Source organism: Sitophilus oryzae, unplaced genomic scaffold (assembly GCF_002938485.1).
Source record: "Sitophilus oryzae breed Bouriz unplaced genomic scaffold, Soryzae_2.0 scaffold_1512_pilon_pilon, whole genome shotgun sequence".
Classification (NCBI taxonomy): Eukaryota; Metazoa; Arthropoda; class Insecta; order Coleoptera; family Curculionidae; genus Sitophilus; species Sitophilus oryzae.
Genome location: NW_022146184.1, coordinates 1,621,335 through 1,909,692, shown reverse-complemented (window position 1 = coordinate 1,909,692; position 288,358 = coordinate 1,621,335). Strand labels below are relative to the sequence as shown.

Sequence of the window (288,358 nt, the reverse complement as noted above, 5' to 3'; positions counted from 1 at the left end):
TTGTTAACCTAAATTGAAAACATCCTGTGTAATAATATCGAGAGCAAATCTTCCTAAAACATTATTTTTCGGTCAGGACCATCTCTCCTGAGTCTTTTATTATTTTGTCTCATGTCACCACATGTCTTGGTTAAATTTTAAGAGCGAAATAAACTTGCCACCAACAATTTGCAATTTTTTCAATTATCATTACATTTTGGTGTTACTTTTCGGCATTTATTAATGTCAAAGTCAAAGTTTACAGCATTATTCCAGTGTGGTGTTAAATATCATCAACAAACACAGTTTTTACATTAAAGCACTATCGCAAATTTATCAGTCGCTCAATAAAGATATATGCACGGAAATAACATACAATCGAAATAAACGGCGTCAAAGATAGCTTGGGAATGACAATCGATGATACTTTTGGCTAGGTCAGCCCTAAATGTCATTTACTTGGCCCGTACTCTTTCTTTATTTTTAATGGTGCTTGTAAAATATAGAATGATGCATATTAATATTGAGTAAAAATTATTTTAAATGGTGTAGTTTAAAATTCGAAAAACGGTCAAAAAAATATTCATTTTCTTCAAAAAATGTGTTCATTTGCCATTATTTTGCGGTAAAAGGTTGCAATTTAATTTTCGAAAAATAAAGAATCAAGTTTACAGAGTGATAACTCGGCTATTACTACACCTACCGTAAACAAGGAAAAACAAAACGATTCGTTATTCCAAAAGCTTCATTTTTGCTTTATATGAGTTTTGCGATAAAACGCAAGATTTTCGAGTTATTTATAAAAAAATTGCAGAAAAATATGCAGTTTTTAGTTGTCCTAAATAACTCGGAAAATATTAATTTTCTGTTATAGAACATTTTTTGCTTAGAATTCATCCCTTTATTGATTTTTGTAATTAAAATGGGTTATTTATTTTTCACCTCCGAGAAGGGGTGGCACTCACCCCCAGGGTGAAAGCACACATCGCTACTATGTAACTTTTGTTTCTTACATATATCTCTATTCACTGTTAAAATTTCACGTCAATCGATGCGAGTGTCAAGAATTCGGAGGTAATACCCTATTTTTATCCTCGTTAAGTAACATAGAAACATTAAGCGCAACAGTATGCAGTCTCACTGATTGCATAATATATTAATGGTAGTAAAAATGGTTTTATCTTTTCGTCGTTCATCATCAAATGGTTTTTTTATCGTTCACTGAACATGATCTTGAGCCCAATTAAGGGTTGAGCTCTCCAGGAGCGACTGCTTCTTAAGTTGACCTCTCTTAATCTATTGCGAACAGTGTCAGGACTAACGGTTGCATTATGTGTTTCCTGGAGAATTAAACTAAGCTCTGGTGCTGTAAGAGTCGGTCGGCGTCGAGCATTTAATTGTAAAAAATGATCTTGCTGAGGGGTAGTAATGCGATGTCGCCTTGTGTGCCTTTCAGCAACATCACCACTTTCACGGTAGCGTGCACTTAATCGCGATATTACATTTTGCGTTGTATTTAATGCTCTAGCTACGTCAATTTGGCGCATTCCAGCTTTAAGCATACCCATGGCCCTTAGCATTTCGTCTCTGTTAAGATGTCTACGCTCCATAAGGTCGTTTAATACTAAACAGAGTTATCTGAATGAATTCTGACCAGTTATCATAAAAAACATAGCCAGTACAGGTTAAATTCGAACAATTGATGCTAGGTGTTTTTGATACATTTGACAAAAAATGCACAAACACTTCTGCAAATATCCCAAATTTAGAAATAACTAGTGTGACTACTTCGTTTCAATCGAAGTAGAAAGAATCGGCCTACAAATATGTGGTTGTTTATTCAAAACATTTATTTTTAACTTTAATAAAATGATATCCCTAGATTTTTCCGGCGTGTGTATTTGTAAATACTTATTAAATATTATAAAAATCTTTTTTGATTCAGAAGGAGGCTTTATAATAAACTTCTTCGCGGTATAAAATATATAAATGAAAATTCCTTCAAAAGAAAATACCTGAATATTAAAATCTTCAGAGTACAGATATGAATCTTAAGATAAAAGCATACAGTGCCATTGGTTTCCTCCGCTTGTTTTCAAAATGTAATAAATGTTAAAATAGAAATATAATAATAAAAACTCTTTTAGGCCATCCAAAAGGAGCTTTGAGAATCCCCTAATATGTTTATGATTCATCTTTATCGCCAGCTTATACACATACGTTTGCACATAAAAAACCGTTATTGAAAGCAAAACAGGGTTTGAATTTGAATTGTCATGGAGATGAATGGATTGATTTTGCTTTGTGGAAAAAGTCCCTTTGTTTGAAATATAAAACGTAAGATTTTGTTAGAATACCTAAAATATTTTTCAGAAATAAAGAAAATATATTTTTATACACTAAATCTATATTAATCACAGATAACATAGTAATATTTAAAATTATCCGTAATTTTAAGTAAAAAATTACGGAAATGTATATTTTTTATACCAGTAAAAAGGAAATTTATTACGCTTCAAATCCGTTAAGAAACATGTAACTGGCGTCCTCTATAGCACTAGTAACTAGTAGGAGTCATATTGACATCGAAATTAAATTTCTCATCTCTAAAAACTCCCAGACACCGATTTTCATCCAAATATCGAATATATATTATATATCCTAATCTGTAATCTACATTCTACATTTTATTATCGATGGGCAATAATATTTTTTTTTCAAATGATCTAAACAAATTGAAGTGACGAGATACGAGCCCTAACAACTACATGTTGGGACAAGGTCATATTTTGGAATTATTGCCCTGGTTTTTCAAAATGACTGAAAAATATTCGTTTAATTTTTTAAATATAAACATAGCCATATATCCTAAACAACTTGACAATATTTTTATGAATTTGTAAATCAATTCATACTTACAGTAGCGGATTTTGTTCATAAAAGGACAAATTTGCTGACAAATAAATGTTGGGACAAGTATGTTTAAATAATTAATATCATCATAGGTGTCTGTGCTATAAACGTCACAAATGTCGCAAACTGTTTACTTCAGCATTAACAGAGGCATTAACAGCATGTAAGTGATTCGATACTTTGAGTAGTGAGATTTACTGTAAGTAATTTTATTTTTTTTTATTTTCAATTTTGTTAATTATTTAATTCAAAGTAATGGTCCGTGGAAAAGCTACAAATCAAAAACTAGGCGAAATTATCATTCGTCAATACAGTACGGGAAAAACAATTCGAAAAATTTCTGATGATTTAAGTATTCCAAAAACCACGGTCTTTAATATAATAAACAAAACGGCATATCTGTCAATGTAGACGTTAGAGGTAAAAGTTCGGTAAGGCCAAAAATTGTATCTCAGAGGGATTTACGAAATTTAGTAAAAATTTGCAAGTCTGCAAGAAGAAATACTCTTCGCGAAGTAACAGTTAAATGGAATACTGTAACTGGTTTAAATATATTAACAGAATGTTGCCGAAAATATATCCATAAATGCGGTCTGGGGTTTTACAAGGTAAACTTTATTTTGTGTGGATAATCAATTACCTGAAGATTATTGATACAAATTCTTATTTAGGCCAAAGAAAAGCCGCTACTGACAGAAAGCCAAAAGAAAAATCGCTACAATTGGGCAAAATCTAAATTATCGTGGACACAAAATGATTGGAATAAAAAAAATTTAATGTTTGCATTGGAGATCATCGAAAACGAATAATACGAAATAAAGCAGAAGCCTTTCATAAAGATTGCTTAAAGAGGGTTGTCAAATTTCCTTTCAAGGGGATTATGGTTTGGAGTTGCATGTCAGCAAGAAGTTTGAGCAAATTAAATTTGATAGATGGCACTGTTAACGCCCAAAAATATCAACATATACTTGAGACCTCACTTTTGCCTAGTGCTCAAGAATTGTTTCCAAACGAAGACTATATTTTCCAAGAAGATGGAACATCGTGCCATTCAGCAAAATCAACTAAAAATTGGTTCGGTAATAATAATATAAAAGTTCTATTCCATCCTGCATGTAGTCCGGACCTCAATGTTATAGAAACTGTGTGGCGTAAAATGAAGCAATATTTAAGAAACCACCCTCAACGAACAATTTTTGATTTGCGGACAAAACTGCAGGAAATTTGGGATAATTTTTCTCCTCAAATGAGCCAAGAGTTCAGGCAGTTGTTAAGGCGAAAGGTGATGTAACTCCGTATTAAACAAATTTCTTAATAAATTGTACTGAAGCTGTGGTTGGTTCCTTGTGAAACATCGTTGAAATATTAGTATTTTAATAAAGCACGCTTTTAGATGTTTCAAAAAACTTTTAATAAGAGTAACTTTAACTCAACATATATGTTTCGGCTTGTTAGGCCTTTTTCAAGAGTTTTTTAAGAACTAATCGTCTAACTACACTGTAACTATATATATATTTACTATGGGGTGGTTCAGAGAGTTTACAATAGGGGTAATAAAAAATGTAGAGAGAATTTAGAAATCCTTGTTGGTCGTTAACATTATTTTCGTTTTTAACAGATTTTAGTATTTCTAACTGTTCAATGTAATTTAAGCGTCTACCTTTTGTTTCTCTGTGTAGTAACTTAATTGAGTTTTCATTAATTTTGTGATTATTTACTATACAATGAGTTGCAAGACCAGAACTTTGCTGGAGATTATTAATAGACTTTACATGTTCTTTAATCCTTATATCTAAATTTCTACCTGTTTGGCCTATGTACACGGCATCACAATCATTGCAATCCACTCTATATACACCCGACTTATTTTTGACATTAGTTTTGTCTTTATTATTTAATAAAATTTGACCTAAATTTCTTTTATTTACGTTAATAATTTTACATCCTATTTTATTGAGATTATTTAATATTTTGTTAGTTAAATTAGGAATGTAGTTTAAAAGTCGATAATTGTTATTGTCTTTAGAATTAGCGGAATAAAATTTTTTCATTAATATTTTCTTTTGTTTTTTCTTTAGCATATTATCAATAAGGGAACACTTATATCCTTTGTTGATGGCGATTTGTTTAATAATATTTAACTCTTTTTTAAAATTCTCTGGGCTCAGTGGAAACATTACCAATCTATGAATTAAACTATGAAAGGGTGACATTTTGATTTGCCAGGATTGGTGTGATTGACTATGTATTACAGTGTCTGTGGTAGTGGGTTTTCTGTAAAATATCAAATTGTAATCTATTAGACTGTTTTATAATTGTAACATCAAGAAAATTGATGGTATTAATACCTTTTCAATAGTAAATTGTATTCTCAGGTTAATTGAATTTAATAATGTTAAAAACTGTTTAAATTTCTCTCGGTGCCTGACCAAATACAAAAAACGTCATCTACATATCTTGCCCAATAATTTATTTTTGATATTAAACTACTCTTGTTTTTAAATAGCTTCTTTTCAAAATCTGCCATAAATATTTCTGCGAATAACGGTGAAATTGGGGAACCCATCGGTAACCCATCTTTCTGTTTAAATATTTCATTGTTATACTGAAAATAGTTTTGTTCTAAACATGTTTCAATTATTGTAATTAAATCTGATTTTACTATTATATTAAGATTAGATTTATCAATTAGTTCATAAATAATAGAGGACAATTCATGGGTTGGGATAGAAGTGAACAGACTTTTGACATCGAAAGAAACGAGTGTTGCATTATGTGGAACTTCAATATTTTTCAAATTATCTAGCAACTCAAAAGAATTCTTTATGGCAAATTTTGATTGAAAATTGATCATGGAAGGAAGTGTTTTAGCTAGTATTTGACGCAGATGAAAGTTACTCTTATTAAAAGTTTTTTGAAACATCTAAAAGCGTGCTTTATTAAAATACTAACAAATTTCTTGTAGTACTGTCCCAATATATAGTTGTCAGCGAATTTGACTTAATTTTGACAAAATAAGCTATTATCAAAAGTGATTTGTTTGCAAAGTTATAAAAATATAGTAAAATTGTCTAGATCATATTGTAATGTTTGAATTTAGAATAATAAACAAAATAAATTGAGTCGTTGAGTTGAAGTTTTAACAAATTACTATTTTTATCGTAAAAAAGACCTTGTCCCAACATATAGTTGTTAAGGCTCGTATTACTAGCTCAAACGATTCAACAAAATCTACCGGTAAGCACATTCAATTAAAAATGTTATATCCAAATGATTTTCAAGCCTTGTTAAGACTAAAGAGAAATTTAACAGAACATATGTGTGAACAACTTCGGTCTAATTAATAACAAATACAATTTTAATAAACGAAACTGTCAAGATTTGATGTGATTTCTCTTATAATTGAAACTTTAAAACATAAAATAACGAACGGCATTATTATTTGCTACAAATTAGACAGCAATTTTGCCCGGCGACGTATATACATCAATTAAATTAATGCAATTACACGTTTCATGCAATATTTCACAAATGCGATTTGTAATGTGTGGTCATATGAGTGATTTTATATTTCAAAATATAGGTTGGCCATGACTATCAATCGGTGTCTAATTAATCAGTGGTGTTTGCAAATAATGAAGAGGCTGTAACAGTGCCTTCTATTAAAAGATCAGCCTACGGGCGGACTTTTGTTTACTTCATCAGCTGTACATACTTAGATATTGGGTTAGATTCCGTTTCATATTTTGTCGGTTGATTTTTGGTTTTAACTCTTTGATTTTTGGTATTATTTATTATTGTAGTGCAAAAAACTAATTATTTTGGTGTTGAAGTGACATAAACTATTACCAGATATATGGTCACTCTCGGTTTCGCATAAAAAAATAGAAATTTTAAAAATTACACGTTGTGTAAGTGATTTAACCTAAAAGTGCCCATAAACAATTCATCAATAAAGCTTAAGTGGAGTGTGTTTTTGGTACTATGCCTCATCTTTGTTGTGTTCCTGGTGGAAAGGATAGTTACTAAGGATAGTTATTATACTAGGCAGCCTAAAGTGTCCGGAAGAGCAAGAAAAGTGGGTACGAGTTATAAATCAAGAGCATTTTATTGAAAATATCTTTAATAAATTTAAAAATAATATTCTCCCATGATGGTATTAATGAAAACTGGACAATTATGTTTATTTTATTCATATTGTGGAATCTCCACTCCAAGTGTTGCTGGTTCAGCTTCGATAGATTCAAACACGTAAGTAGGTATTATGATCTAGGGAAAAATAAAGAATATGTGTATTAGAGATCATGAAAAAGATTATTATTTTGAGTTCAAATTTTAAAAAAGATTTTTGTAAAGACAAGACTGATACAGTTTAAAAGAAGAATGTGTTTTTGTTTGATAATATATAATGTATGTTAAGCATAACATATATTTGTTCAGTAATCAGTAATTTTTAATGAATAGTATTGATTATTTATAATACCAAATTAATATTAAATATTTAAGTGATGGCTGAATACAATATGAATAAAATAACAATAAAATTGGTATATTTGCATAATACAAAATTAAGTTTTAAGAATAAAGGTGTTACTAAAAATACTAAGAAATTCATATTTCTTTGTTTTAATTGGTCTAATGTTATTTACATTTTACGTAAGAATTATACCGTATCATCGAAAAAAATCGGCGTCTAGTTGGCTTGGAAATGAACATCGATGACATTCCCTAAATAACTGTACACATAAAATAATTAACTAGAATTTTACAATCTTGGAAAATTTGATATTCTTGAACCTTGATTCTAAATATTCTAAATTTTTTGATTTTCTTGGAATTTAGGTTCGGGAAAAAACGCTGATTGATTTTTCATTTCGTTTTCATTATTTTTATTTGGTTTAAAAAAAAACGGTTCGGCTAACATTATAGCCTCCATCAGTGTTGTGTCATATGAAAAAAATAGTGTCGAATATAATCCAAAAAATTGCATATAGAATATTCACACCACGCACATAATGTTTACTGCGTACTCCATAGTCAATGTAGATAATTTTAGTGTTAAGAATAATAATTTTAAAAAATATGTGGTCATCTTTTGATAAGTTTATATTAGATTATTAATTGCAGTAAACATTATGAGGTGTGAATTATATTGTATATGTAATTTTTTGGATTATATTCGACACCATTTTTCTCATATGGCACAACACTGTGAAGGCTATAGTTAGCCGAAACGTTTTTTTTTAAACCAAATAAAAATAATGAAAACCCAAATGAAAAACTTAATCAGCGTTTTTCCCGAACCTAAAAATCCCAAGAAAATCAAAATTTTTTGAATAATTTAACATATAAAATGCCAGCGATCTTCATTTCATAGCCATCGCTGACGCCTTTTTTTAGATAATATTGTATTATTTGTAAATATAATTTTTCGAACATTGATACTTGCAAAATATACATATAAATTTTGTGAATGCAAATAATAATACACTATTAGTAGATATTAAATGTTTTTTGTTAAATTAGATCGATTTTCAAACCCCAAAATTTAAAATATATTTACATTTTACCCATTATCTTATGTACATTTTACCCATTATGTTATTGTAAAACATTTGCTGCATTTGTATGGTTCATAGTTTATTTGCCAAAGTATTTATTACTATAAATAGGTATATATGTTGTAGTTATTAACTGTATATTATGTATATTTCATTTAAACTATATCATTTTTAAAATACAAACCAAAAATCTGAGGAATAATTATGTTTTCCATGTATTCTACAACATATTTATTAATCCGTTATATCTAACTAGTGTGACGTCATAAATCTCGCCCGTAGGCTGATCTTTTAATAGAAGGCACTGGCTGTAATAATAAATGGCCAATAGGTAGGTATGTTTGTGTTTGACTCCTAAATTCGAAGCCGCTTCTTCAGTAGAATGTAGAATGTTCAAGAGGGGTTCCATCACCGCGACCTTACAGATTCTTTACTATTCAGGGTTGCCAACTCTGGAAGATGGATACTCGGTAGATTCGTATACTGAAAATCGCTAAAATGCGCTAGGGGCGATACTAAATCTGAAATTGTGCTTTTCCGCCTATTTTTGGACATTTTATTAGAGCTTTCATCACCTCATGAGACGAATTTAAAGCGACTTCGAAGATTCTAGGCCTAAGCAATAGGCGAAGGCAATAGGCAATTTTGGCAAAGTAATGCGGAAGCGGTTTCCACCATGATCAGCGTTAGGGAAGAATCCGGCACTAAGGACAATAGTTTACTGTTATTAGTGCTGGGTGTCTTATGCAAGATTTTTTTCCCACCAAAAAAAGCCTAAGCAATAACTATAATATTCTTTGGCCCAAGATACTATAAGAATTACGTATGATTATTGACGCAAATTTTGAAAAAAAAATCGACAATATTATTTTAATAGCTGTTTCATTTCAAATATGCGCACATAGTGCACACCAGGGCGGTGACGTGGAATAGAAAAATTGGAAACTGTCAGTCTTGTTTATGTACTGTCCATAATATAGGGTCCGGCAATAGTGCGTAGGGCATCTGTAGACAGGGTTCGGAAGTAGTTAATTAAGACGTAATTTACCTGATTAAATACGTGTAGTTTTTCTTCAAAAACTACGTCTTTTCCCTTTCATTAACTACATAAAAACTACGTTAATAAACTACCTATTAATATTATGAATCATTTTGCTTTGTATGAAGAGTCTAAATAATATGATGTGAATGGTTATATTTAAAGCCATATTTCTTCTGTTTTCTTAAATATTTTATGCGTTTTCTAATTTAATCTGTATCGTTTTTTGTAACCATATGGTTACATTGCACTAGACATCTTTAATATCTCGTTGTGTGCGCTTGCACCATCTATTGGGCCTCAAATTGTTCACACCACAGTTTCCTGCTACTCTTTTACCTTACAGCGCCATCTCATGTCAAATAGGAAAATTTTAAAATTTAATAATGGCCACCGCTGAGCAGCTGTTGCAGGCATGTGGCATACTCTAGGTAATGTTTTACAAGTTTGTGAGATAAAAACCAGTAAGTTCCCTTATTTTTTGCATAATATAAATGCTTTTATGTTTGATTAGTGTGTTACCATAGTTTATTTGCGATTATTTTGTAGAATGGCTGTGATTTTGAAGTTTGAAAATTAACGTATCCATATGGTTACATTGCCCTTATAGCGACCATATGGGTACATCGACCATATGGTTACATTGACCTTATGCCAACAAGTAGGATTAAAATAATGTTTCTTTTTAGGATTCAGCAAAATGAGTTTCAGCAATTTGACCGAAATACCAAGTAAAAACTTTTATGGGAAAAAACGAGCCATATTGCCCCCAGAGCCTGATGTGTCCGATTTATCAGATGAATCCGAATCTGACGAAGAAAGAAATATTTTGAGTCAGAAAAACAACACTGGACTATCCAGTGTAAAGCTTGAAGAAATAGAAATCCCTGAAAGTTCAGACTTAGAATCCGACGAGGAAAGACACGAAGAAGAAATTGAAAAAACCGACTTGGAAGAAGAAGAAAGGCCCCCGAGGAAGAGGCAAAAAGTAACAAAGAAAACGTTTACATGGAAATGGACCAAGGATGATATTCTTTGGGAAGAAATGGGCCAAAGGAAGAAAACTCTTTAGGAAGAAATGGACCAAGGATGAATTTGCGGGAAGAAAACCTGACTTTAGTGGAAGAAGAAGAGGGTATTCTTGAGAATAAAGAGGAGCTAAGTCCACTTCAGTATTTTCTGGAGTACTTTTCCATGGACATTATAAGAAATATTGTAAATCAAACCAACCTATATAGCACACAAACAACCGGAACTAGCTTGAATACCAATTGTAAAGAAATAACTGATTTTTTGTCTATCCTTTTGACAATGGGTATTGTATCTTTACCCGCATATGAAGACTATTGGTCGAATGAGACACGAATATCAGAAATAGCTGACCTCATGCCTATAAAAAGATTCAAAAAACTCAGACGTCTCATACATTTCAACGATAATTCTGCAATTAACGATGGTACAAAGGATCGATACTACAAAATTCGCCCGTTAATTGATGTTGTAGCTGCTAATTGTAGAAAACAAACTACTGAAAACAAGTATTCAATTGATGAAACCATGATTGCTTACAAGGGTACAAGAGCGGGAAATTTGAGGCAATACATTCAGAATAAGCCTCACAAATGGGGTTTTAAGTTTTTCGTTAGAGCTGATATCACAGGTAGAGTAGCAGATTTCATACCTTACCAGGGCAAAGTAACATTTTCTCAGCTGATAGGTACTCCATTGGAATTGACAGATGAGGAATCTGAACTAGGAGTAGGGCCAAGCATTATCATGGCACTCTGCAAATCCATACAAAACCCCCAAAATTCTGTAGTATATTTTGATAATTATTTTTCATCTTTGCCTCTTTTTCTGCAACTGAAAAATAAATTTGGAATTTACAGTTTGGGAACCCTAAGAGCTAATAGATTGCAGGGTTGTCCAATAAAGCATGACAAAGACTTATCAAAAGAAGGTAGAGGGGCATTTGATTTTTTATCAGATGAAGAAAAAGGCTTAGTAATTGTAAAATGGAAAGATAATAAATGTGTGCTTCTAGGAAGTACATTTATTGGAGTTAATCCTGTTAGAACGATCAAAAGGTACAATAAAGAAGAGAAGAAAAAGATCGAGATTCCATGCCCATCAATAATAACTTCTTACAATACGCATATGGGAGGTGTGGATAAGGGAAATTCCCTATTGGGGCTCTACAGATGTCCTAGCAGAGCAAAACGTTGGTATTATCCCATTTTTACTTATTTGTTGGATATATCCGTAGTAAATGCATGGTTACATTACAGAAATAATTGTGGTGGAAGAAAAACTATGCCTCTAAAAAAATTCAAAATGACTATAGCAAAATCCTTGACTCATACAGGAAAAGAAGCTAGACGGGGCAGACCTTCGTTCGATAAAAATGTTGAAGGCATACATTCTCCAACTTCCGCCAGACCTGACGATTTGACTAGAACAGATTGTACTGGACATTGGCCAACTACAAGCAATAAAGGAAGATGTCGTTTTTGCACTAAAGGCACAAGCCGCATAAAATGTCAAAAATGTGACTCGAGGCTTTGTTTAAATGCAGAGAGAAATTGTTTTTTTATGTACCACCAAAATTAGACTAGAACTTGCTTTTTAATAAAAAATATAAACAATAATACATACGTATTTTATTTTGGAGTAGAGTATTAATTTCTTTATTTTAGGGTGTTTGTAGAGTCAATGTTACCATATGGTTACTCTTTCAAAAGTCACTTTCTAGTATTTTATGAGCGGATCTAAATATTGTGCACGCTTACTTACAATATTTAAAGGCTAAAACAAAGAGTCTAGAATTTTTCCGTTGAGTTTTTTACATATGCCCGATACAGGGCTAAAGCTTCAACTTATTATAACCTCACCTCAAACCTTTGATATTTGAAAGTTACATACATGTGTTACATAAACTACACCCTCTACATAAACTACATTATTTATTATTAATACATACTACTTCTAATGGAGTTTATGTAGTTTTTAAAAGTAACATGTAGTTTCCCAACCCTGTCTGTAGCTCCTAGAATAAAGAACTTAAGAATTTTGTTTAATTGCAAATCCAAAGTATGTTCTAGGATGTATTCCAGGGAAATATTTTAACTTTTATAGGGTGGCTCAAAAAAGTGTGAGTGGATCGGGATTAATGTTTTAAATGGAACACACAGTATATTATTGCATTTTGGGCTTCTTTTCAGATCAATTTACATAATCCTACGATGTGAGTAAATATATTTCGATAGTTTCAGAGGTATTAATAAATAAATAAAAATATAATAAATTATATTTTTCAGCCTTTCTTAAAAAAAATTATTAAAAATACAAGAACTGTCCTGAAAGAAAAACTATATCAGATATTTTCTTTAGATGGTCTGTACTTACTTTGCTATAATTATGGTAATCGTATATCATACAGGATGTTCAAAATTTTACGCAATACTTTCTCAAATATAAAATAATTTTTCTTCGTTTTTTTTTAAATGGAACACCCAGTATATTATTTTTTCAGTGAATGGAGAATTAAAAAATGAACATTTTTTGTATTTAGGGTATTTCAAATTTTTTAACGGTTTCGTAGATATTCGCGGTTTTATATTTCATATGGCATTTTCCATAGTAAATTTTTATCAAAGCCTGGCCCATTGATGTTTCTCTCCTATTTTATCGTTGAGGAAGCCATATGAAATAATACTGAGTGTATCTGCGGAACCATTAAAAATTTTGAAATACTCTAAATATAAAAAATGTTTATTTTTTAATTCTCCATCTAATAAAAAAATAATATACACGGTGTTCCATTTAAAAAAAAAACAAAGAAAAATAATATTTTATATTTTAGAAAGTTTGGCGTAGAATTTTGAACATCCTGTATGATTTAAGATTACGATATTTATAGCAAAGTTAAGTACCATACCAAAGTATACAATACCATTTAAAGTAAATACCTAATACAGTTTTCATATCAGGACAGTTTTATTATTTCTAATATTTTTTTAATGAAGGTTGGAAAATATATTTTTTTTATTTAATTATTAATTTCTCTGAAACTATCGAAATAAATTTATACATATCTTAGGATTATGTACAGTGATCTGAAAGGAAGCCAAAAATGCAATAATATACAGGGTGTTCCATTAAAAAAAATCATCCCAATTCACTCACACTTTAGAAGAATATGGATATCTGTTACCGTTTCGGAGTTACGGGGTGTTTTTTAAAAATATGCACTTTTAACAAACCGCTGTAACTTTTTTGTTATGGAAAATTTTGTATATTTATGAAAACATTTCCAAGGCACCTTTTTACGTAGAATTTAATGGTTTAAGTATAATTTTTTTAAAATTAATAATTTAAGAATTATCAAGAGAAAATTTGATTTTTTTATGGAACACCCTGTATATTTTTAATTTATTGAAAATAATTTAAAATTACCTTTCCAAAAATATAACACTTGATATTTTGCTCGATTCCTCTTCGAGATGAGTATATAAAAATTCGCCCGCTTTAAATGAGTAGGCTTTGAACGGCACCGGCTGTAATGCAAAAAAATCTAGCTGTGAGCATGAATTAAAACGAAAATAATATTTGCTATGAGAGATGCAGAATTTTATAACTATTTAAAATATATTTAATCAACATCAAACACATTTAAACTATATATCTAATAACAAGAAAAATAAATAGCAAACCAAGACATGAGATTTTGCTGTAGCTGTTCGACATATCAACCGTCTTCTGTTATGGACAGACGGGGCAGTTTTTGAACATTTCTCGCGGAGTTCATTAACTCAGTGGGGATGAAAGATACCCTCTCATAACTGCTAAGTATTTCTAATTCTTGTCTAGATTATACGGAAGAATAAGGAACCTTTATTTTTCCGCAAATATATCGATAGGGTTAGATCCATGATCCATGGGCACTAAGTCAGGCAGCCTCGACGGCAACGGCTGGAATCTTGGTTGGCTATTCAATTATTCTTGAAATTGGATGCAAAAATTTGAATTGAAATTGGATGCATCAAACTTCAGCGATCAGAGGCGGTGCGTCCTCTTGCTGGAAAAATATGTTTTCCAGTTCCATTAAGGGCATATCATCAATAAAGAGTCCAAAGCCTACTAGTTAAAAGTGGCAAACTTTTAAAAATTCTGTATTTCGAAGGGGATTATAACAAAATATCAAGTGTGCTATATTTTTGGAAAGGTAATTTTAAATTCTTTTCAGTTAATTAAAAATATAGAGGGTGTCCCAAATAAAAAATCAATTTTTCTGTTGATAACTCTTAAATTATTAATTTTAAAAAAAATTATACTTAAACCATTAAATTCTAAGTTACAGCGATTTGTTAAAAATGCACATTTTTGAAAAACACCCCGTAACTCCGAAACGGTAACAGATATTGATGTGCGGTTTTCACCATCATGTTTTTGATGAAAATTGAGCTCCTGACACCGATATTAGTTTTCGTCTATCTCCTATAGAAAAGGGTGTTTCCATTTAAAAGCGTCGAATTTGACCCACCCTGTACATACCTTAGGTTTACACTTAAACAAAATTCCGAAGTTTTTTTATTGTAGGTGCTACAGGTGCCTGACAAACTATTGCCGGACGGTTAGAGTACACAAAAGTAGTAATCAGAAGAAAGCTTTTCCTACATAGAGAACGCAAAGAACGTCATAAATAATAGATTAAGATAAATCGACGGACCTATTATACAAAAAAATGTGAAATATAAGATTAAATAATATTTTAAGATCTGTTACGAGAGCGCTATGATAGCATGGTATGATGTCCTTTCCCTTTCACTTAATACTCTTAATGCTTTAAAGGATACATTTTAGTATTTAGTTCGGTGATTATTGTTGAGAAACTTAAAGTTCAGCAAATGGCTTAAAATATCAGCTCAATTAGGTTAAATTGAATTAAACATTTTTTGCAGATTCCAAATTTGTCTATTTCTAATTAAGTGTTTCCGTTGTGCTTTTAATTAGATTTATAATTCCAAACATCGATTCAGTTTTAAAATTCTGTTTATACTTTGCACTCTTTATAAGACATGGAAAATAAAATAGTTGCTTGAGTGTTGAATTTTTTTGTTAATATTGTACGGGATTGTCAGTTATTAACTTGCCATGCAGTTATTATACAGGGTCCAGCAATAGTGCGTCGGGCATGTGAAGCTCCTTGAATAGAAAACTTAGTAATTTTGGATAAGTGCCAACCTAAAGTTTGTACAAGGATGTAATTCAGGAAATTATTTTAATTTCTATAGGGTGACTGAAAAAAGTGTGAGTGGATCGTGAGGATATTCTATAAATGAAACACTCTATATATTATTGTATTTTTAACTTTCTTTCAGATCATTTTGCATAATCCTAAAATATGAGTAAATATATTTCGATAGTTTCAGAGATATTAATAAATAAATAAAAAATATATATTTTTCAGCCTTTTTTTTAAAAAAATATTAAAAACACAAGAACTGTCCTGAAATCAAAACCATATGTATGTAGTAAAACCATATCAGTAACCATATGTGAAATTAAAACCATTATGTATTTACTTTAGATGGTCTATACTTACTTTGTTCTAAATATAGTAATCGTAAATCTTACAGAATGTTTAAAATTCTATGCCAAACTTTCAAAAATAAAAAATAATATTTCTTTGTTTTTTTAAATAAACACCCTATAGATTAATTTTTTCAGCAGATGGAGAATTATAAAATGAACATTTTTTTTATTTAGAGTATTTCAAATTTTTTAACGGTTTCGCAGATATTCGTGGTTTTATATTTCATATGGCATTTTCCACAGTTTTTATCAAGATTTTTCTCTTGTATTTTACAGTTGAAAGAGCCATATGAAATAATACTGCTTGTATCTGCGAAACCATTAAAAATTTTGAAATACTTTAAATAAAAAAAGGTTCATCTTTTAACTCTCCATCTAATAAAAAAATAATATACAGGGTGTCTCATTTAAAAAAACAAAGAAAATTTGATTGGCGGAGATGCTCGCTCGTTTGGTTGCCATTACGCCCAATTTGAGGAACCAAAAAACTATGGTTACGCTCGTTGAATTTGACACTTTATGTCAGTTTAATAATATATTTTCGTACTTTTATCCTTAAGCTTGATTTTCATGCATCCGTTGTCCGACGATACGTTGATACGATATTAATTTTATTGGTAGAATTTAAAGATTTTGATTGGTTAGAAAATAACGCAGTTTTTAAATTTATTGCATTTTCTTCTTCTTCTTCTTCTTCTTTCTTTCTATTATGGTTGCCCATATAGGTAGGCTATCGCCTGTTCAATCCTAACAAGTCTTCCCCGGAGGACGACGTCCAGCATTCTCTCCACCGTTTTGGCGGCCTTCCTTGCGACCTTTTTCCAATTGGGTTGTTTTGTTGCGCTTTTTTTGCTAATCTGTTGTCGTCCATTCTTCTTACGTGTTGTTCCAGTGCCTTCTCCTTTGTCTAACCCATCTTCCTATATCCTGGATTTTGCTCCACTCTCTAATATCTTCGTTTCTCGCTCTATCATGTAGTGTTTTTCCGTGTATGCTTCTCAGCACCTTCATTTCTGTTGTTCTCATCATTTGCATTGTTTTGGCCGTGTCTGGTCTTGTTTCGGCTGCGTACGTGATGACTGGTCTTATCGCGGCTTTATATATTCTAATCTTGCTCTCTGTGTTGAGATACTTGTTCCTCCAGACGATGTCATTTAAACAGCCCGAAATGCGAGACGCCTTCATAGTGTGTTCTCTAACTTCTTTCTGCAGGTTGCCATAACTTGATATTCCAACCCCTAGATACTGAAAGTGATTCACTTGTTCGATCAGTTTTGAGTCCACTTCCAGTTTGCACCTTACCGCCTCCTTGGATGTTACCAGGCATTTTGTTTTTTCGGTGTTGATTATCATGTTTAATTGTTTGGCCTTTAGATTAAACGCATGTAGTAGTCTCTGAAGATTGTCCTCTGTATCTGCAATGAGTACTGCATCATCAGCGTAGCATACAACGTGGAAGAAGGTGTTTCCCATTTTGTAACCTGCCGTTTTTGGTAGATTTTCTATTATTTGATCCATGATTAAGTTAAATATAAATGGGCTGAGGGAGTCACCTTGTCTTATTCCTGTTTGGATGAGTATCTCGTTAGTAAACAGATGTTGAACTTTTATTGCTGTTTTGCAGTTGGTGTTGATGTCATATATTAAGTTGATTAGTCTCGGGTTTAGTCCTTTTGTTTCTAGAATCTGCAATATATCTGTCAGGCGTACTCTATCGAAAGCTTTTGTCATATCTACAAAACACATATACGCTGGCTTATTAAGTTCCAGGGACTTTTCAACGATTTGTCTAACAATGAATATTGCGTCAATAGTCGAGCGGTTTTTGCGGAATCCTTGTTGTTCGTCTCTAATTTGTATAGTTTTACTGATTTCCTGTAGTATTGTCTTAGTGAATGCTTTTAAGGTGCTGTCTAATAATGTTATTCCGCGATAGTTTTCTGGGACTGTTTTTGACCTTTTTTAAATATGGGTATCGTTGTGCTGTTCTTCCATTCGGCGGGTATTTTCTGTTTACTAATTATGTTCTGAAAAAATGCTAATATTTCTTTCTGCAGGTTGGGTCCGCCGTATTTGAGCATTTCGTTCGTGATTTCATTAGGACCTGGGCTCTTTCGATTTTTATTTTAGGATTTAAAATTATCTTCTATCATCTCAATCGTTAGTTCTATATTGTTGTCGTCTTCCGTGTCTATTATAGGCTGCTCGATTTGTTCTGTTTCCCTATATAGATTTTTAAAGTACGTTTCCCACTGATCTATAGTAATTTTGTTTGTTTGTACTGTATCTTTTATTTCTTTTATTTTCACTTCCGTTTATTCGCTATCCGTTTATCCGATATACGTTGGTGTTATTTTACATTTTCGTTTCCATAACGATTTTGCTATTTTACTTATATTTTTATTAAGGTTAGATTAAATTTGTCAAGCACCGTCGGACCATCGCACAGTGCTTCGAACATATGGCTCTAGAGGACAAAAATGCAAAACTTCTCTTTTATTGTAGGCAATTTATTCAAACTAGGTTTATTTGACACAAATGATGAGTACTCTCATTGTACTAAATGATGATATTCTTAGTCCCACGTTTATGAAAAAAAAATCTTATAAATAATAAAAATGTTGGAGCTGTGTTCCATCTAAGGAAATATTCATTTATAGTATGAAAACGGTGTAAGTATTAAATAAATCCCTGTGATAAAAAAGAATTGGAATAACATTAGTACATGGTTTCTACAATATAAACCTAATATAAGATAAAAATGTTTTTCTTTAATGAAAAGAAACATTAATGCTATATTTAATTAAAAAAAAACTTAAGATACTATAAATTTACTTTAGGACAACAAAATGCATAGATCGTAACTACTCTGATTCAGAAGAATCACTGCTGACAGAATCTTCCAAATTTATAGTATCCAAATCACAGGTAGATGAAATATCCTCACATATAAGATATTTCTGTACATCATTTTCCAATATGTTACTTTTTCGCGTTGTTACTGTTCTTTTTGTTGGTATGAGGGTTTCGGATGTTAATAGTTACCTCTTTAATAGACCATATCCATATATTATTTTTTTGTTTTCTTGGGTATGAGGTTTTATGATAAATTGAAAGATGGAAACTTTTTTATGCCACGTTTCGCTCCAACATAGTGGACTTTTTCAGGCACAAGTGGTTGTCTCATTGGACTGGAAGGTTCATCAATATCTAATAAAGAACACATTTTTTGAAATACAAATAATTTTGAGTTCTTGTCCTTATGATCAAGCCAAGTATTAACCAGATCGGCATTGCTTATCAATTTTACTCCATCTGAAAAGTATTATAAAATAAAGTTCGTCGCAAGCAGACGCAGGTGAACTATACAAAAATTAAAAGTGTATGAATATGACAACAAAAATATTCAATAAATACGATATGTTTTGATATGTTTTTTTAATGCCTTTTTGAAGTTTGAAAACCTAAAATACCCATTTAAGAATCATCTTAAAAAATAAATAAAAACTAAACAATCACGAACTTCTTTAGAAATAAATTTAAAGTACATACCTTGTTTAACAGTATCCATTGTGGCTTTCAATTAAGTACGTACCGTTTAACTCCATATACAGAACTACTATGAATGTTATTCTTTTCCCTGATATAAGATAATGATCGCAAAATTTATTTTTAGTGAAAATATTTGCTAACAAAAAACGCTGTTTATGAAAAATAATATACAGGATGGTTGAACATTGCTATAAGTATAAAATTACATATTTAGATATTAGTAAATTTTAACTTTTTTTTTCGATTTTTGTCCATGGGACGAAGCACTGTGCATCGTATCAACGTATAACGGATGCATGAAAATCAAGCGTTGGCGTAAAAGTGCTTTACTTTTATGCCTAGACGTTACTTTTTTATATTGTCAATCGCGTCGCAAAAATTAATACTTTTGTGGCGTTTGAAAAAAACAGTATTGTTAAAAATAGACAGGAACTTCATTTCAATTAAGAATAATTATAAAGTTGTAATATAGTAATGCCATAATAAATTAAAATTACAAATTGAACTTTGCTCAAGAGCTTGGCCCCACTGGACGGAAAAAGAACTAATTTAAATAAAACAGAAAAGTATAATTAAAACCTACTGTTCGACTTAACGTTCTATTCTCCTTTTCTTTGCAACCATTCTCCAGAGAAAAGATTAGGATAATATCTTCCGAACATTTAGCATAAATTTGATATTCAAGATTTCCTTTATCTTATACTATCCCCGAATTTTATGATTAATCGTATAAATTTTGAAGTTTTTAATATTTTGAATTAATGCATTTTGTTGTTTAGTGTTTTTTCGATTAACATTATTGATCATTTTAAATATTCTATCTCTAATCACATCATAATAATATCAAGAACGAAATAGATTGTCAAGAAGTGGTTTGGATCCTCTGAAAATGTTAGATAATAGTATTGTACATACTGAATCGGTCTTATATTTGAATCCTCTACAGAATATGCATTTCCTAAGATGTCCATTTATTAATCGACAAGTATCGTCCTTGTTAAGATTTCCTTTATCTCAGTATTATTCCTTAAATAGATTTTATCTGTCATCGTTGCAATAGATAATAAGTTGGATGTCCAATATGTAGAATGTAGTGGGAGGGGAGGTTATTATATTGGATCTTGGAGTTCTATAAGCCAGGATGGTAAACCATCTAACACCGAGAAGCAAGCAGGGACGTATCACCAGCTTTGCCGCTATTGCTGGACAAGTGAAAATGGCGGTGCTGTCAAAGGATTAGCCACGGGTTGCACTTACCACCGACCAGCAAACGGCTCTAGAAGGGGCGATACTCTACGAAGTAGTAGCGGGCGGATTGCAACGCAATGATCCACAAAATGTGGGTCAGCTACGTTTTGCGGGGATACACTTTTGGGTGGACATGCTCCTCATAGATTGTGTATCTCAAGTATCAGCGGATTAGTTGGTGGAAACGGCACAGTTAAGCTTAAGAATTTGCAGGGGCCGGGACTGGTTTCAGTGATGGGAGAAAACATCCCAAAAGTGACGACCATCTCGGTCTCTCAGACGAGGAGCAAGAGCAAAAACATCACCTATCTGTTGAGCTTTATCCAGGCTCAAAACTCCAATGTCAGACATCAAGTTGGCAAGTCATTAACTTGAGGGAAGAAGGTCATGCTCAGGCCCTCACAATAGGAATCGATCTCAAATCCAAGAAGGCAATAGAGAAAGAAGGATATATCCTCTGTTATAGATTCGGGCCTCAGCCTCTAACTCACGGCCGGAGACAAGCCGGAGACAAGCCCTTCCTGTGAAGGGCACGAAGGGCCAAACTCTAAGTGGGCTTGCACACACACCGGCAAAATCTGTGCCAGAGTCGTCATATATTGTCGAACCCCTATATCATATAGTTACATGAATAAATCGACGCCATAAGTTTAGCATTAAAAAATATGTCTCCAACATCACGACATGCCATTTTCAAACCTTCTTTATTGCACTTATGAAACGTTCAATAGGTTTGTCTTTCTCGAGGACATTACTTTGCGCCATGCGCATTAAAAGTTGCACGTATTTCCAAAATAATCACAATTTTATACGGTTTTATAAAGTACAAATTATACATTGTTATGGAAACCAACTTTTCATTATCATTATATTTTCATAATCTTGTCATAATCATATGTCATAATCTTATTTCCATTGTGTAACGTCGCTTGTTTTTTTTTACGTTATTTCGTATAGTGGCTTAATTTGGAACTACGGACCAGTTTCACAACAAATGAGATTTTGATTCATACAAGGTGTACTTTTTATTAACGATTTTTTTTTAAAAGGAACAACAATAAAAGGGTGTATTTACACAATAGTTATTCTTTCGAATTATGTTGGAAAGTTCAGTTTTATTACCTTCGAGACACAGAAAATATTCTTTGCCATTTTAGATGCAAATATTTTGACATCAAAGAATAAAACATAATCTTAAAACCCGAGAATAATGTAAGGTTTCCAGAGTATAATATAAAGAACAAAAAAAAATGCCTCTATTGTGCAATATTCTTAGAAATTGTGCTTCTTTGAGACTATGAGTGAATAAAAAATATTTATATTAATTCGAAATATTCTCAGAAATAACTTTAGTTTCTAATAAAAGAATTAAGAGTCAAAGTATCGTTACCTTAACAATTTATTTTACACTTACAGAACGTTTGTAAAACCAAATAAGCTTTATCGTTAGGTGACAAACTTCTAGGCAAAGTCGATTTCGGGATCGACTTTAATATGCAAAATGACCTGCTTTTGTAAAAAGCAAGTAACTTTACAAATAAAATATGATCCTTTTACCCAAGTAGCATCTATCTGACTTCGAACTAAATCTGACCTGAAGCGACGTCAGACTTTGTGCAAATTTAGGTCGGGTGCTGGTGATACGACTGGTGACGTCGCTTTCCTATTAAAAGCGACGTCGTTGGATCGAGTCGGTAAATCCAACGATCTGTCGACATACAAAATAACAACGTACCATTTTTATTAATTTCGCAACGTCGTTGCAACGTTGGCTTGCACGACGTACCTATACTTGAACTAGCCCGACGTCTACCCGTTGTCCTAATACGTCTCACTGATAATCCCTAAAGTAACGTCCAATTATATTTTGTTGTATTTTATGTTCATATTTTTAACCTAATTTACGTATCTCTATTTACGTCCGTAAATACAACCCATTAAGTAGCATTTGCGGCCTAATAAACATCATGAACATAACCTAATAAAAAGTTTTTGTAAACAAACTTAATTTTTTTTATTATGCCTAAAAAAAACCTAAAAAGGCATTTAGACATTCATCTACATTTTACAGAAAGAGGTCGAGGCTTTTGCAAAATAATAATAGTAGTAGTGATGTCTTCCCTCCACCCACGAATGCTTTTTATCCGGAAGAGATGCTGCATTACACTGATGCATCTTAATTTCATTTTTTAGCTTAGGAAACCAGCAGACCCCTTCCTCCTCCCACATGTGCGGTACTGGTTCCAATTCTTTTAAATTTTGTATATACTATCTTAAAAAAGTGGCTGCCCATTGTTTTAAAGAGAAAACAAAAACTAAAATATAGTTGCACAAATCCACAAATCACTGATACGCAAAGTGAGGTTACGTGGCGTACGTTGGAATTATATACGTCATAATACGATTGCCGGTCGTCCGGTTTGATGACTTCGGTCGTGTGAGACGACTAATGGTGGAGACCCGGTTGGAATTGGTATATTGGTAGTTCATATTAAGTCGGACACAGAAATCCGCCATTCTTAACAGGTATCCGATTGTCAGCCATTTTAAAATCGTTTTTTGTTTTTAAAATTTATATTCACATTCCGATTTCTAGTAGAATAATATTGATAAGGTTGAGTTTGGGGTGAACCACAGTACAGTTTTATGATTAAACCAGCTAGAAAATAAAAAAAATGTTTTGAGAGTTACTTTTTTATAGATATTTTTATTTCATTAATCTACCTACTTTTAAAGTCGCTCGTTGTTTTCGGGAGTATTTTAATCAGATATATCAAAAAAGTGACTTCCGTTGACAAAAATGATGTTTGGATTAATGATTCAGAATTATTATAATATGAAATTAGGTAGGCACTTATAGTTCTATTCGAGGAGTGATTATGAATCCATTTGTAATTAGGTAGTTTGGTTAGGTTTTTATGTATTCTTGGTAGCGAATATGAAACCAAACGTAACGTAAGTGCTTAGCGACGAATTTTAAGTGAATAAAATCCAACGTAATATGACGTTGGTAATTGGTAGAATTACATTCCCTATTAGGTCAGATACTGACGTCGAGGCGACCCGAATCTGTATTCCCCGTTTAGGTGCAAATAAGGGTCGTCAGGCGGTCGAACCGACGTTGGTACCCGACGTCGGGTTTATTGAACGCGACGTATACCCGACGTTAGATAACGTCCAAATGCTACTTGGGTTACAAAAACCACAAAAACAAGAGTCACAAAGGCACGCTAGGTAAGCTCAAATTTTCAAACACACTTGATAAAGCATTTTGATATAACAAATAAATTATTTATACCAAAAATTAGTAATAATCGCAGTGTTAAATCCGAGGTTAAATCAGAGGTAAGCAATAATTCTTCAAATACCTAAAATATAATAAAATTGTACCCTCTAATCTAATATGTGAAACTCCCTGTAATCAAAGAAATCCTAATGTAAAAATACTAGACTGCGTAATTATCCCCCCAACTAAACGAGCCTCGGAACTACCCTTATCAGCCGCCACTTTAGCCATATCATCCACAAGCAATAATAATTATCTCCCTGATGTTATCCCTTTACTACCATTATCAGCTGCCGCTTCAACCTTACCGTCAACAAGCAATAATTCAATTTGGAAGTCTACAAAATACAGCCGCTCGCAAAGGAATAAAAGAAAAATTGAAAAGTTTCAGTATAATCAACTTCTTATAACCAACTTTATTTCGATATTAGAGGAAATAAATTCTACTCTCAAGGAAAATGGAGAAATATGGAAAGCTCTTAAGGAAACGATGATGGTTTGTCTAAGTGAACCCGAGAATGAACCTGATGAGAATAAGCCAGAATCGAGGCCAAAATCAATGTCAGCAAACAAATTTTTAAACATGTTGCTTAAGACAGACTTTGGTATTAATTTGGTAATTTTGACTCTAATTTGGTATTTTTTTGGAAATAATTTGGTATTTTTGGTACTTTTTTCCCAAGATTGGTATTTATGGTACACTATTTTTGACACCGGTTTGCCCCTCGAAACACCGGTTTCCATTAGAACACCGAAGTCAAGCGACGTAAGGCGATACTAGTGGATGGACGGGTGACCGGTTCGAAACTCTCAAAAGGCAAAAGTGTAAAATCTATTGACATACACTGCTCATTCACGCCGGTTCGAGGCCGGATGAGATCGGATATCTCGTGAGTAAGAGTCGATTTAGACACTTGCCAAGTCAGTAGGCCATTGACCATGATATGGCCGAGGACCGCGGTTCGGATTCCGCGTAAACATAGTAGGCCCCTGTAAGTTAACTGAAATCTTTACTTTATTTTACTTTTTAACAGAAACAAGATTTACGAATTATGCTAATTCACTAGTAGAAAAATTTGGTTTGGAGTTGAAGTGTTAATAACGCCTTGCTCGTTTCAACATTTCAACTGTATTTTATACATTCCTACGCGACCACAAGAAGAAAAACAAACAAATAAATAACGGAACCCCGTTCTGTTTTAACCGGACCGTTCCACTGGTTATATAAACTACATTTAGTAAACGGCTGCGGACTTTACGAAACGCACATAAATCCAAACATCGAGCGAACCAAAATAAAAAAAAGCGACAATAATATTTTATACACACGGGCGACAAGAAATTCAAGTATTTTCCGTCCAAGCTAACCGACTTACCTTGGACGAAGACATTTAGCAATCCTATTAACGTTAATATTGTACAAATTTTCAAACCCGTACTTTCCTAAGCCGCTCACAGAATAGTTTGATGATTATAACTTTATTTCATTTTGAAATCAGTTGAAAAATGTCTTAAGTTTTATAATTATTTCGACAAATTTACTGTAATTTTAAAAAAGTCAATCTTGGAGTTTTTAATACATTATGAAAAAAAGGAAAGTATTTTAAGTTAACCCTTAACTACTGAGCATAGTTTTAGGTACGTTGTAACTGACCATGGGCATGGGTCAGATTGACTCATATACCGGGTGCGTCCCAAAAGTGGCTCACCCCTATAACTTTTTTATTTTTTTAGATAAAAAAACGAGATTTCGTATGTTAGTATATGACATAAATTAGGATTGATTGACGTATTCAATTGTTTTTGGTCACTTCCTGTTTCGGCGGAAATGACTACAACTTTTGATTTTTAAATGGCACTCCCGGTATATTTTTACTTTATTCGATAGAAAATGATATTCTGAATAGAATGACGTATCATATGTCAACTTTTGACATTCTCGCTTAATAAAAAATTGTATTTTAAATTTCAACCTAGAAAATTGCCATCCAGAGAGTGCCATGGTTATGTTAAAAACACTAATTTTTAATCAAGGAGCCTTGGAAATATAGATTTGATAGTCTAATGTTTTAGTGTCTTGTCCTGGCCGGTTAAAAAATGCCCAAATCGTATTTTTAATCATATCTCAATTTTTTCAAATGGAACGAGGGTGGCTCGTTAGCATATTTGGAAAAAGCACTTTTTACGAATAATTTGATACCACACACTTGGTATTTCGAGTGAAATTTTCGTTACGAACCGCAAGTTATAATTTCAAATAAGTTGAAAAATTGTTACATTCCTAACAAATACAGGAGTTAGGCAGGGATGTGTCTTAGCGCCTCTCCTATTCAACATATTCATGGCAGCGCTCTCCATTATAGTGGACAGCAAACTGCAGGAGAGAGGATTAGGCATTAGATACAGATATGACGGCGGTCTGTTCAACATAAAAAGACTCAGGGCAAAAACACGTACAAAATTTATCACAGAACTTCAATACGCTGACGACTGCGCTCTAGTTGCAAACACGGTACAACAATTACAAGAAATGTTGAACACATATACCTGGGCATACGAGGCTTTGGGCCTTAAGCTGAACATCGGCAAAACTAAAATCATGTGCACTCCCCGGAAGATCACAACAATGCTATAAAAATCGGAGAAGAACTATTCGAATATGTGGCGGAATTCAATTACCTTGGCAGTTTGATTTCGGAAAAGGCCAATATTGACTCTGAAATTCAGCACAGGATTAGTAGCGCCTCAAGAGCATTCTGGAAATTAAAAGACAGGGTTTTCTACAATCATGACTTGAGTACAAAAACAAAACTTGCAGTATACCGAGCAATTATAATCCCCACCATGATATATGGGAGCGAAACCTGGGTGCCTTACCGCCGACACATGAACGCATTGAACAAGTTGCAACAGAGACACCTTAGACAACTCTTAAGAGTCCGGTGGTTCCATCATGTCTCAAACGTATCGGTCCTTGAAAAATCTAACTGCGAGAGTATTGAAGTCATGGTCACAAAATCCCGCTTAAGATGGGCTGGTCACGTATGCAGAATGCAAGAAAACCGCATACCAAAATCTCTGCTTTACGGTGAGCTTGTGGACGGTAAGAGGAGGCCGGGTGGACAACTGAAAAGATACAAGGACATTTTCCACGAAAATTTAAAGGGAATTAACATGCAGAATGAGTGGGAAAAAGCAGCTCACAATAGAACTCAATGGAGAAGGGTTGTAAACTCAGTTAACAGCGGCAACCAAAAAGTAGAGAGGCAACAAAGCAATGAGATTTTTGAATGTCCGGAGTGCGGTAGGCAGATAACATCACGTATCGGGCTTTTCAGTCACAGAAAAGCTCATGAAAGAAAACGCCTTGCGTGACCATTTTCTTTATGTGTGTCGAATACTCGTCAGCGAGTAACGGCTGTGTATATATATATATGTATATGTATTAATTTCAAATAAACCATATGCGAAAATGTCAAAAGTTGACATATATGACATGACATTCTATTCAGAGTGTTATTTTCTATCGAATAAAGTAAAAAAATACTGAGGGTGGCATTTAAAAATCAAAAGTTGTAGTCATTTCCGGTGAAACAAGAAGTGACCGAAAACAAATGAATACGTCAATCAATCCTAATGTATGTCATATACTAAACAAACCAAATCTCGTTTTTTTTAACTGAAAAAATAAAAAAGTTATATGGGTGAGCAACTTTTGAGACGCACCCGGGTATATATATATATATATATATATATTTTTAAATTTATAATCATTTTTAAGAAAAATAACTTAACTTGGATCTTTAATTTTGTTGTATTTTTTGTTAACTTAGACACTGTGTAGAAAAAAAAACGTGAACAGTTTCTTAAAACTGGTCAATGCAAGAAAAATTCAATGCAAGAAAAATTTAATGCAAGTGTTAAAATATACAGGGTGTCCCAATATTCCGTGAACATACTACTTTTGACTACGTATTTCTGGAATCAAAATAAGTGCATTGGACATAATCTACCTCTATACAAAAGTGTTTCGTTTGTCCATTACACTTGTCCATTTTTTCCAGATATTTTAAGAACCGTTATTCTGATTTTTCGTGGCGAACCAGCACCACTATCTTGGCGATTTTTTCATGGCAAACCAGCACCACTATCTTGATGTTTAAAAGAGGAGATAAGAAGCTGCCCTCAAACTATAGAGGCATAAATCTTCTAAGCACCACACCAAAACTTACGACAAAAGTGATAACAACCAAAATTACCTAACATGCTTAGCAGATGAACAGCAATGTTTCAGATCGGGCAGATCATGCATAGACGCGGTTTTTGTCATAAGACAGATAACAGAAAAATCAATCGAATATAACAAACCAGCGTATATGTGTTTTATTGATTTAGAAAAAGCGTTCGACCGTGTGCAGCTAAGAGACGTTGTACACCTTCTTTACAATAGGCAAATCCCACACAACCTCGTTAAAACCATACAAAACATATGAAGCGAACCAAATTCAAGCTAAAATTAACGGGGTCCTGACCGAACCAATAAATGTAGGCTGTGGTATCCGACAAGGTGACTCCCTGAGCCCTCTTCTTTTCAACATCATTATGGACGAAATAATAGGAAATGTACGTTTACTGAAGTGATACAGTATGGGCGACCAGGAAGTTACTATTCTATGCTATGCCGACGACGCCGTATTGGTAGCTGAAAATGAGAACGATCTACAGCGCTTATTACATCGATTTAATTGCACTGCCAAATCACTTAATATGATAATATCGACCCAGAAAACTAAATGCATGACGACATCAAAAGTACCACTAAGATGCAAACTGGAAGTCGAGGGCATTGTTATTCAGCAAGAGATAAAGTTTATGTATCTAGGCATAGAAATATCAGGATATGGTGATGTAGAAGTGGAGGTGCGAGAACGGACAACGAAGGCAACCAGAATAGGAGGATGCCTGAATGATACAATATGGCGAAATAAAAACATTGAGGTGGAGACTGAAGCGAGAATTTACAAGGCAACACACGGTACGACCAATAATTTACAAGGCAACGGTGCGACCAAACTGGAGAAACTCGACCTGATACAGCGAAAACTAAACAACTACTAGAAACAACCAAAATGAGAGTACTACGCAGAATAGCTGGAAAGACGCTTCTGGACAGGGAGAGAAATGAAAGCATAAGAAGAGCGTGCAAGGTGGAAAATGTAAATGAGTGGGTACTCAGCAGAAAGGAAGAATGGAACAACCATATCAGCAGAATGGACAACAGAAGGATAGTGAGAGTGCGACAAATCACCGCTAGGTCGCAGAAGCTTAGGACGTCCACGAAAACGATGGAGCGACAACTTGTCAGTCTAACCGGTAGAGACGACGAAACCAAAGAGGCGATTCGCCTAGTATGAAGAAGGAAGAAGAAGAAGGAAGTTATTCCGATTTGAATGAGATTTTGGGTGTCTATATTTTGATAAATGCTTTAACATAATTAATTTAAACCAAGCCTACCCACCAAATTTGGTCGCGATCGGACGACATCTACTTTTGACGTTTCTTACGTTAAAAGTAGATGTCACAACAGCAGTTACGTCAAAACAACTGTCACAATGACACGTATAGTACACGGTCAAGTTGGCCTTGGTCCAATCTATCGACATACCAAATTTAATTTAAATCGGATGATTTTTTGATTTGATTTATTGATGATGAGGTTTCGTAGTGCACAAAACGTCGACAAAATATCATGAAAAGATGGAGCTCTTCAAGCCCCATCTACAATCCGAGCTTCAGCTCCCTAGCTCACATAAAGCCCGAGTTACGACACACCGAAGACCCATTAAATCGGTGGATTTTTTCGCTATTGATAATGGAGGTTCATAGTGCACGAAACGTCATCAAAATATCGATAAAAAAATTCTTTGAATCCCATCTACATTCCGAGTTTCAGCCCCCTATCACACATCGAGCCCAAGTTACGACGCTCCAAGGTCGTTACCACTTTTCCTCTCGCGTGTCGTTTGTCACGGCCGAGCCATATCGGTATTTGAGTCACGGCCGGCCTTCAATTTTTACTCCCATCGCGCGTAAAGAAGTTTCATTTCCAAAAAACATTTGTATAGTGGCAATAAGTATGAAATTAACAAACATTATTTACTCAAAAAAAATTACTTAACACGTTCACTGGAATATCTGACTTTAAGAAAATTTTCTTTAGCAGACGCATATGTCTGGTACATTATTTATACATTGAAACGATGCCAGGTACGTATATGCGCCTGGTAATCATTGGCTATGAAAATTGGCATTAAGTCCCTGATTTAATGTTAAATGCAAATTTTCTGCATAAATTCTCTTAAATGAACCTCAAACCTTCATACACTACAAGCCCACATGGATTGGAAAGGATTTATTACTAAAAGTCTATCTGTAAAAAAGCTTTAAATATTTTATTGAAGAGCTATACAAAAAAACATTTTCAGTTGTTTACTCTCGGTAAACTGGAATGGTTCTCATTGAAACATAAAAGGTATGTTACTGTCGCGCAATACGTAGACAGTTTTTTTAACTTTTTGTATGCCTCTGGCTTAACAGAGTGACCCTTAATTTTTGGTAGCAGCTAAACCAAACAATTTCTTCGACACGTTTTTTACCAGCGTCTGTAGAACTTACGACCGAGATAAATCAAAGATTTTCCTTGATTTAAAAGTACGAACAATCTTCGGATTGTCACGGTTATTTTAACAAGAGACACTGTCTCCTCAAGTTCACTATCATTGTCATTTTACGTCAGTGATACTTATTTCACAGTACTTCCTGATTCAAAAATTGAAATTCCGCAATAATAGATTCCAAATAACATCCAAGACGCTAAAAGGTAACGTCCAAAAATGTATTAAAGGCATTGTTTTGATGAAGACCTTTGTTAAAATCGGGCTATAATCAATTAGAATTAGATTAGTTAAGGTGGTAACTGAATGACTAAATGTGGTTTTAAGTACTCGTATTATGTTAATTTTCTTTGTGTATTTTGTTTTAAATATTCACCTTGAACTTCTATTTATGCGTTCTTCATTCTTTATAGTAATTTGCCTATTTGTTAGTTTAACTCAAAAGTTAGTAAACTCAGATCAAGTTGTTTGCTTTGTAATTTTGTATATAGGAGAGGAGCTAAACCATACCATTTGCACAAAAGTTAAAAATGTCATATCTTAATTATACATATAGTTCAAATATGACATTATATCTTATTCATCACCATGTTTCTAAAGTGTTTTAAAAAATAACACCAGTCTTTAACTTCTTAATAAGTGTCATAAGCTTATCTTCCGTATCATTATTTTTTTCTGCTATGATGACTTGATGTTAGATCAGTTTTCAGATTATCTTGAACCAGCAGCTGTGTAAACATTTCTGCCTACAGACTAAATGGAATACCCCCAAAATCCATTTGTTGCATTTGCAAAACTTACATCTTTATGGTGAGTAAAAATTAGTAAGATTCTTTATTGGAACTTGCTACTTTTTTAAATCACAGTAGCTAGTAAAAATTGAGCAACAATACAGAGGTACTGTTTAGGCAACAGCATTAAAAAAAAACAACATAAATTATTTAGCGTCCTTTTTATCACAAACTTTTTAGACGTAAGGTGATGTTTAACCATGTTGAGAAATAAATACACATCATCAATTACATTACTTCAAGCTATACAAAATCGCTTATCATAAGTCATCGAAATATTATAGCACAGATACAAAGAATTTTGAAATCTTACAGATGCTACGACAGTCGCTCTGCAAAATCACAACCTTTACGATTGTTTCAAATGTAGAATGTTTAGAAGGAGGTTAATCACTGCGACGTTACAGATCTGTTGTGTTTCCCTTTCTTAAGTTATAACTGGTTATAACTCATCATACAGTCTCAGGTCTTTGACAAAAGCCAGTATCTGAGACAGCTCCACAGAGGCCATCTCTCCATCTTTGATAACAGCCGTACCAAAGTTTATGGTACGAATGGTTGTTGTCTGGGCGCACTCAGTGATAAGGTGTTCGGGTGTCCCCATTTTCCCCACAGAACCTGCATTCGCCGTTGTTTCTCCGCTACACTCTACTGAGGTGTTCGTTGAGGAGACAGTGCCCTGTTAAAAGCTGAACATCGATAAAACTAAAATCATCTGCACTCCCCCGGAAAATCACAACAATGCTATAAAAATCGGAGAAGAACTATTGGAATATGTAGCGGAATTCAATTACCTCGGCAGTTTGATTTCGGAAAAGGCCAATATTGACTCTGCAATTCAACACAGGATTAGCAGCGCCTCAAGAGCATTCTGGAAATTAAAAGACAGGGTTTTCTACAATCATGATTTGAGCACAAAACCGAAACTTGCAGTGTACCGAGCAATAATAATTCCCACCATGTTATACGGAAGCGAAACCTGGGTGCCGTATGCCGTACCGCCGACACATGAAAGCATTAAACAAGTTGCAACAGAGACATCTTAGACAACTCTTAAGAATAAAATGGTTCCATCATGTCTCAAACGTATCGGTCCTTGAAAAAGCTAACTGCGAGAGTATTGAAGTCATGATTACCAAGTCCCGCTTAAGATGGGTTGGTCACGTATGCAGAATGCAGGAAAACCGCATACCAAAATCTCTGCTTTACGGTGAGCTTGTAGACAGTAAATGCGGCCTCTTTTTGGTGGACAACTCAAAAGGTACAAGGATGTTTTCCACGAAAACTTAAAGGGTATTAACAAGCAGAATAAATGGGAAGAAGCAGCTCACGATAAAACGAAATGGATAAAAATTGTAAAGTCAATTAACAGCGACAACCAAAAAGTAAAGAGGCAACAAAGCAATGAGATTTTCGAATGTCTGGAGTGCGGTAGACAGATAACATCACGTATCGGGCTTTTCAGTCACAGAAGAGCTCATAAAAGAAAACGCCTTGCGTGACCATCTTCTGATGCGCATCAAATACTCGTCAGCGAGTAGTGGCAGTATGTATGTATGTATGTCCTGTTAAAAACTGTTGTTCTTACTTAAATCATGGAAAATCTTTGATTTTTCTCGGTCGTAAGTTCTGAGAAACTTTTTCGAGTGTCTTAGACCGTTGGAGGATTTCCATTCTAGGTTACGGAGGGAGTCCTCTAGGTTCTTCAGTTTCGCTTTAAGCTGGTTTCCGCTTGGAAAGCAGAACGGTTCTGGTCCATTTAGTGGAGTGTCAGCTTCTTTTCTAGCTAGATCGTTTACTTTTTTCATCCTTTGATGAGCGGGCACTCATAGTAGGAGGACTTTATATTCTTTGCCTAATTTCATTATTTTTCAGCTTCCCTAGGCATTCTTTGACCAACATCGAATTGATGGTTACCGAATTGATCGCCTTTAGTGCTGCTTGACTATCGGATAAGATGGCTTGTATCAAATAGACTGGCGTTAAATAACTTGGCAAGTGTCTAAATCGACTGTTACTCACGAGATATCCGATCTCATCCGGCCTCGAACCGGCGTGAATGAACAGTGTGTGTCAATAGATTTTACACTTTTGCCTTTTTGCACGATACAGAGTTTCGAACTGGTCACCCGTCCATCCACTAGTATCGCGTTACGTCGCTTAACTTCGGTGTTCTAATGGGAACCGGTGTTTTGACGAAGCTGGGCCGTTGCTTGTAAAAATAAAATTTATTTTTATATCAATATAGGTCCGATTCTGCTTTATTTCGTAGTTAAAGGGTGTTGAACAAGGCGAAGCCAGATCTGTCATGCACAGGTTAATTCACGGTCAGCAGCACATAAGCCAAACGCATAGTGCTGCTAACCAGAATCGAAGAGCTAAAAGCAGACAAAGTATTGGGGATTACCAATTGATGCAACAGCTACTAGGTATAGCTTCAACAAAAAATTTAATATAACCATACCAGGAAGGGAAGACTGGAGTAAAGGTGTACCCATTCAAGCTGAGGCAACCTAGTATAGACGGCTCAAAAACGTCAGAAGGCGTAGGAGCTGGGATAGTAGGGCCGAAACAAGGGAGATCCTTCCACGTAAGCCTATCTAAGGATGTCACAATTTTCCAGGCAGAAATAACGGCAATCCACTATTGTGTAGTAGAAATAATAAGGCAACAAAGAACAAATCGTTCTGTGGCCATCTTCACAGACAGCCAAGCGGCGCTAAAGGCACTCAGCTCCGCGGAGGTCAATTCTAGACTAGTGTGGGACTGTGTGCGTGCTCTGAATACTTTGGGCGAACGTAGCACTGTTACGTTGGCCTGGGTGCCAGGGCACGAGGGTGACAAGGGTAACGAAAAGGCAGATAAAAGGGCCAAGCAAGGCTCATCAATGCCATTCATAGGCCCAGAACCCTTCTGCGGCGTTGCAAAGACGGTCACGAGAATGGCCACGGAACGATGGGTGGCCAACAAATCTCTAGAATGGTGGAGAAACTCAGCAGGGCAGAGACAGGCGAAAAGGTTCATTGTAGAACATTCGCCAAAATTCACGGTTGACTTGATAAGCAAGGACAAAAAGACAGTCAAAGCTGTAGTAGGTCTAATAACAGGGCATTGTTAGCTAAATAGGCATCTAAAGCTGATGGGATTGATAGGCGAAGCTATGTGTAGGTTCTGCCAATCTGAAGAAGAAACGTCAGAACACATTTTATGTTGGTGTGACAGCCTGGTAAATGTGCGGTTCCCGGTAATAGGCAATGATAGGCCATCGCCAAGGAGCTACATGGAGGGTTCAGTCTCCAAGTTGCTAGACTTTGTGAAAAGGATAGGACTGGCGAATGTAATCTAAGGATCAGAAAAGGACCACAATAGATCTGAGAAGGTCGCAGTGGATCAGGCCAAAAGCCACCTCTAAGAATCTAATCTAAATCTAATCTACAGGGTGTTGAAGTCTTAATTTTTGTTCGATTTATTATATTTTCTTCCAACTGCTTCTTCGATTCGGATGAAATTTTGAGGGTTAAAGTTACTATAAGTGAAACATATTTTAATTCTAAAAAAGTGTCGACATTTTCACGAGGGACGTACATATGGGTAATCATTGAAATATTTTTCTAAAAAAATATGTACGCCAGTGAGTTTTTTTCGCTTGTAAAATTGTGTAGATTGTTTAATGTCGATTAAAAGTGGTCTCTTGATATTTTGTCGATTTCGATATCCTTGATGAGATAAACGCAATTTTATTAATCACAATAATTAATAAAATTAAAATAAAATTAATAAATTATTTATTTAATCTAATTTATTATGCCCGCTATCGTGACCGCTTTGGCAATAAGGTGCCAGGCAGTCATATACATGACGGCTCTCTGTATTTGTCACATTTGTTTAAAATAAATCATATTGTTGGTTCAACATTAAAATTTCTAGATATGTACTAACTGTCTTTAATCCAAAAATGTGTTCGACACCTGGGGTAATTTTTGATAATTTCTGTCTGGCAGTCAAGCTGTTAATCAAATCACGTAATCTCACGTTATACAGACTAAACTGTCTTGTGAGTGAATATAACATTTCGACAGACGATATTAGTACATTGAGCGCACAGCACAATACACAACGTAGAAAAGAATCTAAAGTATTTTCCATCGAAACTAACAACTTACCTTGAACGAAGACACATAGCAATCCAATTAATGCCACTGCACGCATTATCGAACCCATATTTTCTTCACTTCACTCACACAACAATTCAATGTACATAACTTTTTCCACTTTCAAATCACCCGAAACATTTCCCTAGGTCCTATCATAGTTTTCGATAAATCCACAGAGTATTTTTAACAGAAAGTACGGTTGGACTCGGTCGCGAAACACTTTTACTTCTTCACCTGTTCGACTAGCGCGAAGAAAAAAGTGAAACGGTGACGTAAAAGTTGACGGTCAAGCGGTGGCAGCGACAGCAGGAACGACCACTGTCGAAGACGCAAAACGACTGAGCGCCGAAGAGAAACAAGAAGTAAGCGAACGCCAGCAGGAGCGGACTTGATGAATAGCAGGACTGTGCGCCGCCCGCCGGACTCCCATCCCGTCTGGATGTGGGAGTGACGGCGTGTGCGGGATAATGGGCTCTAAACCTGGACGCTAATTCGTTTTGCCGAAGAGGGCGTTTAATTCTATTTGTTATGATTAATTGTGTTGATTAAAGGCAAAAGTGTCCTATTAGGGTTTAATGTATAGAGTACAGAGGTAATAAACATTAAGGTGAAAAGTTATGTTATGGAAGTTTTCTTCTTACAGTCCCATACTCTATAGAGAGCTTAGCTCTTGCATGTACTTGTAATATGTGCCATCAGTGTTTCATCAGTTTGCCAAAATTCATTACAGAACTTCAATACGCTGATGACTGCGCTCTAGTTGCAAAAACGTTACAGCAACTACAAGAAATGTTGAACACATACATATACCTGGGCATATGAGGCTTTGGGTCTTAAGCTGAATATCGAAAAAACTAAAATTGTGTGCACTCCCCGGAAGGTCATGACAATGCTATAAAAATCGGAGAAGAATTATTGGAATATGTAGCGGAATTCAATTACCTCGGCAGTTTGATTTCGGAAAAGGCCAATATCGACTCTGAAATTCAGTACAGGATTAGCAGCGCCTCAAGAGAATTCTGGAAATGAAAAAACAGGCTTTTCTACAATCATGACTTTAGCACAAAAACGAAACTTGCAGTGTACCGAGCAATAATAATCCCCATCATGTTATATGGAAGCGAAACCTGGGTGCCGTACCGCCGCACAGTGTAACGAAATCGGGAAATGCGGGACATTAGCCCAAAAAACAAAAAATTTAATTCATCAAGTTTTTTATATAGATGGATAAAGGACATCCCAGAGCTCCACCATGTGAGATATTTCTTGAGTTGACCTCTTAGTCGGGGAGTTATGGCGGGTTAAAGTTATGGTTTCCTTAATTTACCAAATCTGTACAAAAATTTCATACAATGAAATTTATTATTTTCAGAAGTTTCCTTGTGTTGTTCAATTCCAACAATTTTTTCCGTAATGAGAGGTCTTTTACCAACAACAAACCTGAACAAAATGTCCCAATTTTTTTCAAGTCTAGTTTCTACATGTTTATTATGACTTTCAAAAAAACGCTTACATTCGCGCAAGGTTATATATACAAAATATCATAGAGTGAACCTTCTAGTATACTGTTACATATAAATTTCATCCACCTAGATCCGAACCTGGAAGAAAAAAATAAATTTCTTCGGCAATAATTACGTTTTCCATTGATTCGACCGTAGTTTGGTGACATGAAAGAGACATCTGAACTATTTGTTTCTGTTTAGAAAGGAAATAAAGAAATTATTGCAATATACTCGAGAAAATAGAAATTCCTGCTAAAATAAAACACGTGGTACGAGGTCGGCTTACCTTGGAGGGTTGTAGTCTTCTCCTGGGTGGCCACCCTGTATCTGGATCAGGAACAACTACTCGCACGAGTAAACGGTACCGAATTGGTAAGACCTTTTGAAGATTTAAAATAAAGTTATTTGCGGCGGCGGCGGTTAGCACGTTAAATCGATCTCTGGATAGATGCGGTTCTTGCGGGATCTTTCGATCAAGTGTATTGTGGTCCAAAGGTTAATTGACGCAGGCGTGTTTCAGCCCTTTGGAATAACCTCCCTAGTACCACATATGCGTATACAATAAATAATAGAATAAATTAATATTGAATTTAAAATTAAAAGAGATAAAATTAAATATATTTTGAGAGTTTCCTAAACAGTTTCCCTTTACGGTTGGTATTATATGCCTTCAAGCATTCATATGCTTTTGATTCATGGTGCAGATATTTGTAAACGTTTTCAATTTATACCCATCGGCAATATGTCCGAAGAAGCATCTGAATCAAGAAACAAAGAATTTCGATCGTTGTTTCGAGAGTGGTTGTAAGGAAACTATTGAAGATATATTGCACAACTAGTAAACACTGTATCACACAATTTTATCAATATAAACCTGCGTGTATCTCATATGTATATGTTAGAACTAGATGAACACTTAGGTTCACTTTAACCTATTTTGTTTTTCATGTGTCTCCCTTGTAGAAACGTAATTTTATTTGAACGTGCTGTATGGGTGTCATCATTGACATTAATTAAACATCTTGACTAAATAGTTATTAAACTGAAATCATAAATTTGAAATATTTTTGTGCCAAAAGTTCAACAGAAACTGTTTTATCATCATTTTTTGCAGAAAAATTTATGATTAATTTAAAAAAAAATAAATTTACAAATTTATTATTTCAGTGAAATAACTATCTACTCAACGTGTTTATTTTTCGTCAATAATGACATGTTTTATTTCCATTCTAAATATCTTGAGAACGGTTGCTCGTAGCGATTTTTACAAAGAGATATTTTTTACGTAAAAAGTCTCAGAGATGTATATTTTTTCACTCTGTAGTTTTATACAGGTACGGACAAAAAGTTATTACGCTTCAAAACAGTGAAAACACATGTAGGTGGCGCCCTCTACTAGTAGGAGTCATATTGACATCAAAATCAAATTTCTCATGTCAAAAAATTCCCAGACACCAATTTTCATCCAAATATTGACGTTACTTCAGAAATTATTTGGAAACAATCGAAATAAAAATGAAATTTCTACACCCAGTATCTCTGAAACGAAGCATTATAGGACCTACATTTATACGAACTTTTTTATTTCTTTTTATCTGCAGAATATGCTGCCGAAGTTTCCGGAATACAATTCGGACCACCCTGTATAATGAGAAACAAATAAATTCTGTTAATTCAAACATCCTTATCAAAACCAGATTTATCTACGATGTAATATACTTACGCGAAACAGAAACAAGGAGTAATTGAAAGAAGAAATACAGTTGATTAATAGGAGATGGGCAGGACTCCTCACCGTAATCCTGTCTAGAGATAGGGGAGTGACGCGTGTGCGGAATAATGGCCTTTAAACCTGAAAGTTAATCGATTTAGCCGAAGAAAGCGTTTAATTCTATTTGTTACGGCTAATTGTGTTAATTAAAGCTACAAGTATGTACTTATGGGTTTAATTTTCACAGAAATAGTAAACACAAAAGGTTAAAAATTATGCTATAAATATTTTAACGTGTTTAGAAAGTAAGTGTTTAGAAAAATCAAAACTTAAAAAAAATTAACAAAAATGTTCGAATAAAAAATCTGTTTCTTATTAGGTAGTTTTGTTTAGAACTAATAGAATATTAAGGTTTAGGTACGTAAGATAAAATGCTGATATCTGAATGTAACATATCTCCAGGAACAATGATGTAAATTAGGACACGCTCTTACCTAAATCTGCATTGTGACTAAACGTCAAACAGAAATAAGGAGTAAGCAAATGAAAGGGCATAAATACACTTGATTAATAGGAAAAGGGCAGGGTTCTCCTTCAGCCAGAGTCCTATCTGGACGTGGTAGTGACAGCGTGTGCGAGATAATGGACACTAAACCTCGATGCTAATTGATTTTGCCGAACAAAGCGTTTAATTATATTTATTATAACTAATTCTATTAATTACAGTTAATTAACATCTCCGAATATTAACAATAAACTGTGGTGTTTAAAGATTTAATTTGCACAGAAATAATACATAAAGAAAGCTATGGTATAAATGTTTTAACTTTGGCTTAATTTAGTTCGAAAAGAGACGACTGTGAAAATTGCTAATTAAATATTAATAAATAAATAATTATTTACACTGCAGAAACCAGAAGTAAGAAAACACTGTATAAGAACAGAATTTGTATCAAAATTTATTAAAAATATAAGTACCTAGTATAACAACATACTAAAATAGTAAACACTGATATATCGCCACGATTTGGTGGACCTCGTTTAGTCATTTTTTTCTCCTCTTTTCCTTCCAAGCTGGTTTATTAGCATACTCATTCATCGAGCACTCTGTTGGACTTTGTTGTATTTTATTTCCAGATTAACAATCTCACCCTGAAATTTTATATGAAACTGATTATTGAATATTAAACATATCTGTATATTGATCCATCAATAACTTACCGAATATCAGTGTAAGAAGTTCTTTGAAATGTTTGAATCTTTCTTTCTCTGGTCCATTTAGATTTTTATTATTTCCAAATTAAAAAAAAATTATATTGCAGAGCTAACTCAGCTAACCTCTTTATTATTATATGAGAATATTTGGAGTTTTCATTCATTGGAGTCAAAATTTGGTAAATTGGGTATCGAGTAAGGGAAGAGTCGCTGCTATAATATTAAAAATACTCTTAGGAAGGTGTAACAAGGTAATTAGAAACTTGTACTTACATTAAAATCTCTTTTAAACTACACACAAACAGAACATTTATATAGAGCTTCCGAATGATAAAACAATAATGGCTGCTAACACATACCACTCCTAGAAAGGAGAAAGAAAAGAGGACACATAAGGTCTGTTCGTTTTCCTGTTATTATCGATTCTGAATCGTCCTAGAACTCTCCAGCGCATGCGCAAATGAAATAATGTCTTTATATTTCCTTCTGCGCATACGCATCACAATTCTAGGACGGTTCAGAATCGGTAATAACAGGAAAACGAAAAAAGCTGTAAGATACACTTAGTCGGTGTGTCTACGCTGAGGCTATCCGCGCATGCGCACACCTTCATTTCATACTAGAATGTAGACACAACAGTACACTATTACAAAGTGTCTATATAGATATTTATATTATGTGTATACGTCACATTTTTACAAGGTGTGTACTATAGGCACAACTATGACACGAAGTATCACACATACATATGACTTATACATTGTATGTCTCATATACCGACGTCAGATTTCATCATTTTAATAATTATTTGTTACGTTACAAAAAACTCTTTAGAATCTTGAGTGCATACGGTATACAACTAGTAAACACTGTATAACACAATTCTATCAATATAAACCTGCGTGTATCTCATATGTATATGTTAGAACTAGATGAACACTTAGGTTCACTTTAACATATTTTGTTTCTCATGTGTCTCCTTTGTAGAAACGTAATTTCATTTGGACGTGCTATATGGGTTATATCAAATAAACGTCAAAAAATATGCTAGACGGCAAAATCGGAAGAGTTTTGCATGCTCGGTCTTGATCTTCCTTAAGTCTTATAATACTGGTCTGTCTTGGTCTTGTTCTTACAATAGAATATAGAATGTTTAGGAGGGGAGATAATCACCGCGACCCTGCAGATCTATTGTGTGTTCCTCTTTCTTAAGTTATAACGAGCTACAACTCATCATACAATCTCAGGACTTTAACAAAAGCCAGTACCTGAGACGGCTTTACAGAGGCCAGCTTTCCGTCCTCGACATCAGCCGTACCAAAGATCATGGCACGAACGGTCGCCGTCTTGGCGCACTCAGTGATGAGTTTTGGCGTTTCCCCATTTTCCCTACAGAATCTACATTCGCTGTTGTTCCTGAGCTTCAGCCTACTGAGGTGTTCGTTGAGGAGACAGTGTCCTGTTAGAAACCCCGTGACAATCCAAAGATTGTTTTTACTAAAATCAAGGAAAATCTTTCATTTTTCTCGGTCGTAAGTTTTGAGAAACTTTTTTGAGTGTCTTAGATCATTGGAGGACTCCCATTCCGAGACTCCATTCCGGGTTACGGATGGAGTCTTCCTCCTCAGTTCCGCGTTTAGTTAGTTTCCGCTTGGAGAACAGAACGGTTCTGGTCGAGAGTGTTCGCTTCTTTTCTAGCTAGATCATTTGCTTATTCATTGCCTTCTATCCCTTGGTGAGCTTGACTAGTGCTGCTTAACTATCGTATGAGATGGCTATTTCCTGTTTTCGATAGTTCCTATCTAAGATAAATTGTACGCATCTTTCGATAGCGTAGATTTTTGCCTGAATGATGCTGGGGTAGGTGCCCATTGATTCGGAGTATTTAATTTTCGGCATATATACTCCTATCCCTGTCCCTGCTTTTGTTTTGGTAGCATCAGTATACCACGTTATGGTATGGTCTTTTACATGCTGAGCAAACGTTTCTCCCTTATTCCAATCCTTTTTATTACTCAATACTACAATGGGATATTTCCCAAAGTTGTAGATTTTTGGTATGTCATCCACTAGGATTTGGAGAAGTGGAATTTTCTTTTTGAGAGTGTTCCAAGCCCCTGGCCTGAAAATAATTTTCCCAGTACTGTTTCCGTCAATGACCATTCTAATCATTGATTCTTTTTACAATATACAACACATTCTCTCTTCTTTAACGATAAATTATTTTTCCTCTTCAGTTAATTCGGATTTGTAGACGTCTAGGGAATTTTTAATTTTCCAGATATCGATTTCGATATTTTTTTCTCGATTTTGCTTCGGACAGTTTGCAATTGACCAAAACGACGACAGCACAGAAAAAATAAAAAGCCCGAGAAGCGTTGGAATCGCAATTTTATAGGAATGTGAGAATTGACGTGTGTGCAGGATAACACGGTCCACCTGCGTTTTAATTAAAATTGCTCTAGGGAACTTCATTAGAAATGAGAATTTTGTCAGAATATTTACAATATCTCTATCATTTAGAGTGTTCGCACTGTTAACGTAGTTCTAATTGGCATGCATATACAGTTTTCCAGCAAATAATGTACGCATTGTGGTGCTGTTATTATTAGCGATGGGAACTATCGAATGAATTAGACTATCGAATGGTTACTGAATGAATGATTTCAACTATCGAATGGTTTTATTCGAATAAAATCATTCATTCATTTGTATACTAAAGCATATGTGACAACCTCGCCGTGCGACTAAATGGTTATCGTTGCGCCACGAGCCACGACTATCGAATGCTTTTGATAAATGAAATTTAGTATTCGTTTGATTTTTGTGTGCGTCAGTGCATTATTAGTTCTTCCAAATTTTTATAACTTCGCCTTGTAAATACTATGCAATTTTTGCGTTTATTAAAATATTTAAAATACTAAAATAGTAGTTTTTTTTTAATTGACGATTGTGTGCGATTTGGTCAAAATTTTCGTCGAAAATTTGTGTGATTTTCCATAGCCCGATCTTTCAATTATTTAATTTTATATGGTATATTATGGTTAGGTTAAATTGCATTTTTTAATGGGAAATTTTGAGAAGTAGCAATTTTTAAGAGAGATGAGATGAACTTACAATTAATTTTAAAAATACATATTTGTATTTTAGATGTTTTAATAATATGAATTAGTTGAACTTAATAATCATATTTAAGTAATGTGGTTATCGAACTCAAATTTTGGAAAAAATTTTCGAAAAAAAAATTGAAAAAATTAAATTGAAAGTTTTACACGTGCCAATTTAAAAAAAAGTTAACAATATTTGTATTTTGTTTATGCTAATTCTCTTACATGTAGTTTTTTGCGAAGAAATATTTCATTTATTTTTTAAAGTAAATGCCAGTAAAAGTAAATATTATTTTTAAATAGTAATATAAAGTAATAAAAAGTAATATAAATAATTTTGATTTCTAATTTTTTATTTATATTTTCCTTCCATTACACTGCATGCTTAGAAAATTAATAAATGTTTATATTTCATGACTTTAAAATTTGTTGTTAATATAACAAATTAGTTCTGTAATTATTATTATTTAATAAACCAACGTTGCCATTTAGAGACTATATTATTTTTAAATAGGATCTAATATAAATACTTTTGACTTCTATTTGTTGTTTATATTTTGTTACTACTTAAAAAAAATGTTTATATTATTAAATGATTTTAAATTTTGTTGTTAATAGGTATAACAAATTATTACTGTTATTATTATTTATTAAACCAGTCTTTGCTTAAAAACATTAAAAATCATTTTCCTACATCCAAAATAAAAAGTATTATTGCAGTGTAACAACAGAATATTAATAAAAAAAATGCAAAACATATAGACATACTATCCCTAACTAACTAATGCTAAAGAATAATATTCTTTGCTTATACCAACTAATACGAATATATGGCAACAGCGCCCTTCATAATGTATTTTCTGTGTAAATACTAGCACCTCAATAAAAAAAATAATGTGTCCTTATCTATATTTGACTCCGCAAAAAATCAAAGATGCCGGCTTCTTTCATAGCATTTTCTAGGAAAGAAACCTACGTCGCCGGACGACAACTAAAATCCAGTTTATATTTCATTAAAATCGATCCTGACGAATAAATGAATTTGATAAATGAATGAATTTTAATATATGAATGGTTTTTGCTGCCGAATTACTAGAATACAATATTTCAAGGCAAATGACGCATCTATTCGATAATTTTTATTCGAATAGTTTTCGACGAATGTTTTTTTACTAGCTATCGAATTATTCGAATGAATTGCAACTATCGAATGTTTCGATAGTATTCATTCGATAGTTCCCACTACTAGTTATTATTGGCAACATTAATGGGAAATTTTATTTTTTGGAGCTGAATTTTATTAGCCGTGAAGTTTATGACGTAAATTGGATTAAAAAACGATGCATTTTCAAATATCGCCTCTGTGTGATAAAATCGTAAAAATGGACAGAATAATGGCATGTATTTATTATTATACAGGGTGAGTCTTAAATAATTGCAAATATTTTCAGGGCTGGTAGATCTTGATAGAATAAGGAACATAACATAAGTAAAATTCATCAGAGAACTTCAATACCTTGATGATTGCGCTCTAGTTGCAAAAACATTACAGTAATTACAAGAACTGAATTAAACAAAAAATTGAACTAAAATAATGTGCACTCCCCCGGAAAATCATAAAAAGTGCTGTAAAAATCGGAGAAGAACTACTGGAATATGTAGCGGAATTTAATGACCTCGGCAGTTTGATTTCGGAAAAGGCAAATATCGACTCTGAAATTCAGCACAGAATTAGCAGCACCTCAAGGGCATTCTGGAAATTACAAGACAGGGTTTTCTACAATCATGACTTGAGCACAAAAACGAAACTTGCAGTGTACCGAGCAATAATAATCCCCACCATGTTATATGGAAGGGAAACCTGGGTGCCGTTCCTTTTTTTTGTGAGGGGGTGGTTGAAAAATCTTTTATAGACGAATAGTGATCATTTCCATAACCATCTTGGGAGAGACGGTCATAGAAATAACCCCTAGACAGTGTGGGAGTCGGTGTTGATACCCACTAAAAAAAGTCCACCTCCGAGGAATCAGCCGCCGAAGAATGGTCAGCTATTATTCCTGCTAATATGTGGGGAAGAAAAAAAAGGGGGGGTGTGTGTTAGAAGAATGGTTTTAAGATTGTAATCGAAGATTTTTAGGGTACTATTGGGGATAGTACCGATTTTCTCGTAGAACTTCAAGGCACGATCCCGAAGGTATTTGGGGATGGGGGCGATGCGTAGGTCGGTACGGATGTCAGAGTTGCGTATATACCAGGGCGCTTTGGTGATATAGCGGAGGATTTTGTTTTCACAAACTTGAAGTCTGTGAATTTGGCTGTCGGAAGCTCTACACCATACTGGGGCTGCATAGAGGAGCTGAGGGCGAATGACTGTTCTAAACAGCAGGACTTTATTTGAGAGGGAGAGAGTGCTCTTTTTGCTGAGGAGGCCATGAAGGCTAGCATAAGTGGCATGGGCACCAGAAATTTTCTTGCTGATATGAGGGATCCAGGATAGCCGACGGTCTAGTGTGACTCCGAGAACTTGGCGGTTTCCCCCCAAGGGATCTCTTCGTCGTCTATGACTAGCGGAGGAGGTGGTGGGAGCCTCATTCGTCCGGAGACGAACAAGGTTTGAGTTTTTGCTGCATTGATTTTGATTTTCCAATGGGAAAACCAATCAAGCAGCTCGGCTATGTGGGGTTGGAGCTTGCTCTGGATTCCATTGCTCGAGGCAGTGGAGTAGAGACAAGCGTCGTCTGCGAACGCAAAACGAGTCTCCAGGGATTTGGGGATATCGGATGTGAAGGTATTATAGAGTGTGTGCGACAGGACGGAGCCCTGTGGCATCTCCGCCTCTATAGCGCGATGAGTGGAAAGAGAGTCACCGATGCGGACCTGGAATCTCCTATCGACAAGAAAGGATTTAATAATGAGAGTGATCTGTTGGGGAAAGTGGAAAACGTGGTGAAGTTTGTACACAAGGCGCTCGTGCCAAACCTTGTCAAAGGCCTTCTCATGTCAAACATGACAAGACCAGTGCCTCGCCTGGCGTTTAAGCCCTGCGTAACACACTTGCTGTTCGCAGGAGAGGGATTGGCTAAATCCGAACTGCTCCTGGGGGATGATCTCGGCACTAGCCAAGAAGTCGTTAATTCTAGAGAGAATAACCTTCTCAGCCAGTTTCGAGAGGGAGGAGAGGAGGGTGATGGGGCGCCAGTTTTCTGGGAAAGTGAGGTTCTTATTTGGCTTTGGGATTAGGATAATTATGGCTAGTTTCCAAACGTTTGGAAAATATCTGAGGGGTATTATCTGATTAAGGATGGTGGTAAATTGAGTTATAAGAACCTCGGGGAGGAGTTTCAGTGCGATGTCGTTTACTTGGTCGTGACCTGGGGCTTTTCTGCTGCGCAGTGTGGAGACGATGGACGAAATTTCTTTAGGGGCTGCTGGGGGGATGGGGGCCTCGAGAGGGGGAATGGGGGCTACGAAGTTTTCGTAGAATTCTTCTACAACTTCATCGAAATCGATGTCGTCATCGGGATTTCGGTTTGGACGGAATTGGCGTTCTAACGAGTCGGCAAAGGCCTCTGCCTTCGCCACATCGGAACAGACCACTCCGTTCAAGCCGTGAATTGGGGGGACGTAGCGAGAGTTGGTGTTTCTCATTCGCTTTTGAACCTTCCAAAGCGACTTTTTATCGTCCTCAAGCGTAGATAGGAAGCTCTCCCACCTTTCATCTCTGAAAAGTTTGAGCTCTTTCCTAATCTCGCGCACCAGACTGTTAATCTGTCGCTTTAGATTGGGGTCGAGAAGGGCACGATACTGGCGTTTGAGCCAATTTTTCTCGCGAATGAGGGCTCGGATGTGAGGGGGGGCTAGAAATGGGTTGTTTGGATTATTTGGCACTGTTGAAGTGCTATGTTCTATGGCTTGGGTTATGGCTGAAGTGAAGGTGGTGACCGCCGCCTCGAGCGAGGCGGCGCGGCGTCCGCGTTGCGCGGTAGGGCGGGCGGGTGTTCTTGGAGAGTTTTGGCAATCACGTATGGGGCTTTTCAGTCATAGAATAGCTCATGAAGGAAACGTCTTGCGTAACCATCTTCTGATGTGTGTCAAATACTCGTAGAGTAATGGCAGTAGGTAGGTAGGTTTTCTTCCAAACCAAACCAAAACCTTATGATCGTGTTTCTGGGGTTGAAATATTCTATCCGTAAAAATATTTGTTCTTATTTAAGACCCTGTATATTTATATATTTACATGGATTTAGAACCGCGGTGCTCGGCTTTCTTTAAAAAATGGAGTTGAAACAGGGGGTAGGCAGAACACGTTCGGTGAATACAAAGTAGAAAGACGAGATTCGGTCGCCATAAAAAAGTAGTAGTGCAGGATAATGCAGCTAAAGTCGAGGCCCTAATTGATTTTTACCACGATTTGCATAACGGAGCAGCGTCGGACTCCGAGCAGCGTAGACTGTTTTCGCTCGATTAACTTAATTTGCGATAATAGTGCTAATAGAAATGCAAATAGAACAAGCGCACTAGTGATACAGGGTGGTTGTTGTATTGTATGTTACTTGTATTCTTCCTTCGAGGAGTTTGGTATGTTAACCCATACAGCACACTTCGTCCCAGGGACGTACATTTTATGTCCATTTTACGTCGGTACGTCCCGGGACCAATTAGGGATGTACTATGTACGTACAAAAGTGTACGTACATAGTACGTGCCCCATGTATCCATGTATGTACTATTTATATACGTACATTGTAGGACTTCACTACGGACGTACATGCGAGTACGTACTACGTACGTATCTTGAAAATTTTTGACAACGCATTACAAAATGTTATTTAATTTTAATATCGTGACTGGATTATTTTGGTCAGATATACCCAATAATAATAAATGGACTGGATCAGTGGATCTTTTCTAGGCTAACGTTAATTCAAGTCACTCTAACCTCTACTTCTTTTATTAATAAATCTAACCCGACCGCTATAAAAAATGATTTCCTAAATTATCCAATGACCATAATGCATGACAGCCTTTGAAGAAATCTGATGGTTTAAAAATGCAATATATTATGCAATCAAGCCTAACAGGAAAATTATGCAGTCCTATGTTTAAATTTCCCGCTAAGTTATTCGTTCACATTCGAGTCTTGTCGGAATCGGAAGTCGGGCGTTTTCTAATGGCGTTTTCGATTGGCAGAGCTAGTGCGCACGTACGCACTCAGTGTATTTCCGTCTTTTATTAATCAACGTTAAAAAATAAAAACAACAGTACACTGAGAGCAGACGAGCGCACCTACTCCGATCCAGTTTTCGATTGTGTTGTGTGAGTGGGTGTCATGGTGGCCGTAGGTTGTTCGGCTTCCGGCTTGTTTTCTTTTGTCGTTGTCTTCGTTGCTCGTTGTTTCAAGCTAAGTTAAAGTTTAATAATATAATGTGGCGCAAAGATACTTCTAGCAAATATTACAAATGTTCAAATTAAGCGGTTTGAAAGAGCTCTTCAAGAGAGGCTCCATACCCTAATCAAAATAGACAGCCTGCTTCATTTAATCAGGCATCTTTCCTTCAATCTTGTAATGATCAACATAGCACATCAGATGTTTCAGTTCTTGATTTGCAGTCTGAAGATTCTCTGCCACATCTTAACATTAGCGAAACTGAAACAGATAACCCTCGAGGTAACTTATGTTGTGTATCTCAAAGTGGGGAATCATCAGATGAATTACATGACACTGCCACATCTAATGTGACTATTTCACCTAGCACAGTCACAACCTCGAATGATTGAGAATCGGCTCATTCAATTTTTTCAAAACAGAGGCAAGAATTAAATATTTGAATACTTAGTTTTCTTTTTGTATTTTTTAGTTAGAAGCAGTTCGAGAATAAAAAAATGAAATATCTATCAACCTCCAATAAAAGACAGAGATGAGCCAGACTCACGGGTGTATCAAGACATAAGGGATGACCCCGTACCTGAGTTTTTATATTAATAAATATTTTAAGCTGACTTCCATTGAATTATTTCTAATTAAATTCCTAGGTCGTATACGTCGTTGAAAAATATACGTCCATAGTACGTACATTGTACGAACTTTCGATCATTTTACATCCAGTTTTGGTCCGGAACAAAACATAAAATGTACGTACCTGGAATGTACGTACATGCGACGTACATAGTACGTACTTTACCACATCCCAGGGACAACACGGGGACGTACAAAGCGTTGGAAAATGTACGTCTCTAGTACGTACATAGTACATACCTGTACGTACTTGTACGTACCAGGGACCTGACGTTCGTCCCAACATTACGTACCGTGGCTGTATGGGAAGCCCTGACGCGTATGCTGCAGTTAGGTCTATAAATACAACTGACGATTTCTCTTGCTTTTTGGAATCCCGCCTCTATGATGGTGGTGAGACTCACAACTTGGTCGCAGCAGCTTCGATTTTTTTCTAAAACTGGCCTGCTCTATGGGAACGTGATGCATAATTGCGTCTGATATATGCGACTGTAAATAAGCCTTTCCAGCAAATTGTGAAAGGAAGCTGAGCAGTGCTATAAGTCTAGAACTCTCCGGTTTATCTCTAACTTTACCGGGCTTTAATAATGAGATAATTTTTGAATTTTTGAGTTCAGTTGGTAGGGCCGATACTGGCGAGCGTACAGTGCGTGCATGCACGTAGGCGCAACATTTTGGAGGCCCAAAATCGAAGTGTTAATCAGTACTTTGTAACAAAAAACCGATACGCTTTCTTGTTAATAAACAAATACTTAAACATACATCATAGGATAAAGTTTGCTTAGAGTCTTTTTTGCGTGCTTTATTGCAAAAAGGGCACACCAAAGAATGCTGCATGTAGGCGCCCGATACCCCAGGAACGGGCCTGTCAGTTTTGGTATGTTGGCTGTGTGAAGAATCTCAAAGTAGAATTTAGCTAGCCAGCTTTTTGCTACAGATCTACAGTGCGACAAGAATTCAACATGTATTCCGTCATATCCAGGCGCTTTCCCAGATTTCTCTTATTGCATTTTCTACTTTTTCTTTTGATATGACAGGTCCTGCATAGACAGATTCTTGAGTGATCGTTTTTTTAGCTGGGTTATTAGCTCTTTTTTGATAGCTGTTGTATGTGTTTTATCACTAGGTGCTCTAGATGTTGAAACAATGTGATTTGCTATCTGGTCCGGCGTGTGACAAAACTTTCAAGATTTGTCCGTTAACATGGTAGTGTGGCCTTTATATAATTATAATTAAAATAATTTACTGAGCGGTAGGCAGAACTTGGTTAATGAGAACACCGACTTTTCAGAGCGTAAATATAGATTATCGTTTACATATAAAAAAACAAAATATATCCAGCTAAAAATAGAAATTAAGGTATCGCACTTTTATGGTAAGAGTTCTTTCTGAATTCAGTTAATATACAATTCTACTACCACTTACCTTATTACGTCAACATCCGTCAGCATTTCATCAACAACAAGAACGTGTCGAAAACTTCATTGATCTCCTTGTAGATCTCCCACTTCGGTCTTGGATTCATTCTTTACATTAAACCACTCGACCGGTTATCACAGTGTTCTTTTAGATAGTTTAATATTTTAGTGAAAAGGTGAGAGTATCAAAATGCCGATTTTTCACAACACCTAACTATATTTAATATAAAAAAATAAATAAATGAAAATACAGAAAAAGATTTAACAAGACATTTATAATTAATGAAATAAAAAAAAGGAACGAAATTTAATCAAAAATAACTAATAAATGATATTAAAATTCAGAAATGATAAAGTTAAAAATACAAAATATTCTTCTTATTAGTCTAATCTAAATTATCTAAAATTAGCATACAATTCAAATCTCTCTTAGAATTTTCATTGCCAGAAAATTAATATGTCAAAAAAAATATTAACTGAACAATTGGATTTAAATTAGAATTTAATAAAAAGAACAATTGCAAAATAATCATTTGTGTGATGACATCTAACTTTTACTAAAGCCTTTAGAACAAACAGAAAGTCTTAAATCATTAATAAAAAAATATTAAAGAAAATCTAAAACAACAAATTAAAAATCTTTATACATGAAATGTTTAAAATTTCCTAACTTGAGAATTGAATATTTAAGAAAATCTTTAAATAGAAAACTTACTAAAATTATTAAAAAGAAACCACTGGATAATATAAGATCTACACGGAGTAAATTCGACCGTCTAATTTAAAAGTCAGTACCGAACTGATCCAAAAAACTATATTCCTAAATCTCGAAATCTTTAAAATGGGCGTTTAAAAAGAATAGGGAACCACCGAGCCATTCTCAAATCCTGTTCGGGTTCGTTTTTCAGGAACCGTCTGATTGGTCTGAGAAAACCTCAACTACCCTGTCGTTCCCGGTCTAGTTCGCCCTACATGTCACAGATGTCGTTACTATGACCATTTCTACATTATTTCCAAATTATTACTAATATCCGTGTAAATATTATAATTACCGTAAACACAATTACACATGATTAAATCTAACCCTAACTAAAGTATATTTTAAGGTCTGTCCTTAAAAAAAACCAAACAAATCACATTTATAATTTGATTTCATTAGATTCCGCTGTTTTAACTTATATGTTTATTTATTTCACATACTTTTGGATATTTTGGATAAAAAAGGAGGACAGTCCTTAACTTTCAGAATATCATTACGTGAACTTTACTTTAATATTTAAATTAATAATTATACTTGTTTTTATCCAAAATCTGTTTGTATTAGCCCGTGGGAGGTCTATCGTGAGAAGAGTGTCGTCTTAGGAGTTTTATTGCTTTCTAGGGGTTTTGCTTATATAATCTCGAAGTTAAAATTTAGGGTTTTACAGCCTTAATGACTGATACTAGTCGTTTCTAGCTGTTTCAAAGCAAGTATTATATTAATTTATGGACGTGGGATTTTACACCCAACAGAAAAATATTTAGTTTTTCCCAGAGAAACGGGTCCTTCATTCTAAACAGTTTTTACGATCTTCTGAAAGAATACCAATTTAAGGGCGGAAACACATGATACGTTTTTAACAAGCTAGGTTTGTTGTCTGCTCTAAAATATTCCATTACAGGCGTGACTAGCTCTCCCTGGTGGAGTATTTGAACGTGGAAGCCTGAAAGACACTGCAGCAGGAAAGTCTGAAAGAGGCTCCAGGCTTTTCTGCTGAAGTGTTTAAAGTCCATATTGGCAAGAGTTGCCAACCACCTCTCATATTGGCACCACCTCTCTGTGGTGGAGTATTTGAAGGTGGAAGCCTGAAAGACACTGCAGCAGGAAAGTCTGAAAGAGGCTCCAGGCTTTTCTGCTGAAGTGTTTAAAGTCCATATTGGCAAGAGTTGGCAACCACCTCTCATATTGGCACCACCTCTCTGTGGTGGAGTATTTGAACGTGGAAGCCTGAAAGACACTGCAGCAGGAAAGTCTGAAAGAGGCTCCAGGCTTTTCTGCTGAAGTGTTTAAAGTCCATATTGGCAAGAGTTGGCAACCACCTCTCATATTGGCACCACCTCTCTGTGGTGGAGTATTTGAAGGTGGAAGCCTGAAAGACACTGCAGCAGGAAAGTCTGAAAGAGGCTCCAGGCTTTTCTGCTGAAGTGTTTAAAGTCCATATTGGCAAGAGTTGGCAACCACCTCTCATATTGGCACCACCTCTCTGTGGTGGAGTATTTGAAGGTGGAAGCCTGAAAAGACACTGCAGCAGGAAAGTCTGAAAAGAGGCTCCAGGCTTTTCTGCTGAAGTGTTTAAAGTCCATATTGGCAAGAGTTGCCAACCACCTCTCATATTGGCACCACCTCTGTGGTGGAGTATTTGAAGGTGGAAGCCTGAAAGACACTGCAGCAGGAAAGTCTGAAAGAGGCTCCAGGCTTTTCTGCTGAAGTATTTAAAGTCCATATTGGCAAGAGTTGGCAACCACCTCTCATATTGGCACCACCTCTCTGTGGTGGAGTATTTGAAGGTGGAAGCCTGAAAAGACACTGCAGCAGGAAAGTCTGAAAGAGGCTCCAGGCTTTTCTGCTGAAGTGTTTAAAGTCCATATTGGCAAGAGTTGGCAACCACCTCTCATATTGGCACCACCTCTCTGTGGTGGAGTATTTGAAAGGTGGAAGTTCGAAAGACACTGCAGCAGGAAAGTCTGAAAGAGGCTCCAGGCTTTTCTGCTGAAGTGTTTAAAGTCCATATTGGCAAGAGTTGGCAACCACCTCTCATATTGGCACCACCTCTCTGTGGTGGAGTATTTGAACGTGGAAGCCTGAAAGACACTGCAGCAGGAAAGTCTGAAAGAGGCTCCAGGCTTTTCTGCTGAAGTGTTTAAAGTCCATATTGGCAAGAGTTGGCAACCACCTCTCATATTGGCACCACCTCTGTGGTGGAGTATTTGAAGGTGGAAGCCTGAAAGACACTGCAGCAGGAAAGTCTGAAAGAGGCTCCAGGCTTTTCTGCTGAAGTGTTTAAAGTCCATATTGGCAAGAGTTGGCAACCACCTCTCATATTGGCACCACCTCTCTGTGGTGGAGTATTTGAACGTGGAAGCCTGAAAGACACTGCAGCAGGAAAGTCTGAAAGAGGCTCCAGGCTTTTCTGCTGAAGTGTTTAAAGTCCATATTGGCAAGAGTTGGCAACCACCTCTCATATTGGCACCACCTCTCTGTGGTGGAGTATTTGAAGGTGGAAGCCTGAAAGACACTGCAGCAGGAAAGTCTGAAAGAGGCTCCAGGCTTTTCTGCTGAAGTGTTTAAAGTCCATATTGGCAAGAGTTGGCAACCACCTCTCATATTGGCACCACCTCTCTGTGGTGGAGTATTTGAAGGTGGAAGCCTGAAAGACACTGCAGCAGGAAAGTCTGAAAGAGGCTCCAGGCTTTTCTGCTGAAGTGTTTAAAGTCCATATTGGCAAGAGTTGCCAACCACCTCTCATATTGGCACCACCTCTCTGTGGTGGAGTATTTGAAGGTGGAAGCCTGAAAGACACTGCAGCAGGAAAGTCTGAAAGAGGCTCCAGGCTTTTCTGCTGAAGTGTTTAAAGTCCATATTGGCAAGAGTTGGCAACCACCTCTCATATTGGCACCACCTCTCTGTGGTGGAGTATTTGAAGGTGGAAGCCTGAAAGACACTGCAGCAGGAAAGTCTGAAAGAGGCTCCAGGCTTTTCTGCTGAAGTGTTTAAAGTCCATATTGGCAAGAGTTGGCAACCACCTCTCATATTGGCACCACCTCTCTGTGGTGGAGTATTTGAAGGTGGAAGCCTGAAAGACACTGCAGCAGGAAAGTCTGAAAGAGGCTCCAGGCTTTTCTGCTGAAGTGTTTAAAGTCCATATTGGCAAGAGTTGGCAACCACCTCTCATATTGGCACCACCTCTCTGTGGTGGAGTATTTGAAGGTGGAAGCCTGAAAAGACACTGCAGCAGGAAAGTCTGGAAAGAGGCTCCAGGCTTTTCTGCTGAAGTGTTTAAAGTCCATATTGGCAAGAGTTGGCAACCACCTCTCATATTGGCACCACCTCTCTGTGGTGGAGTATTTGAAGGTGGAAGCCTGAAAGACACTGCAGCAGGAAAGTCTGAAAGAGGCTCCAGGCTTTTCTGCTGAAGTGTTTAAAGTCCATATTGGCAAGAGTTGCCAACCACCTCTCATATTGGCACCACCTCTGTGGTGGAGTATTTGAAGGTGGAAGCCTGAAAGACACTGCAGCAGGAAAGTCTGAAAGAGGCTCCAGGCTTTTCTGCTGAAGTGTTTAAAGTCCATATTGGCAAGAGTTGGCAACCACCTCTCATATTGGCACCACCTCTCTGTGGTGGAGTATTTGAAGGTGGAAGCCTGAAAGACACTGCAGCAGGAAAGTCTGAAAGAGGCTCCAGGCTTTTCTGCTGAAGTGTTTAAAATCCATATTGGCAAGAGTTGGCAACCACCTCTCATATTGGCACCACCTCTCTCGTCGAGCAATATTAAGATTTCGCAGAATTTCATCCGCGAGTTCTGGATCATCATTATTTAAGTATTTCTCGTATTGGGTTGACTTTTTTTTAACCGTTAAGAAGTATGTTATATTTTTGGAAAGGTAATTTTAAATTCAATTCAACTAATTCAAAATATACAGGATGTGCCATATAAAAAATAAAATATAATTTTTAAATTATTAATTTTAAAAAAAAATATACTTAAACCATTAAATTCTACGTAAAAATGTGCTTTGGAAATGTTTTCACAAAAATACAAAATTTTCCATAGCAAGAAGTTATAGAGATTTTTTAAAAATGCACATTTTTGAAAAACACCCCGTAACTCCGAAACGGTACCAGATATCGATTTACCCTCATGTTTTTGATAAAAATTGAACTCGATATTAGTTTTCGTCTATCTCCTATAAAAAGGGTGTTTCCCTATAAAACGGCCAATTTTACCCACCCTGTACACTAGCCTGGGACACCCTGTATTAGAGGGCCGAATAAAAGTTCAGTTCAGAAAGAATGTTGTCAAAATTTTGTTAAGTGAAAATGTCCACAATTCAAAAATAGCTAAAAACAAAAAAAAATCAAAAATAGCCGCCATGGACATATTATATTGTATTTTCACTAAACTGTGATATTATATGGCATTAACACGGATAATGTTATGTATTCGTTTGATATTGTTGGCCATATTTTATTTAGGCTAAAAAAGTTTTTTTTTATCTCTTGTAAAATTCAGTTTTTGTGCCTATATGCCTGATTACAGATCATTCGCCATTTTGTCATGTAGATTTATGTTGAACTTTTTTTTAAATTATAGTTTTTTAATAATGTTCAATATTGTTTAAATATACACGGTTTTTTCGTCATAAAACTTCTTCAACATAAAAGTAAATTAATATGTAATTATAAAAGTTAAAAAGTGAAGATTTTTTGTTTCTGTCCGATCAAAGGGGTGATAATGCAAAAAACATAAAAACATTCTTAACAGAAATATAAATAATGACTTATTTAAAAAAAAAACAATACTTTTACTGGATAGCTTTATTTTATCGAGGATGTTTTTTTGAAAGGTGTTTAATTTTTTGAAATACGTAATCAAGCGTAAAAGTTACAAGATATGACAACGTTACTTCTTTTTCGTTTTAAAGTATCAATCTGTGGTATTATGTCGTTCTCTTGCTGATTGGTTGAGTAAGAGAGAGACGAAAAGTTTAAATCTGACATTTAAAGGTTTCTAATATAGGAATGGGTATTTTTTTTTCTGTGAACTTTGTTTATGATCAAATGATTATTGCATTTCAATTTATACGTTTTTATTTTTATCATATTATAGAACAAAAATAAATATAATTAAATATTTGGTACGAGTGTCTAGGCTTCTATGTGTTAATATCCCGTTATTTACTAGCCGTCAATGCAATGGTGGGATATTTAACATTGTTATTTTTTTTATAGTTTTAAATTCCAAATAAATATATCAATTTGTTTAATAATACTAGTAAAATAGCATTTTTATTAATTTACAGTACCATCATTTGAATGTTTTTATATTAGATAATAATTTTAATTTTAAGATTTCTATACGATCAATATTCTGCACCGGCAACGCCGCACATTCAGTTTAGAAAACTGAGTTCCTCTATGGAATTTTCTACCTACTTTTCGTTATATTTCAATCTGTGATTTCAATCACAATTTCAATATTTCTCTAGTTACCTATTCACCAGTTATTCACTTTCACAAAAGATTATTTCTCTCTGTTCACAAATTTATCTAATCATTTATATGCTTTTATTTGTTCTAATCCTGTTTTCAGTTGCTTACTTTGAATAATGTTATAGAACTTGAACGCAATTTGGAATAAATCAACAGGTAAAATATGTAGTTTTTAAACTTGTTGGTAGATTAAATTTCATTTACAGAATAGGTGTTAGATTATAACATTTGGTACACCTAATATGTGATCGATATATTCGTATTATTAATATTAGCCAACAATTTAATTTAAACTTTGGTTTATCAAAACAATCACACATACTTTATATAGGCATATCACGCCCCAATTTTTGATCGTCCTTCCATAATGCAACTTAATTCAAACGATCAATTCGTGTGATTAAATTTTTGTTGATAGTACTTATCTATGTATCGTTATTTTAGTGTAATTTACTGGAAATAACAAAAACACGTTTCATATTTGACTTATCTTATCGTTAATTTTCGAATTTTAGGTTATAATTCCATCTTCTATCTGTCACTAGACGTAGTGTTTAAAAATATTCGAATTGATAACTATTTTCTGATATGATACCTAAAGTTTAATTGAAGAAGAAAAACTAATTAAACAAAGAAAAAGTCGGTAGAATTTCGGATAATTATGGATTTTGTCGAGGTCAATGGAGCCGAGTACTACAGAAGACGAGTTTGTAGGTTTAATTTAAGAGGAATGTGTAGATTTGGTAGCAATTGTCGAAACATACACGAAGATCCAGTAAAAGATAAAGAGAAAGTTAAAACACCACAAAAGAAAACCAATTCAAACTCTCCTGTAATTTCCCCTAAAGTATGTGACATTTATTGCTTTAATTTACTGTTATACATGAACTGTATTTGTTTATGATTTTACAGAGTGCTGCTTCATCATCAGGACAGACTCCTAGATGTGCAAAGAACCTCACAAATAAATTTGGCCCAAGTAGTAGTTCATCAAATGAAGCGATTGATTTAGTTAGAAAAGCCCAGTCAGCTGAAAAATCATGCGGTATTTGTTTCGATACAATCTTAGAAAAAGTTAAAGTCATTGAACAAAAGTTCGGAATTTTGCCCAATTGCAATCATTGTTATTGTTTCACCTGCATAACAAAATGGAGGAAAACAAAGGAGTTTGATTTCAGTGTAGCCAAAGCTTGCCCGGAGTGTCGTATTGCATCAGGTATTTGTTTTTTAATATTTATAATGACTAAGTAAAGGTGGATTCTCACATACAGTACTGTGCATTAACTGTGGGCAGACTGTAAATTTTATTAAAAAATAGGATAAACCTGTAAAATAAATTCAGTAAAATAAAATCTTTATAAGATGAAGGGTCCAGGGGAATAAATTGATAAGCGCTAATTTTTTAATTTTAGGTTTTTACAATATTATAGTAGGTCTAACTGGTTTCTACGAAATGTATAAACTGTGCAAAAATCCTATGATATATGCCTAGTAAAATTATAGAATACACGGAAAGAACCTAATAACTATCAGCCGTCTGGTGCTCTCCTGCAAAATTAGTAAAATGGCGCTTATCATGTTTTTCCCTGTGGACCCTTCAAATATAATCTATAAATAATATACAGGGTGTTTCAAAAAACATGTGCCATCCCTCGTGGGAAGATTCCTCACTAAAATGAATTCTTCATATCAACATAGGTCCGATTTTGCTTTGTTTCGTAGCTACAGGGTGTTAAAGTTTTAATATTTTTTCGATTTATTATAATTTTCTTCTAAGTATTTTCAGCGTCTCGAATGAAATTTTGAGGATAAAAGTTACTATAAATGCGACATATTTCAAAGCTACAAAAGTGTCGACATATTCACCAGGAACGTGTATATGGGTTATCACTGGAATTTTTTTTTAAAAAAAGTATGTACGCCACTGACTTTTTTTCTCTTGTTAGCGAAATAGTGTAAGCAGTTTAATGCCGATTAAAAGTTGTCTCTTGATATCTTGTCGATTTCGGCCTTCTCGACAAACGCCATTTTATGGATTTGTTATGATCCAAGCCTAATAACAACCTTTAAAATTATTAATTTCATTAACTTGCGAAAGTTTTAAATAAGTACTCTTTGATTCCCCATCAAAAAAATATGAAAAAAATTCCATAAACATGGGTATGAAAATGCATAATTTTAGAGTTACAGGATGTTAAAATTTTTAAAATTAGGTTTTTTGTAATTATTTTAAATACCATTATTTTTTTATTTGAAATTATTGCTGTAGGTTGGACTAATAGTAATAATAACTAATAGCCTTGTATATGAATTTTTAAAGTAGCTCAACCTAAGACGTTAATGGATGTAAAGCACCAGATGGCGGGGCGTATTTCACAGTCTTTTACTACAGAAAAATATTTTTTGTCACTCTGAATTTTGAAGCGACCAATAAAAACAGTGAAAATAAAAATCGATAATTTTCGGACTGTGCCAATTGGTTACTAATCGACCAGATACTTTTTATCTATTAGATATGCTATAAAAGCTGGTAATTAATCAATTCGACCATTGTAAATACGCGACAAATTCCGCAACGCCGACGAGGCCGATGCTTTTCACTGATAAGAAAAAAAATGTTTGTTTAGATAATTTTCGAGATATTTTTCTTTCTGAATGCACATTTTTAAAGTATTTTATATTCTTTGTCCGCTTGATCTATTATACTGGTCGCACGTATCGATTCTTGTAGTTTTAAAAAATGTTCTTATTTCCTTGTAGTTGTAGTGGTTGTAGTGTAAAATTAGATTAATTTTATTAAGTTTAATTATAATGTTTAGTGTAGAATACCAGAAATAGTTTAGTAGTGTTTTTATAGTTTATTATTTTGTAGTTAAGTAGTAGGTGAAGGGATAATTTGGGTATTTTTTCTTTTTGTTTTTCTTCTAATTGTAATAATTCTATTAAGTATTGTGATAGATACACTATATCTTCCTTCAATTTCGTTGAAAAGTGCGTTATCATATAATTTTGGTTTTCTGGTAGTAGAATATACGAAAAAAAGATCTGATCAAATTTATTTTAAATTAAATTAATCGAGTCTTATTAATTAAATTAATCTAGTCAAATAATAATAACAGTTAGTTTCTATTAGTTTCTAAATACTATACAGGGTGAGTTTCCTACGATCGATGTTCTCTATGGGTATCTCGGAAACTACTGGAGATAGAGAGTAGGTTAAATGGGGAAAGAATATTGCAGTTTTGTGGGGTCATAAATATGCGCCTTTCGGATTTTTCGGAGAAGTTCAAGGCTTACTAGATATTTCGAAAAAAACAAATTTTGGCTATTTTAAAACTTGTCTCTAATTCCATTATAATCTACCGTATGATCGAATAAAAACGGCTTCAACGAGGGCTATGAAATGAAAATCGCTGTCATTTTATATGTAAAATTATATGGGAAATATATATCATCGATCGTCATTTCATAGCCATCGCTGACGCCATTTTTATTCGATCATACGGTATTTTAGACAAAAAGTTTTCAGATAAAAGTTTTAGATAATGACATACCTAATGAGTTTGTGTTTTCTGTTTTTTTTCGTAAAGCCTGTCATTTTTGACATATGACACAAACATTATGTTTTTTTTTAAATGGGAACCATAGTTGACCATGACTTCATAAAAAGCTCCATTTTTTTTCTCTCCAAGTTATAGCCAATTCTTTTCTTTCTTGGCTAATTTCCATACCAATAATACCATGCCAGTTAGTTGGCATCAAAAATGTAAAAAGTTTTATGTTTTAAAAAAAAAATATCGTAAAATTCGTAAAGTACTCAATTTAAAATAAAATAATCTAAGAATGAAATGATTCTTTTATAAACCTGTATTAAATCAAATTAAAATAGGTATGTAACTTTTTTTTAATATTAATTAACAGCCAATTAGCATTATCATAAATTATAAATAATGTACCAACATATCGAAATAATAACTTCTTTGTTAATACGGTTTAGAATTCTTAAAATAACAGGCAAAAATAATCCACAATTTACAATAAAATAAAAGTTTCGTTTAAATTTCTTAATCAGCTGATCACTATTAAAGTTCGCAGAAACCCGGGCTATTTTATTACATTACTCTGAGGAAAATAACGAAAATAATCGATATTTTTGACTCCGCCCCGAAAGGTTCACGATTTGTCCTCGAGTTGGCAGCACATTTTGTCTAGTCGGTTGATCAACTTTAAGAATATATAAACAAGGCTAATAGTAATAATATTTAATAATAAATTAGGTAAAATATATAATTTATTAATTTTATTTTTATTATTAATTAATATTATTAATTTTATTCTCATGATCATCTCATCAAGGAGGCCGAATTTTAATTGGCATTAAACATATTTACACAATTTTGATATCCAAAGAAAAAAAGTCAGTGGCGCACATGTTTTTTTTGAAAAATACTCGAGTGATAACCCATATGCACGTCCCTGATGAATTTATCGACACTTTTTTAGCGGTAAAATATGTAGCACTTATAGTAACTTTTACCCTCAAAATTTCATTCGAATCACTAAAAGTACTTGGAAGAAAATTATAATAAATCTAAGATTATTAAGACTTTATCACCCTGTAGCTACTAAACAAAGCACAATCAGACCTATGTTGATATGAAAAATTCATCTTATTTTTACGTGAGAAATCTCCCCACGAGAGATGGCATATGTAACTGTATACAGGGTGTTTCAAAAAAAGGTTTTTTGTAATTATCTCAAATACTATTATTTTTTTATTTGAAATCGTTGTAAGTTGGACTAATAGTAATAATATTTAATAATAAATTAGGTAAAATATATAATTTATTAATTTTGCTTTAATTTTAATTTTATTAATTGTGGTTAATAAAATTGCGTTTATCTCCTCAAGGAGGCCGAATTCGACAAAATATCAAGAGAGAACTTAATTGGCATTAAACGACCTACACAATTTTGATATGAAAAGAAAAAAGTCAGTGCCGCACATGTTTTTTATGCATGTCGCTGATGAATTTATCGACACTTTTTTAGCATTAGAATATGTAGTACATATAGTTACTTTTACCCTCAAAATTTCATTCGAATCGGTAGAAGTACTTGGAAGAAAATTATAATAAATCGAAAAATTATTAAGACTCTAACACCCTGTAGCTACGAAACAAAGCAGAATCAGACCTATGTTGATATGAAAAATTCATCTTAGTGAGGAATCTTCCCACGAGAGATGGCACATGTTTTTTGAAACACCCTGTATATAATAAATAGTATAATGTACGAATACACCAAATTCAAACTTCACCGCTTAAATTTTATCAATTTTTTATTAGCAAAGTACAAAAGACGCTATGTGCATCAACGCCAAAACGAATCTAACCTAACCCCCAAAACTCCAGCTGGCTTCCTTATATTATTTTCTTATTTTCGGTATTTCCCAGCGCCTTCGCCAAACTACCAATAACCTTCTGCACTGAATCTTTTAAGGGTTACAATAATAAACATATTATAGAGAGCGCTTAACAAAGCGCTCTCTTTAAAATAGAATGCACCATTCGCAAGTGCAAGAAAAGTTGCAGCAAACATTCCACAATGCGCACGCATTATAGTTGCTGAGTTGCTAACTTTACTTGCCTGTCTGTAAAACGGCCAAGAAAGAAAGCTTATAGAATATCTATTTCTGTTTTAGACTATGTGTACCCGAGCCGGATATGGTTCGAGGAGAAAGCCGAAAAGGACACCTTCATCGCCAACGAGCGCTCGCGCATGCAGAAGATCCACTGCCGCTACTACAACCGCGGCACGGGGCGCTGCCCCTTCGGCAACACCTGCGTCTACCTGCACGCCCTGCCCGACGGCACCAAGATGGACGTGGGTCCGCCCAAGCCGCGCCGCCGACGCGCCTCTGTCGACCCGGACCTGGTGCACGAGATCCTCTACTGGCTGAACGACGACGACGTGTTCGACTGGGACGAGGACGACGATCTGGACCTGGACGACCCCACCATCGCCATGCAGCTGTACGACCGGGGCGACATTAGGCGCTACATGGCGCTGGACAGGCTGATGAACATGACATCGTCCGACTCGGATTCGGACGACTACGGGTATAGTGAACTGTTCGCTTAGGTACCGAGCCTGACGCTCGCCTCCGTCTTGTTTGTTAAGAGTGATTTTTATACCCCATCTTTTTCGTTTTATTTAAGGTATCTTACTCGTTATTGTCGTAGATCGGGGGTGACTGTACTCGGCCTCCGGTCGTACTTATATTTCTTAGCGATTAATAAAATTAACTACACCCATGGACGCGTTAATGATTGTTCCTATTTTTTATTTATTATTTCAAGTACTTTTTTGTTTCAGACACAGTTCATATACAGTCATAATCATTCTAAATCTGCGGTATAAATTTTAATGCGAATTGATACATTTTTTCTATGAGGGATTGTGCATCAAATAATTGCTTCCTATATTGAACTATTACCCCCATAAACCAGAATATTTAAATAAATAAATACAGGGTGTTCCTTAATGACATGCTAATATTTAAGGAGATGATTCTTGAACCTAAATTTAGAAAAAACTAATGTTATAGAACCTTCGGCATTTACCCTGCGGATAAAAACTTCGTGTTTGTGTGGTGGATCAAGTCTATGGCAGGCCAAGCCTCTCACAGGCCATATCCGCAGAATTAGATCTGATCTTAACGATAAGATTCGGGAACTTGTAACGTTATTTCTTTCAAAGCGACTGTTATTAGTTATTCCGATAAACATTTATCTATATAAAAACTGCTATAAAACGATTAAAAAAAAGATTTAATTGGCAAGCCAAATTGGGCCCCAAAAAGTCCAGACACCAAGTCTGCAGGCTAAATCTTCTGGTGTATGAGGGGCTATTAATATATTTATCAATGATCGAACTTAATATTTCAAATTGTATTGCTGTGCCCTCTTAATTCAATTCTATAACCTTTATGTTCATCTTTAACCAGCGTACGTGGAAACTGGCAACATTGCATTAATTTATTTCTCTGTCTATCAACAGTTTTTATTACGGGTCTACTTCTTCTGTCTTTGTCAGCACGCATTAAAATAAAGACGTTTCGTTAGGTTAGTGTGAATATATTTATAGAATAAGCTGTTAAGTAATTTAATTCCGATTTTAATGTATTAAATAAACAGTGTACTTCATATTGAATGAATAAAAAAACCGAAAGTTACTAACTGAAAGTTACTACGTTAAAACGGTACAATTTAGTAACGAATATCATCCATGGATACAAAGGTTTTTGGGCATTGTTTGCTAGTACAATTTATGAGTTTTTCACTACTTTTTGATATTGAAACACATGCTATATAGAAATTAGTAGTTTTACTCAATTATATATATATAAAAGGATCAGTCTAGTAATTAAATTCATTCTTTCTGGAACTGTGAGTAACATGATTATAAATAACTGATAAAGGTTTTTTTTAAATTTAATCTACCTAATCTTTTGAGTTTTGTATGACTTTTTAAAAGTAAACATTTCCTATATTAAAAATGACAAGCTATAAGCCAGAATTATCCGTGGATACAGACATTTTCATGTATATTGGTTTTTATTTAGTAGAACAAGCACTTTTTGACATAGAAAAAGTTTATATTATGGCTAATTTACATGTATCCAGTAAGTGGCGCCACTTGCACTGGTACACCATGACTGACATAGTGGTGCCACTACCATGCCAATCCTGGGATATAGTCTATAAAATGAATAACTTTGAATTTTGGCCATTATTTTTTACCAACATTTCAAATATAAAAGCCCTCTGTCCAAAAAGTTACTGATATTCTTTAAAATGAGTGCCTGAACGAATCAGATAGGTAACTCTTTTTACTTTCGTGAAATAGAAAAGGAAAATAATAAAACAAGTGATAGTTCTTCCTCTTCTTGCAAAAATCAACGCGAAATGTCATAATTGACAAAAGTAAAATGTCATCAGCCTTTGATATTTCTAAATATCAGACCAATGCCGTCTCTAATAGAACAGCCTTGGAGCGAGATTTATGACGTCACGCTAGTTAGATACCACGGATTAATAAATATGTTGTAGAATACACGGAAAACATAATTATTCCTCGTATTTTTGGTTTGTATTTTAAAAATGATATAGTTTACATGAACTATACATAATATTCAGTTAATAAATACAATATATATATATACCTATTTATAGTAATAAATATTTTGGCAAATAAACTATGAACCATACAAATGCATCAAATGTTTTACAATATACAAATAATGAATAGGTACATAAGATAATGGGTAAAATGTAAAATATATTTTAAATTTTGGGGTTTGAAAATCGATCTAATTTAACAAAAAACATTCAATATCTACTAATAGTGAGGTATTATTATTTGCATTCACAAAATTTATATGTACATTTTGCAAGCATCAATGTGCGAAAAATTATATCTGCAAATAATACAATATCATAGAAAAAAAGGCGTCAGCGATGGCTATGAAATGAAGATCGCTGTCATTTTATATGTAAAATTATTCTAAAATTTTTGATTTTTTGGGATTTAGGTTCGGGAAAAACGCTGATTAAGTTTTCATTTGGTTTTTCATTTTAATTTTTTTTGTTTAAAAAAAAACGTTATAGCTAACGTTTATAGCCTTCATCAGTGTTCTGTCATATGAAAAAAATAGTGTCGAATATAATCCAAAAAATTACATATACGAGGAATGTTTTCCATGTATTCTACAACATAATTAATCCGTAGTATCTAACTAGCGTGACGTCAGAAATCTCGCTCCGAGGCTGTTCTATTAGAGACGGCATTGCAGCAGCATGGCCCGCAAGTTGCTAACCTAATAAAACTAACACTAGAAAAGCCCGCGGGAACTGTCAAATTCAAAGTTATTCGTTTCACAGACTATACCAGTAAAAGTTATTGAATTTGTATTTTTGATTGATTGATCATTGGCTAACATCAACAAGTTTTTAGAACAAATGGTGTTTCAAAATTAAGTTTTTTTTATGCAAAATGCGGTAATACTGTGTGATGAGAAATATGTATAATTTAGTAAGTTGATAATGCAGAACTTTTTGAAAATACTTCATCGTTATCTATAGAGAATTTTGATTTTTTTCAAGATTTGGTATTGAGTTGGAAAAAGAAAAAAATGTACGTTTCCTGAAATATAGAGATCGGCCTGGCAGAAATTATCATCGATTACTCTTCCAATGTCCACTATGACATTTTTCTCTTATTTATTTCTGAAAGATAAATCTTATTGTTTTTTCTTTTATAAAGAATGTAGTTATTAAAGTTTTGTTTTTGGAGTAATAGGTGCCATTCAGAGGTGTAAAATTCGCGAAAGTTAAGTATTTTTTGGAGTAAATAATATAATTTTGGGAGTTTATTATAAAATATTTTTTTGTTTGTGAGCTGTAATTTTTTTTTTCGAGGCCTGCTCATACTAAAGTTTTATATGTAAAGCAATCTATAGAATTTGTAAATTAATTTAAAATTGCATGATAACGGTTAATATTCTGACCTAGGAGAATATAATATATTAATTTTTACAGATACACTAGTAATTTTTTTCTGAGTCACTGATAAAGTGATTCAGATTAAGTGAATATATAATAATTTTAAATATTCTTTTTAAAGGCAAAGAATAATTGTTAAAGAAACAAACGAAAAATACTTTATCAATACATTTTTTTTGCAAAGAACTAATTAATTTTTGATGGACAAGGATTAATCATTAAACAAAAATATTTCTTTGTGGACAGGGGTTAAAATATATTTTTATTAATTTACTATTGAAGCACATAAAAGAATAATTCCTAGATTATTAGTGATATACATATATTCTACTAAAAAAAAGCGATTAATCTCATATTTTGTATATTCTGTAAATAGTATTTTTATTATTAGTTTCACACAGACATTCATTGATTGAACCCTTTCATTGTAAATATTTTTAAAATTAATGTGTTAAATATTTGTAAAATAGGAGCAGTATTTTTTTGAGGAATTGTTATACATATCTAATCAATTTTAATGGAAAATACTGCACAATAGGATTAGATAGCAATTACGACACAAAAGGGGAATTATTTGTTACTAAAAAAATAGTTATTGTTTTCGAAGATTATTTTATCACTTATTTATGTTGGATATTTAAAACCAGTTACACTAACTTATTTTTTACATTCATATTTTTTTAATCCCTCATATCACTAGCTTTGTTTAGTTTTTCTCAGTAAATAATATTAAATATTTTTAATTATTATTATAATCTTTGTTCTCATGCCATAAATTAATTTCTGTGATATATTTATATTGCTTGACATATGAAACTTTATGAATCAATTACAATTTATTAAACTAATGCAGTAATGCCAAACGAATAGTATACATTTAGCGTTCTGATGCGTAGTTATTTATTTTTGTCCATGGGTGTACAATAAAAATAAGCTGTTTCCTGTCGATAGTTATTATTTTGTTAGGATTGGAACAGTAAAAATGTACTTGTCTAGTTATTGTTTTTTATTTTTGTCCCATATAGTATATTTATTTATTAAACCTAATATATTATTATTTCAGGTTTGCATATTCTGCCGGTTTATATTGTAGAGAATATGTACAGGGTGTCCCATTTTAGTGTGTTTTACAGGGTTTCTTGTTTATGGAGATTTATGAGTAGAGGTACAAAGATGCGGTTTTCACATTTAGTGTGCTACTTTTTATGAAACTAAAAATGTTATACACAGATTTGTTCTTGGTTTCTGAAATACAGGGCGAATTTGAAAATGTTGCATTTTTCGACCTCCCTTGTATTTTTTGGTTATCTTCCCACCAGGCAAAAAACCTCACATTACATTTGCAACATTGCCGTCAATCCCCAAACAGTTTGCTTTGTAATGTTGATTTCTAAACGTTGTGTCGTGATTGATGAAACCTTGCTACAGAAACATTGTTTTTTTGAATGGTGATTTTCAAAACACCCTGTATACATTTTTAAAAAATCTAAAATATGAAAATTTTTCAGAATAAATAAACACCTAAATATTGAAACGTAATAACGTACTGAAACATACGGCGCCATAATATCTCGACCTCCGCCCGTTATGCTCGTAACAGGTTGAAGAACAATGTATCTAAAACAACTGATGCGTTATTCTCCAATCTGTTTCGAGCCTCCATCGACAATCGACCGATGCAGCAGCGTTCCTTTCCCACTCCTGTTATCTCGACCGCCAGGCGTTATGCCCGCAACTGTTTCAAAAAACCTGCTTCTTTTATATCCTATTATTTTTAAGCTGTTGCAAACCCAATACGACCATCGACGGCGTCGACTGAAGCAGCTACGTTCTCCGTAGCGCATTCCCCACTCCGTTGTCCGTTGTCTCGCCGCCTGTATCGATGGTTGACGAAATAACATGTTTTCCATCGATACTAGTTGTTTTTTGGAATTGCTTCGAGCAGTATAGAATTTCGTGGTGGTGCAGAGCGCCGACTTCGTTTTTTGTTTCACGAGCGGCCGATCTCTACGTGTCGTTATTTTATATCTGTTATTTTTTAGAAGTAGTAACGGTTGCGTTATGTTATTTCTAAATAATTGTTATAAAATAACAGATAGTTAAATAACAACCCATCACTACCAGGGGCGCTATTCTGTAAAATCGTCGGTATCGGTAAGTTACGACAGCTCTCGATACGTATTTTTATATAGCGTATATAGTAAAAAGGGTGTTAATTGTTGTTGTCATAGTTACCGATCGGTCCCATGGCAGATATCGCAAATTTGTACCGACAAAAATCGGTTTCTCTACCGTACCCTGCTTAACCTCAAGCTAGAGATACCGAGAGTCATCGGTACAAATTTTTTATTCTTAATCTAAGGTACAAATTCACGATATCTGCCATAGGGCCGATCGGTAACTATGACAACAACAATCAACACGACGCTCATTGACCGTACGTACCGATAGCTGTCGGTAACTTACCGATACCGACGATTGTACAGGGTGGGTCAAATTCGACGCTTTTAAATGGAAACACCCTTTTCTATAGGAGATAGACTAAAACTAATGTCGGTGTCTGGAGCTCAATTTTTGTCAAAAACATGATGGTGAAAACCGCATTTCGATATCTGTTACCGTTTCGGAGTTACGGGGTGTTTTTCAAAAATATGCATTTTTAACAAATCGCTGTAACTCTTTTGCTATGGAAAATTTTGTATTTTTATGAAAACATTTCCAAAGCACCTTTTTACGTAGAATTTAATGGTTTTAATATAATTTTTCTAAAATTAATATTTTAAGAATTATCAACAAAAAATTTGATTTTTTATATGGGACACCCTGTATATTTTTAATTTATTGCAAAGAATTTAAAATTACCTTTCCAAAAATATAACATACTTAATATTTTGCTCGATTCCTCTTCGAGATATAGAGTATATAAAAATTCTCCCGCTTTAAATAAGTAGGCTTTGAACGGCACCGGCTGTAATGCAAAAAAATTCTAGCTGTGAACATCAATTAAAACAAAAATAATATTTGCTATGAGAGATGCAGAATTTTATAACAATTTAAAACATATTTAACCAACATCAACACATTTAAACTATATCTAATAACATTAAAAATAAATAGCAAACCAAGACATGAAATTTTGGTAGAGGTGTTCAACATATCGACCGTCTTTTGTTATGGACAGACGGGGCAGTTTTTGAACATTTCTCGCGAAATTCATTAACTCAGTGGGGGTGAAAGATACCCTCTCATAACTGCTAAGTATTTCTAATTCTTGTCTAGATTATACGGAAGAATAAGGAACCTTTTTTTCGCAAATATATCAATAGGATTAGATCCATGGGTCAGGCGGCCTCGACGGCCAACGGCTGGGATCTTGGTTAGCTATTCAAATATTCTTGAAATTGGCTGCAAAAATTTGCTAATAACTTCAGCGTTCAGAGCCGGTGCGTCGTCTTGCTGGACAAATATGTTTTCGAGTTCCATTAGAGGTATATCATCAATAAGGGGTCCAAAGCCTACTAGTTAAAAGTGGCGAACTTTCAAAAATTCTGTATTTCGAAGAGGATTATAACAAAATATCAAGTGTACTATATTTTTGGAAAGGTAATTTTAAATTCTTTTCAGATAATTAAAAATATAGAGGGTGTCCCAAATAAAAAATCAATTTTTCTGTTGATAACTCTTAAATTATTAATTTTAAAAAAATTATACTTAAACCATTAAATTCTACGTAAAAAGGTGCTTTGGAAATGTTTTCATAGAAATACAAAATTTTCCATAGCAAAAAAGTTACAGCGATTTGTTAAAAATGCACAGTTTTGAAAAACACCCCGTAACTCCGAAACGGTAACAGATATTGATGTGCGGTTTTCACCATCATGTTTTTGATGAAGATTGAGCTCCAGACACCGATATTAGTTTTCGTCTATCTCCTATAGAAAAGGGTGTTGCCATTTAAAAGCGTCGAATTTGACCCACCCTGTACAGAATAGCGCCCCTGGCTGTTATGCCTTGCGGGACGTTTTCGATAGGCCACCCTGTATGCGCCAATAGTTTCAGGATTTAATTGGATTTAATGTATTTGGCGCCATCTATCCTCCACCATCCATACCACCGAATAAAACGGCGCACTTCGACCTGGTGCTCCCAGCAGGCCTGCAAAGATCTCTGCGCCGTAACTTTCTCCTGCTGTCCGCGTTCGAAATTCTTGTGGAAATTATTTCCCAAACAGCAGCACGGTTTTTCAGTCTTCAGCCGCTTCAGCTCGGGCGTACGTCAGCTGAACCTGACAGCAGCAGGCGCAATTCGTCGCGCTGAAACCGAAAAAAAAACATTTAAACCCGATCGGTTCGAAAATTCGTGCTTTGTGCTGTTTATCCCAAAGACATGGAAGTTATAAAATAATTACTGTTCGTTTATTAAGTTGTGTAACTGGATTTTGAATTATTTTGGAAATAAACTGCAGGAAATATCAACAAATGGTAAGTTGACGAGTTTCTTTTTTAAAAAAACTTTCTTCCCGCTTGAATATTTCAAAACAATACCTGCATAATTCAAAGTTTGATTGTTGAATATTATTTCAGTACATTCACTCATAAATATCCAGTCTTCGTGTAATTTAACAGCTCATTAATTTAAAATGCAATAGCACTTGACGTTCACAATACAACAATACGAATTTTGTCTATTGTGGTATAACTATGACGTAAGAGGTCTTCATGGGCGTTGATTGGCCGACTTGTCACTTTAATGGGAAGCTTTTAAGTGTTGATTTATTGGTGTTTATTTTTTAAATCTTTATCTTTAATTATTTTAGTATTAACTTATAGTATTTATGCAATCATTATTTATTTGTTAATAAATGTAAATGCGATATTTTTTCTCAGAGAAGCGATATATTCAGTAACACTTGGGAGATTTTTTTTCTTTTTTAATAGAAGCATCAAGAATTTTGTTTTACTTTTAGTAGGTACATAATAGCTGCTCATTGTAGCATATCATTTCAATATATTTTCGTTAGATCCACTTACAAATTTTGTGATTTTGTTTAATTTATCAGCTCATTAATTTAAAAACCACTAGCTTTTGACGTTTACAATAAAGGTGTACGAATTTTGTCTATTGTGGATACCTATAACGTCATAGGTTTTTGTGGGCGTTGATTGGTTGATTTAATGTCAATTTCCTTATGTCAAATTTTTTAAACTATGATTTAAGAATAAGAAATAATTTATAGAACAGCGATCTGTGTGTAGGCACAAGTATCTCTTACTATGAATACTAGTAGTATATTTGTTATCATAAAATGCAATATTTTTCATTGCAAAACCACATAAATTGATTGTGAGATTGTGTTTATTTTTTTAAATGATCCATCTCAGTTTTTAATTATTATTTGTTGACATAGAGGTCCTCATTGTTAATTATTATGATAGATTTTCAGTTTATTTACCTATGAACATTGTTTTTTCGTATAATTCATCAGATCATTAATATAAAATGTAATAGCGTTTGACGTTCACAATACAATATGAATTTTGTCCATTGCGGTATAACTGTGATGTTAGAAATCTTTATAGGCGTAGAACAGAAGTGTCTGTTTATTGTTGATCGTTCGAAAATTCGTGAATTGTGCTGTTTTCCCAAAACATGGAAGTTATCAAATAATTACTTTCGTTTATGTGTTGACTGGTTTTGAGTTGTGTGACTGGGTTTTGAATTATTTTGGAAAAACTGAAGGAAATATAAACCAACTGTAAATACAGGAGTTTCTTAAAAAACATTTTCCCACTTACAATGTTTCAAAACAATACCTGTATAATTGAAAATTTGATTGTTAAATATTATTTTCTTAGATTTTCAGTACATTCACCCATAATAATACCATTAATTTAAATTGCAATAGTTCTTGACATTCACAATACAGCAATACGAATTTTGCCTATCTTGCGCCATAACTTAATTACGTTTAAATGTTTTATTACCAAAAATAGTGGTTAACAATAATTAAAATCGATAACTCCAAATCATCTACAGATAACTCAATTTTTTCCATTCTACTTTCAATGGATTCGATGAAGGGGAAAAAATTTTAATGCAACTTAAACTAGTCATGCATGATTTGTCTAGACAGATTCTAAATCATGTCTATACTTTTGTGGCTGGTACATTTTTTGAAAATGTTTCAGATTTTTTTGCTACTATAGTCTGTCCAACGAGAAGATCCTTGACAGTGATAGATGTGTCTGTCATTTTAATTTCAAAGTAGTTTATTTTATTTTACAAAGGAATAAGTTGGTACAACTGGAACGCATAGCAGGAAATTAATATATGTATTTAAAATTTGACTGACAAGTAACTTCAAAATATTGTGAAAAAAACTGTATAAAACTGAAAAAATGTAATCGAGTTATTTTATTTAATAAAAAACGATACGTGTTAATATACAATTACAGTTAATACAAAACAAACAAAAACAAGACACCACATACCAAAAAATATAAAAAAGAACTATTTCTTACTTTCAAGCTTTATGAAACTTCCCTCATATATGATTATATTTATCAATATAACTTATGCACAGATACAAATTTGTAATATGCCGCAGGAATAAATAAAACAACATAAATAAAACAAACTATTTTATTAATAATAACACTTACCAAATTTTATACCTCACAGGTTGATTAATTAACTTTAATCTTATTTTTTTTTTAAACCAGTACCTTTTGACATTATTTTTCTGCAGTACTAAAATCCATTAATTAGCTATCGTGTGATGTCGATATTTTACAGCTACTCCAGTTTTTAGTATGTGTTTAGAGTATGGTCCTTCTACCATATTCGAGATGTACTTATCTACGACGAGATGGTATACGAACTTTATTGATAGTAACTTTATTGGTGTATCTGTATAAGACTTTCTTCCTGGGCAGCGAGTATTAACCATAAACTGTGCTCTGGGTTCTACAGTTAATTTTCACTCGATTTTTCCTCCACTTGACTTCAAAAGACACAAAACACACGTAATAACACGAATCAAAATGCATCATCTTCCAAATTCCAAAACGCAGGGTATTTGACAAAAATTGTCACAAAATTATAACCTATAATTTGGCAAGACTTTGACAAACGTCAAAAATCTAAAGGCGAGTTCATACGCATCGGCATCCGTTTGTCGTTCATCGTTCCGTCAAACCAATAAAATTGAAATACGATCTGTCATTTTTGAAATAAACCAATAAAACTGGTTAAAAACAACAAGTGACGACGCATGACGAATTTATATTTAAACCCATCCATAGTTAACTTAAAAATTATAAAAACTTTTTTTAGTAAAATAAATAGATTGGTATCTTTAAATAAGAAGACTAAAGGAAGGAGCATAATGCTATCCATGTATTCATGCATGGTGGGCAGAAAAAGCACTCTAGGGTGGGGATCCTTGACAGTTCTGTTTGACGATTCATTTGACGCATTTGAATTTGATTTGAAATTTTGTGGATTTGTCAGTCTTTACGGAGCTTATTTTATGTTATTTATTATTTATTCTACTACTGATAGTTGTATAAACAAGTAAATCTAGATGGAAATTGTGGCAGAACTTAAATAGTAAATCTAGATGGAAATTGTGGCAGAACTTAAATTAACAGTGACATTATCGCGATTTATCGAAAAAGACTCTAAAATAGTTGGTTGTGTAGCGTGCGGTAGATCTCGGCAAAAATTGAGTGAAATAATGGAACAACTTTTCGCTAGTAAGTGACTATATAATATACATACGTGTAGTAAACCGATCATTTATAAAATTCACTTAAATTAATTATATATTTTCTTCCATTATATATTTTCTTGCATTTTAGCTTTTATTTACTACTTGTCAAAGATCAGATGTCAAAGAATTTTGATACGTTAATTTGACTTACCTGCTTCAGTAGCGTATCGGATGTTTGTGTTAATAAATACTTATTAAAAATTATAACTTATCTATTTTTATTAGAATTATATATTTTTATAACAATTTTAATAACTACCAATATTTATTCACAACGTAAAATAAAATAACAAATTATTGAGTCTACCCCACGTCTACCCTAAATCATAGTTTTACATTTTTTAAATAAAATTAGAACGGCACTGATAAACCGGAATTTAAGTCGGTCATATTTGAGGCCCATCGCGGTGTACCTAAGATTTTTGATATGCTCTTTCCTTAGTCTTTTTATTCAAAGATTGGTATGGGACGTCATCTGCTTTTCTTCTGTCATCGTCTGTCGAAATCTTACCTGAGAAAAAAAAGAGTATACACTCAGCGGCACGAAAAACGGCCACTTTAAAATTTTGATGTATTTTAAGATTAATATATTTTGTTCTAGCAAAGTTTCATAATTTTTTTCAGCAATATGTAGCTAAACTATTTGGTTTTTAGTATATCTTTCTAAAATAAAAATGAACGTTCCCATCTGTCAATTATACGAGGGAAAACACTATGTTGATATTAAGTTAGCAAGGAATTTAAAAACCATTTTACCATCTAGATATATCCTTTCCCAATTGTTTTTTTGGTTTATCTTAATAACTTGAGTTTTGTTAGGGGTATTCGCTTTTGAAGAAGACACTCACATTTTTCGTAATTTTTGTATTAAGACATTAAATACAACATAAAGATTACTTAAAAAGGGAGATTTTCACATAGGTCGCAGAGTAGATTATATATAATGGCTCTAAAAACCTAAAAGGCTCATGGCTTGATTGGTTGTCTTTCTCCATTTGTTTCTGTCTTTCGCCTTTATTCTTCACCCATCCACTCTTATCCTTCTCAAGTCCTTTCAACATCCTTTTTCTATCTGGTTCTCGGCCTACCCCTCCTTCTCTTTCCACCTATTTCACGTTTCATTATCATACTAGGAATTCTTGCTTCAGCCATTCTTTCAATGTGTCCCAGCCATCTCAGTCTTTGTGCTCTTGCTGCTCCCGTTATACTCGGTGCCCGATATAGTTGCTTTAATTCTTCATTTGTTCTTCTAGTCCATATGTTGTCTATCTTCTTTCCTCCAAAAATCTTCCTCACTATTTTTCTTTCCCAAATTTCTAGCCTCGAACTTTCCGTTGCAATGAACGTCCACGTTTTACATGCATATAGCACTATTGGTCGTATTATTGTTTGCTACATTCTGATTTTTAAACTCCTAGGGATGTTCTTGCTCTTAATCATTTTCTGTAGTGCGCTGACACATCTCTTTCCTGCCATTATTCTTGGCATAATTTCTTGAGTTACATTTGGTTTTTTAGATGTGTGAATGTATCTACTTCCTCAAACTTGTATCGTTTCCCTTTCTCAGAATCTATTTGTAGACATCTTCCGTTCTCAAAATCCCTATCTGACCACTCCATAAATTTCGTTGTCTTCTCATTTTTTTACCAACACAAAAATGATGATGAAAGAATCGATACTTCCGAAATGAAAAATATAAGACGCTTTTTTAATCAAATCTAATATAAGTAAATGTATTACACAGGCATCCGTAGATGATCCTACCGTATGATCGAATAAAAACGGCGTTAGCGATGGCTATGAAATGAAGATCGCTGTCATTTTATATGTAAAACTAGCGTGTACCAGCGACTTCGTTCGCGTCGAATTAATCATTTGTAATGGTGATGATAAAGCAAAGCAAGAATTTCCATTAACATACAAACTGGATAAAATTTTCTCACAATTATGTCAGCATGAGAAAAACAATATGGCGATATTATTATATAACTTAGTAATATTTGAGGGGTAGTTTCATCTCGTTGGAATTTGACTTTCGAAAAATCCGTTTGCCAAAAATAAGCTTTTTACGTCAAGCAGTTTAAGCAGAATCGTAGTTGATCAATTACCCAACTTTTTGGAACACCTTGTATGATTTTTTAAAAAAATTCAAAATATGTAAAAAATAAAATAAATTATGCGCATCCAAGCGTTTTCCCGAAAGACTAATCGTTTTTTAAATAACAAATAAATTTTGTAATATTTTAGGGGCGTTTTCACCCTCTTGGAATTTGAGATTCGAGAAACCCCTCCTTATCAAACCTACACAGTCAATCCGTTTGACAAAAATCAGCTTTAAACGACGTCAAGCAGTTTAAGCAGAATCGTGATTACTTAATGACCATATTTTATGAAACACCCTGTATAAATTTATAAAAAATCTTAAAATATGTAAAACAACAAAATAAAATATACGTGTTTAAGAGTTTTTCCGAAAAACTCACCGGTTTTTAAATAAAAAAATATTTTAATATTTCAGGGATAGTTTCACCCTCTTAGAATTCGAGTTTCGAAAAATCCCTTATTATCGAACCTCTACACCCTAAAGTCAATCTGTTTTCCAAAAATCAGCTTTTTACGTCAAGCACTTTAAGCAGGATCGTGATTAATCAATGACCAGATTTTTCGAAACACCCTGTATACATTTTTAAAAAATCTTAAAATATGTAAAAAACAAAATAAAATATACGTGTTTAAGCGTTTTTTCGGAAACTTGACCGTTTTTTAAATAAAAAATATTGTAATATTTGAGGGGTGGTTTCACCCTCTTGGAACTGGAATTTCGAAAAATCCCTTCTTATCGAACCTCTACACCGTAGAATCAACCTGTATGCCAAAATTGAGCTTCTTACGTTGAGTGGTTTGAGCAGGATCGTGATTAATCAGTATGTCAGTCACTTAAGGATTTTATATATTAGTATAGATTATATGGGAAATGTGATCGATCGTGATTTCCAAGCCAACTGGACGCCATTTTTTTTCCATCATACGGTATAATAATGTATAACTATCGATTCTTTGATTTTAGTAAATGTATTATTCTATTTTGTACAATTTTCCTAGAATAGTTTATTACTCATTTTCTTGTCATTATGCCTTCATGTCTAGACAGTTATTTATTAACCTAATTTCTTCGTCTATTTCAAATTTAAATTTATGTCCAGGACATTAAGCTAGTCGAAAGAAATCAACTTTAGTTCTTTTAAATTTTTAAATTATCCTAAGGGCGTTTACCTAGCGCTTTATTGCCTCGTTGCATGCGAAGTTATTTATCTAAGAGCGAGTGGGTATGTAATGTTTATGGCTCTTTGCCTCAGTGCAGTAAAACTTCGTATATTAGATACAATCTAAAATGCTAGAGATAATAAAGTTTTTTTTCAGTACAGATTTTAGGGAAAATATATTAATTTTATGTAATATGTCAGTTAAAACACGATCGTCTTGAGGCAGTAATAACAAGTCTGTCGGTATTGCCAAGTTTTAACCAACTTTTCATGTTCCCCGATAGATCACCGAAGTTAAGCGACGTTAGATGATGCGAGTGGATGGACCGGTGAACATCTGGCAACTCCGTTGTGCTCTGTGTTGTTCCATGGCAAGAGTATAAAATCTATTATATATTCGTACACTGCTGATTCAAGGCCGGATAAGATTGGATATCTCGTGAATAATAGTCGATTTAGATTACTGCCAAAATATCATTTTACTGCCAAGCGACTGCTAATGACTGCGAAGAAGACTATCTCTTAGTGATGGGCATTACGATTCTTTTTATTGTGAGAAATTGAATCACGCGATTCAATTTCTCATAACGAAAGAGCCTTAGAAACAAACGAGTCGTATTGTGATACTATTTAATTCTTATGACTCTTTTTTACGACTCGTTTGTTCATATTTTATGGATCCGTGCTGGCCACGATCCAGTTGAACGAATCGTATTCTAATCAATGAATCAATTCTCACGACTCTTTGAACGAACGAGCCATAGAAACGAACGAGTCGCATTGTGATCCGATTCAATTCCTACAACTCTTTTTTACGACTCGTTCGTTCATATTTTATGGATCCGTGCTGGCCACGATTCAGTTGAACCAACCGTATTGAAATCAGTAGAGGCAGATGGCTGATTCTGCATCCTCCTCCTCCCGGTGGAGGAGGGAGTGACGTTAATCATGTAACAACAGTTAAAATACGCTAATAAACAAGAATAAACAAGTTTGAACCGCTGGAAACCGCTTTAAAATAGAAATAAATGTGTTTCAGCAAAAAATAAACAGGTCTGTTGTTTTAAGCTAAAAAACGGTTCAAAGCAGTTCAAAACTGTTCTTTACGTTACACTCCGCCTTCGGGAGGAGGAGGAGGATGCAGAATCGGCCATCTCCCTCTACTGTAATCAATGAATCAATTCTCACGACTCTTTGAACGAACGCGCATTGTGATCCGATTCAATTCTTACGACTCTTTTTTACGACTCGTTCGTTCATATTTTATGGATCCGTGCTGACCACGATTCAGTTGAAGGAACCGTATTATAAGCAATGAATCAATCCTCACGACTCTCTGAACGAATGAGCCGTAGAAACGAACGAGTCGCATTGTGATCCGATTCAATTCCTACGACTCGTTCGTTCATATTTGATGGATCCGTGCAGGCCACGATTCAGTCGAACGAACCGTATTATAAGCAATGAATCAATCCTCACGACTCTTTGAACGAACGAGCGAGTCGCATTGTGATCCGATTCAATTCCTACGACTCGTTCGTTCATATTTGATGGATCCGTGCTGGCCACGATTCAGTTCAACGAACCGTATTGTAATCAATGAATCAATTCACACGACTCTTTGAACGAACGAGCCGTAGAAACGAACGAGTCGCATTGTGATCCGGTTTAATTCCTACGACTCGTTCGTTCATATTTTATGGATCCGTGCTAGGGCAACGATTCAGTTGAAGGAACCGTATTATAAGCAATGACTCAATCCTCACGACTCTTTGAACGAACGAGCCGTAGAAACGAACGAGTCGCATTGTGATCTGATTCAATTCCTACGACTCTTTTTTACGACTCGTTCGTTCAAATTTTATGGATCCGTGTGTAGCTAACCAGACAATTCGGGATGTATTGCTAGCTGCATTATGTGTATATGTCGTGATAACGGCAAAAATCTGTAGTTTATAGTGTTTGCCGTTTTTCAATAAAAGTTTACTAAAGTTTTGTGTTTACTACTGGTTGATTCCCAGGCCGAGTCTCTGTGTTCTGAACAATAATACAACATACAACACTGTGCTGGCCACATTCAATTGAACGAATCGTATTCTAAGCGGTCGGTGAATCGAATCTCACGATTCGTTTTTAATACTCGTTCAATATTTGGTCGCTTCTACTATGTCTGCCATATAATTATAGTGGACTCATGCCAACGACTGCCAAGAAAATGTACATGTAATTCCAACAGTGAGATACCCTTCGATTTAGGGATATATCGAAGGGAGATACCCTTCTCGGGGTGAATTTAAAAAAAAAATTAATTGAAATTTATAATTTTCGTTTTTCGTTTCTCCAAATTTTCGAAAAAATAAATTTATTTATTTATATCGCCCTTTCATGGCGGTGAATTTAAAAAAAAATCTTTCACAATTCATTTTTAGATCTTTCAAAGTAACTCATCAAAAATTCAAGTTTTTACCAAATTTTCTTATTTAAAGGCTTAGTTTTTTGGACTATAAATATTTGAAAAAAAAAACAAACCAAACGAAATTAAGATTATAATATCCCAGGTGGGAGTATCATAATCTGTCACCTGAAAACAGCTCAACAATAACGAAATCAGTCTGTATGGTATTTTTAACCTGTGTCGTTTTATTCCACGTCTCGATAAAAATAAACGAATCACTTGCACCGACGAAAATATAAAACTAACGCGGGAGTGCGACATAAAAGCCTCTCTGAATATCGATTTCGAAAATGCTCTTTTTATTTCCGTTTTTAAATTCCATCCACGACGGTAGTTCTTTAGATCGGCGAATCTCGACAAAAATTCATTAAAAGGACGGTGATAGTCTTTGTGCTATTAAAAAACGATTAGAGCGTTTTTGAACAATAAAAAGAAACAATTATCGTTCAACCGCTAACGTGCAGAAATGGAACATTACCACTAGCGTGCGGTCTGGCATACCGCTATGCTATTTTTATGTAAGGCGGTATAAACAAAAAAAATCCTTCTATCAGGAGCATTTATTCATAAATTATTTAAAGGATATGAAAAATACCGAAATACATTAACACTAAAATATTTGTTCTAGAGAATTTAAAGCTATTGCATATATGTGAAACAAAGTCACTGTACAGGGTGGCGCCTCTCATACGCCGCGGAGGCTCCAAGGAGAACGACAGTTTGTATTTAAATGACATTTTGTGAGTATATGTAGGTTAACTCAGAGCACTTTTTAAAAATATAGAGAGTTCTACAGGGTGTTCCCGAAAAAGTTACATATCAAAGTTGTGTTTTTTGTAATGGAACAGCCTATATATTAATTGATTTTCGGATTCTGGGAAAAAAATAAAGGTGAGTTTTATAAGAGAAGTATATGACTAAAACGTAAGGTTTTTGACATATTTAACATTTTCTGGAAATAAACAACAATTTTTTAAATTACAATAAAAGCTACCTAAATTGGAATGTACCCGGTATAGACTAATATGTAGTTAAATTAACTATTGTGCTTTAAATAAAATTAAAATTTGATTCAAAAAGTTATACAGGGTGAGACAAAATTAATATTGAACATTGGTCACCTTTAAAAGCATGTTACTCTTTTATTTTAAATGGAACACCCACTATATTATTCCGATATTCAATGGAGAATTCATGTCTCTTCAAAGTATTATTACGGTTGCCTACCCCTCAACAAATATTTTCCTAGATATTTTAATTTACATGATTTGATCTGGGTAGATCTTTATTATTTCATAAAATCTAGGTGGCTGTGATGTCTGAAGTTACTTCAATATAGCTGTCTAATTAGTCCAACTTTAACAACTAGTTATCATTTTGTGTGAGTTAAAACAAAAAAAAATTCTCAGGAATTCGCCGAAACTTATTCTACCTAACCTTATTCTAACTAACTTATTCTACATCAGAGAGAATTGATATGATTCTATTAGTTGGTGAATGCAGTGTGCATTCACCAATTAATAGAATACTTAAATGCTCCTGATTTTATCTAGTATGTGTTTTTATGGGGATATGTTAAAGACAGTGTTTAAAAAACTCGACCAACTATTGTCGATAACATGAGGGAAATTATTGTAGCTGCTTTTCGAGGTAAAACTCTACATATGCCTTTTAAAATTAAAAGATCCTTTTCAAAATCAATCATTTGATGCAGTTAACAGAATGTGGTGTCCCTCAGGGTTCAGTACTTGACCCTATTTTGTTTCTGGTGTTTATCAACGACATTGCAAATCTAAACATTAGCGGTAAAATCTGCCTCTTTGCGGACGATATTTTCGGATTTCACTTGGAGCACCATTAAGTCTTGGTGCGATTCTAATCTCCTATGCCTCAACCTATGAAAAACTAAAGTTCTGTCATATAAAAGTACTATACAACCTTTTGTACTTAATAACACCACTATTGACGTCGTGGAGTCTGTGAAATTCTTAGGACTTGTTGTAGACAACTCGTTAAAATGCGACTTTCACATCGAAGCTCTATCAAAGAAACTAAGCGCTGCCTGTTTTGCGCTAAGATCAGTTTCTATAAGGAACTTAACTCATCAACCTCTAGAATGGTCTATTATGCCCTTTTTGAGTCACATCTTCGTTATGCCCTTCCATTCTGGGGTACTTGCTGCGCAACAAAATTTGATCGTGTTTTCAGACTTCAAAAGAGAGCAGTTCGATATTTATTGGGACTGAACAGTAGAACTCACTGCCAGAATTTCTTTAAAAATTTGAAAATTCTGACTCTTCCTTCTTTATTCATTTTTGAATCCGTTTGCTGAATCCGCAAGCACATATCTGCTATTCCCGAAAGGCCATCTCATAACTATCCACTTAGGAATGCAGAGCACGATCTTTATCTGCCAACCCCGAGCTCAGAACTAGTTAAAGGTTCAATACTGTACAATGCCAAAAAATGTACAATCATCTGCCTTTGAATATCAAGTCGCTTTCATTCTTTCCCGCATTTCGCAAAGCTCTAAAATCATACTTACTGGGGAGAGCCCTATATGCGGTAAACGACTTTTTTGTTGATGTTTAATTATGAACAATTTTGAATTTTAAAATTTTGATCATCTCACACACTGGTCAAAGGTCAAGTATTTAATATTTTATAACTCTAAAATTATATCTATTTACTGCTTACTCTTTCTATAATTGTCCATGTATATTCTTTTTGTAATTTTAAAGACTTAAATTTTTTTTTAATTGTATTATTTGTATTGTGTATTTTTTGTTGTTTGTATTTTTTTGTGATTTTGTTGTTTGTGAGTGCTTTGTCGATGAAGCTGTTTTGGCTTTTTGTACAATAAAGCGTTGTTTGTTTGTTGTTTGTTTGATAAGTCTTTACATATTTTATTTTTCCCGCGATTTTTCCACTTTGGAGATCTTTTATGGACATTTGACTTTTGATTTAAAAAAGTAATAATAACAAAATTAGAAGTTGAATTAGAATTTGTTAATTTATATATACCCTACCAAAACCTTCTTAGCTCCATCTACGGTAACGTGGATGAAGAAGCAAAATTAGAAGTGTTAAATATATAGTCGACTCCAATGCACAGGGTAGGTGAATGATGGAGTTTCAGGACTTAAAGGGTGTCTAAATAACATTTCGTAAGTAGTAAGCGCCAACAAACTTCCAAAGATGAAAAGCACTGGCGCTGTTGGCGAAATGTCAGGAAATAAATCTAATCAACGGCGGCCTTTATGGTCGAGTACTCCATTATGTTCAGACACCGCCTGCGAACTGCTTTAGCTTTGATAAGATTTCTTTAATGTATAAAATAATAAAGGGACTAGGTATATAGAAATATATGTGGCATTTAATTAATAATATTACTAATTGAATTTCCTTGGGAGATTAGGTTCGGAAAAACGCCGAATTATGTTTTCATTAGGTTTGATTATGATTAAAATATTTGATTATCAAAAACATGATGTTTTTATCAAAAAGGTGAAAATCGCACATCGATATCTGTTACCGTTTCGGAATTACGGGGTGTTTTACAAAAATGTGCATTTTTAACAAATCTCTGTAACTTTTTTGCTATGAAAAATTTTGTATTTCTATGAAAACATTTCCAAAGCATTTTTTTACGTAGAATTTAATAGTTTAAATATATTTTTTTTTAAATTAATAATTTAAGAGTTATCAACAGAAAAATTTACTTCTTATTTGGGACACTCTGTATATTTTTAATTAAATGAAAAGAACTTAAAATTACCTTTCCAAAAATATAGTACACTTGATATTTTGTTATAATCCCCTTCGAAATACAGCATTTTTAAAAGTTTGCCACTTTTAACTAGTAGGCTTTGGATCCCTTGTTGATGATCTGCCCCTAATGGAACTCGAAAACATATTTTTTCAGCAAGACGAGGCATAGCCTCAGAACGCTGAAATTATCGACAAATTTTTGCAGCCAATTTCGAGAATAATTAAATAGCTAACCAAAATCCCAGTCGTTGGCCGTCGACGCCGCCGGACTTGGATCTAATCCTTTGCGGAATAATAAAGGTTCTTATTTTAAAATTGCTCATATAATCTAGATAAGATTTAGAAGTACTTAGCGGTTATGCGAGAGTATCTCTTTTCACCCCCACTGAGTTAATGAAGTGTGCTATATTTTTGGAAAGGTAATTTTAAATTCTTTTCAATGAGTTAAAAATATATAGAGTGTCCCATTTAAAAAAATCAAATGATTCTGTTGATAATTCTTAAATTATTAATTTTAAAAAAATTATACTTATACCATTAAATTCTACGTAAAAAGATGCTTTGGAAATGTTCTCGTAAAAATAATACATTTTCCATAACAAAAATTACAGCGATTTGTTAAAAATGCACATTTTTGAAAAACACCCCGTAACTCATAAACGGTAACAGATATCGACGTGCGGTTTTCACCATCATGTTTTTGATAAAAATTGAGCTCCAGCCACCGATATTAGTTTTCGTCTATCTTCTATAGATAAAGATGTTTCCCTTTAAAAGCGTCCAATTTGACCCACCCTGTACAGAATTTCTAAGTTGTTTATTATAGGAGCTACAGATGTCCGACGCACTATCGCCGCACCCTGTATGCCAATAACAAATATTTGCCAAGTACACGAGTCGTCAGAGCCAGGCTTAAGAAATTATAATTATATGGTGTATGAGGGCGGCACTTGCCTTGTTCAGGTACTTTTGAACGAAGGTATTTACTGAACAAAAAGCAAATAACAAAAATAGCATAATATGGATACTCATATATATTTCCCAAATGCAAAGAAAAGCGCATGGAATGGCGCAGAATAGCATAATATATGACCAGTCTTATTTATATCTAAGTGACATCTGTACAGTGGACTTGAAGAAAGCAAGTATAGTGTGCTACGCGGATGATATAGACTTCCCAAGTAGCATTTTCACGACTTGCTACCACATGTTTACTAAACACAACGTTGGATTAGTTACAAAAAATAGTTAGCTCCCTACCTTAATTATTAAAATAAATTTAAACGTTTTTATAACGTTGTGCCGACGTTGGACTTGTACTACAGCAAAGTAGAAGCTTCTGCGACGTCGAATAAACGTTGTCTTCTAACCATTTTTGCTTAAGTGATCTTTAGAACGTAGCTACAATGTTGGAAAATATAGAGTTTTCCGACGTCAGTTTCAGGACCTATTCCAACGTTATGCAAACGTCGTCTGTTTTACTAATTCCAACGTTGTTTAGATTTCCTTATTCTTACGTTGGTAGGACGTCGGGTCACTACCTTTTTGCAACTGTATTGAACCATAACCTTAAATCTTAAATTTTCACTTCATTGTTGTGTTCAGTCAGACAGTTCAGTGCTGTTTTTGTTTTTATAAAAAAAAATTAATCAAAATGGGACATAAGGAAGGTACATATAAAACTAAATTTAAATATACATCGACATATATTACCGATAGTTTATCCACTCCCTCGTTTATTTAGATTATAGAGGGCGGCACAAGCTAGACTCTAGGATGACTAAATTAGGCAATCTTGCGACTAATATACTACCTGTTAAGGCCGAACTGCGACTTTATTAGTCCAGTATGCGACTACTCGAACTACTCCATCTTAATCTCCAAAACAACAAAGTGAAAGCCGCCATGTTGTTAAATAAGAAAATGTTTCATCATCCATTTTCCTAAAATAGCAATTCCTGCTTTTTGAATACATTAACTTGAAATATTTGACCCTAAAAAACACGCGGAAACAATTTTTTCGACTGCGAATAAATTATTCTCATTTTACTAAAAAAAACTTCAAATTTTTTTTTTAAAACTTCTTTAATTTTAAGGCCCATTAGTATTTTTCAAAGTAGAAACAATACATTTATCAATAAAGTTGTTTGCGTTTAACTTTTTGCCTTGGGTAACGAGTTACAGAGTCGGTTAAAGTGTTTCAATAATTATGATCTTCAAACATCCTCCACACTTAAATACTTTTGTTTTATTTTCCTTCACTGCCATCTGACATATGTCTCTAACTAAATCATAAAAATAATATTTTTACTATAATTATCCCAATTTAGATAAAACGCGACTTAGACGCCATATTACTTTTGTATTTCTGTGAATTAGGATTTTAAACAACGTTGCAAATTGTACTAAATTAGGCTTCTAGCCAACGTCGGTATCCAACGTCGTTTCGACCCAAAAATTATTCTCCAAACTAGTGCAGACTAGGGTTGGCACGAGGTTGTGCCGACGTTGCGCCCCGACGTTTGGTCGCGTGATACAACGTTGTCCCGACGTCCAAATGCTGCTTGGGTTGCTTGCTGGTGGGAAAGATGTTAACGATGTATATTTGTATAGTTTTAATAATTACGAAAAAAATATATTATTAACATCATTGTAATTATTTTGTCCTTAGAAAATGACTCAGCGAACTTGAATTGCATTTATAAGTACCTACTAAAAAATTACAATTGTAAATTAAAGGCGACATCCGTTAAATACTACTGTCTGATCGAAAAATAATGACGTTACATAGGTTCTGTAAAGACGATCGATGACATTTTCCATATAAATATGACGATCTTCATTTCCGGGCCAACTGTGACGCCTTTTTTAGTTCCTAGTTCGTTGCTAGCTTGTGAGAGCACGGAACACAATGGATAGAGTATAAACGGCAGCAGTTGAACATTTCTTTTTAATCTCATATTTTTCAGAATGCTTTGTTAGTAATTATGAAACTGAAAACATAACTTGTAGCCTATTATACATTCTTTCACGGTTGACATTTAGCCCTCCGTGCTCTTCACAGTCGAGGAGCTTGTCTACGGCTGAGGTACCCATGAGGTGGAGGATCTGTCTCAATTTTCTCCACCTCTTTAACTGGGCTCTTCTGGGCTCTTCTTAGACCTGATACCGATGTTGTCCTGAATCTGAAATAGAGGATATATCTTTATTTCTCTATTGCCTCCTAGAATTTGAGGTAAATTCCTATTGTGAAGACCTGACCGTGTGGATGACTCGCCAACTCTGTCTCCTTATATTGGAGTTCTAGCAAAGCTGCTGATACGTCCCTGCTTCCTTCCCGGTGTTGGACGTATTTACATTATTGCTTTGTCTCTCCTTGCCAAAGCAGAGGAGATCGGTTCTGGATCTCTCTTTCTTTCTCTCTCTCTCTCTCTCTCTCTCTCTCTCTCTCTTGCCATTTGGTGGAGATAAACCAGGCTGTTTCTTGGTTCCTTTACTCTCCCCTTTTTCGAGGAGGGTTTTCGCTTTTGCTTCCTCTGGAGCAAATGTTTCGTGGAGCAGTCATAGGTATATTCGTACTCTGGCCCCGCTGTTCGGGCTTCTGTCGTGTAGAACCAAGTCAGTTATTTTTGTTGGTATCTATGCGAATAGTATTATTAATTAATTCATTATAAATGTTAAATTATTAATTATTGATCAAACATCACTGTAAATGTTGATAGGTGCTTTACTTAATAAGTTGATAGGTAAGTGATTAGCTAAGCGCCTCAAGAGCTTTCTGGAAATTAAAAGACAGGAGACATTTTCTACAATCATGACTTGAGCACAAAAACGAAACTTGCAGTGTACTACGACTTACATGTTATCTTCTTCTTAAAGTGTCTTCTCCATTCAGTGAAGATCGGTCACAACCATAGCAAATTCCTCTCTATTTTTCGCTCTTCTCAGCAAAGTATGTGAGTCCAGGCCTGTCCAATCTCTGATGTTTTTCAGCCAGGAGCATTGCCGTCGTCCGGGTCCGCGCTTTCCCTCAATTTTACCCTCGATGATGAGCTGAAGGAATTCATACTTGCTATGTCTCATGATATGGCCCAGATAGGCTGCTTTCCTCTTTTTTATTATGTCGAGGAGTTCTCGGTCCTTGTTCATTTGGTTTAGAACTCGTTCATTCGAGACACGGACAGTCCATGGTATTCTCAGCATTCTGCGATATACCCACATCTCATTACATGTTATATGGAAGCGAGACCTGGGTGATAAACCGCCGACACATGAACGCATTAAACAGGTTGCAACAGAGACTCCTTAGACAACTCTTAAGAATCAAATGGTTCCAGCATATTTCAAACGTATCGGTGGTTGAAAAAGCTAGCTGCGGGAGCGGTGAAGTCATGACTACTAAATTCCGCTTAAGATGGGCTGGTCACGTATGCAGTATGCAAGAAAACCGCCTACCGAAATCTCTTCTTTACGGTGAGCTTGTAGATGGTAAGAGGAAACTGGGTGGACAACTGAAAAGGTACAAGGATATTTTCCACGAAAACTTAAAGGGGATAAACATGCAGAATGAGTGGGAAGAAGCAGCGCACAATAGAACGCAATCCAACGCAGCGCCTTGCGTAACCATCTTATGGTGCGTGTCAAATACTCATCAGTGAGTAATGGCAGTAGTTATAACAATGTTTTTGAAGAGGGGCTTACCTATTAGCAACTTTGTTATAAATTGTTATCTAATCGTATCTAATTACAAAAGTGCTACTAAACCGTCTCTTTCGCATATTTTATAACTCTTGGACTATAAATATATAATTACTTATTATTATTATAGAATGTATTCACTAATCATAGAAATAAAAGCAGTGAAATCATTATATAAACAAATAAAAACTAGAATAAAAGTCGACAAAAAGTTAACAACAGGATTTAATGGAACCAAAGGCCTGAAACAAGGGTGCTGTATTTCACCAACACTGTTCAAGATATATCTCGAACAAGTTCTCAAAGGTTGGAAGCAAAAATGTAGAAATATGGGAGTACCCATAGGGGATAACATGCTCTACACACTTTGCTTCGCGGACGATCAGGTGATCATAGCACAAGATTACGATGACATAAATTATATGACACGTAAGCTTATAGAAGAATATCAGAAATGGAGAATCGAGATCAATACTAACAACACAGAATATATGTGTATCGGAGGAGAACAACAAGATCTAATACTATAAGAAGGGAAGAAAATTAAGTGCTGCAAGTATTTGGGTATGCAAATCACAAATGATGGACTGTTGGATACAGCAATTAAAGAACGAAACCAACTTGGAAGGAATGCTATCACGGTATTGAATGGGATACTGTGGGACAGAAGCATAAACAACAAGAACAAAACACTAATATACAATACCATCATAAAGAGTATAACCACGTACAGCTGTGAAGTCTGGCCAATTAAGGAAACAACAAAACGAATGCTGGAAGCTACAGAGATGGATTTTTGGAGAAGATCAGCAGGCAAATCAAGACTCGAGCGAATAACTAATGAACGCATAAGAGAGATTATGGAAGTTAAACATACGATAGTGGACGACATAAAGAACAGTCAACTCATATGGTACGGGCATGTCCAAAGAATGGCAGAAATAAGAATCCCAAAGCAAATTATAAACTGGAAACCTGCAGGAAGAAGAAAACCGGGTAGACCGAGAAGAAGTTGGCAGGAAGGGATTGACACGTTTATGGAGGAAAGATCTCTCGGAGACGGTGCATGGAGAGACAGACAGGCATGGAGAGATGGCATCGGAGACGTAGAACGTTTTAAACCGATTAATATATATATATATATATATATATATATATATATATATATATATATATATATATATATATATATATATATATATATATATATATATATATATATATATATATATATATATATATATATATATATATATATATATATATATATATATATATATATATATATATATATATATATATATATATATATATATTTATATTATATACCATATATATTTATATATATATATATATATATATATATATATATCTATTTATATTAAACTCACTTTAATCTAAATAGCTCTATATTTCGACATCATTTATGTCTTGTTTTTAGCTGACGCCTTCTGTTTTTAGCTGACGCTCCTGATGAAGACATAAATGATGTCGAAATATAGAGCTATTTAGATTAAAGTGAGTTTAATTGAAACCGCTTCCCGATATTATACATTATATATATATATATATATATATATATATATATATATATATATATATATATATATATATATATATATATATATATATATATTCACTAATGCTTAATCCATGTGTGTGATTAATTGCATATTTCAGATCACTTTAAATGATATAACTATTAATTCTGTTTTAATCATAAGTCAAAATCAATAAAAAATACAAAATTATTTCTTGATTTGTATACTCTATATTTTAATTCGAAAGATATAAAAGTTACTCCGATTTAAAACTAAATTAAATGAAACCAGTCAAGTTTAAAATAGATGTAATTGCCAACCGCGGACCTTTTTCAATTTAGGTACTTCATCAAAATTTAAAATTCTAAAATTAGCGCATTAAATCTAATCTGCTCTATTTCCCTGGGATTTTCTTTCATTTATTTCTACGGTCTCCTATTTAAATTGCCCCAAAAGCAATAAATTTAATGGGTTTATAGCGATTTACACAACATTTCTATTAGGTCGTATCTTTAGAAATTGAACGTTTATGCATTTTATAAATTGGTGCATTTAAATGGACATTAAATTTGAAATGGACTAATTCTAAATTCTAAATTGTGTTCGAGATTTTTTTTAACAAAGTAAATAAGACTATTTAATATGCGTTTTGTAATCTATATCTATACTAATATATAAAATCCTTAAGTGACTGACATACTGATTAGTCGCGATCCTGCTCAAACCACTCAACGTAAGAAGCTCAATTTTGGCATACAGGTTGATTCTAGGGTGTAGAGGTTCGATAAGAAGGGATTTTTCGAAATTCCAGTTCCAAGAGGGCGAAACCAGCCCTCAAATATTTCAATATTTTTTATTTAAAAAACGGTCAAGTTTCCGAAAAAACGCTTAAGCACGCATATTTCATTTTATTGTTTTACATATTATAAGATTTTTTATAAATTTATACAGGGTGTTTCATAAAATATGACCATTGAGTAATCACGATTCTGCTTAAACTGCTTGACGTTGCTGATTTTCGGCAAACGGATTGACTGTGGGGTGTATAGGTTCGATAAGGAGGGGTTTCTCGAATCTCAAATTCCAAGAGGGTGAAAACACCCGTTTTGTATATTACATTTTTTGTTTGTTGTCCAGTGTTCATTGGTTTAGTGTGGACTAAAATGGATCTAAGTATATTTTGATAGGTCTTTTTGAACATTAAGGTGTCGCATGTCGTACCTGTATAAGTTTGTTTGTGTTTTTACTAATCAAGATATTACGTCCTAAGGCCGCTTTACAGTAGGCAATAATTTCTGTAACCCTTGCCTACTGTAATTTTCTCGATGGAAGACATACGTAATACAAAAACAGCTGGTCTTTTTTGGCAATTTTTTTGCCAAAAAACAAATCTTGCAGAAAATCAGTGACGATTTTTATTGCAGAATATTTTCTTAAGTTACCCAACTTTTTGGAACACCCTGTATGATTTTTAAAAAATTTCAAAATATGTAAAAAAACCAAATAAATTATGCTTGTACAAGCGTTTTCCCGAAAGGCTAACCGTTTTTTAAATAACAAATATTGTAAAATTTGAGGGGCGTTTTCACCCTCTTAGAATTTGAGATTCGAGAAACCCCTCCTTACAGAACCTCTACACCCCACAGTCAATCCGTTTGCCAAAAATCAGCTTTAAACATCAAGAAGAATCGTGATTACTCAACGTAAGCAGAATCGTGATTACTCAATGATCATATTTTATGAAACACCCCGTATAAATTTATAAAAAATCTTAAAATAGGTAAAACAACAAAATAAAACATACGTGCTTAAACCGGTTTTTAAATAAAAAATATTTTAATATTTGAGGGATAGTTTTACCCCCTTAGAATTCGAGTTTCGAAAAATCCGTTCTTATCGAACCACTACACCCTAAAGTCAATCTGTTTTCCAAAAATCAGCTTTTTACGTCAAACGCTTTAAGCAGGATCGTGATTAATCAATGCAGATTTTTCGAAACACCCTGTGTACATTTTTAAAAAATCTTAAAATATGTAAAAAAAAAACAAAATAAAATATACGTGTTTAAGCGGAAACTTGACCGTTTTTTAAATAAAAAATATTGTAATATTTGAGGGGTGGTTTCACCCTCTTGGAACTGAAATTTCGAAAAATCCCTCCTTATCGAACTTCTACACCCTAGAATCAACCTGAATGTCAAAATTGAGCTTCTTACGTTGAGTGGTTTGAGCAGGATCGTTATTAATCAGTATGTCAGTCACTTAAGGATTTTATACATTAGTATAGATTAGATTGAAATCATAAATTTGAAATATTTTTGTGCCAAAAGTTCAACAGAAACTGTTCTATCATCATTTTTTTGAAGAAAATTTTATAATTAACTAAAAAAATAAGAAGTTCCCAAATTTATCTTTTCAGTCAAATAACTATCTACTCAACATGTTTATTTTTTGTCAATAATGACTTGTATTGACTATTTCCATTCTAAATATCTTGAGAACGGTTACTGTAGTGATTTTTACCAAGAAACATTTTTTATCTAAAAAATCACGAAAATGTATATATTTTCACTCAGTAGTTTTATACAGGTACGGCTGAAAAGTTATTACTCTTCAAAAATACACGTAGGTGGCGCCCACTACAAATAGGAGTCGTATTGACAAAATCAAATTTCTCACGCCAAAAAACTCCCAAACACCAATTTTCGAATATAATACCATAAGATACCGAAATATCGAGTTGTATTCAAAAGATTATACAACGAACTAAAGTACATAATATTATGTACTTTACGTGTTAGGATATATTATATCCTTCTTATTTTGCCATTTTGTAATAAGAATTGACGGGATATTTTCTGGAACTGACAGAAATGACTTCTGAATTAATATTTCCAAAAATGGCAATTACAATATGGCCACCAATCACTTATTAATCACATCCTTCTATATAGGAAAAATATACATAGAGTTGTATCATTCAAATACGTGAACTTACGGTCAGTGGCGTTACTTCAAAAATTATTTGCAAAAAATCGAAATAACAATTAAACTTCTACACTCTGTATCTTCGAAACTAAGCACTTTAAGACATACATTTATACGAACTTTTTTATTTACTTTTATCTGCAGCAGATGCTGCCGAAGTTTCCGGAATACAGTTCGGACCACACTGTATATTGAAATCGTATCCTTTTTCTTATAAATAGTTATTGGTATTTTTCAGTTAGGTTTTTATTAATAATTTTTTTAGAATATGTCTTTTTCCTTAGATAAATAAAAAATCGAATACAAAGAAGCAAGAAATACATAATGCAAATACGGATCTTTTTTATCAAGATGGAATTGCTTAAACGTCGAGATTACTTATACTTGATATTTGGGCGTTGAACGGAAATCATTTGTGTAATAAGGTAATATTTATGAAAGGAGCGTCCTTAGAGTAATAAAGACGCTGAGGGCATGTTTAAACTGTTATTCGTTGTTTCTCTAGAGGGTATATTATTAAAATATATTCTGTCTGCCGGATGATTTTCCCTAATAAAATGTGAATGTGATAAATTTTATATTGGTGAAACATATAGTCCGCTAAATGTTCGAATTAAAGGACATGCAGATTATTTAAGAAAACGTTATCCCATCAAAAACATAGAATGTAAAAAATGTCAACTCTCCCAACATAATTCTTCCACTATAAAAAAGTGTGAGATCTCATGTAAAGCTAAGTCAGTTTAATTTATTTAGTTTCGCTTTAAGCACCTATTCAACAATTTTGTTACAAATGTGAATGTGATAATATCAATGTTACATTAGTGTTAATATTAGTCATCTTTATTTCTGTAATAATTATAATGACTTGGCAAATGCCCGATATGATATTCTATACTAACTAAAAAACTTTATTTTAAAAGGCGTTGTTTTTTAATACAGTCTAATATCAATAAATGTACTGCTCGAGCATCTGTTGAAGTTAGTAACATATGACTATCACTTCTTTGATTTTAATAAAATAACCATAACAGAGTAGAATTAAAAAAAATAAACATATATTTTACGGAAAGTTTGATGCTTACCTCATTAAGTTTAGTAATTGTTATCAGGTAGTAATTGTTAATTTTGAAATTTGAATTGATTGATGAATTGATTGAATTGAATGTAGAATGTTTAGGAGGAGGTTGATCACCGCAACCTTAAAAATGCCTTTAATTATGTTTGACTACATCATTAAAAAGGGTCTTCAAATACATCAATGTGATATTTGTCTAAAATTTGCAAAAGAATCCGAATCTCTGGATAACTCGAAATTATTTACCTATTTAAAAGCATTTGATCATGAAAGTGGAAAAATTTGTTCATTTTATTTACAGGCTGGAAAAATTATTTATATTAAATTTTGATGAGTTTTGCACTGAAGAAAACATTCAGAGGCTGTTTGATATAATAAAAACTATAGAATTTGACCACCCATGTGAGAAATTTCCTCTTATTTAGATCATTAAATTATTTATTAGATCGAAAATATTTTATGCATTAAAGTTTACAAAAAATAAAGATTTATATAGTCGAAAAAATTCCGATAGAACCAATAGAAATGTAACTATTTTGTCACATCTTTAATTAAATTTTGTTAAATAAATTAATTTTTTATACTATAAATATCTTTTTTTTCTAATCTCCTACGAGCTGATATAATATGACGAGCAATCTATTAAATTACTGCGAGATTATACAGAAAAGTCCACAGACTTCGAGACATAGGAAAATCAAGTCCATTTAGAATATTATAAGTCTTTTATCTATGTCCATTTAGCGTGTGTCCAAATGTTGACAAGTTTTCAAAAATGACAGTTTTGTTTAGACTGACGTTTAATTTCACCTGACTTCTCGGTGAATGATTTCTTTTTATGGGGGTACATAATATCTAAAATTTACTATGAAGAAATTCAAAACTTGGAGCAGTTAAGGCAGAAAATATTTAATGCCTTTGGCACTGTCACCCCTGATATGTTATCCAATGTGAGGAGGGGATTTTATGATCGTTTGGTTTAATGCAAGAGGGAGGCACTTTTGAACAATTTTTGTAATTTTTTAAATTTCATTATCCTGTTTTTTTACCATTTACCCATTACCTACCTTGACGAACATGGGAAAACGAAGGTCCTTTTCAGGACCACAAATATTTTGATTGAGAAAATTGGTAACTTTTTTTTGGATTAAAAAACAAAAGTTGTTAATATAATACCAATTTAAAAGTGTTTTAGTAGTTTTAATATACACTATGATATAAAATTTATTATTATTATAATGTACATTATTAATACTATTGTTCATTCGAAATGGCATTAAGGCCCAATTGCAACAATGATTTAAATTTTTCTTAAAGATAAGTAGAGCTTAGAATGAGCTGTATTTATATTTACTTTAATATTCACCTTAAATGAGGGAATTTGACTGATACAATTTTTGAATTTGAATTGTTTTTAATGATACTAACAATTTTAGTTCAATTTTTAATAAAATTTATTTAATATTAATCGAAATCCAAGAGATTTGAAACCTCTTTTAGCGATTTATAACATTCTCAAATGAATTACAGGTGCCCTTATTTTCTACGAAAATCACACAGCTTTTTTCATAGTCGCTGCAAATAACTATAAAAAAAATAATTTTTTAAGGTGTGAAAATTGCGACACACGCTAAATGGACTTGATTTTTCGTATGTCTCGAAGTCTGTGGACCTTTTTGTATGTCTCGATAACATATTGGTGCAGATTATTTTCACCCAAACTATACATTGATGCGGATTGTCTATGAACTCTTTCTGAAGGTCACAGAAACCTGAACGCGTAATTCGGTGTTCTTTCGCATCTGTTGTAGTTAATTTGTGGTATTGTCATCAATATCATACAGTCTCCAGTATCTGAGACGGCTCTACAGAGGCCACTATGCATTTGGCTTATGTGTTTCGGACGGTGAATTAACCTGTGCACTGTGCATGACAGATCTGGCTTCGCCTTGTATGAAAATAGGTAGTGCTGGTTCCATCGCATTTGTGGAAGTGATTTTCATAGGCCCTGTTATGCGCATGCAAAGTAATTGCATGAAAATATATTTACCTACCTATAGATATAGATATTGACATAAGTAACAAGTTAGACCCCAAGCTTTATTGAAGTTTTGTTTAATAAATCGATCAAAACTGGTGCTTGGACTGCGGTTCACCAGCTGGTACTGAATAAACGTGGTATCTGTAGGTGTGGAAAACGTAATATCGTTTTTGTCGCTCTGAGTGACCGGCCCACGCCTTCACTGTTCATCGATCATTTTTGCATAGGAAAATGATTCGAACCACGAAGGAAGCTCCGCGGCGACAATTCATTCTCTCGTTGTCGAAACATAAATATTCCCAGACAATAAGGAGGAATTCGCGCTTGACCTGGCAATGAGATCTCGGGTAGCGCGATGACTTCACCAATACGATTTATAAAAACAATTTCAACAAGTCAAATAAATGACGAACTTTTATTATTATTCGTTCGTATACTCGTTTGATATTTTAAACAGGCGTAGTTTGTTTTTAATTGAGATACGTTCTGTTATTAATGAACTTGAAACTCTTTGAAATAAAGAGTTTTTAATATTTTCAATAAAAATTGAATAAAAAACATATTTTTATTCATCATTTTCAATAAACGAGGCGTCAAGTTGCAAAACCCCCTTTATCCATTTAAAAAAAATAGCCTAATGACATCTCGTCAGTGAAAAAAAAAATAAATGTAAATAAATATTTTTTTGGGGTAGTATATTTCGACCCAAGAAACATGTTCTTGGGTCGTCGCCCTGAAAAAATTTGCACTTATTTAAGACTCTGCCTGTATACAAGGTGCCTCAGATTTTAATCGGGAAAATTTAATAGACGATAGAACTTGCAAAAATAAAACAAAAAGTTCATATCAACTTGTAAGATTTAAAGCTTCCTTTTCGAGATACAGGGTGTTAAAGTTACTTAAAAAAGAAAAAAAAATAAGATATTTGAAAAACTATTTAATCGATTTTGATATAACTTGACACGTTTATAATACTTACTATGGGACTTAATTTGATGTAATTAGATTTAAGTTTAATGGCCAGGGGCGGCGGTGGGGCATCACTGTTAAATTATTTTAAAGAAAAAAATAGGCACGCCACTGCTTTTTTAGTTTAATATTATTTTTGGATTTATTAATTAAAAATATTATTTTTTGTCTCCTGACTTTTTTGTCTATCTTGCTTACTTCTTGCGAAAAAAATTAAATTCTAATTGGTAATTAATATCATAATTGGTATTCTAATGGTACCCTGTATCTCGAAAAGGAAGCTTTAAATCTTACAAGTTAATATGAACTTTTTGTTTTATTTTCGCAAGTTCTATCGTCTATTAAATTTTCCCGATTAAAATCTGAGACACCCTGTATAAATCAGAGAACTACCCTAATGCAATGTAAACCAATGCAATGCTAATGTCATCATGCAATACAAAAGCAAATATTGTTAAGAATAAATAATGAACTATAAAGGGGGCCCGCGAAGGCTCGCGATATCCTAATAAAACAAGAACTTTATTTTATTCAAGTAATCACAGCAAAAGCATCGCACAAAGCTATTAAACTATGCTACAGCCGAAAAAAATCGAAGAAATAAAAAATATCTAGAAGAATTGTAGAATGTTTAGGAGGGGAGTTAATCACCGCGATACAGATCTATTGTGTGTTCCCCTTTCTTGAGTTATAACGAGTTATAACTCATCATACAGTCTCAGGGCTTTAACAAAAGCCAGTATCTGAGACGGCTCCACAGAGGCCAGCTCTCCATCCTCGACATCAGCCGTACCAAAGTCCATGACACGAATAGTCGTCGTCTCGGCGCACTCAGTGATAAGGTGTTCTGGTGTTTCCCCATTTTCCCCACAGAATCTGCATTCGCCGTTGTTTCGCAGCTTCAGCCTACTGAGGTGTTCGTTGAGGAGACTGTTAGAGAAACCCCGTAACAATCCGAAGATTGTTTTTACTTAAATCAAGGAAAACCTTTGATTTTTCTCGGTCGTAAGTACTGATGAACTTTTTCGAGTGTCTTAGACCGTTGGAGGACACCCATTCCAAGCTACGGATGGAGTCTTCCAGATTCTTCAGTTCCGCTTTTAGTTGGTTCCCGTTTGGAAAACAGAATGGTTCTGGTGGGGGTAGTGGAGTGTTCGCTCCTTTTCTAGGTAGATCATTTGCTTTTTCATTGCTTTCTATCTCTTGGTGAGCAGGCACCCAGAATAGGAGGACTTTATTTTCTTTGCCTAATTTGTTGAGCTTCTCTAGGCATTCTTTGACCAATTTCGAATTGATGGTTACTGAGTTGATCGCGTTTAGTGCTGCTTGACTATCGGATAGGATGGTAATTTCCTGTTTTCGATAGTTCTTATCTAAGATAAATTGTACACATCTTTCGATAGCGGTAATTTCTGCCTGAAAGATACTGGGGTAGGTGCCCATTGGTTCGGAGTAAGAAATATCTAAAATAAATTAAAATTAGGTGGTGATTCTCATGCTCGGTAGTGTATAAGTATATGCCTTCTGCTAGCATGAAGAAATATACATTTACTTGTAGCTTTACAAATGTTGAAATAAGTAATATTACCAGAATTTTATTATTAACGAATAATAAAATTCTTAATATTTCAAAACCACTCCTGACAGAAAACTAAAATCCTATAACCGACAATCCTATTTCATGCACTGTTGCACTAGACTGCATCCGTTTAGCCATATAAGAGCATATTATAAATGATCCGTTTATTTTTCACTTATATAAAAGTTTGAAACAGGCCACTATTACACTATCAAATTTCTTTGTCAATTCTTTGACAAAATAAAAGAAATTATCAAAGAATTTGACAATGTAATGTGTGTGATTTTATAAAAATATTGTATATTAACCCTTTATAGGTTGATGGTCGCTAAATCGACCACTTTAATTTAACCAACTAACCAGTCGCGTGGAAGGTGGAAGTGTATTATCGCCCAGTTTGTTTGCTATGCTTATTTCTATGCTCGCTTTGGCCATTTTAATTAATTATATCTATACGTTGGCCGAATTGGCGCGAACGGTTAACGTAAGTGGTTGAATATTCGACCAGGAAGTATTGGTGACACTGAGTTCGCTGTGTATCATATAGTTAATAATTGTCGTCTATAAGCATTTTCTAAACAACTCTCTCTGCTAACCTAACTAAACAAAATTTGATTTACTTGATATGGGCATATTTTTGAGTAAAGAGCTAACAGAGATTATCAAAATGAACTTACTTTGTTGATACATACAGTTTATTCATTATACAGGGTGGCCTATCGAAAACGTTCCGCAAGGCATAACGGCCAGGGTATTTGTTTTTTCAAAAAATCCAAAAACACGTCAATTTTGTTTGTGAGGGGGACAACTTTTGCCCTAAAAATTATTGCAAAATCTTCAACCCTCTAAGCGGGGGTGTCATCCCCCAACTTTTTTCAAATGGGAAGGGGGGTCCAAGTGGCGCCGCAATGAAAAGGGCTTTCTATTCTCTATATTTCCCCGCTTCGTTTTTGAAAATCGGTCGAGCCATTGAGAAAATATGAAGGATTGAAATTTGAAAATTTTATTTAAACATTTATCAGAGTTACGATAAGGATAAATTCCTTCGACCAATTTGCAGTTTTTTCTTATTATTTCTAGATGTTTACGCATTTTTTCTCTTGCCAGAAGGTTGAACGATCAGGTGCGGTAGTTGCTAGATGGCTGTTCTGTGACTTGTGCGTTGAAGCGGTTGAAGATCTTTTCAATATCGTTAAACTTTTTAACAATTATGGTGTACTCACTTGCAGAAAGAGTGGAAATAATCGAACTTTATTTTAAAAATAATGAATGTGGCAATCGGGCTGCGCAGATATTCAATGAACGCCATCCTGACAAACGGAAATCAACTGAAATGCACCAAGCAATATGGCTTTATGCACAATTTTGAATTTTAAAATTTTGATCATCTCACACACTGGTCAAAGGTCAAGTATTTAATATTTTTTAACTCTAAAATTATATCTATTTATTGCGTACTGTTCTAAAATTGTCCATGCATATTCTTTTTGTTTTTGTAATTTAAGACTTACATTTTTTTGAATTGTGAGTGCTTTGTCGATGAAGCTGTTTTGGCTTTTTGTACAATAAAGCGTTGTTTGTTTTGTTTTTACCATATTGTGACATAACTTTGTTTGACCAGAACTGGAATGTTAAATTTTCGCCTAATTTAGTATTTTTGTTCGTCTTATAACTCAAAAACAAATTCGTATAAATTATTCAAAATTAATATTTTACTCCATTTTAAGGAGTTCTTTAAAAAGTCTCCAATTAATATTTCTGTAAAATAAAATGAGGAAAACTTATCTATAATTTTTAAAATTGACATGGGATTTTCTATGTTCAGCTCGACGATGTAACACACGGTATGTATCTATTCATGAACTGCTTCCATTTTTATGCCATTTATTGCAATGCCCTGTGATCTAGAAAACAAAATTTACAATTGTGACACAAGTGTATACAGGGTGCGTCTCAAAAGTGGCTCACCTCTATAATTTTTTTTATTTTTTCAAATAAAAAAACGAGATTTGATGTGTTAGTATATGACATAAATTAGGATTGATTGACATATTCAATTGTTTTTGGTCGCTTCCTGTTTCACCGAAAATGACTACTACTTTTGATTTTTAAATGGCACCCTCGTTATTTCTTTACTTTATTCGATAGAAAATGAGTCTCTGAATAGAATGACATATCATATGTCAACTTTTGACATTTTCGCATATGGTTTATTTGAAATTTGGTTCATAACGACAATTTGACTCGAAATACCAAGTGTGTGGTACCAAATTATTCGTAAAAAAATGTTTTTTCCAAACATCCTAATGAGCCATCCTTCTTCCATTTGAAGAAAATGAGATATGATTAAAAATATGATTTGGACATCTTTTAACTGGCCAGGACAAGACACGAAAACATTAGACGATCAAATCTATTTTTCCAAGGCTCCTTGATTAAAAATTAGTGTTTTGAACACAGCCATGGCACTCTAGAGTGAAATTTAAAATACGATATTTTTTAAGCGGAAATGTTAAAAGTTGTCATAATATGATATGTCATTTTACTCAGGATGACATTTTCTATCGAATAAAGTACCGAAGGTGCCATTTAAAAATCAAAAGTTGTAGTCATTTCCGGTCAAACAGAAAGTGACAATTAAATACGTCAATCAATCGCAATTTAAGTCATATACACACACCGGAAAAGTCTAGGGATATTACAATTTTATCTAGCCATCGTCAGTAATTTTATTATTTGCATCTCTGATATAATAAAATTAAAATAAACAAATAGTTTACAGGACGTATTGGAAATAAAAATGCGAAATTTACCGAATTTTTCAAATTTACCTTGATTTTTATTGAACTCAAAAAAATACACACATTTTTTTAAATTCTAAACTGTGAATTAAAATAAAAAAGATAAAACCATTTTTACTTAATAAAGGGTATGGCCTCCTCTACTGTTCATACAGCCTGCCACCCTGCATTCACGGCCCGAACCAGATCCCTACGAGTTCCACGAGGCATGTTCATTCTCAAAATTCTTCTTTGGACCGCGTCCCATACGTGCTCGATGGGGTTGAGGTCAGGAGATTGTGCCGGCCAGGGTAAGATGTTTAATTGATGAGCATTGATAAACTCACTTACCACTCTGGCTGTATGAGGCCGTGTATTGTCATGCATGAGAATGAAGTTTCTCCCAAAATCATTGGCATATGGTAACACGACAGGCTCAAGAATTAAATCACGATATGTGATTCCTGTTAGAAACATTTCAAGAAAAACGAGATCGGTTTTTCGGCCTAACTGGATTCCTCCCCAGACCATAACTGTTCCACCTTGATAAGGGTGCACTTCCTGAACATGATCCAACCGAATAAGATTTCACGGTTCTCTCCATACCCTAAGCCTTCTCGAATCCGGATGAATTCCAAAGCGTGATTCATCCGTGAAGAGAACATTGGCCCATTGTTAATTCGACCACTGAACATGATCTTGAGCCCACTAATATCCTACCTCTCGATTTCCTCTCGTTAAGGGTTGAGTTCTTCAGGGGCGTCTGCTTCTTAAGTTGACCTCTCTTAATCTATTGCGAACAGTGTCAGGACTAACGGTTACATTATGTGGTTCCTGGAGAATTAAACTAATGCTGGTGCTGTAAGAGTCGGTCGGCGTCGAGCATTTAATTATAAAAAATAATCTTGCTGAAGGGTAGTAATACGATGTCGCCCTGTGTGCCTTTCAGCAACATCGCCACTTTCACGGTAGCGTACACTTAATCGCGATATTACACTTTGCGTTGTATTTAATGCTCTAGCTACGTCGATTTGGCGCATTCCAGCTTCGAGCATACCCATGGCCCTTAGCATTTCGTCTCTGTTAAGATGTCTACGCTCCATAATGTCGTTTAATACTAAACAGAGTTATTTGAATGAATTCTGGCCAGTTATCATAAAATCATAGCCAGTACAGGATAAATTCGAACAATTGATGCTAGGTGCTTTTTATACATTTGACAAAAAATGCACAAACACTTCTGCAAATATCCCAAATTTTGAAATAACTAGTGTGACTACTTCGTTTCAATCGAAGTAGAAAGAATCGGCCTACAAATATGTGGTTGTTTATTCAAAACATTTATTTTTAACTTTAATAAAATAATATCCCTAGATTCTAGATTTTTCCGGTGTGTGTATTAACATACCAGATCTCGCTTTTTTATCTGAAAAAATAAAAAAGATATAGGGGTGAGCCACTTTCGAGACGCATCCGGTATGTAATAAAAAAATTCTTATAACAAATATGTGTTTGTGTAATAATATTTATGTTGTTAATATTAAAACTCCACAATACAATTTTCCAAATTCTGTTTAATTGATGCACTAAAAACAATAAATTTTTATAATAGCAAACTAAGCAGCTAGTTTTAAAAGTAATTACGCGCTTCAACCGCACCACTGAGCGATGAAAATACTTTTAACAAATGAATATACCTAGACAATTGAAAGAAACATCTCATCAGAGAGAATCTTACATAACGATGATTTCACCATTCCAACTTTAACAAGCCAATGTTTTTCTTATTAATTCTTACACCGTTTTGAGGTGCGATATATTTTTAACTGAGGCTATTTTCAGGTTTCGGTTTGTATACCGGATGTTTTCCATTTTTAATTGTGAGAAGTGTGTCATTGTTTTTGTGAAAAATCGTCGAAATATCTGACTTTAATTTGATGTAAACGTAGAATTACGATATATTTTTCTATTCAGCTTAAGTGTAAAAGTTTATTTATAGAAAATAGTAGTTTCCACTACAAAAACAGTAGCGCGTATGAAAACATATTCTGAATATGTGTAAAAGTTTATTTATAGAAAACTATGATTTTTACTACAAAACAGTATATATTTCTAGAAAGGTATTTAACGAACGCAAAACAGAAATATCTTCATTATCATCATAATCATCATCATACTCAGCTTATTCACCCATTTCAAATTATGGTGTAGCCTCCCCCACATATTTAGATACTCTCTTTGTAGCTGGGCCCTTTGTTGTCTATTATTGGCTATGCGGGCCCAAGTTATTCCTGCTAATTTCTTTGTATCATGGTCCCATCTCAGGTTTGGTCTTTTTCTAGATCTCTTAATTCCTCGTGGGTACCATGCTGCAATTTTTGTGATCTTATTATAGTAATCAAGATGGCGAACCGCGAGAACGCGCGTGAAGATCCTGAGAGCAAAAAGTGTAAAAAGTGTAATCAAACACCTACATCGGGTCCTAAATGTGTAAACTGCCAGTGTATTATGCACCTGGGATGTGGTAAATACCTAAGAAACGTGAAACAAGTGGACGACGAAACAATAATATGCTGTGATAAGATACGGATAAATGATAGCGATAACAAAACACTTGAAAATGACAGTTCAAGATATCAAGTAGGTTCACGAGATTTTAACAAGTTGCTCGGAAGTACAGAAGAAATTCAGACTCAGCATAGTCCATTTCACTATTTGCATCAGATTATAGATGAAAAAGATAATTACATAAAGTATTTAATGGAAAATATTAATTTTCTCCAAGAACAAGTAAGAACACTTAACAGCGTGCTACTCCAGATCAGCTCATTCCATGGAAACGATCACACCGCCCAGCGAGTGTCATTAAACCTACTGCCGACACCTGGCGAATTTGTGAATAATGATTCTATCGATCGAGTGTTGAGTAAAGATAGTGCTGCCTCTGCGGATACAGTTTCGAAGCGTTCTAAACAACAGCAGGAACCCAGTCCATCTATTAGTGAGATTAACAAACCGCCAAATAAACAAACAAAACTGCGATCTACCAGGGATAATCCGAACACGCGCCGAAATGGACAAATTCATGACAGGACGCAGTCCAATCTGGTTTCTACTGCTAAATCAAAACAAACAACAATATCAACACAATCTAGACAATTAAACTGCGATGGAAACACTAAACAGGAAAACAGGATACAAAACAACATACAAAGGAATAATAAGAAATAGGATGTGCGGTAAATTGTGACGGAATTAGTGCAATACCAAATAAACAATTTTTATTCGTGTCTAAATTAGATCCAAATGTAAAAGAAGACCAACTCAAGCAACTATTAAAAACTCACTTCCCAGAAGTAGAATGTCAGAAATTGGAATCAAGAAATACCAACTTTTTCTCATCTTTCAAGGTAATTATTGATGAAACAAATTACGATAAGGCATGGGATCCAGAGATATGGCCTAAAGATGCTCAAGTTTCGCCGTTTTTTCGGAAGAGAACTAATAAATATTTTGCAAAACAACAAAGAAGATATTAATTATGACAATACTACCAGTTCTGTCGGTGTTTACGTATCTAAAGTGCAATATCAGAATGATTCAAATGATACTTTGAGAACTATTACATTAATGTATCAAAACCTTAGATCACTTAAGAATAAACTGCATGAAATTCAGGCGTATATATGTGACAAAAAACTTGATATATTGTGTGTCTCTGAGCATTGGTTAGACGGTAGTGAGTCAGCTGAACTTAAAATATCTGGACTTGTTGTGGGTTCAATTTTTTCGTAGGGAGGAGTCCAGAGGAGGTGGGTAACCACCCTTTTTTGACTCTACTATTGAACTAATAATATTACTAAAATCTCGAAATTTTCAATAGAAAAAATCATAGAACTTTGCTGTGCTTACATAAAGAGTCTCAATATTTATATATTCTGCGTTTACAGATCTCCTGGAGAAAGTATAGAGGTATTTGTGACTCAACTTGGTAGAGCCATTGACAGTGTGGGACATCGCAGAAAAATCATTATTGTAGGCGATTTTAATGTACTCTTTGGTAAAAAACAAAGCGAGTCAGTGTTGGTAGATGACATGCTGGAATCATATGGATGTCGTGCATTGGTGAGTGCTGGTACGCGCGGCGGAAATTGTATAAATAACCTATTTATTAACTTCGATGTTCTTTTTACCGATATCAAAATAATCGACAATGGTCTGTCTGATCACAACTTAATAGAGCTTCGGTTTGGAATAGATAGCGATACAAATAACAAGACACTGATGAGGAAATATAGACCTATCACTGAAAGAGGTAAGCAATCTTTTTTTACTTTAGTTCAAGAATATAACTGGTCTTTTATATCTAAAAACAACATAAATCTTAGTACTAAATGCAAACTTTTTTGTGATAAGATTCAAGAAGCTTTTGATGCTTCTTTGCCAGAAAAAATATATAAAAATAAACAAAATCAGACTATGTTTCCTTGGTTTAATAACACACTCCGGGAAATGCGAGAACGTCTGTGTTTTTTTAATGATCTTTTTAAACAATACCCATCCCAAGAACTGCTTGACAATAGAAACTGCTTTAAAACACAGTATCGAAGGGCAATTAAAGTCGCGAAAGGGGAATATAATGATAGACTTATTTCTAACTCAACAAATAAGTCAAAAAGTATTTGGAAAATCGTGAATAACAACCGTGCAAACAAGCAGAAACAAAATATCTCAATGACAATTGGTCCCGATGCATTTAATGATTTTTTCTCTAGTGTGGCGGATGTCTTGGTCGGAAATGGACAGTGTTCTACACAAGATATTCCATTTCGGATTACTCATCTGCCGGATGAGGAATTCAAGTTCGGAGATGTGGGTTTTAATGAGGTCAGGGACGTAATACTTAACTTAAAAAATAAAGATTCGCGTGACAAATTTGGGTTCAGTGTTAGGATTATAAAGATGTAAGGGAACTTATCCTTATACCGCTAACAAAAATTATTAATTTGTGCTTTAGGGAATGCATTTTTCCATGTTGTCTCAAGGAGGTTGTTGTTGTACCAGTATTCAAAAAGGGGGACACGAATGATATATCTAATTATCGTCCGATTTCACTGCTTCCTGTTTTTTCAAAAATCATTGAGAAATGTATGGCCTCAAGAATGGCGTTATTCCTTGAAGAGTATTTATTGCTGAACGACCAACAGTTCGGCTTCAGGTCCGGACGCAGCGCTGTGGCGGCTATTCTGGACCTCGTGTCATTCATCTTGGATGGCTTTGAGGGTAGGAAACATGTTGGCGCGGTATTTTGCGATTTAAGTAAAGCCTTCGATTGTGTGTCTCACGAGTTGCTCATTAAAAAACTCGACTATTATAACTTTAGTGAGGGTAGTGTTGCCCTTTTGAAATCCTACATGGAGGACAGAATATAGAGGGTGGTCGTTGATGGTGTGTGGTCGAACCCAAGACCTCTTAAAAATTGTGTCCCACAAGGCTCAGTACTGGGTCCTTTACTTTTTTTGATTTATATAAACAACTTACCACATATCCGACGTGACAACCACTACGTTATGTTCGCAGATGATACAGCGGTCTCGGTCAGAGGAAAAGAACTAAAAGACCTAGAGGGAGGCGCGGATGACGCTCAAGCGAGGGCGGCTGACTGGTTCCGGAAAAATAACCTAGTTTTAAATGAGGCCAAAACAAATCGTGTAATTTTTTCTTTGAGGAGTGTGCCTGAGGACTGTCGCTTCTCCAGGGAATCTGTTCCATTTTTAGGGGTTCAGTTGGACAGTGAAATGAGATGGAATGCTCATATTGAGCAACTATGCAAGAAGCTAAGAAGCGCGCTTTCGTTCTGCGTAATTTGTCAGGTACTGTTTCCTGTTGCGTATTGCGGACGGCTTACTACGCTCTTTTTCATTCTGTGATGTCCTACGCTGTTTTGGCTTGGGGTCACGCACCTCAGTGGCGCAGGGTTTTCGCGCTTCAGAGGAGGGCTGTGAGAGTTGTCGGAGGTCTGGGCTACAGGGATGATTGCAGGGAAACCTTTAAAATGTTAAATATACTTACTCTCCCAAATCTTTATATATTGGAAAATCTATTATATGTTAAAGCCAATACGGAAAAATATCCCACAAATGCTTAGCACGGCTCTCATGACACTCGTAGGGCGGAGCACCTCAGTATCCCTATACATAGATTAGAAAGGTCTCGAGATGGACCTACTGGGGTGTGAAGTTTTACAATAAACTCCCGGATGGGTATAAACTATTGTCCGATAAGGTGTTTAAAGGCAGGGTTCGTGGCTGGTTACTTGAAAATCCACTGTATGACACGACGGAGTTTCTTTCAAGTGATATACATATTAATCTCAATTGATGGAAACTCCTTCTACAACAGAATGTGGGAACTGGAAACTCCCACCCTATATTTTATGTTACAATGTATTAACTAGAATATATAACTGTCATTGTATACCCATCTAATATGATGGTTTTAACTTTATGTCTTTTGTGTTAATTTTTAAGTTAATTGTGTTTTATATATGTATTTTATTTTATATTTTGACTTATGTACGCCACTATTTGTATTTTCTTCTAAAGAAGAAAATATTCGAAAAATCATATGATTGAGTTCTTCTTCCATAAGTACTCCATGCTAATTTAATTCTTCTGTTGATTTCTGGTAGTAGAAATCCCGAGCTGTGTATTAGTTGTAACAGAAATATATGTATAAACAGATACATATATTATACACACATATATTAATACGTATCATTATTTATAAGCATAGAGTATTATTAATATGAAGCAGTATATTTATTATTTAATAATTTAAATAGCTTCTGTTAAAGAAGCCCCAAATCGTTCTTGCTAGCAAACGATTTTGGTAATTTTTATGGTACCTATTAGGTTGTGTTCAATAGATTTAATATGCTAATTAAATTGCTCTATAATTTAAAAGGAACCTTTCAGTTAAATATTTATAGCTTAAGTTTAAATAAACAAAATAAAAAACTACTAAATCACCTAGTTATCGAAGATGAAAATATTTTGCAATGATATCAGACAGACGTATATATATTTAAATATAAAACTTATATAAACAATTTAAGGTTGAACCTCTGATATTACAATAAAATATTTACACAAACCAACACGATGCAGCAAAACAACTCAGACCTCAGTTTAGTCATCTGCTGGTAATATTAATCCTTAAGATTAAAAATATTAATCCCACCAAAAAATAGAATGTAAAAAATGCCAAGTCTTGCAACACGATTTTATTATTTCACTTTTATTATGATTCCTTTTTCATTATTATGATTATTTCCACTATAAAAAGTTATAAGAAACCCAGTCAGTTTATTTTATTTAGTTTCTACTTATTAAGTACCAATTCAACAATTTTATAAATTGTTAGTATGAATATTAGACATCTAAATTTCTGTAATAATTATAATGACTTAGCAATTACATGGCATCGTAATTATAAAAGAATAATCTATCATTATCATTTCGATTACTAATTAAATCTAAACAGTGTACTTAAGAAGACAGTTTTTTAATTAGTAGAATATCATATTGTGCTTTTAATAGAAGAAATATACACCCTACGAGGATATACCTACATCCTTCCACGGTGGTTTAGCCTTCCGTGCCCTTCACATTCGAGGAGCTTGTCTACATCCACGTCAGGTAGCCTTGACGTGGACGCTGGAGGATCTGTCTCCATTTTCTCTACCTCTTTAACTTGGTCTCTATTTAGGATATATAACGTCCCTCTTCCTCTATTGCTTTCTTGGATTTCAGGCCAATCCCTATTATGAGGACCTGACCACGGCTCTTCTCCCTCGAGTTGATGACTGGCCAACTCGATATCCTTACATTGGAGTTCTTGCAAAGCTGTTGATACACCGCAAGGGTTAGTCGGTCCACTTCTACAGAGCCCCGCATGTAGAAGTAAGGAAGACGAGAATACAATGTGTTGCCCCCTGGCGTCACAAGGTTGAGACAGGTAGTTGCTAGTCTTCTATCTAGCCACGCATCCCTTTGACCTGGTCCTGTCAGATTAAGCTAAGACCCTCGCACACCCTCTGCCCGTGATACATAATCACAGACAGTAGAGGGTGAATCTGGTATGACGGACAGGGTAGTCCCATCCGGCATCGTTATACGTCTTGGTATACGATTTCCTTGCCACGATACTACAGCCAGGCACAAGATAATGAGATGCTCCACTGGGATCCAGCTAAAGTGCCGTTGGAGATTTCTCCTAGCGGCTGACTACCAACGACAAAGCCTTGCTTCCCCACCAACGACAAAGCCTTGCATCTCGTGGAGGAAGCAGCTTCCATAAGGTCCGTTTTAATCCTAACAAACTAATCAAATTAATTCATATCTGCATCTAACCACGAATTCACCTAAAATGGAGAATTTAACGAACATACGTCGCTTTAGTAGAAATATGACATCGTATCGATAAAAATATTTAACAAAGTTAAGTCGCGTTTACACTCATTTTACCAAGCGATTATCCTGAGAAAATTTACTTAACATTCTTGGGTTTGTCATTTTTAATGATGTTCTTGTTAAATCATTTGCTGTTATTTAACGTTTTAATAAGAACATGCTATTTTTATCTGGGATATTATTATAATTCTTCAAGACATTTTTATATTTCGTTTTACGACTTCCAGGTAGATATATGACAAAGAATTTAATTTCGTAACAGGAAGAATGTGATGGACTGTTTTATATGCTAAAAATATACTTTTAAGCCTTCATTCAGAACCTCACTATTAGTGGAATAAATTAGTGGTTTCAATTAGTTCGTTCAAAACAAAAATTTCAACGTATGCATTCAGAACATCAAAATTAGTGGTAGACATTGTCAATTAGTAGGAAAAGTTATATATTTCTGACTTTTTCACTAATTATAGTTCAAAATTTGCCACAAATGTCATTTTGGCATTTGATTATCTTCCGTCAAGAGAAATTATGATTAGAAATCAAAAATTGATTATATATTATAAGCGAAATAAGATCTCTCTAATAGATTTCAAGCAATTTGATAAAATGTGCGAACAAATCGATACATTTAGCAGCGAATATCTCGAGAAGAAAATGTGCAAATCTCAAAAACGAAACAGTTTTGTAAAGTACTGTTTGGGTCTACAACATATTATAAAATAATCAAAATCGGTTATCCAAATTTTTTTCGTCAAAAAATTTCCTCGGCACCGCCCTGTCGATTTTGTCAAAAATGAAAATGTCTCGGATTTCGTCCGGGAAAGGTGTCAAAACCAAATAAAATAATCGACATATCGGCCTTACAACAAAAATTGGGGGATCTGAAGAATGTGATTCTTAGTGTCCACGCTATATCTGGTTGTGACACAACGTCTGCTGTGTTTAATAAAGGGAAGATTAATTTAGTGAACACCATCCAGAAGAAAAAGTTATGTGAGCTATTAAAAGAATTTTATAATCCCGATGCTACAAATGAGAAGTTAGAAGAAGCTACATCTCAGTTTTTTATAGCAGCATATGTTAAAAACTCGACAAAAAAAGTAGATTTGGATAGTGCCAGATACATGCTTTATCAACAGTACGTAGCTAAAAGAAGTCTTAATACCAACTTCAACTTGGCGTCGTTACCACCTACCTCAATAGTGCGAAATATCATGGACTTAAGAGTTTTTCATCAGGTAAGTTAAATGTTGCATTCTAATGTTAAACTAAATTCTCATTTTTGACTTACAAGTACAGGCTTAGTTAAATAACAATTTACCACCGCAAGATTGGGGTTGGAATCAGAAAAATCGAGAGATGAATCCAATACATTCAGACCAGCTCATTGCTCCTACATGGGTTTTAGAGAAAAATTTTTGCAATTGCTCTTCGGGAGGCTGTAAAAAGCATGTACATGCAAGGGAATGGGATTCACCTGCACTATGGCATATTGTCAATGCAATGGTATTACATGTATGAACTCAACAAATGTGGAAGTGTATTTTTGAGCTAAGGTTTTTTTTATTTTGTTATTAAACGTGTAAATTTTTCAATATACCTATTTCATGGGAAATTATTTGTAAAACTGCAATTTTTCAATGTTTTTAAAATGTAAAAAACGCACATTTAAAAAAATTATCTCCGCCACTGGTAACTTACCTTAATTAAAAAGATCGTTTTTATAGGAACTTGTATCCTAATAAATTTTTTGGTTTCGAGATTTATCTCAAAAATGCTTTCATTTAAAGTTAAACACAGAATGGTGGGTTATTAAAACAATACTCCTAAATTAAAGAATTCGCACCTGCGCCACTGAAATCCTAAACATTTTGGTTCTTTACCTATGTGGTAGGAAATTTTCTTCTCTTCAATTTTTTACTCGTGACTTTTTTTCCTAAAATTTGTAGTTTTAGAGTTATTGAAGAAAAAGTAAAAAAAGGGCCATTTTTACCCCTTGTAGGGGTGGTTTTGGTGTGACGGGCTCAACGCTTCATCGCTGGGGTTTCAGGATATTTAAAGATCTACAAAATGAAGCTCCATGCCAAATTTCAGCTTGTCTCTAATTTGTTGAACCTCGGCCTGTATAGGCCCTGGGCTACTAGCCAGTTTTACATAAAACGTTAAATGCCAAACGCTTATTTTACTACTTTTTCGGACTAGTGAAATGGACTCAAATGCTAGAAAAATATCTAGTGTACAATTTTTTATTACTTATAGACGTATAATAAAGTTGTCCAAAAAAGTATTGCTTCTTGTCTAGCTGTACGTAACGAATATTTTTCTGTTACCTTCAAGAAATAACTCGAATTCGGTTCACGTCGAAGTAATCGATTGTTTCCCAAACTTCTCGACAAAAGTTATGTTTTATTGTAGTTGAGAACGACCCAAGTGGAAGAACTTTTCACAAGCAAACAAAAACTTCAACAGGTTTACACAACTTAACACTTCTGTATTGGAATAAAAACTTCGATTACTTTTATTTTGTTTTTATGGGTATAATAGATTTATAGCAATCGTGGTTTCTTCGTAATATCAAAAATTTTAAGTCTGTCCAACGTATCATAGATTTTCATAAATGACATTCAAAAATGACATGAAACGAAAGTACCTATATATAATTTAACTGTTAATTTAAATGACAGACGATACTTGACATATACAGGGTGGTCCGAACTGTATTCCGGAAACTTCGGCAGCATATTGTGCAGATAAAAATAAGTAAAAAAGTTCGTAAATGTATGTCCTAAAATGCTTAGTTTCGGAGATACAGAGTGTAGAAGATTCATTTTTATTTCGATTTTTTCCAAATAATTTCTGAAGTAAAGTCAATATTTGAATGAAAATTGGTGTCTGGGAGTTTTTTGACATGAGAAATTTGATTTTGATGTCAATATGGCTCCAACTAGTAGAGGGCGCCACCTACATAACTTTTTTAACCGGTTTGAAGAGTAAAAGCTTTTCGTCCGTACCTGTATAAAACTACTGAGTAAAAAAATATACATTTACGACGTCTTTTACGTAAGAAAGGTCTCTTGGTAAAAATCGTTACGAGTAATGGTTTTCGAGATATTTGGAATCGAAATTATTAATACCTGTCATCATTGACATTAATTAAACATGTTGACTAAATAGTTTTTTTTGAAATATTTATTTAACATAAAGTTCATATAATTCAACATAGTTTTTTCTTTCTCTAAACAGTGTATATATCAAACACTGGTATTGAGAACTTAAATAAAAAAAACAGGTATTCTATTTACAATAATTTAAATTTACACTATATATTTATATATTAACTCAAATCAATAGAGTGGCACATGCAACAGCTCTATATACTTAGTATATTATAAACATTATTTACACTATTTTCTTACATATTTTTTTTTAATTTACGTACAAATCCCTGATATCTTGCTTCGTGCTTTAAGTCATCTGGCAATGAGTTGTATGCAGAAGCAGCCTGATATACCGGATTATGGAGTCCTTTATTAGATGTAATGTTAGAAAGATAAATGTTCAGATGCTGTCTCGTTTTATGATCATGATTTTTGTTGCAGAATGATAATGGTGTATTTGACTTTTGACGTTGGTTAATTATTTTATAAATGAGTTTGCACTGCTCCAACTCTCGCAAGTCCTCCAGCTTAAACACTCCCAGCTCCCTGTATAAGGTCTCCGTGTGAGTCTGTTGGTCGTAATTAAATAGTATTTGTAGTGTTTTATTTTGTAATCTTTGAATATTACCAAAGTTCGCGACACCACAGGTACCCCAAACAGGGAGCAGGTATCTAAAGTGAGGTAAAAAATAAGCATTATACACTTTTAATTTTGTCTTGTATGTAAGATAGTTCCTGAACCGATACGCTGCACTGAACATATAAGCAATTTGTTTAGTTACGTGGCTGATATGCTGTTCCCAATTAAGATTTTGATCTATTATTATGCCTAAATATTTAATGTTTGTTACCTTCTCTATAGTAATTTTGTTAATTTTAATATTTGGAGTTTTACACCGTTTGTTTTTTTTGCTTAAATAACATAAATTTAGTTTTATCAATATTAATTTTAAGTTTGTTGCATAATAACCAGCCCACATATCGATCCAGGTCCCCATTTACCGTAGACTCAATTGTCGATTCGTCATCTCCACTATAAAGTAGCACTGTATCATCTGCAAATGTAAAATATTGAGCAGTCATGCTGAACATCTTAAACTTAGTACATATAAGGAATACAGTAATGGACCCAGAACCGAGCCCTGCGGTATTCCTGTATCGTTACATTCAATTTCACTTACTCCACCATCAAGCTTCACATACTGCTGTCTGCCAATTAGGTATGTTTTTATTAAATTTAAAATTGTTCCTCTAAAGCCCATATTTTTTAACTTATCCAGCAAGATATCAAAGCTCAGCACATCAAATGCTTTTTTCAAGTCGATAAAAACGGCAACTACAATTTGTTTCTTATCTAGTTCCGTTGATATAATATTTACAAGGTCCACCACTGCACTTTGAGTTCCACTATTTTTTATAAATCCATATTGGTATAGGTCTACATTTATGTATTTATCAATAAATCGCGTCATTCTGTTTTTGATTACTTCTTCAATGATTTTTGAAAACACACTAACTACTGCTATAGGTCGATAGTTACTGACAGAGTCTTTACGTCCACTTTTAAAAATAGGTTTTATTCTACTCGTTTTTAGCTCCGTAGGAAATATACCGGATTCAAGAACATTATTAATTAAGAAAACTAATATCGGGAATATATCTAATGCTAAGTTTTTAAGGTCCAAAGGAGTTACCTGATCGTGTCCAGGGGCTGAGTTCTGTTTCAGATCTTGAATTATGTCACGAATTTCAGTTATTAAACTGAAATCATAAATTTGAAATATTTTTGTGCCAAAAGTTCAACCGAAACCGTTTTATCATCCTTTTTGCAGAAAAATTTATGATTAATTTTAAAAAAATAAAAATTTTCAAATTTATTTATTTCAGTGAAAGAACTATCTACTCAACGTGTTTATTTTTCGTCAGTAATGACATGTATTGACTATTTCCATTCTAAATATCTTAAAAACGGTTGCTCGTAGCGATTTTTACAAAGAGATATTTTTTACGTAGAAGGTCACAGAGATGTATATTTTTTCGCTCGGTAGTTTTATACAGGTACGGACAAAAAGTTATTACGCTTCAAAACAGTTAAAACACATGTAGGTGGCGCCCTCTACTAGTAGGAGTCATATTGACATCAAAATCAAATTTCTCATGTGAAAAAACTCCGAGACACCAATTTTCATTCAAATATTGACATTACTTCAGAAATTATTTAGAAAAAATCGAAATAAAAATGAAACTTCTACACCCGGTATCTCTGAAACTAAGCATTTTAGAACTTTTTTATTTATTTTTATCTGCAGATTATGCTGCCGAAGTTTCCGGAATACAATTCGGACCACCCTGTATATCCTCTCACTGTACAGACTATATGCCTTTCTGTTTTTAGTGTAGTTATGAAACATTATTAGTTTTCAAGAATTCACTTTTCCGCTATATTAATTACCTACTTTTACCACTTTTTTTCCTTCCTTTTTAATTATAATGTCGTTTAATAATGAACTACGTTATTACGGTAAGTAAAAGAGATATTAAATGGTGCAGCGGCGGCTTGAAGTTATTAATATTACTATGCAACCCTCCTGTCTTTTATATTGTGTTATGCACGGCTTCCTTTATATTACGTGACATTTAACACTTATATATGTGTGTATGTGATATACACACACAATAATAAATCCAGTTTAAAATTATCTAACAAGAATTTTATTAATTAAAATTTTTATTGTACTTAAATAGCAATTATACTTTACATATTTATTACTATCGTTTTGATATATATTATCTTTATATTTTAAAGTACATTAAATTCTAAGCATACATACAGGGGTGGATGGGCCATATGGGAAAACGGGAAAATTCCCGGTGGGCCGGTGGAAAGATGGGCCGGTGGGCCGGTCCCGATCAGAACTCAAAAAAAGATTGATTTAGCAAAAATTAAATGGTTAATCTTCTAACTAAAATTACGTAAGATTCTAGTGACTGCCTAACTAACTAATCAGTTTGCATCAATATAATGGTTAGTTGCTTTTAAACATAAACATCAATTTTTAAAATAACTAGGTATTGTTAGATGTTTTCCTCTGAGACACTTATAATTTTAATAAACATCTAATAATTTTGTTTGTTGTTCCATTTGAAATGTTTTTTTTGTTTGCTTTGTGCAAATATTTTCAGGGCTGGTAGATATGAATAAAAAAACATACTATATTCTCTTTGCCGTGTTTCAAATAAGTCCAAAATAACCGAGTTATTAAAGTTTGAATTTAAAAAAAAACTGATTTTTTTAAAAAAAAATTGCCGCCTAAATCTTTCTGTATTTGCATCACTTTTTGTGCCGTAATATCAAAGATTAAGAAACTATACCGTGGGAAAATTTGCAGTGAAAAGGAAGTTCTAAAAAATTTTCTAAAATATACAGGAAAAGTTAAAAGAAAAAGCACGATTTTCAACATGTTTTTTTACAATAAAAAACTCATAGACGTATCATGGCACCTGGTGGTGATATAATATACCACCCCTGAAAATATTTGCGCTTATTTAAGACTCATTCTGTATAGTTTTACCAATATTCTTTTATTAAAACACATTTATATCCACTGCTTAGGTATTGCCTAGGTTTTTTTCGTTTGAGTCATGGCATTATCATACAAGATGCCAAATGTAGAAACTAGGAAAAGTTGCGTGATGAGAATTATACCAGAATTAAGACACGTATACATGACGAGGCTGCTGCTGTACCAGAAAAGAGAGGCTTTCTTTCTACAATCTGTAAGAAAATATATAACTGAAAATCTAAAAATAATGTATTTCATAGAGGATTGGGCCAGCTGATGAACTGAATGAATCAGGAGGTCTTAAAGTTTCTCAAAACCGTGATTCAAAATCGTAGCATATTCAAGATCAAATGTTATCGATAATGGAAATAAAACAGTAGAACCCTGTGAAACTGAGCTATTTTCTAGTAAGAATTCAGATGTCCGACCCGATATTGATCTTTATAAAAATTTGGATCAAGACAATTTCAATATTTTGAAAAAATCGGAGGCAAAAGAGTTTTTTTCGCCCGAGCGAAAATCACCCTTACTTGGGGTGATTTGACCCTTATCTAGGGTATCCCAGAAATAAGTGCAATATATTTTAAGGGGGGTAGATTTGGCCAAAATAAACATTTTTTCTCTTTACCGTTTTTCAAGTAAGCCCAAAATAACCTTTTTAACCAAAATTTTACTTTGAAAATTTAAACAAAAAATGCTTTTTTGCTTAAATTTTGAGAACCACTGGATCTTTTCTGTATTTTCTTTCATGTACATTTAATCTACTACCTATTGTCAGTTGTCAGATTATCAAGAAATTATGTTTTCTTAACTTAAAACTAAAAAAAATTCCAAAAATTTCTTCAAAAAATTCCAAATTTTCGCCAAAAAAACTAATAGGCGTGTTTCTGAGGCCGAAATATACTACCAGTTAAAATACTTGCACTTATTTCTGGGACACCCTGTATATTAATAAATAAAATATGTTTCTTCGTTATGGTCATTTTGTTTTTGTGGATTCGGGCCGGTGGCCTGTTATTCCCGGGCCGGTTTCCACTTCTCCATCCACCCCTGCATACATATATGTAACTGCGATATTTGAGATAGGTAATAAAAAGTTAGTTAATTGAAGCTTTTTAACTTTCTATCTATCTATGATAATCACCAATACTAAGCCAATAGAGGTACAGACAGATCTTTTCTCGTCTGGAAATGCCTAGGTGAACTGGGAGCTCTGGCACGGAGGAACAGAATTAAGTTATTCTGGAGCCGGGCCACAGCGGCATCCAAGGCAACGAAAAAGCCGGGCACGGATCATCTGCATCCTATCTTGGCCCAGAGCCAGTACTGGGAATATCCAAATGTATGGCCTTTAGTGCACTAAAACTCTGGGTCAAGGAAAAGCAGAATATCCACTGAAGAAACAGACAGGGGCACAGTCACAGTAAGGCCTTTATTCAAGGACCTAGCAAAAGAACTGCTAATGATTAGCAGGAATAAGTGCGTATTACAACAGACCACTTGATAGGACACATGTCTGTCAAGTGTTACCTGACTTACAAGCTCAACCTCAAGGTTGAGCTTGTTCAAGGATCAAGGATGTGTTTGCTGCAGACTCTGCGATAAAGATCCTGAAACAGCGGAGCACATAATATGTCACTGCGAGGCTTTGGATCGCAAGCGAATCTTTTTATTTGGGAAAGCTAGGCTAGAACCGGAGGAGCTATGCTCCCATCCTATCAAGGACCTGCATAAGTTAGTGCAGGGTATAGGGATAGGAGAATGGGTGCAGATATAGAAAGGGGATAAACACAATAGGCCTTACAGGTGGCAGGGCCGGCAGAGGACGGCCCCTTGTTATTGACAAAAAAATCTCCGTACTCCTGCTCTGCTGAGATCTACTCTCAGCGGGTCCTCATTTAGCTGGTCAGAAACGGTATAGCTAGAAACTTGTGTAGCCTGTTGTGTCTAGAGATAGTCTTCCGACCCTTACAAGAGGTGGTACCACTTCTTGTGGAGCCTGGTCTCGGCGCAAAGGTCAGCTGCCTCTCCTGTAGTTTCCTTTTGCGTTGGTCCCTTGGAACTTCCACTGTGCATGTTCTCAGAGCCGCATTAGAGTATACTAAGGGCTGGCAAAGCTTAGTCTTGAGTCGAGATTTCCGTATGTAAGAAGAGTACAATGCGTTTTATAATGTACCGAACAAAGAGGGGACAGTAAACACGTTGCCAAACACATGAAATAAACTAAGAAACTGTGCACATATTGCTAAGAGACGTGGGAGGGGATATAGCAGATTTGTCGTAGTCGAGCGGCCGACCCAATAAGTACCTCTGCAGACCTCTGTCAGTACTTAAAGTTCTAAGGAAAGGTGTACATCATGCGTTCAGCTTCACGATTTAATTACGTCTCGTGATACTTAATTTGTTTATTTATTAACGAGTCGTTGTAATTTTCCCTATAGCTCGAATTTTTTTAAGTGCAAGCTAGAAACACTTGCATTTTTGGTAAAAAGAAGTGGAATTGAGTGGGTGGTCGCGCTATTAGAACTCTGAATTCAAAAATCGATATCTCGAAATCTATTTGAAATAATAGATTGTAGTTTTTTCAAGAACTTTGTTAATATTTCTGCTGTATTTTCTTTGTAGACAGTATGTAAAAATCTTCATCAATAAAAAAATTACACGATTGCTGAAAATTGCTATGCTCTAAAAGTAAATGGATGGATTGTTTACAATTTTTGAATGGAAAAAAACAACCTTATCGAATTTTTCTTATGTAAACATATTATAAAATATCCGATCTTGAAAATAAAAAAAAGTTTCAATATCTAAAGTGGTTCTTGAGTTATTAAATTATCGCGATTACTGCCGTTTTCTCATTATAAAAAAAATGACACCCTAACGATATCCTTATAATTCCATTTCAGATGCTCAGAAACATGTCTAATGATTTTATTTAGTTATCTCTTTAAAAAAAAGTCTTTTAAAAATAAGCGGTTTGCGATCGTGATTTTACTTTACTTGATAGAGAAAGGTGTATCGGCAACGCCGCAACAGCACACCGTCGCGCGTCTTGTCGGTCGGTCGCATTTCTCTCACTCCGACTTAATAAGATCCCTATGCGATTTACTTCCACACATGTAAATGCCGACCCAAAAGTAACAGTTGCCAGCACGGTATTGAAAAATAAGTAACGGATTTTAAAAACGTTATAAGGTAAGGTAGTGAGTGTTTGGTAATTGATATAAGCGATTTCCAGTTTGCTTTCTGCGTTTATGAGTCAATGTCTTGTTGGCATATGATTAAGACTTTATATCATTTGCCGAAACTTAAATTTCATCCTCTGTTAAGGACATTAATACAATTACAACAGAAAGATCATTGTTAGTGAATTTTAACTGTAATTTTGAGAGAACCATGAAAAAAGAATACCTTCAGCTATGCTTCTTTTAACTAGCACATTTTATCAAATTCATAGGCAGAAGTTAGAACAATAAAATGAGTTTGGATAAGGAATCCCAATATAATTTCCATTTCCGGGCTTTCGTTTTAACAGTAGCCCAGACAAAATATTTTTCGGAGACGTAATGGTTCCATTACGTCATGTTTTCAATTTATTCTCCACTTAAACTTTTTGTAGATCCAGATGGTGCGTATCGCCGTCGCTTCTTTTTCATTAGTTCTATTCGAATGGATTTCAGATTAAAACGATTTCGAGACATAAGTAAACTTTAATATTAGACGGTTGGGAAAATACATTTATTATTTATTTAGCGTATGCCAGACTTCTTTCTATACAGGGTGCTACATATTCGAGGTACGAGTATTGGTATCTTGTAACAGTAATAGATACGAATATGGTTAAATTGGGGCAAAGTTGCGCTTTAGGATGTTCACCAAGATGCCATCAAAAAAGTTTTAAAAATTTGAAGGATTGCTAAGTTTTTTGAAAAAAAAAACCGTATTTCTTGAAAATCAATTTTATTTTTCCTGTCGTTACTTTTCAGAAAATCTAAAAAACTAATTACACATTCTCATAGCCACTTTATTAGGGCTATCTGATGGCATTTTTAGATTTTCAAATTAGCTGATAATTTGTGAGATACAGAGGTCAACTTAATTTTTTTTAAATACGGACCTGCATGTTTTATTTCAGGTTTTGAAAGAACACAATCTTCTGAGTACAATGATATGCCACATTTAGTATTTTTTTGGTTTCGGACATTTGAACATAATTTATTTAAACTAATTTCAAGTCCGGCTCTGTTGCCAAAAAACGCAGCAATCCTTGAAATTTTTAAAACTTTTTAGATGGCATCTTGATGAACATCTCAAAGAGCAACTTTGCTCCAATTTAACCATCTTCGTATCAATTGCGGTTTCCGAGATATCAATGCTCGTACCTCGAATTTGCAGCACCCTGTATATACTATTATTAGATCGTACCTATAAAAATATAGTTGGCTGAAAACAGGTATTTTGATGCTTTTAAAAGCTTACCTCTTTAATACGACGTATTTGCGGTGACATTTCTGAAATGTAATATTGTAAAGTGATAGGGGACGGATTACGTTACAGAATGTAATCTTATAAGAAAGCCATTTTTAATCACACCACGGAAGATCATATTTTCCTCAGCCAATTTTAATATATATTCTTATCTTTAATGTAGCGTAAATATAGAATTAAATTGATATAATAAATAAGCAAGCAAATTAATGTTTTTTACAACCTTGATAAAAAAATTCATTAGATTTCTACGCTATCAAAACATATGTACAAGTTGCCTTAGATAGGAATTATTGGAAACAATAAATAGCCACCTTATAGTCAAGCAGCCTAAAGAGCAATTATTATCTCAGTAATCCTCAAATTAGAAGTTGTAGCTGTAGAAGCTGAACAAATTAGGCAACAAGTAAAGTCCTCTTACTCTGGATGCCAGTCCACCAAGGGATGGAAAGTAATGAAAAAGCAAACAATATAGCTAGAGAAGGAGCGAATACTCCATTAGATTTGGTGGTTTCACCCTCTTGGAACTGGAATTTCGAAAAATCCCTTCTTATCGAACCTCTACACCCTAGAATCAACCTGTATGCCAAAATTGAGCTTCTTACGTTGAGTGGTTTGAGCAGGATCGTGAGCAGGATCAGTATGTATATATTAGTATAGATATCCTGTCACTGATCGATCTGTGGAAACCCTGGTATATTAATTTACAAATCGCAGTTTCTAAGTCAAAATTGAATGAATGTATACTTTGTAATATATCCTATATTTTTCTTCTTCCAGTTATCCAACCAGCAGACGTGAACAACACCGCCCAGCCCCACTTCCTCCCGGACCGCGGGGGCCGTGCCGGCCATGCTCTTCCAGACGGCGATTTCGGGCGAGGCGCGGCGGGCCACGGTGACGGCGACGTCGGCCGATCGAAACGACGCCGCAGATGGCTCGGCCGCCGCCGCCGACGCCCGCCGCCAGCAGGAGTGCAGCCGGGCGCTGCACTTGCTGGACAGCGCGCCCGCCCCCGGCTGGACCGTGCACGTCACCAAAGACGGCCGACTGTTCTATTGCAAGTGAGTGCTTGAAATTCATTATTTTCGCGTTAGATATATTGTTCAAATCGAGGTACAAAAAATAACACTGCCAGAATATGAACAGCATTATACTAGCTTTGATTTTAACTGTGGACGGTTTACAGAACAGTGTTACTTTACGATATTCACTCTTATGATCTAAAGGCGGACTCTCACGACTCGTGTACTTGTACAGGGTATCCCACTAAGTTTGTAGAACGGCCGCTAGAGGTCGCAACTGGAAAATAAAATATAAATATAATGGAAAAAATATATAAAATGGAAAATAAGCAAATATAAGTTTTACAGAATTTTGTCTGGATTAGACGTACTATAAATAATAGCTTTATAATATTCAGTAAGTCTTTATTTAAATGTTGATAACTCCAGACTGGATGATCAAAATACCACAAACGAAGGCTCTTTTAAAAGAGCGTTCCTTATACCATTATACCATAAAACTAATAATAATTAGCTTTTCAACGTAGACGCTAGGGGGCGCTGTCTTACAATTTAATAAACATTGTGTTAACAGTATAGTGACATAGGAACTTTGATAGAAGAAAAACAAGTCATTTATAACAATAAATAAAAAGTTATAAATGCAATAGCTGAGTCTCTGACAATTACCCTGGTATTAAATTCGGAATTAAATAGCACATCTGTAAACACTTAACCTGTTTTAACTTCAGTTCGACCTTATGTCCTCATCGATAAACAGGACAATGAGTACTTCGCGTAGTACGAAAACGGCAGGCTAATAAGCGATTAAACATGTTATTGTCGCAATAGCGCCTTTGAGAATATAAAGCCTTGCAATGTATTACAATTTCCTGAAGAATTTGTTTTTCTAGCATAAAACAATATTATTACGTTTTTTACGTTAATAAATCACTGGAGAATATTTTATAATGCGTTCCAGATATTGGGAGAGAATATTAGATATTTACAGTTTAAACACGAGCGCTCCAAGAAGTTACAACTTGGGGAGTTCAAACTAAATTTATCGATTATCCGACGGCTAATGAACTAATTTAAAACGAATTTACGTGATGTGCTTATCTCAGCTCACCAGATGTAACATGTTTCCCTACTAGAGCGGTGGTAATAATTCATGTTTCATACTAAGCACAACTCCATTTTAGATGAAAAAAGCGATGACTTCATTTAATATTTAATATTATGCACGATAGAAAATGTATTTACTATGTATGTTAAATGTATTATACAGGGTGGCCCATCGAAAATGTTCCGCAAGGCATAACGGCCAGGGTACTTTTTTTTTCAAAAAAATCCAAAAACACGTCAATTTTGTTTGTGAGGGGGACAACTTTTGCCCCAAAAATAATTGCAAAATCTTCAACCCTCTAAGCGGGGGTGTCATCCATTCCCAGCAGAAGACAGGAGTTACAAAAACAACAAAGTGTAGACCTAGGGATTTTAATAAGTTGTCTGTAGCCAAGAGCCTCTATTTAGACATTTTATTGGATTTGGAAATTCAATAGTGAAATAAAATTATTATCTGCCCCACACCTATCTCATTAAACCGGTCTTGTGGGTTTACCTTCAGTATTTCGTCCATATTAAAATCACTACAAAGGCAAACTTCCTTTATATCAAAATCCTTATGATCTTCCAGTTCAATCTCATTATCTTGTCTTCACTAGCAACCTTTTGACGTGGATTTTTCTTTCATTAATGTTCGTAAGATGCAGTTTCCCTACTTTATTATAATGTGGTTTTACCAGCGCTATAAGCGTATACCGTTGGAAGTAAGCTGTTATTACACATCGCGTCTTTTAGAATATTGCAAGCTTTTAGCAAAAAGTAACTGCATACTGTGTCGGAATTAGGAATGTATAAAATATATTGCTGATCGATGTAGTAATATATCGATAATATTTGTATTTGCTTTATATACAACACTGCTATAATGATAAATTATTATTATTATTACTTTCTCTCTATTACACCGTTGGAAAGGTTAGGTTAGGTTAGGAGATAATAGATAATAGATAAGATATGTTTTTATATGTTATATGTTTTAGCTTTGTTGGAGAGTTCAGTTCTAAATGAGTTAAAATTATATTCCTTTTTTTTTGTTTTCACTCTTGGCATGTAAGAGTGAAAACAAAAAATATATAGTATACAGGTCAAAGAAACGAAACAAAAAAAAAATTATATTCCTTCTATTCATTCTTTCTTTGCCTTAAGGCACTTCCAGCTCTTTGCAAAGTTGATGTTTCCGATGTTTCTTTCCGATGTTTCTTCCCGATGTTTCTGATGATGGCTTCTGTTGCTTCCTCTAGTCCCTCAAAAAAAGCTTGCCCTAAAGTTTTAAGGCAAGTATAAAGTATTCCAGTGCCGGAAGTGGCACAGCAGGTGCTCTCTTGTTCCTTCTTCCTCTCCGCATTCTCTGTAGTTAGATTAGATTAGATTCTTAGAGGTGGCTTTCGGCCTGATCCACTGCGACCTTCTCAGATCTATTGTGGTCCTCTTCTGATCCTTAGATTACATTCTCCAGTCCTATCCTTTTCACAGAGTTTAGCAACTTGGAGACTGAACCCTCCATGTAGCTCCTTGGCAATGGCCTATCATTGCCTATTACCGGGAACCGCACATTTGCCAGGCTGTCACACCGACATAAAATGTGTTCTGACGTTTCTTCTTCAGATTGGCAGAACCTAGACATAGCTTCGTCTGTCAATCCCATCAGCTTTAGATGCCTATTGAGCTTACAATGCCCTGTTAGTAGACCTACTACAGCTTTGACTGTCTTTCTGTCCTTGCTTATCAAGTCTACCGTGAATTTTGGCGAATGTTCTACAATAAACCTTTTCGCCTGTCTCTGCCCTGGCGAGTTTCTCCACTATTCTAGAGATTTGTTGGCCACCCATCGTTCCGTGGCCATTCTCGTGACCGCCTTTGCAACGCCGCAGAAGGGTTCTGGGCCTATGAATGGCATTGATGAGCCTTGCTTGGCCCTTTCATCTGCCTTTTCGTTACCCTTGTGACCCTCGTGTCCTGGCACCCAGGCCAACGTAACAGTGCTACGTTCGCCCAAAATATTCAGAGCACGCACACAGTCCCACACTAGTCTAGAATTGACCACCGCGGAGCTGAGTGCCTTTAGCGCCGCTTGGCTGTCTGTGAAGATGGCCACAGAACGATTTGTTCTTTGTTGCCTTATTATTTCTTCTACACAATAGTGGATTGCCGTTATTTCTGCCTGGAAAATTGTGACATCCTTGGATAGGCTTACGTGGAAGGATCTCGCTTGTTTCGACCCTATCCCCCTTACTTTCTCTCTATTATACCGTTGGAAAGGTTAGGTTAGGTTAGGAGATAATAATGTTTTATATGTTTTTATATGTTACATGTTTCAGCTTTGTTGGAGAGTTCAGTTCTAAATGAGTTAAAATTATATTCCTTCGATTCATTCTTTCTTTGCCTTAAGGCACTTCCAGCTCTTTGCAAAGTTCCCGATGTTTCTGATGATGGCTTCTGTTGCTTCCTCTAGTCCCTCAAAAAAACCTTGCCCTAAAGTTTTAAGGCAAGTATAAAGTATTCCAGTGCCAGAAGTGGCACAGCAGGTGCTCTCTTGTTCCTTCTTCCTCTCCGCATTCTCTGTAGTAGTCGCCATTGGAAATTTTCCATCTTACGAGGTTTACTCCCGTGGCGTGGGGCCGTTTCCAGTCACCTACAATTATGCGTACTAGGTTCTTTTTGTGCTCTAGTAGTTGTTTTGTCTTTTTGATATCTACCACTGGCCATAGTCTTCGAGCTGTAACGCAGTCCTCACGGTGTTGCCACGTCTCTTGCTGCTTGGCCCTGAGGATAGTTCCCATATCTTCCTACACTGTATTGATCGTTACAAGTGGTGGGTCGTCTGCCACCTTTGTCGAGATGCGAATCCTTGTCTTTTCTTCAAAATCATGTTTGGTGAGTATATTTAGTCCGCTTTCTGGTCTAGCAAATGTGAACTCGTGTTCGCCATGATTTTTCCACAAAATCCACCTCAACCAGTAAAATTTTTAAAGTGGTCTACTAAAATAGTTTGGAAACCTCTTATCTGGTAGTATACATCAATTTTCTATAGTTTCTTCGGTTGACTAAACGGTCTCTTTTCAGTTGATTGACAACGAATATTTCCAGCTGTAAATTTAATGGTAAATAAAGGTAGACAGGTGCATTTTTAGGTTCTAAGAAAGATATTAAAAGTTCGTATTCTTTATCTGTTAACCAATCTTTCTGATTTTTCAATATCTCATTGATATATTGATACTTTTGAAGGCATATCGAAGTAATCGTTTTTTATATTTAAACTCATTATCTCTAGCTTGAAAATATTATATTCCAACCGAGGACTTCAGTTGTGGGCGGAATGATTTATTGCACAGTAATAATGTTAAATTAATGAGTTTTGAATAGTGTCGACATACTTAGAAATTAATGAAATGCAAAAAATACAGGAAAGCTCTATCTTTAACAATAGCAAACGGAATGCATTATACTGTCGTTCATATCGATTTTACGAGATCTCTTCGATTGTGACGTCAAAGATTCAGCTGCAGGATTTAAAAATTCATTCATATAGTAAGTTATTATACCTACTAAGTATTTATATTTATTTAAAGTATGAAGAGTACGCTTTGCTATTTTTCGTAATTAGTTTAAGAATAACTTTAGAAAATCTATATTAGAGTGTATCAAACTTTTACGAAGAACAAAAATTAAAAGATGAACTTTACCAAAGAACTTTACTTATTACCTTTTCTTCAGTGTCATGTCAGTATGTCAAAATTATTTTGGTATACTGACATTTTGGTGTAGTGATAGAAAGAAATATACAGAGTGCCTCAATATTCCGTGTATATTAGGGTGTCCGTTATTTACAAAGTTGATCATTTTTCTCACGACGCCCTCTAAATTTTTAATTTATTGTCTAAAAAAATAACAGACCATTGTCAACCCTTAATTTTCACAATAAACCTTGCCCCAAAGACGATTCATTTTCCATTTAAATTACATGGGAATTTGCCACTTTTTGCAAATATTTTTTCCCTCCCGTTCTTGTTCACTCGCAGCCATAACGATCACTTACTCTTGTACAGAATTGAACGTTCTACAAAAAAGTTCTCTTACAATTTTTCGATAAACCTACTCCTTCAAAAGTTATTCACGGTTAAAATTAACCACTCGGTAAATTCCTAAATTCTTCAACTTTTTTGACAAAATTATGATTATTTTCGAAAAATGTAATCCATTATTTGAAAAAAAGCAATTTTCATGAATGATAAACAATTTTGAATCATGGAAAACAACTGAATGCATGACAGGTAGTTAATTCTAATACTTATTATTTTTGAGCTTGTATTCTTTGCAGTGCTTAATTAACTAATTTTAATTATGTTCAGTAAATTTCATTTCATATTTTTAACATTTTTTTTTCTATTGAGTTGACGATTTGAATTTATTTTTACAAACAAAATTCTTGCCCTTTTTACAAACAAAATACTTACAATACAAGAAATCTCCAACACCGGAGAACCGAAATATCTATACCGAAATAAGGAACCGGACTAATAATAGAGTACGAGAAATTAAAGAAGAATATTGGCAGCGATTTAGTAGCGAAATGGAGGCGGATATGTACGGAGCACAAAAACGTATTTGGAAGATGTTGAGGGGTTTAAAACGAGAAACAAATGAAACAATACAACTAAGAACAATTGTACAAGATACGTGGGAAAAATATTTCAGAGACTTATACGCAGAAACAGATGGACCAATGGAAGCACAAGAGACAAGCCAAAGAGATAATACAGAAGATCATGCGCAAATCACTTTCAAGCAAGTAGAAGAGACAATAAGGAAACTTAAAAATAGAAAATCTCCTAATCAAGATAAAATACCAAACGAGCTAATAAAAAACGCAGGCACGGCTATCAAAGAGGAATACACAAAACTGTTTAACATTATATTACAACATAAGGAAATACCAGAAGAATGGAAACAAAATATAACAATACCCATTTTTAAAAAGGGAGATAAAACAGACCCAGCAAACTATAGAGGAATAACATTACTGAGCACCTTGCTAAAACTTCTGACTAAGATTATTGCAGACAAAATCTCCTCAATAGTGCCAATAAGCGAGGAACAACAAGGATTCCGAAGAAACCGATCAACTACCGATGCACTATACATACTCAGGCAACTAGTTGAAAAATCCTTAGAATATAACTCTCCAGCCTATCTATATTTTATAGATTTAACAAAGGCCTTTGATAGAGTCCAACTAAAAGGCATCATCACCATCTTGGAAAGCAGTAATGTTTCGAAAGAACTCACAGAACATATCAAGGACTTAAACACAAACACAACAACCCAAATAAGAACAAACTTTACCTTAACGCAGCATCTTCGAACTACAACTGGTATTCGCCAAGGCGACAGCCTCAGCCCTCTGTTATTCAACACAATCATGGATCAAGTAATAAAAACCGTCAAGAATACTGGATTAGGATATCGAATGGGAATGCATAAAGTAAACATATTATGCTATGCCGATAACGCAGTACTTATTGCAGAGTCAGAGGACGACCTCCAAAGAATGCTACAAGCTTTTAACAGACAGGCAGAAAAACTTAACATGCAAATTTCCACAAATAAGACCAAATGCATGACCATTACAAAGGAGCCTCTACGGTGCAAATTGGTAATAAAAAACAAAACTATTGATCAGATAATGTCATTCGAATACCTCGGATGCAAAATTACAAGCTCAGGATTCCTGGAAGAAGAAGTAAGGAAACAAGCCAATAAAACTGCCGCAATATCAGGACATCTTAAATATCCCATATGGAAAAACAAACATTTGAATACAGAATGTAAGTCAAGAATATACAAAACCTGCATACGACCAGTGATGACATATGGTGCGGAAACCAGAGCTGAAACATCAGTAACAAAGAGAATCCTACGAACTACTGAAATGAAGACCGTAGGAATGATAACTGGATACCCATTGAGGGACAGACAGAGAAATGTAGACATAAGAGAAAAGTGCCAAACAAACGACGTTGTCAGATGGATAAGGCAGAGCAGAAGAGAATGGAACAAGCATGTCAATAGAATGGGCCCCGACAGAATGGCCATAATAATTCGCAACAACGTACCCCATGGCAGAAGACCTACTGGACGACCGAAACTTTTAAAAAATAAACTCACTTCTCATATATTTTAGGAACCGTATTTGATTAATATATGGGGTGCCTATGTTTTGATAAGGGCTATAACATTTGACTTTCACAAAAATCAAGAAAAAATACGGGAAAGTTACCCTATCCCTTCGTAAATTTTAGTAGAAATATTTTTGAAGTCCACCGACATGTATGTTCGATACTATGAAAAGTTCTAATAATTTCTGGAGGACAATATGTGTACATGAAGGAAAATATCTAATTTTGCCAAATAGAATTTATTTTTTGTAAGTGAACTTCTGTGAAATAAAAATATGAATTGGAAATTTTAAAATTATTAAAAGAACGGGTTATAAAATACCAAGAAAATTCGTAACTAACCGAATTTTATAAGGCACTGCTCATCTAATATGATAAATTTGAATGGTAGGTTGTAAAAAAGGTCTCCAGGACACATACCTGTAGTCGTTATGTGTAAGAAACTACATACAGCACACTTGTTTGTGGTATATTTGAATTGCGTACTTCTTGGAAGAATAATTTTTATTAGATAAGATCTTGAACGGTAAAATAAAGATGAGTCAACGATCGTGTACCTACTTATCCTTTTATTGTTGTGAGTTCCTTTAGAGTGATGACATTTTTATTAAAATAATTTAATTAGCTCTCGATTTTTTTAAATTATTTTCTTCTTTAAGAGTAAAAAGTTTGATAAAGATATTTGATTTTCATATAAAAATTCAACCTTTATTTAATATTAAAATTTAATTAACAAATAATAACATTTAATTATTTCTTATTTTATTTTTATTAATACAATTTCTTTAATTTATTTAGAGTTTATTTCCAAAATCCTGTTACTAAAGTCCCTTTAGGTAGAATGTAATAAGATTTGGGACTGGTCTGGTTTAGAACGCTAACATTTTCATGGTAATTATGCGAGATATAAAAGAAAATTTCTTTGAGTGAAATAATTAGAAACGGTAAAAAAGTTACGTAAAGAATTTTGTGATGGTTTATATCGTTTAAAGGGGTTCAGGAAATTAAAACAAGAATATCATCAAAAGAGCAAATTAAATTAATATTGTAAACGGTATTTACACGTAGTTAAGCCATTGTTCATAACAATTATATACCGTTTGTTGCCTCGCCCGACCTGGACATAGGAAATCCCGTCTAAATTTTAAAAATGATGAATAAGTTTTGCCCATTTTATTTTACAGGAAAATGTATTTGAAACTTTTTAAAGAACTCCTCAAAATGAAGCAAATTTTTCACTTTGAATTGAAGATTATAAAATACTAAATTAAGCAAAAATTTAAAATAATCCGGTCCTGATAAAAAAATTGCGTTTGAGTGACTTTGGCGCCCTCTAACTTTGTCCCCGTAGGTTTTAGAGGTTTGTTACTTAAGATGAAAGTGTGGAGAATTTAATTATCTTCATTTTTTGTTTCATAAAACTTTCTGTGGGACCTACGGTTCAGCCCGAGGTTCAGCCAGAAAATAGAATCCAATTTTTTTTTGAGTTTCTCAAAAACGGGGCGGTGGGGGGATACGAATTTTCGAATTTAAGGTTTTCCAGTGGACCACTTGCGACTGGTAAAGTATGAGAGCGGGGGTAATTTGATGAGAGTTAAAGTGCCAGATTGACTGTACTATTTTTTTAAGAAATGAATCCCCCACAAAGGTATAGACATTATTCTTAATATCTTAGGACGACTAATAGGATGCTTTGTTTTTTGTATTAGAAAAAAAGTATTCTATTAGTCAATATATTAACGTATATGTACAGACCGGACCACCGTAGTAGTAACATAGGCAGAACCGGACGAATTAGCGTATACCCGTCCGCCGGATAAAAAGCAGGCGAAAAAATTCGATAAAATAAAAATAGGTAGATATGTGATAAGAATGTTTCAGAATTCGTATTTATTCGTGTTTTAATAGCCTAAACGAATACATAGATTCCCGCGACAGTTCTCGTGTAAAATTTATTTTTTAGGTAAAATAATGAATGTTTACGAAGTTCGTGAGCAAATTCAAATTGTAAAATGGTATTTCCAAAATAGGTCTTATCGGAATATACAAACAATTTTTCGACAAACTTTTGTAAACATGCCAATTCCATCTTTACCTACTGTATCAAGAGTTATTAATAATTTTGAAACACATGAGTGCGTGTTCCCACAAAAACATAAAAAGCCTGATGTGTTGACTAATGAAGAACAGGAGTTAAAGCAAGTGTTCATTTGTGCTACCGCGGATTAAAATCTCACGTTTTCAAGTAATCAAATTGCTGAGGTGGTTGTCCTGCCCACAATGCCCCTATTGTTCAAGAATATTTGAGCAATACTTTTCCCAACCGTTTAATTAGTGGATATGGAACTATTTTGTAGCCCGCTAGATCACCAGATCTTTCTCCCAATGTCTTATTTTTGTGGGGTTATGTAAAATCCAAAGTGTATGGTCATAATAGGGCTAATAACCTGGATGAGCTTCAAGTAAAAATACGAGAGGATTTCCAAACTATTAGCCCTAATATGTTAACCAATATCAGACAGGGATTTTACGACCGCCTAGGCTTCTGTCTAGCACAAGAAGATGCTTTTGAACACTTGTTGTAACTTTTTCTTATTTAGAGTAATATTTTAGTTTTTTTTTGGGGTTTAGAGAATTTATTTATTTTTAGTTTTGGCTTGTAAACATACTCAAATAATAAATATTTCAGTATTTTCATTTCAAATGTTACCTTAAGTGAAGGTAAACACTTAAAATGAAAATAATAAATACTCGGCACTCCTCGCGTCGTATTCCTAGTCTGTCACGACCGACCCGTCCAAGCACAACTGCAACTGCGTACTGCCTGACCAGCCGACTAGCCGGCAATCTCGAGTACGAACGCAAAACGGGTAAACGTAAATTCGTCCAGCAACTTGCTATGTTACTAGTAGCCTGGTCTTCTCTGTATATAGAGAAAATAGTCATATATGTGTTATTGATATGTTCATATTGCAGGGTTCGGACATATCCAGTTTCTGAAGAAAGAGCTGAAAAGTAAGAATTCGCTTTTTGAAATGCTTCTGAAAACAAAACAAAACTCGCTATTTAATCTAATGTCGTGTGAGCTTAAAAATAATTCTATTGCTTCCTCTTAATTGTGATTTGAGGCAGATTTTGCAAAGAACATTATCATCGTTTTACTATGCTTTGAGATATTCCAAAATTCACTAATGTTTATTATATCGTTTGAAGTTTTATTTCCGTATTTGGCTCGTGCCATATCAAATTGGTCAGTATATCCGCTGGTTGTATAGCTATGGGTTCTACAGGTCTAGAAGACGATAACAGCTAGACTAAAAGGATAGCAGCAAACCAAACTGATAATGCGCGTTTGCATAACATATTTTGCAGCCTCATCTGACATTCTCACTGAAGCAGTTTGACTGATTAATTGTTAATGAAAGCTGGAAAACAGCACTTGTGTTCGCTCCATTTTGCTAGTGGAATACGTTCGGTTGGTTTAAGACATTCCCTCATTGATCTCATAAAGAGAAAATGGTCCAAATAAGTACACCCAGATGTTGATAATATTTTTTATATCTTTATATCTTCGTCCCTAACATACAGGGTGAGTTTCCTACGATGTTCTCTATGGAGATCTCGGAAACTACTAGAGATATAGAGTAGGTTAAAGAGGGAAAGAATTGCAGTTTTGTGGGGTCATAAATACGCGCCTTTCAGATTTTTAAAAATGTTCATGGCTTACTAGATATTTCGAAAAAAATAAATTTTGGCTATTTTAAAAATTGTTCCTAATTGCATTATAATCTATTTTAGACAAAAAGTTGTAGATAATCACATCCCTAATGAGTTTGTGTTCTCCGATTTTTTCTAAAACCTGTCATTTTTTCTAAAACCTGTCAACCTGACACAAACATATGTTTTTTTTAATGGAAACCCTAGTTGGCCATGACTTCATAAAAAGCGTATTTTTTAAGATATTCAGCGATATATATATGTCTTTATAGACAAATTACTGAGTTACAGTCAATTCCCATCTTTTTGGATAATTTCACTTAGTTGGTATGGTACTCTTATTCTATTATGTTTTCTAGCTTAAAAACAGAGAGAATAATTTATTAAACGGTTCTTTCCAATTTAGATTAAACAAATTAAAACTTAAGAAGCTGACATCACTACATATTTACATATACTTTAAGTTATTTTAAGAAATGTTCCATTGTTTTGCAATTGGTCCATCTCTTCCTATTCCTGAGTTCAACTTAGTAATTTTTCAAAAAATACATATTATGGCTAATATTAAGCCATAAACTTTTTCAAAAATCCGAATGGCGCATACGTTTGTCCTCACAAAACTGAAATTCTTGTCCCATTTGACCGATTCTCTAGCTCCAGTAGATTCCAAGATACCCATAGACAACATCGTAGAAAACTCACCCTGTATATAACATATTCAGCTCAATTTTAAAGAAATCTTTTTGAATATTTACATCCAATCTTTACTTTCAATGTCTCTTTTTACACATAATTCAAGTTTCACTAAAGGGTCTTCGTATTTTTATGTTTGTAAACAAATGTAAACCTTCTGATTTTCTGGTATATTTTGAAATAAACTTCCAAACCTCTTTATTACGGCGAATCAACATGTAGAGTTTATTTTGAATAGTGTCCAGTATTGATTTATTGATACATCTGTAAAGTATTCATGTAATTGGAAATGTCAGTAAGAATTTCAAACAGGCAAACCTAGAAACCCAATATATTATGCATTTATAAATAATCATACTGATGAAAATAACTAATACAATACAATTAGATTTTATATCGATAAATTTCAAACAAGATAGAAGAAGATATTATAAGCTTCTCTGTTACCAAACCGGATATCGAAGCTAATTGAATAGGAAGTGCCTAGAACAGATGTGACGTAGTACTGAAGCACATTGTTTCATGTCTACAATGCTTAATTACTTTGCGGGGTCTATTGAACTTGGAACAGGAGGATTAGGTTTTTCTATAAAACAATTTAATACTTAAAAAATATATTAGGTTTATATATATATATTTTAATAGAGGTAATTTCGAAAAATTGATAAAACAATACCCATTAATGATTTGATTATTTAGTAAAATTATTAAAATAAATAAATAATTGTTTGGCTGTTGTTTATATTTTTGATTGTTGTATCATTTCCTGTTTACATTTTTAAATTTTACATCTAACCCTGTTTCTCACCAATATCTCACATACAGGATGAGTCGTAAGTAAGTACAAATATTTTAAGGGCTGGTAGATCTAGATAAAAGAAACATAGGTATTTTCTCTTTACCGTTTTTCAATACTTACCGAAATATACTGCCCCTGAAAATATTTGCACTTATTTAAGACTCACCCTGTATATGGGATTTTGAGTGATCTACTCTTACCCCGTAACTTTAAATGCATTTTTACCTTGATTTGACTTATAATTTAAATATCGATCAGTTTTTAACTGTTAATTTTTGATAAAAATCAAAATTAAGGGCAAATGCGAATTGAAGCCAATATACCAAAAATGACAAACGGTTATGAATCTGAAATTGCAATATAAATTCTATGGTTCATTTGTGAAAATTGATATATATTCCAAAAAAATATATTTCAGCTACCATACAATAATTAATTAAATACATTTCCAAATATATTGCTTTTTAAGCTTTGTTACTAGGGATATTCTGTTAATAATTATATTAGGATTTAACTGAAATTCTGGTTAAAATGTACACATTTTCTCTTTATTTAGTTTAATTTACTTTTCTCTAGAATACAGATCAATTGGTGAGATTTTTGTTGTTTCAGATTTTCTGTTGTTAACAAAATATAAGATATTATTGACATTAAAATAGCTGTAAAAAATTCTGCCTGTTTTCTTACTACTGAAAGTAGACGTTTTTTGTTTATACCGGCTGTTTTTTAAAATCGGCTCACTCTTATCACCTTTTTTCAGATAATAAAACGAAATTTGGTGTGTTAATATATGACATAAATCGGGATTGATTAATGTATTCAATTACTTTCAGTCACTAGCTGTTGAAGTCATTTGGGGTAAAAATGACTACAAAGTTTGACTTTTCAATGGTACTTCCGGTATTTTTTTACTTTGTACGGCATTCTGAATTGAATGTCGTTATGATGCCGAATAATTCCGCTATTCATTAATTGTCGCAATAATTGAATAATTATGTATTATTGAATTAAATTATTTAATAATTATTATTCTTTTTCAATATGACAAGCCGGTTTTGGTGATTATTGTGAACTATATGCTACCATGAACTGCCCATCACGTTCGACGTTTGGCAAATGCTTGGCAGGGGGGTTAGAGATCGTGAAGCAGTACCAGCTTCATTAAATGAACTTCGCTTGGTCCTTAAAGAAGAATCGGAAAACATAACGCAACATAATAAACAGGGTGGCCCATCGAAAACGTTCCGGCCAGAGTATTTTTTTTTTTCAAAAAATCCCAAAACACATCAATTTTGTTTGTGAGGGGGACAACTTTTGCCCCAAAGATTATTGCAAAATCTTCAACCCTCTAAGCGGGGGTGTCATCCCCCGAATTTTTTCAAATGGGAAGGGGGGTCAAGTGGTACCGCAGTGAAAAGAGCTTTCTATTCTCTATACTTTCCTGCTTCGTTTTTGAAGATCGGTCCAGTCGTTGCGAAAATATGAAGGATTGAAATTTGAAAAGTTTTTTAAACATTTATCAGAGTAAATGATAAGGATAAATTCCTTCGACCAATTTGCTGTTTTTTCTTATTATTTCTAGATGTTTGCAATCGGGTTGCGCAGGTATTCAATGAACGCCATCCTGACAAACACCTTTATGGCAAAATTGTTCGCCAGTTAGTAGCAAAATTCCGCGAAACTGGTTCCGTTATGAATAAAAAGAGGCAGAGGGAAAATCCTGTAGTAAATGAAGCTATGGAGGTATTCGTATTGGGCCAAGTTGCCATGGACCGTATTCTGAGTACAAGAAAATTAGCCAATGAGACCGGCGGGAATCGTACATGTTTCCAAAGGATATTAAAACAACACAAGTTCCACCCGTACAAAATTCAGTTGGTACAAGAACTCAACGAAGACGATTTTGATCGTTGCTTTCAATTTTGTGAAACTATGAGTGAACGAGTTGCGAATGATAATAATTTCCTATTTAATGTGTGTTTTTTCGGATGAGTGTACTTTCTTTTTGAACGGTGTAGTTAATCGGCACAACTGTCGGTATTGGGCTGAGGAAAACCCCAGGGGTTTTCACGAGGTACACACACAAAACCCTCAGAAATTGAACGTGTGGGCTGGTATTTTTGGAAATTCTATTGGGGTCAGTTTAACGATATTGGGAAGAACTTCAACGTACAAGTCACAGAACAGCTATCTAGCAACTACCGCACCTGATCGTTCAACGTTGTGGCAAGTGAAAAAATGCGTAAACATCTAGAAATAATAAGAAAAAATAGCAAATTAGTCGAATTTATCCGTAATTATCATTTACTCTGATAAATGTTTAAATAAACTTTTCAAATTTCAATCCTTCATATTTTCTCACTGACTCGACCGATTTTCAAAAACGAAGCGGAGAAATATAGAGAATAGAAAGCTCTTTTCATTGCGGCGCCACTTGACCCCCCCCCCCTTTTCATTTGAAAAAAGTTGGGGGATGACACCCCCGCTTAGAGGGTTGAATATTTTGCAATCATTTTTGTGCCAAAAGTTGTCTCCCTCACAAACAAAATTGACGTGTTTTTGGATTTTTTGAAAAAATAAATATCCTGACCGTTATGCCCTGCGGAACGTTTTCGATGGGCCACCCTGTATATGCAGCTTCAATGACAGTATGAACGGACGTATACAGGCAGTTATAGCAGCCTAGGGCGGCAATACTAAGTGTTAGGGTATTTTTTACAATTTTTTGTCTGTTTGTATACTTGAGTATTACTGATGTTTTCTTTAATATCAGTAGTCCTGTTATCGTTATTAATGTTTATTAAAACCCGGAGTGTATCGTTAGTCTTTAACGTTTTATTTAAACTTAGTATAGAGTATCCAATGCAGTGTAATATGACGTTACGACAATAGTCACCACACCAAAAATATCTCGTCATATTAAAAAATTACATCAAAAAGTAATGATAATTAAAAAAAATTGGCAATTGATCGTTATCAGTTCATTTCGCTCTTAAAAATTAACCAAAGCATGTATTGACATGAATCAAAAAACAATATGCTCAGGAGTCATGGTCCTGACCGTATAATTATACTTTAGGGAAATTTATAAATAAAATTATTGCACATGATGTTTTAAAGTTAAGGTAAAAAAACAACCGCTCGATAAAGCCTGTATAATATGCCAAATACTAAAGTGTATAAAAAGCTAAGTTTACGAATTAAAGTTGATATAATTATATACAGCTTGCTCAAAAATTTATGAAAATAGTGCTAAAAATAACAAAAATATAACACTTTAAACTGGACAAAAAATTTCTCCGTTTCGTTTTTTTTGCATCTGAGTATAGATTTTGTTAAAAAAATATATTGAGTGGAACCTAATTTCATGACATAAAAGACACTTTACAAAAAATATATATTTTATTTTGAACTTTTTCTATTTTAATTGATATAAATCATAGAAATCTGCAGAAATTAAATATATTGTCTGACAAAAAATAAATCACGTTCAGCTGGTACTACGAAGCATAAAAACAATTATATTTTTATTTGTAAATTTTAATATTACGTATTCATTCGCGATGTTCCGTTATTTCGAGAGATTGGATAATTATTCTAGAAACTCGTTGAAACTGCATTGTGCTGCAGACAAATAGCAGATGGGAGACACCATTAACTTTTCGAAAATTAAAAGCAAAACCAGTGCGTTTCACAGACGCCAAAATATTTTCCAGTCTGTATAATTTATTACGTTTGTTCAGTTGCCCAACATATTTCACTCTATTGAAGTAGTCCTGTTTTAATTTTCAATGGGCAAATCTTAATTATACTTGAAATTGTTAATAGCACGTTTTATACAGAGTGAGTCTTAAATAAGTGCAAATATTTTCAGGGGTAGTATATTTCGACCCCAGAAACACCATTATGTACTTTACCCTTTATCAAGTACCTAAGTCCATAATAATCGAGTTATTTTACTTTGAAATTTTCACTTATAATATCACAAGAGCTTAAATTATTTTCGGAAATTTTTTTGAGGGCACGAATATTTTGAAAATTATCCCGAGTCGAAGACGAGGGATAATTTTCCTAAAATATTCGTGCCCGAAAGAAAATTTCCAGGAATAATTTAAGCTTGCGTGGTATTCGGTAAGAAAATTTCACACCTAAATTTGAAAAAAAAATTAATCCAACATGACATTTTAAAATAATTTCAATTTGTTAAGTTGGCCAAGGTATTGATGTTTTGACATATTATGTGTTTTGTCATTTTGTTTGCGATTCTGTCATTAAGCTATTACTAGTTTTAAAACGTCTGTACGTAGAGTAAGAAGTGTATAGCGAAATGTCGCGATTTGGAAAAGTAAACCAACAAGTCATTAAAGAAGAAATTGAAAATATAAAACCAGATAACACCCGAAAATCAAAATCAAGTTTATATCCATCATATTTCGTTAAATAGAAAAATACCAGCTTTAGTTAAATAAAGGCGGCAGAACTATATTTTTTAGAACATGGCAATTTCGAAGAAATTCATATGTAGGTATATCTAACATATTTCCTTAAATAAGAAATATTACCAACCTTAGTTACATCAAATGCTAAAACTCAAATGGGTAATATTTCAATATATTGACATTGTAGTTCATTCACATTATGATTGTAGATCTTATGTTTACCTTTTCAACTGTCAAAAAATTTCCATTAAAGTTTCGTGGCACTTCGAAAAAATTTCCGGAAATTTTTTCAGTTGCCATGGTAACTAGTCAACATTAAAGCATGTTATTGGTTGAAAAGTAGAGGTGTGAAATTTTCTAAAAAAATGATTTTTGCCTAAATTGTGAGGACTACTGGATCTTTCCTGGATGTTCTTTCTTGTAAATTTAATCTACTACCTCTGTTGTCACAATTATCAAGGAATTATGTTGTGAACTAAAAACTAAGAAAATTTCCCCAAAAAAAATTAAAAAAATTTATTTCCCGAAAAAAAAAACTCATAGTCGTGTTTCTGGAGTTGAAATATACTAACCCTTAAAATATTTGCACTTTTTTAATACTTACCCTGGATATGTATACGTATTGGATCGGTTCTTAATTGCTAAGGATATACAGGGTGGTCCGACCTGTATTCCGGAAACTTGGGCAGCATATTCTGCACATATATTATGTCTTAAAATGGGCTTAGTTTCACAGAGACGGTGTAGAAGTTTCATTTTTATTTCGATTTTTTCCAAATAATTTCTGAAGTAACGTCAATATTTGGACGAAAATTGGTGTCTGGGAGTTTTTTGACATGAGGAATTTGATTTTGATGTCAATGTGGCTACTACTTGTAGAGGGCGCCACCTATATATTTTTAACTGGTTTGAAGAGTAATAACTTTTCGTCCGTACCTGTATAAAACTACTAAGTGAAAAAATATAAATTTCCGTGCTTTTTTACGTAAAAAATGTCTCTTGGTAAAAATCGCTACCAGCAATCGTTCTCAAGATATTTAGATGGAAATAGTCAATACATGTCATTATTGACAAAAAAATAAACACGTTGAGTAAATAGTTTAATAATTTGACTGAAATAATAAATTTGGAAAAACTTTTTAAGTTAATCATAAGTTTTTCTGCGAAAAAAATGATGATAAAACAGTTTCTGTTCAACTTTTGACACAAAAACATTTTAAATTTACGATTTCAGTCTAGTAACTACACACACCGGAAAAATCTAGGGATATAATTTTATTAAAGTTAAAAATAAATGTTTTGAATAAACAACCACATATTTGTAGGCCGATTCTTTCTACTTCGATTGAAACGAAGTAGTCACACTAGTTATTTCTAAATTTGGGATATTTGCAGAAGTGTTTGTGCATTTCTTGTCAAATGTATAAAAAGCACCTAGCATCAATTGTTCGAATTTAACCTGTACTGGCTATGTTTTTATGATAACTGGCCAGAATTCATTTAAATAACTCTGTTTAGTATTAAACGATATTATGGAGCGTAGACATCTTAACAGAGACGAAATGCTAAGGGCCATGGGTATGCTTGAAGCTGGAATGCGCCAAATTGACGTAGCTAGAGCATTAAATACAACGCAAAGTGTAATATCGCGATTAAGTGCACGCTACCGTGAAAGTAGTGATGTTGCTGAAAGGCACATAAGGCGACATCGCATTACTACCCCTCAGCAAGATCATTTTTTACAATTAAATGCTCGACGCCGACCGACTCTTACAGCACCAGAGCTTAGTTTAATTCTCCAGGAAACACATAATGTAACCGTTAGTCCTGATACTGTTCGCAATAGATTAAGAGAGGTCAACTTAACAAGCAGACGCCCCTCGAGTGCTCAACCCTTAACGAAAGGAAATCGAGAGGTACGATATTTGTGGGCTCAAGATCATGTTCAGTGGTCGAATGAACAATGGGCCAATATTCTCTTCACGGATGAGTGACGCTTTGGAATTCATCCGGATTCGAGAAGGCTTAGGGTATGGAGAGAACCAGGAAATCTTATCATGTTCACTAAGTGCACCCTTATCGAGGTGGAACAGTTATGGTCTGGGGAGGAATTCAGTTAGGCCGAAAAACCGATCTCGTTTTTCTTGAAAGGTTCCTAACAGGAATCACATATCGTGATTTAATTCTTGAGCCTGTCGTGTTAGCATATGCCAATGATTTTGGGAGAAACTTCATTCTCATGCATGACAATGCACGGCCTCATACAGCCAGAGTGGTAAGTGAGTTTATCAATGCTCATCAATTAACAATCACGGCACAATCTCCTGACCTCAACCCCATCGAGCACGTATGGGACGCGGTCCAAAGAAGAATTTTAAGAATGGGTATGCCTCGTGAACCTCGTAGGGATCTGGTTCGGGCCGTGAATGCAGCGTGGCAGGCTGTACCTCAGGAAGAGATCGACAACCTGATCAAGAGCATGGAGAAACGATGTAGGGCTGTAATGAACAGTTTTTTATCTTTTTTTTTTAATTCGCAGTTTAGAATAAAAAAAATGTGTGTATTTTTTGAGTTCAATAAAAATCAAGGTAAATTTGAAAAATTCGGTAAATTTCGCATTTTTATTTCCAATACGTCCTGTAAACCATTTGTTTATTTTAATTTTATTATATCACAAATGCAAATAATAAAATTACTGACGATGGCTAAAATTGTAATATCCCTAGACTTTTCCTGTGTGTGTTTAGTTAACATGTTTAATTTTTATGTCAATGATGACGCGTATTGATATTTTCGATTCCAAATATCTCGAGAACCATTGCTCGTAGGGATTTTTAATAAGAGACCTTTTTTACGTAAAAAAACGTCCTAAATGTATATTTTTTACTCAGTAGTTTTATACAGGTACGGACGATATTCTTCAAACCAGTTACACTGTAAAAAATCAGCCTGAGTGAACACATATTTCTCAGGGAGTGAATTTTTTGAGTGAAATAATTGAGTACATTTTTATCTAAAATAGAGTAAATTCATCATTTTACTCAAATATGATCTCTATTTAATCAATAGCTATTGAATAAGCTCATGTTCGAGTTATAACCCCTATCTTTGAGTAATGGAATAGAAAAATTCACTTAAAAACTCATGTTATGTTTTACACAATAAAAATTTGAGTGAAATCACCCAGTTTAGAGTATTTTCGCTCATTACTAATCATACGTCATACGCGCTTCTTCGATACCGAATAAGCTATTTCCCTGTTCCTCAGTTTTTAATTATCTGTTCGAGTCGTAGGTTGTCTTGTTCCTTCGAAGGTGCCCAGGTTACAAGTCCATAGTGTATGTGTGTGTGATGTAAAGTGTGACAGTGGCCGCGTGGCGTGGTGAAGCGAATACGAACTCATAACTCCTAAATATGTTTTATGTTAAGAACATTTTTTTTCACATCGCAGAAATCCGCCTAACATATATTCAAATTCGACTGCGTCTACTGATTGCCGCAATGCTCGGATGTTTCCTGGACTAATTAGCGTAGCGAAAATCTAGGTACTTTCCCTCAATCTGGAACTGGGAACTGGAACATTTGGCAGAATAACATTTTTTTTTAATTTTCAGGAGGAAAAGTATCTGGATTTTCCGGAGGATTTTCGTTATTAAAAGTTAGTTTAGAAATTAGAAATATTCGAGAATGTTGGTAGCCGAGCTGACGAATGCTCTTAATAAAGCGGATTTTTGCGATGTGATGCAACTTTTCTAGACATCTAGCTTAAAAAGTTCCTGTATTTTTTCCAAAAAGAGTTGAAAACTTTTTAAAATGTTTTTGATATTATAATAATAGTGTTATATTTGGTTTTATTTGTTTTTTTGTCAAATAAAAATGACAAATAAAAATATTTTTGAAGGTTCTACAGTTTTTTATTTGGTTTGTTAAAAAAAACGAAATATTCTAAATGATTTTTTTAAAAGCTATGTAAGCTAACTTGTTATTTTATTACAAGTGACCAGATGCCTCCCAAAAGTGAATTTTAGGAAATGGACATGTTCGAGACCATGTCCTAAACTGAAACTTACCTTTGAAAGGCACCTGCCCACCTGTTATAAAATAACAAGTTAGCTTACATATAGCTTTTAAAAAAATAATTTAGAATATATTTCTCAATACTGAGTGAAATTAATACTCAGATATGAGTACTAATCGAGTTAAGTGTAACACAAATTTGAGTAAAAGTCACTCAATAAAAGGTGTCTTGAACTCAACACTTAGTGAGTTCACTCATTTTAAAGTGAATAAATTATCAAAATCGATCAAAATCCTACTCAAGGTAAACAATAATGAGTAAAAAGGAGTCTTTCGTCTAATCTCGATTGAGTGAAAACACTCAGTGCTTTTCACTCTGAGAATTGAAGATTCACTCGGTTCTGTAGAGTGGAAATTTCACTCAATCGGGTGTGGACAGAAATTGAGAAAGTATTGAGTGAAATCTGAGTGAAATTTCACTCATTTTTTTTTACAGTGTACGACGTTATTCTTCAAACCAGTTAAAAATATGTAGGTGGCGCCCTCTACAAGTAGGAGTCATATTATTGATATCAAAATCAAATTTCTCATGTCAAAAAGCTCCCAGACACCAATTTTTATCCAAATATTGACGTTACTTCAGAAATAATTTGGAAAAAATCTAAATAAAAATGAAACTTCTACACCCTATATCTCCGAAATTTAGCATTTTAGGACAGACATTTCTATACGAACTTTTTTTACTTATATTTATCTGCCGAATATATTGCCGAAGTTTCCGGAATACAGTTCGGACCATCCTGAATAGATTGTAGGAGGTAAATGTCCAGTCCTCGGAGGATGAACAATTGGAGGATGGGATGGGAAATACCCTCACAACAGGAAGATCCCTATGATCGCTATACTATAACCCAAGAAACCGGGACACAAAAGATCTACTAATTCTACATTTTACATCTTGAAATATTACATGCTCAAAAAAGGTCCAAAACTGGCCAAGGGAGATGTTTTTTTTCTTCCAGAAATCATGAATCATGAAACCAAGAAATGACCTAAATGCATTGAATGGATATGCATAATCCATCATTAACATTATTGTTACAGGTAATTATTGTGAATTTCTAACGCTAAACACACATGCGCAACAGTTTTGCAACAATATTAGTTGCGTGTAATCGACAATGATAAATCTATTAGCTTACATTATAATAGCCGCCGGCTAATAACAAAAAGAAAAGTAAAATCACATATGCAAAAAGAGCGACGGAAAGAAAAAGTATAGAAAGTATCGAGACGGCGATACGCTACAACGAATAGATTGCGAACGATCTCGTATTTTTAAGTTCAAGTTTATCTAACATTTGTGTTCCGTGCAACGTGCTCTGCAATCGAAATTATTTTAGAGAGATCTCAGTTATTAATACACAGTGTCACAGATAAAGTTTGCATCATATGGGATTTTATTATATTTCTTTGTGTGTCAAATTTGACTTTGGCGTTAGTTTTGCGTTAAAATAGATTAAAAATGACATAATAAAATTTACTCTGTTGCTATTCGGTAACAGTCAAATTCTAGCCATTTTATTCGTCGAATTTTGAAGAAATAATCTGAAGTACAGGGTGTCCCATTTTAGTTGAAATCATACGGTATCTCTGTTATTCGTGAAGATAGAGGGGTGCGGTTTACACAAACCTGTCCTACTTTTTTGTCAAACGGAAGATGTTGTAAACAAAATTTTCATAACTCTCTTCGTTTCTGAGCTACAGGGTCTTTTTGAAAATTTTGCAATTTGGGACACCCCCTGTATCTCTGTCATTGTTAAAGGTATCGAGAAGGTGAAAACTGTTTATTGTAGAACGTTTTACGTAGAACCTGTCTGTTATTCTACGAAAAGAATATTTTTAAACATATATGAACTAAAGTTATGTTTTCTTAAACAGAACACCCTGTATATTTATAAATTATATGATCTGGCTTGCTATAAGCTTCTCAAAAATATATATCTCTCTATATTTATTTTCAGTATTTCCTGCAATATTTAAAGAATTTATTAAAAAATCATATTTATTAGTATAGGCCATGATTGATAATAAAAGCCACTAATGAATTATTAAAAGTATATTGTTATCTCTCTCTTGTTTTATTTTGGGAGCCACTAATACATTTTTTATATATTAGGAAAACTTAATTATCTACCGCTATTTGTAAATCTTGAAAGCTATCGTACCGGAACTTATAGATATTCCTTTAGCTAATTTACGTGAAATATACTTTCAGCAAGATGGGGTCTCCCTCTCAACTTTGAAAATATTAGAGTTTTGTTAAGTTATTATTTCCCAAATGAAATGAATTGGAACCAATGGATGATGGCCTCCCTGATTCCCGGATTTTTCCGTTCTCGATTTTTGATTTTGGGGATTTTTGAAATATAAACAACGTGGCAACTACAACAATGTCGAACAGCTGGATATTTGCAAATCCCGAGGCAAATCCATCCCATGATAATAAATTCGGTTATAAAAAAAAGGAAAATATATTTATAAATTCAGTGGTAACAGTTTAAAAGTAAAATATATCAATCCCAAATAAAATTTTAATATATGTATGACTATTTTAGTAAATACCATTTTGAATTTTTTGTTATTTATCACGGCTTACTAATAAGAAAATGATATATCTTAAATATTGCAGTAAATAGTGAAAATAAATAAAGAGTGATATATATTTTTGAGAAGCTCATAGCAAGACGGTTCATATAATTTATGTCATCCGATTCAGAGTGTCATTTTCTATCGAATAAAGTAAAAAAATATCGAGAGTGCCATTTAAAAATCAAAAGATGTAGTCATTTCTGGTGAAACAGGAAGTGACCGAAAACAATTGAATACGTCAATCAATCCTAATTTATGTCATCAAATATCACACACCAAATCTCGTTTTTTATCTGAAAAAATAAAAAAGTTATAGGGGTGCGGGCCACTTTTGAGACGCGTACGGTAACAATGTACTAACGTTATTGCAAATACCTATGCGTCTTTCTATAAATTATTATTCGTGTTCCGATCAACGTGATGCAGTTAGTTTTAAAAATGAAACCGCAATGCTTTTAGCTCCGCTTACTTTCACGTATTTACAGTAAAGACAGACATACAGTAGTAATTAGTAATTAGCTTTGTTTCCTGTATAAGCGATACGACTTTTTCAAATGCATGCTTGGCCTTAATTCCTTTTAATTGAAGGTTGCTTACTTGCTTTGATCTGAATTATCGTTTGATCCGTTTATTTATATTGAACTGAACTAGTCTGAAATAATCAGTCCTAGCGGATTTATGTTCAGAATTGGAGTAAACAAAAAGACAATGGATTTAGTAAATAATAACAATAACAACCTTGACTCATACTTGCATAACCCAAGAAAAAATAAATATTTTTATTTTAACTAGGCGTTATACCTACGATATTTTTTCCCGAGAGCATTATTATAGGTGGGAGTTCATAAAGTTGAAAGCACACATTCAAAATAACTGATACATAAACCGATAAATGTACCGTTACCGTTGGAAAACCTGGTAACATGCCAAATTTTTGTTATGCATTTTTTTCAATGATTTTTATTAAAAAACCTGTATATTTGACACTCACAATTTACCGTAAAATTAAACGTTACTACTATTTTGTCTGATGATGAGAATTTTATCGTTGGCGTCGTATTACAACTAGCTAATAAATAGAAAATATATAAAAAGAACGTTTTAGTTAATTTTGAGGTTTTTGTGGAGATGTTTTTAAAAACATTTATTAAACAAGCGGGAGTACAATACGCGTTGATGGATTCTGAAGGAACCCTGTGCCTGCGTCGTGCAGCGGCTTAAATATGAACATAAGTGCTGATGAATATAAAGTATAAGATTTCTACAGGGTGTGTTAATTATAAAGAATATAATATATTGTTTCTATGGTAATATCAATTCGATTTCATTCTTTGATAGATGGTTATTATCATTGCCTGGAAACTTATATGGTGAAATTTTGATAAAATAATTTAGTACACACTAAAAACACGGTATGTCGCTAGTGGTAGGAAAAATAATTTTTAGAGGTTACTAGTTTATTTGGTTGCCTGTGATATGCATATACAGGGTGTTTCCTAATTAATCTAAAAAATATAAAATCGTTAGAAAACGAATTAAGGCGGGCTCTTAATAAGTATATTTATTTTTTTCTCAACAACCGTTTGATGAACAAGAAAAACTCAAAACATCAATTTTGTTGAAAAAGGATGGCCAGTCAAGAAAAAATATATTTTCTTTAAAAAGCAGTGGTGTACCATTTATGTTAAGCAAAAAAATCGATTTTTTTAACTTTTAACACCCTGTAGATCAGAAAGGAAGTACTTTAGACCCAATGGTTATATAAAAATTGTTTTAAGAACACATGAGGAATCACACCATAATTTTTTTAGACTAATTGGAAAACACCCTGTATATTGTCAACTTGACAATGACTGCTGATAAATCAAAAAATTCCTTTTCAGTGAAAAAAGCCTGATTTTCGAGAGAAAAATTTTGATTTTTATTGAATTTGGGCCTGCGTTTGCAAATACTGGTTTGTTTTATAATTTTCTATCTAAATTTTAGATACATAGTCAGAAATAGTTTTATTATTTATTAACTGTAAAAATGTTGTTTTCTTGTTGTGTTGCATCTTGCAAAGAAACTAACAAAACTGCAAAAATGTACGTGTTTCCAAAAGACGATAAGGTATGTATCTTAGATAAAATTAAAATATATGGTATGTATTCGTTGTTTGATTTTTTTTCGTTCGCTTTAAAATCTATAAATCTCGGTCTATTCATTAGACAGCCAGTCGACTTGCGATCATTTACATGAAACTCTGTAAAATAAATAAAAAAATAAATTTTAAAATATATATATTCTTATGTTTTATTAAAGTTACTCTGATATACTAATATATCAGTGTAACTTTAAAAATAAATCCTTTGAATTCAAATATAAACATAAAAAACATTTACAGCAGAAAAGGCGAAGGCGCTGGGTTAAACGTAGTCTCCACTAAAAACACGGAGGGGCGCTTTGACCCAAAATTTTACTATTAAGTTTCATATCTATCTTTTTTATTACACTTTATACTTTTTAGTTTACGATCATTCACAATGTCTAAAAATTACAATTAAAATTAATACACACAACCAAACTTATATGGAATCACTCTTTATTTCTGACTAAATTTCTTGCAAGGATAAAAATTGGCATACAACTTTAAGATAACGCATTTTGTTTTAAATACACATGATAATAAAGATTAAACAACTGCTGCGATTTATTTTCTTTTGAATTTTGTGTTAAGCAGTAAAATCACGATTGTTTGGTAACTTTCATTCGATCCAAAAAAAAAATAAAAAATGCCTTATGTTGGATTAACAGTTGTATAGAGGGGAAGAGTTATTGCTCTCACCGAACAAGAAATGCTCCAAAGAGACGTAGCATAGATAGTAGATGTTATCCAGGATGTTGTATCGAAAACATATGCAAGGTACTTGGAATTAGGAACACACAAGGATAGGACCAGACAAAGTCGCCAAAGAGTCACAGCTGAACAAAAGACCGCATTGTGTGCCAAATTGTTAGAATAAATCGCAATGTTTCTCATCCAGAGCTACAAAGACAACTTTTGGCAGCTACAAGTGTGAACGTTTCAATTGAAACCACAAGAAAAAGGCTTCGTGCTTGAAGGTTTTACAGTGGGAGAGAGTTACGGATCCCAAATTCCACTTCTCCAACTTCCAGTGGATGACATACCAAGAATTTACAACTTTGAGAAACACTTCACTGTAGTATTGAGTAATAAAAAGGATTGGAAGAAAGAGACGCTTACTCAGCATATAAAAGACCATACCATCATGTGGTATACGGATGCTTCCAAAACCAAAGCAGGGACAGGGATAGGAGTATTTGGGCCGAAAACTGAATACTCCGAACCAATGGGCACCTACCCCAGTATCCTTCAGGCAGAAATTTGCGCTATCGAAAGATGCGTACAATTTATCTTAGATAGGAACTATCGAAAACAGGAAATTGCCATCCTATCCGATAGTCAAGCAGCACTTAACGCCAGCAACTCAGTAACCATCAATTCGAAGTTGGTCAAAGAATGCCTGGAGAAGCTCAACAAATTAGGCAAAGAAAATAAAGTCCTCCTACTCTGGGTGCTTGCTCACCAAGGGATAGAAGGCAATGAAAAAGCAAATGATCTAGCTAGAAAAGGAGCGAACACTCCACTAACTGGACCAGAACCGTTCTGTTTTCCAAACGGGAACCAACTGAAAGCGGAACTGAAGAATCTGGAAGACTACATCCGTAACTTGGAATGGGTGTCGTCCAACGGTCTAAGACACTCGAAAAAGTTCCTTAGAACTTATGACCGAGAAAAATCAAGGGTTTTCCTTGATTTAAGTAAAAACAATCTTCGGATTGTCACGGGGTTTCTAACAGGACACTGTCTCCTCAACGAACACCTCAGTAGGTTGAAACTGAGAAACAACGGCGAATGCAGATTTTGTGGGGAAAATGGGGAAACACCAGAACACCTTATCACTGAGTGCGCCGAGACGACGACCATTCGTGCCATGAACCTTGGTACGTCTGATGTCGAGGATGGAGAGCTGGCCTCTGTGGAGTCGTCTCAGATACTGGCTTTTCTTAAAGCCCTGAGACTGTATGATGAGTTATAACTCGTTATAACTCAAGAAAGGGGAACACACAATAGATTCATAAGGTCGCGGTGATTAACTCCCCTCCTAAACATTCTACATTCTACATTCTACGGATCCCACAGTTATCTCGGCAAAATAAAATTGACCGGCTAAATTGATGCTTTTAACATCAAAACTGGAACTGAGAATTGGCAACATGTACATTTTTCGGATGAAACCAGAATTGGCCTAAAATCAGATAACCATCGAATTCGGGTTCTCAGAGCTCCAGGACGACCAGCGAGACTTCAGGCTGCCAAATCTGTACCAAGATATAAAGGAGGAAATGTAATATTCTGGGGAGGTATTAGTATACTGGAAGCAAAAAAATCCATTGTTACCATTTCAACCAACTTTAACGGGTCGGAGATAGGTTGATTTGGTGCTAGAACCAATCGTTAGTCTTTGGAGAGCTGCAATTGGGGATAATTTTAACTTTTTGTACGATAGTGCACCTCCCCATACCAGCAGAGTGACTAGAGAATGTCTTGAAACGGAAGATGTCATAGTTTTGGACTGGCCTGCATGTTCACTAGATCTAAACCCTATCGAACACTTGTGGAACTAGCTCCAAAGAAGGGTTAGAGCTCGTCGAAACAACCCAGAAAAACTTGGACAGCTTATTAATGCTGCCTTAGCAGAATGAGAAAACATACACCAAGACAACGTTGATAATTTAACAAGAAGCATGCCAGCGCGGATAGAAGCTTGCATAAGGGCTAGAAGTGGTGTTAAGGAATATTAAAATTATCAATTTTCTTTTTGTTTTTACGTTTTGGCCATTAAAAATTTAAATCTTAATTTCCTTTCAGGAACCAAAAAAAATACCATTTTTTTTATTTTGGGAACTGATTATTTTTTTTATTTCTATATGGATTATTTTTCATTAAGAGTCATTAGTAAGGACTATACATCTGAAAAATTATGAAAAATAATAGATGATTCCATATAAGTTTGGTTGTGTATAGAATATCCTAGCAATAGCAGCTTGTAATCAGTCATATCCATAGAGAAAGCCTAATATTTAGCTTATAAAACAATCAACTTTTGATTTCTAACCACAAGCGCTCTTGATGGAAGATAACCAAAGGTCAAAATAAAATTTCTCGAAATTTTGAAGTATAATAAGTGGAAAAGTTAAAAGTGTGAACATTTTTTCTTCTAATTGAAAATATCTACCACTAATGTTGACGTTCTGAATACTTACGTTGAAATTAAAGGAACAAACTTCTACGCTAATTGAAACATCGAACAACTAAATCGTTTCCATAGATCCAGTGACATACCGTGACTTTGAATTTTGAGACCAAAAACTGACAAATAATTTGTCAAAAAAATCATATTACAGCTATATGTTTTATTTTGCATAAAAATGTTAACTAATAAGTTAGAATAATTATATTTCTTCCCTAACTAAGTGGTTTTATCGCTAAATTTATCTAAAGCTAAGTACAACACAAATCTTAAATACGTGGACTATTATAACAACAAATACATCGTAAAAGACTATTTTTGTAGCATTCTGAACTAGAATTCAAGTTAAACATTTTAGAAAATAATTTAAAGGAAAAATGAACCTGCTCGCAGATGCTTGTTCCGAGTAAAACTCCTAGAGCCCTATGATTTGCTTTTTATAAACTCTGGCACCTGATGCAGAATTGCATGAATCTTTGAGTTATCTTAATACCTAAGTTGAGTATTTCCAATCTAAATTGTTCGATGTAATGTTCAAAATGTTTGTTAGCTTGACCAAAACAACTCGAAAACTACTTGATTGAATGCAGAAAACACTGCAATATATTTATTCCTAATAAAAATGTTTAGGTTTTTGCTTCTAAAAACTTTGAATAGGATTCTTTACCGAGCGATATCGTCTTCAAAATATCCACTTTCTTTAAAAGTTGTCTGGCGTTATTTCCGTTACATTTTCCATATTGATATAGTTTCAATCCCGCTTTTTTATCCATTCTGTTGCAACATTGGTATTCTCCAATTCAAGACAATCAAATAGTTTTTGAACCACATCTAAGAAAAGGTGAAGCTCAGGAGGGGGAATAAAGAACTTTAAGACAGGTGTTTCTTCGTCGCCAATGATTAAAAGGTATGTTTATACAATTTTCTAAAAAATAATTGCCCTTTTTATATGGTTCATTGAACAACAGTTTAAAAAATACAAAAAAATATTTCAAACAAAAACGCTTACTAAAATCTTTGGCTTTTGTTATATTTCCTCCAAATTATTGCCATAAATTTGTATTTTCTGTAATACTTTTTATAGTTCTGAATGATCCTTTAATTTCCATTTCCTTTACATCACACCATGGGCAAGTGTGAGTGGATGAATTTGACTGAAGACCAAGGAGAATCATAATAAGCTTAAAGTCAGCGGCAAAAGTATAGGAACAAATTCCACATATGGACTGCAGATCTAACGTCTCAAAGAGGCTTTTAATGTTAGCATAAGATTCAGACAACTTTGGTCCTAAGCCAATTATGAATAGTTTATTAATTCCAGCACTTTTATATTTCTTGAAATATTCGGGATCATCTTCAGGGAGCACATTCAGACAAAGTTTAAGTGATCCACCACCACTATCAATGCCAATTTTTAGATGAAAATCTTCAGGTAATTCTCTAATTTCCAAAATATATGACAGAAGACCAGATAAATCTGAGCAGTATACAAAAATTAATATTAATTGAATTAACATTTTTCCTTTAAATTATGTTCTAAAATGTTTAAATTGAATTCTAGTTCAGAATGCTACCAAAATAGTCTTTTACGATGTATTTGTTATTATATTATTAAGATTTGTGTTGTACTTAAGTAGCTTTAGTTAAATTTAGCGATAAAACCACTTAGTTAGGGAAGTCTACCTAGTCATCTTAAAGCCATAAAACAGACGAATGGTCGCCAACGTGCGGCATAGCACATGGCACCCAAAGAAGAAGTTAGGGAAGAATTACAATTATTCTAACTTATTAGTTAACATTTTTATGCAAAATAAAACATATAGCTGTAATATGATTTTTTTGACAAATTATTGTTTCAGTTTTTGGTCTCAAAATTCAAAGTCACGGTACGTCACTGGATCTATGGAAATGATTTAGTTGTTCGATGATTTTGGAAGAACGCATTATGGCCGTTAAAAAATTACTAATTTTACAATTTATATATTTTATATTTTGAATCATATAAAAACCGAACAGTGAACCATTTTAGAACAAGCAAAAATTTACAAAGAATGCATTTTTCTCAAAATGGCAACGATAAAAAAGTTTTACCTCTTTTAAAGACAATCAGGGGACATACTAACTTTTTGCTTACTTCATCTACGGTTACGTAGATGAAGTAAATGTAATATACCAAGTAGTAGTTAGAGGAATGTTCTTTAGTTAGTAGGTACTTGTTCTCGGAGTGAATCCAACCTGCTGCTAGATACCGTAGTAGTGTCTTTGAAGATTTTTTCCTCCTTTCAAAAAAAAAAAAGATAAGGCAAGCTTAATTAGCAAAAGTTTTTAGCAAATTTTATATTAAAATAATAAAGAGTTTGTTTTGAACATCATTAAATTGTCAAAAAAAATATACCTACGATTTTTTGATGTTGAAAAATATAACTGGCGCCATTCCGCTGACGTGCAATATATAATCGTTCACGTAGTAATTGTTTTAAATTGCCCTTAGCGCCGGTTTTATGGCCCATCATAATATAATCATCCATTATCGGGCGCATTTGCATGTATATGCACGCGCTTAATATAACCGTTGTTTTGTAGGTCTGCGATTTGGCACAGCAGGCGATTTGTTTGACCATTATTCCTTGTATTTTTTTAAAGTACCAGTATTTTTAAACCCTGTTTAATATGTCAAAGCTATGAAATTCAAGGTATGTCTTTCGATTCCTAATCCCCACTCTCTATCTCCCCATCTATCTACTTCCAAACGAAAGGTTCCAATTTAATATTTTCTTTGGGATTCGATGTTTTTCCATACCATATTAATTATTGAGTTCTAATGTCGTATACGATATCGTGTATTATTTCCATTTGGCGTCTTATGGTTTCATTTGGTACTTTATCTTTTCTGAACTTTCTGAAGCTAATTTTTTCAAAAAATCTATCTACGTGCGTTTTAGCGTTCTTTCAACTTTAGCTGTAGGTTATTATGCTTATTACGATGGAATTGTATATTCGTTTTTTGTTTCTATCCTTATCTATATATATATATATATATATATATATATATATATATATATATATATATATATATATATATATATATATATATATATATATATAAAATTAATAAAAATTAACCACTTTTTTTAAACCATAGAAATTCTTGTAAACAAAAAAAAAATGTGACATCGAATTTGACAATGACAAAATCATATTTTTGCTAGTATTTAATTGTAGCTTTGTCTGGGCCGTATTATAAATGTTTAGTAATTAAGATTTTTGCAAATAACTTTTTGATGCCTATTCCAAATAAAACGAAATTCTAGACGACAGTATAATTTTAACGCCTCGTCAAAAAAGTCTGGGGAGGTAATATTTGACCTTTTCAAAATTTACATGGGACTTTCCATGTCCCGCGTTCCGATGCACCACACGGCATAGTTTAATAGAAAAAATAAAATCGAAGACTTACATTTTTGCTTTTTTTCGAATATCTCTGAATTGTTTGGAATTTTAAATGTTTCTAAACAGCGCATTATTAGGCACGTTAATGCACAATTTTGCCCTAATTTATCTCTCCTTTTATCTCCACGATATAGTTTTGAGACCCAATGAATTTTGAATTTGAATTACCCTGTATCTAATATATATTAGTGTACATATCATAGTTAAATTTCTTTTTAAATAACTAATGATTTCTATCTCTCATAATCTTTGAATAAGAAGACTAAGGAAGGAGCATAATGCTATCCATGTATTCATGCATGGTGGGCGGAAAAAGGACTCTAGGGTGGGGATCCTTGACAGTTCTGTTTGACGATTCATTTGACACATTTGAATTTGATTTGAAATCTTGTGAATTTTTCAGTCTTTACGAAGCTTATTTTATGTTATTTGTTATTTATTCTACTACTGATAGATGTATAAAGGTAGTAAATCTAGATGGAAATTGTGGCAGAACTTAAATTAACAGTGACTATCGCGATTTATCGAAAAAGACTCTAAAATAGTTGGTTGTGTAGCGTGCGGTAGATATCGGCAAAAATTTAGTGAAATAATGGAACAACTTTTCGCTAGTGTAAGTGACTATATAATATACAGACGTGTAGTAAACCGATCATTTATGAAATTCACTTAATAACTAATTATATATTTTTTCTTGCATTTCTGCTTTTATTTACTACTTGTCAAAGATTAGATGTCAAAGAATTTAGATACGTCAATTTGACTTACCTGCTTCAGTAGCGTATCGGATGTTTATGGTTATAAATAATTATTATAACGTAACTATTAGAGTTTTATATTTTTATAACAATTTTAATAACTACCAACATTAATTCACAACGTAAAATAAAAAAAAAATATTGAGTGTACCCCACGACTACCCTACATCATAGTTTTACATTTTTTAAATAAAATTAGAACGGCACTGATAAACCGGAGTTTAAGTCGCCCATATTTGAGGCCCATCGCGGTGGACCTAAGATTATTGGTATGCTCCTTCCTTAGTCTTCTTATTCAAAGCTCATAATCAATATTCTAACCAAAATTGGAGGATGTGGTTGCTGCACTTGTCATTAAAATAAGTAAGGCGGACTTTCTAATTGGCTTCGGACTGAATAGATGGCGCTCGGCATAATAATTGGACTCTACATTTTACCACGCTGGTTCGCAGGAGAGCATCTGCTGCTGAAGTATTAACGACATTTTATTCTTAGAGAAATAATTAGTATTTCCTTTATATGAATTTATTTATTTTAGTGTACGTTTTTCGTTAAACCTCGGGTTAAACATACGAGTATATAAACTAATCGAAAAAAGTTAAGGATATTGTGTTTTCGCTAGGAAGAAAATTTTTCAGAAAAAATGTGTTATAACTATTAATACCTATGTCGTCTGTGTTTAAAAAATACTATTTGTAAACATAAAAAATTGTACCCAAACAAATAAAAAGCATTATCATCAAAAATGTACATTTAATTTTTCTTTAGAATAGAATTTGTTTGTGTGTTGCTAGGCGGCAGTTTGCGATATTGTGGTTATAGCAATGACTAAAGAATATAAGGACATGTAACGCCCCTGTACGGGCTGTAGTAGAATTTGTGACGTTAGACGCCATTCGTTTGATGCCAAACAGTGAGTCATCATCCAGTCACCAGCGACAATTTTAGCGATTTTTAATAGTTTGTTGTGTGTAGTGAACTTTGTATAAACTTTGTTACAATGGTGAATTGTGTAGCTTTCAAGTGTAAAAGCCACAGCGACAAGAAAGAGCCAGGAGTTACGTTTCATAGGTAAATAAACAGTCCACTCCAACTTTTTAGCGTTTTCTTATTGAATTCGATAATTATTCTTCAATTTCAATTAACATCTATATGTACTTGATATGTGCTATACGTCGATACTAGTTTTGTACCTTTTGTTAACATTTTAATACGTTTTTTTCGTAATTAGTTAGAATGATACACCATAGGCGTAGTCAAAACAATTATCAAAAAATATAAATATTGCTTCAAACAGCTAGGTTAAGAAAAATATGTGCCACGGCACTGTTTGATGCCAGCGTCACAATTTGCTGTCGGGTGTTATTTGTCCTTGGATTCTTTAGTCATTGGGTTATAGTGTCATCGATAATAGGAACAGACGTCATTTAACAGTAGAGGAAGCAAATCAAGTTAGCACATCATGCCCTTCCATTCTGGGGTACTTGCTGCGCAACAAAATTTGATCGTGTTTTCAGACTTCAAAAGAGAGCAGTTCGATATTTATTGGGACTGAACAGTAGAACTCACTGCCAGAATTTCTTTAAAAATTTGAAAATACTGACTCTTCCTTCTTTATTCATTTTTGAATCCGTTTGCTTAATCCGCAAGCACATACCTGCTATTCCCGAAAAGCCATCTCATAACTATCCACTTAGGAATGCAGAGCACGATCTTTATCTGCCAACCCCGAGCTCAGAACTAGTTAAGGGTTCAATACTGTACAATGCCAAAAAAATGTACAATCATCTGCCTTTGAATATCAAATCGCTTTCGTTCTTTCCCGCATTTCGCAAGGCTCTAAAATCATACCTACTGGAGAGAGCCCTATATGCGGTAAACGACTTTTTTGTTGATGTTTAATTATGAACAATTTTGAATTTTAAAATTTTTATCATCTCACACACACTGGTCAAAGGTCAAGTATTTAATATTTTATAACTTTAAAATTATATCTATTTACTGCGTACTGTTCTAAAATTGTCCATGTATATTCTTTTTGTAATTTTAAAGACTTAAATTTTTTTGAATTGTATTATTTGTATTGTGTATTTTTTGTTGTTTGTATTTTTTTGTGATTTTGTTGTTTGTGAGTGCTTTGTCGATGAAGCTATTTTGGCTTTTTGCACAATAAAGCGTTGTTTGTTTGTTTTGTTTGTTAGAGGTGCATCTTTTCTCGATTATTTATTTTTTGGTTCATTACATTACATAATTTTATACCTGGTTTATTTCAACACGTTAGAAATACAAAATGAAGGTTTAACTTTAATTGACACCCATTTGTAAATAAATTCATAAATTATGTCAACACAAATCGAAGTAACTTTGCTGAAGTTTACCAAACTTCCCGAAAGTTTGCTCGTATTAAGCTGTTTGTTTTAATAATAAGATATTTACTTTAATTTTCTCTGTATACATTCGAAGAAAATTTGGTTATGCTATTAAATAGATTTAAAACCCGAAAACCCAGGCTTTTTATCGACTACCGAAATGAAGTGTTTTTAGGCGATGGTGATATTTGGACGGGTGGATTTCTGCATCCGTCGCGACGCGTCGCGTACCTACTTTGTTTCGAAGCAATCCATTGAGACGCACCATATACAATAATTGGGTAGCTCAAGAGGACCAAATACGGATTTACTTGAGTACGGTGTAGACCTATTGTATTGTGAAGATTAGGTGCTAAAAAAAAGGTTGTATGAAGGTGTTTTTACTGATAGGGGAGGATACAGAGTGTCCCAGACTGAGCGTGCATTCGCAGTTTCTAGAAAACTACAATATCTAGATCGGAGATTATTTGCACATCATTGTTTCACAACGAGATCTATTGATTAAATATATTTTCATTATGGCGGCACTTCCAGAAATACCGGAAGTTGACAGCAACTTTCATATTTTAAATAGGCGCTCCCTTTTTTTATTACATAATTAAATTCTATGTAAATTTTATGAATTTTAATATTAAACACTTACCTAACATTAACCGATTTTGAGAAAAAAAATATTTAAAATTTTTTGACGAAAAAATCTGCCTGTCAAAAAAATGTGTATAGCCTAAACGTGTATAGCCTTTAGTGACTACCACAGCCATTGTGACATAAAGGTTATCTATTTCAATAATTAAATTGTTCAAATGCCATTTAATAATGGCCGCAGCTGTCATGGAATTAAGTGATTATCACAAATATTTTTTTCAAATGGAAACCCACTTTTTTATTTCACTAATGAAAAGGTTTTCCAATTCGTTACTTTTTGATTACACATGTTCCTATCACCAAAATAAATCGTTTGTAAGATATTTAAGATTTAGTTTTAACCGCCTATTATTACCTCAGGATTGTGAATCCCAAGTACTCGTTTAAGGCTGAGTCGACCTAGGTACCCAAACTATTTTTATTTTAATAAAAATAGTCGGCTGATGCAATGCCGGGTGTAGGATTCGAACCCACTACCTTCAGATTGGTAGACGAGAGCCTGTACCTCTACGCCACCGGGCACCTTAATAGGCGGTTGAGGCGTAGTGCTAGCCACATTACCTTCCTTGTATACCGAACGGCTCTAGTATGGCAAGCTGTACCTTGCTACTCCCAAGGCGTTAAACGCTATATACGGGAGCTATTATTATTATTATAAGATTTAGTTTTAAAGCGTATTTTTTTCTTGATTTTAACTAGTAGCCCATGACTTTAAACGTCAAGTGATGTAAAACAATAGATCTGGCTGTGTCATATTGTGACACTTTGTTCAGAAAGCAGTATGTCATCGATCATCATTTCCAAGCTAACTTAGTTTTTTCGATTTTCGCCGTTTATTTTTTCGATCATGCGGTATATTATTAATATCAACTATTAACTTGTATTACTATCCAAATCTACTTTTTTGTCGAGTTTTATATGCTGCTATAAAAAACTGAGATGTAACTTCTTCTAACTTCTCCTTTGTAGCCTCGGAATTATAAAATTCTTTTAATAACTCACATAACTTTTTCTTCTGGATGGTGTTCACTAAATTAATCTTCCCTTTATTGAACACAGCAGACGTTGTGTCACAACCAGATATAGCGTGGACACTAAGAATCACATTCTTCAGATCTCCCCAATTTTTATTGTAAGGCCGAAATGTCGATTATTTTATTTGGTTTTGACACCTTTCCCGGACGAATCATAAACAGTCTCTTGTGGCAATAATGAATCAGTAACGCTATAATGTCCGTATCTTCGCTAACTACAACTGCTACGGTCCCTTCTGGTAAATTGTTACTTATTGCGACTGCTTTAGTTAAATAAGAGTATCGGCATCACCATCAGCGAATTTAACATTGATTCCATTTTCCAACAATACATTTCCGAGCGCACGAATGAAGTTGCTTTTGTTGGTCTTGTTTGACAAAAAATCTGCCTTTGGTACCGTCACTGCAGATAAATTCGAGAAAGATACAATTGGTACCATTTTTTTACCTGCAGATCCGCGATTCTGCTCCACAATTTTGGTCTGTATCTCTTCATGGCCATAAAAAAAAACAGTGACATTTTTACCATAGTGATATGTTATATAATTATAGTATTGAGAAAACAGATCTCAAGTATCGCATGGTACAGGCTTGGTTAAATAACAATATACCAACGCAAGATTGGGTTTGGAATGTGAAAAATCGAGAGATGAGTCCAATACATTCAGACCAGTCCATTGTTCCTACATGGGTTTTAGATAAAAAATTTTGCAATTGCTCTTCGGAAGGCTGTAAAAAAGCATCATGTACATGCTTTTTACAAGTGAATGGGACTCACCTGCACTATGGCATGTGGTCAATGCAATAGCATTACATGTATGAACCCAACAAATGTGGAAGTGAATGAGGACTATCCTTAAGAGAAGTTATCCTATTTTTGAGCTAAGGTTTTTCTTATTTTGTTATTAAACGTGTAAATTTTTCAATATACTTATTTCATGGGGAATTATTTGTAAAACTGCAATTTTTCTTATTCAATGTTTTTAAAATGTAAAAAACGCACATTTAAAAAAATTATCTCCGCCACTGGTAACTTACCTTTATTAAAAATATCGTTTTTATAGGAACTTGTATCCTAATAATTTTTTTGGTCTCGAGATCTCGTGTCGTCGGTAGTTACGACAATGATTAGAATGGTTACTGACAGAAACAGTACTGGGAGAATTTTCAGGTCAGGGGCTTGGAACACCCTCAAAAAGAACATTCCACTTCTCCAACTCCCAGTGGATGACATACCAAGAATTTACAACTTTGAGAAACACCTCACTATAGTATTGAGTAATAAAAAGGATTGGAAGAAAGAAACGCTTACTCAGCATATAAAAGACCATACCATCACGTGGTATATTGATGCTTCCAAAACCAAAGCAGGGACAGGGATAGGAGTATTTGGGCCGAAAACTGAATACTCCGAACCAGTGGGCACCTACCCCAGTATTCTTCAGGCAGAAATTTGCGCTATCGAAAGATGCGTACAATTTATCTTAGATAGGAACTATCGAAAACAGGAAATTGCCATCCTCTCCGATAGTCAAGCAGCACTTAACGCGATCAACTCAGTAACCATCAATTCGAAGTTGGTCAAAGAATGCCTAGAGAAGCTCAACAAATTAGGCAAAGAAAATAAAGTCCTCCTACTCTGGGTGTCTGCTCACCAAGGGATAGAAGGCAATGAAAAAGCAAATGATCTAGCTAGAAAAGGAGCGAACACTCCACTAACTGGACCAGAACCGTTCTGTTTTACAAGCGGGAACCAACTGAAAGCGGAACTGAAGAATCTGGAAGACTCCATCCGTAACTTGGAATGGGTGTCCTCCAACGGTTTAAGACACTCGAAAAAGTTCCTTAGAACTTATGACCGAGAAAAATCAAAGGTTTTCCTTGATTTAAGTAAAAACAATCTTCGGATTGTCACGGGGTTTCTAACAGGACACTGTCTCCTCAACGAACACCTCAGTAGGCTGAAACTGAGAAACAACGGCGAATGCAGATTTTGTGGGGAAAATGGGGAAACACCAGAACACCTTATCACTGAGTGCGCCGAGACGACGACCATTCGTGCCATGAACCTTGGTACGTCTAATGTCGAGGATGGAGAGCTGGCCTCTGTGGAGCCGTCTCAGATACTGGCTTTTCTTAAAGCCCTGAGACTGTATGATGAGTTATAACTCGTTATAACTCAAGAAAGGGGAACACACAATAGATCTACAAGGTCGCGGTGATTAACTCCCCTCCTAAACATTCTACATTCTACATCTCAAAAATGCTTCCATTTGAAGTTAAACACACAATGGTGGGTTATTAAAATAATCCTTTTAAATTAAAGAATTCTCACCTGCGCCACTGAAATTCTAAAAATGTCGGTTCTTTACCTATGTGATAGGAAATTCTCTTCTCTTCAATTTTTTACTCGTGACTTTTTTTCCTAAAATTCGTAGTTCTAGAGTTATTGAAGAAAAAGCAAAAAAGGGCCATTTTTACCCCACGTAGGGGTGGTTTTGGGGTGACGGGCTCAACGGTTCAGGTTTCTGAATGTTTAAAGATCTACAAAATGAAGCTACAAATTGCAGCTTGTCTCTAATTTGTTGAAGGCCACCCATGTAAAACGATGTATCGGCCCTGAGCTATTTTTGAAGAGATGAATCCGCCACAGAGGTATATACACTTTTTAAAGACTCTATTGTAAACCGACGATTTTGCGAACAGATCGAAGGCATGAAATTTAAATAATATAGATAATAACAAACGAAAAGAAAGCTGTGGTTGCCACTAATGATTTAACATTTTTCCTTTCTGTTTTTCTGCCACTTCACTTTTATGCAATTAGTCACGACACATTTTTGTAGGCTGGACAACTTGCTAATTTGTATGGCCTGCTAAAGCAATTAAAATCTTTTGAAATTAAACGTTTGTCCGCATCTCGCTTAGGCGTATTCATTCGCATATAGAAGTACGTATGCGTTTGCTATGTATATATAAGTATTGTCTTGCCAAAACATTATGTAAAAATAATTAAATTGAAAAAAGGCGGCACAAAGCACATGGCCAACGTATTGTTGCATTTAGGTTTTCCTAGACTCAAAACTATCCATTCTATAAACTTATTCAAATTTACATGTAGTAAATTGGTTATTCTAATTGTTTTTGCACTAAAACTTGACGATGTACAAAAGAATTGTTAATTAAGGAACTGCGCATTTCTTTGTTTTCAAGGTAAAGAATATTTTTTATCATTTCTGAACATATTTGTATCCTCTTAAGGAGAGCTTACATCAATTTATTAGATGGTGACAACATTTATTTGAGCGAGTTATGTTATGGTTGCTAAATTGAAAATGTATTGTTCTTAAACCTGAATTTTCCCACTTCATTTAGAAATAGTTTTATGTACTCCACAAGATATTTGAGAAATTTTAGATACATAAATGCTGCCAAGGTAATTGTAATTTATTTGTTTTAAACTCAGCTTGGCATTTTGTAACATTTCTTTGTACAAATAATTTGAATAATTTTAACTTTTATGACTTGTACCAGTATTTTATTGCTTTGTTGCTTGACTTTGTCCGTTTGACAAATATGTTTGAAACTAAAATAGTTTCGGACTTCCATTGTCTTTATTTATTTTTGCTTACACAACGTTTCTGTCAGAAGTATCACTGACCGTTATCAAGTGTGAACTAAACTAAATCCTAAAATTACTGAGCTTATATAGTGCAGTCAAGCATGAGGTTTTATATTTGTTAAGAACTCTAAACATTTTGTAGATAAAAAAGTAGAAAAAAGACTCAAAGTCTCGGTCTCAACGTTTATACAATGTTAAACTGTTACACGTGTTTCGCTCATATACGAGCATCATCAGACCTAACAAGAAAGAACCTAAATAAATAACAAATAATAAAAAGGTCGTCATAACTTACAAATACAATTAAAATTAATCCAAATACACGTTCACATTTTACAATTAAATCAACACTGAGACGAGGCTGAAATGACGGAGAGGCTTTCTAATTCAGGAGTTTATTCTTTGAATTGTGGCGACTGTCAAGCGGTCTATGTGGGGCAATCAGGTAGAAAGATTTCCACCCGAGTACAGGAACATCTGAGCCTTGTCAATAAATACAGAAATCCGGATATAACTGAGATTAAATCGGCTTATGCGAACCACTTATTAGCCACAGGTCACGATTTTTCCATCTCTGAAAACGTTAATGTTCTGCACGAATGCCAAAAAAGTAAAAAACTTGATTTATTGGAGAAAATGGAAATAACTAGAGCTAAAAAAAGTCCGGTTCTTGTGTGCGTGAATGACATTTTTAATTTCGAACCAACATTAATTTTCCATAATCTGAAAGATTAATTCGGCCGTTGTTGAGTTCTGAATCTTTACTTCAGTAGTATGGTAGCTTGGTGGCTTTGCTCTCTGGTTCCCACCCGGGAGCCTAGAGTTCAAATCCCGCTGGGTTATTCTATTTTTTATTTTATTTTTGATTTTGTTTGATCTTTTGTTCCTGTTTGTTTTTTGTTGTTTTTTATTGACAAATATTTGCCGGTCATTTCAGCCTCGTCTCAGTGTTGTTTTAATTGTAAAATGTGAACGTGTATTTGGATTAATTTTAATTGTATTTGTAAGTTATGACGACCTTTTTATTATTTGTTATTTATTTAGGTTCTTTCTTGTTAGGTCTGATGATGCTCGTATATGAGCGAAACACGTGTAACAATTTAACATTGTATAAACGTTGAGACTGAGATTTTGAGTCTCTTTTCTACTTTTTTAATTTGAACCAGGTCTCTTTGAGAAAAATGGATGCCTTTTTTAAATTTTGTAGATATACTTAAGAAAGTAGAATTAGGTCCTTCAGACAAATTTGTCAGTTTTGACGTAGAGAATTTATACACCAACGTCCCTTTAGAGGAATCGTTGGACATTTTCGAGGCTAGATGAGGCATGACGTAACGTTTTCCGAAAGGACTTCGCTGCCTCTTGGGGGAGTGATGGAGCTCTTGAGATGCTGTCTGCATAATTCTTATTTTCCAGTTAAAGAAAAGTTTTATGCTCAAAATGATGGTTTATTTTTTTTATTTTCTCTAAAACGGTATGGAAATTTGGAAAAGTATAAATGGTATTGACCATTTTGGAACAAGCAAAAATTTTTATGAAGAATGCATTTTTCCTAAAATGTCGATAATAAAAAAGTTTTTTTCCTGTTGTAAAGACAATCTGGGGACATACGTACTGTATATGCACAATAGTGCGAGCGTTACATTAAAATCGGCCGTGGTGAGTGATATGAACAGCTTCTTCAACAAGAAGCATTTTTAGAAAAGTAATCAAATGATAAAAAAGCGTTGCTGAGACAATCAAAATATTGGGCTAGTAACACTTTGACGTTTAGACTATTACTTCAAAAGCATATTTTTTTTCAAAGCCCACAATGATTTTACTGATTCGTCGCTTCTAGTTCAATGTCATTGGCATCTTAATTATTAGATATTACTACATCTGGTATTATGATATTCTGGTTTATTATCGATTTTGGAATAAATTAATCATTTCTACTTTGTTTTTTTTTATTAGGATGGACATAGTCAAGAGGGCTACTGATACTGTGTTATAAAAATAATGTAGTTAAAGACTTATTTTTTCGTATCTATACTAATATATAAAATCCTTAAGTGACTGACATACTGATTAATCACGATCCTGCTCAAACCACTCAACGTAAGAAGTTCAATTTTGGCATACATGTTGATTCTAGGGTGTAGAGGTTCGATAAGAAGGGATTTTTCGAAATTCCAGTTCCAAGAGGGTGAAACCACCCCTCAAATATTACAATATTTTTTATTTAAAAAACGGTCAAGTTTCCGAAAAAACGCTTAAACAAGTATATTTTATTTTGTTTTTTTAAATATTTTAAGATTTTTTAAATAGGTATACAGGGTGTTTCGAAAAATCTGGTCATTGATTAATCACTATCCTGCTTAAAGCGCTTGACGTAAAAACCTGATTTTTGGAAAACAGATTGACTTTAGGGTGTAGAGGTTCGATAAGAAGGGATTTTTCGAAACTCGAATTCTAAGGGGGTGAAACTATCCCTCAAATATTAAAATATTTTTTTATATAAAAAACTGTGAGTTTTTCGGAAAAAACTCTTAAACACTTATATTTTATTTTGTTGTTTTACATATTTTAAGATTTTTTTATAAATTTATACAGGGTGTTTCATGGAATATGACCATTCACGATTCTGCTTAAACTGCTTGACGTTTAAAGCTGATTTTTGGCAAACGGATTGACTGTGGGGTGGAGAAGTTCGATAAGGAAGGGTTTCTCGAATCTCAATTTCCAAGAGGGTGAAAACGCCCCTCAATTATTACAATATTTGTTATTTAAAAAACGGTTAGTCTTTCGGGAAAACGCTTGGACACGCATAATTTATTTTGTCTTTTTACATATTTGGAATTTTTTTAAAAAATCATACAGGGTGCTCCAAAGAGTTGGGTGATTGATTAACCACGATTCTGCTTAAACTGCTTGACGTAAAAAGCTTATTTTTGGCAAACGGATTTTTCGAAAGTCAAATTCCAACGAGATAAAACTACCCCTCAAATATTACCAAGTTATATAATATCGTCATAGTATTGTTTTTTCTCGTGCTGACATAAATGTGAGAAAATTTTATCCAGTTTGTATGTTAATGGAAATTCTTGCTTTGCTTTATCATCACCATTACAAATGATTAATTCGACGCAAGATGTGGGTTTCGCTGACTTTTTAAGCTTTTATTGCTCTTTGCTATCAGCAACAATTATCAATATAAAATTACACCTACCGTTGCATTTAATTTTTTTGAAAACAAACGCACAATGTTTTCACAATTTCAAGATTTTTTCTACAACTTTTGATTTTTAAATGACACCCACGGTATATTTTTACTTTATTCGATAGAAAATGGCACTTTGAATAAAATTGTATATCATATATCAACTTTTGATATTTTGGCTTAAAAAAATATTGTATTTTAAATTTCAATCTAGAGTACTATGATGGTTGTGTTAAACTAATAACTTGGTACCATACACTTGGTATTTCGAGTCAAATGGCTTATGAATAGCATGTTACAATTTCAAATACACTATATGAGAAAATGAAATGTCAAAATTTGATCTATGATACGTCATTCTATTCAGAGTGTCATTTTCTATCGAATAAAGTAAAGAAATATCCAGGGTGTTACTTAAAAATCAAAAGTTGTAGTCATTTCCGGTGAAACAGGAAGTTACCAAAAACAAATGAATACGTCATTCAATCCTAATTTATGTCATATATTAACATACCAAATCTCTTTTTTTATCTGCAAAAAATAGAAAAGTTATAAGGTTAGCCACTTTTGAGACGCAAACGGTATAAATATTCATAATGATTGTATTTGTACGTCTCATTGTATAATATCTGCTCATTGCTCATTTTCGTTTTCCGTCTGTTCGTGTCACACCTTATACCACTTTTCTAAGGTATTTCATCTCAATTTCTTAAGTCTTCTTGCATCTTTGATGCTGAATTAGTACCCATAAGTCAGTATTGTTCTAAATAACATAAATGGATTTAAATAATAAGTCTTAAAACTGTCATCAGTTTTATTTTATTGTTACTTTTAACAAATTCGTTATTGAACTGAAAATATCCAACCCAGTTTTTTTTAGAAAATCAATCCTTTATATTTACCAATTTCAAGTAATCGTTCTTCTTGGACGTCACAATAGCGGACATGTTTCAATTTATATCTCGCTTAATTCTACTATACATCAAAATGTATCGCAGCGTTCCTCGTACGCCCTCGGAGAGACATTACTCTAATGCCATTTTCCGACCGTTAAAGATAAGTACGTTGTGTGTCACATCGTTTAAACATTTGTCAGTTTTGAATTATACCCAGAGTAATTTTTGTTATAAAATATTATTTAGTTCTGTTTGGGAGATTTAGTGATTAAACATTTGAAATATTATTATTATTATTATGATTGTCACGTTCTAAGCATTTGGGGGATTTTGGCTAGGGGCAATATAAGTACTAGGTATAAATATATTTAAAGAAGGCGTCCATTAGGTTGAGCCAAAAAACTATCCTTTGGAATTTATGGGTTAAAATGAACCTAATAACCGAGAAAAAATATCCTCGTAAGGCAGGCTTTTTAGCTCAATTTAAATAACACGTAAAAAATCTTTTTCCATTAAACGTGAGTGTCCCAACTTTGAAACGGTTTAAGATAAAAAAAAATGCATAGAGGATTCTTGTAGAGCATAAAATTTATTTTTTTTCCGATTTTTTTCTGTATTTGCATCCGTTTTAGTGCCGTAACCATAGAGTAAAGTCGTAGCCGTCATAATATCAAAGTAATACCGTATGATTGAAAAAAATAACGGCGTCCGGTTGGCTGGGAAATGACGATTGATGACATTTCTCATATAAATTTACATACAGGGTCGCTTTTATGTATGGAAACAGTCGATTATTAGGTAAAATAGAGGAGGTGCCGCAAATCTATTAGCGAGTAATAAATTCATGTATACAGGGTCGGTCATAAAGTCGTGGCACATCAAAGTTTTATTTTTTTAAATAGAACCCTCTGTATGTTATTGCATATTTCAATTCTTCCTTCAATTCTAAGCAAAAATCGAATACACACAATGTACCTCAAACCAACCGTTTCCTAGTTATTGACTTTTGAAAATATCACTTAAACAATTTGATTTAATTAATTTCTATATGTTCAATTTGGTTAGTTGATATGTTCAGGTTTATTTCAGTTATTTAACGATGCCATTCTGCCGAAACTGGGATACTTGATAATGTTTGACATTATTAGTTCTCAAGTTAGCCTTCATAAGGTGCGTATTCATTATCCGAACGAACGAACGAACGAATGAAAGTGCGGTATATTTAAGGTGCGTATTCATTATCCGCACGAACGAACGAACGAATGTTCGCTAGTGGTATGGACGGGGACCGTACGATAGAACCGCACGAGAAGACCGGAGGCATTTGTTGTTTGATGTACCGACTCGAAACGGATGGTCGAGCGAACGAACGAACGAACGGCCGCATGCGTTCGGTTCCCGTCTAAAAAGGTGCGTATTCATTATCCGAACGAACGAACGAACGAAAGTGCGGTATATTTAAGGTGCGTATTCATTATCCGCACGAACGAACGAACGAACGAATGTTCGCTAGTGGTATGGACGGGGACCGTACGATAGAACCGCACGAGAAGACCGGAGGCATTTGTTGTTTGATGTACCGACTCGAAACGGATGGTCGAGCGAACGAACGAACGAACGGCCGCATGCGTTCGGTCCCCGTCTAAAAAGGTGCGTATTCATTATCCGAACGAACGAACGAATGAAAGTGCGGTATATTTAAAGTGCGTATTCATTATCCGCACGAACGAACGAACGAACGAATGTTCGCTAGTGGTATGGACGGGGACCGTACAATAGAACCGCACGAGAAGACCGGAGGCATTTGTTGGCGAACGCCTTTGATGTACCGACTCGAAACGGATGGTCGAGCGAACGAACGAACGAACGGCCGCATGCGTTCGGTCCCAGTCTAAATATACCGCACTTTCATTCGTTCGTTCGTTCGTTCGGATAATGAATACGCACCTTTTTAGACGGGAACCGAACGCATGCGGCCGTTCGTTCGTTCGTTCGCTCGACCATCCGTTTCGAGTCGGTACATCAAACAACAAATGCCTCCGGTCTTCTCGTGCGGTTCTATCGTACGGTCCCCGTCCATACCACTAGCGAACATTCGTTCGTTCGTTCGTTCGTGCGGATAATGAATACGCACTTTAAATATACCGCACTTTCATTCGTTCGTTCGTTCGTTCGGATAATGAATACGCACCTTTTTAGACGGGGACCGAACGCATGCGGCCGTTCGTTCGTTCGTTCGCTCGACCATCCGTTTTGAGTCGGCACATCAAAGGCGTTCGCGTCCGGTCTTCTCATGCGGTTCTATCGTGCGGTCCCCGTCCATACCACTAGCGAACATTCGTTCGTTCGTTCGTTCGGATAATGAATACGCACCTATAGATGTATAAAATGAGATTATATCAAGTCTGGAAATTACAAAATTTAAGTTTAACGTTTCAATTTTTCAATTTATGTACATTGTGTATTACGATTATTGCTTAAAATTAAAGGAAGAATTAAAATATGCAATAATATACAGGGCAATACGATATGCCAATAATATTTAAAAAAATGAAACTTTGATGTGCCACCACTTTATGACCGACCCCGTATACTTAAATTTACTAGTAGCTAATAGACATTTAAACATCCATTACAACAGTATCACAGTTTTAGCAGAATGACATTATTAACTGAAACTGAACATATCTATAATAATTAAATCAAATTGTATAAGCGATATGTTCAAAAGCCAATACCTCGGAAACGGTTGGTTTGAGGTACATTATTTATATTTCGATTTTTGCTTAGAATTGAAGGAAGAATTTAAATATGCAATAATATACAGGGGATTCTATTTAAAATAATGAAACTTTGATGTGCCACGACTTTATGACCGACCCTGTATACATATATTTATGACTCGCCAATAGACATTTAAAAACGCTTAATTATTTTATTTAACTTTTTGCGGTGTCTGATAATCGACCGTTTCCATACGATCCAAAGCGATCCTGTATAAAATGACAGCGATCTTCATTTCATAGCCATCGCTGACGCCGTTTTTTTTTTCGATCATACGGTATCAGTGATTAAGAAATTATGCCGTGGGAAAATTTTCGGTGAACAGGCAGTCCTAATTTTTTTTTAAATACACAGGAAAATTTAAAAGAAAATGCACGATTTTCAACATTGTTCCTGGGGTCGAAATATACTACCCCTAAAAAAATTGCAAATATTTAAGACTCACCCTGTATACATTAAAATAACATTAAAGGAAACGGTACACACTCTACAAATACATAATTTTTCTTGTACTCAGTTTCTAATGTGACATTATACTACTGGAACCTAGATTTTAGACAGTCTATATATGGAATTTCTGTATTCCGATCTTTTTAGAACACACCTTTACACATTCCGTATATATTTTAATAAGGGCCATAACTTACACGTGTGGAATGTTTTCTACTAGTTCTCGTTCTGAGGTAAAAGTCTATTTACATTATTATTTAAGCAGAAAATTTTATTTCGTAGATCTCAGCGCTAGATTGTTACGGATTTGCAATAACACGAATATACTTTCTACATTGTTTACAGAGGGTACATATAAAAGATGACAATGTATCAATTTTTTTATAGTTTCTATATTACTATTTCTGTATATAAAACATTAAGGGCCAACATTTGTTTTCTGAAATATACAGGGTGGCGCCTTTCATACGACGCGGAAGCTCCAAGGAGAACGACAGTTTGTATTGAAATGAAGTTTTGTTAGCGTAGGTTAATTCAGTGCACTTTTTAAAAAATTACAGGGCGTCCCTCAAAAAAGTTACATATCAAGGTTGTGTTTTTTTGTAATGGGAAACCCTATACATTAATTGATTTTTGGATTCTGGGAGAAAAATAAAGGTGAGTTTTATTAGAGAAGTATATGACTAAAATGTAAGGTTTTTGACATATTTAACATTTTCTAAAAAAAAGAACAATTTTTAAATTATTATAAAAGCTACCTAAATTAAATTATAATTTATCCGGTATAGCCTAATATGTAGCAAAAATAACTATTGAACTTTAAATCAAATTAAAACTAGACTCAAAAAGTTATACAGGGTGAGACAAAATTAATATTGAACATTGGTCACATTTAAAAGAAAGTTACTCTTTTACTTCAAATGGAACACCCAGTATATTATCCCGATATTCAATGGGGAATTCGTGTCTCTCCAACATTCTATTTTGAGGTTGCCTACCCCTTAAACAAAGATTTTCCTAGATATTTTTATTTTTATGATTTAGTCAGTAGATCTTTGTTATTTGATAAAATCTAGGTGGCTTTGAGCTATATGTCTGATGTTACTTCAATATAGCTTCTAATTAGTCCAACTTTAACGACTAGTTATCATTTTGTGTCATTTAAAACTAAACAATTCTCAGAAATTTGCCGAAAATGCAAATTTATCCTACATCAGAGAGAACTGATATATTAGTTAGTGAATGCAATGTGCATTCAACAGTTAATAGAAATTCTGAAATGCCCCTGATTTTATCTGATTTTTTTATGGGAATATGTTAAGACAATGTTTACTATACTCGACCAACTATTGTCGACGACTTGTTACTGAAATTTAAAATTTGTTCTTCATTTTTAGAAAACGATAAATATGTTAAAAATGTTACATTTTAGTAATATCCTTATCTATTGAAACTAACCTTTATTTTTCTCCTAGAATCCAAAAATCAATTAATATATAGGATCTTCCATTACAAAAAACCGAGCAAAAAACAGAACTTTGATGTGTAACACTTTTGGGGACACCCTGTATAACTTCTTATATCTTTATAGAAGCTTTCAAACCTACATGCTATATAAACTACTGTTCTTCTTGGAGCCACTGCGTCGTATGAGAGGAGCCATCCTGTATTTTATCGGTTATTTTTATTCGTATTTTTCGTTGCTTTGAACTATATCCATTAATTTAGCCATTAGATCCAATAACTAATCTAAAAAAGGCAAAATGACAGTTTTTTTTAATTTAGCTTTTATTTTATTGGAAGTTCGTAAAGGAAGTTCTTAAAGAGATTCATGATATATTTTATATATTTTTTATTCTTTTTTATTTAAATTTTTAATCTTTTTTCTATTTTATTTCCCACTGGCGAAAAACTTTGACTTTAGAGACCCTGTATATATTCCCAGGGTCATATATTCATATATCATAGAGTAATCAGAAACATTTAGAAATAACATGCATTAAAAATAGTGCATTTGCTAAATACACACACCGGAAAAATATAGGGATATCATTTTATTAAAGTTAAAAATAAATGTTTTGAATAAACAACCACATATTTGTAGGCCGATTCTTTCTACTTCGATTGAAACGAAGTAGTCACACTAGTTATTTCTAAATTTGGGATATTTGCAGAAGTGTTTGTGCATTTTTTGTCAAATGTATAAAAAGCACCTAGCATCAATTGTTCGAATTTAACCTGTACTGGCTATGTTTTTATGATAACTGACCAGAATTCATTCAAATAACTCTGTTTAGTATTGAGCGACATTATGGAGCGTAGACATCTTAACAGAGACGAAATGTTAAGGGCCATGGGTATGCTCGAAGCTAGAATGCGCCAAATCGACGTAGCTAGAGCATTAAATACAACGCCAAGTGTAATATCGCTATTAAGTGCACGCTACCGCGAAAGTGGTGATGTTGCTGAAAGGCAAACAGGGCGACATCGCATTACTACCCCTTAGCAAGATCATTTTTTACAATTAAATGCTCGACGCCGACCGACTCTTACAGCACCAGAGCTTAGTTTAATTCTCCAGGAAACACATAATGTAACCGTTAGTCCTGACACTATTCGCAATAGATTAAGAGAGGTCAACTTAAGAAGCAGACGCCCCTGGAGAGCTCAACCCTTAACGAGAGGAAATCGAGAGGTACGATATTTGTGGGCTCAAGATCATGTTCAGTGGTCGAATGAACAATGGGCCAATGTTCTCTTCACGGATGAGTCACGCTTTGGAATTCATCCAGATTCGAGAAGGCTTAGGGTATGAAGAGAACCGGAAAATCTTATTCGGTTGGATCATGTTCAGGAAGTGGACCCTTATCAAAGTGGAACAGTTATGGTCTGGGGAGGAGTCCAGTTAGGCCGAAAAACCGATCTCGTTTTTCTTGAACGGTTTTTAACAGGAATCACATATCGTGATTTAATTCTTGAGCCTGTCGTGTTACATATGCCAATGCTTTTGGGAGAAACTTCATTCTCATGCATGACAATGCACGGCCTCATACAGCCAGAGTGGTAAGTGAGTTTATCAATGCTCATCAATTAAACATCTTACCATGGCCGGCACAATCTGCTGACCTCAACCCCATCGAGCACGTATGAGACGCGGTCCAAAGAATAATTTTGAGAATGAGTATGCCTCGTGAAACTCGTAGGGATCTTGTTCGGGCCGTGAATACAGCGTGGCAGGCTGTACCTCAAGAAGAGATCGACAACCTGATCAGGAGCATGGAGAGACGATGTAGGGCTGAAATGAACAGCAGAGGAGGCCATACCCTTTATTAAGTAAAACTGGTTTTATCTTTTTTTTAATTCTCAGTTTTGAATAAAAAAAAATGTGTGTATTTTTTTGAGTTCAATAAAAATCAAGGTAAATTTGAAAAATTCGGTAAATTTCGCATTTTTATTTCCAATACGTCCAGTAAACTATTTGTTTATTTTAATTTTATTATATCAGAAATGCAAATAATAAAATTACTGACGATGGCTGTATAAAATTGTAATATCCCTAGACTTTTCCGGTGGGTGTAAATTCATTTTTTTTTATTAAATTCATTTAATATTTAGAATACCAGATTATTTTAGTAGTTTCTTGGGACCATATATGAACTATATCGATTATAAAATGAACACTTCAGTATCTGGGTCATATCTTAAGGGAGGAAAAATAGAGTTTGCTGCAAGTCATAAGACGATGAAAAATCTAGGGCAAATGATGCGTCAGACAGTCCATTGACCCAATCCATTGTTAACAAATTTCTTACTACTGGAATGCATATCCAACGAACATTATTTTATTAAATCAGTTATAAGCGTTAGTGATTACTGCTAGTGAAATCGTGATGATTTAAAGAATGATCATAGCCCGGTAACTTGGAATACCATTTTCAGTATTTTTTTCATATATCTGACACATAAATAATATATAAAAATATACGTTTGTGGCGGATTCATTTCTCCAAAAAAAGTCTTCTGGACATTTCGCCATTGCACTTGCGAAAAAAATATATTAATATTATATGTATGTCACTTTTTCTAAGAATATTTTTTTAAGAAGTAAACATAATCATATTTGTTTAATATAATAAAAAAGGATATTGCGCATAAATCATAACAATTGTTACTATATCCACCACCAAAAATATTGCGAATAAACAAACTTCTTGAATGTTTCTTTCATTTTAAAGAATTCGTTATAACTTTGTTAGAATTCGACAAGGAATTCACTATGAATTAAAGATTCTACGCCATCAATCACGTAGAAGTAGTCAAATCGTTGACCTACAATGTCACACCGAAAATTCTAGTTCATTCAAAATGCGTGTAAAAATTCGATGCACTCTCACACCTACTTCAGCGTGGGTTAAATGTTTGTTCATTGTTCGTTCTGATTGAAATGACATGATTAACTCATTAGGACGGCTCGATCGATTATAGTTGAAATTGTTTTAACACGCGTGTAAGGTATGTTTCACAAACGCAGTTTAGGATACAGAATGATAACGGTGATATCTGCATAATTAGTAATTAGAATTATAATTGTAATAATTTTGAGTTTCAGTTCTAAATAAAGAATGATATTGTAGATGAAATTAAATGTACGCGTGTGTTAAAATATATCTAAAGAGTATTTTCCAAATAAAATAGTTTTGGTGGATATGCAATATTTGAATAAAAAAATGTATTTTAAGTTAACGTCTCAATTTTGATACCTAATCTGGACGAGGCGTAATTCGTTTACGCGGAATCTGAACTGCGGTCCTCAGCCAGATTATTGTCAATGACTTGGCGAGTGTCTAAATCGACTGTACTCACAAGATATCCAATCTCATCCGGCCTCCAACCGGCGCACGGTGGGGTATTAGCATAAAAAAGGTGATCGAAATTCGAAAAAGCAAATGTGTTTAAGATTTCCCAGAAAAAGATAAATGATAAGTTAAATCATGTCTGCCATGAATAGCGTTGCTATGGGTGTGTTTAGTTGCATTCATTTGTTTCAACGAAACGTCAAAGTTGTTACTTCTCACAGATAAGAGGGAAATGGCTAATAATGGCAGTATAGCACAATTTGGCATTAGTAGCGACTTTAGTGATATGGGCATTGCTCGCGGATCAGTTGTAGCATTAGTAGTATTAGTTGCGATATTACTACTGGCATTAGCGGCATTGACCGTGGAAACACTGGAACAGCGATTTTTCTTTCTTTTTTTTAGAATCGACGAATCATCCTTTATTTTGTTCATATTATTTCCTCTTTAATTGAAAATAGCAATAATTTATATAAGGTCTGCATAAAAAAATCTCGATCAACCATCTGTGTCAAATACCCCACTGTGCGGCGTGAATGAGCAGTGTGTGTCAATAGATTTTACACTATTGCTATGGAACAGCACGGTAGAGATGCCAGACATTCATCCACTCTCCTTTACATCGGTGAACTATCAGGAACTAGAGATGAGCAACAAATCGCAAACTGCGATTCAATCGTAGCGATTTTAGAATCGCGATCGAAACCTGCGACTGGCACTCGTAGGAAACAACGACAGCGATTTTTTCTATTTGCAAATTTCAGTTTAGGCAACCAATATTACTATAGCTGCGATTTCTTCTACTTGCGAGTTTCAATTTAGGCAACCAATATTTGCATAGTTGCGATTGTGATTTTGCAAATTAAGACTGTGATAACCTTTTATCTGCGAGTTTGAATTTTTAGGAGTTACGATTTTGTTGCGGTTGTAATTTTATGGTCCATTGAAGCAAAATAAAACACTAAATCACCACAATACACCAAAACACTTTTATTTTTACACTGGACGCGCGTTTCGCTAACCATGTTAGCATCATCAGCAGATGATTATAAACTAAAATACAATCTACAATTGGAGCGTTTATATACTCGCTCAGTGGGCACAGAGTGGGCGTGGCAAGATCTATCCAACCGAGTCTAACACTAAATCATTCATAATTATTTAATAATTATTAAGATTCTATGTAAAATTCTTACTTAAAAGATAATGTTTAGTGAAAGTACTTTTTTATTTATAAACATTTATTTAATTCTGTTTTTAGTGTTTGATCTTATAGCGGCAATATAGATACATTATCTGTGAAAATTTCAACTGTCTAGCTATAACGGTTCATAAGATAGACCTTTGTACAGACGGACAGCGAAGTCTTAGTAATAGAAGGGTAATAGGGTTCCCGTTTTTACCCTTTGGGTACGGAAAGTACTACTTGCGTTCCTGAAATTAATCGGTCTCATTTTCAATTTGGAAATTGAAAAATGCTAATATTTTCTTTCAATTTACTTTAGAATTTTGACATCCAGAATAAAAGGGTACAAATATCAAATTTTCCGGTTGATAGGAGATTAGACACATTTAGAGAATTTCTGCTTTATGCTACAAAGTTAATATTTTGTTTTTAGCTTTGTATTTCAGTGACGATATGCACATAATTATCCAAATTATTCCATATATATATGCTATTATATATAATATACTATTTTCTAAGATAATGACAGCGAAAATTAAAAGAGACTGTATCAGGATTATACGATACGAGAGAAAAAAAACATCAAAATGTGACAAGGCCACATGGATCGGTTTCAATGGTGAGCCTAAAATAGCCTCGCTTCGCTTTGATGTCGCTGATGAGCCTGCGGGCACTCAAAGGGCCAGTGAGTCGCACTTAATAGGCAAAAGGTCGCCGGAGGGGCTTATTTGGAAACAGCATCCGGGATTGGAGCGTCGAGCTGATTCCGAACGCGACCGAAGCATTTCCGGTAACTGCATTCGATGTCGGTGTTAATTTCGATTTTATATTTTCCAGTTATTTTTATTGTATTTTAGAATAAAGTTTTTTTAAACGTGGTAGACAATGATTCAGTATTAAAATTAAAAGAGTTTCGGATTTCCATTGTCTTTGTTTTATTTTGCTTTTACAACGTTTCGATCAGAAGTATCACTTCATCACTGACCGTTATCAAGTGTGAACTAAACTAAATCCTAAAACTACTGAGCTTATATACTAGAACCGAGCATTCACCCGTGAATTTGTTGGGTGCAGTCAAGCATGAGGTTTTCCACTAAGGGTACCTGCATTGAAGCGTTTTATGAGTGATTGCCATACTTATTGTTGAAATTTACGTACTTGGATTGCTAACTACTCGGCAAGGGCGTGAGAAAAGGAGATACCATCTCTCCCAAGTTATTTGCACTGGCACTGGAAAATGTCTTCAAAAATTAGAATGGGAAAATAGAGGTCTAAACATCGATGGGGTACACCTTAGCCATCTGAGGTTCGCAGACGATATTGTCTTGCTGAACACCGACATTCAAGAACTAAACACCATGCTAAATGACCAATCCCAGAAAATTGGCCTTAAAATGAACTCGAAGAAGACCAAGATAATGAGCAACAATATCCATAACATTACCGTTGACAACGTTATTATTGAAAACGTAGACCATTATATATATTTAGGTCATAAAATCAAGCTGGGCAAGGAAAACCAAAATACGGAGATCAAACGCAGGATCCATTTGGCATGGGTAGCATTTGGAAATATGAGCGATATTTTCAAAGATAAAAAGGTGCCCACGAACCTAAAGAAAAAGGCTTACGACAACTACATTCTACCTGTGCTTACGTATGGCTTAGAGACTATGGCAATTACTCGAAAAACAGCAGTACAACTACGAGTAGCAGAAAGAGCCATGGAAAGAATCATGTTGGGAGTCACCATTAGGGAAAAAATACGGAATACCCACATACGTCAAAAAACAAAATTAATAGATGTCGTTAAAAGAGTGGCAAGTCTGAAGTGGCAATGGATAGGACATGTGGCAAGACAGGATCCAGACCGATGGCCCCAAAAAGTTTCTATGGAGGCCCCAAACGGCCCCAAAAGTTTCTATGGAGACTTAGGAGAACAACAAGAAGTGTGGGCTGGCCAAAAAAGAGATGGGTCGATGACGTCAGGGCAGTGGCGGGAAGACAATGGATAAGATTGGCTAGAGATCGCGAAGCATGGAAAAACCTTGAAGAGGTCTATATCCACACTGGATGGAACCAGGCTGAGAAAGAAGGAAAAGAAGAAGGATTGCTAAATATTTTTTTATTGTTAGAAATGAATACAGCCTCTTTAAATTTGCGCTTTGTGGACAGCCCAGGCTTTCGACCATTTTATGTTGTGATGGTTGGACCACACATGATCTGCAATGCCCGACTTCATTGTTTCACCATTGTTTGCGCGTTTTTTATGTTTCGTCAATCGTCAAGTCGTACATGTAGAGGATGTTTTGTCTCTCCAATATACGACTCACCGCACTCGCAACCTGGTAGATGCACTCTTTCTCTTGGTTTGATGATTCAGGTCTTGTTTCTGTTAGGACACTTCTTAGAGTGTCCCAAAGTTAAAAATAGTTTTAATTTTATATTGCTTAGCTATTCGCCTGATTTTCTCCGATGTTGCAAAATAAAACACTAAATCACCACAATACACCAAAACACTTTTACTTTTACACTGGACGCGCGTTTCGCTAACCAGCATCATCAGCAGATGATTATAAACTAATATACAATTGGAGCGTTTATATACTCGTTCAGTGGGCACAGTGTGGGCGTGGCAAGATCAAGCCAACCGAGTCAGAACCCACCGAGCGTAACAGTTAGATTTCCGCCACTAGAGTAGTAGGAACAAAGAACTTGAAGGAATTGGACCGTTGTCTCTGTTCATACTATCTTTACATTTATTAATTCTGGTGCTTTCGTATGCATCTAATTGCCTGTAATTTGAGACTTGTTTAAGTAATTTTAAGTTATTAAGATCTATACAATGATCTTTATCAACAATATATTCGGCAACGCAAGATTTATCCGGTCCACCATATCTTATCTGAGCTAAATGTTCTAATAGGTACGTCGTAGGTAAATAGGTACGTCGTAGGTATAGGTTAATAATTTCTGAAAATTCGACTTTTCAATTGGAGAAAGATACGTCAAAATATTTTTCAATACAGTTTGATAGACAGTTATCCCGTGGTCTAAAAGGATTTTTTTAGAATGTCATCTGCTGATGATGCTAAAATGGTTAGCGAAACGCGCGTCCAGTGTAAAAGTAAAAGTGTTTTATTTTGTAGGTTCCTTTATTTCATTTAAATTGTTAGTTATACAGTTGGCCAAAATATTACCTCTTCAACTTTGTTGACGATCTTGGGTTGTTATACTACAAGCAGTTTTATGACACAGACTACTATACACCTGTCTAAATAAAGGAAATGGAAGTTCGAAAATCTTTTAGTGTCAATAGTGAATCATTGTTCATCATCACATTCACTGAAAGATGATTTGTTGATGTTGTATGTTTTTACAAGTAACAATTAGTCAATTAATTTGATCACCTGATTAGGACAAAATAGCAGCACTCTGACCTCACCCTCATCGATTTTGGATGTCGTTTACAAATAAGCCGACTGGGAGAGGCCAGACAACGAATTGATCGGTATTTAAATCTGAACAAATCCCGGCACAAGCCGCGGGGTTTTAAATTCGATTCGAAAAATCGAAAGGATAATGACCGAAAGTGGGAGATTTTGTGGGTGAATGATTCGACGGAATCGGGGCCCTGGGCCCTTTAGATTAATAATTTCGATACAGAAATATGCTTTCATCGGGTTCTTTCTTTTTCGTTTTATTTCTTTTCTTCTAAAAGAGATATACCGGGTGGTGCATCGTCGTTGGAAACAGGAAATCGATTGGAAATCTTTTGAACTGTCCAAATATTGGCTCCCCTGTTGGTTTTGCAAAGAAGTCGTAAATAGGTTGCCCAATTTAGACGATTTTCAACAAGTCGATTTTATCTAATTTAAGAGAAACTGAAAAACGGGCATTATTACTTATAGCGACTTTTACCAAGATACCTTTTCTACGTAAAAGACGTCGTAAATGTATATTTTTTTACTCAGTGGTTTTATACAGGCACGGACGAAAAGTTATTACTCTTCAAAACAGTTAAAAAAGATGCAGGTGGCGCCCCCTACAAGTAGGAGTCACATTGACATCGAAATCAAATTTCTCATGTTGAAAAACCCCCAGATACTAATTTTCATCCAAATACCGAATTTAGTTTTTTTAGAAACTTCTACACCTTGTATCTCCGAAATTAAGCATTTTCGGACATGCACTAATACGAACTTTTTTACTTATATTCGTGTTCAGAATGTGTTGCCGAAGTTTCCGGAATACAGTTCGGACTTTCGGACTACCCTGTATAGTCTTTTAGCGATTTAAAAATATAATTTTGAGGTTTTTGTATTGTGCTTACCGGTTGTGTATAATACCATGCCGTATTTTAGCCATTAATAATATTGCGGTTATCAGAATTGGATTCCAACAATACTGACAAATTTGCATACCATGTAGAACTAGGTTTTAAATTATCAGTGAAATCGGAAAACAACATTTACATTTCCGTTTGTTAGCTACCAAATAAACAGTAATTAATTATAATAAATTGCATCTCATTTTAGTAATACATATTTAATTCGATTTCCACTGTTCATAGATAAAATTAACTAGGTTATTAAATTTCACTATCAATGGGAATTTAGATATAATTATTTCATTATTCAGTTTAATCAAATAACTTTTTGTTACTTCTATTAGTTAATATAAAAATGTTGCATTACTGTAACAAATTGCAATGATATTTTTTTTTGTATATTTTCAATGACAATGAACTAATTATAGTCCGTCCAATGACAAGATCCTTGACAGTGATAGATGTGACTGTCATTTTAATTTCAAAGTAGTTTATTTTATTTTACAAAGAAATAAGTTGGTACAATTGGAACGCATAATTAATATATTATTTAAATTTTGAGTGACAAGTGATTACTTCAAAATATTGTGAAAAAAAAACTGTATGAAACTGAAAAAATCTAATCTTGGTTAATTAACTTTAATATTATTTTTTCCTGCAGTATTAAAATGTATTAGTTACCTATCGTGTGATGTTATTTTACAGATACTCCAGTTTTTGGTACCATATACGAGATGGTATACAACTTTATTTGTGGCTAATACAACTCTCTGGCCATAGTCTCTGGCAAACTGTGTCTCTGGCGGTCTCTGTGCACCGAATATTAATTGTAAACTATGGTCTGGGTCAACAATTAATTTTTCCTCCAGTTTTCCTCCACTTAATTAAAAAAAAACATGAAACACAAATACAACACAGTCCATGTTGCAAAATATTTATCATTTCTATTTGACATAATTTCACACAAAATTATAACCTCTAATTTGGCAAGAGTTTGACAACTCTCAAAAATCTTAAGTCGAGTTCATAAGCATAGGCGTCCGTTTGTCGTTCATTGTTGCGTCAAACCAATAATATTGAAATATGATCTGTCATTTTTGAAATAAATCAATAAAACTGGTTAAAAACAACAAGAGACGATGCATGACGTAATTATTTATAATCCCATCTTATAAACCCATCCATAGTTAAGTTAAAAAATATTACAAACTTTTTTTTAGTGAAATAAATGGATTGGTATGGAAGTCATTTGCTTTTCTTCTGTCATCGTCTGTCGAAATCTTACCTGAGGAAAAAAAAACAGAGTATAATATATTTTTAAATAGAAAATAATATAGTATAAAGTATGTTATTTTCGATTCAGCTTTCTTCATTGCTGCCGATTTCATTCAGTTTTCTTGATATATGTCAACTATATATTATTATATGTATTTTAAGTTTATTCAACTGTAAGTAAAATAGTAATTACTGTTCTAACAATATTACATTTTCAGGATTGTTATAATTTAAAGTATTAAATAATCCATATTATACCGGGTGGGCCACTGAAAACTTACAATGGCTATAATTTTTAAACCAAAAAAGATATCAAAAAAATAAAAAATACCGTTTCTATAATATCGAGGGGGAATACATATGACGTATTTGAAACACCCCGACATACCCCTAAGGCGGCACCACTACTCACTTGAAAATCTTAAATGGCTACACCCCACTTGTGGCGCCTTTTTGGAAAGCCCATGAAAAATGCTAAACGATGATCATAAAGTTTCTAGGGTGAAATTGAAAAACTACCCCTTACACGAAAAATTAGGTGGACATTAATGAGAAAAGTGATTTTTTTCAGCATAAGTTACAAATTGGGACCCAGCTAAATGAGATTTTTTTCAAACTACCCCGACCCACACCTAGGTGCCACCCCCTCACTTCTAACCTCAAGATAGCGATACCCCACTTGTGACACCTTTTTGGAAAGCGTATAAAAATGCTGAACGACTGTCATAAAAAAGAACGAAAAAAATAGAGCCTAAAAATAAAACAAAAATGTCAAAACGTGTCAAAATCAATAGAATGAATTATTTTTGTATCCATGAACCAGTGCGAGAAAAAAAAAGCTTGTACAAAGAAATTTATTATAACTCTTAATGAAGACCTCATACACTTTCAGCAAGATGGAGCCCTTTCGCATTATTCTATTGTCACAAGGCGGTGGTTGGATAAATATTATCCAAGACAATCTAATTGAGTGGCCGCCAAGGTCACCTGATCTCACTCCTTTAGACTTTTCCTTGTGGGGTTACACTAAATCCGTAGTCTACAAGACAAAACCAGGTTCGTTGCAAGAATTTTTTTGCAAGGACTTTCCAAAAAGTGAGAGAAGAATTTGAAAATCGTTTGTATTTTTGTATGGAACAAAACGGCTGTCATTTTGAGCAATTGTTAAAATAAATTATCATTTTAAATTTCTTTCAAATTGTCACACCTACATTTCTTGTCACTAACCATTAATTAAGTTGAAGTCTGTATGCCCATCGTTTAGCAATTTCAATTAGCTTTCCAAAGAAGTGTCACAAGTGGGGTATCGCTATCTTGAGATTAGAAGTGAGGGGGTGCCACCTAGGGGTGGGTTGGGGTGGTTTGAAAAATACTTAATTTGCGTCATTTAGCTGGGTCACAATTTGTAACTTATACTGAAATTTTTTTTTCATTAATGTCCACTTAATTGTTCGTGTAAGGGTAGTTTTTCAATTTCACCCTAAAAACTTCACGATCATCATTTAGCATTTTTCATGAGCTTTCCAAAAAGACGCCACAAGTGGGGTGTTGCCATTTAAGATTTTCAAGTTAGTAGGGGTGCCTCCTAAGGGGTAGGTCGGGGTGGTTCAAAAAATACGCCATCCCCCTCGATATTATAGAAACGTTATTTTTTATTTTTTTGATATCTTTTTTGTAAGTTTTTGGTTTAAAGAATTCAACTGTTTCAACGGAATATAACAATTAATTATACAGAGCGTCCCAATATTCTGTGGACATAGAACTTACTATGTATTTTTGGAATTAAAATAAGATCGTTCGACACCATTTACTTCTATACAAAAGTGCTTCGTTCCTCCAAAACTGCTACCTAGTAAATATTACAATCCTAAGCCCTTAAAATTCTCAATAGAGCCCTCGACAAGCTTTACGAGAGCAACTAATCTCCAATTCGTCTTAAATGACAATTAAACCGGCATTTAGACCGAGATTAACAAGCCGATGAGATATTAAAATGATTATTTCGAAGATGAAATTCGTAATCCACAACCTTAATTGTTCGGTTTTCGGTTTAATGTCGTTTAATTATTATATCGTTTACGGCGTCGACTAGTTTCAAATGGAATTTACTGTCGAGGTCAAGAAAATTACCAACTGCTCTATTAATTATTTCTTAATTTGGTATTTAGTATTGTAGTATAACAACCCATGTTCGTTCAGCAAAGTTGAAGAGGTAATATTTTCGCCAACTGTATAAAAAACAATTTAAATGAAATAAAGCAACCTACGTTGTGTTAAAAATATTTTTTATTATGGTTATCTTGAATGCGCTCGACAGAAGCAATACTTTGGGAAATTTGGGGAGGATAGGTTAGGTAGGTAAATCAAACGATAAATTTGTAAATATCCCTACTTAATTTATTAAATGAAATGAAAGGAGTGCCGTGCTCTGCCTGGAATTCGCAAGTAAAAGAGCACGGCAGAGGAAACCCTGATCACTATTCCAGAGAATCCAACTATGCTGTTCTGTATTTAGTTAAAGAGAAATTAAAAATAAGAGAGTCCCTGGGATTCGGGAGGCTACTTAGCTAGAGTTGATATTGTTGGTGCCAATATCTTTAGACTATGAGTTATACTATAGGGTAAGCCCGGTAGAGATGCCCCACTTTTCTTTTGGGGCGAATAATACATGTTGGTAGTTAATTTTAAATGAAACTACTGATGCAATCCTAAACTATCTTTAATAATAATTCATAATAGGACTAAGATAGTAATATAATGAGTAAGTATATAATAGTAAGAGAACAATAAAAAAATAGAAAATTGGCCATCTCTCCCTACGTTGCGGGAGAGATGGCCTTCCAACATGGGAGAAATGCCCCGCAAAAAAATACATATATAGATATATATATATATATATATATATATATATATATATATATATATATATATATATATATATATATATATATATATATATATATATATTTATTAAATCGACGGAGTCAGACCCGGTACGTTGAAGATAGGCCGTCAGACCCGGGGTATATCGGACGAAAAATGTTCAAGCGATGCCTGCAGGCCCTGATGCTGGACCGTTTAATTTGTCCCATTTATATAAAAAATAGAGGTTTATTCGTTTTCGCCAGACCCACGACGTTGCCGCTTTTAATTCTCAAATATTTATATTAGAATTAGACAAACGGACCTTTTGACGCGGTAATTGATCACAGTGCAGAAGTAAAAACGGTGCATTTCTGCTATAGTGAATATTATTGTACTTATTGTTAGTATATTATATATTTGATATAAATGGATATATTTTGTCTTATAAATGCATCTGTACGAAAGCGTTTTTATCTGAAATTTCTTTGTAATAAGCATAATCAAGTTACAATGCATTATCAATTTCGTTTAGTAGATTGTGTAAGTGTTTATTAAGTGATGATGGAACCCCGTTTATTATCTTTATACTTTAAAAGAAAAAAAGTTTAGCTACTTCTACAACCAAATTATAGCATCGAAATAAATTTTTAGATACTCGTACAATTTGTTGACACGACGATCGATTCCGACAAAAAAAAAATAGTTACTTCTACAATGATATCGTAGCATCGATATAAATATTTAGGTAGGTACTTGTACAATTTTTTGACACGACGATCGATTCCGCGACTGTCATTTCTAAGGTAATTTGACGCCGTGTTTTGGAATCATAGGGTATGTGTGTATTTATCATTAACCTTTTTTCTATTTTGTTATAAAGAATTATTTTAACTTATTTTTTTATTACATACAGATATGAGGGCGGCAATTTAAAAATTTGCACTGTGGGCAAGACGGGTAGAAAAAAGATGCTCATTTAGAATATTAAGAAATTCAGACAAAAAATGAAAATAAGCATTCTTTAAAGATTGTTTCTACTAGTTTTATTTAAAAATATAAATAATATAAGGTCTCTCTAATCTGGCGAGTTGAGTTTGGATGAGACTGTAAACAAAATTTTTAAAAGTATAAATGTAATAATTTAAATTTTCTGCGTCTGATAAAATTCATCTAGCAGTAAAGTAGGAAAAAAGTGTAGGTTTGGTTTGGTTTGGTTCCCCGTCCAAAAAATATAAATAATTTAAAGTCTAATCTGGCGAGTTGAGTTTGGATGAAACTGTAAACAAAATGTTTAAAAGTGTAATGTAGTCATTTAAATTTAAATAAAATTCGTATAGCAGTAAAGTAGTAAAAAAAGTGTAGGTTTAAAAGCATGAACTTCTGGGAATTCCATATTTGTAGAGGCTGGGAACCACCTACTTTTCTGGGAACCCCATACTTTCAAGTTTAAATTATTAGAACTGTGATTAAAACAAATCACTATTTTCATTCATATTGCAATCAATGAATAATAAGAATATTATATTATCAAATATTACTCTAATTAAATTTTCGAATACAAAGTAAATATAGAAGATATATAGAACATATTATAGAGATGCAACCATAAAACGTGTTTGTTATATTTACATGGTGTTGGTAGATAGCATCCAGCCGTAAACTGAATATACAACGTACCTATTACTGTAGTGTGTAGCCACAGTTTAAAGAATACGTGTAGCCGTCAAAATTTTTGTTTCACTGAAATTACTATTTTTGATCTCACTGAACGAAATAATGCAATAAAATTAATTATTGTGAAATAACTGAATTCTATCATATTTATGATCGAAAAAAACGGCGTCAGCGATGGCTATGAAATGAAAATTGCTGTCATTTTATATGTAAAATTATATGGTGAATGTCATCGATCGTCATTTCCAAGCCAACTGAACGCCGCTTTTTTTCGATCATACGGTACCTTTTTGTTTAAACTTTTTCCTGTGGGGAGAAATATCATACAAAACGGCCTTATCAGTCACTATCATATATACGATGATCGTAATTATTTTGATGTAATTACTTCGACAATGAAATCATACCACCGAAATAAATCTTTAGATACTCGTACAATTCTTTGACCCGTCGATCGATTTAGATGAAAAAAATCTTTAGGTACTTCTATCACGTAATCATAGCACGAAATAAATTTTTAGGTACTCGTACCATTCTTTGAAACGACGATCAATTTAGAAGAAAAAAAACTTTAGGTACGACTACAACGAAATCAGAGTACCGAAATAAATTTTTGAGTACTCGTACAATTTTTCGACACGATGATCGATTAAGATGAAAAAAAACTTTAGCTACTTCTGTATATGTATAACCATATGCGAAAATGTCAAAAATTGACATATTATGATGTCATTCTATTGAGGGTGCATCCACACTATCCTAAAAACGGCGTATCGGCGTAACGGCGTAATGACCTTGAATAGATTTCCAGTAATTCTATTGGCTGAAAAATTCATCTGTCAGAAATTTTATATGTCAAATTCATCTGTCAAAAATTTCAGCTAATAGAATTACTGGAAATCGATTCAAGGTCGTTACGCCGTTACGCCGTTTTTAGGATAGTGTGGATGCACCCTCAGAGTGTAATTTTGTATCGAATAATGTCAAAACACAAATACGACTACTGATTTAAACGAAAAAAATTTAGGTACTACTACAACGAAATCATAGTACCAAAATAAATTTCTAGCTACTCATACAATTCTTTGATACGACGATCTGTTTTCTGAGACGAAAAACATTTTTAGGTACTTCTACGTAAATTTCTAGGTACTCGTACAATTTTTAATCCATCGATCGATTTGGATGTAAAAAATCTTTAGGTACTTCTGTAACGTATTATAATAGTACCGAAATAAATTTCTGGGTACCTACTTGTACAATTTTTCGACACGATGATCGATTTAGATGAAAAAAAAACTTTAGGTACTTCTACGACGAAATCATAACATCGAAAAAAAATATTTAGGTACTTCCATAACGTAATCATAGCACGAAATAAATTTTTAGGTACTCGTACAATTTTTTAACACGACGATCGATTTAGACGAAAAAACACTTTAGGCAGTTCTACAACGAATTCATAGCACGAAATAAATTTTTAGGTACTCGTACAATTCTTTGACACGACCATCGATTTAGACGAAAAAAAACTTTAGGTACTACTAACGAAATCATAGTACCGAAATAAATTTCTAGGTACTCGTACAATTCTTTGATACGACGATCTGTTTTCTGAGGCGAAAAACATTTTTAGGTACTTCTACGTAAATTTCTAGGTACTCGTACAATTTTTGACCCATCGATCGATTTATATGAAAAAAATCTTTAGGTACTTCTGTAACGAAATCATAGCATGAAATAAATTTTTAGGTACTCGTGCAATTTTTTGACACGGTGATCGATTTAGATGAAAAAAACTTTAGATACTCGTACAATTTTTTGACACGACGATCGATTCTGACGATTGTCATTTCAAAGGTAATTTGACGCCGTTTTTGGAATCATATATATGCCATGTGTATACTTATCTAATAAGTAAAGTGTATTCATTTAGAATATTAAGAGATTCAGACGAAAAAATCAAAATATGTAGTAAGTATTTTTTAAGATTGTTTCTACAAGTTTTATTTAAAAATTGTAACAAAGAACTATTATTATTAGGGCCCCCTCTCGGACCGCTTGACGAGTCCATTATAAAAAAGAGCGAGGGACAGTAGGTAGAAAAAACATATGATTTGATTTGTCACGGAAACGTGAAGTTTATTAATAAAAGTGTTTTTGTTGAAATTCTTCGAGTTTTATCATAAAGTTTATGGTTCGACACCCAACAAAATAATTGTAACGAATCCCCGTCACAAAATATAAATAATTTAAAGTCTAATCTAGCGAGTTGAGTTTGGATGAAACTGTAAACAAAATGTTTAAAAAGTGTAATGTAGTCATTTAAATTTAAATAAAATTCGTATAGCAGCAAAGTAGTAAAAAAAGTGTAGGTTTAAAAGCATGAACTTCTGGGAATTCCCTATTTGTATAGTCTGGGAACCACCTACTTTTCTGGGAAACACATACTTTCAATTAAAATTTTTAAAATCATCAATTTTTAAAATTACTATTTTAGATCTTAGTGAACGTAGTAATGTAATAAAATTAATTATTGTACTGATTAACTACCATATAATCGAAAAAAAAACGGCGGCAGCGGTGGCATGAAATGAAGATTGCTGTCATTTTATACCGGGTGCGTCTCAAAAGTGGCTGACCGCTATAACTTTTTATTTTTTTAGATAAAAAACGAGATTTGGTATGTTAGTATATGACATAAATTGGAATTGATTGACGTATTCAATTGTTTTTGGTCACTTCCAGTTTCACCGGAAATGACTACAACTTTTGATTTTTAAATGACACCCCCGGTATGTTTTTGCATTATTTGATAGAAAATGACACTCTGAATCGAATGACATATCATATGTCAACTTTTGACATTCTCGCTTTAAAAAAATTGTATTTTAAATTTCAATCTAGAGTGCCATGGCTGTGTTAAAAACACTAATTTTTAATCAAGGAGCCTTGGAAAAATAGATTTGATAATCTAATGATTTTCGTGTCTTGTCCGGGCCCGTTCTTATAAGATGCCCAAATCGTATTTTTAATCATATCTCAATTTTTCCAAACGGAACAAGGGAGGCTAGTTAGCATATTTGGAAAAAGCATTTTTTACGAATAATTTGGTACCACACACATGGTATTTCGAGTCAAATTGTCATTATGAATCACATGTCACAATTTCAAATAAACCATATGCGAAAATGTAAAAAATTGACATATTATGATATGTCATTCTCTTGAGGGTGCATCCACACTATCCTAAAAACGGCGTACCGGCGTAACGGCGTAACGGCCTTGAATAGATTTCCAGTAATTCTATTGGCGGATGCGTCTCAAAAATGGTCCACCCCTATATCTTTTTTATTTATTTTTTTTGGATAAAAAAACGAGATTTGGTATGTTAGTATATGACATAAATTGGAATTGATTGACGTATTCAATTGTTTTTGGTCACTTCCAGTTTCACCGGAAATGACTACAACTTTTGATTATTAAATGACACCCCCGGTATGTTTTTACATTATTCGATAGAAAATGACACTCTGAATAGAATAATATGTCATATGTCAACTTTTGACATTTTCGCTTAAAAAATAGTATTTTAAATTTCTATCTATTACAGAGTGCCATGGATGTGTTAAAAACACTAATTTTTAATCAAGGAGCTTTGGAAAATTTGATTTGATAGTCTAATGATTTTCGTGTCTTGTCCGGGCCCGTTATAAGATATCAAAATCGAATTTTTAATCATATCTCGATTTTTTCAAACAGAACAAAGGTGGCTCGTTAGCATATTTGGAAAAAGCATTTTTCTACGAATAATTTGGTACCACAATTTGGTACTCGAGTCAAATTGTCATTATGAACCGCATGTTACAAATAAATCATATGTGAAAATGTCAAAAATTAACATATTTATGATATGCCATTCTATTCAGTGTGATTTTCTATCGAATAATGTAAAAATATACCGGGGGTGCCATTTAAAAATCAAAAGTTATAGTCATTTCCGGTGAAACAGGATGTGACCCAAAACAATTGAATACGTCAATCAATCCTAATTTATGTTATATACTAACATACCAAAACTCGATTTTTTATCTGACAAAATAAAAAAAGTTGTAGGGGTGACCTACTTTTGAGACGCACCCGGTATACGACGATCGATTTAAATGAAAATAATTTTTAAATACTTCTACAACGAAGTCATAGTATCGAAATAAATTTCTAGGTACTCGTACATTTTTTTGACACGACGATCGATTTAGACGAAAACATTTTAGGTACTTCTACAGCGAAATCACAGCATCGAAATAATTTTGTAGTTACTCCTACAATTCTTTGACACGACGCGACGATCGCTGATCGATTTAGATGAAAAAAAAAATTAGGTACTTCTACAACGAAATCATAGCATCGAAGTAAATTTGTAGGTACACGTACAATTTTTGACCCGCCGATCGAAATAATTTTGTTTCTAGTATTTATTAGCCGAACGACCGGTTTCGACAATAAAAGTTTAGTTACTTCTACAAATCCGGTGATGACAGCAATTCAAAAAAAAGATTAGACCGTAAATTATTGATATTTTTAAATGAAACTAGTAGGAATAATTTTAAAAGTATACTTATTTTCATTTTTTTCGTCTGAATTTCTTAATATTCTAATTAGAGTATGAGCATTTTGTTTTCTTCCAAATATAACACGGCTATATCTTCGTTTCCCTTTAATAGTTTGCTTTACCGTGTTGCCGGTTCTTGGGTCTGAATACATCGATTCAACGTAAATCGGCTTATACACTTATACTAATGTCGAAGGTGGCGCCGCCCGTGACAATACCGGTGTACCCCAATCGTATATAAAAAACATAAAACCATTTTTTCAGGCCCAGCTGAAATTTGGTCAGGGGAAGTGGGGAAACCGTTCTAGACGATAACCACTGAAATCGTACTCAGACCCGACCCCGGCCTGAAATGTCGAAATCGGGTCTGAGCCCAATGAAGCAACGTAGTTTTTGGGCTCGTATAAACGGTTTAATAAATCTATATATATATATATAGCATATATATATATATATATATATATATATATATATATATATATATATATATATATATATATATATATATATATATATATATATATATATATATATATATATATATATATATATATATATATATATATATATATATATATATTGGTTAAATATCTAAGGTTATTTTTTATTTTTTTAACTACTATCCAAAAGTTGAGAATGACCCTATGCTTGCTTTTCCTGTGTTGTTGTTTGCCCCCCTACGTCTCAAAGTCCTTGCAGGGATTCCAAAAGCATGCATTATGCTTTTATGCCTATTTGGTCGGTATTAATGGCTTGCAAAGCAGCAGCCAATGATTTTTCAACCCACTGAGCGCTTTCGGGACATCTTATTTTATATTCAGTAGGCATGATTAAAAAAAGTTACTTTTTAGAAATGAATTAGTAGGGCATCTTTACCAGCTTTCTATGTGGCATCTCTCCCAATACGATGGGAGAGATGCCCCACCGTAAGGTTTTAAAATGCAGCGACATATGATTAATTTTTTGAAGTTATGATTCTTCACGAAGCATGTATTTTAACATAAAATGGCATGAAATACCAAAAACTTACATAATATTACATTATTCCCACGCGACCTCTGACAGTAAAAAAATATGTACTTATATAAAAACAGTTCTTTGTAAAAACTAGCCTATTTTTTTATTGACATTCAAATTATGTCAGACCATAATAGCAGCAGGTAAACTACTGCCGTATCTAGCGGGAAGCAACTGATAAGTCACATGATTAGAAATTTACACGCTGTGGCCATCTCACCCGGTGGCATTTTTTCCGTTTCCTATACGGCTAGCGCAACCGATTGCGTTAGTCACATAGCAAACGTACTCGAGACTTGCAACTCCGTTTACTACGTGGTCATCGCAACCCATACAAAGAAGCGCTTGCAATGAATTTTCTAGATATGCTCTATTTGTAGTCACTTAGGACTCTCAGGACACAGAAAATGGGACACTCAATATTACTTGTAGTCGAATAAATAAAGTTACAAAAATATTATTCCAACAATGAAAATCATAATAATTCCATTCATTGATTTATATAGGGTGGATTGCTATAATTGTAATGCCATGTACGTATAGGTTAAACAAGTAGAAATTTGGATATCAGAATTAAAGAACATTTAAAATCTATTAATAATATCCAGCAAAGTTCCGGTCTAGCAACTCATTGTATAATAGTCACACAATTAATGAAAACTCAATTAAGTTATTAGATAGAGAAACAAAAAGCAGGCGTTTAAATTACCTAGAATAGTTAGAAATATTAAAATCAGCTAAAAACGACAATAATTTAAACGACCAACAAGGATTTCTAAATACATTTTTATTACCCCTATTGTAAACTCCTTAAATCAACCACCATAGCAAATATATTTATCCTTAAAATGTAGTCAGAAGGAAACGGTTAGTTTTCAAAGAACTCTTAAAAATGCCTAAGCTACTCTTTCAATTTTTTTTTGGTACATCTAAAAGCATGTTTTATTAAAATTCTAATATTTCAACGATTTTTCACAAGGAACCAACCACCGACTCAGCCCTATTTATTAAAAAAACAGATTGACATACCAACCACGTCTTAAAGCTGTGTTGCCGAATTGCCTTGCCAATATTGGCATATAAATCGTTAAAAGTTACCTATTACATTTATCTCTCAATTATGTTGCTTTTTTTGGAATCCAGAATAAAAATACCTCATTATTAATTTAAATTTACTAAATTTAATACCTATGCAGGTCCACCTGTCATAATAATAATATTACGACTCATTATAATAATATTATTTGCATTGGTTGCGTTAACCACTTAGTAACCGGAGTTGCAGGTCTCGAGTCCGTTTCCTATGCGATTAACGCAATCGGTAGCGCTAGCCGTATAGGAAACGGAAAAATGCCACCCGGTGGGGCATCTCTACCGGACTTACTCTACCATTTATTGGTTTTGACTGCTGGCTTGTTTGCTAAGATATTCGCTCAGGCACGGTTGGAAATTACACGCAACAAGAGGCCCTTATTGTCACACTATTATACTGTTAAAACGTCATACTGTTGTCATAAGTTGTGTCTCAAAAAGTCATACTGAACCAAAAACATCGGCACGAATGTACAGTAAACGATTGCATTTAAATCTAATTTTAAACTAGAAATTATTCACAGCATAAATGAAATCTATTAATCTATCTTATTTTGTGGTTAACAGAAAAACGAAATCTATGCTTTAGTTAACATTAGTTAAATAATGAGGAAACATTTACTTTACCTTTAATAACCTTCTCTTTGTCACAATAACCAACATTTACAAAGCAAAATAACATCAATGCGTCTCGAATAGTAGTCTAAAAGCTATTATTTAACACCCATCATCTCTATTCGTTGTCTGATTTCCCTCTCCCTAGTTTACGAATAATATTTTAAAAATAAATAATTTTAATTATGAATACAGAGTGTCTTAAGAATGAATGTTTTGAATTTAAAGAAATATGTTTATTTTTAAATACGTGGTTCATCTCAGTATATTTAATATTAACATACCGGGGCAGACAATACAGCAGGCGGTCTTGCCATTGTAGCATGTGCAAGAGATGAAGCTATATCGATGAACACCGTCAACTTGACAATCTCGCAACATGTTGTAAATTGGATGAAAGATAATCTACTGCTAGTGTAGATTTTATCCTGTTGTAGCTTCACATTAAATGGAAGCTGTATTACTGACAAAAAAAAAGAAAAATATTCCAGGTGCATTTTCGTATTATACAAGAAGCAGTGATTTACCCAAAAAAATCATGTTAAGCAAAACTTACCTAACTATCCAATATTTTTATTTTCTTTTGAGGTTATTTTTCATTACTTACTTAAAAATGGGGATTCGGGTGCGTCTCGAAAGTGGCTCACCCCTATACCCTTTTTATTTTTTCAGATAAAAAAAACGAGACTTGTATGTTAGTATATGATATAAATTAGGATTGATTAACGTATTAAATTGTTTTTGATCGATTCTTGTTTCATCGGAAACGACTACAACTTTTGATTTTTAAATTGCACCCTCGGTATATTTCTACTTGATTCGATAGAAAATGACACTCTCAGAGTAGAATGACATACCACATGTGAACTTTTTGAATTTTCGGTTAAAAAATCGCATTTAAAATTTCAATCTAGAGTGCCATGGCTGTGATTGCCAGATTTGATCGTCTAATGTTTTTAAAAGATGCCCAAATCGTATTTTTAATCATATCTCAATTTTTTCAAATGGAACAAGGGTGGCTCATAAGCATATTTGGAAAAAGCATTTTTTGTGAATAATTAGGTACCACACCCTTAGTATTTCGAATCAAATTGTCGTTATGAACCGCATGTTACAATTTCAAACAAACCATATGTGCAAATGCCAAAAGTTGACATATGATCTGTCATTCTATTCAGAGTGTCATTTTCTATCGAATAAAGTAGAACTATACCGAGGGTGCCACTTAAAAATCAAAAGTTGTAGACATTTCTGGTGAAACAGGAGTGACCAAAAACAATTGAATACTAAATTCTAATTTATTTCATATACGAACATACCAAATCTTGTTTTTTTTATCTGAAAAAATTAAAAAACTTATAGAGGTGGGCGGCTTTTGAGACGCACCCGTTATACAAATATTAAAATACATTAAACAAACACTGTACAGGGTGGGTCAAATTGGACGCTTTTAAAGGGAAACACCCTTTTCTATAGGAGATAGACGAAAACTAATATCGGTGTTTGGAGCTTAATTTTTATCAAAAATATGATGTTGAAAACCGCACATCGATATCTGTTACCGTTTCGAAGATACGGGGTGTTTTTCAATGTACATTTTTAAAAAATCTTATTCAAAATGGGCTAATTTTTAAAAACTCTATATCTCGAAGAGGAATCGAGCAAAATACGAAGTATGCTATATTTTTGGAAAGATAATTTTAAATCCTTTTCAACTAATTAAAAATATACAGGGTGTCCCATATAACAAATCAAATTTTCTGTTGATAATTCTTAAATTATTAATTTTAAAAAAAATATACTGAAACCATTAAATTTTACGTAAAAAGGTGCTTTGGAAATGTTTTTACAAAAATACAAAATTTTCCATAGCAAAAAACTATAACTTTTTTGCTATGGAAAAGTTTGTATTTTTGTAAAAACATTTCCAAAGCACCTTTTTACGTAAAATTTAATGGTTTCAGTATATTTTTTTTAAAATTAATAATTTAAGAATTATCAACAGAAAATTTGATTTGTTATATGGGACACCCTGTATATTTTTAATTAGTTGAAAAGGATTTAAAATTATCTTTCCAAAAATATAGCATACTTCGTATTTTGCTCGATTCCTCTTCGAGATATAGAGTTTTTAAAAATTAGCCCATTTTGAATAAGTAGGCTTTGAACTACGTCGGCTGTAATGCAAAAAAAAATCTAGCTGTGATCAGCAATTAAAATGAAAATTATAGTTGCAATGAGAGATGCAGAATTTTATAACAATTTAAACTATATTTAACAACATCAACACATTTAAACTATATCTAATAACAATAAAAATTAATAGCAAACCAAGACATGAGATTTTGCTACAGGCGTTCGACATGTCAACCGTTTTCTATTATGGACAGACGGGACCGTTTTTGAACATTTCTCGCGGAATTCATTAACTCAGTGAGGGTGAAAGATAACCTTGCATAACCACTAAGTACTTCTAATTCTTGTTCAGATTATACGGGCAATTTTAAAATAAGGACCTTTATTCTTCCGCAAAGTTAAAAAATCAACTAAGGATAAGAGTCACTAAGTCCGGCTGCCTCGACGGCCAACGGCTGAGATCTTGGTTAGCTATTCAATTATTCCCGAAATTGGCTGCAAAAATTTACTGATAACTTCAGTTTTCTGAGGCGATGCCTCGTCTTGCTGGAAATATCTGTTTTCGAGTTACATTAGGGGCAGATCATCAGTAAGGGGTTCAAAGCCTACTAGTTAAAAGTGGCGGACTTATAAAAATTCTGTATTTCGAAGAGGACTATAACAAAATATCAAGTGTGCTATATTATTGGAAAGGTAATTTTAAGTTTTTTTAATTTAATTAAAAGTATACACGGTATCCCAAATAAAAAATCAATTTTTCTGTTGATAACTCTTAAATTATTAACTTTAAAAAAATTATACTTAAACCATTATATTCTACGCAAAAAAGTGCTTTGGTAATGTTTTCACAAAAATACAAAATTTTCCATAGAAAAAAAGTTACAACGATTTGTTAAAAATGCACATTTTTGAAAAACACCCCGTACCTCATAAACGGTAACAGATATGGATGTGCGGTTTTCACCGTCATGTTTTTGATAAAAATTGAGCTCCAGACACCGATATTGGTTTTCGTCTATCTCTTATAGAAAAGGGTGTTTCCTTTTAAAAGCGTCGAATTTGACCCACCCTGTACAGTCACTGGTTTGCAATTTTCTTATTTATAAACTTTAAAATTTAAAAAAAAATATAGTTTGCAATCTACTTATTTATAAACATTCTTTAAAAATATTTCGCATAAGTGTTTATAAACCTAAAATATCTGTTCTTTGGGGGTTGCTCGCGTGTAACTTGATCGATATCGATATCTTTCTAGGAAATCGCTTCAACCTAAAGGTCAGAAATATAGAGAAGGGTAATTTAATAATTGATTCTAAATGTCAGGTAATTTTGCACTGAGTTGGTTATGTACGAAATTGAGTTGCGAGTATGCTTTGTTCTCAACAGAATTAATCTACTTAAAAGTGTCTATTACGCTGTACTTTCGGGTCACTCTCAGTCAGGGTCGGGTAAATCGGGTGTGTGGCCGAAGGAAATATATATTATATTTCAGAAACCTGCCTAAGGCTTAGCCCGATCCTGTCGTGTTAAGCCACACCAAAATTCCAAATACACCTGCTTTGATTAAGGCTTGATTAATGTTTGCAGAGCTTCAGCTTTGCCATAAAATAGCGAGCAATTTGTTACAAAACCGTATAAATTATATATTTCTGTAATCATAAAACTTTAATTTATTTCCGTATTGTGACGGAATTTTATATTATTTCTTTATTTTCGAGAAAATTTAGTCCAAACATAATGAATATTTTGTTGCTGTTTGACCATCAAAAAAATAAAGGAGTTGTCTCAAAATGTGCTACAGTACGGATATAGTATAATCCTTTATCTTTTATTTCCTTCTTCATTCAATTTGTTTACGCGATGTTTCTCTTACCAGGTTTTTAAACTTTATAACGGTGTTCCACCTTGTCTGAAAGTCTTACAAAAACATAGCTTTAAAAGTAAACTTAAAAATATGCTAATGACTCTTCCCTCTTAGAACATAATATACCTACTGAATTATATGTATTGAGTTTTTTTTTCTCACATTTTGTTCCCGTTTACTTACTACTAAGGGCTGAATTGTTTTCTGTTCTTGGGTTGTATTATTATGTATTATGTATTTTTTTTAACAATTTTAAAAAAACGTCAATGTTTAAAAGTGTTTAAATATTTTATTGGGGAACTAGCTGAACTAGATCAATTTTTATTGCTTTCAGCTTCCTTTTTGCAATTATGATTAAAATGGTATTATATACTTTTTTGTATTATCCTTATTTTTATTTATTTTATTTATTTTTGTCATATTGTTGAATTGCAAATAAAGTTATTATTATTATTTGTGTAAAAATACCTAGCCAGTAACACAACGTTAAATGCCGAACGCTTATTTTGCTACTTTTTCGATGAAATGGATTAAGTATATGATCAAGACTGTTGTTTTGATCATCTGCTGATGATGCTAACATGGTTAGCAAAACGCGTGTCCAATGTAAAAGTAAAAGTGTTTTGGTTTTGCTTACGAACTTTTTTACTTAAATTTATCTGCAGGATATGCTGCCGAAGTTTCCCGAATACAATTGGTACCATCCTGTATATAACACACCTTGTAATTTTCAAAATCAAATTTACTTTAGAGCAATATTCGCTTTTTTGTGATCGCCTATTATTATCATGTATGTATCGAAAATTTATAATAAACATGCGCTATATTTAGTACCAACCACATTTTAATGTTATCTTTTATTTATATTAGTAGTTATGGAAATAGTACAGGGTGACCCATCGAAAATGTTCCGCAAGGCATAACGGCCAGGGTTTTTTTTTCAAAAAATCCAAAAACACGTCAATTTCGTTTGTGAAGGGGACAACTTTTGTCCCAAAAATGATTGTAAAATCTTCAACCCTCTAAGCGGGGGTGTCATCTCCAAACTTTTTTCAAATGGGAAGGGGGGTCAAGTGGCACCGCAATGAAAAGAGCTTTCTATTCTCTATATTTCCCCGCTTCGTTTTTGAAAATCGGTCGAGTCATTGAAAAAATATGAAGGATTGAAATTTGAAAAGTTTATTTATACATTTATCAGAGTAAATGATAAGGATAAATTTCTTCGACCAATTTGCTGTTTTTTCTTATTATTTCTAGATGTTTACGCATTTTTTTCTTGTTACAAGGTTGAACAATCAGGTGCGGTAGTTGCTAGATAGCTGTTCTGTGACTTGTGCGTTGAAGTTCTTCTCAATATCGTTAAACTGATCTACAATAGGATTTCCAAAAATACCAGCCCATACGTTCAATTTCTGAGGGTTTTGTGTATGCACCTCGTGAAAAATCCTGGGGTTGTCCTCAGCCCAGTACCGACAGTTGTGGCGATTAACTACACCGTTCAAAAATAAAGTACATTCATCCGAAAAACACATATTAAATAGGAAATTATTATCATTCGTCACTTTCGTTTACTCATAATTTCACAAAATTGCAAGCGACGATCAAAATCCTCTTCGTTGAGTTCTTGTACCAACTGAATTTGGTACGGGTGGAACTTGTATTTGTACGGGTGTTTTTTTTAATAATCTTTGGACACTTGTACGATTCACGCCGGTCTCATTGGCTAATTTTCTTGTACTCAGCGTAGTATCCATGGCAACTTGGCCCAATACGAATACCTCCATAGCTTCATTTACTACAGGATTTTCCCTCTGTCTCTTTTTATTCATAACGGAACCAGTTTCGCGAAATTTTGCTACTAACTCGCCAATAATTTTGCCATAACGGTGTTTGTCAGGATAGCGTTCATTGAATATGTGCGCAACCCGATACATTCATTATTTTTAAAATAAAGTTCGATTATTTCCACTTTTTCTGCAAGTGAGTACACCATAATTGTTAAAAAGTTTAACGATATTGAGAAGAACTTAAACCCACAAGCCACAGAACAGCTATCTAGCAACTACCGCACCTGATCGTTCAACCTTGTGGCCAGTGAAAAAATGCGTAAACATCTAGAAATAATAAGAAAAAACAGCACATTAGTCGAAGGAATTTATCCTTATCATTTACTCTGATAAATGTTTAAATAAACTTTTCAAATTTCAATCCTTCATATTTTCTGAATGACTCGACCGATTTTCAAAAACGAAGCGGGGAAATATAGAGAATAGAAAGCTCTTTTCATTGCGGCGCCACTTGACCCCCCTTCCCATTTGAAAAAACTTGGGCAATGACACCCCCGCTTAAAGGGTTGAAGATTTTGCAATCATTTTTGGGGCAGAAATTGTCCCCCTCACAAACAAAATTGACGTGTTTTTGAAATTTCTGAAAAAAAATTACTCTGGCCGTTATGCCTTGCGGAACGTTTTCGATGGGCCACCCTGTATATTATTGTGTATTTGTATATTTTTTTTTTGGGATCGCGTCCGTTATAGATAGGATCGCGTCCATTGTGCTACTAGGGGTTGCGAGGAACAACCTCAAACAAGGACAGATAGCATTATCCCCTTTCAAAGTAAAAATATTTAATAAAAAGTGCCTTCGTTGGAAAATACCGAAAATTGTTTAAAGCGTTTTTTTTTCAAAGTTATTATTACGAACTTTTTTAATTTAATTTAATGCAAACCCCTGATAATTGTGGAATTAAGGTATTAAAAAACTTAAAAGTGTTTCTTGAAAAACTGCGAAAACCTACGTAGGGTAAAATATTGGTTTCCAAAAAGTTATCCACATGTGTAGCAATGTGTATTATTGTGTTTTATGGTGTAAACTATAAAATACTATGTCCGGTACTGGATACGTATGGCATCCTTGGTATAGCGTTGGAGCTAATAAAATCTTCATTAGATAATAGAACCCAGAAAGTTTTTGAGTATGATGGTCGGGGTAGAGCTATAATAGTGTCCAATAAAATCAAAGTAATAAAATTTGTCCCTCAGAGTTCAATCTTGTGGCCATTATTGAATATAATTTATACGACCGAGCTATCTAATATAACAAATGAACATACAACTCTCTACACAGATAACACTAAGTAATGAGCGTTAAAATTCAAAAAAATTGTGATATATTAGTGGAATATTTTTCGTCAATGCGCTTATCGATGAATACATCTAAAACGATAGTAAGAGTCTGTAGCTTTTGGTAATAGAATAGAGAATGCGCTTAGAGTTCAATATGAATGGTCCAAGTGCCAATTTCTTAATTTTAGGTTTTTAGATTTAGTTTATGATATATGCCTAGTAAAAACATAGAATACACGAAAAAAACCTGATACCCCCCAGCCATCCAGTGCTCTCCTGTAAAATTAGTAAAATGGCGCTTTTCATTTTTCACCTGGGCCTTTCATATTGTCAAGGTGTATTACTGGTTGCATAACTGCATACTGCTAAATAATCGCAACGTGCATTGAGGAACCTGGCGCATTCGCCAGAAAGTAAAAGAAAATTATAGAATTCTTTAGAAAATTCCAGAAACCATCGCCAGGGGGTATATAAGGCCCGCGCTTTGACAGTTGGACAAGTCTGAAGATAGTCTGAAGTCTGAAGTTTGAAAATACCGCGAAATACCGTTAGAGTAATAGTAGTTGCATAAGTTGTGTTGTAAATAGTATAAGTTGTGTGTACAGAGTGAAACAAATAAATTCGTTAAGTATTTTATGGTGAGTTTAAATAGTGGACCCACGGAATCCGTAACAATTGGTGTCGGAAGTGCGATTCAAGAGGATTTTAAGAAGAAATTAAGTGGATTGGAAGATTTTTAGACCGAATTAGAGTATTTTTATGGTTGGTACAAGGGAGCAAACGAAGAAAATGGTGGAAGTAAGCAAATTATTGGGCGATTTTATGGAGAATATGAGAAGAGAAAAGGCAGAAGAACAAGAGAGGCTGCGAAAAGAAAAAGCAGAAGATCAAGAAAGACTCCGTAAGGAACGAGAAGAAGAGCGAGCCCGACTAGAAAAAGAGAAAGCAGAAGAACAAGACCGCTTACTGAAAATTCTAGAAAATCAAGAAATTAAACAGGACCGGCTTGAGAACATTTTCGAAGATTTGAAAATTCAACGACAACAAGACAAACAAGAAGAACAGGACCGGCTTGAGAGAATTTTTGAAGATTTAAAAATTCAACGACAACAAGATAAACAAGAAGAACAGGACCGACTTGAGAAAATATTAGGTAATTTAGAAATTCGTTTGGAGGAGCGACGTCATAGAGAAAGACAAGAAGATCAAAATCGTCTTAAAAAGAACTTCGAAGATCTGGAAAAAAGACAAGAAATACACCTTCAAGAAGACGTAGAAGATCTGGAGGAGCGCCTTCAACAGAAAATGGAAAAAATTAGAGAAGGACCTACAGAAGACCAAGGCACAAGCAAGGACACCTGGCGTTCCTGGAACTGCAAACCTCAAGGCCCCGACCTACGACGGACAAACCACCTGGACGATGTACCACCGCCAGTTTGAAGCAGCCGCCGCTGCCAACGGATGGTCCGACCAGGACAAAGCAGCGGCACTTGTCATCGCGCTGCGTGGCCCTGCCTTGGAACTGCTGCAAACTATTCCTGCAGCCCAACAGCAAGAATACGAAACATTGGTTGCTGCACTGGACAGAAGATATGGCGACCAACATCGACGTCAACTTTACCAGGCCCAAATCAAGACACGCCTGCAGAGGTCCGGAGAGAGTCTGCAGGAATTCGAAGCAGACTTACGTCGGCTGGTACACCTGGCATATCCAGAAGCACCGGAAGGATTTAGGGAGGAACTCGCTGCCCAGTGTTTTATCAGCGGACTGAGGGACAACGAGTTACAGAGGGCGCTGCAAATATCCCGATGTTCTACCGGCAGCGAAGCACTGGTCAGGGCGCTGGAAATTGAAGCTGCTTTTAGCACCATCCCTAGACCGAAGATAAGATCGGTAACGGTAGAGGAACAGCCCGAGAGTACCCACAGAAGTTTGGAGGAGATGTGTAGAAAATTCGACAAACTATGTGAGCTACTATTAAACAAGGGAGTCAACAATAACCAGACAGAGAACCAGAGAAGATCCCAGGACATAAGGTGCTATAGATGTGGCAGGAATGGCCACATCAAACGGGATTGCCGCGTTCAAATGCGATCCCGTTCACCATCCAGAGAACGTAGGCACCAGGAAAACTAAAATCAGTCAATACTAGTATTAGTCAATAATGTCTTCAGTAGATTTGGAATTCCTTTAGAGCTTCACACTGACCAAGGAAGGAACTTCGAGTCAAGACTGTTCCATAAGATGTGTAATCTGCTTGGTATTCACAAGACTAGGACAACGGCTTTACATCCGCAGTCTGATGGGATGGTCGAAAGATTCAATAAGATCATTGAAGAACACCTCTCGAAAATGGTGGACGAACATCAAAGAGATTGGGATCAGCACATACCGCTATTCCTAATGGCGTATAGAAGTGCAGTTCACAACACCACCGGACTTTCACCTTCGAAGATTTTATTTGGTCGAGAATTACGGTTGCCTTGTGACTTGGTGTTCGGATCACCAGACGACAGAACCACGAACGTAGAGGACTACGCGGATGAACTGAAGGAAATGTTATTGGGAATTCATAAGGCCGTGAGAAGTAAGATTACGCTAGCCAGTGACCGGATAAAAGCTCGTTACGACCTCAGAGCTAATTCTACGGGATTTCAACAGGACGATAGGGTATGGTTGTATAATCCACAGCGCAAGAAAGGAAGGTCCCCAAAGTTAACTCCAGCATGGGAAGGTCCTTATACAGTCATCCAGAGTATAAATGATGTTGTGTACCGGATTCAACGCAGCCCTAGAAGTAAGATAAAAGTAGTTCATCTGGATCGATTGAAGAGATACCAGACAGGAAACCTTGATCGGGATGATCAAAATTGAGAATGGGGCAATGTCAAGGTGTATTACTGGTTGCATAACTGCATACTGCTAAATAATCGCAACGTGCATTGAGGAACCTGGCGCATTCGCCAGAAAGTAAAAGAAAATTATAGAATTCTTTAGAAAATTCCAGAAACCATCGCCAGGGGGTATATAAGGCCCGCGCTTTGACAGTTGGACAAGTCTGAAGATAGTCTGAAGTCTGAAGTTTGAAAATATCGCGAAATACCGTTAGAGTAATAGTAGTTGCATAAGTTGTGTTGTAAATAGTATAAGTTGTGTGTACAGAGTGAAACAAATAAATTCGTTAAGTATTTTATCGTGAGTTTAAATAGTGGACCCACGGAATCCGTAACAATATAAAAATGATGCAATTATTACATCTATGAATGTTAACTAATTTTTTTGTTTCACACTTTCGCTTTTACTATTCATTTAGCTCTCTGTATTTGTACCTTAGTAGTTTGACTTTTTTACATTTTTTAGTTTTAAATACAAAAAATTACTAGTAGTTAATATGTGCTGCTTTTGGAGACAAAAATTAGAACATTTTTCTTTTTTCTTTTTTAATTTTTTCTTTTTTCTTTTTTCTTTTTTCTTTTTTCTTTTTTCTTTTTTCTTTTTTCTTTTTTCTTTTTTCTTTTTTCTTGCAAATGCGCCAACTGAATCGTTGTTAGAGTCATAAGTAACTCCAAGTTTTGTATTTCTACAAATTGAAATTTTACTAGACTTAATTCCATTCTTTTTTATTTTGTTTCATTTAATTTAAGCAGAATAACAATAAAAAATATTTTTGTCTCTTTATCGAAATGTTTAGCAAATCCGTATAAACCCCAATTAAAAACAGACTGTCTGAAATGAAAATATTTTACTAACTGTATTATTTATTAAGCCAGAGAAAAATGAAAGAAACAATTTTGCAAAAGAAATTTAATAAACATGATTTCTCAAAATATTTGCTTAATGTTCAAGTTTATTTCGAAAAATATTTGCTCGAAAAAATCATTTTAATCAGTAAAATGAAAAATGTTCTTATTTCAATATAATTAAGGATCAGTAAATTGTTTTGTTGAATTATGTACCTAATTTTTAATTTCAAACAATTGTTAGAGTGTCTGCCAGTTTGATTTATTACATTGAATTGTTAAATGTGACATTTAGATTATCTTGGAAAGGTTAGGGTTAGCTTCTGGAATGAACAGAGAGTTTTGACCTTTTGTTTTGATTAATATCCTGTCAAAATGAAGCCAAAATTTGGATAATAAATCAATTTATGATGTTACAAGATATTCAACTTTCGACAACAAGAATATTAAAGTAGCTTATTTTCAATTCTTAGCCTTAAAAATAGTTATCTAGAATTGGGTAGAGGTCATTCTGGACCTAACACCACTGCACATTGTCATAGACAAAGTACAGAATAATCATTGACGTAAACAGTACTGGGATAATTGTCAGTTCAGGAGCTTGGAACACCCTAAAATGGAAAAAAAAAAAATCCGTACCACACAAGTTGTTGGCGTTCGATGTCGTTTGCCAAAGATTCCTCTATTCCTATCCTCTTTTGAATTTCTTCGTTTCGGACTCGGTCTCTTCGGGAAATTCCTAAGGTTCTTCTATAGACATCCATTTCTACCGCTTCCAGTTTTCTTCGGTTGGCTTCCGTTATTTGCCAAGTCTCTGCACAATTGTTGTAACGTGTTTGCAACTAGAGCGCAGTCATCAGCGTATTGAAGTTCTGTGATGAATTTTGTACGTGTTTTTGCCCTGAGTCTTTTTATGTTGAACAGACCCTGACGTGAGGACCGCGACGATAGTTCCCTTGTGCTACATTCTCGGCTGGCTAGGAGTAGTTTACTACTGCTCTTCCCTAGAAAGGCGGTAGGTCTGCGGGTTGTATAAGAATATACCGCCTATATTCGGACGTCAGAGCCTCGTTTGTGTAAACAGGGTGCACCACGTGAAGGTGAGGTTGAGTTTTGTGTAAGCTAGGCTATATGTATCGCTTCAATACCCCCTTTTTTTTCCACAATAAGGGGCCGTCCTCTGCCGGAAACACTGCGACCTGTGAGGTCTATTGTGTTTGTCCCCTTTCTATATCTGCACCCATTCTGCTATCCCTGTGCCCTGCACTAACTTATGCAGGTCCTTGATAGGATGGGACCATAGTTCCTCCGGTTCTAGCCTAGCTTTCCCAAATAAAAAGTGTCGCTTGCGATCCAGAGCCTCGCAGTGACATATTATGTGCTCCGCTTTCAGGATCTTTATCGCAGAGTCTGCAGCAAAGACTTCCTTGATACAGATTCAGCTTGTTCAGGTAACACTTGACAGCCATATGTCCTGTCAAGAGGCCTGTTGTAATCCGCAATTTATTCCTCCTAAGCATTAGCAGTTCTTTTGCGGTTTTGGAGCTAGGTCCTTGGATAAAAGCCTTGCTGTGCCTGTGCCCCTGTCTGTTTCTCCAGTGGACATTCTGCTTTTCCCTGATCCAGAGTTTTTTCAGTTTTCAGAGCCTCGTTTGTGTAAACAGGGTGCACCACGTGAAGGTGAGGTTGAGTTTTGTGTAAGCTAGGCTATATGTATCGCTTCAATACCCCTTGCACCCCTACTCCAATCGTAACATGGAATGGGAGTCCTCCAACGGTTTAAGACACTCGAAGAAATTTCTAAGGACTTAGGACAGAGAAAAGTCAAAATATTTTCCTTGATTTAAGTAAGAACAATCTTTAGATTGTCATTCTTGTGGAGATAAATGTTTTTTTTATGGTATTGAGATTGAGGCGAGTATAAAATATATCATCTAATTGATATTAATTTTAAAACATTCCTTTTAGCTATATGTATTAGGCTGGCAATTACAAATAACAATTATTGCAACATTTTAATAAATAAATTTCTGAATTCATTGTTTGTAATTTTATACCTATTGTTTTACTTTTCAAATATTAACCTTATATGTATATAAAAACTCTATTAAATGGTTTCAAAATGTCTTTGTTATAATAAACGCTTGCTAAAGTTATGATTGATAGTGAAACTGAAATAATAAATCATAAATGTATGGTTTATTTTCGTACGAGGCTAAATACGTTGAGCATCAAATAAATCATTACCAAACGTGATATTTTTCATTTTCAAGACTTAAACATATTTTGTACGAATTAATTCTAAATGATTTATCGAATAAATCCACAGATACATGAAGAATTAATTAATCAAGAAAAAATTAATAGTGGTAATAATAGGTAATGAAATGGGAATACTCAAAGTACACTCATTAATTTTACTATATTCAACACAGATGTGTTGAATATAGTAAAATTACCGAGTGGGCGTGGCAAGATCTAGCCAACCGAGTCAAAGCCCACCGTAACAGTTAAATTTCCGCCACTAGAGTAGTAGTTGTCTCTGTTCATACTATTTTTACATTTATTAATTCTGATGCTTTCATATGCATCTAACTGCCTGTAATTTGAGACTTGTTTAATTAATTTTAAATCATTAAGATCTATACAATGTTCTTTATCAACAATATGTTCGGCAACGCAAGATTTATCCGGTCTACCATATCTTATCTGAGCTAAATGTTCTTTAAATCTAGTTAATATTGATCTTCTAGTTTGCCCAACATATTTCTGATTACAATCTTTACAAGAAATTTCATAAATACCCGACCTTTCCAGTGGAAGTGTTTTATCCTTTGGATTACCTAATAATTGTTGTAATTTATTATTAGCACTATACACAGGTTTATAATTGACATTCTTAAAAATTCCTTTTAGACCACGGGATAACTCTCTATCAAACGGTATTGAAAAATATTTTGACGTATCTTTCTCCACTTGAAAAGTCGAATTTTCAGAAATTATTAACCTATACCTACGTTTTCTAATTATTTTATCAACTAGTGAAGGAGAATATCCATTACATTCAGCTACATTCCTAATGTAATCTCTTTCTATTTCATATCTTTCGCTGGAAAGTGGAAAACTAAGTAATCTATGAACTAAGAAATTTAAACTAGCCATTTTATGTTCAACACTATGATATGATTCATTAGGAATATATCTGCGTGTAGTGGTATTTTTCCTATAAATATTAAATTCCAGGCAATTATTATTATTTCTAATAACTAATACATCTAGAAACGGTAATATCTCGTTGTTCTCAATTTCATGCGTAAATTTAATGGAAGGAAAACGATTATTTAACTTAGAAATAAAATTATCTATGGTGTCTGAATGTGTGTCAAAAACTGCAAAAACATCATCCACATACCTAAACCATACTCTTGGAAAATACTCAAACTGATTCTTAGCCTCCACTTCAAACCTGCTCATGAATAAATTAGCCAAAAATGCAGACAATGGATTACCCATTGCTGTACCTTCCCGCTGTTCAAAAAAGTTGTTATTAAATTGAAAACAATTTTGTTTCATACATAACGATGAATGCACACAAATCTTATACAGAAACAAATCAGACTTTTGACTAGATGTAGCTTAGTAGATTCGTCAAGTTGGTTCTTAAGAGAATATATGGACATTTGATAGACTTTACTACAGGATTTGAAAAGCTCAAGTCATTGTCCAAATCGACACCCAGCCTCCTCGCACTGCTAGTCTATGTATAACGTAACATATGTGTTAGTTTTTTTATAGCCAATATAAAGAGCCATAGTTTTATAAATTTCATCAAAATCGGTCAAGCCATTTCGAATGAATATGGTAACTAAAACTGTGACACAAATTATTGAATTACTAATATCGCTATTGAAATATAGGGGTTGATGGTAGAAGGGTGAAAATTTAGGTTTGGATATATTAGGGGTATAAAAAATAGATAACAACCCGAGGGGCGTCTCACTTGGCTAAAAAATGTACAGATACTGCCAAAATATCATTTTACTTCCAAGCGACTGCCAGTGACTGTGAAGAAGACTGCCTATGACTGTCATGTAATTATTATAGACGCCTTCCAGAAGACTGCCAATGACTGCCAGCGACTGCCAGCGACTGCCAAGAAAATGTACATGTAATTCCAATAGTGACACCCCTCGTAACAACCTATTCTCAGACCTACCTAATATACATATAAATTTTTATTAAAATCGGTCAAGCCGTTTCGGAGGAGTATAGCAACAAAAACATAGATTTGTGTCTGAAAACGTTCTATCCTTTTCTAGTCCTTGTATAATTTATGTTGTTTGTTTTATGTCAGTTTTTAGTAAATGATGTCTAGAGATTGACCTTGCCAAAGTTATTATCGATTGTCGTTCCCCAGCCGTCTTTGACATAGTGTTTTCAATCATCCTGGAATTGATTAATGCATTTTTTAAATCTCTGATAGATTTTTTGATTCATTAGCAAAGACGCAAATCTCTTTATAACGATAAATTGCCTAACCACTTCAATTTAATTTTACTCGATCATAAGGTAATTATGGGCCTTTAAGATTGCGCTGCATATAAATTGAATACTTGATGGTTAAGGAACGATGAAATTGCAAACTGGAACGTGAAAACTGCCTAAGAAGCGACTCAACAGGCAGCATAAGCATTACCTTCGACTCGTTGGAGTCGAGAAGCTGGACTGAGATGTAAATTGGTATTAGCACGCCGAGGAGGTTTTGAAATTAGAAATTGAGTAATAATTGAACTTATTAAATATATTTTCATTGATTTTTGAATTTAAAAAACTTAAGGGGAAACAGTAGATGGCTTAGAGAGCATCGATTGCTCTGTATAACATACGAATGTGATATTATGTCACATAAATATATGACATATCACATTAAAATCTACATAAATATTCATGTTGGTGTAGGTTTTAGGAAGATTTGTAACTGACTTATAACTTTTTTATTTTCTTATATTTATATTTAGAACATTTATCGAAAAGTAAATTATAGTCGTTTTAATAAAGTTTTATTACTTATTAGCAGAGATGTGTATTGGTATTAAGTATATATTTTTTTCAATGGAGACTTCGTTCGGGTCGAGTTAATCATTTGTAACGGTGATGATAAAGTAAAGCAAGAATTTCCATTGACATATAAACTGGATAAAATTTTCTCACATTTATGTCAGCATGAGAAAAAACAATATGGCGAGATATTATAACTTGGTGATATTTGAGGGGTAGTATTTCGTAAAATCCGTTTGCCAAAAATAAGCTTTTTACGTCAAGCAGTTTAAGCAGAATCGTGGTTAATCAATTACCCAACTTTTTGGAACACCCTGTATGATTTTTTAAAAAATTTCAAAATATGTAAAAAAACAAAATAAATTATGCGTGTCCAAGCATTTTCCCGAAAGACTAACCTTTTTTTAAATAACAAATATTGTAATATTTGAGGGGAGTGTTCACCCTCTTGGAATTTGACATTCGAGAAACCCCTCTTTATCGAACACCCAATCTACCCACCTCTCAAAAATGTCCATGTCCACGTTTTATTTGTAATTTTAATGACGTAATTTTTTTTGAATTGATTTTTATTGTATGACATTTTTTATTATTTGTATATTTGTTTTTGTGCTTTTTTGTTTTGTAAATGCTTTGTCGATGAAGCTATTTTGGCTTTTTGTACAATAAAGCGTTGTTTATTATTATTATTATTATAAAATCAGCTTTAACCGTCAAGCAGTTTAAGCAGAATGGTGATTACTCAATCACACTCAATTGTCATATTTTATGAAACAACCTGTATAAATTTTTTAAAAATCTTAAAATATGTAAACCAACAAAATAAGATATACGCGTGTAAGAGTTTTTCCGAAAAACTCACCGGTTTTTAAATAAAAAGTATTCTAATATTTGGGGGGTGGTTTCACCCCCTTAGAATTAGAGTTTCGAAAAATCCTTTCTTATAGAATCTCTACACCCTAAAGTCAATCCGTTTTCCACAAATCAGCATTTTACATCAAGCGCTTTAAGCAAGATCGTGATTAATCAATGACCAGATTTTTTGAAACACCCTGTAAACATTTTTAAAAAATCTAAAAAAAATATACGTGTTTAAGCGTTTTCTCGGAAACTTGACCGTTTTTGAAATAAAAAATATTGTAATATTTGAGGGGTGGTTTCACCCCCTTGGAACTGGAATTTCGAAAAATCCCTTCTTATCGAACCTCTACACCCTTCCATGGACACCCTAGGTGCGGTCCATGGAAGCGGGGGAAGCACCGCTTCCCTAAACTTTTTAAAGATAAAAAAAAATAGTTAAACGTTAATAATACTGTTACTTTATAACAAAAGATTAATTTAATTTGTTAAAATTATTTATTTGAAACCTTACATAAACGTAGTAAATTCAATTAGCCTATTATTATACTTCATGGATGCGCGCCTGGGAATCGCCGCCGGTCGCCTATCCCTCCTTCATGTAGGTGTTATTGACCTCGAACGCAAACGACAAATTTAAGCCGAAAAATCGCGCACAGTTGCTAGCCACGGCAGCGATCCTTCGGCCGCCTTCCTCGACTTTTAATTTATCGGGACGGGTTCGCTTGCGATTTTATAGGTAATATTGTATTTTTTTCGGATTTAACTTAGTGTTTACTGTTTCGTTTGTAATGGAGGGTCAAGAAGGACAATCTTCTGCTAGTGTGGATGTATGTGTGTTATTAAAAAAGGGATTTTCTTGTCGGAACTTCCAAGAAATAAGTGACATTATTAAGGTAGGTCAACGGTTCCTATCAAGAAAATGTAAAAGTAATGTCTCGAAATAGGTTTTTTTTACCGATTCGCTTCCCCGCCTATAATTGTCACCGCACGCCCCTGCGGCTAGAATCAACCTCTATGCCAAAATTGAGCTTCTTACGTTGAGTGGTTTGAGCAGGATCGTGATTAATCAGTGAGTCACTTAAGGATTTTATATATTAGTATAGATTAATAGTCACATATAAGCATATTGAAAATGGCTAATTAAATTCTGACCTTTCTTTTTGATTTCAATTAAAAGCATTTAGATAAAAATGCGGCCAGTTAATTAATTTCTTTTCTATTTTCAATGTTTAATTATTCGATTTATATAGATGCGATCTACCGGAATAATCCGATTAAAGTCGAGAAATTCAAATAATTTTCAATTATGGTTCAGTAAAACTGAAATATGCAGTGTAAAGGCAATTAAATCCATATTCTATTAAACCATTCGCATACTCTCTATAATAGCTTTTTTATAATTTCTGTTATGCATAGTTTGGTTTGTTATTGCAAAACGTAATAACTTTTATATTTGTGAGCTTATGAAAAAAACGTATGATTAAATGAACTTTCTTAACATAAAATAAAATAAATTTATATAAATCACGAATCATTTAACCGAAAACCGAACTCAATGAAGTAAAGGTAGTTCTATTAAATACCGTAGTAGTTCTAATGTTGATAACTCCTAAATTATTAATTTTATAAAAATTGTACTTAAACCATTATTCATTTTCATGGAAATACTAAATTTTCCATAGCAAAAAAGTTACAGCGATTTGTTAAAAATGAACATTTTTTAAAAAACCTCTGTAACTCCGAAACGGTAACAAATATCGATGTGCGGTTTTTACCATCATGTTGAGCTCCCAATACCGATATTAGTTTTTACTTATCTCCTATAGAAAAGGGTGTTTCCTTAAATTGTCTAATTTGGCCCACCCTGTACTCCTGTTCTTTACTAGTAAAAGAACATAATATAGGTTAGGTTAGGATGCTGGGGTTTGGGATCCTGTTTGATCCCTCACTCGAAGGCCTTGGATCCATTGCGATACCCTTGTGTTATTGTACCAAACCTTCCTCTCATTCTTTCTTTGCGTTAAAGCACTTCCAGCTCTTTGCAATGTTCCCAATGTCGCTGAAGTTGGCTTCTGCTGCTTCCTCTAGTCCCTCCAAAAAACCTTGCTCTAGATTTTTGAAGCGTCGGTATTTCAGTGCAGGACAGTGGCACAGCAGATGCTCTATGGTTTCTTCCTCTCCGCAGTCTCTGCAGTAGTCATCGTTAGAAATTTTCCATTTCACAAGGTTTACCCCCGTGGGGCAGTTATGCGTACTAGGTTGTTTTTATGCTCTAGTAGTTGTTTTGTTGGTTTGTCTTTTTGCTATCTACCAGTGGCCACAGTCTTCGAGTTGTAGCTATATCATATAACTTTTTTTATTTCTAGTATTTAATTTTTACAATACAATAGGTTTCCACGACACTCGAGTAAACCCCCATTTAGTAAATTCCCCACATCTTAGGCTCTCCTATTATTACATCATACTACAATACAATATATACGTACTTATAAATACAATGTCGCGTGGTTCTATATATAACAAATTGAGTGTCACACAACTATTTCTACCCCCAAAAAAAGACTTCATCTTGTCCAACTCTTATTTTGTTTACCCGCTATTTATGACTGCACTTACTACTCACAACTAAAAATAATCTAAACTAAAAAATAGAGTATTAAAATATTACTTGATAATGGTAGAAGGCCTCAAGAGTTTTGCAGCCTTGGTCTTGGTTGGTTTTACGGAAGTCGTGCATTGGTCGGTCTTGGTTTTTGTCTGCAAGACAAAAACAATCAATCGCTAATCTTGGTCATCGCTAGGTAGAACGCATATTTCTTTGAAGTTTTAAAATAATGGTAAGTTCTTTTAGCGCAAAAAATTCTATAATACTTATTGATTATGTGAAGTTTCAGTAAAAGACGTCTATATATTGACCACCCTAAAATTATCATAGATTGTCATTCCCCAGCCGTCTTTGACGCTGTTTTTTTTCGGTCATACAGTAGAACTTAAAGCACATAAAAATAAGCGTTATAAACTCTACTGCAGCCTAAATAATAGCTTAGTGGACTTTAATTAATACTGATATTGAAAACAGTGATAAATGATAAATTTAATATGCTATTGGATTAATTTTATGCATCTTTCGATATAAACACTGTTAAAGAAAACATAACCTTGGTAATAAATACCTTTCAATTGGAAACAAGGTAAACATTTCATTAAGTACTATTAATTTTAATACCTCAATTAGACTGGAGTAATATCAGTTCAATTAAGTGTTATATTTTGAAAAATACTGAAAATTATGTTTGGATAAATACATCGGTACACTCCGGTTAAAAATATGAATTTCCGATAGCCGTTCAGCTTGACACTAGTAATATGTGTTTTGATTCATTCGAATTAATATGTTGCAATGTATTGTAGAATTTTTAAGCCTTGAATGGAACAAATACTGCCAGTTTTAACACGTGACCAACTGTTTTTTAGATATTTTAGTAGCAATCTAGCTTTGATTTTAAATAAGCAGATAAAATATAACAGTATAATAGAATCTAGTGTTAAATAATAGGTAACAAGCTTTGTTGGCGTGACATATCAAAAAGATTGCTACTTTGCTAATCAAACCTATTACCATTGCTACTTCACTAATTAAGGAAATAATAATTAAAACATAGGTAAATTTATCCAAAAGAATTCTGTATTTTTCGACCCCGGAAGAACAATCACAAAATAAGAAAGTTATTTAAGTTCTTTAAAAAAAATGAACACTGTGGTGTTTACAATTTTTCTTTTATTTTGTAGATTTTATGCCGTAGAAAAAAAATTGGCGCCGGGAGGCACGTATAGCCGCCCATACTAAAATAATATGTTAATATCTGGAAAACTGCGACTATGACTGATTTTGATGTTATTACAAATTTTGTTGCAAATATTATTTCTAATCTTAATTTGAAAACCGCGTTTCGTTAGCTACTGTAATTTTGGAGTTACGATTTTTTAAAATTTTTAGTGTATCAGTTTCCAGTCTATTCAGAACAATCGTGCGTGGACAAAATATGTTTCAAAAATATCAGACTTTTTTACTTTTGGCACGCCAAATAGCCATAATTGCCGTATGTGCATCGGTTCGAAACTTCGAGGACGTTATCCTGTAGCCCGTCCTCAATTATGCCGAAATCAATCCACATTTTTCTTCAATATTGAATCCTTACTCCAACCCTGATGAAGATGTAAACGAAACGTCATATCCAACTTTTCAGGGTGGAACCGTGTGCACCGTCGGCGTCGGTCGCTCACATTTAGCTTACCCACCAAATTTGGTCGCGATCGGACATCAACTTTTGACGTTTCTTACGTCAAAACTGTTACAGTGACACGTGTCGTACACTATCTATCGACATACTAAATTTCATTTACAATATTGGCTATAAGTGGATGAACTTTGTTAAAATAATGGGTTTTTCCTAATATGTTTAAAATTCAAATTTGAGCTATATTTACTTGAAGTCTACTGTCAGTGCTATAAAAATAAATAGCATTTTTTTTAAATGTGCTTTAATAAGGTAGCGAAAAATTTAAATTGAAAAAACTATTGGACAAAAGTAGATGAACAAAATATGTATTTAATAAAAAAAAATCTTATGTTAACAAAAACTGAAAAATTAACTAATAATTTACTAGTGCTTAGTGTAATAACCCTTATTCTTAATTACTTTCAGACATCGCTTAGGCATAGATCCCAGAAGATTTTCAATTATTGAAAAATCGATATTTTTCCAAGACTCTTCCAAAGCTGCAAATAATTCTTGCTTATTTTTGCAGAATTTGGTCTTAATGTGTTGATCCAAAATTTCCCATAAATTTTTTATTGGATTCAGGTCTGGGGATTGCGATGGCCATTTGAGAACAGTCACCATTTCATCTTCCAAAAACCTTTTAACCAATTGTGAGGTATGTTTCGGGTCATGAATCAACATTTCACATGTTGGAAGTAGTGTACTGGCATTTTTTCCTCCAAATAAGGCACTAGAAGATTTTGTAAAATTTCTCTGTAGCCAAACCGATCCATTATGCCCTCAATTTTATGGAGTGGCCCCATCCCATACCCAGAAAAACAGCCCCATACCATGATTGAGCCCCCACCATGTTTTACAGTGGGTCGCGTGTACTTTGGTAGCAATCGTGTGTTGGGAGGTCTTCTTACATGTTGAATTCGATCTGATGACACCAAATTAAACTTTAATTCATCACTAAAACAAACTTTTTTCCATTGTGCCACAGTCCAGTTTTGATGTTCCTTGGCAAATGCTAATCGGGCCTTCAAATTTTTTTTTTGATAGCAGTGGTTTCTTGGCGGCTCTTCGGGAAAACAACTTCTGGTTAACTAATTTACGTCGGATCGTCCTTGTACTCACTGGTGGATAGCCCATTTCTTCAAGTTTTGCTTTTATCTTCGTTGACGGCAAAAATGGATCTTGTGAAGAAATTCGTTTTATGGCTTTTATCACATTGGGACTAACTTTTTTAGGTCGTCCTGGTTTTCTTTTTATAGAGACATCTCCTCTCTCATTATATCTCTTTAAAATATAATGTACCGCTGATTTTCCAAGACGTAATTGCTTAGCGATTTCCGATTGCTTCAAACCATCCTTAAAAGCATTCACTACTCGCAACTTAAGATCTGCAGACAAGTTAATTCCACGTGGCATGATATATCACAAGAGCTCAAATGTTTTTAAATCGCAATTGTTCATAAAAGCAGAACAAATGAAACTAACGATTTTTAAAAATATTTGGCTCATTTACTTCTGTCCAAGACAGAAAAGCAATATTTGCCAATTCTTATCTATAACTGATAAGACCAACAGAAGAATTTATATTTGTTTGTAGTATTTTGGTGAGAATGTATTAACCTTTTAACATACAAAGGTACATAAAATAATTTTGATATTTAACACCTCAAATCTGATTTTCTTCGCAATTATTGGTATTGGTTCATCCACTTTTGGCCAATACTGTAAGTCGGACGATTTTTTTTATTTCAGTCATGATGATGGGGTTTCGTTTTGACAAATCTTCATCAAAATATCTTGGAAAGATGGGGCACGAAGAGCGTAAAGAAATTTAACTTCAAAAACAGATTTCTTTTCAAGAAATGAACCAGCCACCAAGGTATAGATAATATTATTTATTGCTAGATTAATTTCAAGTTAATTAATAATACGCCTCCGGGTATCAAGAGCATATGCAGGATAGACATTAACGCTGTGTCCCTTTAATGCTGCACTGTAACATGAAATTTGATTAGGTTTGGAGACAATAACGGCAACCAGGTTGAACTTCTAAGTGAAGTTCCCTGATTGGCTAGCAAGTAATATAGCGGACAATTTATCTCTGATAAACTATATTATTCTGAACTTATAATTAACTCCATAAACGTAGGCTACAGGTTCTCACAACGACATGCTACTATTTTCTACAATTTTAATTTTTTCCGGTGTATCTTTTTTACTGGCAAGTAATTTTAAGTAATCCTTGTACCAGAAGAAGAGCCTTTATGTGGAATTTCGACATATATCAGCTAGAAATGTTTAGTTCAATAACCAAGAGAGGGTTGTGTCGATTCTTCAGTTTGTTCATGTAGTTGTTTTATTTAATTTGTATATGGAGCTTCATTAATTAATTATTGATGTGAAAATTTTACGCGCGATAGGTGTAAAATAACACTTCACAGTCTTAGCAGTCGAACTAGCGAGAAAAAAGTGGTAAGGATCGCACGTTCGTGCAAACACCAAAAAAACATTTGATTTAGAGCTAAGAAAATAATTATAATAATATATAATAAAATATATAATACTGTACCTAATGGTGTACCAATATCCTCTGGCTGTGTGCTAGGAAGTAAATTTTCATGCATATTTTCATCGATATTATTTAGCTTTTGAAAAACGGTCTAGGTAAAGCATCTCTCTAGGTAAGGCTCATTTGCTAGCTCAGCAGAAATTATTAGAGTTAAGCAACTTGCATTTTCATTGGAGAACCTTGTCATATTTATTTCGAACCAATAATCAACGAGAATATTCGTATAATTTAAGAAAATTACTGTAAATCGTTATAAATAATGAACAAAACATGTAAACAAAATCAGACCACACAAGTTGTTGGTTAGGTTCAAATTTTCTTCTCTTTTTTTAATTAATTTAAAGGCCTAAGCTACTAGGGCAATTCTCTTCTCAAATAACTTTTAAGTGGCGTTAACATTATTAGACATTTGCATAAGAGTGTGTATTTTGGGTGGTATTCCACAAAATTTGCAGGCTATTGAGGAAACAGAAAATCTACAGAAATAAATTGAAAATAATATTTATACTATACCGTATGATCGAATAAAAATGGCGTCAGCGATGGTTTTGAAATAAAAATCGCTGTCATTTTATATGTAAAATTTCCAAACCCACTGTACGCCGTTTTTTTTCGATCATACGGTATATTATAGGATCCTATCTCCTACGCGGAGCAAAGGGCTTCAGTGAAAGCTCTCCATCGAGTTCTATTTTTGGCAGTTGTTTTTGCTTCTTTCCATGTTGACCCTATTTGTTGAAGCTCATCCGGTGTGGTCTCCATGTTTGAGCAGGTCCTCCTTGCTTTCTTTTTCCTTGGAGATTCCACTCCAACGCTGATCTTGTTATATTGCCATCAGGTTTTCACAAGGTGTGACCTATCCAACCCCATTTTCTTTTGCAAATTTCAATGCCTACTTCTTGTTGGTTTGTAAGATGAAGCAATATTTATATTAAAACAGCAGTATATGTCACTTTTTCAAATTAATAGCTGCTAATAAGAAGTTTCACTTCAAATATGTGCACATAGTGCACACACTGTTTTTTTATATTTTGTTATTTACTTCTGCATATCTATAAATAATATACAGGGTGAGTCTTAAATAAGTGCAAATATTTTTAGGGGTAGTATACAGGGTGCTACAAATTTGAGGTACGAGCATTGGTAACTCGGTAACCGTAATAGACACGAACATGGTTAAATTGGGGCAAAGTTGCGCTTTGGGATGTTCACCAAGATGCCATTAAAAAAGTTTTAAAAATTTCAAGGATTGCTGAGTGTTTTGGAAAAAACGGATATTTTTGAAAATCAATTTTATTTTTTCCTGTCGATACTTTTAAAAAATCGAAAAACTAATTGCGCATTCTCATAGCCACTTTATTAGGGCTATCTGATAGTGTTTTTAGATTTTCAAATCAGCTGATAATTTGTGAGATACAGAGGCCAACTTAATTTTTTTAAATACGGGCCTGCATTTTTTATTTCAGATTTTGAAAGAACTCGCTCTCCCGAGTACAATGATATGCCACACTTAATTTTTTTTTTGTTTTGGAAATTAGGACTCAATTTATTTAAAGTAATTTCAAGTCCGGCTCTGTTTGTTTTTTAATATTTAATATATTCATCGTTACAATATTGATAAACTTTCAAATTAAACAGTGACGTAGCTTGGATACGGAAAATCAAATGCAATAAAATAAGAAATAAAATGTAATATAAACATAATATAAATAAAATGTAATATAAACAATCAACTCATTTTCCCGGAAGATGGATTTGAAATGGTAGAGCAGTATAATGGCCAGCAAGGTACCTGGACCGTCTGATGACGTCAAGTAATTCGACAGGTCCAAATTTTAACAAAAAAGTAAAATCAACACATCTCAGCAGTTACAATAAAGGGTACAAAATGCATTCGAAATTATAAGATCTATTCAAAAGCTATAAAAAAATTGAACGAAAAATAAATTTGTGCAATAGGGAGGCTGGTAACCCTTTCGAACATGTAGACTATGTAAAGCATTAGAAACTAGTTTGTAGAAGTTAATTTATTCATAATAACTGCAATTAATATTATGCAAATTATTAGATCGTACACTGAGAATTTCAAATTCACAATAAGAAAAGTTAAAAATAATATCTTTAAATTGCTGATCTGGATATTATTTATTTGAATCTTTCAATTGGCTCAATTTTCCTTATTCAATGTTAATTAGCAGTGATCAATATTGTTGCGATGATATAATCAGATTAAAGAATCAGATTAAATAATTTAAAAAACAGAGTCGGACTTGAAATTTTTTTAAATTATAATTAAATAGTTTTGTTGCTGTTAAGGTACCCAAAACAAAAAAAAGTATAAAGTGTGGCATATTATTGTACTCAGGAGACTGAGTTCTTTCAAAATCTGAAATAAAAAATGCAGGTCCGTATTTAAAAAAATTAACTGGGCCTCTGTATCTCACAAATTATCAGCTAATTTGAAAATCTAAAAATACTATCAGATAGCCCTAATAAAGTGGTTATGAGAATGTGCAATTAGTTTTTTGATTTTCTAAAAAATAACGACAGGAAAAAATAAAATTAGTTTTCAAAAAAAAAAGTTTTTTCCAAAAAACTCAACAATCCTTGAAATTTTTAAAACTTTTTTGATGGCATCTTGGTGAACAGCCCAAGATGCAACTTTTCCCAAATTTAACCATCTTCGTATCTATTACGGTTTCCGAGATACCAATGCTCGTACCTCGAATTTGTAGCACCCTGTATTTCGACCCCAGAAACACGAGTATGAAGTTTTCTTCGCGAATTTTTTTTTGTAAATTTGGATTTTTTTTAGTTTTTACTTTAAAAACATTATTTGTAGATAATATAGCAATATAGGTAGCAGATTATATATATAAATTTACAACGAAGAAAATCCAGAAAAGATCCAGTGGTTCTCAAAATTTTGGCACAATATATTTTTTTTTGGATATTTTCAAAGACGATTAATAACTTGGTTATTTTGGATTTCTTTGAAAAACGGTAAAGAGAAAATATGTTTATTTTATCGAGATCTACCAGCCCTGAAAATATTAGCACTTATTATCACCCTGTATACAGGGTTAGTATTAAGAAAAATGATCTTCGCTTATAAAGACCTAGATGCGGAATAGTATTTTTTTTAATTTCTTGAATCTTAATGAACTTCATTAGGTTTTAAACTTCTAAAAGAAAGAAAAAAATACGATTGAAAGCGCCGGAGCTTTTAACAAAATTAAAGCCAGTTTGGCTTAATTAAAATAAGAAAAATAAGAAAGAACACGCTTCTTGACGAAACGGAAAATATAAATAGTGGTTCAAGATGGCGTCGCCCATAAATACTTCGTTGCTGTTTAAAAGTATATATTATTTCTCCGTGTTTATATTTATATACAGTGTGTCAATTTTAAAACTTCCCACCCTTAATATCTTTCTTGCAGTTAAAAATATGAAAAATTGGAAAGACACCTCAATTTTATTTGTAAGGGGGACGCTTTAAATGAATATTTTTAGCCTTTTTCTTTCAACCCCCTAGGAGGGGTAGATGTCACCTTTACAATCTTAAATGGAAATGGGGGTCAAGTGGCATATAGTTTTAAAGGGCGTTTAATTCTCTTTTCAGTGGTATCCTACTTTATTGTTTTTTATCCAGAGGTTTCCGAATAATCGCGTTTCAAAGTTGCAGAAACAATTAAACGCGCCTGCATTGAGATTTTGGATTTCAGGTTAGTTTTTACACAAAAGTTATTGCAATGGATCTCCTGTAGTATAAATGATTAGAAGATTAGGTTACACCACTTACGCCCTGATCTTATAAGTTGTTCAAAATGTTGTCCATTTTCCTGTAAACAATAATAAAGTCTGTTTTCAAACATCTCCCTAACATTTCGGAAAACTTCACCGGGAATTGACTGGAATTCTGCTCTAATTTAAGATCATCAATATCAGTAGATTGTGTTTTGTAAACAATGGAGTTAAGATGTCCCCCAAAAATACAAAAGTCTAAGTGATCTTGAAAGCCATTCAATTGGTCTCCTTCTGCCAATCCATTTACCCGGAAATCTCTCGTTTAACCACTGTCGGCCTGGAAAAAAATAATGAGCTATAGCACCGTCCTGCTGGAATGTTAACAAATCCTCCTGTGAAACTGATTAGAGGCTACCACTCATTCGAATTTGAGAAAGGAAACGTTAATGTTTATGATGTTTTCTGTTTATTAGTATTTCGAATTTCGACCCCCTAGAAAAATGTAATGGCTACGTCCTTGTTACCACCTAACCTTCTAGTCATTTATACTTCAAGGAGATCTACTGCAATAATTTTTGTGTAAACACTAGCCTGAAAACCAAAATCTCAATGCAGGCTTGTTTAATAGTTTCTGCAACTTTGAAACACGATTATTCGGAAATATCTGGACAAAAATCAACAAAGTAGGATGCCACTGCAAAGAGAATTAAATGCCATTTAAAACGATGTGCCACTTGACCCCCATTCCCATTTAAGATATCAAGGGTGACATCTACCCCTCCTAAGGGGTTGAAAGAAAAAGGCCAAAAATTTTAATTTAAAGTGTCCCCCTTATTAATAAAATTGACGTGTTTTTCCGATTTTTCATATTTTTAACTGCAAGAAAGATATTAAAGGTGGGAAGTTTTAAAATTGACACACTGTATATACTATTATCATACAAGCTGCAAATATTTCGCAAAGCATTCAAATTTTATTTACTAGACAAGGCTTTCTACGCTGTAAATGACTTATATTTTGATAATCGAATTTGATCTTGTAAACACTGGTCTAATATTTGCTATTACTATATTTACTAAATGTTTTTGAGTCTTATTTTTATTTTTTTATTCTTTGACATTGTAAACATTTATAAATGTTTATTTTAAACAATAAGACTGACAATGTAATTTGTATACTTGTTTTGTATTCTCTTTTGTTTGTTTACTTTACTTTTGTCTATAAATTGTAATTTTTTTTGACAATAAAGGCAATTATTTTAATAAAACTCCTTTTCTCGTTATTTCTTTAGATTATATTTCCCATTCTGAGTGTCAATCCGAATTACAGGTTCTTATCCCGGGATTTTAAAACGGGATCCCGATCGCAAAAATTGAAAACGCTAATTATTGCCGCACAAAATAATTCGCCGATTTATTCTGGTCGGAAATTTGACTTCCAACCTAACGGACCTAATAAATTATGCTAAAGACTAATTTCGGCCGATGTTTCATTTCAGTCACGTCACACGGACAGCAGGATGGCTGCCACCGGCCGAGGCATGGAAGAGCGGAGATGAGGCGCTGCCCTACGGCTGGGAGAGAGCAGTGGACGAGTCTGGACGATCTTATTATATTAAGTAAGTATTGCATGATATACACGATTATTAAGATGTAGAAGGTAGAATGTTTAGGAGGGGAGTTAATCACCTCGACCTTATAGATCTATTGTGTGTTCCCCTTTCTTGAGTTATAACGAGTTATAACTCATCATGCAGTCTCAGGGCTTTAAGAAAAGCCAGTATCTGAGACGGCTCCACAGAGGCCACCTCTCCATCCTCGACATCAGACGTACCAAGGTTCATGGCACGAATGGTCGTCGTCTCGGCGCACTCAGTGATAAGGTGTTCTGGTGTTTCCCCATTTTTCCCACAAAATCTGCATTCGCCGTTGTTTCTCAGTTTCAGCCTACTGAGGTGTTCGTTGAGGAGACAGTGTCCTGTTAGAAACCCCGTGACAATCCGAAGATTGTTTTTACTTAAATCAAGGAAAACCTTTGATTTTTCTCGGTTATAAGTTCTAAGGAACTTTTTCGAGTGTCTTAGACCGTTCCTTAGAACCTTCCAACCTGAGTTCCCGTTTGGAAAACAGAACGGTTCTGGTCCAGTTAGTGGAGTGTTCGCTCCTTTTCTAGCTAGATCATTTGCTTTTTCATTGCCTTCTATTCCTTGGTGAGCAGGCACCCAGAGTAGGAGGACTTTATTTTCTTTGCCTAATTTGTTGAGCTTCTCCAGACATTCTTTGACCAACTTCGAATTGATGGTTACTGAGTTGATCGCGTTATGTGCTGCTTGACTATCGGATAGGATGGCAATTTCCTGTTTGTTTTCGATAGTTCCTATCTAAGATAAATTGTACGCATCTTTCGATAGCGCAAATTTCTGCCTGAAGAATACTGGGGTAGGTGCCCACTGGTTCGGAGTATTCAGTTTTCGGCCCAAATACTCCTATCCCTGTCCCTGCTTTGGTTTTGGAAGCATCCGTATACCACATGATGGTATGGTCTTTTATATGCTGAGAAAGCGCCTCTTTCTTCCAATTCTTTTTATTACTCAATACTACAGTGAGGTGTTTCTCAAAGTTGTAAATTCTTGGTATGTCATCCACTGGGAGCTGGAGAAGTGGAATTTTCTTTTTGAGGGTGTTCCAAGCCCCTGACCTGAAAATTCTCCCAGTACTGTTTCCGTCAGTAACCATTCTAATCATTGTCGCATTGGCATAACTACCGACGACAATGTGCAGTGGTGTTAGGTCTAGAATGACCTCCATTGCTGCTGTTGGACATGTTCTCATGGCACCTGTGATGCAGATACATGCCAGTCTCTGTACTTTGCACAGGTTTTGCCTTGCTGTACGTTGCTCTAGTTTTGTATTAGAATTTTTTTTAGAATTTAGAATGAGTGGGAGGGGGGTTAATCACTTCGACCTTACAGATCCATTGTGTCCCCCTTTCTTGAATCATAACTCATCATACAGTCCCAGGGCTTTGACAAAAGCCAGTATCTGGGACGGTTTTATAGAGGGTAGTTCTCCATCTCCAATATCAGTCGTACCAAAATTCATGGCACGAATGGTTGTCGTCTCGGCGCACTCAGTGATGAGGTGTACTGGTGTTTCACCATCTTCCCCACAGAATCTGCATTCGCCGTTTCTTCTTAGTTTCAATCTACTGAGGTGTTCATTGAGGAGACAGTGTCCTGTTAAAAACCCCGTGACAATCCGAAGATTGTTCTTACTCAGACCCAGGAAGATCTGTGATTTTTCTTGATCATAAGCCCTCAGAAACTTCTTCGAGTTAGTTTTGTATACCAAGCAACTGCTCCATAAGTAATCATGGGTCTTACTATCATGGTATACATCCAGCGCAAAATGATAGGGGCGCAGCCCCACCTATTTCCCGCCAGTCTTCTGCATATCATGAGAGCCTTTGTGGCTTTGCTGGTAATGTTCTTAATATGCCTGTTCCAGAGAAGTTTACTATCCAGGGTTATTCCCAGATATTTCACTTCCTGTGATGGCAGTATTTCCTTTCCATCTAGATGGATTCTTTTCAAGTTTTTCAAACTTCGCTTTCTGGTGAATGGCACTACTGCGGCTTTATCTGAGTTAATACTCAGCCCGACAGTCCTGCACCATCTCTCAGCGATGCGGAATCCTCTTTGGATAATATCACACAGGGTGCCTTCATGTTTCCCCCGTGCAATGATGTCATCTGCGTACCCTATGCAGTTCCCGCTAGAGTTAATTCTTCCAGTAGTTCATCCACTACCAAGCTCCACAGTAGGGGGGAGGTCACTCCACCTTGTGGAGTTCCTTGCGTTGTTTTAACAACTACAGTTTTGGTACCTATCTCAACCTCTGCTGTTCGTGTTGAGAGCATTTCCCAAAACCAGCGAATTATCGTACTGTTCACCCCTCTTGTTTCAAGAGATCGCTTGACCACCTTGTGAGGTATATTGTCAAACGCCCCTGCAATGTCCAAGAAGGCACAAAGTCCTGTTTCCTTGCTATCCAGGCTTGCCTGTATTAGCTCAGTTAACTGGTTTATTAAGATATAATAATAATAAAATATGTCTATTTCCCAAATATTTTTATATTTAAATAATTAATCCTGCAAAATAAATTCTATATAAATAAAGAAATAAACTGAAGAACACGAAAAGTCCGTAAACTTGTTCGAAGTATCCTATGTAATAAACCATAAATAGGTAAAAACTAATACTAAATACACAATATCGTAAATAAATCGTAAGCCCATTGCCATTTGAGAGATTTGACTCTGTGCATGATATCTGTTATCTGGGTCTTTTGTCGTATCCACTCTGTTCTTTTACGGTCTTATCTTGGTTATTCTCAGTATATTTCGTTCCACTCAACGTTATGCGACCTGCAAATTCCTTATGATGTCCGTTTTAAATGTCCAGGTTTCGTATGCATAGGTCATGACTGGTAATACACATTGGTCGAATGCTTTCTTCTTTAGATAGAGTAACATTCTAGATCAGGGGCGGATACACGAATTTATTTTAGGGGGGGGGGGCCAAAATAAAAAGTAATGTAGAATATGCTTTTTAGGGCGCCATTTTTAACCAAAAAGACCGATATTTAACACAATTTACAGATTTTAGGGGTGGCCCGGGCCCCAGGGCCCCCCCCCCTTTGTATCCGCCACTGTTCTAGATGTGAATATGATTGAGTTTCTTCCATAAGTACTCCATCCTAACTTCATTTTTCTGCTGATTTCTGGTAGTAGAAATCCCGAGGTGTGTAATAGTTGCCCCAAAAATATACAGGGTGAGTTTTTTCGATGTTTTCTATGGGTATCTCGGAAACCACTGGAGATAGAGAGTCGATTAAATGGGGAAAGAATTGCAGTTCTGTGGGGTCATAAATATGCGCCTATCAGATTTTTGAAAAAGTTCATGGCTTACTAGATTTCGAAAAAAAAACAAAAGTTCATGGCTTACTAGATATTTCGAAAAAAAAAACAAATATCGCCTATTTTAAAAATTGTCCCTAATTCCATTATAATCTATTTTAGACAAAAAGTTTTTAGATAAAAGTTGTAGATAATAACCTCCTTAATGAGATTGTGTTCTCCGTTTTTTTCTAAAGCCTGTTATGCATATGACCCAAACATATGTTTTTTTAAATGGAAACCATTGTTGGCCATGACTTCATAAAAAGCGCCATTTTTTAAGCTTTCCAGCAATGTAAGCTATAATATGTTTTTTTCGAAAAATTACTGAGTTATAGCCAATTAATATGTTTCTTGACTAATGTCACTTAGTTGGCATAGTATTCTTATTCTGTTACGATTTATAACTTATAAAAAGACAGAATATTTTCATTATACAAACTAAAACTTAAAAATCATCACTACATATACTTTAAGTTATTTTAGAAAATCCGCCATTGTTTTGAGTACATAAATGCATCTTTTTAAAACTGAATTCCCTACTAGATTTTCTCACAGAACGACCGGTCGACTTCATTAAACTTCTCTCGTACAGCCTCTTCGGGTGCTTCTCTTAATTCATAAGTTCTTTTGTAAACCTTGTTGTTAACCATACCGCATAAAAAATCTAAAATGGATAGGTCAGGTGATCGAGGAAGCCAATGCAATTGGTCCACCTCTTCCTATCCCTGAATTTGCATAATTATGACATAAATAATTTTTAAAATTTCTTCCATTATGGGGGGAGTGTCATAATAAAAGTTATGTTGGAACCACGGCATTGATGTCCGAGTCTCTAAATTTAACATGTCTTGAAAACCGTTCTTTGAAAAGCGTAAGTAACGTTCACCGGTCAACGTATCCTTGAAAATGTATGGCCAAGAAATGTTGAACCAACCACGCTTATCTTCATTTGAAAAAATCATATTTACAATTTTTGTTTATTTTAATTTACAAAGTTTGGATGTGACAGTTTGATATTTCGGAGAGCAACGACAATTGAACTTGTTTCCATGGCTAACTAAGTGAAATTGTTTAAAAATAATACGAATTGGTTATAACTCAGTGATTTTACGAAAAAAAACAACATATTATAGCTTATATCACTGAAAAGCTTAAAAATAGCGCTTTTTATGAAGTCATGGCCAACTATGGTTTCCATTAAAAAAAAACATATGTTTGTGTCATTTGCCAAAAATGACAGGCTTTAGAAAAAACGGAGAACACAATCTCATTAAGGATGCGATTATCTACAACTTTTATCTGAAAACTTTTTGTCTATAAAATGGATTATAATGAAATCAGGGACAATTTTTAAAATAGCCGAATTTTTTTTTCGAAATATCTAGTAAGCCACGAACTCCTTTAAAAATTTGAAAGGTGTTTTAAAGGTGTATGGGTAATAAATATGCAAAATTGCACAAAACTGCAATTCTTTCTCCATTTAACCGACTCTCTATCTTCACTAGTTTCCGAGATACCCATAGAGAACATCGTAGAAAACTCACCCTGTATATTCTTCTACTATTTCCAGTATTGTGATATTTATTAGAATGTGTTGCGTGGTTTTGCATACAATATAGTATATTTTTTTCGCTTAATTTATGAAATTATATACATATTTAATAACAGACAGGATAAATGTAAGAGGAAAACAAGAGAAATATTTGAAATGAACAATTTATCTTCAAAGAGTTTCTCTCTCTGCTTTTTGGAGATGAATATGAATTATTAATACAAAACGTTTTGAGCCCCAGATTAGCGATTAAACGCTCGTATGTTCTTTGTTTACGAGCTCGATCAAAGCTAATCAGACTTAAAGCTGATTAGCATTAGCATGTTGCATCAGATTTTTAATTTGATATTAGTTTTTGAATAAACCATTTGAATCAGTTAAAACAACAAAATGAATTTGTAACGTGTTTGGTATCTTGTGGAGTTTCTTTGCTATAGATTAATGATTTTTAACAAAATAAATTGATAAAAAAACAAAACTTGCCAAGGAAGGTGTGTCCCAGAAATCATAAAATCATGGACTGCCACAAATGCACTAAATATGCCGAAAATTCAGGCAATTACTAATGGTTCCTTAACAATTTACAAGCTTTTCAATGTACAGTATGTCCCGGATTGTCTTTACAAGAGGAAACACTTTTTTATTATCGACATTTTGAGCAAAATACATTCTTCATAAAAAATTTTGCTTGTTCTAAAATGGTTTGGATTAACCATTTTAGAACAAGATTTTTGCAAGTTTATACTTTTACAAATTTTCATTTTAGAGAAAATTAAGAAAAACATGAAAATATGATTGAATTAGTTAGAAGTCCTAAAATTCAAAACGCGTTTCTGTGGTAATATAATTTGGATTTCATTCTTTGATAGATGGTTATTATCAGGTTATTATCAGGTTGACACCAACAATTTGCAATTTTTTCAATCATCATTATATTTTGATGTAATTTTTTAATATGACGAGATGGTTTTGGTGACTATTGTCGTAATGTCATATTACGCTGCATTGGATAGTTTATACTAATAAAAAAAAACGTTTTAGACTAACGATACAGTCCTGGTTTAATAAACATTAATAACGACAACAGAACTAACGATATTAAAGAAAGCATCTGTAATACTTAAGTATTCAACCAGAAAAAAAATGTAAAAAATACCCTAATACTCTCTCCATTGCTTCCTTGGCTGATATAATGCCTGTATACATCCGTTCATACTGTCATTGAGGCTGCATATATCATACTGTGTTATTCTTTCCCATTCTTCTTTAAGAACCAACCGATATTTATTTAATGAAGCTGGTACCGCTTTGCGACCTCTAACCCTCCTGCCAAGCATGTCCCAAACGTCGAACATGATGGGCAGTTTTTTTTAATAATCACCAAAGCCGGCTTGTCATATTGAAAAATAACTTCAAAAAGAAATGATTGTGTGATTGTGATGAAGTGTCAGAATTTTAGAATTTAGAATAAGTGGGAGGGGGGTTAATCTCTGCGACCTTAGAGATCTATTGTGTCCCCCTTTCTTGAGTTATGACTCATCATACAGTCCCAGGACTTCCTACGGAGACCCGTGTCCTTCACAGACGAGGAGCTACGATCCAGGCCGGGTAGACGAAACGGTAGCTTGTGTCGCCTGTTGGGTTTAGAGGTAGGAGGTAGGCTCCCGACCCATGGAGGAAGTGGTAGCTTGTATGCCACTTGCGGAGGATGGTCTCACGCAAGTGACAGCCACCTCTCATGTAGTTCTCTTTGGGTTTGGCCCCTTGGAACTTTCATTGTTACTGTTCCCAGTGGCGCTAGGGGGTTTCCCCACAGCTTCACCGGTGATGTTTTTATTACTATTATTATCAGATTTCATAGTGTTCCCATGAGTCGCTAGGGACAGTCGGTCCACTTCTACAGAGCCCCGCATGTAGAAGTAAGGGGTAAAATACAATGGGGTGCCCCCCGATGCCCCAAGGTTGAGGCTGTCCGTAGCCCCGCCCGGTATCGTTATATGTCTTGGTGCAATTCCCTGGCCACGACACTACAGTCAGGGACAAGACGATGAGTGAGATGCTTCTTAGATCAAGCCAAGTGCTAGGGGGGATTCCCCCCAGCACCTGACCAGGAGCTTCCCCACCAACGACAAGGTCTTGCATCTCCCAGGGGAAGATTGTTGGTGTCAAGTTCATTTCGCTCTTAAAAATTAACCAAGGCATATATTGACATGATCCAAAAAACAAAATGCTCAGGAGACATAGTTCTGACCGAAGAATTATATTTTAAGATAATTTACAAACGGAATTATTGCACAGGGTGCTTTAAAATTAATGTGAAAAAACAACTCCCCGATTAACCCTGTATAATATGCCAAATACTAAAGTTTATAAAAAACTGAGCTTACAAATTAAAGTTGATATAATTATATACAGGGTGCTAAAAAATCATGAAAATAGGGCTAAAAATAACAAAAATATAACACTTTAAATTTGGCTAAAAATTTCTCCGTTGCGTTGTTTTTTGCATCTGATTGTATTATATATAATATAATATATAAACACTCTTTCCGTAGTAGGTACTGAAATTAATAAATTTTGGGCTTTAACATTTTAGAACAGCAAAAAATATTACATTAATTAAAATTCGATCAATAACAGTTTATCGAAGGTGGAAAACGAAAGTATATTACCATGGAAACGCGTTTTGATTGTTAGGAAAAAATTCAACTACATTTTATGTTTCTTTTATTTTTTTACTAAAACGGTATGGATATTTGGAAAAGTATAGACGGGATTAACCATTTTTTTGTACAAGCAAAATTTGTTAAAATTTAAATAAATATGTCTGTTTTACATAATTATTCATATGACATCCATATTATTCTCTTTTCTCATGTTTCTGATGATTTTCCTTCCATTAGCATTTAAAAGAAAATTTCCCCTTTGATATACGAAACTTTAAGTGGCGCGAAGTTCTCTTATTATGCGAAACTTATTTGAACGTACAAAAATAGCAATTTCCTGCTTATTATACACCGTTACTACTATATATTTCGGTGATATTCTTAGACTGGATGTTATTCTTAAGTAGGTATATCAGAAAGTTGAACGTGAGTGTTACATGTTATATGACTGATATGTGACATTTTTATTTTGGCTTTATTTGCTTTTTTTATTTACATATACGGGAGTTTCAGAATGTATCAAATTTTAATATGAAACACTGACTGAAATCTAGCCGCTAAAGTTTATCGTAGATATTTTTTTTACAATAAAAGACGATTATTATGTAGCGAATCAAATATTTATCTCTTTAATTATTTCCTGTTCTAAAACATTTTTTTTTTGGCGCTTTTTTCAAATGTAGAATTTTTTGCTACAGCAGCGCCATCTAAATGGTTCTCTGATAACCACTTTTTGATACACGAAGATAATTCCCTTTACATCGAATCTCCGTAGCTACTTCAAATATACTGCTACACTTAAATTGAATCAGATATTTTTCTGTCTGCTCCTCTACGCGAGAAATTGAATTTTCAAGTAATTATTTCTAGATCAACTTAGAAATATCAGAAGAGAACTAGGGTCAAATATTTTTCGAGTAGAACACAACCTTAATACTAATTAAGGTTGTATGACCATGCTATAAGTTGCAGGAGTCAAGTTGGAGATAATTAATTGCAGTTATTTCTTTCGATGGCGGAAAGGAAAAATAGAAAATAAAAAGGAATAACACTGCTAAACTAAAGGCTAACACATGTTAATAAAAAGTTGGTAAGTTGGTACCTTTTAGTTTCAAAGTAAAGAAATTTTTCCAATTTTGGTTCGCGGTTATTTCCCCTATTCGCCACCTGGGGTCGCGTCCGATGGGAGTTTGGAGTTCTCCACACGGATTTTCTCAAAAACGGACTACGGAAACACAGAATATCTCAAAAACTGCGACTTTGATTTTGATGTTATTACAAATTTTGTTGCAAATATTATTCCTAATCTTAAATTGAAAACCGAGTTTCGCTAGCTACTGTAATTTTGGAGTTACTATTTTTTTAAATTTTTGATCTAAATATTGACATCCTAAAAACAAAATTAAAAAAAGGGGTATAAAAATAAAAAAAAACTCTAAACAAAAATAAAATAAAAAAAATTAAGTCTTTTAATAATTAAATAATAAAATTTAATAAATTTTTAAAATGGTTCTAACAAAAAATATTCAAAATTTACTGAAAATTATGAAGCTATTACTTATAGTACACCTTATCTAGGCAAAATTGTGCAAAAACTCCATTTTCTTATTTTTTGTTGGAGTTGCGCCCCCTAGCTGTTGTTCTACAAACTTGAAAATAATTTCCAGCAATTTCTCATAGCCTCTTTAGTTATAAATATTTTTTTCTGCAATAATACTTTCCGAGAAACAGCCGAGAGCTATTCTTAGTGGGACACCCTGTACATATGTAGGTACTTATAAAATAAAAAAAAAATTATTTAACACAATTAAAAACATAATTAATTTAGGCTAAATATCGCGTTTTCCGCCGGTTCTTTAATTTTCTTGGTTTACCACTACGGGCACCGACTTTTCGTCTGCATGTGTAACATATTTATAGTAACATAATATATAACATACGTTTTAGACAATTTTTGAAATCCCTGTTCATTATAGCAGTGACGGAAAAACTCATTTTTATAAAACAAGAACAAGAAATAGCACGAATCTTGCAGCAAGAACAAGAAATAGGCTTGCAAGAACAAGAACTTGAAATTTCTTGTTCTTGCTTAGCAAGAAAAGACAAGAAATGGCCGAGCATGACAAGATTTATTGCAACCTGCAACACTAATTCGGTATAGGCTTTCCGGAGACTGACCTGCGAAAATATCTAACACAGCGAGAATACTATTTCCAGCAAAATGCCGTTTAACGGCTTCGGTGGACTATCCTGAGACACGATTTTTCTTAGAAAATGAAGCTTTTGTTACCTTAAAATGAACTTCTTGGATTATTTGACTAAAATCTGATGTGGAAAAACACGTTTCACATAAAAAAACATATTCCTAAAAATGTTGTTATTTTATTTTTATAGCTAATTCCCGGGCAAATTCCATAACCGATAATAAAAGAGTCGCGCACTTGTTTATTGCGTTGTATATATCCGTTGCTATGTTTACGCTGACAGTAGTGAAGGTCGCATTTTGACAAATATTGCGAATTGATACATGGTTGTCAGATCAGCTAGTAAATTATCCGGAATTTTATGCATCTTTTTTATCATAGGTTTAGATTACTTTATGATAGTTCATTTTAAAGTAATGAATAAAACACTCATTTCCTTTGTAATATATATTTATTCTATTTTATTATACAAATGACTGCAGTTTTGTTGTTTTAAAACGTATTAGTGTTACGAAACTGCAGTCACAAGTTTAATAAAATATTAAGTGTAATTTACAAAGTTAACTAGTGTTTTTTACATTACTTATTTTTCTATTAACATTTAATCTCTTTATAGTCATGTTAATAAGACCACGACGTACGAAACTCCAGCTGTCAAAAATCTGGATCCTCTTCCTATACCGGAACCGAGGACCGTTGTTTTGGAGCGATCTCAAAACTTAGGATTTGGTTTCGTAGCTGGATCGGAGAAACCCGTCATAGTTCGATTTGTAACTGAAGGCGGACCCAGTGTAGATAAGGTAAAATAACAATTAATATGCAACAATTTGCACATACCTAATTTTCTAAATCCATTTATAAACGATCCACGTACCGCATTTAAGAATTCAGTGTGCATTTCGTTTTCTACGTTTGGAATCACTCATTTAGATTGTATCAACCACGACACTGTCTATTAATTTGTGTGAGATTTTTTTCTGTCTGTGTTAAAATCGTTTCATAAAGAATTTCAAATTTTATGATGACCTTACACATTTTGTTGATGTCAATATTGGACAGGCTAAAGCCTGGTTCACATGGTCTAGGTATACTTGTAGTAGTACTTGTACTGTAGGCCAGTACTGTAGGCCTTGTACTGTAGGCCAGTAAACGTAACCGAGTATTATATGTGAAGGTTTCATTAGAAAAAACGTAAATTTGTTTTTGTAAAATTGTTTTTTTATTGCAGCTGCTACCCGGCGACCAAATCCTCTCCGTCAACGGCGAAGACGTGAAAACGGCGCCCAGGGAGCACGTCATTTCGCTGGTCCGGTCCTGCACGGACACGGTCACGTTGGAGGTGTGTCAGCCGCCCGAGCAGCAGGGAGTGCGAAAGTCCACCCTGCTCTCCGCCACGAAGAGGGCCCGATTGAGGACCAAGCCGTCGAGGGTGCGGTTCGCGGAGAGCGTTTGTGTCAACGGAGCTCCGTTATTTCCGGTGAGTGGGAATGGTTTTGAAATGAGAACATCGATTTGTTTTATTTATAACCGGATATGTACCTAGTGAGCATTATTTTGTCACATTTAAGGAACTGTTCTATATGCGTTTTATTCATTGTACACACACGTTTCGAAACTGTTACTTTTTTGTGCCCAGTATACGTGGGAAGTGAAGCAACGCATTTTAGGCAAAAATTCGGAATTCTGTCAATGCATGTGTAATACACAAATAAGACACTTATCACCCTTTTTATGTCACTTATTTTTTTTTAATTTACCAAGAAAATTATTCTCTCACACATCGTTGTCGCAAAGGATACACATCATGGCACTTTATTTCTTACTAAATAGCGTCTTACTCTAGCTAGTTCAAAAATTACATGCGCCGGAAGATTTTTCGTGTAGTTTTTTATATACAATTATGAAAACCGTTAAATTAGAAAGATAAAATCCGATAATATGTTTACGATTCGCAACTTTCGATTTAATCAAGTCTCGAACCAAAGCTCGAACTTTAAAATCGGATTTTTCCTGAGTGTGTACAACGAAAGGGCAAATTCGCCAAATAGCAATAGCGTCAAAAGGAAATGAAGAAGAATCGTTTTTAGTTTTAACCCAATATCTTTCCAATAACTTTTTCCATTCCACTTTTTCTATCTCCCTTTACAGTTTTCCGACGCTATCCCTTGGGGACTCCATCTTCGAGCATGCGTTCTAAAAGCGTATCTAGAAAATGGCCAAACGGAAACCTTTAAATATGAAAAGTGCATAGAAGTAGTACAACTTGTCGAACGAGTACGTTTAGTTTACTACTTTTCAATTTTTACACTGATTTACAACTGATGATCGTCGTAAAAATATAATAATAATAAACTAATGCATCTCTAAACTTAAAGAAAATACAATTATAATAATCAGATGGACGAAGTCATTGAGAATACTCGACTATACCCTAATCTACTGCAAAATAAGTTGAAGTGAAAATTTTTGTGAAGCTTGATAGAATAAAAGAGAAATAAAAAATGTCTATACCTCTTAGGAGGATTCATCTCTTCAAAAAAGTCTTATGGGTATTTCTCTTTCCTCTTCTTGAGGTGCCTCTTCTCAGCGAAGATTGGGGATAACCACAAGGAATTCTTCTCGTCTTTCTGCTGTTCTAGCGAGTGTTTGGAGATTCATTCTTATCCAATCCCTTGTTGTTTCTCATCCACGACATCTGTTTTCTGCCTGGACCTCGCTTTCTTTCAGTTTTACTTTTGATGATAAGGTGTAACATATTGCATTTTTCGTTCCTGAATATACGACCCTCTTGATTCATGCGATGTCATACGGAGTCAATTGATATGTGCCCGTCCAAGATATCTTCAGCATCCGACGAAATAACGACATTTCAAAGACTTCGATCTTCCTCATTTCAGCGTCAAGGATTCCATTCCATATAAAAGCTCAGAATAAATGTAGCACTTGACCATACGATATCAGGTGTTCAATGTTAGGTCTTTGTACAAAAGAATTGTGTCATTTTGAGGAATGGGCTACGAGCCTCCTCTACATCCTGATCCAAATCCTCGGTGATCCAGCATCCAAGATGCCTGAATTCGTCAACTTGTTCTATGTGATTGTGGTTTGCTTTTATGTTAGTTGGCTGATGTCCTTTTTTAGAACTGACCATGAGTTTGGTTTTACGAACATTGATGTTCAGTTCGCATTCGTTTCCAGCTAATGTAACTCATATTCAACAGCTGTTGTAAGGGAGCTTCGCTGTCAGCTAATAGAAACGTATCATTAGCGTATCATTTACCTTAACACCCAGTCCGCAGCCACTTAAAACCTGTGAAAAAATCTCTTCAGAATACATATCGTTGAAGGACTATTGGAGTTACAATTTAAAAATAATTTTACAAAATACAGAGTGTCCCAAATAAGTAAAAAATATTATAGTTGTATTTTTTTAAATGGAATACCCTGTATATTATCCTATTTTTAGATTCTAGGATTGAAATAAAGGTAAATTTGATTAAGGTTTATCAAACTTAAACCTTACCGTTTTTGAAATATTTTCAATTTTATGAAATTGCAGTAAAAATTTTAAGACTTCATTTCTTCAAGGGTATAAAAGTTTTTAATACTAAATATTTACTGAAGATTATTCATTGATCAGATTTTGTATTGCAATATAAAAATTATACTACGTTATAGAGAGTGTCCAAAAAATATATTAAATAATTACTAGCTTTAAATGGCAATAACTTGTTTAATTTAAATAGAACAACCTGCATATTTTAGGTGAATCAGATGTAAAATTTAATTGCCTATTATACGAAATTGTATTATACGATTTTTTACCTATCTCTTCAAGTTTTCTCAGAAAATCCATTTTCTTATAATTTAGACCTCATTTATCTCTATATCCATGGAATATTGATATTTTAGATTTTTTAAAGCTATTGCTTTAAAAAATGTACAAAATGTACAGGTGGTACAAATAATAATATTGCAAGCCTATTTGTTTACAAAAAGAGTATACCAATTAAATATACCACCATTACTTCCGCCCAAAAACTAGTTAATTACATTGGTACTTAATTGTTGTACTTAATAAATTATTCTAAATAAATGTGGATTTGACTCAGATATCAATATAATAATAAGTTATGAAAACGAACGTCTCTATTATAAATAGGCATTCGTCAAAAATTGAAATATAATTTATAAGGCGTTACTTTTTACAACACTGTCTAATACACATAAAAAATCAGTTTTTTAGTTTTTTAAGCAATTATTATTAATCAACGTAAACAGTCAATATAGTTTGAATACTGGGATCATATTAATTGGTTCTCTATAACAAAAATATTTAAACAGTTTTTTTTTATTTTTTTAATGAAATAAGCGCACTATATCGACAATATTATTATCTGGTACTTTTTGAAAATTTGTTACATCCTTAAAAATATTCTAAAATATCAATATTCCTTGGGTATAGTGATAAATGACGTCTAAATTATAAGAAAATGAATTTTATACGAAAACTTGAAGAGATAGGTAAAAAATTGTATAATACAATTTGATAGACAATTAAATTCTGCATCTGATTCACCTAAAATATACTGGGTGTTCCATTTAAATTAAACAAGTTATTGCCGTTTAAAGCTAGTAATTATTTAATATAAATTTTTGGACACTCTGTATAAGGTAGTATAATTTTTATTATTGCATTACAAACTCTGATCAATAAATAATCTTTAGTAAATATTTAGTATTAAAAACTTTGATACCCTTGGATAAATGAAGTTTTAAAATTTTTACTGCAATTTCATAAAATTGAAAATATTTCAAAAACAGTAAGGTTTAAGAGTGAGAAACCTTAATCAAATTTACCTTTATTTCAATCGTAGAATCTAAAAATAGAATAATATATAGGGTGTTCCATTTAAAAAAATAAAACTATTTATTATTAAATATAATATTTTTTACTTATTTCGGACACTCTGTATCCTGTAAAAATATTTTTAAATTGTAGCTCTAATAGTCCTTTAACGAACCCAAAACTTAAAAATCTAATCGTTTAGCTACAATATTCCGTGTCGTATGGGGTGAACAACCCTGTATTATACCCTACACATAGTTCAATATCAGTAATAATAATATTAAGCAAATAGAAATAAAAAAAATATATGGAGATGATGATAATAATGAAAAACTCACAAATTTATTTACAATGTACACTTTTGGATTTAAACAACTTTCAAACTTTATGACATGAACTTTTCTCCGGAAAGTGTTCTACGAAAGAGCAGTTGGCCAAATAGCGAAAGCGCCAAAAGGAAATAAAGAAGAATCGGTTTTAGTTTTAACCCAATAACTTTCCAATAACTTCTTTAGTTCCACTTTTTCTATTTCCCTTTACAGTTTTCCAGCGCTATCCCTTCGGGACGCAACGCTGCGCTGGCTTCGAACAGACGTTCTAAAAGCGTCTCTGGAAAATGGCCAAACGGAAAGCTTTAAATATGAAAGTTAATTGAAGTAGTACAACTTGTTGTACGAGTACTTTTAGTTTACTACTTTATCTATTATGCATCTCCAGATTTGAAAAAAATGCAATAATTAGAATAATTATTATATGCGGATGAAGTCGTTTAAATTTTCGACTTTGGTATATATACAAGATAAGTTAAAGAGAGTAAAAATTGTCCTATAACAGTTCACGACAATGTCAGTAATCTGGGAATGTTTACATTGAATATAACGGAAAGTGAGTTTACGAAAGGCGTGAAAATATTGTGAAAGAAATAACTGTATAAAACTGAAAAAATCTAATCGAGTTATTTTATTAACAAAAAAATTACGGTGATAATCCAAAACAAGCAAGGGTGTATTTTAAACAGAACACCACATACCAATAAAACATATTAAAAAGGTTTCTTACTTTCTAGCTCAAGCAACTTCTTGCATTTATTATTACATTTATCAATATAACTTACGTACAAATAAAAAAAAATAATGTCGCAAAGGAATAAGTAACATAAATAAAACAAAATATTGTATTAATATAATAACACTAGCGTGTACCAGCGACTTCGTTCGCGTCGAATTAATCATTTGTAATGGTGATGATCAAGCAAAGCAAGAATTTCCATTAACATACAAACTGGATAAAATTTTCTCACATTTATGTCAGCATGAGAAAAAAACAATATGGCGATATTATTATATAACGTAATATTTGAGGGGTAGTTTCATCTCGTTGGAATTTGACTTTCGAAAAATCCGTTTGCCAAAAATTGCAAATTTGCCAGAAATTACTCAACTTTTCGGAACACCCTGTATGATTTTTTAAAAAAATTCAAAATATGTAAAAAACCAAATAAATTATGCTTGTCCAAGCGTTTTTCCGAAAAACTAACCGTTTTTTAAATAACAAATATTGTAATATTTGAGGGGCGTTTTCACCCTCTTGGAATTTTAGATTCGAGAAACCCCTCCTTATCGAAACTCTACACCCCACAATCAATCCGTTTACCAAAAATCAGCTTTAAACGTCAAGCAGTTTAAGCAGAATTGTGATTACTCAATGGTCATATTTTATGAAACACCCTGTATAAATTTATAAAAAGTCTTAAAATATGTAAAACAACAAAATAAAATATACGTGTTTAAGAGTTTTTCCGAAAAACTCACCGGTTTTTAAATAAAAAATATTTTAATATTTGAGGGATAGTTTCACCCCCTTAGAATTCCAGTTTCGAAAAATCCCTTCTTATCGAACCTCTACACCCTAAAGTCAATCTGTTTTTCAAAAATCAGCTTTTTACGTCAAGCGCTTTAAGCAGGATCATGATTAATCAATAACCAGATTTTTCGAAACACCCTGTATATATTTTTAAAAAATCTTAAAATATGTAAAAAAACAAAATGTTTAAGCGTTTTTTCGGAAACTTGACCGTTTTTTAAATAAAAAATATTGTAATATTTGAGGGGCGGCTTCACCCTCTTGGAACTGGAATTTCGAAAAATCCCTTTGTATCGAACCTCTACACCCTAGAATCAACCTGTATGCCAAAATTGAGCTTCTTACATTGAGTGGTTTGAACAGGATCGTGATTAATCAGTATGTCAGTCACTTAAGGATTTTATATATTAGTATAGATTTACTGAATTTAATACCTTAAAAGTTAGTTAATTAACTTTATCTTAATTTTTTTAAATTAGTATCTTTTGACATTATCTCTCTGCAGTACTAAATTTCATTATTTACCTATCGTGTGATACGAGATGGTTTACAAACATTATTTGTGGCTAATACAACTCTGGCCATAGTCTCTAACAAACAGTGTCTCTCGCGGTCCCTGGGTACGGAATATTAACTGTAAACTATGGGTTTGGGGGTCAGCACTTAATTTTCCCTCGAGTTCTCACTACTCTCTGCAATATACTACCAGCTCATCTCCGTCGATCAAAGGCTCGCTGTAGGGAATTCCAAAAAATTCAAGATAACGCAACTCCAAATTCATGAAGATATTGCTCAGCTCGGACATGCTACGGTCTAGAAATTCACCAGCTCACACTGCTGCTGTTCTCATTACCAACAGTATACTTACCACCTAATGCAGAAATCTGTGCTGCTTGATGCTGCTAGCATTGTTCGATCTTTCCTAGGTGATTAACAATAGCACCTTGTCTTGTCCCTATGGACCGGTAAGTCAGCTTTTTTAAAATTGTTCTATAAGCAGTGAATTAAAAAAAAGTAAAGGTTATATTAAATTAGAAAAACGCCAATGAACATAATATAGATCCATTATCTCTAATGAGACGTACAAATATTTAGATATTGCACAGCGGTCCATCGACCACGCAAAGTTGGACGTGAGTTTAAAGCAAAGTACAAGAAAGACTTACAAAACTCTTAAATACAAAATAGAAAACAAATTTCTTGCAGTATAGGTATATAATAAAATTATATAAGGATTCTTGCCACTTAACTGCTTATATAGAAATTTAATTCTACGCTGTGTTTGTCATAATGTGGATCAACCTGCTCTCGCTACCGGTTTCGGAGCCCTACTCCATCATCTGGTGAGCTTGGGCAGAGCTACAAAATGACAACCACAGCGCAGAGATAGTTAATTCCGACTTGTCGAAAAGTGTCGGTTAGATATTAAGTCCCGAACGGGAGATAGCGGCCTGCATGCAATTTTCGACAAGTCGGAATTAACTATCTCTGCGCTGTGGTTGTCATTTTGTGGATCTGCCCAAGCTCCCCTGATGATGGAGTAGGGCTCCGAAACCGGTAGTGAGAGCAGGTTGATCCACATTATGACAAACACAGCGTAGAATTAAATCTCTATATAAGCAGTTAAGTGGCAAGAATCCTTATATAACTTAAATACAAATTTATCATTTGGAAACTTAATAAAAGCGATAAATTCATGGCTGTATACCTGCACTGATATATTCGTTTGGCGTACTTAAGTATTTTAATACAGATTTGCGTGCTCTGGACCAACTCACGCGGGTATTAATGACTATATTTAGAATGCACCACCCTAAGTGGAAAGAATGTATCTTAAGAGAATATAGGGTGGAAGGGGGCTTCTAAATTTGTATGAGTTGTGTAAAAATCAAGAGCACAAAATGAGAACATATATCCAACAACAGCCCGCTTATCCAGATGGTACTAGATCTGCTGTAAACCTTAAGGACTGCCGAGACCAGTTTGAAAATCAAGAACAAATAGAACTAAGGAACAGACAGTGGCGAGAAAAAGTTCTCCATGGAAGATATCTTGCATCTCTAGAACCGGAGAGTGTAGAGAAAGAGCGGTCACTGGAATGGCTAAAAAAGTGTTTCTTTATCCAAAGACAGAGGGCTTTATTGTATAGGTCATAAGAATGAGAATGTTTCCAGTGCTAAAAAAAAATAAAATGTATCAGATATGTTTCGCATTTTGTTGTATAGTTTTTCTTTTTGCAAAAAAAAACAACTTGGGATTCATATCCATCAAGGTTATGAAGAGTCTCATAATAAGTCCCTAAATAATTTAGGAATTAATGCTCCCGATAAACGGAGTTGTTTTTATTTATACTGTGTTATACGTAAGAAATAGTATAGCGGTATTTCGGACCGCACGGTTAGCGGTTAATGGTTAATATTAATTAACTAAAAATAATGTTAAGCGCTTAATATACAGACCGGACCACCGTAGTAGTAACATAGGCAAAACCGGACGAATTAGCGTATACCCGTCCGCCGGATAAAAAGCAGGCGAAAAAATGCGATAAAATAAAAATAGATAGATATGTGATAAGAATGTTACAGAATTTGTATTTATTCGTGTTTTAATAGCCAAAACGAATACATAGATTCTCGCTACAGCTCTCGTGTAAAATTTATTTTTTAAGTAAAATAATGGATGTTTACGAAGTTCGTGAAAAAATTCAAATTGTAAATTGTAAAATGGTATTTCCAAAATAGGTCTTATCGGGATATACAAATAATTTTTCCACAAACTTTTGTAAACAGGCCAATTCCATCTTTATCTACTATATCAAGAGTTATTAATAATTTTGCAACACATGGGTGCGTGTCCCCACAAAAACACAAAAAGCCTGATGTGTTGATTAATGAAGAACAGGAGTTAAAGCAAGTGTTCGTTTGTGCTACCGCGGATCAAAATCCCGCGTTTTCAAGTAATCAAATTGCTGAGGTGGTTGCCCTGCCCACAATGCCCGTATTGTTCAAGAATATTTGAACAATACTTTTCCTAACCGTTTAATTAGTGGACATGGAACTATTTTGTGGCCCGCTAGATCACCAGATCTTTCTCCCAATGATTTCTTTTTTTGGGGTTATGTAAAATCCAAAGTGTATGGTCATAATAGGGCTAATAAGCTGGATAAGCTTCAAGTAAAAATACAAGAGGCTTTCCAAACTACTAGTCCTAATATGTTAGCCAATGTCAGACGAGGATTTTACGACCGCCTAGGCTTCTGTCTAGCACAAGAAGGTGGTCTTTTTGAACACTTGTTATAACTTTTTTTTATTTAAAGTAATATTATAGTTTTTTTTGGGTTTAGAGAATTTATTTATTTTTAGTTTTGGCTTGTAAACACACTCAAATAATAAATATTTAAGTAATTTTATTTTAAATGTTACCTTAAGTGAAGGCAAACACTTAAAATGAAAATAATAAATACACGGCACTCCTCGCGTCATATTCCTGGTTTGTCACGACCGACCCGTCCAAGCACAACTGCATCTGCGTACTGCCTGATCAGCCGACTAGCCGGCAGTGGCTCTCGAGTAAGAACGCAAAACGGGTAAACGTAAATTCGTCCGGCAACTTGCTATGTTACTAGTAGCCTGGTCTTCTCTGTATATTTTTTCCTTTTCCAGCCATCGGCTTTCTCCTTGGGCGACCTGTGCGTCCCGCCCATGGCCAACGTCCTCAAAGTGTTCCTGGAAAACGGCCAGACCAAGAGCTTTAAGTACGACGCGTGGACCACCGTCCAGGACGTGGTCAATTCGCTCCAGTCGAAGCTGTGCATCCAAGCCAGCGAGCACTTCAGCTTGGTGGTCGAGCACATTAAAAGCCTGCGGAGGAACAAGCTGACGCTCCTCGATCCGCAGGATTTATTGGCGAGGGTAAGTAATCCAATTATAAAGCTCTTAGAGCGCGGCGTGGCGTTGTTTTTCCGCCAGTTGCCTTGGGGAATCGTTCTTGTTTGGGGATTTATTTTTCCTGTTTTTTGATCGGTGTATCTATCAAAGCGTAACGGTAATAGGATTTCGGGATTGATGTATTGATAAACTGGCGGATGTGATTGTTTTTTTCTTCGCAGAATAAAATGTTACTGTCATTAAATAAGCAATCATTTCAAATAAATTAAGATAAAAAAAATTTGCACTGAAATGTAAAACAGTGGTTAATCATCATACAAAAATATATAGTAAAAAACATTCCTACCAAATGTTTAAGGTATACTAAACTTACTTAGTTGTTACATAAATTCTTTCCACTTATTTTTGCTAATATTTTGGCTTTAATTAATGTTAGTCTTCTATCCTGTACTTTCTTCTGTATTAAGTCATTCCATGTGTTGGTCGGTCTTCTCCTTGGTCTTTTTCTCTGCATTTTAGCTTCCCATACTTCTTTTACTGGTATATGGTTGTTCATCCTAACCAAGGTGTCCATACCACCAATGCTGGCATTGTTCAATTCTATACAAAATCGAATCTACTTTCAGTTCCTCTCTTATTAAGCTGTTCCTTATTTTATCTTGTCTTGTTAACCCAAGTACTCTTCGTATATATTTTGAATCTTACTCTTCAATCTTTTTCTAGATTTTTTTTAATTATAAAACTGTGATTAATGGCCTGATACAACCGATCATACTGTGTTCTTCCTGTTCTCCTGTGCTTTTGATGTTCACTCCCAGACATTTCTACGAGTCGACTTATTAATGCCATTTATTTCTATCTTCATATTAATTTATGTTTTGCCTAATTTAATTAATCTCATTCATTGGTTGATTAGCTCTCTTATTGTGAGATTTCTAAATTTCTTTTCAGTTCTTTTTCGCTGTTAGCCATAATCGCCAAGTCATCTGCAAATGCGCTTACATACTTTTGTTGTGTTTTGCATCATACAGCAATTAATATACAGGGTGTTTCAAAAAATATGTGCCATCTCTGGTGCGGAGATTCCTCACGTAAAAATAAGATTTATTTATCATACCAACATAGGTCCGATTCTGCTTTGTTTCGTAACTACAGGGTGTTAAAGTCTTAATATTTTTTCCATTTATTATAATTTTCTTCCAAGTACTTTAGCGTTTCGAATGAAAAAAAACACTAAAAAAGAATAAAAAAAAACACTAAAAAAAAACACTAAAAAAGTGTCGACATATTCACCAGGGACGTGCATATGGGTTATCACTGGAATATTTTTCTAAAAAAAACATGGAGGCCACTGACTTTTTTCCCTTGTTAGCTAAATAGATTAAGCAGTTTAATGCCAATTCAAAGTTGTCTTTTGATATTTTGTAGATTTCGGCCTCCTTGATGAGATAACGCAGTATATAGCACTTGATGAGATAACGCAGTATATAGCAACCTTTAAAAAAAATTAATATCTTTCAGCCGAAAGTTTTAAATAAGTACTCATTGATTCCTCATCAAAAAATATGGAAAAAAGTTCGTATAAACATGGGTATAGAAATGCATAGTTTTAGAGTTACAGGATGTTAAAACTTTTTAAAATTAGGTTTTATGTAATTATCTTAAATACCATTATTTTCTTTTATTTGAAATTGCTGTAGGTTGGACTAATAGTAATAATAACTAATAGTAATAATATTTAATAATAAATAAGGTAAATATATATAATTTATTAGTTTTATTTTCATTTTATTAATTGTGATTAATGAAATTGCGTTTATCTCATCAAGGAGGCCGAATTCAACAAAATATCAAGGGATAATTTTTAATTGGCATCACAACAACGATAAATTTTAATTGGCCTACACAATTTTGATATCAAAAGAACAAAAGTCAGTGGCGGACATGTTTTTTTAGAATTTAATGAAGTATCCAGGAAGAAATTTTTAAAGCGAAAAATCGGCTTTAAATATACTAAATTAATTGTATTACACAATTTACACGTACTTGGATTTTATATATTTTCTACTTAATATTCTATATTTTCTCAGCATTTTTCAGCGTAGAAAATTAATTTTCTACGTGTCGTTACCCAACTCTGCATATCACTAATCAGCTTGACAGAAATTAACCATCAGCCAATTTCAGATAGCTTCGCGTCCCGGAGCCCACAAACTGCGGTGCCTTTTCCGGGTGGCGTTCGTGCCTCCGTCCGCCGCCGCCCTCGCCCAAAAAGACCTGAATGCCCTGGACTACCTGTACACGCAGTGCTGCAACGACGTCATCCAGGAGCGGTTCTCTCCCGAGCTGCAGTACGACACCGCGCTGCGATTGGCAGCGCTGCACATCTACCAGCACGCACTAGTAAACAATTTGCAAGCGAACAAACTGACTGTTAAGGTCGTAGAGTGAGTATTTTTTAACTTTTTCACTGGTAAATAGTACGCATGCGAGACGCATATCGCTGCTTTCCAACAAAAGTGGCACATGCAAAATTTTGTGATTTTGAGTTTTTCAAATCGATAGTATTAAAAAAAACGTCGCTAATAATTCACCGCTAGGTGTAATCCGGACCAACTGTCACTTTTTGATTATTAGAATATGATTAACGTGGAAGACTGTACCAATTTAGTTACGTCATGGTTGCGTCGTAACATTTGTGTACTTTGGATCATACTTTTTGTGAAAAAAAGTCTCAATACAAAAAGTGCCAGTTTCGTGATACAATGGTGATACATATTTGAGACCCGCTTTACAGGGTCGCGAAACAAAAAGTTACTGTGATGAAAACTTTTTTATTCGTATCTTCGTTCTTATCTAAAGTATCTTTGCTGATATATTATTGATCCAGATTAAATATAAGACAATTATATTAAGTCAGGTAGACTGATTTTATTAAAATTTTAGGCGAGAGTTCGGCTTAGAACGATTCGTCCCTCCGTCGATTTTAGAAAACATGAAGCGCAAAGAAGTGAAGAAACTGGTAGGCCATTTCCTGAAATTGCACGCCAGCATGGCCGGCCCTGGAAAGCAACTTACCGCTCTTCAAGCCAAGTTGCATTACTTGGACATCGTCAGCCAGTTGCCCAGCTACGGAGCCAAGTGTTTCTCGGCTGGACCACGAGGGGATACAATGGAAAGAGTGATATTGGTCAGTCCCAAGTTTGGAATTAGTCAGATTACTGGAACAAGAAATTCTGTTGTAAGTTGTTTCATTAATACTTTACTGAGCTTTGAGACGTAAATTGATGTGTTTAGTAAACTTATATAACTCTGTGAATAGTAATATGTAAAATATAACATATATTTAGTTTGAATGTTATACGGTAATAATAAAAATTCAACTTTGTTTTCGTATATTTACCTAATTATTCAAACTGCTAATTGGGGTTTTGCAAGTTATAAAATAAATATATCATCATTGTCATTATTTTCAGCTCATTCACCCATTTCCAATTATGGTATAATCTCTTTCGCATATTTAGATAGTCGTTTTGTAGTTGGGTCCTTTGTTGTCTATGCGGGCCCAAGTTGTCCCTACTAATTTCTTAATATCATGGTCATATATCAGGTTTGGTCTTATTCTAGGTCTCTTAATTCCTCGTGAGTACCATGCTGTAATTTTTGTTGTCCATTTGTTGTTCGCATTTCTTGCAAAGTGCCCTGCCAATTGCCACATGAGGGATTTGATTCTGTGGATGATATCTATTACTTGGGTCTTTTGTCGTATCCACTCTATTCTTTTACGGTGTTCTCAGTTATGTTCTTGGTTATTCCCAGTTTATTTTGTTCCATTGAGCGTTGTGCGATTTGCAGTTTCCTTATAAAAAGTAAATATTTAATAATAATATGCAGGGTGAGTTTCCTACGATGTTCTCTATGGGTATCTCGGAAACTACTAAAATGAGGTTTTTTTCAAACTACCCCGACCCACCCCTAGGGTGCAAGCCACCCCCTCACTTCTAACCTCAAGATAGCGATACCCCACTTGTGACACCTCTCTGGAAAGCGTATAAAAAATGCTGAACGACTGTCATAAAAAAGGACGAAAAAAATAGAGCCTAAAAATAAAACAAAAATGTCAAAACGTGTCAAAATCAATAGCATGAATTTTATTTTTGTATTCATGAACCATTGCGAGAAAAAAAAGCTGGTACAAAGAATTTATTATAACTCTTAATGAAGACCTCATACACTTTCAGCAAGATGGAGCCCCTTCGCATTATTCTATTGTCACACGGCGTGGTTGGATAAATATTATCCAAGGCAATGGATTGGCAGAAGGGGTCTAATCGAGTGGCCGCCAAGGTCACCTGATCTCACTCCTTTAGACTTTTCCTTGTGGTAGTGTAACCCCACAAGTGCAATCCATAGTCTACAAGAAAAAACCAGGTTCGTTGCAAGAATTGCGGCAAAGGAGAACTGAAGCATGTCGAAATATTCCGAGAGAGACTTTCCAAAAAGTCGTTTGTATTTTTGTATGGAACAAAACGGCTGTCATTTTGAGCAATTATTAAAATAAATTATCATTTTAAATTTCTTTCAAATTGTCACACCTACATTTCTTGTCACTAACCAGTAATTCAGTTGAAGTCTGTATGACAATCGTTTAGCAATTTCAATTAGCTTTCCAAAGAAGTGTCACAAGTGGGGTATCGCTATCTTGAGATTAGAAGTCAGGGGGTGCCACCTAGGGGTGAGTTGGGGTGGTTTGAAAAATACTTCATTTGCGTCATTTAGCTGGGTCCCAATTTGTAACTTACGCAGAAAAAATCACCTTTTTCATTAATGTCCACCTAATTGTTCGTGTAAAGGTAATTTTTCAATTTCACCCTAAAAACTTTATGATCATCATTTAGCATTTTTCATAAGTTTTCCAAAAAGACGCCACAAGTGGGGTGTTGCCATTTAAGATTTTCAAGTGAGTGGGGGTGCCTCCTAAGGGGTAGGTCAGGGTGGTTCAAAAAATACGTTATATGTATTCCCCCTCCATATTATAGAAACGGTATTTTTTATTTTTTTGATATCTTTTTTGGTTTAAAAATTATAGCCATTGTAAGTTTTCAGTGGTCCACCCTGTATAAGAATCTCATTGTATTGTATTTAGTGGTAAAATCACAACTCCTGTTAGTTTCAGCCAGTCCCGATAGCAAATATCGAAGACATGCGACGAATCGAAGTAAAAACAGATGACGAAATATCCCGCACCGTACTGGTCACGCTCCAGGACAACAAGCTCCTCTCCATTTCTCTTGAAGACAGAGACGCCATCGAGCTTGTTCTGGTACTTCGCGGCTACTATAAACTCAACACCGGCCAAACTCTACCCGTCGACCAAGAGGAAGCACCGCCTATGGACGATTTGGCACCACCGTACCTCTCGCAGCACAGGGTCGTACCGGAGAAGTGGAGTTACATCGAGCAAAGCGCTATTAAATCGGTTTGCTTCTCCATGCAACCGACGTATCAGAATCTGAACAAGAAGACGAACGGATTGTATAATACGGTGGGCAGGCATTCCAAGCCGCCGTTTATTAGTGGGTATAGTTTGGATAGTAATATGAACAGTTCGATGTCGAACGGTAACTACCACCATGCAAGTTTCGATATCAATTCGTATGGGTATAGAAATTCGGATCCTGAAGCTGGTATTGCTGAATCGAGGAATGATGAGGTACATTACAGTTTTTTTATAATAATTACATTTTTTTTATTTTAATCTATAACCACAAATTACCTATAACAGATGCGAAAGAAAGCGACTGCATCGGAAACCGTTCAGCAAACCCGACACGCCTATTGAGTGGTGTAAATACACCAGTCGTTTAGTCCGGAAACCCATGCTGTGTAGGATTTTTGATGAACCTTTTAACTGTTATTTCTAAGTTTTGGTAATTTGTATATCTTATTTAAAATGGGATACAAATGTGTTTATTTATAAGGAAAAATAAGATATTTATAGTGTAAAAAATTAATTTATTTAACAAAATTTAATTAACAATGTGACAAAATAGTTACCTTTCTATTGGTTCTATCGGACTTTTTTCGACTATATAAATCTTTATTTGTAAACTTTAATACATCAAATATTTTCAATCTAATAAATAATTTAATGATGTAAATAAGAGGAAATTTCTCACATGGGTGGTCAAATTCTATAGTTTTCATTTATCAAACAGTCTCTGAGAAATGTTTTCAACTCAAAATGCCTTTAATTATGTTTGACTACATCAATTAAAAGGGTCTTCAAATACATCAATGTGATATTTGTCTAAAATTTGCAAAAGAATCCGAATCTCTGGATAACTCGAAATTATTTATCCATTTAAAAGCCTTTGATCATGAAAGTGGAAAAATTTGTTCATTTTATTTACTGGAAATTGAAAAATTATTTATATTAAATTTTGATGAGTATTGCACTGAAGAAAACATTGAGGCTGTTTGATATAATGAAAACTATAGAATTTGACCACCCATGTGAGAAATTTCCTCTTATTTACATCATTAAATTATTTATTAGATTGAAAATATTTTATGCATTAAAGTTTACAAATAAAGATTTATATAGTCGAAAAAAGTCCGATAGAACCAATAGAAAAGTAACTATTTTGTCACATCTTTAATTAAATTTTGTTAAATAAATTAATTTTTTATACTATAAATATCTTTTTTTTCCTAATCTCCTATGAACTGATATAATATGACGAGTAATCTATTAAATTACTGTGAGATTATATGCCTCAATAACATATTGGTGCAGATTATTTTCACCCAAACTATACATTGATGCGGATTTTCTATGAACTCTTTCTGAAGGTCACAGAAACCTGAACGCGGAATTCGGTGTTCTTTCGCATCTGTTATAGTTAATTTGTGCTATAACCTAAATGAATAAAAGTTGGACATGTTTCCAGACATATACAGGGTGTTCTTTAATGAAATGCTACTACTTTAGAAATAAAATATATTTTTTTTATATATCAAAAGAAGCATTTTAATGCATGGAAGACGTATATCAAATATAACATCAGAGATATTTTGAAAATAAATTAGAAAATTTTACTACCCTTTATCTCAAAAGTTAGGATGTTTAGGACATATATTCATATGAAGTTTTTTTCTTAGAATAGGTTCAAGAATCACCTTCTTAAATATTAGCATGTCATTAAGGAATACTGAGTAGATACTAAGTACTCTGTCTGCCTGATGGTCTGTTTTTGAGTACTCCTTCAATATATTTGCGATACACATGCATATGAGGATGAGGAGTGTGTCCCAAATATTCACTACTTTCGTGTATATTTATCTCCCAAAATACTTCGTTTTGGAGATACAGGGTGTAGAAGTTTTATTTTTATATCAGTTTTTTCCAAATCATTTCTGAACAAACGTCAATATTTGGATAAAATTTGGTGTCTGGGTGTTTCTTGACATAAGAAATCTGATTTTGGTGTCAATATGACAATTGCTCGTAGGCGGCACCACTTACATGTGTTTTAACTTATTTGAAGAGTAATAACTTGTTATCTGTACCTATATAAAACTAATGAGTGATAAAATATATATTTCCAAATTTTTTACATAAAATCTGTCTCTTGGTAAAAATCGCTACGAGCAACCGTTTTTAAGATATTTGGAACGAAAATAGTCATTAATGACAAAAAATTAACGTGTTAACTACATATTATATACTAGTTATTTGACTGGTATGATGAATTTGGGAACTTTTTTATTTTTTAAGCTAATCCTGATTATTCTAGAAAAAACATGATAAAACAGTTTTTGTTGACTCTTTGACACAAAAAAATTTCAAATATATAGATAGACTAATAACTAACCACTCTACATGTATAATTTTTGTCAATTATGACATATATTGACTAGAAAGGGACTGGCTAAGAAATTATTTGGAGAACATCGAAATAAAAATTAAATTTCTACTGGTATTTTAGGACATAAATTTATACGAACTTTTTTACTTATTTTTATCTGCAGAATATGCTCTCGAAATTTCCCGAATACAATTCGGACCACCCTGTATAGAAAATAACATGAAGCATCTCGATATATTTCCAATGATATGGCACGCAACTAATGTTACATCTGAATTTGTTTTATTTTTTTTTATATGCAATTTTCAGGTATTGAGGCGAGTCCACGAAATGCACCAACTAGTTGAAAACTCAGAAAGGTACCTTACCGAACAAGAAAATCTCGAACGACTCCAACAGCTTTCTGAATGGCAAGAAACCAGCGTAGACTTGGAAAGTGATACCGACGAACCAGGCAAACTAAAACACAGCGACTCTCTGCTTCTTCTAAATAAACTCCATTGTCTTGAAAGAAAACCCTCATTTTCACACGCCACTGTCGATTTGCTGAGGCAGGAAACGCTACAATCTGAAAGCGATAACGACTCCTTGTATACGCCTCACAACTCTCCTAAGCAGAAGAAACCTGATAAAGATAACAGAATCAGTTTTGGGTTGAGGTCTCCAGACAGTAGTCATAAGGAAGACGATTTGGAGATGTACTTCCAGAAGATGAGGGAGCAGAGGAATAATGAGACGAATGAGTTGGATTCCATTAATGATATTTACGTGTTTGATCCGGATATTATTGATTTGACTATGATTCCTCCACCCGTTACTCCGGATGAATTGGATGCTGCTGTATCGACTCCTATAAATTTACCACCAAAATCTTTTGCCGATTCAACAGATAATTTAAATAAATTAGGTAATTTTTCTTTAGAATTTTTTTAGAATTTAGAATGAGTGGGAGGGGGGTTAATCACTGCGACCTGACAGATCCATTGTGTCCCCCTTTCTTGAGTCATAACTCATCATACAGTCCCAGGGCTTTGACAAAAGCCAGTATCTGGGACGGTTTTATAGAGGGTAGTTCTCCATCTCCAATATCAGTCGTACCAAAATTCATGGTACGAATGGTTGTCGTCTCGGCGCACTCAGTGATGAGGTGTACTGGTGTTTCCCCATCTTCCCCACAGAATCTGCATTCGCCGTTTCTTCTTAGTTTCAATCTACTGAGGTGTTCATTGAGGAGACAGTCTCCTGTTAAAAACCCCGTGACAATCCGAAGATTGTTCTTATTTAAACCCAGGAAGATCTGTGATTTTTCTTGATCATAAGCCCTCAGAAACTTCTTCGAGTGTCTTAGACCGTTGCAAGATTTTTATTCCAGGTTGCGGATGGAATCTTCCAAGTTCTTGAGTTCCGCCTTGAGTTGGTTTGGTAGTGTTCTGGTCCAGTTAGTGGAGTGTTCGCTCCTTTCCTAGCTAGATTATTTGCTTTTTCATTGCCTTCTATCCCTTGGTGAGCAGGCACGCAGAGTAGGAGGACTTTGTTTTCTTTGCCTAATTTATTCAGCTTCTCTATGCATTCTTTGACCAATTTCGAATTGATTGATACTGAGTTGATCGCTTTTAACGCTGCTTGACTATCAGACAAGATGGCTATTTCTTGTTTCCGATAGTTCCTATCTAAGATAAGTTGTACGCATCTTTCGATAGCGTATATTTCTGCCTGTAGGATACTAGGGTAAGTACCCATTGGTTCGGAGTATTTAGCTCTCGGCCCAAACACTCCGATCCCTGTTCCCGTATTGGTTTTGGAAGCATCAGCATACCAAGTTATGGTATGGTCTTTTAACTGCTGGGCAAGCGTTTCGCTCTTCCAATCCTTTTTATTGCTCAATACTACATTGAGATGTTTCTCGAAGTTGTACGTTCTTGGCATATCGTCCACTGGGAGTTGCAGGAGTGGTATTTCCTTTTTGAGGGTGTTCCAAGCCCCTGATCTGACAATTCTCCCAGTACTAATTCCGTTAGTGACCATTCTAATCATTGTCGCATTGGCATATCTACCAATGACAATGTGCAGTGGTGTTAGATCTAGAATGACCTCCATTGCTGCTGTTGGACAGGTTCTCATGGCTCCTGTGATGCAAACGCATGCTAGTCTCTGGACTTTGCATAGGTTTAGCCTTGCCGTCCGTTGCTCTAGTTTTGTGTACCAGGCAACTGCTCCATAAGTAATCATGGGTCTTACTATCATGGTATACATCCAGCGCAAAATGTTAGGGGAGCAGCCCCATCTATTTCGGGCCAGTCTTCTGCATATCATGAGAGCCTTTATGGCTTTGCTGGTAGTGTTCTTAATATGCCTGTTCCACAGGACTTTACTGTCCAGGGTTATTCCCAGGTATTTAACTTCCTGTGTTGGCAGTATTTCCTTTCCATCTAGTTGGATTCTTTTCAAGTTTTCCAGACTTCGCTTTCTGGTGAATGGCACTATCGCGGTTTTGTCTGAGTTGATACTCAGCCCGACAGTTCTACACCATCTCTCAGTGATACGGAGTCCTCTTTGGATAATATCACACAAGGTGCCTTCATGTTTCCTCCGAGCGATCATGACTATGTCATCTGCATACCCAATGCAGTGTATTCCCGCTAGAGTTAATTCATCTAGTAGATCATCCACCACCAAGCTCCACAGCAAAGGGGAGGTTACTCCACCTTGTGGAGTTCCTTGCGTTGCTTTAACAGCTACAGTTTTGGTGCCCATCTGAGCCTCTGCTGTTCGTGTTGACAGCATTTCCCAAAACCAGCGAATAATAGTTCTGTTCACCCCTCTTGTTTCTAGAGATTGCCTGACCACCTTATGTGGTATATTGTCAAACGCCCCCGCAATATCCAAGAAGGCACAAATTGCTGTTTCTTTGCTATCCAGACTTGTCTGTATTAGCTCCGTTAATTGGTACAGAGCAGTTTCTATGGATCTGCCCGTTCTATATGCATGCTGACTATCATGCAGTGGTTTAACCTTTAGATGATTCTCTCCAATATGGTTGTCAACTACTTTCTCCAGCGTTTTTAGTATGAACTATGTGAGACTAATAGGCCTAAATGACTTGGGATTTGTCCAGTCAGTTTTGCCTATTTTGGGTATGAAGATTACTTTTGCTCTTCTCCATGTGGTTGGTATATATCCCATCGCTAGACTGCTTCTTGTAATGCTTAGTAGATGGTGAGTAGCTATTTGCTGACCTTCCTTTGGAAGGGCAGGAAAGATCCCATCCACTCCTGCTGCTTTATAGGGCTGAAAGTTGTCGATCGCCCATTTCATAATTTTTCTTTACATCAATAATTAATTCCAATAATATTCTTATCTAACTATTATCCTAAAATAAAATACAGAATGCTCATAAAGTTTTATGATTAAGCGTCCTTTTTATGGTGACAGATAATAATTGTTTTGTTGGACTAAGGGGTATTTCAATAAGAGGCTTCGGATGTTGATAAGGAATAAAAGAATAGTTTAATGACATATATTGGGACACCCTGGACAGAACAGAAAAGATATAAATAAATTAAAGTTAAGCATTTTTAAAGAAAGAAAATACTATATGTTTTCTATATTTTTGTTAGAAAACATCCTGGGATTAAAAAAACTTCAATAAAATTTTATATTTTTTTATTATATTAATATTTTGAGATTTATTATCTTTTACAAACATATTTTAATTCTAGATATATTAAATGAAAACGAAGAATTAGAGAAGTTTTTGGCCAGCGTTACAGTACCACCACCAACTCAGAAAGTGACACCAGCGATCGAACTGACACCCGAGGAGATTATGGCATACATTATACCGCCTCCTCCAAATAAACTCAGTTTGGAAAACTTGACAGAACTGGATGAGAAACCTAGCGAAAATGGCGGTGGTACTGTTTTCAAAGATACGTCACCGAAAAGTCCAGAACCATTGCAAGTGATCGACTACGAGACCCTGGATAGGAAGGGTAGTTTGAGTTGTTGTTCGAAAAGTAAATCTGAAAAAAAGGTTGAAAAGTATGGGAAAAACGACGACTATAAATCGAACGGTACCATTCAGCCTTTGCCGAGGAGGAGTTTGGATGAAAAACCACCTGAAAGGCCTCCGAAAGACATTTTGAAGGTAATTGTAAACATTGTTAAACATTGATTTGTAAATTGTAATTGTAAACATTGATTTGCAATTTTTTTTCTCGAGCTCCTACACCGAGTATAGATAGATAGATTCTTTATTGTTCAAATATTGTAAATACAATGTGGAACACATGGCGTTCATTGAATATATCCACTTTTTCTGCAAGTTAATACACCATAATTGTTAAAAAGTTTAACGATATTGAGAAGAACTTCAACGCACAAGTCACAGTACAGCTATCTAGCAACTATCGCACCTGATCGTTCAACCTTGTGGCAAGTGAAAAAATGCGTAAACATCTAGAAATAGTAAGAAAAAACAGCAAATTGGTTGAAGGAATTTACCCTTATCATTTACTCTGATAAATGTTTAAATAAACTTTTCAAATTTCAATCCTTCATATTTTCTCAATGACTCGACCGATTTTCAAAAACGAAGCGGGAAAATATAGAGAATAGAAAGCTCTTTTCATTGCGGCGCCACTTGACCCCCCTTCCCATTTGAAAAAAGTTGGGGGATGACACCCCCGCTTAGAGGGTTGAAGATTTTGCAATTATTTTTGGGGCAAAAGTCCCCCTCACAAACAAAATTGACGTGTTTTTGGATTTTCTGAAAAAAAAAATTACCCTGGCCGTTATGCCTTGCGGAACGTTTTCGATGGGCCACCCTGTACAGTTTGCAAAAAATTAAAACAAGCAAATAGGGCTAAAAATATAACACTTGAAAGTTGACGAAAAATTTTTCCGTTGCGATTTTTTTGCGTCTGAGTGTAGATAGCGATCTGTAAAATATATTGCTGTTTATTTCGGTGTGTATTGTAGGAAATTGATTATACTCCAATATTGTATGTGCACATGGTACAAAGAATACAAGGTATGATCGATAGCGGCTCCAATTTCGTTCAGTTCGCGCATACCACCTGTGACGTCACTAGGAAAATAATGAATAAATAAAAAATAAAGAAAGTTGACAGGAGATCTGCATTTTTTGGGGTTATGGTTAAGAATTGTTTATTTTTTAGTTCGTTTAATTTCATAATTACTAAAACCAGCAGTTCCAAAAATATATTTAAAAATAATTATCTATTAACATGGATTTGGACGATAATAATAGGTAAGAATACTAAATTTTTCTATATTCGGTATAAAATTGTTTATTAGGTTTTTAGTTTGCGATGTTTATGGTAAATAATTTTCATGTTCATGGCCTCTGAATTCACATGAGGACAGAGATGAGGATATCTATGGAAAAGTAACCACAAGAGGAATTGAACTAAAAAATCATTTAAAGTGATAAATAACTGAAAATAAAAAACTGAAAATCATTTAAAAAATGTTGGGAAGTTGAAGTTTCCCATCGAAAAGTAGAAAATGCCAATGCAGATGAATGTATTGTAATTGTGATAGAAGTAATTCCAAGGGTGAAGTCTAATATAATTAGTGACCTGTGCTTCTTTTTATATGTAGATGTTTCAGGTTTTGAGAATAAATCGGTTGAACGAAACCCAAAATTTAGAGGAAGTATTTGCATACCCAGAATATGACCATCAAGGATTATATAGCTCAAATTTCCTTTAATGGTAGGCAATTATTCAATGCAAATTAACTTTTTAAGTGACTGAAATATTAAATAGTTTACAATATGGTATATCACTAAAAATATATTACTTTTACGTACAATTAGTGCCCGATACATTTCAAAAAGTAGAATATTATTTTATATTAAATGAGGTGTTGTACCAACAATCAATTTATATTAATACCGGAGATTAAAAAATAACAGAATAAATAGTTCTTTTTTTATACTACAAAAATAAACTATAGAATACAACAATATTTAAAAAATAAATAAAAAGTTATGCCCCGGCCGAGATTCGAACTCCGGTCTCTCGCTTCCTAGCCCGACTCCTTACGCACTGCTCCACAGTAACTTGCTTAGCGATAATTCAATGACGGTATATAAACAAAAAAACAGGTTTATAACAATATCTTGATGATTTGAACTGGCGCGCGGAGAGTGCTGACCAATAGCGCCAGTTATCACCTGTGACGTAGCGACCAACCTGCGCAATATCATACCTTGTATTCTTTGTACCATGGTATGCGCATTCTTGAAATTCGTTTCGCAGACACAGATCTAATAAACGTACATTAAACAATTTTCAGGAACGACAACGGTCGAACTCCTTAACCTCCGCCTCGCCCACGCCCTCAGACAGCCCGGACACTACAGCCCCCAAACTACCACCCCGCGGCAGCAACATCAACCACCAAACCTCTCCTCACTTGCTCCTGCCTCCCACCAAACCTCCCCTTCCTCCCGTGCCGCCCCTGGACACCCTGCGCCAGAAGAAAGCCATGCTGATGCAGGCCAAACAGCAACAGCAGCCCGAGCAGAAGACGGCCAGCATCGGCAGCCCTCACCTGCAAAGGAACAAGCGCTCGATCAAGGAGATCAAGGAACAGTTGGGCATCTACGAGCCGAGAACGGTGAAGCACGCGAGCAGCGCCGTCACCACGCCCACCTCGCCGCACATAGGTAAAACAGTAAGCAGAAACACGGATTGTTTGCCTTATTGGGTTGTTGCTATGAGATGTTTTTTTGATTTTGATTTTTTTTCTCTAATGATTTTTGTTTTTTTTTAAATGCTTATTATCAGACAGTTTTCAACTATTGAACAAAAGTAAAGTAAAGATTTGAAGTTAACGTCTCCTTTTTGCTGCCAGGGCTAATCTGGATGGGGCCTACTTTGTACAATGTCCTACCGACTTGGCAAGTGCCTAAATCGACTCTTATTCACGAGATAGGGGAAAGGGGGGCACTTTCGGCATGTTTAGCTTTGGGCAACAAATTTGGCAAAACAGTAAAAAATTAGAAAAAACTAATTGGAAGCGATGGAAGTGTTGTCTACTGCGAATTTGTTTTAAGCAAAAAAGAAATTTTAAGTAAAGTGTAAATATCAAAATTTTAAGATTATAATTTCTTTGACATTTAGCTGAATGTGCCCCACTGGTGGAATAGTTTCGGCTATGTGGTGGGGAACATTCGGCATTGTTTCATATTTGTCTAAAGCATAACACAAAATAAAAAAAATAACGTTACAAATATTTTAATATTCGGAAAGAACATCTTGTCTGTTATAATAAGCTTCAAAATAGACATAAAACACAAGATTATTAAGGATAAGTGATAATAATATTTCTACTCTCTTTTTTTCCTATCAAGGCGATGTCTTCACCATCAGGAAACACAAAATTATTTGAGGTCCTCTTTCTTCTTAAAAATGATTCTTCAAAGTCCTCATTGTACCACCAGGTAATCCTTGGACTTTCCCAATATAATAAATATCAGACTTAAAAACCACGAATTTCACGAGCACAAAATTGCCATTAACAATATCATCCCCCTCGGATATTTCTGCCATTTTTTCAAAAAACTCTTTGTCATCGCATGACTCATTGTAATAAATATCAACACTGGATTCACTGGATGATGACATTTTCCTCTTTCTATCACTTGTAGTGATGCTCCTTTTAACTGTTTGATTTTCTTTTACAGATCGTTTTCGTTTTTTTCCTCTTCCAAGCTTTGCCTTTTTTCATACTCGGGTATACTCTACTACACTATCTGTGTAGTAGTAGTAACTGATCTGCCTTGTCTTTTAGGTTTTCTTTGTCCCGACTTTTTTTGGAACGGGTTTTATATCGGTCAATAAGTTTGAATCTTTTGACGAAGAAGCTTCTTCCCTTAGTGGTGATAAATGAATGGGTTCAATGAATATTTCTTGCTCATCCGCCACTTGCTCAACAATCGATGCTTGCTCAATAGGCGACGCTTGCTCATCATTGGGCAACTTCCTGTCAGTTACTTCACTCGGCTTGAAATCGGAATCAGAAAATAGAAGTCAGTTGGGAGGCCAGAGACCGGTATTTTTAAAAGAGCTGATAATATTTTTCATAGTAAAAGCCCCTTCATAAGCAACTTTTGCCATGCGTGCCAAGTGACGAATTGTTATCACTTTTCCTGGATTTGCAAGTAACTAATCGTGCTGAGCGATCCTAAGATAGTTTTGCAATGAGTAATGGATTCCCGTATCCAGGGGCTGTAATCTGTGTGTGGTGTGAGGAGGAATGTTAATAGCACAATTCCTCTCTCGCGACAAACTTTAATGGCGTCAGCAGATATGTGTGATTCGTGGTTGTCTATAATAAGGAGAACTTTACGTGAAGGAGCATTTTACGTGAAAGGAGCATTTTACGTGACTAGCAAAATGTTCAAGCACTTTGGGAAAAAGTTCTGCGGTCATCCATCCATTTTTGTTTGCAAGAGCTATCGCAGAAGTGGGATATTCGTCACCTTAATACTCCCCTGGATTTCTAAGTCGCGGGTAAATAGATACTGGTAGTACAGCAACCCCCGAGGCCATAGCCGAATGTTACCCACCTTTCATAGCCGAATGTTACCCACCCGACCAAAATAAGGTTTAAACACGAAAAAATTGTAAACAGAGGTTTTGATGTTATAATTTTGCTAGAAATCAAGAGCGAGATTTCTTCACTAACATATGACTTATAAACCACGTCAATCGAACAAAAAATGCACAACTTATAAGAGAAAATGTAGGGGGGGAAAATCTTACCTTTTCGCTTGTAAAATCAATTTTTTTCACAAAATATTTTCTTTCATCCTATACACCATCAATGTTCAACTGCCGAATGGACACTTATGACAAGTGACAGATTACGAGCAAAACTGACGCTAAATTCAAAAGAATTTATGAAATAATTGGGGTAGCCGAATGTGCCCGATGGCCGAAAGTGCCCCCCTTTCCCCTATCCGATCTCATCCGGCCTCGAACCGGCTTGAATGATGCTACATTTTATCTTTGCCCCCTGTAACTTTTTCCAGAACTAACTATATTTTTCCCCAATTTTTCACTTTGATCAAGTATAAAACGCTTATAACTATTTTTGATTTTGTAGAATAGTTTAATTTTTTAATCTGAGTAGCATACTAGTATTTGAAATACGTTTAAAATTTGATCAGTATATTTGTTATTAACAATATTGAATCTGACTGTTTTGCTGTATATAAGTTAGATTTGTTTATTAAAGTAATGCTTTATCATGCATTAATATTCCTAATATGTATTAATCTCTATCATGATTTGCTCAATTTTAATAGCATGAATAACTTTTTTTTACTTTTTCAGTAAATTTAGTTATTTGAGTAATTTCGATTCACAAATATTGATTGGGAATTAATTTGTAGAGACACTCGTTGGTATATTTGTTTTACTTCTAGCTTTTACAAACTTATACTTTACCTACCGCTGTAGCTTCTACAAACTTAGACTAGTTGTATTGTATTATTATTACTTATAATCTTATAGTGTTAATAAACAATAATTACACACAAACATAATATATCACTTCATTATTTTCTGTATACAGTATGTTGCCGGATTGTCTTTACAAGAGGAAAAACTTATTTATTTTTGACATTTAGAGGAAAATTCGATCTTCATAAAAAAATTTGCTTGTTCTAAAACGGTTAATCCCGTTTATACTTTTCCAAATTTCCATACCGTTTTAGAGAAAGTATAAAAAACATGAAAATATGGTTGAATTTAAGTCCTAAAAATCAAAAGGCTGGTAATATCACTTGGATTTCATTCTTTGATAGATGGTTCTTATTAATTTTGATTAACGTCATAATTTTTGCTGTTGATAATGTATCACATTTTGCGGTAACTATTATCACCCTTTCCGTAGCATTGAACTAAATAAATTTTGTGTTTTTTTTAACATTTTAAAGCAGCAAAAAATTTGACCTTAATTAAAATTATTTCAATAAGTCTATCAGAGAATGAAATTCAAGTGATATTACCATAGAAACGCGTTTTGATTTTTAGGATGTTTTGATTTTTAAGAAAATTCAATCATATTTTCATTATTTTTTCAATTTTCTCTGAAAAGTTGTGGAAATTTGGAAAAGTATAAACGGGATTAAACATTTTAGAACAAGCAAAAATTTTTTTGAAGTGCGCATTTTTCTCAAAATGCCAATAATAAAAAAGTTTTCCTCTTGTAAAGACAATCCGCGGACATACTGTAGAACTATTTTTTTTTTATTTTAATATAGAAGAATATATGTCCATTAAAGTATAGATAAACAATACTAAATTAATATTATAGTAGCTGCCTTCATCTAGTGAATGTCGTAAATAAAAAATGTCTTCAAAAAATACTTTTTTGGTATTTCACCACTAGAAGAAAATATTTACAAAATAAAATAGTTATTTTTTAACACCGCTGCATTGATTCCAAGTAGACCGATTCAACGGTACTTTACTAATAAATCAAATTTGCTAGCGGACAAAAAATGCTTAACATTTTTAACACAAAGAATAAAGAAAAATCTATTTTAACTATCTAAATACAACTATTCGAGAATACTTTAGTTATTTTAGCAGATATGTCTATTATCATATAAACCGTTTATCATAGATAAAAGAAACAAATTTAGATTGGAAAGTGCCCATAAGGGCAATGTAAATACTATTTTACATTCTGTACTATTCTTACAACGGTCGCTCTCCAAAGCTTTTGATAATTTCGGAGCGGTTCGGCTTTTTCCAAGCCAAATATTATTTATTCAAATTTATTATTATTTTTTTTAATAAAATACAGTGCGTATGAAATACCTATGAAACATTGGAAACCGACGACTTTTGCAGTTCATTGTCCATTTAAGTTTTTAATGTCGCTTTTTCAAAATTATCACGGGTTTGAGTAAATAAAATTTAAATTAAACTCACAAGATAGCAAAAATTACTTTGAAAATGCACGCTTTTAAACACTTTTCGGTATTTTTTCAATGAGGGCGCCACAGTGGAATGTATTAGCATGAAAAAGGTGATCGAAATTCGAAAAAGCAAATGTGTTTAAGATTTCCCAAAAAAGATAAATGATAAGTTAAATCATGTCTGCCATGAATGGCGTTGCTATGGGTGTGTTTAGTTGCATTCATTTGTTTCAACGAAACGTCAAAGTTGTTACTTCTCACAGATAAGAGGTAAATGGCCAAATTTTATGTTTAAAATTATAAATTGTTGTTGTTCTTGTGCCCCTTTTACGTTTATATTATTGTTTTGATTGAAAATGGCTCAGCAAGCTGCAGGTATGTATTCTACAAAAACATATTATTTATTTTGATATTCTCTATACTAACGATTTTTTTGCAACTAAAAGTTAGGCGTTCAGAAAATTTGATTAAATTTGTGACATTTTTTATAATACTTAGAGATTTAGTTGCGCATTTCGAACAATTCAGCATATTGTCTATACACTACTGGCAAAGGAATATTAGCAATAGGAGGTTTTCAATGCGATAAAAAAAGATGGTAAGGCTGCAAAATACACTGCAGTGCAACAGAGACGGATAAAGTGTCTTTTCCCTACCATCGTATAGGGGAAGTGATCATAGAAGTGATACGACGAGAGAGCCCCTGCGAGAGAGCCCCTGCCGGGCGGGTCTTTAAGACGCTTGTGTGGGGGCTACCGCCTACTAATAGAACAGAATCGAAAAAATAGAAACAGGACGGACAGTGTTGCCATTCAATTAAATGGAAATTATGTTGGCTTGTCAAAATCCTAAATCTTCTAATCCCATTATCTTGCCTACTTAATGAAATATTAAATAAAGTACGAAACAATTTTACGAATGTTTTCTTTAGGCACATAACTTCTTTCTAAAACGAAAAGTAACATGCAAAACTTTGATATCATTTCTAAAATAGCAAGTGCAATTCTATGAAATGGCAATACTGTACGATCTTCCTAGCAGTCGCCCCGACACAGTCGGTCGGCGGCGGCGCTTCACAAAGCCGCGGCTGTGACAAAGGAATTAGGCCGAAAAAAACTTTATAAGGAGTAGACGAACAGGGTTGCCGGGTTTGTTAGATTATAATTCCATACGAGAACAAAATTCTCGGTAGATCTTCAACAAAAATTAAAAGTACAGAAACGAAATAAAATATAATATTTAAGTCCAAAATTAGCATTCCTATGTGTCGTAATAATAGATCACTCAATAACAAATATAATAAATATAACAAGAATTAGAAATAGCTAGGTATATTATTTGATATTAAAAAAAAATATTGAATTAAATAATATTAATATATTAATAAAAACATATAAAACTATAACAAGTAGGGATAGCAGTCACAAATTAGTGTAACAGTCACTTTTTACCTTTGTACAAATTTTGATCAGTGATATCTAAAATTAATTTCATTTCAATGGTAAAGCTGTAGCAACTCTCAACTCTTTTTTCATATTAATAAATTTTTTTGACGGGAAAATCACTAAATATTGTCCGAATTTAGGTTGTTTCTTAACTTAAATTTTGTTTTTGTTTACATTTTTTGGGGGAAAATATGGGTTCAACTTTAGTAGATGAATGAAATAAAATCTTTTCAAAAGATATCAACTTCTTCGGGCATGCCGCCAATCCCGCGCCTAATAAGGAGTAATAAGGATTTTTAGGAATATCTCTGTAACTCTGCAACTAGACAGAACGATGACCTGTATGTCTGTTATTACTAAATAAAATTTAATGAAACAATAATAAAGTCAGATTATATAGATTCCAACGCGGCAGTCGCTTAATTTTTAGTCAAATAAGTCAGCTTTTTAAAAGTGCTTCTATTGTAAAAACTAAAGACGCAGTTGAATATATCGTTGGGTTTTTCTTTAAATCGGTAGATCGGTAGCTTACAGACGAAACCGGTAGACCTGGCAACTCTGTGATGAACTGACTGGAGTCGGAATAGCGAGGTGCGGAGGCGCGGGAAGGGAAATAAAATAATGGCGATAGATAAAGGGCAGGGAGATGGGTATCATGAGTGGATGGGAGGTGGCGGAATTTCCAAAATTTGTTATCTTATTGGAGTTTGTCTAAGTAGACAGTCGTAGTGGAAGTGGAAACGGGGAAGTTGTTGTCCATCTCTGTTTAAGCATAGACTTTTTATAGGCGTTTCATTCCAATGCATGTAATTCCTATGCCTAGAGATCCATTGCCGGGCCTGTATACGTTTTACTTAGTAAACATTGGGTTTTCACACAGTAAAATAAAATACTGCGGCTTTTTGCGACTTTGCTGATAAAATGAGAAAATCATTCTTGGTTTCCTTTAATTTGCAAAACAGTGATATACTAATGCGAGGTGTAAACCGCGATGGCATTGTTGTGTACAAAGCGATCGCATTAGTGCCATTAGCAGTATAGCACAATTAATAGCGGCTTTAGTGGTATGGGCATTGGTCGCGGATCATTCGTAGCATTAGTAGTATTAGTTGCGATATTACTACTGGCATTAGTGGCATTGACCGTAGAAACACCGGAACAGTGATTTTTCTTTCCTTTTTTTTTAAATCGACGAATTATCCTTTATTTTGTTCATATTATTTCCTCTTTAATTTAAAATGGCAATAATTTATATAAGGTCTACATAAAGAAAATTCGATCAACTATCGGTGTCAAATACCCCACTGTGGGGCGGTTTAAATTTTGAAAGATTTTACAATTTTTGAAGATTCTGATTTTGACAAGAGAAAATTATTTCTGTTCTTGTTCGGCGGTTGTTCTTAGCAACCGCTATAGCAGCGCCCTACAACGTATGCGCTCCAAAACAATTATAAGTTTTGGCGGCAAGCCGAGCATTCCAATCTAAACTGGTTTCCTTTATCTATGCCGTTTATGTTCTGTTAAAATGACATTATTCCGTGTGCGTCTCATAAATGGCTCACCCATATAATTTTTTTATTTTTTCAAATGAAAAAAAAAACGGTATTTGGTATGTTAGTATATGACATAAATTAGGATTGATTAACATATTCAATTGTTTTTGGTCACTTCCTGTTTCACCGGAAATGACTACATCTTTTGATTTTTAAATGGCCCTCTCGGTATATTTTTACTTTATTCGATAGAACATGACATTCTGAATAGAATGACGTACAATGTATCAACCTTTGACATTTTCGCTTAAAAAAACATATTTTAAATTTCAGTCTAGAGTGCCATGGTTGTGTGAAAATACTAATTTTCAATCAAGGAGTCTTGGAAAAATAAGTTTAATCATCTAACGTTTTTCGTGTCTTGTCCTGGCCGGTTAAAAAATGCCCAAATCGTATTTTTAATCATATCTCATTTCTTTTAAACGAAACGAGGGTGGCTCATTAGCATGTTTGGAAAAAGTATTTTTTGCGAATAATTTGGTACCATACACTTGGTATTTTAAGTCAAATTGTCGTTATAAATCGCTTTTCAAATATACCATTTGCGAACATGTCAAAAGTTGACACATGATTTGTCATTCTATTCGGAGTGTCATTTTCTATCGAATAACGTAAAAAAATACCGAGGGTGCTACTTAAAAATCAAAAGTTGTAGTCATTTCCGGTGAAACAGGAAGTGACAAAAAACAATTGATTACGTCAATCAATCATAATTTATGTTATATATTAACATATCAAATTTCGTTTTATTTTATCTAAAAAAATTAAATAGTTATAGGGGTGAGCGACTTTTAAAACGCACCCAGTATAAAGTCAGACTTCAAAATTAATAATTACCACCTGATAACAATTATTTAATGAGGTAAACACGAAAAGCTTCAAACTTTCTGTAAATTATTATTATTATTTTTTTAATATTTATTTATCTTTTGCTTATTTATGTTTATTAATGTCAAAGAAACGATAATTATACATTATTAAACTCAATACATTTATTTATACTAGATTTGTTTAAAAAAGCCCCTTTTATTATTTAGTAATGGTTCATTCATCATAATCTTTGCGTTGTTCTACTCTATGGCCTGTGTCCCATTAATGCTGACAAATTTGTCAACATCACCCTTTAACGCTCTAGATGATTCACTAATTAATAATAATATATAATACATTCCATATACAACAACCTAATAAGCGTACGAATACCAAACTAATTAATTACATTTTCAGGAAAAAACACTAAACTAACCACAGTAGCAGTCCATATACATTCCCCCAGCAGTCCCGACTCGATCAAAGTCGAAGAAAAATTTGCGGGAGTGCTTGTAACCAAGCCAAACCAACAAGAGGTGATGTATTCGTCGCCAACCTCTTTCCAAATCAAAAATGGCTGTAGTTCGAACAGGGAAAACCTGCTGGTTAAGACTGATATTGCGATGGCAGGACTGCTGGTGCGACTAGACCAAGTGGCGGCACAATGTACCGTGGCCCAAGTACGTGGCGGGGGAAAGTTCATATCCGAAGATAAATTCCAGGTTTGTGGATTCATTTTGTTGTCTTATTATTTATATAAACGTCTATTACAGTACTAGTGAAGGCACCGGAAGTTCCGAAGACTATAGTTTAAATAGATAGAAAGATATTTTTATTTATTGGTTCCAAATATTTAAAGATGCATACATACAATGCAATATTTATAGTATAAATATTGCATTGTATTTATGCATCTTAAAACATAAACCCAATTAGAGTTATATAGTCACTATATAACTCTAATTGGGTTTATATTTTTAATCAATTGAAAGTAGCTTGACAAAGTTCTTTTCTTTTTCGGTCATATTTCGTCTTTTTTTTTCTCATTTTTGTAAAAGTGTTTTATTTGTATCTGTCTAATGTACCTAACATGTATTTATTATCAATCAAAAATTCCTAGTACAGCGACCGATCAAAGCGCGACGCTACGTACTTACCAGTTCAAGTTACTAGTGTTGGCGACCGACGAAAACTCGACCCTACGAGCGCTCCAGCAATCGCGCCATCACTGGCACTGGAGCGAAATACGTCGCGATATAGGTCGTTACCAGTTACATCTCTTCGCGACAGACGAAGCTATCAAGATCGCGCGACGCTACGTAGTTACCAGTTCCAGTTACTACTGTTCGCGACCGACGAAACGGCGACCATAGGAGCGCGACGCGCGACGGCTGGAGCGAAACACGGCGCTATGCGGTTACTGCGGTTCGAGCTAACTCCAAGGGAGATTATAAATAATTTATAGTTTTGTCGCTATTATGATCGTCGTTCTTCAGTAACAGGTTCCCCATTCGTTGTGGAGCGCGACACGACGACGTTACAAAAAAATACCTCTGGAAAATCGGGTTACTCAAATACCGACACATCACTAATTTAAACCCATCGGTATGGAACAATGTTAAAAATAGTTATATTAATATAATATAAAATAAAACATATTACTTACTGCAAACGTAAAGAAATTAAAGCTATAAAACAAATTTCAAAGAATAAGAAAAAACTTAAGTAAGATTGTTTTATTTTTCTATATTAATTCAATCTGAATTCACAAAAAATCTTATTATATTTCATATTGGATTATGCTTCTAACGACTTTAAAAATCAAACACTATTTTATTATTAAATAGTACTGAGTCTGTGGTTGTTTCCTTATGTTTGCTATTTGTAGGGGGCGCTACCTACATGTGTTTTAACCTTTGAATAAAGCTTGATTTTCATGCATCCGTTGTCCGACGATACGTTGATAGGATATTAATTTCATTGGTTTAATTAAAAGGCTTCGATTGGTTAACCGTTTCTAACCAATCGAAGTCTCTAAATTCAACCAATAAAATTAATATGGTATCATCGTATCGTCGGACAACGAATGCATGAAAATCATGCTTAAGAAGACTAAGGGAGGATCATAATGCTATCCATGTATTCATGCATGGTGGGCGGAAAAAGGACTCTAGGATGGGGATCCCTGACAGTTCTGTTTAACGATTCATTTGACACATTTCAATTTGATTTGAAATTTTGTGGATTTGTCAGTCTTTACGGAGCTTATTTTATGTTATTTATTATTTATTCTACTACTGATAGTTGTATAAAGCTAGTAAATCTAGATGGAAATTGTGGCAGAACTTAAAATAACAGTGACACTATCGCGATTTATCAAAAAAGACTCTAAAATAGTTGGTTGTGTAGCGTGCGGTAGATCTCGGCAAAAATCAAGTAAAATAATGGAACAACTTTTCGCTAGTAAGTGACTATATAAAATACATACGTGTAATAAACCTATCATTTATGAAATTTACTTAAATTAACTAATTATATATTTTTTCTTGCATTTTTGCTTTTATTTATTACTTGTCAAAGATTAGATGTCAAAGAATTTAGATACGTCAATTTGACTTACCTGCTTCAGTAGCGTATCGGATGTTTATGGTTGTAAATAATTATTATAACTTATCTATTTTTATTAGAATTTTATATTTTTATAACAATTTTAATAACTACCAACATTTATTCGCAACGTCAAATAAATAAAAAATTATAGAGTCTACTACACGTCAGCCCTACATCATAGTTTTACATTTCTTAAATAAAATTAGAACGGCACTGATAAGCCGGAATTTAAGTCCGACATATTTGGGGCCCATCGTGGTGGACCTAAGATTTTTGATATGCTTCTTCCTTAGTATTCTTATTCAAAGGTTTTAACTGTTTTGTAAGTAATAACTTTTCGTCCGTACCTGTATAAAACTACTGAATGAAAATATACATTTCCCTGATTTATTAGGAAAAAAATGTCTCTGGAAAAATCGCTCCTAGCAACCGTTTTCAAGATATTTAGAATAGAAATAGTCAATATATGTAAACAAAATTTTGATAAAAAATAAACGCATGTTGTGTAGATAGTTATTTGTCTGAAATGATTAATTTGGGAACTTTTTATTTTTTTAAATTAATCAAAAATTTTTCTTCGAAAAGATGATGATAAAACAGTTCAAATTTATTATTTCAGTTTAATAACTATTTAGTCAACATGTTTAATTTATGTCAATAATGACAGGTTGATAATTTCGATTCCAAATATCTCGAGAACAATTATTATTACCACGCGTAGCGATTTTTACCAAGAAACCTTTTTTACGTAAAAACGTCGTAAATGTATAATTTTTTACTCAATAGTTTTATACAGGTACGGACTAAAAGTTATTGCTCTTTAAATCAGTTAAAAATGTGTAGGTGGCGTCCTCTACAAGTAGGAGTCATATTCATATCAAAATCAAATTGCTCATGTGAAAAGCTCCCAGACACCAATTTTCAACCAAATAGTGACGATACTTCAGAAATTATTTGGAAAAAATTGAAATAAAAATGAAACTTCAATACCCTGTATCTCCGAAACGAAGCATTTTGGGACATACATTTATACAAACTTTTCTACTTATTTTTATCTGCAGAATATGCTGCCGAAGTTTCCGGAATACAGTTCGGACCACCCTGTATATCAAATTATTTTTACTTCTGCCTTGATTTGAAGAGCAATATCTTGTCTGTGGAATATTTTATAGGAAATTTCGAAAAATACGCCGTTACTTATCTCCTTTCTTAATTAACTTAATATAAATATGAATTTTATTTGAAACGTGATGCAAGGCATATAATATTTTAATTTTAAATTCATACACATCTAAAAATATAACGAATATCGAATTTTATTACCACAATAATATTTGGTTAATTATTCGCACTGACTGTTTTGGTTTTTCGGAGGTTGGCGAAACTCAAGTTCAAAAGGCTGTAGGTATTTATTATTATTGTTTGTTTGACATTGATCGGACGTAGAGGTGACTTCTAATATGTAGTTGAAAAATAAAAGAAAATTTTCGTAGTTTTTTTATAATAATGTAATACTGATCGAAAGTATATTGTATTCAAATCATATTAATTATTATAAATGTATCACTGCCAAAATCATTCACCTTGTTTGTTACACCAATTTTTATAAAAAAAAACTGAAAAAGTTTGTTAGTTATCTTAACAAGTTACTTGTTGGCTAAGGCCAAGCGCCCACGGTGTGACTGTTTTGAACCAAAAGTTACAAACTAGTTTACTCTACCCCCCAATCAGTGTCTAACAACTAAAATGAAACTGTTGCATGCACACGGATGCAACTCATTCTGAATAAGTTTCAATCAGTTGGTGCACCTAAAAAATATATAATGTCACATTCCGAATATTCAGAATCAGTTGATGAAGATCTCATTATGGGTTCATCCATAGAGGCTTTCATTAATCATTATATCAGTTAATAATACTAAGTTATTATTTTATATCAAATTATATATATATAATAATAATAATAATAAGTTCGATCATTTCCAAATTCAAGCAATAGACCCTGAAGCGACTTGGTACAGCCCGTCACTTCAGAACAAACAACCACTTGAAACAAGTGGGAAGAAAGAAGAAGAAAAATACTAATACTTTATTTTGCATGAATGTCATTTACAACAAATGTAAATTACAAATAAATAATAATAATAAAAAAACATGCAAGAAAGGAACTGAAGACAATTAAAATTGATTTAAATTCAGTTCCTGTTAGATCACGATATCAGCTAGTATAAATGTGTGTTATATAGCTAAATTATTTTATTGTAACTATCTACAAATATAAGTAAATTATATAGTAATCCTATGACTAACTTATGACTAAGAAAATTTGGTATGAAATTCAAAGAAATTAACAAAAAGAAAAGTATTTTATACTAAAATAATTCTGAGGTAAAAAAAATAAGAGGGAAGAGAACTATCCAGAAAATGTTTTTTAAGTTTATTTTTAAATGCAGCACTCTGAAGGTTTATCATTTCTGCTGGTAAACAGTGGTAGAGCTTCGAAATATTAAATGAGAAACATCTAGTGAACAATGTTGTTTTGTGAGGTGGTGGAGTAATAAGTCCCTTAAATCTAAGGTTTAAGTTGTGCACATCTGTTCTGAATTTTATTTTATTCACCAAGTATGGAGGACACTTCTTAGAAATAATTCCATGAAATAAAACCAATGAATCTTACGTCTGTTTTCCATATTCAACCACTTAGCTTCTTTTAACTTATGCGAAATGGGATCATATTTTCTTATACCATAAATAAAACGTAGGCAGCTTTTTTGAAGCTTCTCTATTCTGTTAATGTCAATTTTTTCCAGACATGGTCCATATATAACATCACAGTAGTTGAAATGGGATACGACTTCAGCTAACTTTATCTTTAAAGTTTCCGAAAGTAACCTTCGATGCGGATATAACATTTTTGAAGAGATGTAAGACCTCTTGATACATTGAGAGACATGTTCCTTAAAGTAAAGATTATAATCTATAATTAATCCCAAATTCTTGGCAGATTTAGTAAATTGTAATTTTTGTTCAGCTAAACTTATTGACATTACGTCAGATAGAAAGTCCCGGTGTTTACCAAATATCATAACAGATGATTTATCTGGATTTATTGCCAGGCTGTGATGATTTGAGACTTGTAGTAATTTAATTAAATCGTCATTTATTAACGTTTGAGCTAATGTCCAGTCATCCAAATTAAACGAAAAGAAAAGTTGTTTTATACCAAATTATAAATTGCGTAGCAGTGTGCATTAACATTATCTAGGTATGTAGAAATATTACTTGTATATATTGTAAAAAGTAAGGGTCCCAAGATAGATCCCTGTGGAACTCCACAACTAATAACTTCCCTCGGTGACTCCCCTGTAGTAGTTTTTACAAATTGCCTTCTATTGCTTAAATAATTTTCAATTAGACTGACTGCATTTTTCGAGAAGCCTACATAATGTAATATAGATAGAAGTAGTTTATAACTAATTCTGTCAAAGGCCTTTGAATAATCTAATAGCACCAGTACAGAGTTTTTGCCCCAGTCACAGGATTTAATGATGTTATCAACTATGTTTATTATTATACCGTATGATCGAAAAAAAAACAGCGTCCAGTTGGCTTGGAAATGACGATCGATGACATTTCCCATATAGTTTTACATATAAAATGACAGCGATCTTCATTTCATAGCCATCGTCGACGCCGTTTTTATTCGAACATACGGTATATGTTATGTAAACTATATTATTATATATGTTACAGCGAAAGTCGGAAATTCAGTGACTGTTAACATTCATTAGGAAATGCTAGCAATTACGCATTGGACGAATGAATGTGGTATTTTAAAGAGATTTGTCGACTTTTCCTGGTAGTTTCAAACATTCACTAGTGAAAGTAACATTTACTCTAAACGCTGCCAGTAAAAGTTATTCTATTGTACAGGGCGAGTGTGGCGAAGAAGAATGTTGGTGGAAGTTAGAACAAATAAAACTTTTAAGAATATTGGATCTAAATAACGACCTTCTAAATATTAAAAGAGAAAACTTGGTAAACATTTTAAAGCGTACAAGAATATGTAAAAAACATTTATAAACATTAAGAAGAAGAGTACAAGGTTCTTTTTAATAAACTTCTTCATCATGGACAAAATAAAGTATGCCCGAATTTTCTTCAACGGAAGTTATTTATTTTTTCCATACGCTACTTCAAGCATATCAAAACGTTTAAAAAATTCGTAGTGACTAGGTTCCTAAGGTCTAATTTCCTAGCGACGCGACGCGACGCACAGAGGGCCAGCGTCACTGAAAACATTGAATATCTCCAAAAAAAAATACATTATTGATAACAATCTTGTTATCAATTTACAGCAAGTAGGCTTTGGAGCATCACAAAACAAAACTAAAATGAATAATGGAATTGTCGTAACATGTCGAAAATCGTTTCACTTGATAGTAGGCTTTGCAAAATGCTATTATATCGCAGCAGAAGAGTTTCAACTTTGTATTTTTTTTAAATATATTTTACAATGATTTAGCTGTTGAACTTTTACTTCGTAGTCTTAGCAAATCAGTGAAGGTGAGCTTTTATTAGTAATTGTTAACAATCACTGATTTCCAACCCTTTTACTGTAACATAGACTATACTCTCTTTCAGATGACCAAAGAAGAACTCACCTCCCAATGTCTCCAGCTCGTGACCTCGAGCAAAATGCTCGTGATAGCGATGTCCGACCCGTCGCTGCCCGACCTTCCCGAGAACCTAGCCGTTTGCCTTACTATTTTGAGGAGGTTGTCGGAACTGAGCCAGGACCTGGTGAACCACACCACGGCGCCGCTCCAGACCAGGAACCTCGTTCTGAAGATACGCGACGTCACTGCCGCCTTCCGCCACCTGATCACTTCGCACGTGGACAGGAGCTCGCAGAGGAGCGTCGAGGAGCACTTGGCCGCCCAGGCGGAATCCTTGGCCAACGTGCTGTCGACGCTGTTGAGGAGCTTGAGGGTGTTTTCACCTTAGTGGGTTCGACCGGTGGCATTGTGGGAACAAATATTAGGTAAGCATTCTGAATAGAGTTGGGAGACGCGGCGGCATAAAAAACGGGCAACTTAAAATTTTGAAGTATTCAAACTATTCATAATTCGAAGAAGACACTAACAGTTTATCGGAATTTTTCCATTAAAACCATGCCTTTGCTTTTGGTCCCACTCAACAGACCTATGAAATAGTGTTTATGATTTGTGTAATGTCACTGTTTTTGAAAAATTATATTATTATTGCCTGTTGGCTGTTGGGTATTTACTCTAGCAGAGAGATGGTTTTAAATCCAGAAGTTGCATCTGCTATAGTTGCTTTAATTGATGATCATAAAGATCAAAATTATATTCGCGTCCAGTCCGAATGTATTATCTTGATTTTTCATACGTAGTAACGTCCCTGTGTGCACAATTTTAAAGCTATAAGGTAAATTCCCCTCCCGTTGCTAATCTAGATAAAGGGCGCGGCTCACTTGTGTCTAGCCCTAGCGGGCAACTGTTAAGCCCGACCAATCACGTTAGAGTTTTTGACAAACACAAATGAATTAACACACTCCAAATAACCACGCTAACCAACCTGATTGGTCAAGCTTAATAGTTGACTGCTAGAACTAGACACTTCTGCGCGGCGCGGCGGTCGGTATTCATTCGTCTTTTGTGCACGGTGCAGTGCGGATCGCAGCTCTCCGATTTCTTCGTCGTAGATCGATGAAGCCATATACAGGGTGATTCCTGCAAGTCGGTCATGCTTTCGAGGAATGATAGGGGACGTTGAAATATTAATTTTGATATAGCATACTATGGGTCGGAAATGCCTCTTACGCAAGATACAAGGTGTTAAAGTTTTTGAAAAATTAAAGATATTCTTTAATAGTTTTTTAGCAGTTGAAGGTATCGTTATAAAATTTTATTATAGGAGTCTGCCTAACAGAGACACTTTAAATGTAAAAAGAGGAGGTTTTAGTTTCAACCAGTGGCGTAGATGTGATACGTATCGGGTAATTTTTTCAAAAAAAAATAGTACGCCACTGACAAAAATAAAAATTTCGGAGTTTTTTTATTTACTCGGTTTATTTCCAAGAAAAAATGTCTCTTGCAACTTTCTTCTATCTAACAACATTTTGTCACAATTTAAAAATAAATATTTTTTAATGAGAACCTTAAATATGCGAATTATTATAACTACCTTAAAACTACGAATTTTATTATTAACAATACAAAAAAATTCTAGTTTAAATTTATAATTTTTTAAAAATTTATTTAGAGCTAATAGTAAAAAGTACTAAAGTTACCCAAGATGAAGAGAGCTAACGATGCACAGGTGTTTCTGCCCTCTAGTATAATAATTCGCTGTATTTAAGATTCTCGTTAAAACATTTATTTATTTTTAAATTGTGATAAAATGGTGTTAGATAGGAGAAAGTTGCAAGAGACATTTTTTCTTGGAAATAAACCGAGTAAATAAAAAAACTCCGACATTTTTTGTCAGTGGCGTACTATTTTTTTTTTGAAAAAATTACCCGATACCTACGTATCACATCTACGCCACTGGTTGAAACTAAAACCTCTTCTTTTTACATTTAAAGTGTCTCTGTTAGGTAGATTCCTATAATGAAATTTTATAACGATACCTTCAACTGTTAAAAAACTATTAAAGAATATCTTTAATTTTTCAAAAACTTTAACACCCTGTATCTTGCGTAAGAGGCATTTCCGACCCATAGTGTGCTATATCAAAATTAATATTTCGACGTCCCCTATCATTCCTCGAAAGCATGACCGACTTACAGGAATCACCCTGTATAAGGAGATATTTCAACAGGAAAGCTCCTCCAGAAATTATTATTTATAAGGCTGTACGTTCAAAAAGAAGGACAGTCGCTATTTAAGTGTCGCTATCTCATAACAGATCGAACACAAGCTCAGCATCTAGGAGAGGAAAATAAACCAAATCCAGCGGTTTGTTCAGTTTGGCCAAACCAAACTAATCCACAGAGACTACAGAACATTCGACTCTTTATACATGCTACTTCGGGAGACGAACTCAGGCTTAGCCAATGATCTGGCTTAAGCACAGAACAAGGTCCAACTTTTATATCTGCTAAGCGGCGAAATCTACTTGAGAAAATATATTTTAACTCCCTAATTTACCAAGGAGCCATGGCATGTCGCCTATCCTCTCCTGTGTCATAATTGTTAAGATGAAGTCCAGTATATTCGAAATAAAACTCATTCAAAAAAAAAATTAACTGGGTTATAAAAATTGGTTTCACGTTTAACCTTAGTTATCAGAGACAGATGTCAGTTTGTTTTTAGTCAGTATATAATTATATATGCATATTATAGTTACTGAAAATTATCCAAAAAAAATAAAAATAATAATAAAAACTTCTGGTATAAAATTGACACAGATCAATATCTGTGTCTGCTTTATATCAATGTCCACAATAATACCAATGTATGGATAGAAATCTAATCTATATGATGACTCTGGTTTAATTCATCGACGTAATTAAAGCATTTTGGAAAATAAATTATTGAGACTCTTATTTTCTTACTACCAAAGTCTAACATTCAAATGTTGACTAATATTAATGGCTTAAAAAGTAAGGCCTTTTAAATATTAAGCAATGGGTTAGAAACACCTTAAAAAATATATATCGATTAAACCTCACTATAGTCGAGTTATTCACGCAGTTCTACACTGAGACAGGGATTTCTATCGACACGATGAGTTCATTAGTTTATAACAAGTATAATTGAACAAATTTGGCAGAATCCTTTATGGAAGTGTCATCTTATGGGTTTCTGTTTCTGCTTAGTATGCATATATGTATATGTTAATTGTCACAATTTGACATATCCATGTATTGAGGGCCGTTAAATTGGTTTCATTTTGGTTACATTCAATAAACATATTTATAATTTCAGCTATTTATGTCTCAGAAAAAAAATGCTTTCTGCACCGCATTCATTAATTTGCAACCATCAGTTCTTTAAACATCTACGTATGAAAAATCAAGATAATACATTCGGACTGGACGCGAATATAATTATACGATCAAACGAACTTGCCTGAAGTGAAGTTCGATCATAATTATATGAGGCGTCCAGTACGAATGTATTATCTTCCCACCCTTCCCGTCTTGCCCCATGGTCGCTTGAATTAATGAATAAATCTTTGATAAATGAATACCGACCGCCGCGCCAGGGCCGGCGCCCCCACCTAGACTAGCAACGGGAGGGGAATTTAGCTTATAGCTTTAAAATTGTGCACGCAGGGACGTTACTACGTATGAAAAATCAAGATAATACATTCGGACTGGACGCCTCATATAATTACGATCGAACTTCACTCAAGTAAGTTCGTTTAATTATGTCGCTAATCGATCTAGGTGTGCACGAAATACAGTGTATTCGCTTCCTCGAGATAAGTCCATACTCTAGACGTCCATGAATATTCGTATGAGATTATCGTATAGATATTCGTATCTTCAAATCGAGCCGATCCACTTATTGTAAATTTATCGCTAAGAAACTACCGTTTGCCAGCTTTTCAAATTTATAATGAATTGCATCTAAGGAACGTACATCTAAGAAGAAGATTAAACGAAGCGAATCTTATGTCAAAAAGACCTGCTTCGGTACCAAAACTTACTAGGCCTATTATTGACCAAGACCAAAAACAAAGGCGTGGTTTTAATATAATAATTACGAAAAAAAATTAGTGTTATCTTAATTAAAAAGCGAATATCTCCAACAAAAATAAAGCTATTGAGATGAACCAACGATCAGATTATTTTTAAATTCCTTTCTGTATTAACATATTCCACAGGGTATTTCAATTATTTACCGTAATATTAAAATGACCCTAACTTTATTTGTTTCTGTTTCAGCTTGATCTTTCTTAAAATAATTGGAAGAATGAAAGCGAACTCTGAGGAAGCGAAAAAAGCAAACCGGACTTCGTGTATTAAGCTGGAACAAAAGACTTGCATTATCAAAACCAATATTAAGTTTTTCTTCGACACAAAAAAATCAAGCATACAATTCCACTTAATAAAAAAGAAGCAATTTTTACAGTCGATTTTGTATTTTAACACTCTTAAATTAAAAAAAAATGCGACAATATATACGGAAATTGGTAAGGAATAGGACTAAGAAATGTTACTGGTGTATACTCAAAGGAAGAACCTTTTCAATGTAATAATTATTACTTATAAAATATTATTACGTATAATTAGTGTAGATGTATTACAAAATGGGAAATTTCGAGTATTTCGAAACTTCCAATATACGTAATCAATATCGTTGGCTTTAAAAAAAATACGTTTGTTAATATGTTTTTGTTATTAATTACTTGTATATTAAGAATATTGTATATTTTTTATTAGGTAATGTACTAATCAATTAAACTTTGGTACCTTATTTTCTAGTCGTTTAGATATACGGAGTGATGTTATTCTTGCAAATATTTTTACTAATTTATATATCATATTTACGGTGAATATTGAGATATCTATATAAACAACTCATAATTAAGTTATATTATGCAGCAAATGTTTTGAATGAAATTTTAGGTGTCTATGTTTTGCTAAGTGCTTTAACATTTGATTTTCACAAAAATCAAGAAAAAGTACAGAAAGAGTGATAACTACCCCCACCCCTACATAAATTTTAGGATAAATATTTTCCAACTCGAGCGACGCGACGACCGATTTTTTTTTTCGTAAAATGGCCCTTCTATTATTTACTACATTTTTTCTCTTGCTAAACTACTTTTGAGGAAAAACATTATTTTTCCGAAGCTGATTTCCAAAAAATGTTTATTTTTGTGATGTCAAGTTATGGAGGCGCATAAAATCTACTATTGTCTAATAATCAAGTTGGCGAAAATATGCAATTTTATGTTAGTATCACAAATTATATTTGACAATAAGCTTTATGAAAAGCTTAAAAAAAACTAATAAATTTTAAATTAATTAACGTTCGGGTTTAGTTTTTATTGATGTCCTCTAACGGACAAACTAAGCACTTTTGTATAAAGAGAAATTAGGAGCAGTTAATTTATTTTGATTCAAAAAATATGGAGTTCTTCTATGTCTACGGAATATTGAAACTCCCTGTATACTTTGTAGGTCTACTTTGGAAAAATAAACTCTCCAAAAATTTTTTTCTCAAAAATTATGCGATTTTCTCAAAAATTATACGTTTTTATACAAGAGACAAAAAGTACAGTAAATACTAGAAGGGCCATTTTACGAAAAGAAAATCTGTCGTCGGTGGAGTTAAAGTAAAAAGATTTCCCTAGATATTTTTATTTTCTTTTATTTTTTTTTATTTTTATAAAAAATAACAGTATATTTACAAATCTGTTTTATTGTTTAAAATAAGTATTTTTAATTCATATTCTCGTCCATAATATTATTATTATTACAATCAATATTCTGTTAAAACATAGAAAATTTGTTAGTTGAAATATTTGCATGGATTAAAAACTCACTCTCATTCAGTTAAAGAGGTATAGAAAAGTTTAGAAAATATGTTGCATATTTCTAGCTACAGCGAAAATATACCGCGCCATATAAGTTTTTTGATCAATTCTGATGCATTTAACCAGAAAAATTGCTTATCTTTTACCATACAAAGTTTAAAAAGTAAAGTATTTTAAGTTAACATCTCCTTCTAAGGATTTTCTGGACGGGGCCTACTTTGCTTACGCGGAATAAGAACCCCGGTCCTCGGCCATATCATTATCAATGGCCTACCCATTTGGCGACCCATACAGCACATCAAATCACATTTACGATGTGTTTACATTATCAGATGTAAGACACAGGGTGGCACAATTCCCCCGATGTAAATATGCTACGTTTACACATTGTAGTTCAATACGTATGCACAAAGGTTAAACGTCCGCCTCACAATGTAGCCACAGTATAGCATTTACGTATACACAAAGTAAGGGATACACAATGTGCCGTAGGATACACAGTGCTTGTGTATTACGTTTAAACTCTGTTTACACATTGCAGTTGTGACTACCGTGTGTATACGTATGTATTTTGCTTCGTGTATACATCTTGTGCTAGATAAAACTACTTCTTATGAACGAATTTAGGAAATAATACAAGTTTTGATGCCTCACTTTTCGTTCTTTTTAAGAAATATTTATTCAATGATACCAATTATATCTTTTTAGAACAAAAATTAGGATGGCAAAACTTTGTATTTTCCAAAAGTATCTCGATCGTAAGTTCAAGAGAAGTAGCCTTAAAATTGTTCCATTTTTGTTTTGTATTAAATGTACCATTTTTCTTCTTCTTTATATCATGGAACGCAATAGCGCAAATAACATAATAATAATAATTATTTACACTGCAGAAACCAGAAGTAAGGAAACACTGTAAAAGAACAGAATTTGTATCAAAATGTATTAAAAATATAAGTACCTAGTATAACAACATACTAAAATGTTAAACACTGGTATATCGCCACGATTTGGTGGACCTCGTTTAGTCATTTTTTCTCCTCTTTTTCCTCCAAGCAGTTGGTTTGTTAGCATACTCATTCATCGAGCACTCTGTTGGACTTTGTTGTATTTTATTTCCAGATTAACAATCTCACCCTTAAATTTTATATGAAACTGATTATTGAATATTAAACATATCTGTGTATATTAATCCATCAATAACTTACAGAATATCAGTGTAAGAAGTTCTTTGAAGTGTTTGAAATCTTTCCAAATTAAAAAATATATATATTGCAGAGCTAACCTCTTTATCATTATACGAGAATATTTGGAGTTTTCATTCTTTGGAGTCAAAATTTGGTAAATTGGGTATCGAGTAAGGGAAGAGTCGCTGCTATAATATTAATAATACTCTTAGGAAGGTGTAACAAGGTAATTAACAACTTGTGCTTACCTTAAAATCTCTTTTAAACTACACACAAACAGAACATTTATATAGAGCTTCCAAATGATAAAACAATAATGCCGGCTCACATAACACATACCACTCCTAGAAAGGAGAAAGGAGAGAGGACACATAAGATACACTTGGTCGGTGTATCTACGCTGAGGCTATCCGCGCATGCGCACACCTTCATTTCATGCTAGAATGTAGACACAACAGTATACTATTACAACGTGTCTATATAGATATTTATACTATGTGTATACGTCACATTTTTACAAGGTTTGTACTATAGGCACAACTATGATACGAAGTATCACACATACATATGACTTATACATTGTATGTCTCATATACTGACGTCAGATTTCATCATTTTAATAATTATTTGTTACGTTACGAAAAACTCTTTAGAATCTTGAGTGCATACGGTATACAACTAGTAAACACTGTATCACACAATTCTATCAATATAAATCTGCGTGTATCTCATATGTATATGTTAGAACTAGATAAACACTTAGGTTCGCTTTAACATATTTTGTTTCTCATGTGTCTCCCTTGTAGAAACGTAATTTCATTTGGACGTGCTGTATGGGGAGTGTCTAAATCGACTCACGAGATATCCGATCTCATCCAGTTTCGAACGGGCATGAATGAGCATTGCCATGGAACAACAGCACGGCAGAGTTTCCAGACGGTCACCCGCCCATTCACTCGCATCGCCTAACGTCGCTTAACTTTTATAATATATTTTCCAACAATTGACATGTAACATATTTTCTAAAACTCATAGTATTCTTAGAACTAAAATCAACAATATAACGTTAATATATTATTAGACATTTGTTGTAATTTACCTGGGAATAAAATCCAACCAGTTATACAGAGTGTATCAAAGTATAAGTTGACTGACAGTTTTTGTATAAATATGTTTAGTTACCATAATAATTGTAGTCAATATAAATCATACCGATGTATTTTAATAAATGTTAACATATATCTTTGATGTTTACTGTATTAGATGATTTTGAAACATTCTGTATATTCCTTATTATCTGTACACTGGTATACCAAGGATAGTCTGAATCAAATCTACACTTAAGTGTGAATTTTGTATCCTAAAATGAAAAGGATGGCATCATGATATTATAACTTAATTTTTTTTTGATACTTTAACATATGTTACCGTGTGATAAAAAAAACGGCGTTAAAGACGGTTGGGTTAATGTCAATCGATGATAATTTTGGTGAGGCCAATCTCTAGACGTCATTTATTAAAAATTGATGTCAAAAATTAACACTATAATCATATCCGCAAAAAAATTTTGTGACATACTATTCGGAAATGCTTCCAAATACATAACTGATTCCAGCTAAACGAAAGTTGAGCTAAAGAGAAGATAACGAGCCAAGTAAATAACGGTTAGGGGTTGACCTTGTCAAAATTTTCATCGGTTGTCATTACCCAGCCCTCTTTGACGCCGTTTTTTTTTATCGTATGGCACAAAAGGCTAAATTACCAAAAACTAAATAATCTTGATGTATTCATTAATAATATCTAGGCATATAACAATTATGTGTCTATTTGTGTTTGGTATCATAGTCCATACAATATTTACCTCACAGTTATTGTAATCCAAAAAATAATGTTACATATAGGTAGAATTTTCCGTTAGATATCACAAAATTAAGAGAAATTATTTGGTTTCTTCGCATCTTAAAATTAATTGGCTTCTACAGTTTCCTTTTGCTAAGCCATATTTATGATTAATGCCACCAATGAAGCTCCTAGAAGTAAAATCAAAAAGATTTGGTTTAATATAAGATAGTTTTAGTTTTTTATAGAAAAAAAATAATGATTAATCAAAAGTTGACCAATTTTTTTGGTGTTTAGCCATAATATTGTAACGTTGTACTTATTTTTTGTATCATTAATCTTAATAAAGTAATTTAAAATATAACCAAATCGTCAAGACTGTTCTAGAAGCAAATGCAATCTTAATTTGTAAATTTTAACTGTTTTAGAGTTGTTGTCGATCACTCTGATGGACGAGCGACGTTTAAATTGATTTGTGTACCTTAAGTATTGTAATATATCCTAGTCGAAACACAAATACACAAATGTTACCTTTTATTAAGATGATTTTGAAAATTTAGTATTATAGTTATACATTTATTGTTAATAAATAAATATTTACCAGAAGCAAGTTTGTTAGTTTATATGTCGTTCCTTGAAATACAGTGTATCTCAAAAATAACCCAACAGGCAAAATTTATTGCTGGAACATTGCCAAAACTTCGCAAAGCAAGGTGTAAGTGTGCGAACACAGTGCAAGCAGGTTTGCCGCTTTCTGGTAGCCAGCGCCAATCTGGGTACCTATTCTTGACATCGTTCGCAACTTTGCGTATACGCATCACGTGTATTGTTATAAACAGGGTATCCCAGAAATAAGTGCAAGTATTTTAAAGGTTGGTAGATCTAGATAAAAGAAACATATTTTCCCTTTATCGTTTTTCAAATAAGTCCAAAATAACGGAGTTATTTTACTTTGAAAATTTCCAAAAAAAATGATTTTTTGCTAAAATTTTGAGAACCTTCTTCATGTGCCTTCTCCTCATCGGAGGTTGGCGGCCATCAATCGGAATTCCTCCCTGTCTTGAGCCAAACGGATAATTGCACTTGCCTCTCCTATATTAAACCACTGGCGCAAATTCCGCAAGCAGGAAAACCGTTTACGCCCGATGCCTCGTCGTCCTTCAATCTTTCCCTCAACGATCAGCTGTAGGAAACTATATTTGTTATTTCGAAAAATATGCTGCTTTCCGTCGTTTTATTGTAGTCAATAGTTCTTGGTCCTTACATATTCTTTCCAATACTTCCAGATTTGTTTGAGAACCACTGGATCTTTTCTGGATTTTCTTTCTTATAAATTTAATCTACTATCCATGTTGCCATATTATCAAGAAATTATTTTTTTAAATTTTTTAAAAACTAAAAAAAATTGCAAAAAAATTCCAAAATTATTTTCAAAAAATTCCGAATTTTCCAAAAAAAAATATTTAGAAAAAAACCTCATAGGCGTGTTTCTGGGGTTGAACTATACTACCAGTTAAGTTAAAATACTTGCACGTATTTCTGGGACACCCTGTATATGGTTACATAGTAGCGCCGCGCCGCACCGCGCCGCCTCGCGCTTATAACCATGAAAAAATAAAGCGTGTTATCAAATCGGCTAGTTCACAGTGAAAGCAGGTAGGAGCCGTCAACCAGCGTTCATCGGCGTTCTCGCTTTTACCGGAACGAAAATTTATTTATTTCTGCTTTTGCAGGCGCCGACGGCGCACAGAGGGTATTAAGAACTAAAAGTTGGCCAAAATTATGTTTTATGATTTTTTGCTTTTTGCTAGTAATATTAATTATTAGAGGAGAGGGTGCTAATATGGAACCTCATTTTGTTTTTCCTACACAATATTTTTTCCTCTATTCTGAAACCCTTTCCACCGATCAAATAGGACCATTCTGTGCAAAACCAAGCAATTGGATGAGGATGCTAGAACAAGAAAGTAATTTGTATATTATAGACGATATTTGAGCGAGGATGGGTGTTATAGGGTAAAGACTATTTCCTTTAAGAATCTATTTAAATCAATGTTTTTTTTTTTGGCAGTGGCAAATATTGGCAAGATTTTTGTACATATTCCAAAGCTGAAGACTTTAAGCATTGAACGGATACTAATTTCCATGCGGAATATTGCCGAATAGTCTTACACCTTATAAAATGCCTCTGATTTTTTAAATATAAAACATTATAAAGAAATAGAATAGAAGGAAACGTTTCCAAATAAAAATATGGCATAAAACAGGACTTGACAGCTGGCTCTGTATCCATCATGACAGTTATTATAAACAATTTGCAAAAAAGCACTATAAACAATTCCACTATTTTATAATCTTAGAAATATTCAGAATACACTCAGGATAATTCATACTTATAATTGAAATATATTATTTATTTGATAGTCAACTTACGACTTAAAAAAAGCTAATAAACGTGCTTACATTTAGTATTTATAGGCTTGTATTCAGTTAAGATAAAAAATGAAAATAAAAATATTTCACTTTTGGCCAGGTTTATAGACCAAATACCCCCATGTGCGGCGCCGGCGCGGCGGGAGCGGCGTTTGGATATGGTTAGGTTAGGTTAGGTTAGTTAATCAGGTAAATTTCCTCTTAATTAACTACTTCCGAACCCTGCTCGCATCTCCGAAAAAGCCATATAACAATACACGGCATATACGCAAAGTTACGCATCACGTGTATTGTTATATGACTTTTTCGGAGATGCGAGATGTGAGCGATATGTGGTCAAGAATAGGTCCCCAGAGACGGCGCTGGTTGCCGGAAAGCAGAAACCTGCCTCCACTATGTTCGTACCCTAAGTGTGCGAACACAGTGCAAGCAGGTTTGCCGCTTTCTGGTAGCCAGCGCCAATCTGGGTACCTATTCTTGACATCGTTCGCAACTTTGCGTATACGCATCACGTGTATTGTTATAAACAGGGTATCCCAGAAATAAGTGCAAGTATTTTAAAGGGTGGTAGATCTCGATAAAAGAAACATATTTTCTCTTTATCGTTTTTCAAATAAGTCCAAAATAACGGAGTTATTTTACTTTGAAAATTTCCAAAAAAAATGATTTTTTGCTCAAATTTTGAGAACCTTCTTCATGTGCCTTCTCCTCATCGGAGGTTGGCGACCATCAATTGGAATTCCTCCCTGTCTTGAGCCAAACGGATAATTGCACTTGCCTCTCCTATATTAAACCACTGGTGCAAATTCCGCAAGCAGGAAAACCGTTTACGCCCGATGCCTCGTCGTCCTTCAATCTTTCCCTCAACGATCAGCTGTAAGAAACTATATTTGTTATTTCGAAAAATATGACCAAAATATGCTGCTTTCCATCGTTTTATTGTAGTCAATAGTTCTTGGTCCTTACATATTCTTTCCAATACTTCGATATTTGTTTGAGAACCACTGGATCTTTTCTGGATTTTCTTTCTTATAAATTTAATCTACTACCTATGTTGCCATATTATCAAGAAATTATTTTTTGAAATAAAAACTAAAAAAAAATTGCAAAAAAATTTCAAAAATATTTTCAAAAAATTCCGAATTTTCAAAAAAAATATTTAGAAAAAAACCTCATAGGCGTGTTTCTGGGGTTGAACTATACTACCAGTTAAGTTAAAATACTTGCACGTATTTCTGGGACACCCTGTATATGGTTACATAGTAGCGCCGCGCCGCGCCGCCTTGCGCTTATAACCTTGAGAAATTAAAGCGTGTTATCAAATCGGTTAGTTCACAGTAAAAGCAGGTAGGAGCCGTCAACCAGCGTTCGTCGGCGTTCTCGCTTTTACCGGAACGAAAATGTATTTATTTCTGCTTTGGCAGGCGCCGACGGCGCACAGAGGGTGTTAAGAACTAAAAGTTGGCCAAAATTATGTTTTATGATTTTTTTGCTTTTTTGCTAGTAATATTAATTATTAGAGGACAGGGTGCTAATATGGAACCTCATTTTGTTTTTCCTACACAATATTTTTTCCTCTACTCTGAAACCCTCCGATCAAATAAGGCCACGATCAAATAAGGCCATTCTGTGCAAAACCAAGCAATTGGATGAGGATGCTAGAACAAGAAAGTAATTTGTATATTATAGACGATATTTGAGCGAGGATGGGTGTTATAGGGTAAAGACTATTTCCTTTAAGAATCTATTTAAATCAATGTTTTTTTGGCAGTGGCAAATATTCGCAAGATTTTTGTACATATTCCAAAGCTGGAGACTTTAAGCACTGAACGGATACTAATTTCCATGCGGAATATTGCCGAATAGTCTTACACCTTATAAAAATGCCTCTGATTTTTTAAATATAAAACATTATAAAGAAAGAGAATAGAAGGAAACGTTTCAAAATAAAAATATGGCATAAAACAGGACTTGCCAGCTGGCTCTGTATCCATCATGACAGTTATTATAAACAATTTGCACAAAAAAAAGCACTACAAACAATTCCACTATTTTATAATTTTAGAAATTTTCAGAATACACTCAAGATAATTCATACTTATAATTGAAATATATTATTTATTTGATAGTCAACTTACGACTTAAAAAAAGCTTATAAACCTGCTTACATTTAGTATTTATAGATTTGTATTCAGTTAAGATAAAAAATGAAAATAAAAATATTTCACTTTTGGCCAGGTTTATAGACCAAATACCCCTATGTGCGGGGCCGGCGCGGCGGGAGCGGCGTTTGGATATGGTTAGGTTAGGTTAGGTTATTTAATCAGGTAAATTTCCTCTTAATTAACTACTTCCGAACCCTGCTCGCATCTCCGAAAAAGCCATATAACAATACACGGCATATACGGAAAGTTACGCATCACGTGTATTGTTATATGGCTTTTTCGGAGATGCGAGATGTGAGCGATATGTGGTCAAGAATAGGTCCCCAGAGACGGCGCTGGTTGCCGGAAAGCAGAAACCTGCCTCCACTATGTTCGTACCCTAACATTGCTTTTTTCATTGTGGGGAGGTTTATGCAAGGTGGCAGGGTAGCTTAATCTTCCGCCAAATTACATTGCAGTGCAAGGTTGAAAAACACAATATTATTGAAACGTTGCAAATGTAACGTTCAGGAAAGTACTAATTTGATATGTATTTGTAATATTGTTAATTTTACGTTAATACAATATTGGTAAAATTATATTGTACCTATGTTTCAAAACTTATGATCCATTAAACTTTCTATTTTGTTATACCTTATTAACTGACTTATCGCTAAAATAATATAGCAAAAAATAGATAATGTTTGCAATAAAAACCCCATTTCATTAGCAACATTAGCAATTTTATGCAATTTTATGTTAACAATAATACATCAGTAACAGGTTATAATCAACAGAAACATTAATGGGAATGGGTATTAAATTGTAGACTTTCAGATAGGTATAATATACTTTTACTAATATTGTATTGACGAAAAACAAATAATATTGATAAAAATATGCATATCTCTCTATCCATTGACTTAGAAAAATTAAAAATGCTCGTTATAAATATATCCCTACCAAGAAAGTCGAATTTGTCAAACAAATTGAAAAAAACAAAGAAAAATTAGAAATTTATCACTTACTTGTTTCAAAAATATAAAAAATACTGTCAAGTACTGAGAACTTACTGATCTTTTCGGCTGTTCATTAAATAAGGAATTACACAACTCCAACCTCTGAGTCGAATTTCTAAAAAAATCTTACAAGTCGAATGTCTGAAATAATACAAAATATATAGGTACAGTATAAACATTATTATATATTTCTTATTCAAAAATACAAAAGGAAAGTATAACATTAAATATATGTACAAGGAAAGGCAAACTTATATTTTAATTGATTTTTTGGATCTTTCATATTTTGTCTTCGCATGTTGAATTGTCTTATTCATGGTTTTAAATTCCTCTTCGGTAAAGTTTTGAAATCTATATCCAATCATTTCTAAAGTAGTAAAAATAAAAACAATCAGTTGTAATAAATATAAAACAATGAGTAACTTACCTCTTGTGACAATAATCTTTGAGGCCGCTTTATGTTCTTATTTTAAAAATCTCAAATGATTAAAACAGCATTAAAAAAATATTATTGAGAATAATTAATACTGAATATTGTTTGTGATTTTATCATTAGATTGATATACTCGTATCATGTTTTATCTACTTCAATTTTCAGTTGGCTAAAAGCTAACCTAAAACAAAATTTAGCTTATAAACAAATTAACCAAAATTTGTTATACTTATTCATGGCTAAGCATGAATTACATGCTCACATTTACATTCATTAAAATCTCATTCGAAAAGCATAAAAC

General features: G+C 33.9%; 3 protein-coding genes and 1 long non-coding RNA gene across 7 annotated transcripts in view; 2 read left to right on the top strand and 2 right to left on the bottom strand.

Annotated features, from left to right (window-relative positions):
* The window catches only part of LOC115878467 (mucin-5AC), a 239,996-nt gene extending 203,872 nt beyond the window's left edge, over window positions 1–36,124 (bottom strand). Inside the window, exon 1 of the mRNA XM_030894985.1 lies at window positions 35,801–36,124. Coding sequence (XP_030750845.1) covers window positions 35,801–35,858 — 58 coding nt within the window. The 5' untranslated portion in view covers window positions 35,859–36,124. The remainder of the gene's footprint in view (window positions 1–35,800) is intronic.
* A 20,836-nt stretch (window positions 36,125–56,960) lies between these two features.
* On the top strand, window positions 56,961–64,259 carry LOC115878466 (probable E3 ubiquitin-protein ligase makorin-1). The gene is made up of 4 exons (XM_030894984.1): window positions 56,961–57,170; window positions 57,530–57,861; window positions 57,927–58,230; window positions 62,719–64,259. Exons 2-4 carry the CDS (start codon window positions 57,676–57,678, stop codon window positions 63,156–63,158), a joined length of 930 nt encoding a protein of 309 aa, XP_030750844.1. The 5' UTR covers window positions 56,961–57,170; window positions 57,530–57,675; the 3' UTR covers window positions 63,159–64,259.
* Window positions 64,260–70,714: 6,455 nt separating this feature from the next.
* Window positions 70,715–279,456, top strand: LOC115878464 (FERM and PDZ domain-containing protein 4). Of its 4 annotated transcripts, none has more exons than XM_030894980.1 (16): window positions 70,718–71,061; window positions 121,980–122,263; window positions 132,484–132,522; window positions 222,751–222,870; window positions 233,250–233,433; window positions 233,862–234,110; window positions 243,008–243,256; window positions 245,420–245,679; window positions 246,179–246,473; window positions 248,403–248,945; window positions 251,413–252,010; window positions 254,823–255,250; window positions 257,428–257,800; window positions 266,295–266,599; window positions 273,132–273,531; window positions 277,408–279,456. In XM_030894980.1, the coding sequence occupies exons 2-15, from the start codon at window positions 122,052–122,054 to the stop codon at window positions 273,492–273,494; spliced, it is 4,218 nt and encodes a 1,405-aa protein (XP_030750840.1). In that variant the 5' UTR covers window positions 70,718–71,061; window positions 121,980–122,051; the 3' UTR covers window positions 273,495–273,531; window positions 277,408–279,456. The 4 variants fall into 4 exon arrangements, with proteins under 4 accessions (XP_030750843.1, XP_030750840.1, XP_030750842.1 ...); XM_030894981.1 differs by lacking the exon at window positions 70,718–71,061 and adding an exon at window positions 105,688–105,831; XM_030894982.1 differs by lacking the exon at window positions 132,484–132,522.
* An 8,396-nt stretch (window positions 279,457–287,852) lies between these two features.
* Window positions 287,853–288,358, bottom strand: part of LOC115878425 — a 512-nt gene continuing 6 nt past the window's right edge. The window contains exons 1-3 of the long non-coding RNA XR_004049523.1: window positions 288,320–288,358; window positions 288,052–288,238; window positions 287,853–287,991 (exon numbers count right to left, since the gene is read on the bottom strand). The exon at window positions 288,320–288,358 is cut by the window's right edge and continues 6 nt beyond it. This is a non-coding gene — a long non-coding RNA (uncharacterized LOC115878425). The remainder of the gene's footprint in view (window positions 287,992–288,051; window positions 288,239–288,319) is intronic.

Bases quoted from the DNA above. Each gene is read 5' to 3' on its own strand.
- LOC115878466 (XM_030894984.1), top strand. From the start codon at position 57,676: ATGGATTTTGTCGAGGTCAATGGAGCCGAGTACTACAGAAGACGAGTT. The intron at 57,862-57,926 runs GTATGTGACATT...ATGATTTTACAG, and splicing joins CTCCTGTAATTTCCCCTAAA to AGTGCTGCTTCATCATCAGG. The intron at 58,231-62,718 runs GTATTTGTTTTT...TTTCTGTTTTAG, and splicing joins GGAGTGTCGTATTGCATCAG to ACTATGTGTACCCGAGCCGG.
- LOC115878464 (XM_030894980.1), top strand. From the start codon at position 122,052: ATGCTCTTCCAGACGGCGATTTCGGGCGAGGCGCGGCGGGCCACGGTG. The intron at 233,434-233,861 runs GTAAAATAACAA...TTTTTATTGCAG, and splicing joins GCGGACCCAGTGTAGATAAG to CTGCTACCCGGCGACCAAAT. The intron at 234,111-243,007 runs GTGAGTGGGAAT...TTCCTTTTCCAG, and splicing joins ACGGAGCTCCGTTATTTCCG to CCATCGGCTTTCTCCTTGGG.